At 47.0% G+C, this 288,358-nt stretch overlaps 2 protein-coding genes across 4 annotated transcripts; both read left to right on the forward strand.

Moving 5' to 3' along the window:
* Positions 1 to 40,333: 40,333 nt before the first annotated feature.
* Positions 40,334 to 134,975, forward strand: IGSF3 (immunoglobulin superfamily member 3; the record flags this gene model as incomplete). 3 transcript variants are annotated; one of them, XM_082832585.1, is made up of 11 exons in its annotated part: positions 40,334 to 40,376; positions 93,874 to 94,251; positions 101,961 to 102,371; positions 106,833 to 107,222; positions 108,598 to 108,657; positions 111,388 to 111,789; positions 114,474 to 114,878; positions 123,972 to 124,382; positions 127,819 to 128,226; positions 132,412 to 132,888; positions 134,725 to 134,975. In XM_082832585.1, 11 exons carry the CDS (start codon positions 40,334 to 40,336, stop codon positions 134,973 to 134,975), a joined length of 3,636 nt encoding a protein of 1,211 aa, XP_082688711.1. The 3 variants fall into 3 exon arrangements, with proteins under 3 accessions (XP_082688711.1, XP_082688712.1, XP_082688713.1); XM_082832586.1 differs by having other exon boundaries at positions 108,601 to 108,657; XM_082832587.1 differs by lacking the exon at positions 108,598 to 108,657.
* Positions 134,976 to 141,276: 6,301 nt separating this feature from the next.
* On the forward strand, positions 141,277 to 185,429 carry CD58 (CD58 molecule). Its single transcript, XM_082832362.1, has 6 exons — positions 141,277 to 141,385; positions 163,656 to 163,952; positions 171,524 to 171,793; positions 177,185 to 177,256; positions 180,058 to 180,098; positions 185,089 to 185,429. The coding sequence occupies exons 1-5, from the start codon at positions 141,316 to 141,318 to the stop codon at positions 180,075 to 180,077; spliced, it is 729 nt and encodes a 242-aa protein (XP_082688488.1). The 5' UTR covers positions 141,277 to 141,315; the 3' UTR covers positions 180,078 to 180,098; positions 185,089 to 185,429.
* Positions 185,430 to 288,358: the final 102,929 nt, after the last annotated feature.

The raw sequence follows: 288,358 nt of genomic DNA on the forward strand, positions 1-288,358 counted from the left end.
AGTTCAGACGTTTCTGATCACACGTCCTTAAAGCAGGACGCAGGAAACATTGATTTCCTTCACTGACTTAGGAACCTTCTACCAAACCTTGTCTTGGGTTCTCCCCTCTGGGCCCCACCCTGTTCTGACAGACCTTCTCACCTGGTCCATAACAGAGGTTAACATCTGCAGGGCTAGCCACTGCTTTGCCAAGTCTGCTTCTACTCAGCAAGCCTGAGTTCTTGACGCGTAAGTCACATTCCTCTGTTCTCACTATCATCTACGTCTGCTTCTGAACATCTTTACCTGCTCTTTTTTTTGTTATTTGAGTGTTTTTGGTTTCCCCAAAGTTCTTCCCCAGAAGGGTGGGAGTTTGCATTCACTCGAACCACCCATCTCTCCTACCTGACTCTGAGTTCCGTGAGAGGCCACGCACGCCCACAGGCCAAGCCCAGTGCGTGAATGAAGGGCTAGTGACCCTCCCTGGGAAGCTCTTCTACAGCCTGACATATGGAGAAAGTCACTTCAATTCTCAATTTATCTGTAAAATGAGGAAATACAATGATATTAGTGGTTTCCAGGCTGGAGTTCGTCGTGTTTAGGGATCCACAGTGGGAGAAATGGAGAAAAGGAGAAAACGACTCTGAATGTTTTTAAGAGTCCAAAAGAAAGTGTGCCTCTACCCAATTATGGCTACACTGGTTCATGTAAACCCTGTCTCTTGATCTAGTTGGAATGATGTCAGTTCTGTGCAGTATCACAGGTACAGTTACTCAGCATGTGCACCAGTCAGGATTCTTGGTTGTGAAGAACAGAAACCAAGTCTGATTGACTAAAACAAAAAATAAGTGCATTGGAAAGATGTCAGCTAGCTCCAGAAGAAATGGAAAAGCAGGAGGAACAGGCTCTGGAAATGGGCAGTAAACAGAAAGCTGAGCAATGAGGTACTCAGCGAAGGTCCCATCAAAGGAGCAGCCCAGTGGGGGGGTGCCACTGGACACCAGGCACTGACTCACTGGAACCACCACTCTGGCGCATAGGACGCTGTTGCCCAGTGAGATGAATTCCAAACCATGGCGGCTGCTTTGTGTCCCTCACTTCAGATGCAAAGTCTCAGGTGATCATCCCGTGGGCTAATCTTAAACTTTCTGTGCTCGTGTCCAGCTTCTGGAGAACAAGGATACTTGCTGGATACTTTCTAGTATCAGTTCTTCAGAGACTCTACTGTATTAGGAAAATTCCCCAAATATAGAAAGAGAATCAGCTGTTGGACAGCCCCCCAAATGGCAAATGTCCACTATGGTTGTTAAATGTTTGCCATGATGAGTAAACTAATTAGAACTTAATTGATGGGGGAAAAATTTGTTTTGAAACATTGGATCCATAGAAGAAAAAAGTAATGAACATGCTTGATGATTTAAAAAAAAAAAATTGATCAGAAAGGATGATTTCTAATGTCACTCCCAGGCTTCGGTGCCCCCTGCAGGCAAGATAGAGGAATAAGAACTGAACTGATTTTTCTCAAGCTCTTTGTTTCATCAAATACAGTTGTCCCTCAGCATCCAAGGGAGATTGGTTCCAGGACCCTCTGTGGATACCAAAATCTGCAGAGGCTCTTGTCCTTTATATAAAATGGTGTAGTATTTGCATATAACCTACACACATCCTCCCTTCCATATACTTTTTTTTTTTTTTTTTTTTGCGGTACACGGGCCTCTCACTGTCACGGCCTCTCCCATTGTGGAGCACAGGCTCTGGACGCGCAGGCCCAGCGGCCATGGCTCACGGGCCCAGCCGCTCCGCGGCATGTGGGATCCTCCCAGACCGGGGCACGAACCCGTGTTCCCTGCATCGGCAGGCGGACTCTCAACCACTGCACCGCCAGGGAAGCCCCCTTTACATATACTTTAAATCACCTCTAGATAACTTATAATGGCTAACACAATGTAAATGCTATGTAAATAGTTATAAATACAGTACAGATATTATGTAAGTAGTTGCCAGTGCAAGGCAAATACAAATTTTGCTTTTTGGAACTTTCTGGAATTTAAAAAATATATATATCTTTGATCCGTGGTTGGTTGAACACACAGATGCAGAACGTGTGGCTGTGGAATTTGCCTCGCACTGACTGTATATGTCATAAAAACCTGGACTTATAGAATTAATCACTGCTCAGGAGTAATTAGCCATAGCTAATTTTAGGTTCTGCTGCATATAAGAGAAAACAAAAGGAATAATAGCATAAACATGATATGGAGTTTTCTTTTACATAAAAGAAATCTGGAGGTGGGCAGTCCCAGGCTGGTATGGTAGTTTCATAGTGTTCATGAACGCAGGCCTCTTTTATTTTTGCTCTTCCATCCTTAGTAGTTCAGGCTTTTATCCACAGGGATACTTCCTTAAGGCTGCTGGAGCTCCAGCCATCATGTCTGCATTCCAGACAGGAAGTAGGAGGAATAGTGAAGGGACAAATGGCAAAAAGGCACATACAAACTGCCCTCTTAAGACTTCCTGAGAGTTGTACTTAACAATGTCTGCTTATATCTTATTGACCACCTCTAATTTCAGGACAGCCTGGGAAGTATATGATCTTTTAGCTGGGCACTTTGCCACCCAAATATTGAATGGGAAGCTAGCAATCTTTTCCTCCCCAAGGAACTCTCAAGGTGATCAGAGGTAGGCAGAGGTCTCATTTGGTGCCCATCAGCTCTCTACAGTTAGGTTTGTGGGTATCACTTAAGATCAAGGAAGCCTCAGAGGGGAAGACCAGCACAGATGCCTTAGGAGCTACCTTTCTGAAATGCTTGGAAGGTGGTAATGGGTCCTTTGAGGAGCTTCCTAGAGAATAACAAAAATAGTGAACACTTGTTGAGTGTTTACCTTCTGCCAGGTGCTGTGCAAAGTGTTTTATCTCCAATCTCTCACATCATTCTTACAGCTACTCCATGAGGTAGGCACAAATGTGCCCAGACTGCACTTGAGGAAACCAAGTGTTAGTGGCGATAAGCATTTTGTCTGATCAGAGTTAGTAAGTGGGAAAGCAGGGTCAAAACCTAAAGGGTTTGTCTGACTCTGAGCCTAATACACATACACACACAGCAGCTGCGCCGTCCCATACGGTGGTCACCAGCCACATGTACATTTAGATTAAAATTAATTAAATGGAATTAAATTAAAAATGAAGTTCCTCAGTCCCACTAGCCACATTTCAAGGGCTCAGTAGCCACATGTGGCTAGTAGCTACCATACTGGATAGCGAATGTATAGAGCATTTCCAGCATCACAGACAGTTCTATTGGACCACCCTGTGCTACATGAATGGATCATTCCTGGATTCCAGCTCTCATCATAAATGAGGCGATGAGATAGTCTCTTCTTTTCTCTGGCCCCCTTTCCCGTTTCTGTAGCCCCATCTTGTTACACATACAGCTCAGCCATGCAAAGAGATGAAAGAAATTCTGAAAAAGAAAATACCCACGGAAGTTGGAAAAGCGGTGGCGTGTGTTATTTGTGCTGCTACAGTACTTAACTCTGGGGCAGGGGAGCCACTGTGGAGGGCAGAGCCGGCCTGGGGTGGAGGATGTTCCCTGCAGTTCACAGTCAGCTCAGCTCACAGGGTGGCCCCTAGACTGGCCTGAATTCCTGAACACTAAGTTGCAGCCCCCTTATCTTTCCCCTCCTTTCTTTAGCTCTTCCTCCCTCTTTTTCCCAGTTTGGCACATGCCACACGTGCTTTCATTTAAACCTGCTCTTTTAAAAATTTGCAAAGCTCCCAGCTGTTGCGAAGTCAGATTTTTAAGAACACATTTGCATCTTTTCTCACTTGCTGCCTTAATTACATATAATAAAGGTACTTAGTTATAGAAGAATAGCTGATGAGCCTGCACCACCATAAAGAGGTCTTGCCAAAAGCCATTTCCTTTGTCAAGAGAGAACTTGCTCAAAGACAGTGAGAAGTGATGATTCATTCTTATGCCACAGTGTTACTATAAAAAATTCGGTTCACTGTCGCACAAACTTTAAGCAGTGACAGAGTTCTCAGCCATGTTCTGCCACCAACACCTGTGCCTGGACTGGAAAAGTGTGATAAGAGAAGACCGGCGTCATTTGTGACGGGTTTATCGGGGTCAGGAAGCTTTGTGAGCTGCCTGCCTGTTTTTGCCAATAAAGCATTATTGGGACCTAGTCATGCTCATTGGTTTACCCATTGTTTACGGTGGCTTCCACGCTACAACAGCAGAGCTGAGTAGCTGCCATGGACTCCATCTGTAAAGCCTAAAATACCCTCTGCCCTTTCACCAGCCCCTGGCTTAGAAGGCAGGAGTTGGGGTAGATCAGAGGTCTCAGTCTTATCCTGTATTCTTTTGTTGTTTTTGCGGTACGCGGGCCTCTCACTGTTGTGGCCTCTCCCATCGCGGAGCACAGGTTCCGGACGCGCAGGCTCAGCGGCCATGGCTCACAGGCCCAGCCGCTCCGCGGCATGTGGGATCTTCCCGGACCGGGGCACGAGCCCACGTCCCCTGCATCGGCAGGTGGCCTCTCAACCACTGCGCCACCAGGGAAGCCCAGTCCTATCCTGTTTGGGTGTCTCTATTGGAGGGTTTGCATGGACCCTGCCCTCCCACCTGGTCCAGGGCACCATCACCTCACCCCTGCATGACTGCCCTGGCCTACTCCCTGCCTACCTGTGTCTCCCTGTCCCCTGCAGTCTATTCTCTATTCTCCAGTGACTGGTCTAGTCACTGCAACCAGAGTCCCCCTTTGAAACATAAGCCCTTTCTTATCATTACCTTGCTCACAGCCCTCCAAGGGCTTCCATTTCATAGAGAGTAAAGTCCAAAGTCCCTAGGGTGACCTGTAGGCCCCTTCGTCATCTCACCACCACCCACCTTGCCCCACCTGACTTCCCCTGCCCCAGCCGAAGCAGCCTCCTTACTTAGCCTTGAACTGCCAGGCCCTGTCTCCACTCACAGGCAGAGGGGGCCACCTGGCCCCCAAAATGCCTGTCCACAGAATGCCCTGTTGCCGGGAAGTAGCAACCCAGTCAGACCCCTGGCATTCAAGGGTGGCATCCTGACTGGTTCTCACTGAGGGAACATAACAGAAAGCGGTGCTTGTCACTTCCGCTGGGGGTGTGGTCTTCAGAACCGTCCGTGCCTTCTCCACTCCCCATCTGCCCCTTAACGGGGAGGTCTTCGAGGCCCTTGGAAACAGGAAAGCTGCAGGATAAAAGGCATTTGAGTCTCTGGACCCAAATGAAGACTGCCCATCACCAGCAGCTTCACAGTGGACTGGAACTTGAGCAGGAAATAAACATTCATTGTTGCCATCCTTTCATTATGGAGTTTTAGGATTTGTTTGTCATGGCAGCATTATCTGAACTAAGACAGGGCCTTTGCACTTGCTGTTCCCTCTGCCTGGAAGGCTCTTCCCCAAATATCTGTATGGCTTTTCATTTCCTTTAGGTCTCTGTTCAAATGCCATCTTATCCTAGAGACTTTCCCAGATGACCCTAAATAGAAGAGAGCAAATCACCTGCTACCCCAGTACTATCCACCCTGTACTGTTTTATCTTGCTTCATAGCACACACCATCACCTGACAGTCTCTACTTACTAGCTCATCGCTCAGTGCCTGAGTTGTGTGCCATCTCTCTCACTCCACTAGAATGTAAGCACCCACGTGTCCCCGGGGCTGAGCACAGTCCCTGCTACAGCGTAGAGGTTCGATAAATGTCTGATGAATGAATGAATGAATGAATGAATAGACCAACAATCTCAAGGATTAGTGGAGAAAATAATAAGATTTAGAGTAGATGGTCGGGTGGGGAGAAGAAAGGATGTGGGATGATTCCTTTTGCAATTTTTAACATTAAGTTTTATCTGATGCCAAAGGCAGTGCAGACACCTGGCGTTTGGAGCACCTGCTCACATGAGTGTGTGGGCACAGGTGGCAGCATACCGTGAGGGCTGCTCTGTCACAGGGAGCCCAGGGTGCTCAGGGGATGGGCGTCAAAATTAGCCTGTGGGGTCAAGGGACACTGGCCAAAGGAGACAACACATAGAAGGAACTGGCTGTGAGAAGAAGCCAGAAGAGGAGATTCCGGCATATGGGAAAGCAGGATACGAGTCCTGAACACTCTGATGTGGCGTGAATTTGGGGCAGGTGGGGAGTGAGGGTAGGGGTGGTCAGCAAGGCCTGTGGGGCCGGATCATGAACAGACATGCTTGCTATGCTAAGAAGCTTGAACTATTTCCTGAAACAGATGGGAACCAGGCAAGAGAGGGCATAATCGGAGGTGCATTGTATGAGGCTCTTTCTGGCAGCAGCCTGTAAACGGGATTGGCAAGGTCGTGAGATTAGAGGCTAAGTGAGGCGACTATATGGAGATGCCCTGGGGTGGTCCAGGGTCCCCGCCGCTCTCTGCTGGCAGACAACACAAGCAATACGGCCTAGCTCTGGGCAATGGGAGCCTGGGAATCTGTTTCTACTGTCTTCCTCCCTGTTCCAGGTGACGGGGTGGGTACCATCTGGGTCTAGTTTCATAAAACCATGGGCTCCAGGAAAAGGCAGTGACTGCAAGCAGTGGCATCTCTGAATCCTTACTGCATTCTACCTTCCCTCCCTCTCCAGCAGGGACCCTGCAGGGATGGGGGACCCTGATGTATCACTGCCACAAACCAGTGCCTATGAATATGCCGAGAGCCTTGGGGTCCAGCTGAATGGAGGATGTTTGGGAGGCCCCGGGCACTCAGCTCTAAGTGTTTAGGGTGTTGGCACCTGAGGGGTGTCCAGAGAGGAGATATTTAGATGATGCAACTGCATTTCACATGAGTGGGGTTGGCATTCTCCAGTTAGGAGAGGCCAAGGAAGATAGGGGGACATCAGCAGGGGGTAGCTGCAACCATGCAAACGTCAGCAGTAGCCCTTCAAGACTCTTGGCTTGCTCCCAGACACTTGGCGGCTTCCACACGGCAGTGTCCACACGGCACTAGAACTCTGGATACGTTCATTTCCATCCTCTCCCGAGCTCACCCTCCCGTGGAGCACTTGCTGAGGATTCCAGGAATGGGAGGAGGGTGGAGAGGGTCTCCCAGGGATGTAGCTGAGCAGTGGCTGAACTGCAGGGGTCATGGCTTCCAGCAATGACTCATGAAATCTGGGAGATGGTCGGGTCAGCCCTTGTTTCTCACATGGTTTGTGCTGTGAGCGAGCCTTCTGTGTTCAAGGAGCTTGGAGAAGTTGCCAGGCTGAAGTGAGGAGTACATGCGGTGGATGTGTCAGTGAGATTGGAAACAGAGGAAGCCATGTGGAACATGTGACAGGTGCCTGAAACAGGGTATTATTGCCCAGAACTGGCTTTTACAGCTCTCTGTGACTCTCGTTATACATGGGTGGCATCGGAGTTTGAGTTAGATGTTTACAAGGGCCCACAGCCATGTAGATGAGTAAAGCAGGCAGGTGGTGACTGGTCTCCATCCAGAGGGGGAGCCGCCCTTTATCTCCAGCCACTTGTTGCCATGGGGCTCTGGAGGCCAGTGTCATCAGATCTTCTGATTCTTTAAGAGAAGGGCAAGGTCCAGATTGTTATGGGCTATCTCCTCTATCCGTCAGTTTTTCTAGGTTAGGCTGTGGTAACAAGTAGCCCTCAGAGTATCACTGGCTTGTAACAGTAAAGGTTCATTTCTGTTCCTGTTACATATCAGCAGCAATGGTTCTGCTCTGCAGTTCCTCTCTTTCCAGGATCCAGACTGAAGAGCAGACCCCATCCTGGATGTGCTCCCAGGTGTCAGAGGGAACTTCTGCCCACATCCCATCCACCACAGCAAGCACCCTGGCCAATCCTGAGCAACTGAGGAGAAGGGTGATTGCCCACCCCCTCACCCCCGCACAGGGAGACATAGCTGTTCACGTGGCCACTGGTGGGAGGGGAGACGGTAATCGGGGCAAGAATATGATCCGCCACACTTCCTCTTTTTAAACGTTGGCAACTGCACCAGAAGCATCATAAAATGTGGGCAGAGCCAAAGAAACACAGGGAACCACAAGCTGCTAATTTATAACTTCTAATTTATGGGGTCAGAGATGGAGTGAACAGTGTCGCTCTCTTCCTAAAACACAGACACTGGCTCAGAATCCCCTTAATAGTCCTCTCAAAAAGAAAGGAAAATGGTTACAACACCTTAACATTATGGGTGAATCTATACTGCTCCTAGTAATCACTATTTCCTTTTATAGGTACTCATAAATTTCCTTGAAACAATTCTTTCATAAATACTACCCGGGATCCAGGTTGCTTACCATTTGTGGTTTTCAGAATTCACCTTCTGTTTTGTTTTTTTTTTTAATTTATTTTTTTCTTATTAATCATCCATTTAATACACATCAGTGTATACAGGTCAATCCCAATCTCCCAATTCATCACCACCACCACACCTGCTGCCACTTTCCCCCACTTGGTGTCCATACGTTTTTTTCTCTACTTCTGTGTCTCAATTTCTGCTCTGCAAACTGGTTCATCTGTACCATTTTCTAGGTTCCACATATATGCGTTAATATACGATATTTGTTTTTCTCTTTCTGACTTACTTCACTCTGTATGACAGTCTCTAGATGCATCCACGTCTCTACAAATGACCCAAGTTCGTTCCTTTTTATGGCTGAGTAATATTCCATTGTATATATGTACCACTTCTTTATCCATTCATCTGTCGATGGGCATTTAGGTTGCTTCCATGACCTGGCTATTGTAAATAGTGCTGCAATGAACACTGGGGCACATGTGTCTTTCTGAATTACGGTTTTCTCTGGGTATATGCCCAGTAGTGGGATTGTTGGGTCATATGGTAGTTCTATTTTTAGTTCTTAAAGAACCTCCATACTGTTCTCCATAGTGGCTGTATCAATTTACATTCCCACCAACAGTGCAAGAGGGTTCCCTTCTCTCCACACCCTCTCCAGCATTTGTTGTTTGTAGATTTTCTGATGATGCCCATTCTAACTGGTGTGAGGTGATACCTCATTGTAGTTTTAATTTGCATTTCTCTAATAATTAGTGATGTTGAGCATCTTTTCATGTGCCTCTTGGCCATCTGTATGTCTTCTCTGGAGAAATGTCTATTTAGGTCTTCTGCCCATTTTTGGATTGGGTTGTTTGTTTTTTTAATATTGAGCTGCATGAGCTGTTTATATATTTTGGAGATTAATTCTTTGTCCAATGATTCATTTGCAAACATTTTCTCCAATTCTGAGGGTTGTCTTTTCGTCTTGTTTGTGGTTTCCTTTGCTGTGCAAAAGCTTTTAAGTTTCATTAAGTCCCATTTGTTTATTTTTGGTTTTATTTCCATTACTCTAGGAGGTGGATCAAAAAATACCTTGCTGTGATTTATGTCAAAGAGTGTTCTTCCTATGTTTTCCTCTAAGAGTTGTATACATCATTGCAGCACTATTTACAGTAGCCAGGTCATGCAAGCAACCTAAATGCCCATCGACAGACGAATGGATAAAGAAGATGTGGTACACATATACAATGGAATATTACTCAGCCATAAAAAGGAACGAACTTGGGTCATTTGTAGAGATGTGGATGCATCTAGAGACTGTCATACAGAGTGAAGTAAGTCAGAAAGAGAAAAACAAATATCGTATATTAACGCATATATGTGGAACCTAGAAAATGGTACAGATGAACCGGTTTGCAGAGCAGAAATTGAGACACAGTTGTAGAGAGCAAACGTATGGACACCAAGGGGGGAAAGCGGCGGGGGCGTGCTGGTGGTGGTGTGATGAATTGGGAGATTGGGGTTGACCTGTATACACTGTTCTGTATAACATGGATAACTAATAAGAAAAAAAAATAAGTGAGTTTAGTATGGTTGCAGAACACGAGATCAATATACAAAACAAATTGAACATATTTCTGTATACTAACAATAAGCATGGAAAATAAAATTTTAAATGGAATTTTTCAACAGCACCAAAAATACAAAATACTTAAGAATAAATTTAACCAAACATGTACATGACCTGTACACTAAAAACTACAAAAAAAAAAAAACCCTGCCCTTAGCAGCAGTGGGAGCAAAAACGCCAAAAGCCAGGCTCTGGGTCCCCCATCTGGACCCACAACCTACCTCAAAGGAACCCAGTACTGTGTGATCCCAGGATCAGGGAACCACCTGGGGGATGGAGACATAGCTCCTGGTGTTACTACCTGTGAATCCTCCCAGCTCCCCAGAGCCTAGCTTCAGCAAGGCCAAGGCAGCTCAGCACTACCCTGGAGATCAAGGCCCCGAGCCTCTGAGCTCTTTCCAGTCCATGGTAGAGCCAGCAGGCTTCAGCTCTAGCACTGAGGACCCCTTGCCTATGCTGCACCTGACTGCACAAGACATCATCCTGAGCAGCACCACGGCAGTTCCACTACTAGATGTGTGTCCACTGGGGTCTGTGGCCCTCACCAAGGAGAGCTCAACCAGGAGGCCGCCTGGTACCACACTCCTCACCCCTCAGACTGTGAGCGCACCCAGCAGTCGCTCCCCAGGAGCCCCTGTCCGAATCCCCAAGCACCAGCAGGTGCTGCCCCCGCACTTGCACACTGCAGAGTTCTACCAGCGTCTGTGGACAGAGACGCTCTCCATCTTCTTCTATCTGCAGGGCACTAAGGTGCAGTACCAGGCAGCCAAAGCCCTAAAAAAAAACAGTCGTGGCAATTCCATACCAGATACATGATATGCTTCCAGAGGCACAAGGAGCCCGAGGCCACCGCCGTCCAGTTGGGGCAGGGCACCTAAACGTACTTTAATTAGGAGAAGTGGGGATCATGGAAGAAGGAAGACTTCACCTTTGAGTGTGCCGGCCCCTCACTCCACCCCACCCCTCTCTCTGGCATGCTGATCCTTCTGCCCAGGTGAGGGCCCTGCCCTGGAAGATTGATGGCACTCCCCGCCCCCCTTTAGAAAGGGACATTTTTTTGGTAAACCTATTTTCATTTTGGAAAATATTTATGAATAAAAAAATTTATATAAAAAAAGGAAAGACATACCCTGTTTGCGAATTGGAAGACTCAGTGTTGTTAAGCTGTCAGTTCTCCATAAATTGATTCAATACGATCCCAAAGAAAATCTGAGAAGATTATTTTTTAGCAATTGTCATGCTAAACCTAAAATGTATACGGAATTGCAGAGAACCTATATTAGCCAAAATAACTGTGAAAAAGAAATTCAAACTTGGAGGACTTGAACTATTGGAGTTCAAGTCTTGTTTTAAAGCTACTGTAACCAAGATATATTGTCTGTAGTTGCTTTCTCACTGTAATGGCTAAGTTGAAGAGCTGTGACAGGGACCATATGGCCCACAAATCCTAAAATATTTACTATCTAGCCTTTTACAGAGTTTTCTGACCCCTGTGATAGATGATGTTTATACATAAGACATACTCTTATGTACAATTCCTGGCCCGAAAGGTATTATTCTACCACTTTCTCTGCTGCTCGTTATAGCATATTAGAATGCAGGTTAGTCAACATAATTTTAGATAATCTTTAATCCCAACTAATATATTTAAGAATATAAATTGTTCATAAATTATGATACCTTATAATTTTTAATATATTGTTTGCAATATCCCTTACAACTGCTCGCAAAGCCATGGTTGAAAACTGCTCCTAGCAGAATGAATATAATTGCACATTAAATTTGTATGTAAATGAGGCATAGTACTACTAGGCTTGTTTTATGAATGAGTGGCAAATGTATCTGTTAGAGCCTGCTGTAGGTGGTTAGGAAAAGCAGACCAATGAGACAGTGGGATGAATAGGTACAAACTGGTGATGGATTGGATATAGGTAGTGAAGACAAGTATTGAGAAAAGTAATTCTGAGGGTTGGAATCTGAGTTTTTAGACGTAGTTGCTTTTGACCTCATGCGACGATTGTGAAGAAATATTTATTTAGCTGTCGAGAGCAGAAAGGCTACGAGTTCAATTTGCAACTGCTCAAAGCAATGCGTTTCAGATTAATGAACTTGCCAGGTCATCCTGTTGGAATGCAGACTGATTCAGTAGTTTTGGGACAAGTCCCAAATTTCTGCAGTTCCAAGAAGTTTCCAGGTGATTCTGACATGGCTGATTCAAGGGGCACGCTTTGAGTAGCTAACAGAAATTCAAGTGTAGGTTTCTTCTGGAAGATAAGGGGAAGGTTGTAACAGGGAGTGATTTTTATGCATGGAAGGAAAGAGTCTATTGGTCTTCTCTAGAGGCAAGATTGTAAAGGGCCTGCAATCTTGAGGAGATCCTTAATGCAGAGAAGAGGAGGATCCAGGGCAATCAAGGAGAAAGAATAAGAGCTGTCAGGAAAAAGAAAAAGACAAACCAGGTGAATTTAGTGTCATTAAGGAATCCTATGGAACACTGAGTTTCAAGGAGGAGGTCAGTGGAATTCCAATATATAATTCACTCATCACATTATCTTCCCTGGTCCCTTTTCAGGTCCTCTCTTAGCTATAGCAGATATCAATGGATTGTCTGTCCAAAACTTACCCACTCCTTTTGCTAAAAAGGCCTCTCCTTATCAGTATGAGGTCCATAAGGGCTGCCATGTTTTTATATAACCCCATGCCCCCTCCCTCCCTACGGTTGATTGCTCCAGGCATGAACACCTGATCCCAGTTTGGCCAATCATAGTTCTTCCCTAGGATAACTTGAAATAGGACTTGATCATGACAAAAGTTGTTCGGTACAGAATAGTTTCTATAGTGGTGAAGGTGTTAGGTACAGAATCTGCTAGTTGTTGCCAGCCATGTAAGAACCAGCACAGAGGAAAATTAAAGACATTTGATAGAAGAGAGCCTGGCAGTGTTCCAGCTGTTCCAGCTAGTCCCAAGCCCAACTATATGCCCTTTTATTCCCCGTGATTTGGTTATTCAACACTCCCTTCTGTGACCCTGAAAATTCCCCTCTTGCCTAAGTGAGTTTGAGTCACTTTCAGCAGAATTCTGACGAATACCCAGCAAATCTTTTCCCAACACGTTTCCTCGTACACATCACTTCCCAGGGCCTCTGCACCCTGTTGACTAAAGCCTTCCCCAGGTGCTTCCACAGGGTGACACTAGGCCAGAACCAGCTGCTTGGCAAGGACCAGAAACTCCAGCTTTGGTCTTGGTGGATGTGCATTTGTCACTGAACACCAGTGTACCAAATCCATGTGTTCACGCCAACAGCCGAAAAGAGCCCACGAAGGTATCATCTTCAGCACACTGGGCCCGTCCTGACAGATTGTTAAGACCCTGGGCCGGAGCTTAATGTGCACGAGTATTTGCAAGGCACAATTTCCTTTTCACTCATTTCGACTAAATTAAATTCATTTTGGAATTCTCAAAGTCATTACTTGTTGATTTCTCCCGTCACCCTTACGTCACATTCTGGGTACATTTCCTCCCAAACTGAAAGTCACCCTCTTCTCTAGTTTCCCAGGTGCCTCAGATCCCTGGAGAGGTTCTATCCCTTGGTAGTTTGTTACGGTTCATGGAATAAGTTAACTCCTTCACTGTTGGGAAATTTAAAAAACAAAAAATAAAACCTGCTGTTCTACAAAAAGGCAAAGAACTTCCCACTCCCTTCCCCACCTTCACTACACACACACACACACACACACACACACACACACACACACACACACACACACACACACACACACCAGGCCTGTCTGAGGGCAAGAAGCCTACCTCCCACCACCCCCTCCGCAGGCAGAAATGCTGGCATTCGTGAGCTGTCACTCTGAGGAAGACAGCAGCTGTGTTATTCTCTGATTTATAGAACAGATTTGCATATCCTTGCCTTTGAAGATTGCCTATAATCTGACACATAAATATTTGAAAGACAGGATGGTGGAAACAGACCTAAGCAGCTTAATCGAACACTTGGCAGGTAGAGGACTTAGGCTGGTGTTCATTTAAAATGTCCCCATTGCCCTGGGGCCTCTTGGTATGTGTATACAAAATTGAAATTCAATGTTTAAACCTAATCCCACCGTCAAAAATCCCACTTGGAGGAAAAGCCAGAAGAATGCCCGTTGGAAAATAGGTTTCATTTCATGTCTGGTCTCTTGGGCCAAAATCCTGTTTGACTTCCTTAAATTCTGCTCCAAGAAACAGGGGGCAAGGAATAGAAGCATCTCAGCCACTCCAGAAGCCCCACCTGTGCAAATGGGGTGATCTGAACTCCACCCTGCCCTGCAGCAGCCCTGAGGCCACAGAGAGGCAGCTTCACCGGGAGTAGGAACGCTATTTCCCGAGAGTAATTAGGGGTTTGGCTGTCTTAGGGAGTCAGAAGACCCTGTTCGAGGAGCAAGGGAGCTTCAGATTTTCCATGCCTCTTCCCTCATGCAGCATTTCCCAAAATGTGGTACAGAGCACAGTTTCTGGAGTTATTATAGGTTCCTATTAGATGGCCATAGTCAGAAGCTCTAAGTCCTGCAGTAATAACAATCATAATTTGTTTAATCTAATTGTTTGAGTAGAATATATGCATTCTTATTTTCACAGGAGTCCTATTAATATACTATAGAATAAGTAGAAAATAGCAAATTATTCCCTAATCTGATTCAATAAATATGTGTTGATTCTCCTACTTGGCCTAGGAGAGGGACTGTCAAAGGTGGTCTTCATCCTCAAGACAGACCACCGATGCCACTCGTAGCTGGGCCCCTTTTCAGATGTCATACAAGGTTGGGGGAGGGCTGAAGGAGGAGGTGCTCCAAGATAGAAGGACTTTTGTAAAATTCTGAATGGGAGAGGGCAGATGATCCAGTAAACAGAGACCCAGACTGAAAGTCAGGAGACGTGGTTAGCCCCATCCTGCCGAGAGTTCTGTGGTCCACGTCCTGAGTTCAACCACTTCCCCTCTCTAGACCTCTGTTGGCTCATCTGCAGAATGAGGCAGTTGATCTTAGGGACACCCCCCCTCAACTCCCTTTGCTGTTAATATTCTACAACAGGCTGGGTTAGAGCTAAGATTCAGGTACGTCTGAATGATGGAGTGACATCTTCCCACCTGGATTTCCGGATCTCCAGAGAAAGAACCCCCGCTGGGGTTGCCTGCAGACTTGGGACAAGGAGAGGAAGGAGGCAGGGAGATTGGTGACAAAAGTCAAATGTGAAGGGCTTCCCTGGTGGCGCAGTGGTTGAGAGTCCGCCTGCCGATGCAGGGGACACGGGTTCGTGCCCTGGTCTGGGAAGATCCCACATGCCGCGGAGCGGCTGGGCCCGTGAGCCATGGCCGCTGAGCCTGCGCGTCCGGAGCCTGTGCTCCGCAACAGGAGAGGCCACGACAGTGAGAGGCCCGCGTACCACAAAAAAAAATGTCAAATGTGAAGCTCCTATGAGATGGTTTAACCTCAAGGAGAACAGAGCCTGGCAGATTCAGCGGCACAGGTCCAAGTCAGGAGGAATCAGTGGTCCTGGGGCCAGTGTGGTAGTCTCTACGGCAACCAGCCACCCTGGAGGCAAGAGGACAGCTGGGGTGTCTCGCCCTCCTCCCAGCCCCCCGGATGCTGAGCGACCCTGTTCTAGGGCCCAGTAGTATTGTCACACTGGGGGCAGGGAGGTGTTTTCCTTCTTGTACTCCCAAACGGACTGCCAAGAGCCAAAGGTCCAGGAAGGCAAAGCGATTTGCAGACATGGCTGAGACATCCCCAGGGACTTCCAGAAAGTGGGTATGAGACACACCAGGCAGGTGGGTGTCCTGGGGCAGTGAAGACCAGCCTCCAGAGGAAGCCCCATGAGCAAGCCTGCCATCACAGCTGACAGAGGAAGGGGGAGGAGGACACACTGCTCTGGCCTGGCCGGGCTATGACGGGCAGGACTAGCTTGAACTTGGCAGAAGCAGGTGAAAATCCCCAGAGAGGTTTTCACTGTTGGCAAGACGAGGAAAGAAGAAGAATGACCAGCCTCTGAAATGGAATGAGATTTGGGGACCACATCTATCAGTCCATCCTCATGCCCACCTGGAAACTGGGCTACAGAAAGGTGGGAGAGATTCCTACACCAACAGCCCAGAATTTCAGGCCCTGCCTCTTCATCCCGCAGAGCTGTCACACCTAGCAGCAGCCTTCCCCTGCTTCCACGCAAAGGAGGAGCAGCTGGGCCCGCCCTGGCACGATGGGGGAGGCTGTGAGCCCATGGGGGACACAGAAAGACACACACAGGAAGCAGTGCCGTGGTTACCTTGCACCTGTCTGTTCATACCCCCAGGTAGCTGTGGCCGAGGAAATCTCTGCTACACAGATTAGGCAGAAGCCTTTGACCCGATGTGTGGGTCCTTTGTCAGAATCACGGTGGCTTTCCCTCTCTTCACAGACTGATCCCACAGCTTGCCTATTGTCCTGTGGCCTCAGCAGCTGTGCCTCTGACCTGGGTGGGGCTGCAAGTCTGGGCAGGAGAGGCTTTGGGAAGCCAGAGTTGTTGCCAGTCATCTGTTTCCAGCCTGGGGTGGGAGCTGGGCTGGGTTCCAGGAGCAACATTTGATCAGTCATTAGGCACAGACTCTGCTCCAGCCACACCATCACCTCATTCCTGCCTCAGGGCCTTTGCACTTGCTGTCCCTCTGCCTAGAGTACTTTTCCTCCTGATCTTCACCTGACGTGTGCTCCCTGTTCCATCAGATGTTACCTTCTCAGAGAGGCCTTCCCTGACCACCCAGGCTAGTGTAGCCCCTGTTCTCTCTCTGTTCTACTGCCCTGTTTATTTCCTTTTTGGCACTCCCAACAATCTGTAATTCTCCTGTTAACCTGCTGACATGTTCGCTGTCCCGTTCCCCACTGGAACGTTAGCTCTTTGCGGGAAGGGGTCTTTTGTTTCTTATTCACAACTGTCCACAGCTTCCAGCACGTTGCCTGGTGCATGGTAGGCGCTTAACAAGTATCTGTTGGATGAATAAATAAATGAATGAACGCCACAGCAGCCATGATAAACTCACCCCCACGCTTCTCCCTTCTTCACAGAAACTCAGTGTTGTTTGGCAGCCTGTCCTACTCATTACCATGAGTTACGAGCCATCATGGTGTCCCTTTCCCTGTGCTAGTAAGTGGCTACGGAAAGAACAAGTAATAGAATTCTGGCCTGAACCATGAGCAGAAGTCTACTAGGTGAGGGTCAGAGGTTCTAAAAGAGGTTTTCCCATCGTGAAAAGAGCAGCAGATACTGCCATTTGATCTGAATACCACGCCTGAGTGCAGCTGTAGACCCTGGGTCCTTTATGGCGTTACTGAAGAACAGGACTTCCTGTTCTGGGCATAATAAATGTTCCCATTTTTAAGCCATTGTAAGCGGCATCTTTTGTTCCTTGCTGCCAAAGGCTTTTGGACCATAGAGACTACGGCATATGCTGGTCCTTAGTCCTAGCGGCGGCCCCTGGCCGGTAGACTAGAGCCTTGGCTTTTATCCCCTGGGTGTAGTGTTAAGTGAACATGAATTAATGAACTAGTTCCTTCCTTACCTCATCTGTACATCCAACAAACTTCACTGGAAACATCTGTGCTAGAAAGAGAGATGGATGAGGGAAGGTCTCGGTCCTGAAGGAGCTCAGAACCCATGCGAGGAGAGCTTGTGAACAGACTGGCAATCCGGAGGGCGCCTGTTACAACAGGGGTCTGCGAGGTGCCACGTGGAGTCGAGAGCAGGGGAAACAAGTGTCTGAAAGCAGGAGGCGGGAGGGTGACTACAAAAGAGGTTGTGTGTGAGCTGAGTCTTGAACAAAAAACAGGAGCTGCCCAGATGGACAAGCTGGCAGAGGGAACAATAATATCCCCCGTTCTAGACAAGTAAAAGAGTGAGCGGGACCGCTTTTTAAACACCTACAATGAGCCAGGCACTGTGCTAAGTGATTTAACATACATTTCCCCTCTCATCCTAAGGATATGCATTTCAAGGCAAATACTGTTAACCCATTTTACAGTATGGAAACTGAGGCTCCAACTAGTTGTGATGTACCCAAGGTCATGCAGCCAGAAAGTGGCAGGGTCAGGCTTTGAACATGGACTGTCTGGCTCCAGATCCCATATTTTTTCTACTACCCCAGCACTCTTCCTACAGTAGTGGACCCAGCAAGAACACATTTGTAGTCTGACCTGGTGACCCACATGTGGAAGAGACACGGCTCCATGAGCAGCAGAGAGAAGTGAGTGAGAAGCAATTGGCAGTGTGCTCTGGGTGGGGTAGAGGTGAGGTGGGTGGTTGACGGAGAGACGGTGGGCAGAAAGGAGAACGTAGGTGACCTGGAAATGCCTATCTCTCTTACATGGGGTTTATTTTAAGTTGCATGACTATAGTCAGGGTTGCCATCTCCTAACCATTTTCTTTTACATCACCCTTATAGCTAAATATTATCCTAAAAACTTACCAGCCCACACATTTTTGTTAACCAGCCTGCTACACATATTATACAGATGGCAAAATAAATAAAACCTATCAGTAGTTATGACTAGCCTCCCTGAAATGATAAGTGGCCTCCGACTCACAGGGACTAGGCTTTGAGAAGACGGCCTTAAATAATGAACAGGAAGATGAAACAAACACTCCGTCTCCAGGCACTGCGTGGCCCTGCAAGTTAGCACCCCAGATCCTGCAGACACTCTGGTTTGCAAACTCTCTTTTTCATGAAACAAGGGGTATGGCAGACACCCATCATCATAATAAAATAATGACACCAGCTAATTTCCCGAGGCTTCGATCTCAGCAGGGAAGGATATAATATTACAAGCCAGCAGAAGCCAACCAAGTGGTGATGAGGTAGTTCTGTTTTACATTACATTAAATGTTACTATTTCTGAAGGGAGTATCTGTGGAGCGCTGGTGTAACCCATAGCAACCAGCTAATAAATTGTAACTTACACTGCCTCAGCTTATTGTAGGGGTGGAGAACAGCAGGAAAGAAAAAAAAAAAAGACCAAAATTAAGAAAAAAAAAAAGCAAATGCTGGCAAAAACGCCACGTTTTCCCCCTCTCACTACCTCCCCTACACAGACACACACAGACACACCACCCCGCACCCCACAGCAAATACAGGCTGCACCAGCATACTCTAGCAAAATTACTTAAGGGGAAGCAGGACAATTAGCGGTTAAGGGTTTAGAATTCTTGACCTTCACATTTATATATTTGGTGCCTCTTTTTTTTTTTTTTTTTTTTTTTTTTTTTTTTTTTTTTTGCTGTACGCGGGCCTCTCACTGTTGTGGCCTCTCCTGTTGTGCTCCGGACACACAGGCTCATCGGCCATGGCTCACGGGCCCAGCCGCTCCACAGCATGTGGGATCTTCCCGGACCGGGGCACGAACCCGTGTCCCGTGCATCGGCAGGCGGACTCTCAACCACTGCGCCACCAGGGAAGCCCTGGTGCCTCTTTTAACGCTCCAAAGATGTACTTTAAATGTTCCTGACTCTGGGCCCTCCCCTCTACAAGGATAACCCTGTGCATCATTTCACAGCCTCTACTGAGGGTGCCAGTCCTCAGCGTCAAGGCTGCACCTAGAACTGCGCCGCTAAGCTCACCTTTTCTCTCTCTGTCTGCTAATAGCTCACACCTAATTGCCCCCATACTTCAAACTCACAGCTGGCTGCTGAGGCTGCTTCTTTGCTACAATGTGCCCACTCTCCAACCCCAAGTCCAATAGACTCCTCCCACCCATTAACTCCTGTTCCCAGAGCCATTCAGTCTTTCACACACCCAATCAGGCTCCCTGAAACTTAGGCACTGGATGCCTATTTACATGGGGCCCTCTGTGGCCTTCAGAAAGTCTGTTTAGGTGTGGGCTGATTAACTGTGTACCCGCCCCCATCTGTCTATGTGAACACCGGTGGACTTAAGGAAATTGCTTCCTATTCTGAAATGCCCGGCGCTCAGCCTACTGGGAGGAAGTGACTGACACTCATGCCACCTGAATAAGTGTCCCTAGGCATCTCCTTTCTGTCTGGCCATCTCCGCTCTGCATGCAGAAGAGGGGTGTCAGGGAGTACACCAAGGCTCCGACCAGAGGGAATTCCCTTGTCTCTTCCCCTAGGGGACCAGCACAGGGTACAGAGACACGTGGGGCTTGGAATCAGGCCGTCACGATCAAGAAGCGCCTCAGGTACTTACTAGCTGAGGGTCATTTGGCAAAACTATTTTGCTTCTGGGGGCTTCATTTCCTCATCTGCAAGTGAGGCTACTGTGTCGGTTAGCACACATTTGGCGGCAGTAACGGAAAACCCAACTGACAAGACCTTAAAAAGGAGGAAAGATGTTTTCTCACTTGGCCACGGTTAGGGCAGGCTGGAGGCTCTGCTGCTACTTCCCTGTGATTCTCTCCTGGTGGGTCCCTTTTCTCCCTACATTCTCCTCACCAGAGCATGTCTCTCTCCTGCAGTTTGTGTGTTTGTCTCCTCCCCTGGACCTGATCCCCTCACTCATCTCCGAAAGCCCCCTGCCTCTAGCTCAGTGCCTGAATGCGGTCGGGATGAAGAGATGGGTGGGTGAATGAATGAATGAGTGATTAGAAACAGTCTCCCTTCTTATAGAAGGAAAAGGAAATTGGGGGAAAAGAGAAAGCTGTAGTAAGTGTGAAAATGCTCTGTAACCTGTGAGATGCTACAAAAACTTTAGGAAATGTTATGTGTATTCATTATTACAATCATGAAGCTTCCTGCTGTAGGAGCAGCCTATTGGATGCTAGTGTGGGCTCTAAGGCACATCATACTGTCGGCGAGGTTTTTGATAGGACAACGGAGGGAAGATTTTTTCTTTTTTCAGGAAAAGTAGATGATTTTTGGCCCCTAAAGAAAAGAAAAAAAAGAATTTAACACCCACAGTGTAATTATTCGGTATGTGGGCCTCTCACTGTTGTGGCCTCTCCCGTTGCGGAGCACAGGCTCCGGACGCGCAGCTCAACGGCCGTGGCTCATGGGCCCAGCCGCTCCGCGGCATGTGGGATCTTCCTGGACCGGGGCACGAACCCGTGTCCCCTGCATCGGCAGGTGGACTCTCAACCACTGCGCCACCAGGGAAGCCCCCACAGTGTAATTATTAATTACAAAAGTCAAAAGTTATCTTTACAATGAAGAGGTCTGATAGACATTCCCTTAGCCAAATTTTTAAAGTTGGTATCACAGACAGTGAGGGTAACTGACGTTATGGCCTCCTGATGTGGGCAGTGGGATGCACACGGCTTCACCTGTGTAGTATTCTTGCCTCAGACACTCAGCCTGAATGTAATCATGAAGAAACAATCAGCAAAACCCAGATCGTGGGACATTCCACAGGATAACCAGCTGAACTCTTTGATAATATCAGTGTCATTAAGAAAAAAAGTCAGGGCTTCCCTGGTGGCGCAGTGGTTGCGAGTCCGCCTGCCGATGCAGGGGACACGGGTTCGTGTCCCGGTCCGGGAAGATCCTACATGTCACGGAGCGGTTGGGCCCATGAGCCATGGCCGCTGAGCCTGCGCGTCCGGAGCCTGTGCTCCGCAACGGGAGAGGCCACAACAGTGAGAGGCCCACATACCACAACAACAACAACAAAAATACTGGGCAGAAAGACATTAGCAGAGAGCATGAAAATCCTATTTACTTATTTAGACACTATTCTAGTTAGACATTTACATTTTGTCCATTTTGATTCCCTCAATTTTTATTATTATGCATTTGTCTTTGGAATCCTTTTACCTAGGCTAAATTAGAAAAATTAGGGTAATGTATCAAAGCACATATATTTGTAAGGATACATCATTCTTTCAAAAACATCATCTGGGCTCCTGCTGTGGATTCCTTCTGTGCCTCTTCTCTCTCTCTCTCTCTCTCTCTTTCTATCCTCTCGTGTCTTCCCATCAGCGACCTCAAGTGCCCTATGCCTTTAAACGACCTTGGTCCCTGCCCTCCAGTCCTGTATACCCTACACAAGACTTCCTTTGAGCCAAGCAAGGGAAAAAGCACCAGTCACAGCCCCAATGCCTACCTTGTATAAACACACACCTGAGACTTGGACAGAAAGGGTCAGCTGGACTAAAATTTAGCCTTGGTTTATCCAGTCCACAGTAGAGGTGGTATTTGGGGAAGGATAGGGGTAGAGGGAGGGGCTCTGAATTGAAAGGCTTGGTCTGGCCCTGGCTGATAAAATGTAGATCAGGCCAAGCCCAGGATGCTAGACCATCTGGCAGAATTTCTAGGAAGGGCTGGTCCCTGCTGTGTCTTGCCCCTGAAGCCGGAAGAGGCCAGGCTGTCCTACTGGCCATTGGCAAGTGGCCCTTTGTCCTCTGGGGTATCCAGTCTTGGCTGTGCTCATTTACCAGATCCACACACCTCTATGGTATTTGGCTGTCTTGTGACTTCATTCCTCAACTTTCCCCTGGTACACCCCTGCTCCCCAAGCAGGGCCTGACTTTTCCACAGGCAGGACCAGCAATGTCCTGAGGGTGACACAGAGGCCCTCTGGCACCCCACCTCATGGGATGCTGCCCCTAGTTTTAGGACTGTCAGGCCTGATTTACCCATTAGGCATAGAGGACAAAGAACCTTAAGTCCACAATACTTTTAGGGGCCCACAAAAATGTTTTAATTTCTTTTAACATCAAAGGGGAAAAAATGAGCTGTTAGGGTCAAAGATTATATTCTTTATTCCAACAGAGTCATAAAACATAATTTGTAATATTTTTATAGGAGAAGACCTGCTCCCTACACACCCCCAAGGAAAGCATGCCCTGGAAGGTCATGACACAGCCCTGGGGGCTAGTTGCCTCTACTCCCCTCCCCCCCCAAACCCAGGGCGCCCAGAAAGACGAAGTCCCATAGGCCTCAGCACCTCTGTCCACATTCCTTTGCTCTGCTGCTGCGCCTTCCCCAGCTTCTCTCCCCACTGCAGCTCTAGGACTCATGTTTTCATGAATCTGCAGCCAAGTGAGACAAATAAGAACAATGTGATGATTTCTTCACAAAGTTAAAATTATACCAAGTACAGGACATTCCTTTTTTCTGAAGTTGTATATTTCTTTTTTTTTAATTTTTATTGGAGTATAATTGACTTACAATGTGTTAGTTTCAGGTGTACAGCAAAGTGAATCTGTTATACATATACATATATCTACTCTTTTTTTAGGTTATTTTCCCATATAGGTCATTACACAGTATTGAGTAGAGTGTCCTGTGCTATACAGTAGGTCCTTATTCGTTATCTAATTTATGTATAGTGGTGTGTATATGTCAGTCCCAACCTCCCAATTTGTCCCTCCCCCTCCTTTCCCCCGGTAACCATAAGTTTGTTTTCTACATCTGTAATGAAGTTATGAACTTCTGATTTCTCTTTCTTTCTTTCTTTCTTTTTAAATTTCAGGTACTAAAAGGCCTTTCATCTATAAAATTATGATATTTTGTATGATCATTATCTCACAAAATGTAAACGTCGGTGACCCAGCCCTCCCCAATGATGCCATGAACATTGTGCTGGTCTCTGACCAGCACTGGCTGAGATTACCTGAGCTTATTTTCAGGACTTACCTCTCATGGCTCATCCTCCAGGATGCCCTCCCTGGCCCTGGGCTCTAGGCTCCGTAGGTCCCTCCACTGTTTCCACCATGGCATTCACTTCCTCTGGTCCTGTTAGCGTTTTCTCGACCACAGCCATGACTAGGCATCTTCTGGAAGGCAGGCCTGCACCTTACTTCTGTGTGTCTCCTCCGCCTGGCACGGTGCCTGGCACACAGTAACTGCCCAATCAGTCTTTGTTGAATGAATGAAGAAATAGGCTAATTCCCAGAAAATTAAGTTAATGAATAGAATTTCTCCAGTTTTTTGTTTTTTGCTCTCTACATTTTTATTAAATCTTTGGCACCTGTTACTGCTTGTCCACTGGCCAGTGCTAGCAGATGACAGAGAGAATTAGCAAGTAGCAAATGAATATTAATGGACCCAGACATAGCCGCCAGCACTTAGTTTGACAGCTTGTTTTTTCTATGGACAGGTGTTTGGGCTTATGGTTGTGGTTTTATATTGGGTTTTAGTGTCTGTAAATTTAATTAAATTTAACATTTCTAAGCAACTTAAGCGTACAGTACCTAAATATCTAATTTTGTGCTAAATCATAGGCTGTATTTTGGACTTAAATATATCAATATTTTATGGTGTTCTGAAAAGGGTACCGTGATTAATAGGAGCTCCACTGTATAAAACATTAGAGACTAGAAGATAGAGAACCACTGTCCTGGTGCAAATGTGGGCTCTGGGGGCAGATTGTAAACAGAATGGGGGGTGGGGGGGACTTCCCTGGTGGCGCAGTGGTTAAGAACCCGCCTGCCAATGCAGGGGACATGGGTTCGATCCCTGGTCCAGGAAGACCCCACATGCCGCGGAGCAACTAAGCCCGTGCGCCACAACTACTGAGCCTGTGCTCTAGAGCCCACGAGCCACAACTACTGAGCCCACATGCCACAACTACTGAAGCTCGTGTGCCTAGAGCCCATGCTCCGCAACAAGAGAAGCCACCGCAATGAGAAGCCTGCGCGCTGCAACGAAGCGTAGCCCCCGCTCGCCGCAACTGGAGAAAGCCCGCGCGCAACAACGAAGACCGAACGCAGCCAAAAATAAATAAATAAATGAACAGAATGGGGATTCTTTCCTGTTATAGGGAGCCTAAAAGAAGAGGGGCAAGCGGAATCCAGGAAGAAGGGTTGGAGAGGTTTGTACAAGACCGGGGCAAATGATCTGTCCCTGTTCCTCCCTCCCATGGCTTGGGTCTGAGAATGTAATTCTCTCTTGTTTGTCTTTGCTGAGGCTTTAGGTGCATCTATATTAATGTCTGTGTGTGTTGAGGGTGTGGCAAATAATTAAAACAGTTATTATTTGGTAAAAAAGAACAGGCTTCAGTCCGTCTACTAAAGATGGATCTCCCCACATTCAGCTCTGATCCTGTTACCTGTCTATTGAGAATATCCCCAGGGGCCGCCCTTTGCAACCTAAGCAGACCCTCATTTCTTGGCCTGCTATTTAAGGTGTCTCAAATCCTGACCCAGTGTAACTTTTCAACATTATTTCCACCCCTCCTCTACACACTATCCATATGCCAGCTGAACCGGATATTCCACTTGGCTTTCCAGATCAGTCCACTTTCTGGATTCTGCCTTTCCTAGTACAGACTCCTAGTTTCTAGACCCGGAAAGCCCTTCACTCTGTCTCTAAAAATCCTACCTACTTTTCAAGACCCGGCTTCTACTCTACTTCCTTCATGGAGACTAGCCCACTTTCCCCCAATGGATGCTATCACTATCTTCTTTGACCTCCTGTATCTCTTTCAAGGCACTTAACACATTCTGCTTTCTAGAAGAGTCATTTTATATTTTATTGTTCCCATCCCCCAATACAAACACACATAGATTTGTTATAAGTACTTTATGGTAAGGGAGTTTTTTTCATCTGTGTCTGATACCATGCCTGGCACGTTGCTCTCATTTTCTCTATGTTGCATCGAATTGAATTGGTGTCCTCAATAAAGCCAAGCTAAATTCTGCATCTATTTTGCTGATATTCTGGGTATCAAATTTCTTCCAGTTGCAAAACACAGATGAACCAACACAAAAGGGCAGCGTCAATAAGGAAACTAGTTGATAATATCTCACATACTAAGATGGCAGGAGGTAGGGAGGCTCCCAGGTTGAATTCAGTGCCTCAGTGATGTCATGAAAGACCTTCCTTCTTCCATGTGGGCCCCCCTTAGACCTGGCCTCAGTGTGGCTGCTTTCAGACTCAGGTTCTATACACAGATAACACAGGGGAGCTAAGAGAAGAATATCCTTTCTATGATTCTCTTTATATCATAAGGGGAAATCTTTTCTAAGAGACTGCCAACAGATCTCCCCTCACATGTTATTGATCAGAATTGCAACACATGTGCAGCCTACAACAATTGCTGGCAGAGGGACCAGAATTATCTTGATCAGCTCACACTAATCAATTAGACTAGGGTCTAATCCCTAGTCAGGGAAAAGACCCAGACTCCCCTAAGCACGTGGCCACCATGTATCTGAACAAAACTGGGTTCTGTGTCAAGGAGGAAGTAAGAAATGGCTTTGTCTAGGCTCAGTAGTGCCTACCAAAGTCACTCTACATTACAGGCTATATAAAGCCTGGATCTACCAGTGTCCTAAAGTAGTCCTGGAGAGTAATGGGTAGGATGGGAACGCTCACCTCTCACAGGGAGATCATACAATGGCTACTATTCATTTCTATCCCTTCCTCCTTGACCTTCCAACACCCCTTCCCTTATCCTCAAGTTCAGCCAATGACCTTGCCAGGAAAACATAAGCAGTGAAATTTCGTATACTTCTACCGACATCTACTCACTAGCTTACGTCAGTGCCCACGTATTGTGCTTTTCCTCCCACATTATGTATGGTCCATTCTTGTTCCCAGCTAAGGCCAGTGCCTCCATTTATACCCTGCGTCTTATTTCCACTCAACTCAAGGACATCGTCCGGCGAATCTCCTTTCTCTCTCCTGCATCACTTGATTCTCCTCTCTCTACTGAATCATTCCCATCCATAAACAACATGCTCCCAACCTTAAGACACCTTCCCTGATTGCACATCCTTCTACCACTATGGATGCATTTTCCTATTTTTCTTTTATATCAGAATCCCTCAAAGGGGATTTCTATGGCCGTGGTTCCAGTTCCTCTCCTCCCATTCACTCTTCAATTCCTTGTAAGCAGGCTTCCACTCTTACCACTCCACTAAAACTGTTCCTCTCAAGCTAACTAAAAACGTTCATGGACTAAATCCAGTGGTCACTTCTCAGTCATCATCTTATTGAATCCGTTAGCAGTATTTGACATAATTGATTCCTTCTTTCTACCAGTAACACAGTCTGTTACTTGGTACCAGGACACCACACATGCCTGGTTCTTCTCCTTTTGCACGGACTGGTCCTTCTCGGTCACATTTGCAATCCTTCTTCCTTTCTGGATGTTATGGTGTCTCGGGCCTCAGTCCTTGGACTCCTCTTCTGTACCTATACACACACCGTTGGTGCTTTCAGTCTCATGGCTTTAACTATCATTGATATGCTGATGACTCCCAAGATGTGTTTGCAGCCTGGACATCCCCTGGATTCTAGACTCATACATCCAACTGCCTACTTGACATCCCAGTTTGAATGTCCATAAGACATTTCAAATTTCACGTGATTGTACCGGTTATCTATTGCTCCTCAGAAACCCTAAAGCTTCGTGGCATTTTGGGCTGGACCAGCTGGATCACTCAGGAGACTGAAATGCTCTGGAGGCTCTACTGGGACCAGATGGTTGAAGATGCCCTCATTTACATGTCGGACCATTAGCTGGAGCTCTTGGTCATCCTCCATATTCCTCTCCAGCAGGACAGTCTGTGTTTCTCACATGGCTGAGGCAGCCTTCTAAGAGGGCAAGTCCCAGGGTACAAGCCCCAGTGCATGACTCATTGGGAGCCACTGAGGCAACAGTCTCTCACAATATCCAAAACAGAACTCAGAGCATTTACTCTAAATGGCAATTTCATTCAGGCCAAAACTCTCACAGACATTCTAGAACTCCTCTCTTGTTTTCACACTGCTCATGGAATCCGTCATCAAATTCTGTCACTTCCTCCTTAAAAAACATATGCTGAATCCAACCCACTTCTCACCACCTCCTTTCTTCCGCGTGATCGAGGCCACCGCCGTCTCTCCCCTGAACTACTACTGCACTGGCCTTTAACTAGTTTCCCTGCTGCCACTCTGACCCCTGTGGTCTACCTTCAACCCATCATCCTGAGCACTCCTGTTAAAACCTTAATTGGATTATACCACTCCTCTCCTTAAAACTCTCCCAAGTTTTTACAATGATCAACAAGTCCCTACATGACTGCACTCCCTGTTACCACCCTACCCTCCTGCACATGTGAACCATTACCTCTCTGGCCTCATTTCCAACTATTCTCCCATCCCGACTCAGCTGCAGCCACACCAGCCTCCTAGATGCTTCTTAGCCCCACCTGGTGCACTCCTGCCTCAGGGCCTTTGCACTTGCTGTCCCTCCCCCACCCCCACCCCACCCCCCCACCCAAAAGGTTTTTCCCTCAGACATCTGCAGGCTGGGCTCTTTCACCTCCTTCAGCTCTTTATTCAAATGTCACTTTCCAGGGAGTGTTGGCCACTGGATTGAAAATTGCAAATCCCCCCTCCTCCAGCACTCCTATCCCCTCCCTGATTTTATTCTCTCCACAGCCCTTTTCATCATCTAACATCCTGCCTATTTTACTTATTTACTTGTTTATTGTCTGTCTCCCCCTCCTAGAATATTAACTCCATGAGATCGGGATTTTCTTTTTGTCTGTTTTTTCTCCCAGCACCTGGAACACGGACTGACATTTAGTAGGTGTTAATCATATCCGTTAAATGACTGAATTCTTTAAGCATTTACTACGTGCTACAGATATTACCCACCGTATTACCCCTGAGCTCCCTGTGCTAACCCTGTGAACGAAGCACTCGGATACCTCCTCACGTGAACCAGGTGCTATTACCTCCACTTTGAAGGTGAGGAACCTGAGGCTGGTAGGGTAAATAAATTATCTAAGGACACGTAGCCAGTGAAGGAAGAAGCTCTTCCCCGAAAGCTGAACTGTATTACGGTGTTCTCTCACAGCCCAGAGGTGGGGTTGGGAGCTCTGGGGCCCTCTGGGCGACATCTTTGCGTGGTGAGCCTTCCAACTGCCTTGCTGGACTTCCATTGCTGTTCCAAATTTGCAGTGTGAAAGAAAAAAGAAGGAGGAGGAGAAGGAAGAGGAGGAAGAAGAGAAGAAGAAAGCGTTGGGAGAGAAAGGGATGGAGGAAGTGGTGGAAGCAGTGGGGTCCGGAGCCATCCAGCTGCTTCCTGCCTCCACAGTAGGACCCACGACCACCCGGGAAGCACCCACGGGCGGAGGACTCGTGTGTGCTTGCCACCACACACCCCAGCTCCTGGTGCATCTTTCAAACCCTGGCAGTGAGGTCTGTCCTGGTTTTCCCTGAGGGTCACGACTGGATTCCTAGGTTGAAAACAAGCCTCTTAATGAGCAGCAGGTGCTGAGCTTTGAGAACAGCCCTGAGCCGCCCCATCTCCGTTCCCAGGAGGCTTTGCTCTCACCCTCCCCACCCCCTCACCCTGCACCCCTAGCTGGCCTCAGGCAAGATCAGGCCTCTCTCAGATCTGGGGTGGAGCTTGGAGAGGGTTGTCAGCCCTCACCACTGCACAGACCAGAATGGCTCTGCGGTGGGTGAGGATGAAAGGGAACCTCTGGCTGGCTGACATCTGGCGGCCAGGAGCGGGCTGTGGGCTGGGAGAGCCCAGCTGAATTCCACAGGGCAGCCATTGTTGCGATGGTCTTGTGACTGATACACACACGCACATATTTAAAAAAATAAAATAAAATTCTTCTTTTTTTTAAACAGTCTAGGACCAAGACAGACGGCTGTGGTTGGGTAGTGTCTGCAGAAAACTAGCAACTACTGTGTTTGGGTTATCATATGACAGCTCACAAAGAAAGGGGCTTTGTTCTGTGATTGGTTTCTCTAGTCAATTAAATGTATAATATCTGCCATGAGGTCCCTGCTGTTTAAGTAGAGATACTTTAGATATGTTTCTTAGAGACATGTGTGGTTACTTAATTTAAGGTTCTTTCTTTCTTTCTTCTTTCTTTCTTTCTTTCTTTCTTCTTTCTTTCTTTCTTTCTTCTCTCTCTGTCTCTTTCTCTCTCATTTTCTCCCTCTTTCTCTCTCTTCCTTCTTTCTTTTCTTTCCCTCTGCTCCTTCCTTCATTCCTCTCCCTTCCTAATTTTTCTTCTTTGGTTCATTCTCTCTTTTCCAAGTTCTTTTCTTCCCTTTCTGCTGCTCCCTACCACTTTTTCCATAAATAGAAAATTATAAGTGAAGAAAAGAGTGGAAAGAGGACCGGGGGGGGCGGGGGGGCGGGTGTCAGAGAAGTGTTATAGAAATCACAAGTGATTATGAAAGAAGCATGTTAATATCCATGTATGGTCATTTGTGCTGTGAACTTAAGGCACAACTGTTGGCTCCTAAACATTGCCAGCTTTACCCAAAGCCACCCAGTAGAAATGCTGTCTCTGATTAAGTCCCAAGGGCCGTGAGGTCTGGGCTGGTATGGAACCTGGGGATCCCAGGGAGATGGGCAGGGGTGGTGGACGGCATATGTCCCTCGCCTGGGGACTTTGTGGATGGAACTAAAAAGGAAGGCTCTTGGGCACAAGTAGGAATGAAAAATTTGACCTCCTACTGTCTGCAGGGACCATCCATCCAGAGCAGCTGGGCAGAGAAGCAGATGCCATGGATAAAGTCACCCAGAATAAAACTCATGAAATGCCCCAACCCCTGGCTGCCGTGGCTTCCTGGAGCTCAGGGGCTGGGGGTCCACTCTGTGGGCTTGAGGATACAGTCCGGGGTATTCGCATAACCACTCCTTCACCTAGCCACTAGAGCTTTAGTTGAGTGCCGGCTAGGTGCCAGGCTCAATGCAGAGAGGGGAAGACACAGTTCTATCAGACAGTCTCTGACCTCAAGAAACTCGTTAGACAAAATACACAAGTAAACACATAACCTTAATCAGTGGAAAAGCGCTAGCCCAGAGGTCTACACAGAGCTTTCCTAGATGATGAACTCAGCGTTGGGAGGAGGCAAGCAAGGAGAGGGGAGGAAGTCTGCTTCATAGAGAAGCTGATGCTTCGACTGTTCCTACTAGAAGGGTGAGCGTTTGATAGTAGTGGGAGGAGAAAGGGCATACCTGGCAGATGACGGCATATATAAAGGCGCATCCAGGAAGCCATAGGTAACTGGGTGAGACCAGATCATATCATAGTGGGAAGCATCAAGGGCATAGAGAAGTTGGAAATGGCTCCAGGGCGGGCGTGGGGATGGGGGTATTGGAGGAGAGGCCAGTAACGCATTCGAAGGGGTCTGAATCTTCTGTAAGCAATTGGAAGCTCCAGAAGGGTTCCACCTGCACTTTAGAAAGATGTGTACTTTATTATTATTATTATTATTATTTTGTGGTACGCGGGCCTCTCACTGTTGTGGCCTCTCCCGTTGCAGAGCACAGGCTCCGGACGCGCAGGCTCAGCGGCCACGGCTCACGGGCCCAGCCGCTCTGCGGCACGTGGGATCTTCCTGGACCAGGGCACGAACCCGCGTCCCCTGCATCGGCAGGCGGACTCTCAACCACTGCGCCACCAGGGAAGCCTGAAAGATGTGTACTTTAGAAGGATGCATGGGCTGGGAGTGAGACCAGGTGGGAAACCATGACAAGAGTCTAGAAAGGGGTGATGAAGCCTGAGCAAGGGCAGAAGCCATGAAAACAGAAAGGAACACACAGCTTTGAAAGATGTTAAGGAAGGAGGTAGAGTCGCCAGTCCCTGTTACCACTTGGACCTGGAAAGTGAGAAGTCTAAAATTAGTCCCAAGGTTCTGACTTGTCCAGTGAAAAGTGGTATCATTAACTGAGATAGGAAATTGAGGAGAAAAAAAATAGTTTAGGGCTTCCCTGGTGATGCAGTGGTTGAGAGTCCGCCTGCCGATGCAGGGGACATGGGTTCGTGCCCCAGTCTGGGAGGATCCCACATGCCGCGGAGCAGCTGGGCCTGTGAGCCGTGGCCGCTGGGCCTGTGCGTCCGGAGCCTGTGCTCCGGAACGGGAGAGGCCACAACAGTGAGAGACCCGCGTACCTCAAAAAAAAAAAAAAAAAAAAGTTTAGAGGGAAAAATGACGAGCTAAGTTTTGGGCATGTTTAGTCTAAGGTCTCAAAAGGCGGTTTCCTCCATAGGGGTAAAGCTCAGAAAAAAGGACTGGGCTGAAAATTACCATTAGGAAGCTGTCTACTGAGAGAGAAGTAGAGACCATGTGGGGGCTGGGGGAGAACGGGGTCATACAGAGAGTACACAGGGGCGGTGAGCTATTCTGGCCTTTTTCCCATACCCCATGTCCTATCTATCAGGAAGAGCTGTCAGCTCTCCCTTCAAAGTATATCCTGAATTCACTTCTCACCACCTCCATCACCACCACCCTAGTCTAAGCCTCCATCATCTCCCACCTGGACCTTGCAGTGATCTACTAATTCGTCTTCTTGCTTCTACTTTTGCGTCCCTGTAGCCTATTTCCTATACAACAGCCAGATTGGCCTTTTAAAAAGTAAAGTAAGTCATGTCACTTTAATGCTGTAAGCCATCCAATGGTTTGCCTTGACACATGGAATAAAACCCAAATTCCCCTCCTCACATGATCTGCCTTTGCCTTGTTTCCTGAACTCACCTTCCACCACTCTCTCTCTCCCCCGCTCGCTCTGCTTCTGCCACACTGACTTTCTCTCCCTCAAATGTGTCTCAGGGCCTTTGCACATGTTTTCCTCTCAGCCTGGAATACTCTTCCTCTAGATCTTTCTACAGCTTCCAGTTCTCTGACAAAATTTTCCAGTTTGAATTTTAGTAGGCATAGTTATGCTATTGGCTGTGTCAAATAACTCTGATATCTTAAGGATGTGTGGGCCTGTTTTAGTTTTCTGCAGTTTCTACTGGTTCTCACTCATACTGTCTTATTTCCTGGTTATATATGATTATATGCTGGAAATGTCTTTGTAGAATCATAATAGGATCTCCCTCCTGAGAGGATTTTCATTTGCTTCTAGAAGGTGCCTGGTGCCGCTTGCAGTCTGCAACTCCTTTCATGGAAGTTCTAGGCTCCAGGTCTCCTGTCGCATCCAGATGACTTGAAGCCAAGTCAACAAATATTTATTTCCTGAGCACATTCTTTGCGCCAGGCATTTTGCTAGGCATTGGCATACACTAGAGGACAAGGCTGACCAGATTCTGGCCCACAGGGAGCTTGCATTCTCAGGAAAAGACAGACAATGAACAGAAGAATCAACACAGTGCAACTTCTACGAGGATAGGAAGCATGCCTGCTTTCTCCAGCACTTCAGGGCATAGAACAGTGCTTTATGTTAACTAAATATTTGCTACATCAAAAAAAAAATCCTGTCCCAATGTTATTTTTCAGTATTACTTAATCACGGGTGTTTCAACTGTATTGCTGGCTGACTGCTCTTTTCCTCTTAAATATGTAGTATTTTAAGCATATAAAGGGTTAAATAGACTTGTGTGTCAGCCTGGAAATATAATCACCATTTATTATCTTACTCTTATGGGGAATTGTGTTCTGAGTTCCAAATAATTAACTTCAAAGTGAACTTTTGGAAACTGTCAGCCGGGCCCATATATATTTGGGTGAGATTGGCCAATGTCTTTGTACTCTTTTATAGGAACAGGCAACATGCCAGCCAGACCAGGCCAGACAGGCTGGGTGATCAGTGGGGTAACAGATGTCTCAGAAAGAGCACCTCCACATCCAGAAGGCTCTGTTCCGCTCTAAGCTCATGGTTGCTTAATCCTTAGAATCTTAGGTCTATGGTGACACACCTTCCCCTGTAGGAGGACGGAGGCTCTATGATCAAACTAATGTTCTTTTTTTTACGAGAGGCCAAGCCAAATTCTTAAGAGTCCTCCACCTGGGCAACAGCATGGTTGAAAGTGGCAGCCAGCCCTGGCCGCCAGCCCGGCTGCTCTGGGACACTGAGAGAGTGAGAGAGAGATTGGGGTCAGCCAATCTCACTCAGAGGAATCACTCCAACATGACAAGTGCCACAGTGTTCAGCCTGAGCTCAAAATCCTTGCCTACCCAGAGGCTCTGGGTTATTTCCATTCTTTAGCAAAGGGAGAGAGTGCAGAGAGAGAAGAGCACAGGTGGTGAGCCAGAGTTGGGTGTAAGAAGCCCATCTAAGGCTGTTGTTGGGTTTCAACAAACAAATGAAAAAATTAGGACTTGCTGAGATTTTGGAAAGGAGGAATGAAGAGCAATGAGATGCTCAAGGCTTGGGGTGGGAAGGATGGTGAGCCTCTTGACACGGTCAGGACTAAGTTTAGAATGGAATAGTGGTGGAAATGATGGGTTCTTCTAATTCTTTTGATCTCGGTGACATGCTATTGTAGTTGAGGGTCCTCCCAATCAAAATCAGAAATGGACTTGGATAGAGGAGTTGGATCTTGAATTTCCATTTATGATGGAAAGATCCGTCATAAAATTTTGAGCTGGAAGAGCCCTGAGAACTCATTTAGTCCAGTCTCACACCGATGCTTGGAGAATGAATCTTCTGGGATGGGGCTTGGGAATCTGGATTTTAATGCTTCTGGAGTAATTCAAGCACAGCAGTTTGGGACCTTCTGACTCATCTGACCAACCCCATTTTACAGAAGACGAAACTTGGGTCCAGAGAGGTCAAAAGACAGCGTAGGCAGCAGAGCCTGGACTGAAAGCTCGAATTTCTGGCTCCTGGTTCCCGGCTCCTTGGACTGTGTGAGGTTTATAATCAGTGAAGAGAATAGCTAATGAGCACTGAGAACTAAGTACCAGGCATTTTGCTAAGCTCTTTCTACATATCAGCTCGTTTAATCCTCACAAGCTCCTTGCGACAGCAGATGCTATTGCAATCCCTTTTTACAAACCAGAAACCTAGGGTGAAGGAGGTGAAGTAACTTGACCAGAGTTGAGTGTCAGTAAGTGCAGATCATACAAACCCAGGCACCCTTCTCCAGGTCCACTGTTCTCTGTCAGCCGGAGAATAAGCGAGCACAGCTGTGGGGTTTTGTGGAGGAAGGAGAATGTTCGCTGAATGAATCTTACTTTTCATCCCAGATGAACCAGCCTTCAGAGTTCCAGGTGCAGGTGGGTGCAAGTCCAGACCCTTCTCTAACGTTAGATGACACCCCTTGGGTTCTGAGCACCCACCTGTGGGGAAAGCTTAAGGGGCCTACCCCTTCACCACGCCATCTCAACATGTAAGAGTCAACTCTATATTTTTTAAAGACAGACGGTATCCTGAGTAAGCAATTCCTAGTCTTCAGCTCCGGGGATCCTCGCCCGCACAGGAGGGTAATCACCAAGAAGGAAGCTTCTACCAGGAAGATTGTTTAGTGGCACTTTGAGCTCTGACTTGGCTGTTTAGTGAAGGCATTGCTATTTCCACCCAGTATTTCAAGATGCATTAGGAGCAATTAACATCAGTGCTTGTGAGCACGCAGTGTCAGGCTATCTTTAGGCAAAATGCCTTGCCCTCCACTTTCTTTCAGCTGACAACAGAGAATGAGGTTAATACCCCCTTCCTTTTTTTCCTTTTTTAAAAAATAGAACTTTCTGTCACTTGTGGTTTTATATTAGTCTTTCGATTGCAGCCACAACAGGCCTGGAGATGTCAAAACAGATAGAACCACTTGGCCATATTTATCCACAAAGAGATTCTGTGCTGTTGTTTCCCAAGAGTGTTCATTTTTAAACACTAGCTTCCAACAAATAAAATTAGGAAGAATTCAGTGAATTCTGGATCTACTGCTTTTCCTGAAAAGTAGGAAAATCAGGCAATGTTGGATCTTTGCTTTCGAGTGCAGCGCTTTGCTGGAGCTGTGCTCCTGTAGGCTTCTTCTTCGTTTGACTCCCCGAGGGAGAAGATTGAGTTTTCCAAAACACTCAAACTATCCACCCGATTCCAGACCAGTCCAGGAGAGACGTCGACATTCCAGCGTAAGACGTTTTGAAGCAAGTTGCTAATGTTCAGCCTGGGCACCAGGCATTTGCTGACGGGGGACTCCTGTCCCCTCTTCTCCTTGGGTGCTTCCCCCTCCCTTGTGACTTGAGTCTCTCTCGGCCTGTGGATGATCTCCTGAAAGGGCCACTGTTCAGCACTTACTTCATGTACTTGCTCCTCTGTCCGAAGGGCAGAGGCATCCTTTTAAGTGTACTTTACTCTCCCCGCCTGACAGCACAGCTCTTTGAATATCAATGTGGAAATAGGAAAGATACTAGGCTGGGAACCAGCCATAACGTATCTGGGGAAGTCCAGGGTTGACAGATCATCCAGACGGATGCCAGGGGTCTAGGTGGTAGGAGGTGGGGTGGGTTGAGAAGGAAAGAACTGAGAAGGGATAATTGAGTACAGGGTTCAAAGATGCAGGAAGTGGCCTGGGCAGAGGACTGGGGATTTAATGCTCGGGAAGCGTGGTCTTGGAGAAGGGGTTGGGCAGCCTGGTGGGGCTGAGAGCTCCATTGCAGGCTCATGTGGATCTTCTGGAAGAATCCTCGACTCTCCTCTTTCTCGCCCCTTCCATATCCAGTTCTCCAGAAAATTCCATTGAATCTACTTTTAAAATGCTTCCAGACGCCACCCATTTCTCACAACCTGCATCTCTACCACCCTAGTCTGAGCCACGATCCTCTGTCGCCTTTTCAGTGTGCCTCTTCCACTCCTATCTCCCAACACTGTAGTCCCCCCCACACCAGACTGCCCCCAAGCCTGCAAAGTCCTACAGGATTTTGCCTTTGCGACTTCCCTGATCATATTTCTCCTTCTCCTTCCCTCCTATGCCGTTTCAGGCACACTAACACACCTTCTATTATCAGAGCATGTTAAGGGGCTTTGTGCTTCTCTTCCTTAAGCTTGGAATGCTCTTCCTCTAGAAATATCCGGGGCTCACTCACTCCTTCTAATTTGATCTCAGCTCAGATGTCACTGCCTTTGTGAGACCTTCCCTGACCGCCTACTTAGAGCAGAATCTTCCTCTTAACCCCACACACATACGTGCATATTCCCTTATCCCAGTTTTCCTCAGAATATGTCACATTATGCCATATATCTCTTTGTCTCATTGTCTGTGTTTCCCGTGAGAATGTAAGCACCACGAGTGAGAGCAGAGAGTTTTCTTGGCACATAATAGACGCTCAATAAATAAAGGAAGGGGTCTAGCAGATAAGGAGAAGTGAGAGATGCCGGAGTCAGGGTTGTCTTGGGGGAAAGAGGTAATATTAAACACAAGAAGAGATTTTCAATACAACACTTGGCAGATGTGATAAATACTTAATTTAATTCAATTTGGTCGAAGTATTAATAGTGTAATTATTGTATGCAGATCACAATGTCAAGAGCTGTTTGGGGTAAATGATAATTAAAGGGCAGATCCTGCCCACAAGAAATTTATAGCCGAGAGAGGGGTGAGGGCAAATAAGACCCCTTAGTTATTTTTGCATCCCCATAGCATGACCTTCATTGCCCTGCACCCTGGTGAGGGGAGGGGGTAACTAACATTTTTTTTTTTTTCTGGGTATCAGTGAATTATCAGACTATTTCTTCACTAAATACTGTCACCATCACACTGTCCAATGGGGTGGAAAATACCTTACAAAGCCACAGCACCTTTCTGACTTCTGAACTCCGCTCTACCCTTACCCCCCACCCCAATTACATTTTGGACATCTTCATTTGCATGCCTCTTGAGCATCTCAAGCTCAATACATCCAATCTGATCCTAGGTACTGTGATCTCAGTTGCTGAGGTTGCACTGGTTTTTCTGTTCCATGCCTCACCCTCAACCTGGCACTCCACAGAGCCTAGCTCTTGACCTGCTCATTCCTCTCCCTCCCTGTTGCTACTTCTGTGGTCCTGGTCACCATCATCTCTCGTCTGCAGATGTCGAGCCTCCTGTAGAACTCCCCTCCCATCCATCCTCCACACCTAGGCCAGAGTGGGCTTTCTAGAATGTACTTCTGATAACAATACTGCCTTACTCAAAATCTGCAGGGGCTTTGCTATGGCTCTGGGCTAAAGTCCACACCCCTTAACACATCGTACAAAGCCCTTCAGGTTCTGACACCTGGTTTCTTCTCTGCTCGTTTCTTGCCACTTCTTTCTTACAGACTAATTTGGGCCCAACAGAGATCTCTGATCCCCTACCTGGGCCACTCTCTCTCTCCGCTCCGGGCCTTCAAGGATACTGACTCCAGGGCCTGTGAGTCCTCCCCTTCCTCCTCTCTCTCCCCCTGGTGCCTCCTTCTGCTCTTTTGGATTCTACCTAGTTTTCATTTCCTCTGAGAAGCCTTCCCGGCACCTGGCCTGATCTGATCAAACCCCCCTCCTCCTCATGCCCTGACCCCGCAACACAGGGTCAGAGGCCTTGCATGTGCTTCCTCAACACTGTTCTTTTCCTGCCATACCTGTTTTATGGTTTCCTTACTAGACTGCAAGCTCCAGGAGGGCAGGACTGTCCTATTCTACCTTGGTTACCTCGGGTCTGTGCTTACTCAGTACATGCGTGTGTTAGACAAGTATTGAATGAATGAAAATGCACTTGCTTGGATACGAGTGTTCCTCATAAAATAATTATAGCTTGCATTTACTGAGTGCTTAAGATGTAGCAGGCACCATCCTAAGTGTTTTACAAGTGTGCCATGGACATCTCATATATCCCTATTAAGCATAGGCCATTTCCTCATATAACAGGTGGGTAAACTGAGGCACAGGGCTATTGAGTAACTCGACCAAGGTCTGCAGCAGGGAAGTGGAAGAGCCGGGCTTAGAAGCCAGACTGTTTCCAGAGTCCAATTCAGTCTCAACGTCTAGGAAATTCTGTCTTAGAGTGAAGTGCAATGTGGGGTTCTACTATATGAACAGATTCAAGGCTCCTGCAGAGGGCTTTGTTTTTGTTTCCCAGAGAGGGGACGCGCTCTCGGTCCGCCCTCTTCCAGGCTCAGGGGTCCTTTGCTGGGCTTTGGGAAGGGCCTGTGCATCCAGCCCGCGGCCGGCTAGTCTGCGTGTGAGCCCCCTGATTAACTTTCGGCGCTGCCCGGCCCCCACGCCAGCTGCGCCCAGGTCCTCGGTTGGCCCTTGCTATCCGCAGGTGCGGGCGGGGCTCCACCAGCCGCACCCTGAGCCCCCGCCCGGCCCCCAGCGCGGCCGCCCGGCCCCCGGGGTTGGGGGGAAGGGGCGGGCCCGGGGGCGGTGCCTCTAGCCGAGGCCACCGCCCTCGCCCCGCGCTCGGCTGGCCCGGGTGCAACGGGCCGGGTGGAGGGGGCGGGGACTGGGGAGGGGCCGGAGCGCGGCCGCCGGTGCCGCTGCCGGAGCAGAGAGAGGAGGTGGCGCGTCCCTAGAGGCGTGCGCCGGGACAGACGGACCGACGGACCGACGCGCGAAGGGAGAGGGCCGGCGGCGAGGTCGGTATCCGGCGACCGCGCGCGCGGCGCGGGGAGGGCGGCAGCGAGGGGAGCCGGAGCCCGGGGGGAGGGCGGTGGGAGGGGCGGCGGTGGGCCCGGCTGCGGCTCCGCTCGGGGGGTCGGCCTGAGACCCCTCCCCTGGCAGCGAAAGCGGAGCCCCGGGCTCCCTTCTCCCTCTTTCTCTTTTCTTTCCAATCAGCGAAAAATAAACACCCGGAGAGGTAAAACAATAGCGGGGCCACCTGGGACGCGGCGCGCGCACAGCTCCCACGTTGGGGCGAGGGCCGGGGGTGGAACGGGGAGTGGCGGCCCCACCTCGGAGCCTCTTCCCGATTTGCCCCCGCGGAGGGTGGGGCTACCCGCGGCGCCGGGGCTCGGTGGGAGGCGGAAGGAATTCCCAGGAGTGAAGCATTTGGTGAAAGTATTGCAGGAACAATCGGGCTTCCCACAATTGCTCGGCTCTGTGCGGGGATACTGAAGTGGAGGCTAAGGTGGCGACTTGGCCAAGGTCAGACTGCAAAGGTTGACCGTCCTGGTCCAGGACCAGGTGCCCGGACCAGCTTGGCGCTCAGCCCCTCTCGCTTTTGCGGCGGCCGTGCTTGCCTTTGATAAATCTCTGTTGTGTTTGTTTTAGAGAGCTGCTGGCATTGTGGGACCGCTTCAGGGCTGCCGAACGAACGCCAACTTGCTTCGTGTGTTGCGGGCAGGTCTCGGGCAGGTGGCAGCGCCGTGATCCACCATCATGCATGGAGACGGACTTTTTGATGAAGAAACCCAGAGCAGTCGATGCCGACCAGGGCGATTGGGCTGTCAAAGGTTTTGACAAAACCTGCCCCGTTCCCTTTGGGGAATCCGAATGAGGGAGATTACAGACACCTTCACTGCGAAGCCAAGGACATTTCTGTATAATCAGTGGATGAAAGGATTTTCTCAGACTCTTTCTTTCCTTTTCCTTGAGGATTAATCCACCGCAATCTACAATTACAGTGGAAACCACAAGGCACAGGATGTGGCACGAGCCTCCAGCGCCGTCCGAATTGTTTTGGACCCTTCCTTTAGCCTAGGGGAGTTTAACACTTGCCACCCGCCGCCCCTCCCCCACTCCCTCCTGCTGAGCTCTTTAACCTGTTCTCATTCCCTGAGTTAAGTTCTGTTTCCAAAACTGTCTTCTGGAGCTCTAAGTGGATTGCCAGAAATGAGAGATTAAGTGCTGGGAGAAGAGGAAGCGCCCTGTGTTGTGTCTCCTCTCAGCTGCCGACATGAAGTGCTTTCTCCCAGTGCTGAGCTGTCTGGCTGTGCTGGGTAAGTGGCTGCTGCTTAGCAGCGCGATCGATGGGAAAGTTTCACCTGCTCTTGGTTCCTGTAATTCCTTGTGGTTCTTCCCCATCAACACTCGGCTTTGGGGGACCCCGGGAGGCAGCGGTGTGTGTCACAGGTTGGAATAGAGCCCCATTTCTGACCCAGGAGGAAAGGTGGCCCATCGTTTGTTGTCTTTAAGAAGGAACATTTGCTGTCCTTAAGTGTCTGTCCCGGGCCCCGCCGTGGGGTCCCCCATCTATGTCGACGCTTTAGGGACTCCGTGTGGATCGTGGATTGGTTTCTTGTATTTTATAAACATGGTTCTTCAGCGTCTTCACGTCTGTGTCAGTCCACATCAATTCCTAATCCGATCCGAAGTGGCAGCGTTATTCCCACTCTCAGGAAAGTTGGTTTGGTGATAACGATGGTGTTTTTTGGTTTTTTTTGAGGGGGAAGTAAGCATGGGTGGAATAGGGGTTGAAGGGATGCTTTGCCCTACCTAAGTGATCAGTAGACTAAAAATGTTTGAGGGTCTAGTCATATGTCCCCTCACCAAAGAAGCTCAGATTGTAGTTCTGGGGGGAAGAGAGACTGGAGGAGTGGTGCCTGGTAGGAGCTGTGCTAGGATTGGGTTTTGTGACCCCACAGAAGGTTAGGATGGTTAGATCGGGATGGAGAAACTGGGGCCTGAGAGGTGAACCCTTGACACCTCTCTTAAGATTCCCTCCCATTGAAGAGTCCCCCCTTTGCCCGACATTCTCCCATTCAACAGTGCTTTCCATGCCACTGAACGCTGTCTTACTCTTAAGTGTGGTATCTCAGGACACATCTTGGGTCTAGGATAAGCTCCCTGCCCGGGATCTGATGCATCCTCTCCCTCCATTGCCTTAGACCTCACACGTGAGCACACCCCGCTGCCCTCTGGGTTCAGCTCAGTCCCCTGCATTCAGAAGAGGTTATCACTGCTGCTTGTGGTGTTTGCATCTCCACATCGAGGTGTCTTGCATTTATGGGACTTACTTGTGACCTAGTGGCAGTGGAGATTGCTTTCATGTGTTGTCTACACCCTTGCAAGAAGAGTTCACAGAAGAGTGGAAAAGGAGTGGACTTTGCGGTGGAGAACCTGAGTTCAGATCTCAGCCTGACTATGATTGACGTCTGAATCACAGTAAAATGGGGTGTACCGCCAAGGGCTATCTTGACAGTTAAAGGCTATAAGGTGTGCTGAAGGTCTTGACTGCTTTGAAAAATGTCGGGAGCACGTAAGTATGAGCCATCAGTGGTTCTCAAACGTGGGAGCATGTTAGAATCACTGGGGGAGCTTTAAAAAAATCCCCATGTCCAGGCAGCGGCCCCAGACCAATTAAACCAGGTTCTCTGGGAAGGTGACCCAGGCATGAGTCTTAGCTCTCGTAGACAATTCCAGTGTGGAGCTGAGTTGGAGAACCGGTGTGTGAGTTCATCACTGCCAGCCCTGCCCTCCCCTCCTCAGCGCTCACAGGGACACCCAGTCTGGCGGCAAGTTTCGTCAGTCTTCTGCTCAGGTGTGGGTCAGGATACAGTGTCTCTGTGTCTCCTGTATGCTCAGGCAGAGTCAAGAAGACAGGTAGCTCTCCATTCGCCAGTCCTAAGTATTGTATTGGTATTTGTCATTCACTTAGTGTGTGGGTTTAAATCAGTAATTAGCGATTCATGTGGATGCAAGAGGACCAACAGGCGAGCCCTCCGGGAGGCTTGGGCATGCGCTTGATGGTGTGGCTAAGGCGGGAAAGAGGGCTGAGTGGAAGGGTGGGGCCCAGGGCAGGAGAAGGAATCACCAGTGGGCAAACAAGGCAATGTGACATTTGTCCCTTTTGTTTCTCCTGGCTGCTCCAGAAATGTAAGGCTGCTGGCTGGTTCCCCTTCTGTTCACCCTCTGGGCCACCCTGGAGCGGAGCCCTGGCACTGGGCGCTAGTATCTTTCCTCCACTCCCAGCCTCAAGTATAAACAGGTGCCACGGAGGAAAATGAGTGTCAAGGTGGTGTCAGAGGGGAACGGCGGCCGAAGAGCACACCTGGGTGAGAGTGGGGAGGTTTAGAACTCTGGACATGCCTGGGTTTTTGATCCCCACTGGTGAACTCTCACCCTTTCTTACCACTCGATGGCTGGCAGCATGGCAGGGAGGGGGCCTCGCTACTACTTTGTTAACCTTGGAGACTAGAAGGTCTTTGTGGAGGGAGCAGAACCCAGGTTGGGGTCTTATTTCTTGCTTGTGATCTGGTGTGATCGGATTCACGTGTCAGCATTCCGGCTGTGTAATGAAAATTAATGTGTAATGTGAATTGAAAATAGCAGAGACTCTCAAGGTTTTGTGTCCGGGTGGGTCACACGCTTGGAATAAAATTTTGTCTGTAAAAAGTAGGACCAGTTTAAGTGCTCTGCAAAGTGAGACTGATACAGGTGCTGCCAGCCTCCAGAAGTGGCAGTTTGAGAAAACCCTGTGACAGTATGTGAGGGGCGTACAGGGTAGATCTGAGATGCTTGTGACTCCCTCGACATCATCAGACCCGTGCTTTCCGCTCCCTTCCGTTACCGATGTCTAGGACTTGGATCAGGTTCCTCCTCTTCTGCCTGCTTGGGTACCGATTCCTGCCCTCTTGACCACCGTGTCTTGTTTCGTCCTGTTGCAGCTCTGGGTGCCCCACCCAACTAGGCAACCATCGGCTGCCATGGCCACCCTTATTCCAGTTCGAAAGCCGTCTTAAGCATGGGCTTGGTTGAGCCAAGAGGATAGTAGAGTCTCCGCTACTGAGAATGGATGGAGCCGGAGGGGCAGAAGATGAGTAGAGAACAGGGGCTGGTGTGGACGTGGCTTGAGTGTGAAAGAGGGAATGAGGAGAGAAGAGGGTGGTTGTGTCTGTGCCTAGGCCCGGGGCAGGGAGCAGCCTGTGTGAGTGACAGGGACATGGGAAGGTGACAGCACTGTGGGGGAGACAATAGCATTTGTGTCTGCAAGAGCAGGAAGGGAATAATCAGGGAAGTTGAATATAAGCTGTAGGCACATAAGGCAGATTTCGATTTTGCGTAACCATGAGGAGTTAGGCCTTCCAGACCAGTGCTGATGTGGCAAACAAGATGAAATAGCTTTGAAAGTGTTAGCAATGAAAAACGTAAGTGATGGGGACATCCCTGGCTCAACACAGAGAACTTGTAGATGTCAGATGGTCATCTGTGTTCTTCTCCAGTGCGAGAGAAATTCGTTCGTAGAGTTTGAAAAGCCTCTTGTTTGAATAGGTTGGGACTGAGGAAGCGATCACGACCTTCCCAGTTAGTTAGGGAAGGCTTCTTAGGGGAGAGGCCAGAGGGTGCTTCCCAAAGAGATTGAAAGAGACTTTGATGTTCTGGGGGGAGTGAGCTCAGAGGCAGGACTGGGTGATCAAAGGCAGAGGAGAAGGAGGAGGAAGTGGAGAGCAGCGAGGTGGCCTGGGGTAGTCGGGGGAAGGGTTTGGAAGGAAGAGGATGAAGATCGTGATTTACGGATGAACAAACACCACTGTCCCCACAGTTGTCCCAGAGGCAGTGCCCTTCCCTTTTCTGGGGACCATTTGACAAGGGTGCCAGAGAAGGGAATTCTTGTCAGGACTAGGCTTGCTAAGATGCCTTTCAACTGTGTGAATCATTGAGCCACCCCTGGGCACCCAGGGCTGTGTTAAGATGTCCCAATCCCCTCCATTTGTCATTACAGCAAGAGAATAACAGTACTACCACCTCTCCTAACTCTAGCCCTTACTGTGAAGCAAGTCCTATCTCATTAAATCCTCAAACAGTCTTGCCAGCTAGGCACCTTATATTATCATTCTTTCGTAGATGGGGATATTGAGGTCCAGGGAGGTTAAGGAACTTGCCTGAAATGGTTTGAAATGGTGCTCTACAGGGGTGGGGATCCAGGTCCTTTCTGTCTTGTTCCAAGTGCATGCCTCTATTCCCAAGGTCATCTCATGGTCCAAGATGGCGGTGCTAGTCCCAACCATTACGAAGGAGGAAAAGGGTTGGTGAAGGGCATGCCCTCGTGCACACATTGCTTCTGCTTATATCCCCATTGGTTAGAACTTGATCACATGACCATACTTTGCTGCAACGGAGGCTGGGAAATGTCATCCTTAATTCTAAGTATCCAGCCAAAACTGGGGCTCTATTATTGTAGGGGAAGGAGAGGACAGAATTTTGGGGATGACAGCTCTTGGTCTCTGGCACAGTTACAAAGCTAGGAAGTGGCAGAACAGGGTTTTGAAATCAGGACCATTTGGTTCAAATCCTGTGTTCTTGCATCTAACAAGTTGCCCCTCTGAGTATGAGGCCCCGCCCCGGGCCTCCAGGAAGCCTTTTTGGGAAGGCGTGAGCTAGATGAACCAACACTTGTTACCTGGGAAGCAACGCAAATCAGCATACAATTGAATGCTCAATATTGTGGTTTTAACAGTGGTACTGTAGTGTTTATAGAGTGCTTATGTGCCAATCACAGCCAAACACTTCATAGAGCATGATCTTCCGTATAAAGTGCTTAGGGACCATCTCTGTGCAGTTCATTACTGTAGCCCCAGAACTCAGCCTTGTGCCTGGCACGAAGTAGGGATTCAGTTAAATTTTTGATGAATGAATGGTTTCACAAGGTAGGTGTTGTTTCTATATTGACTCCCTCGATCAAGATGAGGCAATTCAAGGCTCAGGGAGTTCAAATCATTGTGCTCAAAGGGAAAGAGCTAGAAATTGGCAGGGCCTGGCTTTGAATCCAGGTTGTCTGGCTATAGAGCTCTTGCTTTTACTCCACTGACCAGGGGTTCTTAACCTTTTTTGTGCCGTGGATCCTTCTGGCAGCCTGGTGAAGCCTATGGACCCCTTCTTAGGATAACATTCTCAAATGCATAAATAAAAACTTAGGATAACAGAGAAAATCAATTATATTGAAATGCTGCCATCAAAATATTTAAAACTATGATACAGCAATATGCTTCTTTAATAACACATTAATAACAAGATCTACCAGCAGATCTAACAGTTATGTAATTTTGCTGTAGTGAAGGGTGAAAATGATATTTTGAGGTATCTGCATCCACTGTGATGTGATATGAAAGTAGGTATGATTTGTATCGTGACAGTCACAGGTCCTGGAAACATTACCATGATGCTTGCCGACATTCACAATTAAGGAACAGTTAACTTAGAGGTTCGTGAAAATGAAGATGTAATTTTTTTTCCCGCTCAAGTTCACATACCTCCTGAAATCTGTCCATGGACTCCCGGGAAGTTCAAGGTAAAGTTCAATGTGGTCACTGGTTGTTGTTTCCCATAGGTCACTGGGAAAGACTTATGCGTGAGGACTTGGGCTGGGCTTTCAGAAATGGGCAGTCTTTGGATGGGGAGGGCATTCTCTTCCCATGAGAGTCCTGCCAATGCAGAGGAGTCAGCAGTCATAGTGGTGGCAGAGTGGCCCTTTAGGGATTGGAGAAATGACTGTAAGTAGTTTTAGGGACCAGTTCATGTGGGATGATGCCGGACACAGAGAATTAGTTCAGATTGTAATGAGTCTGGGATTTGGGCTTAGACTGGGTCTGCCTGGAGCCCAGGCAGACCACTTCCACTGAGCCCTAGCCTGGGAACTGGATGAAGTGGCTCCGCTTCCTGGCCTCCCATGGTCCCTGGCCTTGTGCATCCTGAATTATGGCTCCTTGATTAGTATCTGTAGGTTCTTTTGGGAGTTCCTCATTCACCGTGATTGGACACCTGTTTCTTTGCTGCTTTGATGTGAGCACAGCTATTCCTTGTAAAGGGTTGGATTTTAATTTAAGGAAATTTAGGACACCTGTGTGTGAATGACCCTGATTTTTCAAAGAAATGAATGGTTGCATGAAAACCAAGCTTATATTTGTAGAAAATCACATGTTGCCAAATTCCCTCATCGAGACCCCTTTATTAAGTGACTAATTGTGGGCCACAGTGGCAGGCACTTAACAAAGACCATGACAATGGGCCTCCCTTAACTAGAATCCCAACCCAGATAAGTGGGATTTTGTTTTTACTTTTTTTTTTTTTGCGGCACGCGGGCCTCTCACCACTGTGGCCTCTCCCGCCGCGGAGCACAGTCTCCGGACGCGCAGGCCCAGCGGCCACGGCCCACGGGCCCAGCCGCCCCGCGGCACGCGGGATCCTCCCGGACCGGGGCACGAGCCCGCACCCCCTGCATCGGCAGGCGGACTCCCAACCACTACGCCACCAGGGAAGCCCTTGTTTTTACTTTTGAGCTCCACTTTCAGGAAGGTGAAAATCACAAGATGTAGCAGCAGGGATTGATTCTAGAAATTGGCTTCCAGGCCACCATCAGCCCAGTCTCTACATCTTCTGCATCTGTAATTACAGTAGCAGGAGAGAATCATGAGCCTGGGGGCACTGCAAGATTCTGAATCAAAGATTAAATTATATTAACTCTACTCAGGCTGGGAAGTGGTCAGATGTATCTTAAAAAGCTTTATAATAGGTTTTATGATCATGAGAGTTGAAACAAAGGTTCTGCCTAACCCTCTATTAACCCTCTATGAAATTCACCCGAATACCCTATTTCCCTTCATCCAGGTGATCCAGGCTTTGCTGGAACACAACCATGTCCCTCCCCTCTAGGAGAAGATAATCTAAAGCCTGGGGTGAAAAAAGTGGTAAATCACTTTGCAGGTGGACAAGGAGACAGTGATATACCACGTGTTCTCCAAGGACAGTTGTCTTGTTGGGGAAGGAGAGGGGAGGCAAGTTTGATCTTGCTTTCAGCTTAGCAGGAGGAGTGAAGGGAATGCTGTGTCCAGGAGAGGGATGCGACTGGAGTAGCTCTCGAGTGGTCAGTCTGGAAGGGCTTTCTGGATGGGCGGGAATTTTAGGCATTTATTTAAGTAATAGGAGAGTGAGGTCCTGGCAGAATTGTGGGGTGGAGGACACCGGGGCACAAGGGGCTGTTTTGAGAAGACTTCTAAAGGGGTGGAGAAGCCCGAGTGTCAGTGGGCCTGGGCCCTTAGAGGTGCTGGTGGGAAGAACTGGAACAGTCGGTTGGTGTGAGGTCTAGGTATTTGGATCAGAGACAGATGGCAGATACCAGAGAGCTGTAGGTAGGTGTCCTAGAGGACCAGCGGGAGAAGTGGCAGGGAGGGCAGGGGGCATTACTGGAGGTGGGGGGTCCAGAGTGGAAGTGAAGGGGACCTGTTTCTGTACCGAAGGAAGAGCTTTTGTGTGTCCATCAGAACATCATCAGAGCAAAGACATTCTAGCAAAACTGTGAACTCAAAGAGACTGGTGTCCAGTCTTCTCGTGGGACCTCTTCCCATCAACTTACAGGTCCCCAGACCTTCCCTTTATTAAAACAGAGGGAAGAAATCTGATACCAGCTATGCGTACTTTCCCATTATGATTCTTTCTTTTTTTATATAAATTTATTTATTTTATTTATTTATTTTTGGCTGCATTGGGTCTTTGTTGTGGCATGTGGGCTTTTTGTTGTGGTGGCTTCTCTTGTTGCGGAGCTCGGGCTCTAGGTGCGCGGGCTTCAGTAGCTGTGGCTCGCGGGCTCTAGAGCACAGGCTCAGTAGTTGTGGTGCACGGGCTTAGTTGCTCTGCGGCGTGTGGGATCCTCCTGGACCAGGGCTCGAACCTGCGTCCCCTGCTTTGGTAGGCGGACTCTTAACCACTGCGCCACCAGGGAAGTCCCCCATTATGATTCTTTGATATAGTGGAGTATGTTCAGAATTGCCTTAAGTTGGTGTTATTTTCATGTATTTGTTTCTGCTTTTGCTTGTAACACCCATTTTCCGCTACTCTGGGGTACGGTCTGCTCCTTTTCCATGGCAGCCTCTGCAAACACCTTCTCTGCTCTCAGCTGGGCACTGGCTCCTGCTTGTGTTATGCTGGTAACGGAGCCATGTCATGAGATGGGCTGCCTACCTCCTTCTCAGGGACCCCCTTTATTAACTCCCCTTTCCCCAAGAGCCCCATAAATTTGAAATCCTCTGTCTCCCAGCCAGGCAGCATTTATTAAGTAGTATTAATCTGTTTTTTCTACGTGATAATCAGTGTGACCCCTCACATTTGATATAGTAGTCCAGTTTTAAAGCAAAATTAGTTTGGTGCTCTGGCTTGCCAGTGACCAAAGGAGACATAGCCTGGACCCATTAGGTACCTTAGCCCTGTGTCCGCAGCTTAGGGAAAGTGGTATCATGGTGAGGTGTTTTTGAAACCTGTAAGGTGGCCAGCTTCCTCACCCCAAGTGTTACTTTGAGAGCCCTAAGGGGCTTGCGTAACTTACTTAGGGGTTTTTGCCCATCAACTGGTTGCATCGGCAACCTTGATTTGACCGTTGCTAGGAAGGGCTTTTAGGAGGAGCAGGAACTGGAGACCTGTGTGTGAGTAACCATCGCTGCTTCAGGGCCAACCCCACCTTCCCTGTCCTGGCCAGTTACCACGTCCCCACCCCACATACCCAGCCTTTCTAAAGACTTCCAGAGAATGAAATTTCACAACCTCTTAGATGTAGCACCCCCATCAGGAAGGAAATCTCGATTTTCACTGAAGATTTGGCATAATTTAAAACAAATAAAGTGCTTCAGGGTAGAATGTTACATAACAGAAAGGGGATGAGCTGCAAGTGGCAGTTTCACAAGATAGCTTATTTTTGCTTGCTCTATTGCTTTGACTTCTAATTTTTTGGACAGAGTGACACGTGAATATAGTTCTGTTGTAAAAATCCAAACAGTATCGACAGAAAGTAAAAAGTGAAAGTTCCCCTCTCTGCCCTGAGCCCCTTGTTGAGTCTGAAATATATTTTTTACAGTTTGATACACTATGTTCTCTCAGGCTTTTTTTCTATAATTTCTAGTCATATACTCGCACAAATATAGATCTTTTTTGACATAAATGGACTCATACAGAACATATTGTTCAACAACTTGATTTTAAAGGGGTGATTTATTCCACTTCTTTTTCAGTCTCAGTTTTATGGCCATATCAGAACTGATTTGGTTATTTTATAGCTAGAAGAAGCTGTGATTGGCAAAATCGTTGGGGAGTAGTGAGCCTTATTCAATAACTATATAACAGAATAATTTTGTCTTGCTGTATCAAGAGCAAGAGTCATAATAAAAACACTACCCTTAAGTTTTAATGTACTTAAGAGAAATAATTGACTTGTTTATTCTGAGTACGTTCTCTAGAAACACATACATTTAACAAATTAAGCACACACATATTTTATTGACCGTCTTAGTTATAATCTTGAATTAAAATAAAGCCCATTCAAAACTTGTTAAGAGGACAGTCGTAAATACTGGATTTTGTATCCAATTCAATCAACTGTTCTTATTTGTTCATAGACTAGGAAAAAAATGAGAAGTTTTCCTGCGTTTTCAACTCCCACATGATTCTTCCGTTTAGGGTGAGCTGGACTGGAGTAACCTTTAAGGTTGCTGGCTACCAGACCTTCAAGGCCTTAACCCAAAGGAAGAGAACGTTTTTTCTTTAACCCTGCAGGAGCAACTATTGCTGTAAAAAGATGACCATTTCAAAGTGTTGGGTTACTTCTCAGGTTCACTGGTGTGACTTTGTTTAAAACCCTGGGGGCAAAAGCAGGTTTCCTGGATGGTTCACCTTTAGACCTGATTTTTAAAAGAGTCGCTCTTTTGGAGGGGTGGTTGTCGGGTTCACATATCACAGCCAAGCCTTCTTAAACATCAGGGTTTGACCTGGCTACCACCCATCCAGAGACCACTAGAATCTCCTTACAGTACTTTCGTGAAAAGACTTCCATCTCTTCCTTCAACAAATATTTGAGTGCCTGTTACAAGCAGTCGTCGTTCTGTTATCTCAAATACCAAGAACCGAAAGCTAAAATCATAATGAACATTTTAAGTAGTCACCTGGTAGGTATTTTTAATCTTCAATAAATAGAAAGATTAATTAAAGACACTCTGACGTAAGGGAACTCTTTTCCTAAGGTAAGTCTTTTTTCTTACTATTTCTTAAATCTTTTCTTCCTGTTTTGTTCTCAGCTCTTCATTAGCAGCCATGAATTACACATGCCCTGGGCAGGCCTGGTGAGGGGCCTATAGGAGTAAGAGAAGGGTACCAATGATGGTGGGAGACGTGCTTATTAACTGCTGGGGATGTTGTATTGGAATTGGGAATTGCATACTTAGCTCTGAACTTCTAGGAAGTCAGAACAAAGGAGACCTAGAATAGTCACAGACTTTGCCGTCAGTTAGGAGACAGCGTCCACAGCCAGCTTTCTGCTGAGGACCCTGGTGTTAGGGGTATGGTGGTGTTAAGGCTGATCACCCTTACGTGGTACTTGGCCTCCCTTAACTCCCGTCCGGAGCCCAAGGCTCTCACCACGGTTGTTTTCCGGAAGCTGCTGGGTTAGCTCAGCCGGGTGGCACGGGACACACTGACGGACTCTTCCAGATCTGCACCTTCCCGGGGGCCTTCCCTCGACATGGGGTTAACCCTAAGAAGCTCTGATCTGCGCTTCTCTCCCTCGTCCCTGGTATTTCTCCCCTCTCGCCCACGTACTCTAAGTCTGCAGGTCCCAGGCAGGTTGTAAGCTGTGCCCGGTGGCGATGGCTTGAGCCCCGGAGCAGGCAGGGCTGCTCCCAGGAGCCTGTGCGCAGGGCCAGCCTTCTCCCCACGAGCAGCTCTCCTCGGAGGCCTTTCTGGTTTTCCGCAGTGCTTTTGTTCCGCGGTGGTTTTGTGTTGGTTTGGAGATGGATGGTCCGTTGGGGGGGTTCTGCTTCGCAGATGGACACGTCTGTTGGTTTATTAGAGGAGGGACTGTGCGGATAAGTTTGTTCTTGGCTCATCCCCAAGCTAGACAACCCTCCCTGACGCTGTTCAGAGATGATTTGCTGAGCAGTTTCTTAAGGTCTTCTGATGTTTCAGTACAGTAAGGTAGCTTGCTGGAGAGTTTGGCAATCTGTCTACTGGTATTGCATTACAAAAAAGCAAGATTGCATTCGGAGCACCGGCCCAGGTCTTTCTCCTTCCCTGTGTCAGGATGGGGGATGACTTTTAGCTGGGTGTCCCCGCACCCCTCGGCTGGGAGAAGCAGCACGCGTAGTAGCCCCTTTCTCTCTCACACTCCGAGTCCAGGTCCATCCACTCCACCCCCCACCCCCAAGGGTGGATTTCTAAGAAGGTTGAAAGTAGGTGAAAACGAATGTGGCTCAAGACTTGAATTTATTTTAGAAGACTCTTTGCAGATCTCATTATGCATAATCCCCTTATTTTAAAGGGGAATTATTCTGGAGGTGATGAAAAGACTGATGGCCTGGGTGGGGAGAGAGTGGAAGGAGGCCTGGAAAACTCTCCCAGCAGAAGAGAGAAATTCTGGGTACGTCGTCTTTGTTTTAATTAAAACGTTACGCAACACAAACATTGCCTTCCCACTCTTACCCCACCACAGAAGAGCTGTAATTTCCCATATTTGGAATCTAGGGAGAGCCAGGCCACGCTTGAGGGCAAGGCCAGATTCAATCTATGCTTTGGGGGAAAGTAAGTAACTGTGAGAGCCGGAAGGGCGGAGGTATTTCTGGCGAATCTATCTATCGTTAATGTATGTGCTTCCTTGTCATAATTTATTCAGTAGCCCCTGATGTCCTGGGGCTGGTGCTATGCCCATCAGTAATCTGACTCTTGTTTTCTTCTGCATATTTTCCCTTTTTCAAATGTATAGGCATTCAGGCTTTAATCAAGTAGGCTTTTTCTCTGTCATCTGCAACGGGGAATGACTGAAGTCAGGTGGAGGATTTTAAGTAACTAATCACTTAAGACATTCAGAGCATAATCTCCCCTAGCCCCTGATCATGCCTGCATCCCAGAGATTGGCAAGGTTCCGCAAAGGAGGCAGGACAGGGATTTTGGCGTCCTTCGGAGAGACCGGGTGTCCTCCTTGCTGGCGACAGAGTTTTGTTTGCCTTTGGCATGGGGACAGGGCCTGCTGATCATTTGCTATGTCAAGAGAGTTTAAGACGTTCCATGAATGTGACCAGTGTTTTACCAAATCTCTGTGCTGGTACAGCGAGCAGTGACGGGCCAGACACGCATGAAGATACCGTCCAGGCTCATTGATGTCTCTGCAGTGTGTCAAGGGCTGGCTCTCACGGAGATGCCGCAAAATAGATAGGAGGCCTGCTGGTTAGTGGTGTTCACCGATGTTTTTCATGAAATTACGTCAGGTCAATCAAAAGATCAGGGGTGCGGGGCCTAAAGTTTTCACGTGCTTTGCTTGGAATTTCAATGTGACTTCATATAGGTGTCACGTATTAGGCCGAATTGGATTACAGCTGCTCTCCAAATGGTCATTTCTTTATTTTTTTCCCCAGCCGCTCTCTGATGTTAGCTCTGGTTCTCGCTGCCCGAAGTGTCCTGCAAAAGAATTTGGTGAACATTCCTCGAAGGGCAGGCAGCCTTTGATGCTTCGTCTTAATAGGATCGTAAAATCCCTAACAACGTAGACTAACGAGGAAGATTAGTTTGAATTAGAAAAATGTCCGAGTTACCAAATATTTCTCCAGAACGTCACTGTTAGTACTTTTAAGTAAATACTGGAACTCAGACTAGGCTAATAGAGCACCTACTGAAGATCCTGGGGGCATCCTGCTTTAGGAGAGAAATAAGAATGATTTGCAATTAACGTACCAATTGTTTATGTAAATGGCATTTCTGAAATACGGGGCTGTGCTTAAAAACAGTTTGTTCTATTAAGTATTTTAAATAATCCCCGTGAAACCCCATGTACTTATGCTGCTGGCGGTATCTGTGTGGTATACGGAGCTGTCTTTCGAGGACCTAATTCAGCCTTATCAGCAATGTTAGAAATTCCAAGTTGGTGAAGGCCCTGACACTTACGCCCCCAAATTAGTTAGATCACTTTGCCAGATGCTTCCACAGCACCTGCACTTGTCTACTGTAACATGAATTAATAAGTTTAACAGATATCCAGTGCATTCTGCTTCGTGTTTGGCTGTGTGTTATATAGAGGAGACAGAGCCATCCTTGTGGATTATAGGCGTGCAAAGAAGTCAGGCAGTAAACACATAACTACGCATATAATTAATTATAATAGTGCAGCTAAACCGTGTATTCCTTTCTTTTCTTTTTTTAAAAACTGAGATGACTTTTTTTTTTGACATCTTTATTGGGGTATAATTGCTTTACAATCGTGTGTTAGTTTCTGCTTTATAACAAAGTGAATCAGTTATACATATACTTATGTTCCCATATCTCTTCCCTCTTGCGTCTCCCTCCCTCCCACCCGAGATGACTTTTTAGTTAATGGTTTAATGCACTAGACTGTAAGTTCCATCAGGACAGGGATTATGGCTGTGTAGTTGGTCATGGTGTCCCAAGCCAGTTGCCTGGCACAGAGTAAATATTAGGTTGAACTGTGTGACGTTGCCATGTTCGTAGGTCAAAAACGGTCGAATATCGGCAGTGTCATACAGTTCAACCTAATGTTGCTCCGTCACTGTGTATCGAATGTTGCGTACGTGTCATGAGTTCTGAGAGTGGCTGCATTCAACAGTTTTCTTTAGCCACTGAAATCCCAGCTCTACAGTATTTGAAAAGGAACTCCAAAACTTCCAATAGGTAAAAACTCATGGACCTGTGATGTAGACATAGGGCATCTGTGAGACTTCAGAGCCTTGTGTTCAGTATATTTTCTATACAGTTCTTTGTGCATTTTCCACTCAAGGGTGGAGGCATGTGCCTTTGGGGTCTGGACTGCTGTCCGTAGCCCAAAGAATCTGGGAGAATGTGCTGGAAAGCTGAGCTGGGAGGCAAGGATAGGAACAGGGTGGCCTGAAGAGGAACGAGGGTGCAGAGACCTGTGAGCCCAGCTGAAGGAGTCGTCCCTGGCCCTGAGTGAAGGGAGGACTTGTTTTCAGAGCCCAGACCTCCTGTGCTAAGGTATTCTTGGTCCACAGACTTATGGTGCCCATGATGTGCCCAGAGAGCAGCTAGGCACTGGCAGGCCTCATTGGGAACCTCCTTTGTGCCTGACAGGCTGTGGGCTGGATGTAGACCCCTGGCCCAGTGGAAGCAAGGGTTGAAATGAGGAGAAGGCCCAGCTGGGCCCTGCTGGGAGAGGTCCAGCCCTCTGGCCTGGGGCCCGCTCCCTAGATGTGGAACTGGGAGTCAGGCCAGTCAGACCCAGCCTAGGGTTTGGACCGGAGCTTCCCAACCTCCTCTGCTAAGTACTTCTTTGCATCTGTTTGGATTTCATGGCCCTCTTTCCACTTTCTATGCACAAATGTCCAATTGTGCCACTCTATTATAATGCTCACTGTTTTCTCACACCCACAGGATAATTCCTCGTTTGGCTGAATTCCACCGATATTTGTTGAGCGTCCATATGTGCCAGTGCAGGACGGGTGTGGCCAGGGAGGGAAGACGCAAGGATGCATGACGCCGGGCCCTGCCTGTGGCAGACACTGTTGGTTACCTACACAACAGCCATTTGTTTTCTCTTCTTGTTGGCAGAGCTCTGGTTTCCTTTGAATGTCATGCCTCCCTTCCCACCTCCCTGCCAACTACTCAAGGAAAGGTAACTCTGCTTTAAGCTCCATGGTAAAAGCTGGTGGATCCAAGCCAGTCATGGACGCCCATAGTCTAGATACGGGCGTGTGACATCGTTTTGGCCAGTGAGATATGAGAAGTCCTCTGGGGAGGTCGGGGAGTGGATTCTGGGAAAGACATTTTCTCTCTTAAAAGGAAACACAGAAGGGACAGCTCCATGCACTAGATTCTTGGAAAAGAGGCAGCCATTTTGTCACCACGAGGAAAAGCAAATCTGTTGAGGCCATCCGAGGGCAAAAGATGGGAAGAACCAGGGTCCTTGACGATAGAGGCACTGAAGACTGAGCAGGCCGACCTTGCACTTTCTGTCATCACTGTTTCAGCCGAAGGAATTGTAAGCAGTTAGGGTAAGGAGTCCCTGGAGGAAAAGAACCAGGCATGGCTTTCTTGACATAAGAGAAGCCATTTTTGGCCTAAGTTACTTTGGGATCTGAGCCTGGCCACAGTGCTTGCCCTTGAACAGACCTCAGTAGTTAATAATCTTAAGGGAACAGAAGAATGCAAGAACTGTTATCAGGCAAGAGATAGTAAGTATATAACAAAGATAATAGATCAGTTATAAAGACTCCCACTTCTTTTTCAATAGTGAAGATTAGCCTGAAGCGCTCAACCACCAGATCCACTGGAGCCTAAGGGATGATGATGTTGACCTTTTCTGACCCTCGTGACTTCAGTCAACTAAAGCTTAGACTCTCAACCACCCAAGCCCCTCCATGAATATCAATGTACCCTGAGCTTAAAACTATCCTAATTTTGCTGTTCGGGGTGACACTGCTTTGGGAAAGACCCCCCTGTGTTCTCCTTAACTTGCTTCAAGTAATAAATCCTTCCTTCTCCTGAGTGTTGGCTTGGTTGTGTCTTTCTTGGTTGAACACCCACCAAAAGGCAAACCCAGTCTTTCAGGTGAGAGAATTGCTGTTTTCCACTACGTACAGTTGAAGGCAGCCTACATCAGCCACTCCCTCAAAGGAGCTGGAAATAGGATTTACACTTGTAAAACAGTACAATGTAGATTCTCATGAGAAGGCACACTAGGCAGAGACAGCACTTAGCCCTGTGGTAAACCAGAAGAGAAAGAGGTTTAGTATGTTAGTGGGAAGGACTCAGGTGAGGAGGTCGTATTTGGACTGGATCATGAGGTAGGATGAGGACTTGCACAAGAAGAGTAGGAGGGTGGCGTGAACAGACCTGTGGAGATGGGAGTGGACATGGCTGTGGCAGAGAACAGGGAGGTTATGTCCTGCCTAATTCCACAGGCAGATTCTAGAACACTGCAAATTGCAGGCTTAGAAGGTGACCCTTGATTTACACAGTGGGGAGGATTGTGGGCCCCTGAGCGGGGGAGAAACTAAGAAAGTGGACCTTGGAAGGGAGGATTAGGCAGCCGCGTAGATGGCAAGGGAAGAAAATAAAAGCCGAGTGACCAGTTTAAGCTCCTGGAATAATTCAGTTGTTGGTGGTGAGATTTGAGTTGGAAGTAGTAGGAAATGGGGGAAAATATCAAAGGAAAACTGTAAAGGAAAGTAACTGTTGAAAGAAGGGAGGATTGAATGAAGAGATGATTGAATCTTGCGTCTAAAAGATGACTGTAGGAGTTTGAGTGTGATGACTTGACATAAAATGGAAATTTGGAAGAGGGGACCGAATTTAGGAAGATGCTGTCTGTTTTTGCCACTGGGGTTTTGAGGTAATGATGGAAGCTCTAAGTGATGAGACCTTGAATTCATTTGAAAATAGGAGCTTGACCTTGGGAATGAGAGGTCTTAGGACTTAGACGATGTGGCAGAGACAACAGCTCACCACATGTGCACGCACCCCTCCAAATTTGTGCAGATTTTTTGACACTGTGTGACTAATGTGAGCCAGTGAAACGGGTGAGGAAGTGACAGGTGTCATCTCCTGGCCGAGGCAGCTAAGAACCTGTATTCCTTCATTTTGTCCTCCCCTGCCACAGCATCCTTGGGGCCCAGGGCCAGGGGCCGGGGGTGTGGCCACAGAGGGAGGAGTGCCGTCCTTCCAGAATCAGACTTGGATCGCTCCACCTTTAGCTGGGGATCCTTGGGGAAGCCAGGTCTGGAGCTGTAACAGGGTGGCGCCGCTGACGGCTGTTTGTGGTCCAGGTGATAGATAAGTGGTCTTCAGGTTACACTTTTCCATCTGCTTCTGACCTGATTTGCTCAGAGATCCAGGAGCTAGAGCTTGCTGGCTGGTGTTTATTCTCTCTCTGGGTCCCTGAGTATTTTTGGAGGGTGAGTTTACTGCCACCCCCAAGGCCCTTTAGCTTAGGGGGATCCTTGTCCCTGAGCCGTGTCAGCAAGATGGCTGCTCTCTCCCATCGGTCACCAGAATGTCAGTGGCTTGCAGAGGGGAACGTTTTGGTGACTGGTATCCACTGGTGACCAGCTTGAGCATCTCAACCATCCAGCTATAGGTGGAGCTTCAGGAAAAAGTTCCAGACCTCTAGACTAGACGAAGAATGAGGTACGAAGCCCATCTTTTTCGCCTTTCCTAGCCCGAAAAGATTCCGAGTGTGCCTGTTCTTAAAGGCTCAGGAGCGCAGATCTCGGCCCTTGAAGCACGGGCGCGCTTTGTTCAGTGCCGGGTGCATTTGGCCCGCCTGACTCAAGTTGTTTTCCGAAGGGCAGGGGCCCGGACGCAGTGCTGCGAGGCATTTGGCATCTGGTTTTCGTCAGGCAGCGAGTAAAAGTGCAGATGCTGAATCTGATCTTGCTTTAAACAAAGCAGAGTTAGACACAAAGGAAGGGCCTTTGTGCGGCGCCTCTCCTGCTCCGATGTAATCTCTGCTGTGTCCTGTTTCTCCTCTAACTGAGAACTTTGACTCTGCAAATAAATACTCGGAGGAAAACCCTTCAGACCTGGGGACAGCCGGCATGGGCCACCGGGGCTCTTCTTTATGATTTGAAAATTTAAAGACAGGGACAGACTGTTTCTCTTTTTCCTGTTTCTCGTGGAGAGATGGTGTTTTTATTTTCCCCCCACTTTCAGCAAAATAGGGCTGTCATACATATTTGTCGATGCTGTCCTGTTCATGGGCTCGTTTTACCCACCACTCTCCCTGCTTCCTCTGACAGGCGCAGAAGGGCCAAGTCTAGTCCCAAGAGAGCTGTCTGTCAGCCTGGCCTTTCCTTTGTCCATCCAGTCGTCCATCCATCCGTCCACCCGACCACCACTCGATAAGCATTGGTTATTCAGCCAGCGGTGTGATTTGGAGCAAGTTACTTAACTCTTCTAAGCGCCCATTTCCTTATCCGGACATAGCAGGAGCCATTCATTTGGGTTATCGTGAGACTTGAATGGAACCGTCGGGGAGAGTCTTAATGTAGGAGATGCTGCGTAAGTGGTAGTTGTCACCATTGTTGTTCAGGACCAGGGTGCCACCCTAGTCAGCTGACGGCCTCAGGTTGGCCTTAGTTAGATAACGTGGTCATTTGGAGGTTGGATTTAGGCCACAGTACATACTGCTGAGCCATTAAGACACCACCTTTGGACCACATTGTCACCTCCCTCGGGATATCTTGCTGTTCTTGTTTCAGTCTTGGCGAGGCCATTGTGGGTGAAATCTCTGAGCCTTTGAGCAAATGGCCCCTGGGCGTTCCCCAGCTTTGGTGTTCTCTCATGCTGACAGCATCGGGTGGCTCTGAGGGGTCCTCCCCCCATGGTCTGGGTGGTGCTGCCCGGGTCTCCCCTGCCCTGCCCTGCAGCAGTCACCTCTTTTGCCACCTGCCACACCTCCGCCTCTGATGTCCCCCAATGTGTCAACCATTGTTCCCCCTTCTCCATCTCCTCCAGCACCTGTTCCTGTCAACACTGCTGTCTCTTGCCTGTTCTTCAAGGTTTCCTTCGTTTTGCGTTCTCTCCCAGTGCTTCAGGGAGCAGTGTTGACATCCTCTGTGTACCGTACCGTACTGGGCTTTACTCCAGAGAACCTGCCCTGGCCCTGTGAGTGTCAAGCAAAAAGGATGTAATGAGACCGTCCCGGAGAAAGGGAGTGGTTTATCACTGGGTGGCGGGGAGGGTTTGCGGAGATAGCAGCCTTACCTGACTGGGTGTCACCTGAAACACAGGCATCTAACAGGCGAGAAGGCTCTACCAGGCTTTCCTGAAGGACCCGCAGTCTTGTTCCCAGTTTCCTTTGTTGCGCAGCTTAGCTGTCTGCAGCTAATGCCCCCTCTGCATTTCACCCCTGACAGCTCACTTGATTCTGCCTCAGGCAACTTTAGTTTCCTGTGGGTTCTCTTCTGGGGCCCCTTTCTGCCTCATTCCAGCTCCACTCAGAGAACTGAGGAAATGCTTGCCTTTGTTATTTTTAAAATTTATTTCTTTTAAAAATTTTATTTAATTACTGGCTGTGTGGTGTCTTTGTTGCCACACGTGGGCTTTCTCTAGTTGCGGCGAGCGGGGGCTACTGTTCATTGCGGTGCGTGGGCTTCTCATTGCGGTGGCTTCTCGCTGCGGAGCACGGGCTCTAGGCGCGCGGGCTTCAGCAGTTGTGGTGCGAGGGCTCAGTAGTTGTGGCTCACGGACTCTAGAGCGCGGGCTCAGTAGTTGTGGCGCACGGGCTTAGTTGCTCCGTGGCACGTGGGATCTCCCCGGACCAGGGCTCAAACCCATGTCCCCTGCGTTGGCAGGCGGATTCTTAACCACTGCGCCACCAGGGGCAGTCCCTCGCCTTCGTTATTCATGAGCCCAAACTAACCCTGTCTTGGCTGGAACATGTTTTGTGTTAAGAGGAACTTTCAGAGTAAAATTAGACATAGTAAAGAACTGGCACCATGAATTTCCAAGCCTTTTAAAGTTCCTAGAAGTTCTTTGGATCCACTCTCTCTTTTGACCCCACCCCCACCCACCCCCCAAGTCCCCCCGCTTCCTCCTAAAGATACTCACGATGGCATTTAACCAGAAGCCAGGGAAAGGAATGCTGCGTCCTGGCGCCTGTGGGAAGTGACGGGGAGTGGCTGGAGCTCGTGTTCTGTGTCAGAGCCCAAGGGTTCAAACGGGTGGGGATGAACCGCGATGTGTCATAAAGGAGACTTTGTCCTGCCCCAGCTTGGCTCTGTGTTTAAGCTGACGACTTTATAGGGAGATGATGCAGTTGTGGGAAAGCACTTCTGTGACCCCTCGTTAAAGGAGAGGAAATGAGAGACCTGGAGGCCACAGCCAGGCCGGCCTTGAGCAAAATGGTCAAGCGCTGGGCTGTCCCACCACCTCTGTGCTGTCCCCAGCCTCAGCCCCTTCCCCAGCAGCCGCCTCCACGAGCTCCCCCGACCCGCTCCGCCCCCCGAGGCTGCGGCCTTTGTCCTTCACCCTCCGCAGTGTTTCAGTTCCTCACCGGGTCCTCCGGCTCATCCCCGGCCCCGGCTGGTTGAAGGCTGAGGGTCAGTGGAGTCGCTCACTTACACTGGGGAGGGCGGGTGGGCAGAGGCTGACACTCATGGACCCCCACTGGGTGCAGGTCTGTACATTCGCTCACATCCTCCGACTTCATTCTTGTCGTTTCGAGCCAGGGGACCGTGAGGCAGCCCCTGTACAGATGGCATAGCTGGGGCCCGGCAAGGTTATGTGATTTCTCCAAGTCCCAGCCAGCACGGGCCACGTCTTTGAGCTCCAGTTAAGGAAAAGGAACCTAGTATTGTTTTAATGTGCTTTATTGTGGTATAATGTACATACAACAAAATTCACCAATTTTAAGTGTATAATTCGTTGAGTGTTGACAAGTGTAAACAGTCATGGAAACCACCATCACGGACAAATGTAGAATGCTCCCATCACCCCCAAAAGCTCCCTCCCCACATCTCCAGGTCCAGCAACCACTGACCTGATTTCTGTAACTGCAGTTCCGCCCTGTCCAGCATGTGGTCCACATGGAATCCTACAGTACGAAGTCTTTTGAATCTGGTTTCTCTTGCTCGTCAGAGTGCTTTCGACATTCATTCATGTGGTTGTACGGGTCTGGTTCATTCCTTTTGATTGCTGAGTAGTATTCCGTCGTATGGATGTATCCCCGTGCGTTTCTCCACTCCCCAGCTGATGGACATTCGGTCTGTTTCTAGTTTGGGGCTATTATGAACAAAGCTGCTCTTCTGTGTGTCAGTCTTTGTGTGGACGCAGGTTCTCATTTGTCTTGTGTGAACACCAGGAGTGGGATTGCTGGGCCATATGGTGAGTGTGTTTAACTTTATAAGAAACTTCCAGATCGTTTCCCATGGTGAGGCACATCTCACGTTCCCACCAGCAGAGAATGAAAGGGACCCGGTACATTTGACTTCTAATCTCGGACCTTTCTGGTCAGACTGTGGTGTCACTCGCTGCTGTTTTAGTGGCGGATAGGTTAACGAGTCCCGAGTGGGTGTCTGGAGAGGTTTCAATGTTTGGAGCCAGTTGATACGGGGGAGACTTGATGAAGGGACCCTCCAGCCAGGCAGGGCAGCCTTCTCCTCTGACGGCCGTGTACTCCACGGACGTCCTCCTTTGCTGGCTTTCCCTTTGGCTGTCACCTCGGTTCACAATTCACAGTCACCCGTGGATTTGCGCTGCTGTAACCGGGGCCCTCTTGCAGGGTGGACACCGGAACATTCTGCACATGCGTTGTTCCCTTCCCCAGCCATCGTGGCCCTGTGGGCTAGCTTCAGGCCAGAGCTGGAGTTGGAGACGCCCTCTCCCCAGCGACGGCGGGAGCGGCAGCCACTGGGAGCCGTGGGCAGGCTCCGCGCTGGAGGGCGTTTTGCTGGGGCCTGGGCAGCCGTTTGGCGGCCGCGGTTTCACGGGCATCTCAGGGCTGGAGCTTGCTGAACAGGCACCCAGCGACGGCGGTGGCCTGGATTCTTCTCCTGTTTTGTGCCGAGGTTTTGACAGAGCCCGTAAATGGTAGCGGTGGATGCAGTTCGCCCTGGTGCGGCCTCTGGGGGAAATGGAGAGGAGGAGTTTGAGGACCTTGTGGTTGGGTGTACTTTTTTCTTCACTTGTGGCAACATTTCCGGAGCGGTGTTCTTGGTAGGGGTCAGGATGGAAGGAAGCACAGGCCATCCTTTCTAAAGGAGTGAGAGTGCGCAGCTGTTTGTCCTGCGGCACGTGGAGGGGCCTCGCCACGTTGGGGCCACAGGTTTGGGGAGGTCAGAGCCCGCTGGCAAACCCGCCCGTGGGGGCAGAACGAGCCCTGCCCTCGGAGTGGGACGCCCTGGCTGCTGCCCTTGCCTTGATTCCTACTGACTTGATGACCTTGGGTGAGTCACTGACTCCCTGGCCCTTAGCTCCTCACTGAGGAGTAGGAACAACATCCCGGTGGCCCAGGGATTTGGATGACAACCGCCCTGCCCACAGGGAATCCTCCTGAGTGCGTGAAGTCCCTTCCTGCAGCTATAACCTGGCCTCAGCTCCCCTCCCTTCCTCTCCCCCGGATCTGATTGCTGCCCAGCACCCCGCCAGGAGGACCAGGCATGGATGGGTGCCCCTGGGGCAGGCCGGCACCAGGTGACGTCTGCTGAGAACGGTCAGCCTCTGAGCACCCGGCCTGGAAACTTCCTGCTTGCTCCCTTAGACTGGCAGGAATAGATGCACAAAAGAGGACAGAGCTGCTGACGAGCGGGCCCAGAGTCGAGGACACAAAGGACTGCAGGGGAGTGAGTCAAGACCCCTGAAGGTCCTGCCACGAGTGTCCATCCAGGTGAGATCTCAGTGGCCCAGGGGTGTGAACAGAACAATTGCCGGGATTCCAGCGCAAGGAGGATGCTTTAGAAGAGGGAGGCGCGGGACTTCCCTGGCGGTCCAGTGGTTAAGTCTCCGTGCTTCCACCGCAGGGGGCATGGGTTCCATCCCTGGTTGGGGAACTAAGGACCCGCGTGGTGCCATGGGAGGGACGAGAGCACTGATCTCGGAGTCTGGAGACCTGGCCTCTCTAAGTCCCTTTGTCAGGAACTGGTCGTGTGACCTTGGACAGGTTGACCTCAGCTCTGGAGTGCATTGCCTCTGCAGAGGAGCTGGCGCTACAAGCCCGGCCCCTTTCACTGTTCACACTGTGCTTTCCGGACCTGTGGGCTTTGTTACTGGCTGCTAAATGCCTGTGGTTAATGAATAATTGCTTCAGGGGCAGAGGTGGGCGAGTGACGACTATGAGTGAAGATGTGTGGGACACACCTGTGTGAGATGATTTTAGGCAACAGCATTCCGAGGAACTTGGAAACGACTTGCTAAGTGGTTTTTGCTGCAGGCTCGATGGCAGGTGGCCCTGGTGGCCCTGGTGGCCCTGAGCTCCCAAGGCCCGCTGGAGCCGTAATTGATGTCGCTGCGGCCAAGCCTCTGCCCTGCACCTGCCGCTGCCACGCCCTGCCATTCAGTACACTTCAGACATCCTACGTCCCAGTTGAAAACCACTGGCTATAATTCTGGTTGAGGCTTTCCCTTTTCCACATTTTCTTAATCCAGTTGAGCTAATCTGCCTTTTCCTACCTATGTGACAGGAATTTTTAGCTCCCTCTCAGGTCAAGTTTTGCTCTGTCTAGAATTCCACTGTGTTTCTTTGGGGTTTATCTTTTATATCCCAGGCATCCTGACCAGCTCCATTGCTTGGACCCCTGCCCTGTAAGCGTGGGGACTCAGGTCCTACCTGCTTGGAGGCATCCAGAATTCTAATATGGTTCATGACAATTACAGTTTCACTCAAAAGCCTAAAGTATGACCTCTTATCCTTACTGAAGTCATTCCAGACTTAAAAGCCTAAGGACCATTTTTTTTCCACTAAAAAGTTGTGTGTGTGTGTTTTTTTTTTAATGATGTTAACAGGTAATTCATGCACATATTAAACAACAAACTTGGGAGTATGAAAACAAATGTTCTGTAATTCAAAGTAAAATTTCATGGAACAAACACTTGAGTGATTTTGAATGGTGATCGTTCTATCAATCCTACGTTTAAAATCTGATAACATTTTATTAGGTGCTGCAGTATTGTAAAGGGTCATCAGAAACACCAGTTTGAGAAATAATGTTCCTAACTCTTCTGACTTAAGTCACAACACAATTTGAAAGCCCCCTCTCCCAGCTTCCTTTTGTCCTCTTCTACCTGCGGCTCCAGGCTCTGCCCTTTCTGAAGGTTGCCTTCCTTCCACTGTTACAGGGGCTCCTCTTTGTTGCGTTTTCTTTGCTCCAAATGCAGCTGCTGCTTTTCCTTATTTTAATTTTTTATTGTGGAAAATTTCAAATATACACTAAAGTGGAGAATATAGACTAATGAACCCCCATGCACCTCTCACCCAGTTCTAACAATTATCAGCTCATGGCCAGTCTCGTTTTATGTGTACCCTTGCTCACTTCCGTATCCTTTCTGTATTATTTTCCAGAAAATCCAAGGAAAACTTACTCTACTCCCATGTATTGTTGAGAACTCTTGCCCACTCAGCTGCATTTATTAGTAACGTATTTTCTCATTTAAAAATAATTTTCAGAATAACAAGGAGATAACATTTCATCCCCATCAGATTGGTGACGCTGTAATAGTCGAACAATACCAGGAGATGATGAAGATACAAAAAGAATACTTAAACACTGACCTTGGGAATATAAAATTGGTGTACCATTGTTGCAGAGTCATTTGGGCAATGTCTCCTGTGACCAAAGATACCCCTAGACAAACATCTACAAGCATATTTATTGCAGTGACATGTTGGAAACGTCTGAAAAATTCATCAACAGGAAAATGAATTTAAAATTTGTGATACAGATGGTGGTGAATATTCCTGCAATGAACTGTGATCTGCAGCGATCAGAATGAATTCACTAGAGTGACATATGTCAGCAAGGATTACTCTCAAAAGTGTTTTGTCAAGTAAGAAAGATGCAGAAGAGTACATACAGTGTGATGCCATTTTACAAAGTTTGAAATCATGCAAAAATTATTAATATGTTTTTGGATACATACATATATAGGAAAAGCGTAAAAAGGCATGAGAGTGATAAATACAGAATAGTTCAGAATATACAGAATAGTTCAGAAATACAGTTCAGAATATACAGAATATACAGAAATACAGTTTCTGTATTACAGAAATACACAGAAATACAGTTTCTGTATTACAGAAATACTGTAATACAGTTTCTGTATATACAGAAATATACAGAATATACAGAAATACAGTTCAGAATATACAGAATAGTTCAGAAATACAGAATAGTTCAGAATGTTATTTCTGGGGTGGGTAGGGGTAATTGAATTGGGAAGGGACTTGATAGGGACTTGATCAGTGTCTGATGCTTTCTTTCTTTTTTTTTTGCGATTAATTAATTAATTTGGCTGCATCGGGTCTTAGTAGTGGCATACGAGATCTCTCGTTGCGGCATGCAGGCTCCTCCTTGCGGCGTGCGGGCTTCTCTCTAGTTGAGGCATGCGGGCTCCAGAGTGTGCAGGCTCAGTAGTTGCGGCGTGTGGGTTCTCTAGTTGTGGCGCGGGCTCAGTAGTTTTAGCATGTGGGCTTAGTTGCCCGACCAGGGATCGAACCCACGTCCCCTACATTGGAAGGCAGATTCTTAACCACTGGACCACCAGGCAAGTCCCATAAAGCTTTCTTTCTTGAAAAAAAATCTAAAGCAAATGTGGCAAAAATGAGGATTTGACTGTCTTGGGTGTATACAGGTATTTATTATTCTCTATACTTTTCTATGTATTTTAAATACTTTCTCATTCAAGAAGTAAATTTAAGAAATGTGTAATTGTTCTTCATCTTCTGACGAGCTTGAGATGGTCACTGTGTCATATGATGTTGTCAGCATCTAAACCAAAGCTCAAAAACTTGTCCAGTCCTGAGAAAATGCTTATTTTCTTTGTCATCTAATGACATTAGATCACAGTTTCGCCCTAAATTTAATGGATTCCTAGAAGTCCATGACTCCACGTATTTTCCAGACGCTCATATTGATAGTTAGCAAAAGCCAAGTAATGAAGCCCTAAGGATTTGACTTAACAAGCTCACAGAAGAAGCAGTTGCATTGTATTTTCTTTTTCCTGTTGGAGAAGGTGAGGACAGTGTGAAGAGGGGAGACTGAGGAGGGCATCCTGTCTTGCCTGTATGGGGACTGGTCCTAGATGAAGCTTCTTCCCTTTCATCTGCAGTTGGTTAACACCTGTTTGCACTGGAATAGGCTGGATGGGCCTTGGAAGAGGGAGGGTTTAGATAATGAGAAGTGGTTGACCTGATGTGTCGCAGGACTGAGGGCCCATCTATAGTGAGACAGACCCCTCAAGACCTAGTCCCTGCCCGCCATCTTCGCCTCTGCTCCCTGCCCACCTCCATTCACGCTCCCCTTCCAGCCAGAGAGCCCACACCAGCCCTGTGAGTGAACTCATCCTTGGTTCTCTGGCCTCTGGCTTGGCCCGTGCCCTGTCTTCTCACATGGCGTGAGTGCCTGTACCTGCTCCTGGGCTGCCTGCCTGACTCCTGCTTCCGAGACTCAGATCCAGGTGCGCTGCGTGTGAAGCCCTCCCTCTCCCCGGGCTGACCCCGCCTCCCCCAGTACCTGTACAGCTCGCTGCTTGTGTGTGGCTTAATTCCATGCTCATCTCCCTACCTGTCGTGCAAGTGGCGTGGTTCAGAGTACAGACCCCACGTGTGCCCGGGGCAGAGTACTTAACCTCTGGGCGCCACACTCACCTGCAAATGAGGATAAGCATGGCACCTGCCTCCTGTCGTTGTTGTCAGGGTTGAATGTTGTCCTGTGTATGAGGCGTTTAGAGCAGGCCCTGGCAGGATACTTCTGCGAGAGTTAGCTGGTGCTGCTGTCGTCATTCTTCCATTCTCTTCCCTTCCTCTTTCTTTTCACTCTTCCTCCTCTTCTCCCTTCCCTCCTTCCTCTGTCTTTTAACATCTTTTTTTTGGCGGTACGCGGGCCTCTCACTGTTGTGGCCTCTCCCGTTGCGGAGCACAGGCTCCGGACGCGCAGGCTCAGCGGCCATGGCTCACGGGCCCAGCCGCTCCGCGGCACATGGGATCTTCCCCGACCGGGGCACGAACCCGTGTCCCCTGCATCGGCAGGCGGACTCTCAACCACTGCGCCACCAGGGAAGCCCTTCTTTTTCCATCTGGTTTAGCTCTTCAACACCGGAAGATGGAAAACATTGGAAGCAAAATGTATAGGTGGGAATGAGTCACGGCGGGCTTGGGGGGGAAAGGCAAATTGTGGAAGGACTGGTAGGAATCAGATTACATAGATGGGGGAGCGAGGCCAGAATCTGGGAGCCTAGAATACCAAGAGGAGGAGTTGGACATGAAGGGATTGGCTAAGTGGAGCCCCTGGGCCATTGTGCCTGAGGCGGGAAACTGCTGTGGGGGACATAAGAGGCAGTAAGTTACTGGGTGGACTGGCTGGGGCGGAAGGAGAGAGTGGCAGTAAGGAGCCAAGTATTAAAATATGCTAAAGACCTTTAAGATTGAAGAGAAGACAGCTGGACAGGGCTGCTGGTGGTGGCAGGGGAACAGGAGGGGTTCTGGTGAGGAAGGAGCAGGCTTGGGTGAAGCGGTAGAGTTAGGCTGCAGGAAGCCACAAAAAGAGGGAAGACAGCAGAGATAACTTGTTTTTTTTAAATTTTATTTTTAGTTTTAATACATGTGGCATGGCTTAGGATTTGGCATCAAATTGGTGTATGTATTGAGAATACCTGCTGTGGATGCCAGCTAGAGACACCATGCGCTCCTACACTTACAGGCAGGACAAGAGCCGGGAAACAAAGTGCCCAAGCATCGTCGCCAGAGCTCTCTGGCTGGGTTAGGTGTTGTAGGATTCTGTCCTCGGCCTCTCTGCATTTTTCTAGTCCGTTTTGATGAAGGTAGAGGTCGTACTCCTCCAAATCATTTAAAGTTATGTACATCACTTTAAAACAAGAAAGGACAGCAAGTATGTGGCTTGATAAGGAAGAAGGAGATGGGCTGATGGGCTGGCTCCTGTTAGCACGGACAGGGATAAGTGCAAGGTTCTGAATCCAGTTGCACAAGCGTGGGAGGGGCAGGTGGTGGAAGGATGGAAGGTTTTAGCTGGCAGGCGTCAACCACGTGATGTGGCCACCAAACAAATCTGTCTTATCTGTCTTATCTGTGGTGTCTAGAGCCGAGGGGTAGTGGTCTGCTCGCTCCTTGCTGACCAGACCGTGCGTGGGGAAGAGCACAAAGTTCCGGGCGACACGCTTGGCGGGACAGAGGCAAACTGGAGCCCGTTTGTAAGAAACAGGGAGAGGAACCGAATCCGTATCATGCACAGCCACGGAAGATGTCCAGCTGTTCAGCTGGAGACAGAAGCTTCAGAGCTTCTAGATGGCGAGCTCCTTGAGGTCCAAGATCGTTCTGTGCGTCTCTTTGTAGCCTCAGTGTCCGCTTCAGTGTCCAGTGCCTAGGATGTGCTCGTTTATAGCCCATTGAATGGATAAATGAGAGACTGGGTTTGTCCAGGACCCTGGAGCCCGATTTCAGTTCACAGTAAAGAACTTTCCCATAGAGCTTCCCCGCCTGGGCTGCCATCAGCGGCGATGTGCCTCTGCCGGGGGGATGTCCACAGGCACAGTCAAGTTTAGGTGGGTGGTTAGACCAGTGGGCCCCAAGAAGCTATCATTGTTTACATGAGTCAGGACTTCTTGGTGGAGGAGAGGAAGGGGGAGTGGGTAGAAATGTGTGATCATTGAGGGTGGCCAGGAGCAAGCAGATTTGTAAACGAATCTGATGGCAAATTTACTTACCAGTACACACCCCCGTCCCCAAAACGGTGCTTTTTACAATTTCTAGGTAAAATGCCCTAATTTGAAATAGCATCGAGTAGAATTTAAGTTAATAGTGCGAACTGCAGTGCCATCTGCTTGGCTTCATGGCCCAGTAGATCTGCAGAGCCATTTGTCACAATTTGTTCTAAAGCCAGGAAGAAAAATACTCCTGGATGCCATCCAGAACTTCTCGTGGAGATGCTGTCTTTGGAATGTGGAAGGGGTGGGTGGTGTGAAAGCTGCCCACTTGGGCAGAAGGAGGGCCATGTGCTGGGAGGCAAGAGACGGGGGTTCCAGTTTCCCTCCCTGGCTTGCTCATAACCTTGGGGAAGTTGCACAACCTCTTATGCTTTGGGGCCTGGTGTGGAGCGGCCCGGCAGACCACAGCTTCTCCACGTCAGGGCTGGGCCAGGTGACTGTTCATTTTTTCATTCATTCAGCTAGTGTTTTTGAGCTCCTATTAAGTGCCAGGCACCATTCTTTTTTTTTTTTTTAATTTATTTATTTTTGGCTGCATTGGGTCTTTGTTGCTGCGCACGGGCTTTCTCTAGTTGTGGCGAGCGGGGGCTACTCTTGGCTGCAGTGCACGGGCTTCTCATTGCGGTGCCTTCTCTTGTTGCGGAGCACGGGCTCTAGGCACGTGGGCTTCGGTAGTTGCGCCATGTGGACTCAGTAGTTGTGGCTCGCAGGCTCTAGAACGCAGGCTCAGTAGCTGTGACGCACAGGCTTAGTTGCTCCGCGGCATGTGGGATCTTCCTGGACTAGGGATCGAACCCACGTCCCCTGCATTGGCAGGCGGATTCTTAACCACTGCGCCACCAGGGAAGCCCCACACACCATTCTTGAAGCTGGGGATTCGGCAGTATTGGTGCTTTTTCTAGTCTAAGACCTAGGATGCTAAGAACATCACCATCCATTTCACTGATGTTACTGGAGAGCACAGCATTTCCTTCAGGCATGAGAACCGCATGTGGGAAAACTGTTCTGAGCTGGGGGACGTTGTCGCCAGCCTTGCAGCTGACGCGCTTGAAACCTAAAGGGCCAGTGGGGCTGACTCAGAAGCGCATGAAGATCAAGCCGTGAAGCCTTGGGTAGCTGAACAGATGCTTCCAGAGGCACCTTCCAGCCTGGAAGGAATCGTGAACCTGGGGTGGGGCGTTCTTCCCGGGAAAGATGGCTGTGGAGCGGGGCTCTCAGCAGGATGAGGGGTCCTGCTTTGTTCAAGGAGAGGCTGAGGGAGGCCTCAGGGTGGGGTGAGGGGTGATGTCAGCCTCTGTGAGGAGGGTGGGTACACGGAAAGGGGGTTCCCAGAGAGCAGCCAACTGAGTTCATCCCACGGGCACTCACTGGGCACCTACCGTCCGAAGTGCGGAGGGCGCACAGAGGTGAGTTAAGGTGAGGCTCTGACTTAAGGTGCCCTGAGTCTGCACTCAGGCAGGCGAGCGTGGAGATAAATGTTGGTGCCGGGCAGGCGCACCACACGGGGAGAGAGTGACTGACAGCCCAAGGGGGCGAGGAGGGCTTCCCAGCAGGGATGACAAATGAGCTGGGCCTCAAAGTGTGACTAGGAGTTGGTTGGGTGTGGAGTAGAGGAAAGGCCATTGCAGGGGAGGAGCCTTGAGATCTTCCCGAGTTTACCTTCATGTTGTGAGTGGAGGCCAGAGACCCCGTACCCAGATGTTGTTCGTGTGATTCTTGGTTCTCTGTGGGATATGCTGCTTCAGTGCCCCCGCAAGGGGACGGTCATCCCTGTGTTGGAGGATGAGAATTCTTGGTGCTTACGCTGCCTCCAGTCTTTTCTGAAACCTCGTGGGTGTAAAACAAACGCACAGAATAGTCTTTCCTGTTCTGTGTGTGGGGAGTTGGAAAGGATGAGGGGCAGCGAGGTGACTGACACAGCCCTGGGCGCAGAGGCCTAGGACAATGGACGGAGATGTGAGTGCAGGAAGGCAAGAAAGGATCCGGACCGAGTTCCTATGAATACGCAGAGTTTAGGGACAGTTGCATGAGTGGGCGTGAAATTAACCAAGGAGTGGAGGAGACCATGGACTCCTCTATTCCAGGAAGAGAACTGAGTAAGGTAGACATCGGTGGGACAGTTTTGGAGGAATAGGCATTATGGGCAGACACGATGAATTTACGTAAACAAATTTCTGGAGATGGCGACTTGAGAGCTTTGTCAAGCTCAGTGCCTTAACACCAGTAAGAAGTGGGAACCGAAGGTGAGTTTGAGATGGGGCTTTGGGATTGTGCTGTTTAGAGGCAGGTTAATAAATTAATTAATTAATAAAATAATTAATTAATAAATGCTTTGTAAGCAGTCATCCCAAATCTGTGTCTTAAAAATTATTTTATTGTCTTTCAGGAATTCTCTGTAGCTCAGGATTCCGGGAAGGGTTTGGCTGGTGGCTGTGTCTCAGTGTCTTTCATGCTGGGGCCGGGCCACCATCTAACTGTCTTCACGGGGTCACTCCCGGGCGGTGACTTGGGTTCCTCAGCATGGGGCGCTCAGAGCAGTCCGGCTGCTTATGTGGCTCTCAGAGCTCCAGTTGAAGTCACAGAGGGTCACTGCTCTCACAGTCATGAGCCCACCCAGCTTCAAGGGGAAGAAACACAGATCCCTTTTCTGGATGGGAACAGTGTCAAAGTCACGTAGGCAGAGCTGGCAGGATGGGAGATCGCGTTACAGGCAACTTTGGGAAATACACCTGGGCTCAGGTGGGGCGCTCGTATGAACAGGTGAACTCCCTAATAGTATGATTACAGCAGAGGAGAGTGGAGGGCACCTCCTGTGGTTTGGTTGGCAACCTGAGTCTCTGGGCAGGAGGCAGGAGGGGACGTAACCAATTACTGAGGAGATGTGGGCAGGGATGGAGGAGGAGAACCAGGTGTTCTGGGCGCAGAGCCGGGCTTGCTGTGGGAGCTCCGAGGCTGATGTGAACAGGGAGGACCGGAGAGTGGTGGGTTTGGCCAGGACGATGGCTCTTGTTTATCAAGTTGGTTTCTTCACTAGCTTGAGCCCTCAGCATCCTCCTCCCCTAGCCCCATTTTCCCCTTAGATTTTGAAATGACATTTCATTAGGAGAAGTTTTAAACTATCTTTGTCTTTTTTATTGCTTTCCTGTTTTATTTTGGCATGCCATGTATTTTATTCATTTATTTTTGAATAGGTAATGCAATTACAAAGGGTAGCTTAGGAGGTAGACTGTGCAGAGTGTCTGCTTCTCACCCCATTCCCCCCAGAGGTCACCGGTGTTCTCGGTTTCACATGTTTCCTTCAAAAAGTGTTCTCTCTCTGTGTTGCTGCTGTGATGCTGACTGTGGGCTCCTGCTCTCTGGCCTCCATTTCAGCCTCCACAGCATAGGGTGGAGTGGGGTGGGGTGGAGGCCCTTCCCTAGCTGGCATCTCCTCTGCAGACCAGAATCTACCCACCTTTGCAGGAAGGCAGGGCCTGCGGGCTCAGGGCTGACTTCAGCCCTGGATTCTGTTCAAGCTTTTCTGAACCTGGAATTTTAAACGTTGCTTCTTAATTCAGGTCAGATTCCTCTCATGGTGTTTCTTCATTTCTACTTTGTATGGTTTCTAAGTGTTCTTTTACTCCCAAGGTGGTGATTCTGATATTTGGTTTCATTCTATCATTTACATGTAAAATTTCCTGAAAGAGGAAAATATATATAATTAGGGGAGTCCTGGGGCTCTGAATTTTGGTATCACAAAATCACGCAATCTGAAAAGGGACTTGAAGGCTTGTCTAGGTGTTTTCCCTTTTGTGTTTCTTTGTTTGGGTTTAAAATGTTTTTTAGAAAAGCTTTTTTTTTTTTGTTTGCATATAGGGTATTCAGCACTAGACAGGAAACTAAAATATTGTCTAAAGGCCCCCCCCCTCCCCCCCCGCCAAAAACAAAAAACCCAAACCAACTCTGCTATCCTTCCTGGGATGGATGGTGACCTGCTGAGACCTCCCAGTTCCCTGGTGCAGGCGGTGGAAGTACCTGGCCCAGCTCTGGACAGGAATGCTTGAACCCGGGATATTCTAGATGATCCGAGTGTGGGGATGTTTGGTGCTGTGTCCAGGCTTGGGGCTGACTTCTCCTTAGCTGGCTTTCAGGGGGACAGATTGCAGCTGAACTCTGCCCAAGACCCTAGTGCAGCTCCTAGAAACCCGAGGCTGTGTCTGCAGTGCGCAGCATCGATCCGTAGCGTTCGAGTCTATTTTTTCTCTCTGCGTGTCCACAAAATGCATTACTTTACAATGAGCCTGTCAGGGATAGCTGCAGTGAAGAAATGCTCCACTCCAGTCCCAGGGCCTCATACTTCTGGAATTCTGCCTTGGCAAGTGAATCAAGTACTCTGTAAACACGCTAATGTCACGGTCCCTACCCATGGGGAGTTAGAACTTTTTCAAAGCCCCTTTCTATCTGTTGCCTCACCTGTTCCTCAGTGCAGCCCTTTATCTTTCTGGATTTGGCTGGAGGTTCTGTAAAAAGCATTTAAACAGCAGCTCCTTTGCCCCCCAGAAGTGCCCCCCATGCCCTGGGGCCTGTTCTCTTGGCCCTGCAGGTCTGGTGAGTTAATCCTGTCGGACAAGGGCAGCTCTGAGTTAATGAGTACAATCTCTCTTTCCCCCCCTTGGAACATGGATTTGTTAAAAGTGTTTCCTAACTTTGGAGAGACAGAAATATATGGCTGAAAAAGGATTGCGGGGCAGGATTAAAAACTAATCCTCAGCGTCCACGTGCCCATTTGTTGCCTTCCGGGTTTGCTCTCCGTCCCAGCTCCGAGGGCGCCTCACTCAGCATGTTGTGTGGTTAGTTATTCCACAGTGGTCTTGAAAGTGGTTTCGGAGACGCTGTTTCAATCCTGGAGGATGTGTCACCGTGCGATGACAGTCTGCTGTGCTGAGAGATGCTGACAGCCCCTGCCCAGACCCACACCGGCTCCACATCTCATCTGGCCAACACAAAAGGCAACTGATCATTCCAGTTCTCAGCCCTGGGTGGGCTGGAGACCTTTGGGGATGGTCATCGTTGTCCGGTATTTTCAAGGTGCAGCTCTAGCCAAGCAATAACCACAGCCATATCGTCAGAGCCCTCATCACTGGGATCATTTTCTGTTTTGAACGTCTTGGTTGTCTTTCCTGTCTTTCCTCAATCAAGCCTTCCTTGATTAGGTCGCGTGAGCCTGGAGTCCTTGATTGCCTTCCAGGGATGGGCTCTGCCCTTGTTGACTTCTGCTACGTCTTGACCTTTGTGCTGACGATACCCATTTGGGAGCTGCGGGGTCTGCAACTGATGCAGACTTGGAGGACTGGATGCCAAGTATTTGGGAGCAGCTTGGAAATGAACAGTCTTCTGGCAACTTTCTCAAACGGATCGATGGTTTATTATGACCTCTGAGGCCCCTCTTGTCTGAACGCTTGCTATCCATCAGTCGTGTGACTGTTCTCTGCTCCCTCTGTCCTGCCAAGGGCTAGCTGGAGGAGATGATTTCTCGCTGCACGGGATGCGGTGGTCTAGAGAGCTGGATGGGCCCAGGGAATAAATTCTCAGTCCAATGATGACATCATCCACTTCCCCCTAAGCCTACCCCTCCTCCGTTTCCATTCTGCACGCCATCCCCCCCCACCCCGGTTGCCTAAGATTTGGGGGTTGTTCTCGACAGCTCCCTAGACACCCCCGTGCGCTCTTGACTGCTGATGTCATTTCCTTAGCATCTCTCCTGCCAGACCACACCCCCTCCACCCCCTGTGCTCTGCTCTAGTTGGGGCCTCAGCAGCTCTCCTCTGGATCACCGCCGGAGCCTTCTGCTGGGGCCCCTTTCCCAACATTCCTGCCAGAACGATCTTCCCGAGACCTGATTCAGAAGATAGATAGATAGATAAATAGATAGATAGGTAGATTTTCCCTTACTTACACCCCTCAGTGGCTCCCCATTGCCTGTGGTCCATGGGCCGAAGCTTCTTTCGCGTGGCATCCAAGCCACACCCTGATCCGCCCCTTTCTGTTGCTTCCTCTTGGTCTTCCTTTACCCCTCAGTTTTCCCCTCACCTGTCAATGGCAAACTGCTACAGCACTCTGGCCCCTCTGGCTCTCTCCTGTAGCTCTGCGCACACTCAGGTTGCTCTGTGCTGAGATCCTGCGATATGTCCTCTTGCCGTCACCCAGCAGGCATGCCCACTCCTCTCAATTAAAACCTGGCTCAAGGAAGCTCCTTCTCTGAAGCCTTTCCTGACTTCCCCTGGTTAGAGGGGACCCTTGCTCCACGTCCTCCAAGCGTCCTTGACCGTGCCACGAGCACGTTGCAGCCTCCATTTACACATCTATCTCCCCCTCCTAGACCGTGGGGATTTGGGTCTGCGCGACGCCTGGCAAAGAAGAGCACGATATATCAGTATTTGTAGAATGGATGAGAAAGGAGCTTGGAGTCAGAGATTGTGGGTTGTGGTGCTGGCTCTGCACCTACTAGGACACTGAATTTCTCCGAGCCTCAGTTTGCTCATCTCATCTGTGAAATGGGGACAGTACACTTTTCTTACGAGATGGCCGTGAAGTTAAAATGAGAAGACACCCGGGAAAAGGCTAGTGTGGCGCAGATTTGGCGCGTGTCTGGAGCCGAGCAGGGACTCGGTCCCTATTGCCCACTTCAGCTGACAGCTGGGGAGGAAGTCTCCATTTCGCGGTGATGAGTCTCATGACCACCTTGTGCTTCTATCTCCTCTCAGAGAGGGCTTCTCATCTTGCCCCTGTTGCGGGGGGGGGTGTGTGTGCCTGGGGGTGCCTTACAGCAGGAGGGCTGGGTTTGCCACCAGGGGGCAAAGGCGTGTGAACCCTCCTTACTCTGTGGAGGCCTCAGCAAACGTTCAGAACCCGAATCCTGTCTGTCCAGGTTTCTCCAGGGCCGTGGACGGTGCGCCCGCCTGGCTGCCAGCAGGGATTGAGAAACGGCCCTGCGTGGGCTGTCGTGTCCTGGGCCCTGTGTAAACCAGTGGCAGCCTGCCTGTTAAGGCCTGGACTTCTGCTTTCTCAGGATTTCTCCAACCATCTGTCCCTCCGGTGCCTTCTCTGTGGTATCCCGGAAGGATGATTTTCATCAAGGCTCATGGTATCTGTTAACGCCGTGCAGAGGCATCCAGTGGGAAGAAGCAGGGGAGATGTGTTAGAGAGATCAACCTGGAATTGAAAGTTTAATAACTTGGGAAAAAAAGGAGTTTTAGGGAAGTGACTAAACAGCTTTAAAAGAATGGAGATGAGGCCAAACCCGTTCAACCAGGTCCTTGAGCAGTAGGTAGCTCAAATAGAAGGCGGCTGATTAAACACGTGACACGTCGCACACTTGCTGGGCCACTTGGCCAGTCTGGCCCCAGCTCGTTTTGGCATCAGTTCCTCTCTCAGCCCCTTCCCTATCTCACATCAACCCCCTCCGCCACTTACACAACCTCTGACTCATCTGCACCAGAGTGTTCACCCCTCTTGACTCCTTTCTGGGGGGCAGTGAGGAGGAAGGTGGTCTGAGAAATGACTTAGGACCATTTGTCCTCGTTGCAGGAGCAATCCACGCAGAGTGCAGAGCGGTTGGAAAACACTAAGTGCAAAGAAGACAGTCACTTGTTACCTTACTGCCTTTTAGCATTCTCTTGTGTGTTCGCTCAGAACTTTCCCCACCCGTGTGTGTGTGTGTGGGGGGGGGGGGTTCTTCACAAAAACACGTTCAAACCCTTTTAGAGCCTTTTCCTCCTTTAACTTAGTAATGCGCTTTCAGCCGTGCTGGTGTTCATCAGTGTTTTTCTCTGTGATTTGTAATGGCTGCGTAGTATTTCACCTCATGGGGAAGTGCTGTAATTTACGTAACCGAGTCTCCCGGTGGACCTTTCCTTGCTCTGGGAATGCCCCAGGGGTGTGTTGCTCGTTCTTCTACCTCCCTCTGGAAGGTTCCCGTACTCTGTGCCAGCACAACCCTCCACGTTCCAGTACTGTGTCCAGACTACTCCACCTCAGTTCTCTGCTCGGGGCTGCTGCAGAGTTAATCTCTGTCACCGTGGTTCTGTCTTCCGTGCCTGTGCCCCCCAGTAAGAACAGGCAGGGCCCACTGCCTATCACCTGTTCACAGTCATGCTCGAAGCGTGTTCCTCTAATTGAATTGGGAAGAAAAGATTCAACCCCAGCGTTGCCCACAGAGGAGGGCAAAGAGCAAGAGACTGAACCACCAACAAGGAAAGTCACAGCTGAGAGATGAAGAAGGGCCACGGATTGCTATTCTGAGTAACACGTGCCTGGGAAAATCCCCAGAAGCCATGTCAGTGCACTTGACTCTTAAGTTTTTGTTGAGTGTAGACGTTGGTACTTAATTATTACTGGCCGCCCACACTCAAAGCAAAGTGGCCCCCTCCTCGGGTGGTCCCTGCTGCCCTAAGTGGTTGTATGCCAGGTCATGGAGTACAGATGCCCAGCTGGTCAAGTCTGGCTGGACCTGGGTGGGCCCCCAAGTCTACAGCTTGGGAGGGCTGGTTAAGAGTTGCTCAATCATTGAGCTTGCTGTCTGGGTAATTTGCGCCAAGAGACAGAGCGGGGAGCTGCGGGTGAGTGCAGCGGCGACAGTAGGCACGTGTGTAGGCTGCGTTTTCGGAGCCCAGAAACTGAGGCCAAGGGCAGGAAGCACATCCCTGAAGGGTGGAGTGGAGCTGTCTGTGGGGAGGGGGCCTAGGTCATGCAGGTTTTCCAGTTCTGGGCCTTCCAGGGCTTCGCTGTGCTGTGGTTGTACTCTCGGGTTGCTCTGAACCTCCATTCTGAGTTGTACCCCCTTCTCCACCCTCCTCCCCGGCACACACTGGAGCTAGTTGAATGGACTCAGCTTCCTGTGATTATCTGTTCACCGTCCAACAGGACAGCCCGCGTGTGTTGGAGATGGTTGTGGTCTAGGAGAATGGTCATCTCTGCTGCCCGCCCAGCTGCTGCCCTTACTGTCCTATGCAGCCAACCCCAGCTCCCAGAGCCACCTGCCCTCTCCCACAGGAAGCTGGCCGGGAACCTCTGGAACGAAATGCGGGTGTTCAGGGCTTTTCCTCACCTCAGGGAAGTGAGCACTGGGAGCCAGTGCCCTGCTGGAGTCATCGAACTCATTCACCCATCCGTCAGTAATGTTTACTGAAGTCTCTCCTAAGCCCAGTGCTGGGCTCTGCCCAGGGCCGCACAGAGAGAGACACAGTTGGTCACTGTCTGGTGACTCCAGCCCTGAGAGTCACTGCACGGCCGGGGGACCAGAGGAGAAGGCTCTGGGCAGGGACCTTGGTTGGAGCTGAGACGAGCATTTGTGTTTTGCACAAGGAGGCTTACTGGGTCGGAGCTGGAGGGGCTGCACCTGGAGTGGGAAACTGCTCCGAGGGCCCCTGCAGACAACCCGTTCAGAACTGGGCGCCCCTGGGCAGCAAGGCAGCCTCCACTTTCTAGCTCTGTGTCTCCGAGGCTTGGGTGCTGAGAGGCAGAAGCGGGGGGCGTGTGTCAAGGACCCCTTCACGTCAGGTCTTGTTCCTGATGTCACTGGGGAAGCCCCGGAAGGTCTTCTGCTTCCTTCTGCTGCCCAAAGAAGCCCTTTGAGATTGTTCAGGAAGGACCTGGGCTCAGTGGTCCTCTTCCTGATGGGACTGGCCAGCTTGCAGGAGAAAAAACAGGACGGCTGAGTGTGAGGGCAGCCGCGGAGGAGTTGTTTTGCCCCGTGTGCCGGGAGGGTGGGCAGACAGTAAAGAGACTGTTGTGAAGCCCAGCAGACACCTCTTGATCTGGCTCAGAATCTGGAGCAACCGAGACATCCTAGGTCCAGAAATACAGCCTAAACGAGCAGCAGCGGCAACAGTCCTGAAACGTATGCTTGTGAGAAGGACCAAGGCATCTGCTGGTTCTGAGGGACGGTCCTTTTCTAGAACTCACTGCAAGCTTGTGGTTCCTGGGCCCCTGGACTTGGCAGGAACTGCTGTGCCATGAGGCCGCCTTCTTACTAAAAAGAATCAGCCTGACACTCAGCCCACTTGTGTTATTTTTGAGACCGGATGGAAGGAAACAGTGGTCAGTAGATCTAGGGTAACTACAGCGAGAGCATTTACAGGCAAGTAATGTGACTCTTTTTATCTTTTAATTTTTTTTCCCCTCTGGAAAACAGAAGGCAAATACTGGTACTTATATTCAATGATGATCATCTTCCATTGGATTTGCTGCCTTGAGTCCTGGTGGAGCTGGGAGACGGGTCCATCTCATAGCCATGGGCATGGTTGGCGGGGCTGCAGGACTCCCCCTTGGCTGCCTGTCCTTCCAGATGTTGCTTCCATGCCATTCCTAGTTGGGGGGTGAGGGGGAATACAGGTGAGGAATATTATGGGCTGGGTAGGACTCTGGAGTGTTATCCCTGCCTTTTCAGGGAAAGGAGTGGAGGGTAGTGGCAAGAGGTGAGTGCCAGGAGAGGAGGGGCTGAGGTGGAAGAGCAGGGAGGTGTGGTCTTTGGGTTGGTCCTGGTGCCAAGCACGTCATGGGATGAAAAGAGCCATGGACATCCTGGAAGTGCCCAGGTCTTCCCTATGGTTTAAATAGTGAAGGAGAGGAGAGCTGGAGGATTTCATAAATTCAGGTGAGAAAAGGACAAGAAATTGAAGGCATGTGAAAAGAGAAGGCCTTGTTTGTTATAGCCCCACCCCCCCAAAAAGAAAAAAGTAAACCTAAATATCCACCAATATGGGAATAAATAAAATGGGGCGTCGTCCTGTTGTGGAATACTATACAGCTGTATAAAAGGAAAGACCCAGAATTCTATTCGATCTCAAAAGTGTTGAGGAGGAAAACTAAGGAACATTTCTGTATGAAAGGATGATGTTTATGTTAAAAAATGCTGATCAATAGTGTATATTTTCAATGGCTTTATATATATATAAATATATATTTACTATATATATATATATATATTTTTTTTTTTTTTTTTCTTTTTTTAAGTCAGGAGTGATCCATCCCTAAGTCTTAACTGTACCAATCTCTGGGGAAAGGAGGGGGAAGCAGGATTCTAGCTAGTAGTCAGAAGAGATTAAAAGCTTGTAATATTTTAACTAAAAATTTTTGTCTAAAGTATTAGAATGTTTAAAAAACTTTTGAAGTCCTAGTTTAGCAGTCCTCTAAGGTGGCAGCTTCAACATCTAGTAATGAGTGAATTAGACAACAGCTCAGAAGCAGGGACCCAGCCCAGGGTCTTGGTAGCTAAACGTCCTGGGATGGTGGGGCACCTAGTGACTCAGCGGACATCATGGAGATCAAAGTCAGTTTGGGACGAAGTGATTCATTTGTCTGCAGCCCTCTTTGCTGATTCTGGAGCTGGTAGTCACACCGTAGAAGTAGCATCAATAATTTAACATTTATTCATCATTGTCTCTAGAACGTCTCTTTTAGGTACCACTGGAGATTTAAACTAAAAAAAGAATGAAGGATTAAATGAGTGATATTTTTGTCCTTGAACTTAAAACCAGGTCAGGCCCTCATCTTGTCTCGCCTGACTGTTAATTGGGTCTCCCTGCTTCCAGTCTTGCCCTCTACTCTGTCCTCCCCCTGCCACTCGAGTGATGATTCAGAAACACAAAGCTGACCTGTCTCCTACTTGCCTCTTCCCGGCTGCCCTGGTCCCAGAGGAGGGGTTTGATTTTATTTGCATGACTTTCAGTGCCCTTTCCCACCTGGCACTGATGTGCCCCCCAGTCACGTGACAAAAGAGACCTCGGCAAACTTCTTGCTAATCCTGGGACATAGTACAATGTTTTCACATGGCGTGTACCTCACCTTGCTTCCTTCAAGACCCAGTTCAGATGCTACTACCTCTGTGAAGCCTCTTTGTCCTTACTTTCTCCTTTTGAAAGGTCTTAACCTTGCACTTTGCACCTCACTGCCATCACATCCTGTTGTATAGTATTAATTAGTTGTGAGTATTTCTTTGGGAATTGTCAACTTAGGATCAAACTATGTCTTATTCATCTCTCCTTCATGGTTTCTGTGCTGGTCCCCTTCATATAATAGGTATTCAAAAAATGTGGGCTGAAAGTATAACACATGTTCTAGTTACATTTGTTGTGTAACAAATTGTTTCACAACTCAGTGACTTAAAATAACCATTTTATTAGGCTCACAGCATCTGTGGGTTGGAAATTTGGGCAGGCACTGGCAGGGGTGGCTTCTCTCTGCTCTACAATGTCGGGGGCCTCGGCGTGGAGGATCCCAAGGCTGGGAGGCGGCTCACAGCTCAGGCCTGGAATCACGAAGGCTGGTTCCTGCCCTTGGCTGGCTACTGATGGTGCGCTCTACTGGGGCTGTGGACTGGAGCGCCCTCTCCATGTCTTGGACTCCCTCACAGCATGGCAGCCTCAGGACTTCTTCCATGTTGGCATCAAGTTGCAGAGTGGAAGCCGCATTGCTTTTTATGGCCGAGCCTTGAAAGTCACACCATGTCACAAACCTGCCCAGATTCAAAGGGAAGGGTATAAACTCCATCTCTTGGTCACAGTGCAGAGGAGCATGTGGGACGGGAGATATTGTTACTGCCATGTTTGGAAAATACAAACTGCCGTGGTTGGTGTGTGGGAGAGATTAGTTGCACAGCTAGAACTGACACTTACAACTACTGCTACAACTACAGTTGCTGGCTTAATGCATACTGAGCACTTATGGTGGGCCAGGTCCTAAGGGTTTTAACTCATTTAATCCTTCAACAATACTGTGAAGATTATATTACTTTACAGATAAGGATGCTGGGTCACAGAGAGGTTAAGTGACCAGCCAGGGTCTCCAGCTACTACCTGTGCTGTGAGAGGTCAGAGAGGGAGAAGCTTCCAGCATTAGCTCCATCCTTCAGGTCTGCTGCTGTGTTGTGCCACTGCATGGCTATTTCAAGGGATGTTTTTGATGGCAGTAAGGACCTGGGTGCAGGTCTTTGTGCTCGTGGTCTGGGGAAGCTGAGCCATGAGCTGTCCTGGCTCTGTGGCTCCCCCGTGTGTGTGGACCTTGGTCAGGCTGCCTCTGGAAGGCAGTGACATTGACCTAACGGGGCCTTCCTTGTTAAGGTGTTTTCCATAGTGTGGGTGTCTCCAGCCTGGCTTCGTGGACATATTAATACACATAACTTACTGTCCCTGATTGGGACCCAGCAACTGCTGGCTCTTGGTGGTAAGGGCCAAGCTCCGTGTCTGTCTGTCCCCTGACCCAGAAAGGGATCCAGTGAGGACTCGTTTTAGCTCATGCCCCTTCTTGTCCTCCCTTGGCTGAAGGCTAAAATGTGAGAATCCCCAGCCTTGTCACTGGAGTGGCCTTCCCGACTGCTCTCTTGGGAGCCTTTCCGTTCTGTGAGGCCCTGAGGTGGCCTGGTTTCCACCCCATGGCTGGTCTGTTTGGCGTTTTTAACATGAGACCTTGCACACTCCCCATCATCGTCTTCAGGACCAAGTTGGCAAGGAAACCCAGGTTTATCATCACTCATCACTGATACTCACCAGGCACCTTCAGTATGAGCCACAGACTAAGAAAACGATTAGCCATGTTCTTTGTCATGGAGAAAGTGACGTAACCTGAAAAACCATTTCCTCCTCGGGTAAATGTGGCTATGATGAAATCAACCTCATTTACTGTGAGGATTAAATGAGATGACGCGTGCAGAGTACGCCTGACACACTAAGGTGCTAATCATTATCCTCATTCACCTTCATTTTAAACATATACTTGCTTATTTTTAAAAATGGTAAAATAGAGGAAAGGGAAAGAGAGAGGGAAAAATCATTCACCATTCAGATTCAGCCCAGTACCAGTAATGTTTTGTTTGGTTATTTTTCTAGGTACGGTATATATTTTTTTAACATAAATTTACTGTGTGTGCAGTTTTTCATTTTTAACTGAAATTCAAACGTTAATCTTCTCTTTCATGCTTTTGTACTTAACAAAGATTTTTCCTGGCTTTGGATTAGTATCTCACGTTGGTAGAAACAAGATGAAATTTAAAATTTTTCATTTGGTGACTTTCACAGTATTATTTGATCTCTAGGATTACCTCTGAGATTGATATATAGTGCATTTACATTATTCCCATTTTACAGATTAAGAAATATACTAGTGTAGCCGAGGCACATGCAGAATTCGTAACAACTGTGTGCTGTTTGAGCTCTGAGGATTATAGAGGTCACAACTGGAACAGGAGATGTGGAATGGTGAGCTAGATCCTTCTGACACTTTGACATGCTCACTTACGCATCTTGAACTCAGAAATTGGATCCCGTGCTTAGAGATGTGTGTCCCTGAGCCCAGGCATGTTCAAAAAATGCGTGGGAAGCTGGCTTTCACAGGCGCAGCCACACCTCCCTGCTCACTAACTCCTGAATCACATTGCCTCTAGCCAGGTTGTCTAGGACTCAGCACGAAGGAAAAAGTGGGAGCAAACTTGGACAAGCAATAGCTTGAAAAACTAGTTAAGTGATATCATGTGTTTATGGATTACAGACTGCCAAAACTAATCTAAAAGGATGTAGCCTTTCCCACTGACCATTTATTGTCTAAATCAGTGATTCTTTATCTTTTTTTCTGGGTCTTGAATCTCTTTATCTTTTGAAGTTCATGGACTTTTTTTCTAGAAGAACACACACAAGTGCATGCAATATAATTTTTCTTTCAATCTTAGGACCCACAGGTGTCTATATTAGATACATGTTGGTACAAAACTAATTACTCCAACACTTAAGACTAAAAGAACAGTAAATTCTTCTCAATTTTATTGCAACTGTAAAACTGCTCTTAAAATAAAAATTGTCCTAAAATAAAAATCTTGATGGGAGAAACTGTGTTCTGCTAAACCAGTAGTTACTGCAATTGTGAGTATAATTCTTAAAGCAAAACAAAACAAAAAAACCCAAAACCAAACCAAAAAAACAACAGTTAACATTTATTATCTCTCACAGTTTCTGTGGATCAGGAATTCAGGAGCATCTTAACCGTGAAACTCTGACACTGGGGCTCCCAGGGGGGTTCAGTCAAGATGTCATTTGGGGCTGCAGTCGTCTGAAGGCTTGGCAAGGGCTGGAGGAAGGAGCTCCAAGGAGGCTTAGTTATATGCTGGTTGTCGGCACTAGGCTTCACGTGGACCTGGTCACAGGGCTGCTTTGATGTCCTCATGACATGGCATTTGGCTTTCCTCAGGGTCTGTGATCCCAGAGAGCACGGTGAAAACCTCAGTGTTTTTTTATGACCTAGCTTTGGAAATCACACTCCATCATTTCTGCATTTCCTTTTGGTCACACAGGTCAGCTGTATTCAGTACATAGGGCAAGGTATGGGGGAGTAGCTTCCAGGCCCTCTCCAGGTGTGCCACCCTCCCAGCACTTCGACCTGGAAGTTCTAATCCTGTCATTTAGGGTTTTTATCTGGGGCTGGAGGGCGGGGGTGTTATTACATAGGCACGATTGATTAAATCATTGGCCATTGGTGATTAAACTCAACTTCCAACCCCTTTCTCCTCCCTGGACTTCAGAGGGTGGGGCTGAACATTCCAGCCCTCTCTTGAAAATATCTAAGGGCCTACCTTGAATGACCTCATTAGCAACAACTTCTGTATGGTCAGAGTCTCCTTGTGAATAACAAAAGACTCTATAGCTAAGGAAATTCCCAGAGTTTTAGGAGCTGTGGGCCAGGAACTAGGGGACAAAGACCAAATATATAGTCTTTCTTGTTACTTGGGCCTGGCTGCTTGCTGCTTGAAAGGCAATACAAGAGACACATGTTGGCCGGAAAGGAAAGGTTGCTCTATTCAGGAGGCTGGCCAAACCCAGCTCCAAGATTCTGCTTGACCCTGAAAGGGAGAATCATTTGCGGAGGGGGTCAGAGTCTTCGTTATCTTCCAGTGTTTGCAGACTTTCTTTTGATTGGTTGGTGGTGAAGTAACAGGCCAGTGCTCCAGGAATCTTGTGCTCAGCCTGAAGTTACCATCCTCCACCTGGGTGGGGACCTTAGTACCTGCAGAAGAACTCAAAGGTATTGTTGATGTTTTTCTCCTTGGGGAGGAACCAGGACCCTGCCCCACGGCTGCTCCTCCTCAGTTCCTGCATTCCTTAATCACTTGCCATTCTATTACCCAGTCTTTTCTTTCTCGTCCTTTTCTCTCTTTGTTTTTTTAAGAGTCTCTTTTCTTATTTTAAAAAAATTATTTTTTTGAGATATCATTGACATTTAACATTATATTAGTGTCAAGTGTACAACATAATGATTCGGTATTGTAGATGTTGTGAAATTGTTACTGAACCACACTCAGGTCTACTTCCTTGATGCACACAGCAAAGCCAATCTACTGACACTGGGTTGTGGTGAAGGAAGGTACAGCGTTTATTGCAGGCGCCTAATGCGCAAAAGACCCAAACTCCCCAATGGTTGGTTTGTTTGTTTGTTTGTTTGCGGTACACAGGCCTCTCGCTGCTGTGGCCTCTCCCCTTGCGGAGCACAGGCTCCGGACGCGCAGGCGCAGCGGCCGTGGCTCACGGGCCCAGCCGCTCCGCGGCATGTGGGATCTTCCCGGACCGGGGCACGAACCCGTGTCCCCCGCATCGGCGCACGAACCCGTGTCCCGCGCATCGGCAGGCAGACTCTCAACCACTGCGCCACCAGGGAAGCCCGGTAGTACTATTTTTTAATTTTTTTGAGGAACCTCAGTATTGTTTTCCATAGCGGCTGCATCAATTTATATTCCCACCAACGGAGCAGAGAGATTCCCTTTTCTCCACATCCTCACCAGCACTTGTTTTTTCTTGTCTTTTTGATAATAGCCATTCTAATACATGTGAGCTGATGCCTCATTGTGATTTTAAGTTGCATTTCCCTGACGATGTTGAGCATCTTTTCGCGTGTCTGTTGGCCATTTGTGTATCTTCTTTGGAAAAAACATCTGTTCAGATCCTCTGCCCACTTTTTAATCAGATTGTTTCTTTGCTGTTGAGTTGTATGAGTTCTTTATAAGGACTTTATTTTCTTTAGAGCAGTTTTGGTTTTTCAGTAAGATTGAGAGGAAGATACAGAGATTTTCCATATACCTTTAGTCCCCACACATTCATAAATTGCCCCATTATTAACATCACTCATCAGAGTGGTACGTTTTTTAACCAAGAATGAACCTGTATTAAAACATCGTCATCACCCAAAGTCCATAGTTGACCTCAGGGTTCACTCTTGGTGTTATACATTCTGTGGGTTTGGACAAATGTATAATGAACGACATATATCCATCATCGTATTGATAGTATGATACAGAGTATTTTCACTGCCCTAAAAATACTTTGTGCTCTCCGTATTCATATCCCTGCCCTCACAACCACTGATCTTTATGGAGACTGATTTGTCTCCATAGTTTTGCTTTTTTCAGAATGTCATTTACTTGGAATCATACAGTGTGTAGCATTTTCTGATGGGCTTCTTTCACTTAATAATATGTATTTTCAAGTTCCTCCGGGTCCTTTCATGGCTTGATAGCCCATTTCTTTTTACTTTTGAATAATATTCCATTGTCTGGATGTATCACAGTTTATGTATCCATTCACCTACTGAAGGACATCTCATTTGCTTCCAAGTTTTGGCAGATATGAAGAGAGCCGCTGTAAATATCCATGTGTAGGTTTTGTGTAGACAGAAGTTTTCAGTTGCTTTGTGTAAATACCGAGGAGTGCAATTGCTGAATTGTTTGGTAGGAATATGGTTACTTTTACAAGATACCACAAGGCTGTCCTCCAGAGCATCAGTACCATTTTGCATTTCTGTTGCAGGAAGGGAGACCCCTTCCGGGGCCCGAGAGCGGGCTCTCGTCTAACTCTCGGAAATGAATTGTTCGAGGAGACACACGTGCTGACAAAGCAGGAGACTTTATTGGCAAGGGGCGCCTGGGCGGGGAGGGCAGGAGGGTAAGGGAACCCAGGAGGACTGCTCTGCCACGTGGCTCACAGTCTCAGGTTTTATGGTGATGGGATTAGTTTCCGGGTTGTTTCTAGCCAATTATTCTGACTCAGGGTCCTTCCCGGTGGCATGCACGTCACTCAGCCAAGATGGATTCCAGCGAGGAGGATTCTGGGAGGTTGGTAGGGCATGTGGACTGGCGTCTTCTCTCTCCTTTTGACCTTTCCCGAATTCTTCCGGTTGTTGGTGGCTTGTTAGTTATGTGTTCCTTACCAGATCTCCTGTTGTAAAATAACTCATGCAAATTGTTACTGTCTTTGCCTGGCCAGGGTGGGCAGTTTCAGTCAGTGCTTCCCCTAACATATGTGTCCACCAGCAGTGAATGAGCATTCCTGTTGCTCTGCATCCTCACCAGCATTTGGTGTTGTCAGCATTCCAAATTTTGGTCATTCTACTAGGTGTGTAGTAGTATCTCATTTTTGCTTTAATTCGCATTTCCCTGATGATGTATGATGTGGAGGGAGCATCCTTTCATATGCTTACTTGCCATCTGTATATCTTCTTTGGTGAGGTGTCTGTTAAGGTCTTTGGCCCATCTTTTAATCAGGTTGTTTTTTTTTTCTTTGTTTTAGGAGTTCATTTTATGTTTTACAGTACAGTTCATTATCAGATGTGTCTTTTACAAGTATTTTCTCCCAGTCTGTGGCTTGTCTTCTAATTCTCTTGATATTGGCTTTTGCAGAGCAGACGTTTTAAATTTTAATGAAGGCCAACTTATCATTTATTGCTTTCATGGATAATGCCTTTGGTACTAGGGCTGAAAGGACATCACCATACCCAAGGTCATCTGGGTTTTCTCCTATGTTATCTTTTAGGAGTTTTTAATTAATTTATTTATTTATGGTTGCATTGGGTCTTCGTTGCTGCACGCGGGCTTTCTCTAGTTGCAGCGAGTGGGGGGCCACTCTTCATTGCGGTGCGTGGGCTTCTCAATGCGGTGGCTTCTCTTGTTGCGGAGCACGGGCTCGAGGCATGCGGGTTCAGTAGTTGTGGCATGTGGGCTCAGTAGTTGTGGCTCGCAGGCTCCAGAGCCCAGGCTCAGTAGTTGTGGCGCACGGGCCCAGTTGCTCCACGGCATGTGGGATCTTCCCGGACCAGGGCTCAAACCCATGTCCCCTGCATTGGCAGGTGGGTTCTTAACCACTGCGCCACCAGGGAAGTCCACTCTTAGGAGTTTTATAGTTTTGCATTTTACAATTAGGTCTGTGATCTATTTTGAGTTAATTTTTGTGAAGAGTGTAAGGTTTGTGTCTAGATTCATTTTTTTTTTTATGTGAGTGTCTAGTAGTTTGAACACCATTTGTTGAAGAGACTATCTTTACTCCACTGTTTTTCCTTTGACCTGTGTCAGACAGAGATCAGTTGACTATATTTATGATGCTAATGTAAATGGTATTGGGCTTTTACTTTTAGATTCTATTTATTCATTATTGGTATATAGGAAAGCCGTTGACTTTTGTACATTAACCTCTTGTATCCTGCAGTCTTGCTGTAATCTCTTAGTTCAGGAGTTTCTTTGTCAATAAAAACTTTTTTATTTTTACATAGGCAATCATGTCACCTGCAAACAAAGACAGTTTTATGTCTTCCTTCCCAATATATATACCTTTTAAGTCTTTTTCTTGCCTTATTGAAAAGGAATGGTGAGAAGGGACATCTTTGCATTGTTCCTGATCTTAGTGGGAAAGCTTTGAGTTTCTCACCATTAAGTGTGATGTTAGCTATAGGTTTTTTGTAGGTAGTCTTTATCGTTGAGGAAGTTCCATTCTGTTCCTAGTTTACTGTGAGTTTTCTTAATGAATGGGTGTTGAATTTTGTCAAATACTTTTTCTGCATCTGTTGATATGACCATGTGGTTTTTCTTTTTTAGTTTGATGTGATATGTTATAATACATTGACTGATTTTCGAATGTTGAACAACTACACCTCGGATGAATCTCATTTGGTTCTGGTGTATAATTCTTTTTATATTTTTTGGATTCAATTTGCTAATATTTTGTTGAGAATTTTTGTACCTATGTTCATGAGAAATATTTGTCTGTAGTTTTTTTTCTTATAATGCCTTTGTTGATTTTGGTATTAGGGTAATGCTGGCCTGATAGAATGAGTTAGGAGGGGGTATTCCCTCTGTTTCCATCCTATGAAAGAGATTGTAGAGAATTGGTATAATTTCTTCCTTAAATGTTTGGTAGAATTCGCCAGTGACCCCATCTGGGCCTGGTGCTTTCTGTTTTGGACAGTTATTAATTATTGATTCAGTGTCTTTAATAGGTATAGACCTATTCAGATCATCTTTGCTTCTTGTGTGAGTTTTTGCGGATTGTATATTTCAAGGAATTGGTCCATTTCATCTAGGTTATCAAATTTGTGATCATACAGTTGTTCATAGGATTTCTTTATTATTCTTTTAATTTCCATAGAATCTTATAATTTCCTCTCTTTCATTTTGGATATTAATAACTTGTACCCTCTTTTCTTCTTTGTTAACCTGGCTACAGGCTTATTGGTTTTATTGATATTTTCAAAAAAACAGCTTTTGGTTTCATTGACTTTTCTCTGTTGATTTTCTGTTTTTAATTTCATTGATTTCTACCCTAATTCTTATTTCTTCTGCTTACTTTGGATTTACTTTACCCCTCCTTTCCTAATTTCCTAAGGTAGAAACTTAGATTATTGACTTAAGATTTTTCTTCTTTTCTAATTCAATGCTATAAATTTTCCTCTAAGCACTGCTTTCCTTGCATATCATAGGTTTTGCTAAGTCATATTTTAATTTTCATTTATTGATAGTTTAAAAGTATTTTTAAAAATTTCTCTTGAGATTTTCTTCTGTGACCCATGTGCTATTTAGAGGTGTGTTGTTTAATCTCCACCTATTTTGGTATTTTCCAGTTATCTTTCTATTATTGATTTCTAGTTTAATTCCATTTTGGTCTACCAGCAGATATTATATGATTTCTATATTCTAAAATTTGTTAAGGGGTATTTTATGGCCCAGAATGTGGTCTGTGTTGGTGAATGTTCCATGTGAGCATGAGAAGAATGGGTATTCTACTGTCATTGGATGAAATAGTCTGTAGATGTCTATTGTATCCAGTTCATTGAAGGTGTTGAGTTCAGCTATGTTCTTATGGATTTACTCTTGCTGATTCTGTCCATTTCTGAGAGAGAGGTGTTGACATCATCAACTATGCTAGTGGATTCATCTTTTTTCCCTTGCAGTTCTATCAGTTTTTGCCTCATGTAGTTTGATGCTCTGTTGTTATGTGCATATGCAGTAAGACCTGTTATGTCTTCTTGGAGAATTGACTCCTTTAATCATTATGTAATGTCCTTCTTCATTCCTGATAATTTTCCTTACTTTGAAGTCTGTCTAAAATTAATATAGCCACTCCAGCTCTTTTGATTAGTGTTAACATGGTATATTTTTCTCCATTCATTTACTTTTAGTGTTTGTCTTTATGTTTAAAGTGGGTTTCTTGTAGACAAGATATAGTTGGGTAGTGTTTTTAATCCACTCTGACAATCTCTGTCTTTTAATTGGTACGTTTAGACCATTGACATTCAAAGTGATTATTGATATAGTTGGATTAATATCTACCATATTCATTACTATTTTTTGTTGCCCTTGTTTTTTGTTCCTATTTTTGTCTCCCACTCTTTTTATGTCTTTTGTGTCTAGTCCTTTTTATACAGTTATATATAATACTTGGATCATTTTAATTTAGAGAACTGATAACTTACTTATTGCAAAACAAAGAGTACAGAAATGTCTAAAGTAAAAAATGTTATTTTTGATCCCTGCCCAGAGGAACCTTCTGTTGTAGGCTGAGAGGGAAGATGGAAGGGACAGTGGGGTCAGGAGATGCCTTGGCCAGGGTCGGGGCTCTTTTTTTTTCTTTTCTTTGTGATATGGAGGCCTCTCACTGTTGTGGCCTCTCCCGTTGCGGAGCACAGGCTCCGGACGCGCAGGCCCAGCGGCCATGGCCCACGGGCCCAGACGCTCCGCGGCACTTGGGATCCTCCCGGACTGGGGCACGAACCCGTGTCCCCTGCATTGGCAGGCTTACTCATTCCATGCCAGCACAACAGGGAACCCATGTCCCCTGCATCGGCAGGCGGACTCTCAACCACTGCGCCACCAGGGAAGCCCGGGGCTCTGTCTTTTTGAAGGTAGCAGCATCTAGGAAAATGAGATCCGGACAGCAGGGGCAGTGCCAGGAGAAGGAAATGGGGAATGTGGGGTATAGAATGGGAATTAAACTGTTGAGAAGAAAAAGTTAATTTCTATGTTAAGGTCCACTTCCTAAGAGCAGCATTATTTTTAAGGGTCAGAGGCCCTTTGTGGGGTCGGAAGGGAATGCAGAAGATATTTAATAAGCAGGTGCAGCTGAATGTGTATGGTTAAAGTGCAGTCTAGTATCTATTTATTTATTTATTTGTCATGACTCTTTATAACCGGCTTCCGACTCGGACAAGTTGTTTTGACCCTGATGCCCTGGCTCATTCAGGCCACTTAACACTGTTTACCTTTCAGGGGAATAATGTGTATGATCCTCCGATCTAGTGCTTTTGTAAGGTCTGTAAATAGAATGCAGTCTAGGTGAGCTCAGTATTGCATCATCATAGCCAGTATCTGATGGGCCTCAGCTGCTTTCTTCTGCCCATTCACTAGAGGAGAATAAAACTTTCTTGACCCAAATCAGCAAAGGGAGGAGCTCAAAGCTGTTGAGAGTCTTAAACCAGGATCTGGTCTTTAATTCGGGCACCTGGCTGGCACTCTGTCGATAAAGACATCTCGACACTGCTCTGCATTAGAGTTTTTAAAACTCCTAATGCCCAGGCTTCCGCACACCAGACCAGTTACATGGGGTGGGGCCCGGGCCCTGTTAGTTTTTAAAGCTCTCCAGGTGATCCCAGTGTGGGTCTAAGGTTGAGAAGTAGTGCCCTAACAAAGATGCTGGCTGGTCCTGACCTGCTTGCGGCCTTCTTTGCAGCGGGTGGGGCGTGGTTGTGGCTGTTTTGTCGTAGAACATTGAAATGCAGGGAGACCTAAAAGTTATGAACGTAGTTACATTGTTTTCAAAGTTCTGCATCTCTGGAGTACTGCAAACATTTGGTTCAAGTGTCATTATATACATATATATATATATTTTTAAATTGTTGTAGGACACATAGCAGAAATGTTACACACTAAATTTTAACATACTGAAAATAACTAATGAGCTGTCTTCTCCATGACCTTCAACATAGTTGTGAATGCTGTCAACCAGGATGTATCACGTCAATTCACGCACCACCTCCATCTGTTGATTTGCCACCTCTCCCCACCCCCCTTTTCACTTTCCTTGCTTCTGCTGCTTAAGCCAAGGTGGGGTTCCCTGTAAAATTTGGTTTGGGAGAAAAGGTTGTGCACGCATGAAAGTTTATAAGCCACAGGCCTTTCCTTGTAGCGTCTGTTTTAGATTAGATCAGCTTGCTTTGAGGCTCAGGCATCCCCCGGGCTGGGCTTAGAGCTGCGTCCTGCTAGGATTTGAGCTGTCCCGGCTGTTCCCCAGCTGGATCCACTGCAGATAAGTTTAAGCTGGGGCAGCTGTGATTGCCTTTTGGCGGGAGAGTGGGAGAAGCTTTCATGGGAGTGGGAGTGGGCTGCAGCTGTGGGTGGAGGTGGGCGACCCCACACATGGTGTCATCGTCAAGAGGCCATTGGCGTGTCCTTAAGGGCTCACTGGCCCAAATCCTGTCCTCTCTGGGTCCAGAGCCACAGAGTATTCCAGCCAGGAGGGGCCCTAGCTAGCAGCTCTTTCTTAAGGACTAATTATGGGCCAGGCCCCATGCTAGGGGCTTTATATATGTTATCTAATTAAGTCTTTTGATAACTCTGCGTGGCACACATGATTATCCCTATCTTACAGATGAGAAAACTGAAGCTTGGAGAGGTTAAGTAACTTATCCAAGGTCACAACTAATCTAATAAGTGACAAAGCCAGCATCGGCACACGTGCTAGTCCACTCCAAAGCCTTCTTAGAAATCATTTTGTGGATGAAGAGATCAAGGTACAAGAGAGGAAAAGCAGCTTGTCCAAGATAGCACAGCCAGCTCCAGTTCCTGGCAAAGCTGTGACTAGCCCTCCCCTGCTCTTTCTGCCACAGTGCTGTGCGCCCCCTGCTGTCAAGGGGAAGGCCACAGGGTTTGCCCCCCTCCCACCTTCTCAGTGGCTCAGGCAGAATCAGTTGTGCTGGCATGGAATGAATAAGCAAACTCACTCTATTTCCTGCCCCTGAGTCTGCGAGGGGAGACCATGTTAAGAACATGGAGAAGGCAGGCAGAGGCCAGGCGGAGACGCATATCCCAGCCAGAGGGTGGGGCGGCCGGTGGTGAATCAGAGCTCAGTCTCCAGAGCAGCCCGACATCCTTGTTACCGGGGGCGGGGGGGGGGGGGGGCGCCGTCAGTCGCCCACATCGGCAGCGTGTGGCATCTGGGCGTCAGGGATGTGCGTCAGCCCTTCCCATTCCTGTTCATGTGGACTCCGAACAGCGGCCTGCAGGAGCTCAGCTTTGCCTCCGCATATGGAGGAAAGAGGGTAACGAATGCTCTACCTAGTGTCATGGGAGTAGCTACCTCTTGCAAATAAGGGTGCAGCACCAAAGAAAGGGCCCCAGGACTCCCTCCTACCAGCCCTCTAATCAAGAAAAGAGCATTTATTTAGTTTCAGCCAGATTGCAAGGCAGTTGGTTTTATTTGTTTTCCTCTGAATTTGTGCCAAGGATTCAACTTTTCCTGCTCATTTTATTAAAAACTTTATAAAGGGCATTAATAAATAGATATAAAACTGCCGCATAAATGACAGAGGGACTAAATGAAATTCCCAAGAGTCAGCCATTGAATAAGTAACAGAACCATGTCCTTGCATGATCAAATTCCCATATATGCAAATTAGAGACAGTGCTTTACCACAGTGTTTTAATTAATATTTATAAATCAAAGAGCGCCTCAGAAAGGGCCAGTAAGCTACTTATATTATTACCATGTCACACGAATAACAAAACCTTTGAACATTGCTGCCTGCTTTGCATTTTGGTCTGAGAAGTAAGTGAGCCTGTTGTGTGTGTCTCCCCCACAGGGGTAGTGTCAGCACAGCGGCAAGTCGCCGTCCAGGAGGGACCCTTGTACCGCACAGAGGGCTCCCACATCACCATCTGGTGCAACGTCAGTGGCTACCAGGGGCCTTCTGAGCAGAATTTCCAGTGGTCCATTTACCTGCCTTCCGCCCCTGAGCGCGAGGTCCAGATTGTCAGCACCATGGACTCTTCCTTCCCTTACGCCATCTATACCCAGCGTGTCCGCAGCGGGAAGATCTACGTGGAGAGGGTCCAGGGGAACTCGGCTTTATTGCACATCACCGATCTCCAGGCCCGGGATGCCGGGGAGTATGAATGCCACACGCCCAACACCGATGAGCGATACTTCGGGAGTTACAGTGCCAAGATGAACCTCATGGGTAAGGAGATAACTGTGTTCACATGGCTGCTGTTCTGTCTGTGTGTCATAGTCAGTGTGAGCTGCTATCATAAATTATCATAGACTGCACTGGGTGCTTAAACAACAAGCATTTATTTCCCAGTTCGGGAGGCTGGAAGTCCCAGATCAGGGTGCCAGCATGGTTAGTACTGGTGAGAGCCCTCTTCAGGGTTGCAGAGTACTGACTTCTTGTTGTCTCCTTACATGGCAGAAAGGGAAGGAGAAAGCTGTCTGGGGTCCGTTTATAAGGGCACTAATCCCAGGGACTTTCCTGGAGGTCCAGTGGTTAAGACTCTACGCTTCCACTGCAGCGGGCACGGGTTCAGTCCCTGCTCTGGGAACTAGGACCCTGCATGCAGTGTGGTGCAGCCAAAGAAAAAGGTGGGGGGCACTAATCCCATTCATGAGGGCTTCACCCTCATGACCTAATCGCCTCCCCAAAGCCTCATCTCCAGATACCATCACGCTGGGGATTAGGTTTCAGCACAGGAATTTGGGGGGCAACATAAACATTCAATCCATAACACTGAGTCACTTCTTTTATAGTGCAGTTTTATTTGACTTTAAACCTTTTAAAATCCAAAGCTCCCCAAATATTTTAGAGGTCAACAGGTAGCATAAGTGAACCAAGTTTGTGTGTTCACTTGTAAATAGTAGAAAGCTGAAGCTAAAACTTAAAGAAGATCTAATGCAGATGTTAAGAATTTCAGAGAAGGTTAACTGACCCTCGAGCTGGTGAAAGGGGATATAAAAATATAAGGCAAGGACATTTGTGGTTGATAAGCTGAAGAACTGATGAGGAACACTAAGCAGGTGACGTCAGCTGGAAGAGAGGCCAAACCTCTAAGAAACTATGGGCCTTTGTTTTTTTTTTTAATTTAATTTATTTATGTTTTATACAGCAGGTTCTTATTAGTTACCTATTTTATACGTATTAGTGTATACATGTCAATCCTAATCTCCCAATTCATCACACCACCACCACCACCCCTCCCGCCACTTTCCCCCCTTGGTGTCCATACGTTTGTTCTCTACATCTGTGCCTCTATTTCTGCCCTGCAAACTGGTTCATCTGTACCATTTTTCTAGGTTCCACATATATGCGTTAATATACATATTAACGCATATTTGTTTTTCTCTTTCTGACTTACTTCACTCTTACTTACAGTCTCTAGATCCAACCACGTCTCAACAAAAGACCCAATTTCGTTCCTTTTTAGGGCTGAGTAATATTCCATTGTATATATCTACCACATCTTTTTTATTCATTCATCTGTCGCTGGGCGTTTAGGTTGCTTCCATGACCTGGCTATTGTAAATAGTGCTGCAATGAACATTGGGGTGCATGTGTCTTTTTGAATTATGGTTTTCTCTGGGTATATGACCAGTAGTGGGATTGTTGGGTCATATGATAATTCTATTTTTATTTCTTTAAGGAACCTCCATACTGTTCTCCATAGTGGTTGTATCAATTTACATTCCCACCAACAGTGCAAGAGGGTTCCCTTTTCTCCACACCCTCTCCAGCATTTGTTGTTTGTAGATTTTCTGATGGTGCCCATTCTAACTGGTGTGAGGTGATACCTCATTGTAGTTTGGATTTGCATTTCCCTAATAATTAGTGATGTTGAGCAGCTTTTCATGTGCTTCTTGGCCATATATATGTCTTCTTTGGAGAAGTGTCTATTTAGGTCTTCTGCCCATTTTTGGATTGGGTTGTTTGTTTTTTTAATATTGAGCTGCATGAGCTGTTTATATATTTTGGAGATTAATCCTTTGTCCGATGATTCATTTGCAAATATTTTCTCCCATTCTGAGGGTTGTCTTTTTGTCTTGTTTGTAGTTTCCTTTGCTTTGCAAAAGCTTCTAAGTTTCATTAGGTCCCATTTGTTTATTTTTGTTTTTATTTCCATTACTCTAGGAGGTGGATCAAAAAAGATCCTGCTGTGATTTATGTTAAGAGTGTTCCTCCTATGTTTTCCTCTGAGAGTTTTAGTGTCCAGTCTTACATTTAGATCTCTAATCCATTTTGAGTTTATTTTTGTGTATGTTGTTAGGAAGTGTTCTAATTTCATTCTTCTACATGTAGCTGTCCAGTTTTCCCAGAACCACTTATTGAAGAGACTGTCTTTTCTCCATTGTATATCCTTGCCTCCTTTGTCATATATTAGTTGACCATAGGTGTGTGGGTTTATCTCTGGGCTTTCTATCCTGTTCCATTGATCTATATTTCTGTTTTTGTGCCAGTACCATATTGTCTTGATTACTGTAGCTTTGTAGTATAGTCTGAAGTCAGGGAGTCTGATTCCTCCAGCTCCGTTTTTGTCCCTCAGGAGTGCTTTGGCTATCCAGGGTCTTTTGTGTCTCCATACAAATTTTAAGATTTTTTTGTTCTAGTTCTGTAAAAAATGCAGCTGGTAATTTGATAGGGATTGCATTGAATCTGTAGATTGCTTTGGGTAGTATAGTCATTTTTACAATATTGATTCTTCCAATCCACGAACATGGTATATCTCTCCATCTGTTTGTGTCACCTTTGTTTTCTTTCATCAGTGTCTTACAGTTTTCTGAGTACATGTCTTTTACCTCCTTAGGTAGGTTTATTCCTAGGTATTTTGTTCTTTTTGTTGCAATGGTGAATGGGATTGTTTCCTTAATTTCTCTTTCTGATCTTTCATTGTTAGTGTATAGGAATGCAGGAGATTTCTGTGCATTAATTTTGTATCCTGCAACTTTACCAGATTCATTGATGAGCTCTAGTAGTTTTCTGGTGGCACCTTTAGGATTCTCTATGTATAGTATCATGTCATCTGCAAACAGTGACAATTTTACTTCTTCTCTTCCAATTTGTATTCCTTTTATTTCTTTTTCTTCTCTAATTGCTGTGGCTAGGACTTCCAAAACTATGTTGAATAACAATGGCGAGAGTAGACATCCTTGTCTTGTTCCTGATCATAGAGGAAATGCTTTCAGGTTTTCACCATTGAGAATGATGTTTGCTGTGGTTTTGTCATATATGGCCTTTATTATGTTGAGGTAGGTTCCCTCCATGCCCACTTTCTGGAGAGTTTTTATCATGAATGGGTATTGAATTTTGTCAAAAGATTTTCCTGCATCTATTGAGATGATCATATGGCTTTTATTCTTCAGTTTGTTAATATGGTGTATCACATTGATTGATTTGCATACATTGAAGAATCCTTGCATTCCTGGGATAAATCCCACTTGATCATGGTGTATGATCCTTTTAATGTGCTGTTGGATTCTGTTTGCTAGTATTTTGTTGAGAATTTTTGCATCTGTGTTCATCAGTGATATTAGTCTGTAATCTTCTTTTTTTGTAATATCTTTGTTTGGTTTTGGTATTGGGGTGATGGTGGCCTCATAGAATGAGTTTGGGAGTGTTCCTTCCTCTGCAGTTTTTTGGAAGAGGTTGAGAAGGATGGGTGTTAGCTCTTCTCTAAATGTGTGGTAGAGTTCACCTGTGAAGCCATGTGGTCCTGGACTTTTGTTTGTTGGAAGATTTTTAATCACAGTTTCAATTTCATTACTTGTGATTGGTCTGTTCATATTTTCTATTTCTTCCTGATTCTGTCTTGGAAGATTATACCTTTGTAAGAATTTGTCCATTTCTTCCAGGTTGTCCATCTTATTGGCATAGAGTTGCTTGTAGTAGTCTCTTAGTATGCTTTGTATTTCTGCAGTGTCTGTTGTAACTTCTGCTTTTTCATTTCTAATTTTATTGATTTGAGTCCTCTCCCTCTTTTTCTTGATGAGTCTGGCTAAAGGTTTACCAATTTTGTTTCTCTTCTCAAAGAACCGGCTTTTAGTTTTATTGATCTTTGCTATTACTTTCTTTGTTTCTATTTCATTTATTTCTGCTCTGATCTTTATGATTTCTTTCCTTCTACTAACTTTGGGTTTTTTTCATTTTTCTTTCTGTAGTTCCTGTAGGAGTAAGGTTAGATTGTTTATTTGAGAGTTTTCTTGTTTCTTGAGGTAGGCTTGGTATTGCTATAAACTTCCCTCTTTGTACTGCTTTTGCTGTATCCCATAGGTTTTGGATTATCGTGTTTCCATTGTAATTTGTCTCTATGTATTTTTTGATTTCCTCTTTGATTTCTTCAGTGATCTCTTCGTTATTTAGTTACATATTGTTTAGTCTCCATGTACTTGTGTTTTTTACGTTTTTTTCCCTGTAATTGATTTCTAATCTCATAGCATTGTGGTCAGAAAAGATGCTTGATATGATTCCAATTTTCTTAAATTTACCGAGGCTTGATTTGTGACCCAAGATGTGATCTATCCTGGAGAATGTTCCATGTGCATTTGAGAAGAAAGTGTAATCTGCTGTTTTTGGATGGAATGTCCTATAAATACCAATTAAATCTATCTGGTCTATTGTGTCATTTACAGCTTGTTTTTCCTTATTAATTTTCTGTTTGGATGATCTGTCCTTTGGTGTAAGTGAGGTGTTAAAGTCCCCCACTATTATAGTGTTACTGTTGATTTCCTCTTTTATAGCTGTTAGCAGTTGCCTTATGTATTGAGGTGCTCCTGTGTGGGGTGCATATATATTTATAATTGTTATATCTTCTTCTTGGATTGATCCCTTGATCATTATGTAGTGTCCTTCCTTGTCTCTTGTAACATTCTTTATTTTAAAGTCTATTTTATCTGATACGAGTATTGCTACTCCAGCTTTCTTTTGATTCCCATTTGCATGGAATATCATTTTCCATCCCCTCACTTTCAGACTGCATGTGTCCCTAGGTCTGAAGTGGGTCTCTTGTAGACAGCATATATATGGGTCTTTTTTTGTATCCGTTCAGCAAGCCTGTGTCTTTTGGTTGGAGCATTTAATCCATTCACGTTTAAGGTAATTATCGATATGTTTGTTTCTATGACCATTTCCTTAATTGTTTTGGGTTTGTTTTTGTAGGTCCTTTTCTTCTCTTGTGTTTCCCACTTATAGAAGTTCCTATAGCATTTGTTGTAGAGCTGGTTTGGTTGTGCTGAATTCTCTTAGCTTTTGCTTGTCTGTAAAGCTTTTGATTTCTACGTCAAATCTGAATGAGATCCTTGCCAGGTAGAGTAATCTTGGTTGTAGGTTCTTCCCTTTCATCACTTTAAATATATCATGCCACTCCCTTCTGGCTTGTAGAGTTTCTGCTGAGAAATCAGCTGTTAACCTGATGGGAGTTCCCTTGTATGTTATTTGTTGTTTTTCCCTTGTTACTTTCAATAATTTTTCTTTGTCTTTAATTTTTGCCAGTTTGATTACTATGTGTCTCGGCATGTTTCTCCTTGGGTTTATCCTGCCTGGGACTCTCTGCGCTTCCTGGACTTGGGTGGCTATTAACTTTCCCATGTTAGAGAATTTTTCTACTTTAATCTCTTCAAATATTTTCTTGGGTCACTCCTCTCTCTCTTCTCCTTCTGGGACCCCTTTAATGCGAATGTTGTTGCATTTAATGTTGTCCCAGAGGTCTCTTAGGCTGTCTTCATTTCTTTTCATTCCTTTTTCTTTATTCTGTTCCGCAGCAGTGAATGCCACCATTCTGTCTTCCAGGTCACTTATCCGTTCTTCTGCCTCAGTTATGCTGCTATTGATTCCTTCAGGTGTATTTTTCATTTCAGTTATTGTATTGTTCATCTGTGTTTGTTTGTTCTTTAATTCTTCTAGGTCTTTGTTAAACATTTCTTGCATCTTCTCGATCTTTGCCTCCGTTCTTTTTCTGAGGTCCTGGATCATCTTCACTATCATTATTCTGAATTTTTTTTCTGGATGGTTGCCTATTACCACTTCATTTAGTTGTTTTTCTGGGGTTTTATCTTGTTCCTTCATCTGGTACAAAGTCCTCTGCCTTTTCATCTTGTCTATCTTTCTGTGAATGTGGTTTTCCTTCCACAGGCTGCAAAATTGTAGTTCTTCTTGCTTCTGCTGTCTGCCCTCTGGTGGGTGAGGTTATCTAGAGGTTTGTGCAAGCTTCCTGATGGGAGGGACTGGTGGTGGGTAGAGCTGGGTGTTGTTCTCAGTGATGGGCCTTTGGAACCGTGACTCTGAGCTGCCTGGGGCGCTGCTGAGTCAGGAAGCTTATGCAGTTGCAGGACCATGTTCAGACCTGAAGTGGGTCTGTGTGTCCTTTGGCTCCAGGGTGAGGAATTTGGTACCAGCTGTCTCCCTTGGCCCCTGGATGATGGAGGAGGTGGCGGAGAAGGGAGAGGGATTTCATTGGGGCCGGCTCTGCGCCACAGTGTTTGCCAATGTGAAGGGTCAGAAATACCAAGGCTGTTCTGTTTTTCTGTCCACGTCATAATTTCCAGGCTTAATTGTGATAATAAAAACTAGAAATTAAGATTTCGACCCTTCACATCAGAGAGGGGGTCATGTTTAGTCTCCGCAGGAAACTGCTGACCAGGTGACCACAGAGGAAATCTCATTGCTTGCCTGACTCATGCCCATACCATGGCTTCCTTCCAGCCCACGAACATGACACATGTTGACACATGAATAATATGAAAATTAAACCTACTAAAAAATTGAGGATGCTGCTGCTTCTCTCTACCACAACCTTTATTTATTTATTTATGTACGGCTGCTTTGGGTCTTCGTTGCTGCGCACGGGCTTTCTCTAGTTGCGTCGAGCGGGGGCTACTCTTTGTTGTGGTGCACGGGCTTCTCATTGTGGTGGCTTCTGTTGTTGCAGAGCACGGGCTCTAGGCGCATGGGCTTCAGTAGTTGTGGCTCACGGGCTCAGTAGTTGTGGCTCGCGGGCTCTAGAGCATAGGCTCAGTAGTTGTGCTGCATGGGGTTAGTTGCTCTGTGGCATGTGGGGTCTTCCTGGACCAGGGCTCGAACCCGTGTCTCCTGCATTGGCAGGTGGATTCTTAACCACTGCACCACCAGGGAAGTCCTTTTTTTAAAAAAAAAAAAAAAGAAGAAGAAGAAATAACCTTCCTAGTGCACTGCACTGCTGACATGGGGGTGGCTAGAAGGGAGAAAATGAGCAAGTTGTATAGAAAATGGGAAACTCGAAGTTCCAGGAACTCTTTTTGTTTGAAGTTCAGTGAGAAGCCAAGTTAAAATGTCTGGAAGCAATACTACCGTGAACAACAAAATCTTATTTGACCTGACAGAGAATTCCTTTTACATGTTATTTTCAGGTAGTTCATTTATTATATAAACTGAAATTTGACCCACTTTCTTTTAAGTCTACAAACGTTATTTTACTTATGTATTTTTTTTATTGAAGTATAGTTGATTTAGAATGTTTCAGGTGTATAGCAGAGTGATTCAGTTATACACACATATATTTTTTTTCAGATTGCTTCCCATTACAGGTTATTACAAGATATTGAATATAGTTCTCTGTGCTATATAGTCAGTCCTTGTAGTTTTCTATTTTATATATAGTAGTGTATATCTGTGAATCTCGAATTCTGAATTTATCCCTCTGCCCCCAAGTCACTTTTTATCTGAGCGTTATTGAAATATCAACCCGGTAAGTGTAAGCGCCAAAAAATTGCAGTCCAAATCCAAACAGAAAACTCGTTCGGTTTCTGTGCCATCTGGGGTCCTCCATGGCCACACAGGGACTGTCGAAGGCTGGTGGGTGGGAGCTCAGCCCCACAAGTGTACGATCTGTGGCTTTGTGACCGTGTCCCATGGCTGTTCCTGTGTTGCAGTGATCCCGGACTCCCTGCAGTCCACTGCTGTGCGCCACACTCTGCACAGAGTGGAGCAGGACCCCCTAGAGCTCACGTGTGAGGTGGCCACGGAGACGTTACAGCACAGCCACCTGTCCGTGGCCTGGCTACGGCAGCGGGGCGGCGAGAAGCCGGTGGAGGTCATTGCCCTGAGCCGGGATTTTGTGCTGCAGTCGAGCAGCGACTACGCGCAGAGGCAGAGCCTGGGGGAGGTGCGCCTGGACAAGCTGGGGAGCAGCACCTTCCGCCTCACCGTCTTCCACTTGCAGCCCTCCGACCAGGGCGAGTTCTACTGCGAGGCCACCGAGTGGATCCAGGACCCAGACGGCTCGTGGTACCCGATGACCCGAAAGCGTTCTGAGGGGACTGTGGTCAACGTCCAGCCCACCGGTCAGTCTCTCGTCCCCACTCTCTGTCTGGCAGGGAGGGTGGTCAGACAGGCTGTGCAGACCCTTCTGGCGGTTCTGCAAGTACTCGGGGTACATAGGGCCCAGGTAGCCCCAGCCCTGACCTTCTCAGGCTGCACTCCCCCAGCCCCTGAGTCCAGCTGGGCTCTCGACCGGAGCCAAAAGCTATTGCTTGACCGCCTCAGCTGGGCTGGGGGCGGGTGTTCCCATGGGCCTTCGGTTCCCTGGCTTGGTTGGAAGTTGGTGGCGTGCCGTCCTGGAGCTGCAGCAAGTGCCCAAGGGCCTTTCCTTGTGTTACTGCTCACCTTCAGTGAGGGGCTGCCATTGTCCTGGTGAGCGGAGCTGTGGTTTGTGGGAGGTGAGCTGGGGCATCTGAGGCACAGGTGGGGGGCCCCCTTCGGGACCTGTAGTTTGACACCCCGCCACCCCACCCCATCCCATCTGCTCCAGTCAGATGGCGGTGGTCTTGGTCTTTGCATAGCTTTCCTGCCACCTGGTCTTCTGCCATCCTAAGGGGGTGCTTCAGACTTACCTAATAGCACAGATTCCCAGGCTCAGGCAGTGCAGATTCCTGAATCAGCCTTCTGGGGTGGGACCCGGGAAGCTGGATTTTCAGTACACTTCCACCGTCTGTGCTTTGCCAGGCGCAGAGCTAGAGGTGAAAGGGCAGAAGCGACTCTCTGGACATCTAACGGGCGTGAGGGCTTTTACGAGAAGGGCTGGGCTCCCGCGCTGGGAGCCCTTTATCTGCTCTGTGGGACCCAGAGCGTTTAGCAGCTTCTGGAACTTCCGGTACTAAACCTACAGAAGGCACTTTATTTCATATTTATCCCTTCCCTTCCTGGAGGGTGTTAAGAGCAGCTTCAAAAGTCTGGGCCAGATTTTAAGTCTTAGCGCTTTCAAATTAGGTTGCATCAGTTAATCTTCTTTATTTTAATCTTACCAATTTGGAATGAGGATTTTTTTTGAATTTGCCCAGCAAATGTATCCAGACGAAGCCAGCAAAGGGAAAACGAGGTGAAAAAATAGTTGATGACTTCACTCCGTGTCTGTGCTGCTCTGGTTCAGTGGTTGCAGCCCCAATGCTGCCCTTCTCTTAGTTGATTTCAGTCAACACTTAGTGAGTCTCTGCAACGCTGCAGGTGTGGCGATAGGCATCGGGGATTCAGAGATGATTAACGCTTGGTCCCTGCACTCGGGGAACTACAGATGTGAAAGCCAGTGGCTGAGTGAAGGGTGCCCTGGGAACATGGTGAATGTGAAGTGTTCTTGCAACAATGTTTTCCCTGGGTGGGGTGGTTGAAGAAAATTCAGGAAAACCAACACATTTGGTGACTTGAGCTGAGCCTTGAAGCTTGAGCAGACATCAGGAGGAGACGCATAAAGGTACAGAATTGTTTGACCTGCTTGGCAAGCAAGCACAGAGAAGTCAAGGGTGAGCAGATGTTGAGTTCCGGATTAGGAGTGGTGAGAGGAGATAGGAAAGGTGACCTGAAGCCCACATGCTAGAATGTGAGCTTGGCCTTGACCCTGTGGTCCGAGCATTTCAAGTTGTTCTCCTTAGAATCTTAGGAGTCCTGTAGAGGTGCCTGAGCGGTCGCTTGTGGGTGGGCATGTGTGTGTGTTCATGTGCATGGGTGCATGCCATGGGGTGCTTGAGGAGGGCGTTTGAGGGCCGCGGTGTTTCCCCTTTGCCTGAACCAAATGTTTTCTGTACTGGGCAGCAAAAGACTTTGTATGAGGAAAGGAAGGGCTCCCCGCTACCGCCCTGCCTGAGCATAGCTTGAAAACCACTGCTGCCAACATTTGGAGGAGGGAATAGAGATTTTTAAGCAGAGAGTGACACAGTCAGGCCTGGGTTTTAGAAGGGAACAACCATGGAGGCCACCTAGCGTTGACTAAACAGGTTGGGTCTGAAGTTGGGAGACCAGGTAGGGAAGGGCTGATAAGGCCAGGGCTAGCTCAGTGGCAGTGACCTAGGAAGCGGGCAGTGGGTGCTCGAGGCAACAGAATGGTGAGTATTGTGGAAGGAGGAATCCGAGGCTGGGGCTTCGGGGGATACCTGGAACTGTGATAAGGAGGGATGAGGCAATGTGCCAAGTCTTGCTTGAGAGCCTCTGCTTCCCCTTCAGTGGCAGCACTGGGTGTCTTTGCATTTGTTCTTGTAAATTTTGGTCAAGGCGTCCATGCCGCAAGCAGACCTTCATAGAGATGCTCAGCACGTGAAGCACCCAGCATGTGATCAGACGTGGCACTCAGAGGCTGAGCTTGGGAGTGATGAGGGCCCAGGATAACTGTGGCAGTAAGAGGTGGTCGGGGAGCAGGTTCGAGAGACAGAGTGGTCAGGCCAGCGGGAGAAGCAGGAGGGATGGTGTCATGGACCCAAGGGAGGAGAGCTGGTCCAGAGGCTAAAACATACTTGAGAAACGCCTTTGGTTGTGATGGGCAGGGGGTGTCATTGGGGACATTTGCTGGGTCAGTGAAGTGTGGGAGAAGGCCCAAAGCCCAATTTCAGTGAGCTGAGGAGTGAGGGGGTATTGGAAAAAGCATAAATCGATTTATGGAGGTTTAATTGACTGGGTATAACAAGGGCAAATGGCTGTGCAGAAAGGAGGATGGTTTGCCCTGAATCTCATCTTCAACCTGGGAATGTGAACGCTTCACCAAGCCATGGGGAGATTCCTGTGAGACCAGAAGACTCTTCGGCCGCCAAAAGAAGACAGCCACTGTTGCAGCCAGCCTAACTCTGAAGAAGTAGGAAGTCTGAGGTCTGGGGCACCTGTTTGCATGTCTTCAGTGGCATTTATGTGGAAGGGGTGCTTTTTTTTCTTTTTTTTTTTCTAAAATCTCTGATGTTGAGGTATAGATTACTGTAATCTGTTTGACCAGAAAGCCAATATGTGGCAAATGACATGGGCTCCGTCCCACGTGGGTGTATGCCTCTAGGCAGAGGCTGGCAGAGTGAAACCCAGGTCTCTCAGCTTGTTCTTTTGGGAAGGGAAGCTGAGGCAGCAGCTGTCACTTTAGAAGTGAGCCCTTGGAGTCGTTGAGGGTAATTCGCTTTGTCAGGAAGTTTGGGTAATAAAGGAAGAAGCTGATTCACTGGAGAAAATGGGTGTTGGGGGCAAGACCCTGGCTCATGTGGGAGGGGAGGAGATGGAGAGCCTGAGGAACAGGTGGGTACCAAGCCAAACTTGAGCTGGAGAATAGGAATGTGGAAGCAGCACTCTTGTGATTGCTGTGTTTTTTAGGGAAACAGGATTCTCATCTGCTTGAAGAGTGCATGGGATAGGGGGATAAGAATGGGGCAAGGGCCTTAAAGATAAATACCACTTCAAGATAGTGGTAACGGCTTGGAAATGCCAGTGTGGGGAAGACAGTCGAGATTGGAGCTAATGGTTATACAAGGAATTCAGACATCCCTGTCAATGTGATTCTCCAGTCAATGTTTTCTTTAGAGGCATAGAGCTAGAACTGGGAGGGGAAGGACTTGGGCAGTACTTACAACTGAAGCCTCTCCCACCCAAGGCTGTGACTCTGTTTTCCAGGACCCTTCACTCCTTTGTCTTCTGCCACGGGTGCCTGTGAGATACGATCATTATCTCATGGCATTGACAGTCACCGTGCACCGTTACATGGTGTGTCGGACAGTTAGTGGCGATGAGCCCTTCTTTGATCACGCCCCCCCCCCCCCCACCGCCATGCCTGGTTTAACTCCCAGCTCTTTGAAGGGTGCTTGGGTTCATTGACCATTTCAGAGGTCATCTGGCTGTCCTTGGAAGTAGGTACTTTCCCACTCCATCTTTCTAGAGATTTGATCTGACAGGTGATAGATTAGTGAAAAGACATTAGTTTTCACTTTTCCTATGCAGTTTTGTTAGGGATTGTCTTACCTGTGTCTTACTTCCAGTATTCACTTGGGGGTGCAGGACATCTTTCTCTCTCTCTCTCCAGATAGATAGATAGATGGATAGATAGAATGTTTATTTAGATTGGGGTCAGCACCTGGGGCACTGGGTAATTTGTCTCACAAGTCTTAGCAGGGTCATGTCTATAATATTTACTGAAAATATTTGTAATCCTGATGCTTTAATGGAGTTCTGGGCATATAGATCAAGGATGGACCTTTGTAATCTGCTGTGCAAGTGAAATTAGGAGTGATATTGCTTGCTGATCTCAGAGTCTAACCTGAGGCATTATACGCTGCAGACAGAGCCCTGTCGACTTGTCTGGGATAACAAGCCCTTTAGACTCTCTGGGTCTGGCTACCTTGGAGTTCCCTCTGTGATATTTGAGAGTTTTTCTCTCAAGACAAGTGTGGAGGTGCCTTCCCAGTAGTCATCTTGGTGAGAAGGTGTGGGTGGTGGGAATTTGCTGATGCAGTTTGGAGAGCTGGTGCCCTCGGTCACCCAGAATGCAAACGTTTTGTTATTTGTTTTCTCAGACAAAGAGTTCACCGTTCGGCTGGAGACCGACAAGCGGCTGTATACGGTAGGTGAACCGGCGGAGTTCAGGTGCATCCTGGAGGGGCAGAACACTCCCGACCGTTACTTTGCCGTCTCCTGGGCCTTCAACAGCTCGCTCATTGCCAGCATGGGGCCGAATGCTGTGCCGGTCCTCAACAGTGAGTTCACCCATCGGGAGGCCAGGGGCCAACTCAAAGTGGCCAAGGAGAGCGACAACGTCTTCGTGCTGAAGATTTACCACCTCCGCCAGGAGGACAGTGGGAAATACAACTGTCGTGTGACAGAGAGAGAGAAAACAGTCACCGGGGAATTCATCGACAAGGAGAGCAAGCGTCCCAAGAACATCCCCATCATCGTCCTCCCCATCAGTAAGTGCAGGGATGTGCCGCTTCCTCCTCCTCCCACTCGTCTGGTTCAGTAGCTAGCACCATCTGACAGAAGTCAGGGGAGAGGAGAAGAGCTGTGGGGAGGGCAGGGCAGGGCGGGGCAGGTTCAGTCCGAGCTGGCAGAGAAAACCCGTTACCCCCTCTCCTCTCTCCAGCTCACCTGCCCACACTTAGCAACCCTGGTAGGCAGAGCGCCGGGTGTATGTTTGCAGGCTGGAGAGGGGCACGGCAGATCCTAGCGCTAGCAGCTCTGTGTAAATGCCTGCAGTGCCAGCTCAGCCTGGATGCCAACCAGGAATCCAGGACAGCTGTTTGCTCCTGTGTGGGAATGAAGTCCCAGAAGAAGTGGGTGGATGCCCGTCTTGAAATCTCCCTTAAGAGGGTTGGTCTTTTATGGGAGGATTTTAAATGCTAAAGCGCATTATTAAGAAAGATTCGCTCTCTGGGTTTTGGAGGTATAGGGGATTGGCATTACCCTAATTGTCCATCCCCTGTCGGAATTGGGTTTTTAAAAGTCAGTGGATGGGACCTCTCACATCTTCCTGGAGCACAGGCTTTTAAAGCTTAGCTTGTTTCCAAGGATGCTCAGGTGGGCTCCCCTCCCCCTTGTAGCTGGCATTGTCTGGGTGGGAATCAGTCAGGACTGGGGACTCGGGGGACTGCCTGTGTTTGCTTATGTTGGGTTTAATTATCCACAGTATCAGGATGTTCTCATTAATATCTCATTTCTCTCATAGTTTTGTTTTTAGTAAAATGAGAATGCTTAGAATGCCCTGATTTTAAGCAAGATGGTGACGTTTTTAAACTAACCTTTATTTAACCTTTTGCTCCACTGCTCAAGCTGTTCTTTCTCTTAGCCCTGTAATGATTCCCTTTTCATTTTTATTTACACTTTTACATATTTAATATAGTTTCAAGTGTGAAGAAAGGAAACAGACAACAGGGGTCTTGCCACTCTTTTTTTTCTTTTCTCACCAACAGGATGACTTTCCTTTGTGCTTTGTTTGTTTTTTTTTAAATCTCTCTCTCACACACATCTCATCTTGAAATCCTTTTCTTTCTTAGACTGTTTCCCCCTGCAATGCCTAGCATGGTGCTTTGCGTAGGGTAGGTGCTTGCTGAATGGAATTTGTTAAACTGGATGCCCACTCTCTTTAGTATTTTCCTGTCGGACTGCGCCTGCCTTAACCACGGTCTCTCTACTTTTAAATCTGCAACTAATTCCTCATTGTTCTGTAAGGATCCAGTGAAGGGCAGCCACACTGTGTACTTCCCTATTTTTTGTACTAAGAGATTTCCTCCATCCCCTTCCAAGAACTTGTTTGATGATCTGTGGCCTGCTATATTGCTTTTCCAGCAGATAACTGGGTAGTTAAAGTCCCCCAGCACCACCAGATCCTGCCCCAAGGCCACTTGGGTAAGTCTACCAAAGAACAACAGTGATCACATCGGTAATGGTGATAATAAAAACTCAGATTTTAATGGCGCTTTTCCTCTCAAGAGCCCAAAGTGCTTCTCTGCGTGTATCATCTCCTTCTCCACTCCCACCCCTCCAGTCCTTGGAGAGGCCAGTATTCTATTCATCCTGTGAATGAAGAGGCCAGAGCACCATACAGGGAAGTGGCTGAGCTGGTCTGATAGTGGTCGGTCGAGCTTGCATCGCATGGGAAGTATTTGCTTCTAACTCCAGACTCACTGCTCTGCGCTTAGCCTGTGCTCCGTCATCAACCTCCTGACTTGAAATTTCGTTTTTAACCGTGCACTCAGATTCTCATTAGTTCTGTCCTAGTTTTCATTTAATCCAGAGAGTTTTAAATTGTTGGCTGCCTTTTCTCAGGCCTGAGAACACCTGTAAATAGTCTTTAACGGGCAGTCAGCACCGTGTCTGCATTTGCCTTTGCCTGGGCTGCGGAATGGTTTTGCTTCTCGTAGTTTCACATCTAACTGCGTGGTTTTTCCAGGCTCGCTCAAGTAACAGAGCACCAAACAGCAGCCCTTGTAACCAACAAGCCAGGGCTTATAGAAGATAGAGCCCACTGGGGTGACAGTAGGGGGTGGGAGTGATGCCCTGCAAGTCGTTCTTCTGCTTAAGGCAAGCAAAGGGATTTTTTTTTTCCATTGATGCCGAAGTTGCCCTTCTTTAATTCCTCACTTTGAATTGATAACGCTGGAAGTGAGTCATTAATGAGCCTTTAATCTGAAGAGGAATATTGTTATTATTAATGAGGATGATGAAAAATAATTACCCCATCTAATACCCTCAGTGTCGTGGCCCTAAGAAGTAGGACTCTTAGCATCTCCATTTTGCACATAAGAAATGGAAGCCTGGGTCGGTTCAGTAAGAGCCCCAAGATTGCAGAGTTAGGAAGCAGTAGACCTGGGCCTGAGCGTGCTCTGCCTGCCTCCAAGTCCTTGCTTTCAGCCACTCCTGCTACAGATGTAGCTACTCGGGAGCCCTGTCATCTCCATGACTCATCTAGGTACGGCTCCTGGGAAAATTCCTATTCCCCACCCTGTCTGTCCGGACTTTTTTTCATGTGAAACAAGCCAACCCAGAATGGGTGGAAGACACGTTCACTATAGCAAGAGCTCCATGCCTGGGCTCCGTGCTCATCTTTGCGTGTTTCTGCCTGTGGGGGAAACACACGGGAGAAAAGATTGATTCAAATGCATGGTCGTGGGTATGCTTTTCCCCCTCAGTAATTGGGTGTGCCTCTTAATCTGGGATTTGATTTACTGATTGATTTAAAATTGATGTATGTGTTTCATGTGGATGGTGCCCAGAAAATTGGAGCCGAATTCGTCTGGTACTTTCTGTTTTTTAACACTTAAGGGCTTTTGGAGCTCTATAGATAATTATACAAAATAATCTACGCATAATTAAGATAAAGAATCCACATTCTTTATAAAAACAAAGAGTCAGTGGGAGGAGTAAAGTTAATTATGATCATGGTAACCAGTTTTTGAAAACCTACGTATTAGGTGATTTATAGACATTGTCTCATTTACTTTTTAATCTTTGAAAAACTGCACAACGTAGCACTCTCCCTGTCTCATAGAAGAAGGCGTGTAGAGCTTAAATAATTCCAGTGGGGGAGTTCATATAGCTAAGTGAGGAGCGAAGGAGAGAGGAATCCTTATCCCAGAGTTTGATTGGCAGAAACTCAAGGTCAAGAGCAGTGGAACCCCAGGGCTGAAGGTGGACAGCAGCAGGAAGGCGAGCCACCGGCTTTGGTCTGTTCCTGTGTGTTAATGAAAGTATGAAAGCTTGCTCCCCACACACGCTGTGAAATGAGGCCATCTGTGCTCTATTACTGCCCACACCCAAGCAAGCACGTGTTGTCCTCCAGATACTTCCTGTCACTTTTTTTTTTTCTATCTCCTGATATTGCCCCGAAGGACTCAGATGGCATGTATGGTTGTTCAGCTTTTATGTGACTGCTGTAGCCCCTAAATTATGGGAAGATTCGGTGAAGTGGAATTTTCAAGGTATTCAACGTACTGAAAATCCAAGTCAAAAGTTCTTGAACCCTGCTGAACACATTACAGGCATCCTTCAGATTCCGAGGGGGATTGGTTCCGGGACCGCCCCAAATCTGCGGATGCTCAAGTCCCTTATATAAAATGGCATTGGATTTGCACATAACCTGTGCACATCATCTCCAGATTACTTATACCTGATACAATGTACATGCTATGTAAAGAGTTGCCAGTGCACAGCAAATTCAAGTTTTGCCTTTTGGAACCTACTGGAATTTTTTTTTGGGGGGGCATATTTTCTATCCATGGTTGGTTGAATCCATGGATGTGGAAGCAGTGGATGTGGAGGGCCTGATGAATTGCTTTGTGCCCTAAGGGTAATGTCTTTCTGTGCTGATTCAGTCTCAGGTCTTAGACGCTCATGATCCCACCCGTTATCTTTGTATCCAGTAAAGGGCCTCCTAGGTTATCAGCTCTAAAATCACAGGGAGCGAAACCCAGAAGCAGCCAGGGCTTGCAGCAGCAGCAAGTGTCAGAGTGCTTGCATCCTCCAAGCTCCCCTTGTACCTGAATAGAGTGACATTTGTACCCCTCCTCCTTTGATGTCATGGGGAGGGCTCAATGGAGCCCAGAAAGCCCCAGCGTGGCACTCTCTCCCTCTGCACAGAGAGCAGCATCTCGGTGGAGGTGGCCAGCAATGCCAGCGTCGTCCTGGAGGGTGAGAATCTACACCTCTCCTGCAGCATCCGCACAGCCGGTAGACCACTAGGCCGCTTCTCCGTCATCTGGCAGCTGGTGGACAGGCAGAACCGCCGCAGCAACATCATGTGGCTGGACCGGGATGGCACCGTGCAGCCTGGCACGTCCTACTGGGAGCGCAGCAGCTTTGGGGGCGTCCAGATGGAGCAGGTGCAGCCCAACTCGTTCAGCCTGGGCATCTTCAACAGCAGGAGGGAGGACGAGGGCCAGTACGAATGCCACGTGACCGAATGGGTGCGTGCAGTGGATGGCGAGTGGCAGGTCGTGGGGGAACGCCGGGCCAGCACCCTCGTGTCCATCACGGCTCTCGGTAAGTAAGCTCGGCAGTCTTTTCGTGGGACCGTTGGGGAGATGCTCCCATGTCAAGACTCTGGTAGGAGGTAGACGGCACCTTCCAAAGGGTTTGATTGAAGAAAGTATTTATGGAAGTGTGGATGGGGTTCAAGGAACCAACAGTGGTTCTCCATGGTGGGCCCTGGGGATGGGCAACAGCTGAGTGCTGTTACTACTCCTTGGTCTGGGTGGTAGGAGTGAAGTTGTAAGGATTCTGGCCTGGGGAGTGGTGGCCCCAGGTGGAGGAACAAAGGCCACTGCCAAAATTAACCTGGAAGAGCGGGAACAAATCCTCTCCCTCCTGCACCCCAGGCCCTCCTGTGCAGGGGCTCAGCCCTCCTGAAAATTCAGAGCAGGGCAGAGAAGGGTAGGAAATCACCTTTTGCCATCTATTTAGCCCTTACTACCCCTCCTGGCTGAGTGTAAGCACTTAAGCTTAATTGTCCCTTGGAATCCTCGCCTAGCCTACAGATAGACACTGTCATTTTACAAGGAGACTAGTGAGACAAGTTGGCTGATTTGCCCAGGACTATAGCTTTTAAGTGACAGACACACAATCTGAACCCAGGAAACCAGCAATCTGTCTTAAATTTTTTTTTCAAAGCCCATGTTTTTACCTTTTCCTCTATAAGGCTCTTCCTAAAGAAAGCCATTTCCTGATTAGCATGAAATTAAAAGATACCTTGAAATTTGATGAAACCAAAGAATATTAGATTTGTCACAGGGTAAAGAGGCTTCTATCGACGTTTATCTGCCTAATAGAATCAGTATATTAAAAGACCAATCTGCTACTTTGCTGGGGAGGTAACTTGTCATGTTAGGTGTTTCTGTTTGTTAAGAGACTGTGACATCAGTTGTCCTCAGTGACTTTGCATCCCACCCCTGGGACCATGCTGCCACCTTCCTCATAGGTAGGGCTGGTGGTGCTTTGGACCACCTTACCCCAGTTAAGATGGCAACACCAAGTGGTTTTGCCCCCAACAAAGTCCTTCCCCCCCCCCCCGCCCCATTAGAATTATTTTTACTTTCCATAAGCTTAATCCCAAAGGTTGATCTGCTTTCGGCACTCATCATCCCATTCAGATTTCTGTCTCTGGAAACCTCATCCAGTGGTTGAGTTTCCAGGTCAGCTCACTCCCCACGTCTCTCTCAGCTCAGTACCGTATGTGCACACGTGGAAATGGAACCTGTGAGGAAGGTCCTGGGTGTCCAGCAGAGGGAGTCTTTCCCATCCTGTGAGGCTAGGAATGTCTGAGGGGTGGTTAGGGTTAGAAGTAATTTTTCAGCATGAGGTTGTCCTCTGAGTTTTTTCATATTCACCGTATGTCTGTGGTTCCCATAGCCAGAGCTTACCAAGGGGCTCTGGCCAGGCTGTGCCGAAAGATTCATTCGGTGCCTTTCTACCTATGAAGTTTAAAGTACTTTCCTTTATGTCTATTTTTTTAAAACAAACTACATATTTAACAAAATATAGTATATACTGCGTGTCAGGTACTATTCCAAGTATTTTATAACTACTAACTCATTTAATCTTCACAAGGACCCATTTTACAGATGGGGAAATAGAGGCAGAGAGAAGTTAAGTAACTTGCTCAACGTCACATAGCTAGACGGTGCCAAAGTTGGGCATCTGGCTCCAGGGTCTGTGCCTTTAACCACTGTCTTATGCTTCCTGGGAGTAAAGCAACCTAATAAGTCCCCCGGAATCAGTGGCACCCAGATTTGTAGCGTGACTGCCATTCACTGGCAGCTTGATAGTGGACAATTTATCTACCCTCTCTGAGCCTCAGTTTCCTCATCTGGAAGAAAGGGGTGATGGATTCAGTGAAGTGTGATGAAAGCCAAGCAGTTGGCACCATGCCTGGCCCATAGTGCTCAGGAAATACTGGCTGCTCTCAGTTTTATGAGCGTAACGAATGTGTTAACAGTCAGTCGTATTTCAAGGCTGAAGGGACTCTGATCACTTCTACTGAGGAGTCAGTACTGGGGATTAGTGATGCTGGAATACGGAGAGACTCAGCCTAGCATACCTGCAGGGCCCCACCTCACCCCAGGTCCTACTTGGTGAAGGTCAGTCCCTCCTGCTGTGGGTCCCTCACTGCCTCTTTGCCCTGGATTCTGTGGGGAGGTAGAAGAGGGACTGGAGAGCAAGCCGGCGCTGCCCAGCCCGGGGAGCACAGGCACCTGCTCCACCTGCCTCCCCTGTTCCAGCACTGATGCAGCGGTGGGCCAGGCACAGGGGCCGTCCGGGCTGGGGCGGGGTGCATCCACCTGAGTGTGATGAAGGAAATCGGCCCTGAGGCTCTTTTCTCCTGTTTCAGCACGGAATCCCAAGATATCTCGGGATGGTCCCACCTACATGCACTCAGTCCCTGTGAGTGGGACTGATCCAGCACAAATCCTCGTGAGGGTTCATCAGGAAGGGTTCGCTAGTGCTGCGTGAGGATTGCTGCCGGCCTCTTTCTGTGGGGTCCTGTGAACTGCTGGGTTTGTGTGTCAACACGCTAGCAAAAGTAATACTGGCCTGGGCATCCAGAGAGCCCCACGTGTGAGCCTTTGCTCTGTCCCGCTGGCTTCTGCCAGGAGCCCTGTCACCGCGTCACATGGCCCTGAGAAGGCCAAGTGTCTCCTCTGGCCTGAGTTTCTCTGCTCTCTCTCCAGAAACGGGCTTTGCAGTCACTGCCATCTCCCGCACGCCGGGGGTGACCTACAGTGACTCCTTTGACCTGCAGTGCATCATCAAACCCCATTACCCCGCCCGGGTCCCCGTGTCAGTGACGTGGCGGTTCCAGCCGGTGGGCACCGCCGAGTTCCATGACCTGGTGACCTTTACCCGGGATGGAGGAGTCCAGTGGGGGGACAGGTCCTCCAGCTTCCGGACCCGAACGGCCATTGAAAAGGCTGAGTCCAGCAACAACGTCCGTCTGAGCATCAGCCGGGCCAGCGACACGGAGGCGGGCAAGTACCAGTGTGTGGCGGAGCTGTGGCGGAGGAACTACAACAACAGCTGGACGCGGCTGGCCGAGAGGACCTCCAACCTGCTGGAGATCAGGGTGCTGCAGCCAGGTGAGGGTCCCGGGGTCCCCCACGCCTGCTCCGGCTGAAGAGAGCCGCAGAGAGGCGGGAAGTGACGCGCGCGGAGCCCTCGGCCCGGCTGCTCTTATTTCCCAACTTTCTAGTTTGAGAAATGTCAGGTGTGTAGGCGGTTGCAGGACTCGTATTCCCTTTTCATGATGACCAGCTGTTAACATCTTACCACGTTTGTTTCTCCCTCCGTGTGTAATTTTTTGTTGTTTTTGAACCGTTTGAGGGTAAGTTGCCAATATCAGGAGACTTCCTTCTAAATACTTCAGTGTGTATCTCTGAAGATCAGGACTTTGTCCCACCCGACCACAACAGTGTAATCAGACTCTGGGAATTTGACGTGATTATAGGACAGTACCAGCATTTCCGCGGTTGTCCCGAAAACGCCCCTTATAGTGTTTTTTCCTTCTAGGATCCAGTCAGGGGTCACACATTGTATTTAGTCATCATGTCTCTTTATTTTTCTTTAATTTTTAAGATTTGTTAAATTTTAATTAATTTATTTATTTTTAATAAGTTGGCAGTTTCTTTTCTTTTTTAAAAAGTTATTTATTTATTTGGTTGCACTGGGTCTTAGTTACGGCTCTCGGGCTCCTTAGTTGCAGCTCGCCGGCTCCTTAGTTGCAGCATGCAAACTCTTAGTTGTGGCATGCATGTGGGCTCTAGTTCCCTGACCAGGGATCGAACCTGGGCCCCCTGCATTGGGAGCACGGAGTCTTATCCACTGCGCCACCAGGTAAGTCCCTGTCATGTCTCTTTAGACTCCTTTAATCTACAGTAGTTCCCCAGCCGCACGTGCATGTGTGCGCATGTATGTGAAGACGTTGATATCTGTGAAGTGTACAGGCCAACTAGGCTGTTTTGCAGAAAGCTCAGTCTCTTAATGTCATCTCTTATAATCCTTGCAACAGTGATGTGAACAAGGTACCACTGTCCCGTCCCCGCCCCCCCCCCCCCCCCCCCCCCCCCCCGTTTGCAGACAAGGAACCTCAGAGGCAAAAGGGAAAATAACAGGTACTTACTGAGTATTTGCTTTGTGCTAGGTGCTTAGGGTTGGTTATTGTATGAGAATTTCACAACAGCCTCAGGAAAGATTAAGTGATCAGCCCAGGGTTGCCTAGCTGGTGAATGGAGCCAAGGTTTGAATCCTTGTCCTTCCTTCCTCGACACTTTCCCTGACCCAGACCCTGTCCCCCTGCCCTGGATTTGAGCGCATGAGAGCAGGCAGGCGGAGTCTGTCTCGCAGCAGGTGATAAGGATGCACTCATCTGGGGAGCCTTAGTCAGGGGACGTTCTGCAAACACTCACCGTCATCAGGCCCTTCCCCTAACGCGGGGGAGAGGGTAAGTTAGTGCTGCTCTATGGTTTCCTCCGTGTCTGTACCTGTCTCCGGTTAGGGTGGAAGCAGGCGGAGGGTGGACCCCGGCCCTGGCTCCTGCTTCCCTCCATTGCCTGGCCCCAAGCAGGAGAGCAGAGGCATGCGTGAGACGTAGGGTGGGGGCTGGATGGGAGGTGACTTTGCAAAGACTTCTTTCCGGACTTTCTGCCCCACCCACTTTGCAAAGATGGTTTGAACACCTTGCAAAAAGGATTTTTCTGCCTGTTCACAGCCACGATGTGTGCCCAACCCGGTCTGCTCCACCACTGCAGATGGTCACAGTGCTTGTTATTTTCAGCAGCGCGAGGTTATGAAATGGCAGTGTCTGGGCTTATCCTTCGCCTCTTCTAACCCCAGAACGGAGTCTGTATCGAACCAGTTTGGAACAAGTGAACTGTATAAATGATGGGACAGTTCCTTGGCCAATTAGAGCCTAAACTTGGACAACGAGATGCCAGGGAAGAGGCTGTTCTGCTGAAGTGGATTTTCAGGTTAATGGAAGGTTAAGCGGAAGACCCCATTTCGTGTGAACCCTTGTTGTGGAAAGTGCCGAGGGACTCGCCTGCCTGCCTCGCTGAGTAATTGCACCCTTTGTGGTCTCCTCTGGCCTCAGGGTCGGGCTGTGAACCTCCTTGGTGCCCGTCACGTGGTTCCAGCTGCAGAAGGTAGAGGAAGTGCTGACCCCAGGACCTTGCCTAGCCTTGCCTTTTTGAATAAATCCCTAATATTTGCCTGTTTGTCTTATGACTTAGAATCTGAGGCTGGAGTGCCTCAGGGAAGAAAATGGAGTTAGGTCATTGAAGGTTCTAGTTATTTGGATTCAGATCAATTCATGGTGCTCCTCAAGGGGAAAAGGGGCAAAAATGTATTAAATACGTCTTGGGTGCCAGGCTTTGTGCTTAGTACCTCTGTTTTCTTTTTAAATTTTTCCAGCAATGAAATAACGTGTAGACGCTTTTATGCCCGTTTTGCTCCTGAGGAAACCCAGGCTCCCAGTGTTTGGGAGCCTTGACGGAGGCAAACCAGCTTGTCAAATGAAAAACAGATCGGAACAAGACTGGAGCCTAGGTCGTTCCGATGTCCATGTATCTCTATTTTCCATTACATCATTTTATTGCCCCCTGGAGAATAGTTAGGGGACTGGGATCTGCTCTGAGGATTGTCTTCGTGTCTCCTGTGCCTTACAGTGAGTCCGTTTGTTTGTGATTTCACTGTAAAGCAAGAACTAGCGGCGGCTGGCGTGGGAACCTTGGGAACGAGCACCAGGGTGCTTGGCCTCTCCTCAGAGGTGCATGGTAAGGCACTTGGCTGGCCCTCTGGGGGGCCGCAGAGAGCAAGGGGGGGTGCTGAGGCTGGGCGGGCGCGGCCCCTGGGAAGGGCTGTGGCACCAGGGAGAGTGCATCCTCCTTAAGTGTTACAATCTCTCCTTATTAAATATTTATGCATTGAGCACTTACTATTTTCCAAAGGGCTTCATGTTCATTTTTACTCTTTTCCCCGCACACCCTGGTTGGTACTGGTGCTTTTATTTGGGGGAAGTAGAAGTGGAAAAATACCAGAGGGCTGACCACGTGCCGGAGAGTATACTGGACACTTGGTGTAGATGACCTCAGTCACCTTTGCTGCAGCCCTGGGAAGAAGCGACTGCTTTCCCATTTTATAAATGGAGTAACTGAGCCTCAGAGAGGTTGGGACTTGGCGGAGTCAAGAAATAGAGAGTGGGACGTGGGGATGGGAACCCAGGTATGAACTTTATTAAAAAGCAGTTGGGGTGGATGAGAGGAAGACTTCAGCCTTTTTTAAGGCCATATAATAAAAAATGATCCTTTCTAGGACTTCCCTGGTGGTCCAGTGGTTTAAGGCTCTGCGTTTCCATTGCAGGGGCACGGGTTCCATCCCTGGTTGGGGAACTAAGATCCTGCATGCTGCACGGCGCAGCCTAAAAAAGGGGGGGAAAAATTTTCCTTTCAGCATTCAGTTAATAGTATCATTTACAGAAGCGGTTTCTCTTTGTAGAGCGCTGTGTGGAGGCGTCTCAGCACCTGTAGCGGCAGAAGTAACAACAGTAACGATAGTAGCTAATCTTTGCTGAGCTTTCGTAGCATGCCCATTACCACCTTGAATGCTTTAAATACAGTAACATTCTTCGTTCTTAATTCATGCAATGCCATGAGGGGGTGCTAGCTTCACCCATTTTATAGGACGCTGACACAGAGCATAAATAAATTCTCCAGTGATTCATAATAAGTGGCAGAGGCAAGATGCAAATCCAGACAGGCAGTCTGGCTCCACAGTCCAGGCTCTTCATTTTATTTTATTATGGTAGTTTTTTTTTTTTTTCCCCGGGAATTCTCTTTGGTACCATATACTTTGATTTAATCCCCGCTCTCTCTGGTTTACCATCCCTGAGCCCCTTTAGCAAATACTTAAATTTGTTCTTTTTAAGTTGGGGTCACAAGGTCCCTGTAGAGGTTCCTCAAGACACGGTTTGCTAATGGTGTAGGAGTTTTTGTGCCTGTTCAAATGCCTCTATTTCTTCTAACTTCTGCCACCAGGTGGCTCTAAGGCTTGGGGGCTCTAAGGCTGCTCTCCTTCCATATCTTGCCTCTCAAAACGTGGCTTCTTATCCCCGCTCTGTTGTTCTCCACAGGAATATCATCGCCCTCCCCCTGCCCCCAACCCTTTTAGAAGATGATTTTGTCCAATATTCTTATTCCGACAGCAGAAAGCAGAAACCCAGGGACCGTTGGCCCGCTCATGCCAGTCCATTTATCAGCCCTCCACAGCTTATGTCGCCGGCTTCCAGGAAGGCTCTGTGTGGTCTGTGCCCCAGACCAGTCCTTCTGCCAGAGCCGCCTGCTGACCTGACCACATCACGGGTATTTGTTTCTTTAAAATCTCTGGCTGGATGGCCTGATGAACGTGTTGTGGATCTCTTATTGACCATTCCAGACTTCCTGTTCCAAATGCACATCCCTAAGGTAATCTTCAAGGAACGCCATCCCTCCTGTTTTGTTGTTGATTTGTCTTAGCCTTAGCCATCGATGGCAGAGTGTGACTCCACCAGGGGCGTTTAGGCAAGCCTTTAAGCCAGTTCAACATATTCGATTCTTAGCTCCTAATCCATTCTTTTCTCTTTTAATTTTGAAGCATTGCTGCGCTTCCTTCTGATTTTCTTTAGCACCCAAAACACCCTCCAATTACATCTCCCTAAATACAGAGGAATAAGGGAAATGTCAGCACTCATATTCCAGATATTTACAACCGTATCTTGGTTTGGCTATTAAACATTGCACGTTAAAATTGACGAAGCAATAAACACGCTTGCAGGAGGACAGCCTCTGGTGTAGAAAGCTGACTTGTCAGTGGGTGTATTCTGCTGGGATTTTACTGATGGGCAGTCAGGATGAATATTCAGTACCCTCCGGATGCTGCCAAACCCGTTCTCTCCAATTTCTTATTGCTGACCTGGCAGATTGGCAGAGCTGAGGGCTTTTTCTTTGACTTCCAGGAGTCCAGGGCTTGTGACAGTGGCTCTCCTTGTCACAGTCCAGTAGGTGACAGGCTGCCCCATCCTTCAGAGCGATTGGCCCCTCCTTTCTTTCAGGAGAACCTGGGGTTCTCCTTCCATCCCGGGGGCATGTGGCTTCTGCCTGCTGGCTGTTAACAGATAGAGTGAGCATGAGAGCAGGAGCCCTAGAGGAGTCCCCCCTCCCCCCCGCGCCCCCCCCGCGCCTCAGGCCTCGTTGTCATGGTAACACCAGGTGCACCTATTTGGAGTCAGTGAGCAAGGGTCACTGCTGTGTCTGCAGCTGTGTAAGGCAGACAGGGCAGTAACCCTCCTTCTATGAGGACAGGTGGGAGGGACATGGACATGCACGCGCACACACACACACCCCCCCCACAGCTCTTCCTTCATTCTCTCCCAGTCTTTTGGCTGACTTGCGTCCCTCAGTTTGAAAAATCTCTGCTGTCCAGCCACTGGCCCCCTCTCCACCTAACGTGACTGATTCCTGTCACGGATCTATAATAAAGAACAGAGTCTTCCTTTTCTCCCTCTGCTCCCTCACTGCCTGTATGCTACCCTCTGGCCGCTGCTTGCACCATTGCACAGAAACTGCTGTCTCTAGAGTTACCTGTGGCCCCCTCACTGCCACACCTGTGGCTTCTCAAACTTAGCGCATCAGAATCACCTGGAGGGCACGTGAGCCCGCAGGTCTCTGGGCCTCACCTGTGGCGTTTGTGAGACAGCGTCTCCACCCCAGGTGGTGCTGATGCTGCCCGCCCACAGGAGATCGGAGGCCTCAGAAGGAAACTCTCCAGATGCAGAAAGAAAGGGCCCTTCCCTCCAGCAGGGTACAGCCCCGCTCTGGAAGTCGTGAGGTACCTGAGAAGGCAGCTGCTGGGTGCGCTGGAGTCTGTGCTCGCAGGTGGGGTGCTGAAAGGTGGGGCCTGGCCCTCAGACTCACACCCTTCTTCCTGCCTCTTCATCCTGCTGACTCACTGTTGGCGATCAACCAAGTCCTCAGCGTCTTGTCTTTCACCTTTGTGCTTATTGCCTAAGTCCATTCACTCACACAGCCAAGTCCAAGGTTTCTCAGGCTTTCAGGTTCATTTGAGTCACCTGGGAGTCTTGTTAAAAGGCAGAGTCTGGTTCAGCAGGTCTGGGGTGGGGCCCAAGAGTCTGCATTTCCAACAAGCTTCCAGGCAACACGGATGCTGCCAGTCCGTGGACAGTACTTTCAGTAGCAAGTTTGCGACTCAGGTTTGGCAGTTCTCCATCTAATATGGAGCTTTGAACATGGGACTGAGCCCGGAAACCGAAAAGAAAGGGGAATAGTGAAGACGTACTGCGTGTTGATTATAGACCAGGTTCTGCGCTAAACTCTTACTGTAGAGTATTGCTTTTAATCTGCACAGCACTGCTCTCAGGTCAATGCTGTGATTGTTCTCATCTTGCAGATGAGAATACCTACGGTTCTTAAGCGGGCTGGGCTCTCCTAACCCCACGGAGGAAGGTGGGGCCAGCAGGCCGCGCACCGCCCAGGGCAGTGCTGGGCAGGATGTGTGAGTGCCTCCTAATTAGTTCTGCAGGCTGCTGTCTCCCCTGGGCTTCAGGAAAGGTCCTCCCTGTCCTTGAGAAGCGGGAGGAGATTCAGAGCGTAGAAGAGGAGCTGACCCCTTGCCTACCTGTCAGACATGCACCAAATTTCAAAAATGCCTCTCTTTCAAGCTTTTCAACACTTCACAATATTTTGACGTGGGAAGGAGGGGAAAAAATGGAAATGCTTTGAAACAATTCTCTTCCTTGGATTCTCGTTCTCAGACCATGTGACTGAGCTGAAGTTTAGTCATAGGCATCCAGTTTAATATATGCGGTTACTATAGCAATGGAGGTTTCCTTAGTAACAGTTGCAAAAATAATCTGGCCCCAATTAATAATGCATTTTAAAGCTCTTTCTACTCTACACTGAACAACCCAGTTTTTTGGGCCCAGATACCAGATAATTCAGGTGGTGTCATTTGCTCTGATAGAGATATCATTTGCATGCGGTGAATCGGGTTGGAAAGGCATGAAAAGGGAGCTGGTTGTTTCAAGTATTAGAGGCAGCGGATAGGAAAAGTCGACTGGCAAGCTAAGGTGAATCTAGTTTCCAGAGCTTGGGGGCTTGCTGGTAAAGCCTGCCCTGTATTCCAGTGCCCTGGAGGACTTCGTGCGTTTGAAGAAGGGAGAAGGCGGGAGACTGGGCTTGTTCCCAAAAAAAGATGAAACCAGAAGGGTGGGGTCATGGGCCAGGGGATTTCTCTCAGACGGGTGCCGGGTGCATTCTTGATGGCTTGAGAAGGTCTGTAGGCACGTGAATCCAGCTTCCTTTGTGAAGAGTGTCCCCTGATTTAGCACCGGGAAACAGCCTCAGAGTTGCTTTTGCAGTCATGGTATTGGGCGTCCGATTCTGCCGTACTTAGCTCGCTGAATCCTCTCAGCCACTCAGAACCTTTGTCTGTGGGTTACCCCAGTGCCCAGGTGACGGTCTGGGGCTTTCAGAAGTTTCAGTTGCCTTGGTGCATGGAACTCAGACCTTGATCCTGTCTTTCCACACTACGCTCTAAGCGAGCCAGCTAGCCAGCACTGGCAGAGGAGGCCCAGGCACGACCAGTGGGCTCAGTCCTGTGTCTAGATCAAGAGAGATGACCAGCAGAGGTGCTGGAGAAAGGCCCAGGCCAACCTGTTCTGGCCTCCCCTCGGGGCAGGGTCACTGGAGGAAGCCCAGCTTGCTCTCCCTGCCAGGGTCTGTGGCTTGTCCGGGGCTCCTTTCTCAGCTGACGAGTGACTTCGTCCTCGACAAGTGAAGTGTAAAGAGCAAGGTGAGGGTGGGATGATGCTTCTACTGTTAGCTCCGTAAGAGGAACTTGGAATTGTGACTTTTTCCTTTTTTCTCTTTTTCAGTAGGGGGAGGATGGTGGGGAGGGGGAGCAGAGCCAAGTATAATAATGATGGAGTGGGTGAGATCTCAAATTACCTTCATAAGATATATTTCATTAGACCGTGGCTTCTTGCCACCTTAAAGGAGAGCACGGTCATTAATTAGCAGGTAGGGTGGCCCTCTGGAGTCTGCCCTCCCTTCTGGTTTAGGAGCAGGATCGTGAGGGGAAGGGGAGGCCGGAGTTGGCTCTGTTCTGTCCCACTGGTTGTCATTTTCTTCTCTGCCTCCTCTCTTCCCATCCTCCAGGAAGAGCACCCCAGCATCCTCCAGCCACCTGCTACCGTATTTCTCCAGCTTCCTCTCGTTCGCTCACCCACTCACTCAGTCACTAACTCACACATCCCAGCAAACGTTGATTGAGTGGGTGCTCTCCAAAGCCTGAATCCGGGGGTGCGGTGATGAGAACATCTCCAGGCAGGACCGTCTTATTCTTCAGAGCACCCCCAGCACTTAGCCTCGTGAGGGGCACGGAGTGGGCACACTCTAAGTACTTGCAGATCGAATGGAGAAAGCTTGATCTCTGCTCTCGGGGAGCTCATGGATAGCATGGGAGGGACGTAAGGAAAAACAAGCTGAAGATGCGTAAGGGTGCTGATGGGAGCACAGAAGAGGGGCATCTGACCCAGTGGGATGGGAGTGAGGGAGAAGAGGACTAGAGGGTGAGTAGGGAGAAGGGTCGGAGGGGAGATGGTAGGAGACAGGCAGGGAGGACAGCTGAGCGGAGACCGAGCTCAGGGAGAAGCGGCATGGGGAGGTGTGGTGTGGGTGTGACGGGGGAGGCTTGGAGGTGATGAGGACAGCGGGGTGAGGGGCAGATCCTGGAGGGAATTTATACTATGAAAGGAAATGTTTTTCTTATCTATAAGCGGTTGGGAGCCATTAAACTTCTTAAGCAGGGAATTGATACGGGCTGGGTGTATTTTTGCCGGATCCCCCTGGCGGCCGTATGATGGCAGGGAGAGCTGGCAGGAGAGACGGCGAGGACCTGAGCCAGGGAGAGGCAAGGAGGAGGCCAGCGGAGGGTTGTTTGGGGTGCGATTGGCTCTGTTCTGCTGTCCTCACGCCGAGCCGTGCTTTGGGGGAAGCCCATCAGTGTTTGGTCCTCTAGGAGCCGTGCTGGACAAAACCAGGCGGGGAGCCTGGAGGCGGGACTCGGGCCACATTCCAGGGGTGTGTGGTGATTCTACTGAAGCATCCCCTTTTCCTTTGCAGTGACAAAGCTGCAGGTGAGCAAATCAAAGAGGACCCTCACCCTGGTGGAAAACAGGCCCATCCAGCTGAACTGTTCGGTCAAGTCCCAGACCAGCCAGAACTCCCACTTCGCCGTGCTCTGGTACGTCCACAAGCCCTCGGACGCCGACGGCAAACTCATCCTCAAAACCACCCACAACTCCGCCTTTGAGTACGGCACCTACGCCGAGGAGGAGGGCCTGAGAGCCAGGCTGCAGTTTGAGAGGCACGTGTCTGGGGGTCTGTTCAGCCTCACTGTCCAGAGAGCCGAGGTCAGCGACAGCGGCAGCTACTACTGCCACGTGGAAGAGTGGCTGTTGAGCCCCAACTACGCCTGGTACAAGCTGGCGGAGGAGGTTTCGGGGCGCACGGAAGTCACTGTGAAGCAGCCAGGTAAGGATAGACGGTGCAGCCAGCCTGGGCCAGTAGGCTGAGGGCAGAGACTGCCTGGGGGTGCGGCAGGGCTCTGCGGGGTCCATGGTGGATGTGCGTGCGGTTCAGGGCATCATCCTCGTTCATTGCAGGCCCACCCACTTTACCTAGCGGGTCCTGGTGCTGATGGCGAACTCAGAGAAGCATCCTCTGTCAGCATCTGCTGTTGTACGCAGCATCTTCACCCGGGAGAGGCCCGAGGGGCAGCTGGGGGTTGCAAGGTGCGGCAAGGCAGGATCCCTGGCAGCGCCTGGATCTCATTCTGGGTTTGCAGTTTGCACCTTGGATCTCGGGCTGGTGCCGGCTCCATACCCAGGATTCCTGCCTGGAGGGCGTTTTCTGGTTTCCCCTTCTTCCTTACCACGCACAGCCCACGGATGAGCCCTTCCTGTCTCTGAACAGAACCACCCTTTGGCCCCCTCTCAGACCCTGTGGGTGCAGCCTTTATTCCGTTTATATCCGGCTCCCTGACAGATGGCGTCTGACTTCTGCCGGAGCACTTCCCAGGCAGGAGAGCTGACTGCCTCCACAGCCCTCAGTTCCACTTTTGGGCAGCCCTGGTTGTTGAAAAGTTCCTCCTCCCTGTAATTTCCCTCTCAGGTTTTAGGTCTGCCCGAGAACAACCCAAGATTAGTCTGAGTCATATCCTTTCAAACATGTGAAGGGAGCCCTTTCTCCTTGTTGAAAAGCTCTAGTTCTTTGAACTTCTCACATAGTGTGGCCCTAAGCTCCCTCTCCATCCGTCATTCCTGCGTGCCCTATAGTTAGTTGTTATCCCTACCTCTGGTGCCCGATGAGCTGTGGGATGCTGTGTTGCCACCCTGAGTCCGAGCTCCTTGCCTTTGCTTATGCTACCCTCTCCTCCTGGAATGCACCCCTCCTGTGGCTTCTCCCCTGTCTTCACCCCATTCCTAAGACTTTACTCAGCACCACCTCCAGGAAACCTTCCCTGATTTCTCCTATATCACCAGGGGTTCCGTATAAAACACATAATGTAATAATTATTTTCATTTCTTCTCCACTATACCGTAAGCATTTTGAGGACAGGTGCTGTGTCTTTGTATCTCCAGCCACTGACATGACACCCTTAATAAATACTGGTTGAATAAGGAATAAATGGTTGCTTTCCTTGACACCCCAGGGCCTTTGTACTTGCTGTTCTCATAACCTGGAATGTGTTGACCATAGATGTCCATCTATCTCGTTCTTCCTCAGGGAGGCATTCCTAGCTCACTTTAACTAAAATGGCACCCTAGTCACTCTGTATCCCCTTTCCTCAGCCCCTTCATAGCACATGTCACCGCCTGGCATACCTAGTCATATATGAGTAATTATGAACTACCTGTTCAGATTTTATACTCATGGAAATTCATTTATCATTGGTTATTATGTTCACTGTAGTGAACACTATCACTTGTTCACTCTTAATATATTCAAATTCACTAGATGGGTAGCCGCATGAGTGAGCACAGGTCCTGTTCTCTTTACCATGCTATCCTCACGGCTTGTCTCCCAGGAGGCCTCAATAAAAGTTTATTCTGGGATTTCCCTGGTGGTCTAGTGATGAATACTCCGTGCTTCCACTGTAGGGGGTGCGGGTTCGATCCCTGGTTGGGGAACTAAGATCCCGCATGGCGCGGCATGGCAAAAAAAAAAAAAGAAGTTCTGTGATCAAATGGAACCAGATGCAGAAGTCCAGATGTGGCCTGGCCCTTGCTGAACGCCATGGGGCTTGTCCCCTCCTTTCCTCAGGATATTGTATGTCTCACGCTGCCCCAATCCAGGGATTCAGGTCTGCCCACGGTGACATTTCATGCCGACCCTTCTGGTGCATAAAATAGGAAGCTGTGGTCTAAGTGATTCCTGTTGGTATTTCCAGTGACCTACGTCCTGCCTTCAGGCCAGTCCCTGGGGCTTTTGAGAACTGAAGGTTGCCATTAGGCCCACATACGTTCTTTCAGGTTTCTGTTCTTCCTGTCTTTTCTCAGTTCTGACCGTTTTCCCCGTTGGGAGGTCATGGTCACCCTCCCCCACCGTGTTTCCTCTTAGTCATCATTCTGCCTTTCCCTTTTCTCATTTGTGCTGAAACTAAGAGGTTCTTGGTAGGTCCTAAATTTATCAAGGGAATTTCCCCATTGGAGGTTAACAGACTCACCGCAAGCTAACTGGGGCAGTGCACTAGGGCTGTAAGGATTCTTGTCAAAACAGTGAAATCTCTGCTTATGGGGAATATTAACACTATAAACAGAAAACTCACAGGACACATTAAAACAACACACTCCCCCTTTTCCGTTGAGATTTTTAATTTGTGTGTTTTTCTCGCCCCCCGCCCCACTTCGTCTAGTCCCCCCCCCCCTTTTTTTATAAGAAAGCATACATTGATAGAGCTTTTGGAAAAGACTAAAAAAGCAGAAAGGAGAAAATAACCTTTCAACCCAGAGACAAGCAGAGTTAATATCTTCCCAAGTATATATTTTCAGAGACTGGTTATTTGAAATATATTCTCTTGTTTTTTTTTAAATTTTTTGACCTTTTATTACAAAGGTGAAATAAATGTGCATTAGAAAACATTCTGACAGTATTCAACTGGAAAAGTGAAAGTCCCTCCCTCCTCAGATATCACTCAGGAGGTGTCCTTCTCAGGGGCTTCTGGGCACTTACAGTTTCATAGCTTTTTAACCCCTCTGGTCCAAAGAGGCTTTGGGGGCCTTTATGAAATTGTATGTGATCAGAGTGTACCGCGTTTAATGACACTTTTTCTCTGGAGGAGAATCTGATTGGCTGAGGTTTCAGACAGCCATCAGTATCAGTCTTTTCTTTACTGATGTCAGATCAGTTCTGTTTCCACCTTGAGAGGGAACCCGTGTGGGGTGTTTTTGGTAAAGAAAGTAAGAACCGCAATTCTTAGGGCCAGCTGGTGAACGTATTAACGTGGCTTTCCCTTGCAGTTCTTTTGAGGCTGACAGCCCAGCACATTCTAGCCATCATGTGGTCAGTTTTAAAAATTTGCTCTCCCAGCAGGGTTCTCACCATGCCCTTTGCTGTCCCTTCCCAGCCACGCCCTCCCCTTGGCCATACTCTTTGTGGTCTGCTGTCCCTTGGACGTGGAGTCATCTGCCATGCACGCTTGTCCTCTCCTAAGCATCTGAACTGATGAGAGTTATAAATTAGGGGGCAGCTGTTACCGTAACATTGAACTCCATGAAACTCAGGCACTCAGACCCGTGATCAAGAACTCAGAACGTTCAGGGTGTGCGCCTGAGCAGTGCTTCTGCTGATTGAACGTGCTGCTGTCCTCCTGCGTTTGGAAGGCACCCGCTCACGTCCGCTGGGAAGGGGTGCATGCACGTGGCTTGTTGCTTTCTTGTTGGCAACGTCTCTTTCCTCGCCTTTGCAGACAGCCGCCTGAAGCTCAGCCAGGCGCAGGGCAACCTGTCGGTTCTGGAGACGCGGCAGGTGCAGCTGGAGTGTGTGGTCCTGAACCGCACGAGCGCGGCCTCCCAGCTGCTGGTGGAGTGGTTCGTGTGGAAGCCCAACCACCCAGAGCGGGAGACCTTGGCCCGCCTGAGTCGCGACGCCACCTTCCACTACGGAGAGCAGGCGGCCAAGAACAACCTGAAGGGCCGGCTGCACTTGGAGAGCCCTTCCCCGGGCGTGTACCGGCTCTTCATCCAGAACGTGGCAGTGCAGGACAGCGGAACCTACAGCTGCCGCGTCGAGGAGTGGCTGCCCAGCCCTGGCGGCACGTGGTACAGACGGGCAGAGGACACCGCTGGCCAGACGGCTGTTCAAGTCATGCGACCAGGTGAGAGTTAATGTCCCCAGGCCTCCGCCCTCTTTGGTGGTTCCCCTCTAAGTGTGATATTTTATGCACTGCATAAAATTAGTTAATTTTAAAGTGAACTAATTGTTAATTAAATTAACCCAATTAATTAGTTACTTGCAGTTAAATATATGAGCATTTACGTCGTACATTTGCATTCACAGTTGTCTGAGATTTTTTTTCCCCTAGTGAATGGAAAATTGCACATCTGGCCTTGGCCTAAGGTGATTCTGTTTCTTAGCTAGAGTAGCATTTGTCAATTATTTACTGCAGAGCCTAGAATATTTTCTTTTTAAAGAATACATTCAGATTCAGACAAGTGGCAAAAATCTTGAAACAGGGGGCTTCCCTGGTGGCGCAGTGGTTGAGAGTCCGCCTGCCGATGCAGGGGACACGGGTTCATGCCCCGGTCCGGGAAAATCCCACATGCCGCGGAGCGGCTGGGCCCGTGAGCCATGGCCGCTGAGCCTGCGCGTCCGGAGCCTGTGCTCCGCAACGGGAGAGGCCACAACAGTGAGAGGCCCGCGTACCACAAAAAAAAAAAAAAAAAAGTCTTGAAACAGTAGCCATGTGGTTCAGAAAATTCAGCTTGTGGATTTTCAATGGAAAAGAATTGATTCATATGATTTAAATGGAAAATGACGTAACTGCAGCCGTTATACTCTCACTTCCTAATAATTTTATTGGTACTAATGACTGTTCTTTGTGGCCTTGCGCTTTTCTTTATTGTTGCTTCTGAAGTACCCAAATGCATATAATTACTGGGTAGAATTATTGTTCCACATTCACACACATAATTAAAGCAAAGATGTGCAGGGTTCCTGTGTCCTGCGAAACATCACATCATCCTTCATTCATATCAGAGCAAAGAGTCAGTGATCCCCTGAAGGACATGGAGCGGAAATGCACTGTGACCTCCATCCAGGGGAATGCTTTGTCTTGTGTTCTGAGCATCCGGGGTGCTGTTTGTGGTCGTGGGCACCGTTGGAAGCTTTCATAATGTTTTCACATCTAAGTAGAACAGCTCTTTTTGTTGGTGGAATCCTGGAGCGTCACGGTTGTGCCTGCCCCACACATCAATGAACACACTTCGGGGAGTGCATACAGCCTTTGTTACAGGAGAGGGACATTATCTCTCTCCTCCGTGTCTTGCCTAAGCTGGAGGGGAAATTGCCTCTGCTTTGAGTCACTCATATTTCCCATGAGCTTTCTTTCCCCCGTCCCCCTTGCTTAGAAGCTGCTGCGTGTCTTTTCCCAAAGGTAAATGGTAAACACAGCAGCTGAGCAGTCTCCTCTTCCACCTCCCACCCATTATGGAGATCCGCACACTGAGGCCCCAGGCAGCGTGGGAGGAGGCAGCCAGCTGCGCCCCAGCCACAGTGAGGCTGTTTATGTTCAGTCTTCACCACAGCCCCAAGTGGTAGGTTTTACTGTCGAGGGAACTGAAGCCTGAAGAGAAATGTCGCACAGCCAGTACTTTGAGCAGACTGGGTGGTCGCCCAAGGTTCCCTCCCTCCCCACTGTGTGCTCACAATGTGACCCCTAAGTCTGCAGCCCTGAGGCTGCCTTGTGTTCAGTCAGTTGAGTAGCCTTCCTCCCTCCCTCCCTCCTTCCCTCCCTTCCTTCCTTCCTTCCTTTCTTCCCTGATTATATAAGGTGATCATTGCTAATAACAAAGCATTTGGAAAACAGAAAAATATAGTTTTGAAAAGAAAATTTATCTGTGGGGACTTCCCTGGTGGTCCAGTGGTTAAGACTCCGTGCTTCCAGTGCAGGGGGCACGGGTTCAATCCCTGGTCGAGGAACTGAGATCCCCCATGCCCTACAGCCAAAAAAAACAAAAAGTTATGTGTAATCTCACTACCTACATATCTTCATATTCCCTCTGTCTCTCTCCCTCTCTCTCTCTTTCTAAACGAAGTCAGGATCTTATTGTTTTATGTGATTTTTTTTTCCCCCACTCAGCATTCTTTTGTGAGCCTTTCCCCATGTCATTGAAAGCATTTCATGACCACCATTTATACTGGTTGCATAACATTCATTATGTAGATGTACCTCAAAGCTTTTTTTCTGAGATAGAAGTTGAACATACAGAAGACTTGAAATAAAAGAGCTCTAAAAGTTGGGTTAAGAATCGCCTTGCATTGCTTAGGGGCGACCGTAGTATGAAATATACAAACTGAAGGACTACCCTGGGTGAGATTGTAGCTGAGTAGATGAGTAGTTGTGTTTGGCTCACTGGGGTGGAGAGAGAACCACATTCCTCACCCACAGCCCAGAGTCACTGGTCCAGGTCACAGCATGGGAGCATCAGCATGGCCTCGGGGAGGGGCAGGGACGAACTTTTTTCTTGTAGCTTACACACGGAAAAGGAAGGAAAGAGTGTCAAAGGCTGACCAGGGAGATACTCTGGCCTCTTCTAGAAGGGGACAGACACGGGAAGCCCAAAACTTGAGTCATTCACAGAGACAGGACACTTGAAGGGGCCCCGAAAAATTGTGAGCTTTAGACAAGAAGACAGCAAAGAGAGAGTAGATGGGAAGAGGCCCTTCTGGGGAACTGAATGTCCCACGGTCCCTGACCACCTTGCCATGATGGGTCCATTGCCTCACTGCACAGCATCTCTCTCTGTGGGCACGTCTGCCTTGCTCCCTGGAGGGATAAGGCGATGAGTGAGGGAGTTTGAGTCACCTGTAAACTGATTGCCCGTCCTGCCGCTTTCCGCCCTCCAGCATCTCTCCCCAGCCCCGGTGAGAGCTGGGCTGAGGCACCGTGCCTGCCACCTATAGCTGGCTCCTAAGCTTTTGTGTCCAGCGGTGCACACAAGGTTCCAGATGTGCTGAGGGGGGTGGGGAGGGGCTTGTCAGAGCCCCACGGAAGCAGTGGTAACCAGCTTTGTGTTCACTGGCACGCCGATTCAGCCACTTCATTGAAAGCCCAGGACGGTACTTGGGAAATGCTCCCGTTTGGTTGTCGTCCAAGTAGAATCCGATTTGGTCTCTCTGCTTTCGTTGATGCCACATTGGCATCTTTCATGAGCATTTCACAAACAGAGCCAAAGGGAGGCCTTTTAGGAGGTAGGGAGTGAATTACTTGTTTAGAACCTACCCCAGTGAGCCAAAACGCGCGAAAGAAAGAAACAGATACAGCTGCCCGGTGGTGTCTGTGGGGTGTGCTTTACCTGCTCTGGTGTCTCTCCGCGGCTAGTCTGCATCTCCCACCTCTGTCAGGACACTGTCTGTGTTATCCTCCTGGGGGTCCATACTCAGGGTGAGGGGCCCTTTCAGGTTTATTGTCTTTTGTTTAGCTTCAATCCTTGGAGAAGTTTTACCTGCTTGGGTTGGTTCCCTGTGGTGTAGGCAATAATCTACGTGCACCCGGTTTCAATACAAAAGCTGCTGATGGGGTGAGTTCATTTCCAAGGGCTGCCATAACAGATTAGCGCAAGCATTGTAGCTTCAAACAACGGAAATCTATTCTCTCTCAGATCTGGAGGCTAGAAGTGTGAAATCAAGGTGTCATCAGGGCCCTGCTCCCCTGAAGGTTCTAGGGAGGGGTCCTTCCTCGCCTCTTGCAGCTTCTCACGGCCCCGTGTTCCCTGGCTTGTGGCTGCATCACTCCAGTCTCTGCCTCTGCCTTCCCGTGTCCTTCTCTCTGTGTGTCTCTCTGTGTCCTCTCCTCTTCTTATATCCAGGCCTGCCCCGAATCAGTATATGAGTGCATCTTAACTAATTACATCTGCAAAGACCCTATTTCCAGTTAAGGAAATTCGGAGGGTCCAGGTGGACATGAATTTGGGGGGACACTATTCAACCCCACTGCAAGGGGTTACGGTGAAAATAAGTGTCCCTCCCTCCCTGGATTCCTGTAAGCATCCATGTTACCAGCTCCTTGTGCATTCTTCCAGATGTTCCATGCAAATATAAACAGATTCTTATGTCAGTATAAAACTTATTTTCTCTTTTCTTCCACTCGATGATGCGTAGAGTACACAGTGTGCTGTACTCTCACAATTTTTCTTGAATCTCCTTCCACCTCTCTGCACACAACGCCCCCTTGTTCCTTTCAGTGGATACGTAGAATCCTCTTGCATATTACTAGAACATATTTAGTGGTGGACATTTAGGTTGTTTTGAACAGAAATTAAAACAGCCTTATCTCCCCCAGATGCCGCCCTGCAGGTGGACACGGTGGTCCCCAATGCCACGGTGTCCGAGAAGGCGGCTTTCCAGCTAGACTGTAGCATCGTGTCTCGCTCCAGCCAGGACTCCCGCTTCGCTGTGGCCTGGTACTCCCTGAGGACTAAAGCTGGAGGGAAAAGGGGCAGCCCTGGCCTGGAAGATGGGGAGGAGGAAGGGGAGGAGGGGGAAGAAGAGGAGGAAGAGGACCCCACAGAGCGGACGGCCCTGCTGAGCGTGGGCCCAGACGCTGTCTTTGGCCCAGAGGGCAGCCCCTGGGAGGGCAGGCTTCGCTTCCAGAGGCTCTCCCCGCTACTCTACCGGCTCACAGTGCTGCAGGCAAGCCCTCGGGACACGGGCAACTACTCCTGCCGCGTGGAGGAGTGGCTGCCCAGCCCTCAGAAGGAATGGTACCGGCTGACGGAGGAAGAGTCCGCCCCCATCGGCATCCGGGTTCTGGACACAAGTGAGTTTTTCCAGTTTTCAGGGTGGGGGGGTGTCACTGTTGATTCCAGCTGTCCGGAAGATAAAATCAGAGCTTGATGGTGGACTACTAAGCAGTTTTCTTGCCTGTTGTGGGCATTTAGGATTTGACAACCAGTTCATATAACTGACCCTTGATTGCCCTTGGGAAAAATAGAGAGAGGAATTAAAGTGATAATTGAAGTGATGATCTTTATAATAAGCTTGATGCTCCACCAGATTCAATTTTCGTTGGATTTCATTATACAAGCGTATTGTTAGATGTTACCTTGTTAACTCGTTAGAATATCCAGCTTAGTCTCTTCTTAGCAAATCAGCAGCAGAAGAGGAAGAAAAAATAAAATGAAGTCTGAGTACCTCACTGCCACTCTCCCTTTTTCTCAAGTTCCTGAGTCATTTTTATTTCGGAGGGTAACTTGGAGGATTAGGTGGATTTTGCATGGTTAGTTGGGAAGAGCAGCCTAGAAGGGCAGTGGTGTTACAGAGCATCTGGAAAGAGCTCAGCAGCAGCTCTGTTAGCCAACAGCTATTGCTACAGAATGATCCAGAACCCAATGTTTTTATAATACCGAGGGACGCATGAACAGAGACTGGAGGAAATTCTTGCTGACCTGAATTATTAGCTCTAACGAGGAGCTCTTTTGGTTGGCCTTCTGTCAAAATGTGGAATTTAGCAGACTGAAAATGGTGTTTGTTATAGTAGAATTAGCCTATGATACAGAAATTAAAAATCGGCTAAAAATTTCAACTTCTTCTCAATCACAACATTTTATCAGATCATTTTCAGTTTTGTCAGCTTTTTCTTTTCTTTGATAACCTCCTGTTTATTAAATAGAACCTTATGAAATTGAGATTTCGTTGGTCAAAAGTGTTTGATATCACCAGTCTCATAGACCTTGGAAATCTAGTAAGTGTAAGTGTGCCTTAAATTTTCTTAATAATACTGATGAGCAACAGCTGTGCGGTAGAAAGGAAAGCCCCAAAAACCCCCCCAAAAAACCCTAAATCATACTTAGACCCCCTAACGATCTGCTGAATAACCCACTGTCCAAAAGTACAAGGGAAGGTGTTTAGACCACATTTTTTTCAGCCCACGGTGGCTGTCCAAACTTAGGAAACTTCATAGCACACAGGGATCATCCAGCAGCCTTATTTTACAGAGAAAATGCAGCCTCCCAGAGCCCAGGCTCCTGTCACAGAGCAGCAGTCCTTGATGAGGTCAGGGGTGTGAGGTTTCATTCTCCTCCGTATCCAGGAATAACTAACACTGTGTTCTGTGCAGCCACAGATACACTGCAGACATTTGTAAGTGGTCCATAATGACTTTTTAATTGATAACATTAATCAAGTGAGCATCATTTCTGGTAAAACTGCTCTCAGAAGCTGGTGGGTAGAGAATGTGTTCTGTTCCAAAGAAGCACATTGGCAGCAGAGCTAAGTGCAAAGGGACACGTAAAATACACCCAGGAAGGAGGTTCAGGCTGAAGTGGATTCAGCATCTTCACCACCCCAGATACGGTTGAGTTCACAATCAATAAATTACACTTTCTTGTGTGGCTTTCCAAGCAATACAACTGACTCCTAGTGGGAAATGGAGGCATGGCTTTGTTTGAACTTCCAGCTGTGTTGGAAGAGATGCGGTTGTGCAAACAAGAATACCAGGGTAGTCTGCCCTCCAGTAGTGGCAGGAGGGGAAAGACAGGGTGGATGCAGGAGTCCTGCCAAGTTGCATCCATGCAGTTGGGTGGGGTCTTCAGGAGTGAGTGAGAGTCCAGGTTCTCAGCCCTCATTGTCCTGTCACCCTCTCGGTCCTTTTCAGGTTCCACCCTGCAGTCCATCATCTGCTCCAACGACGCGCTCTTCTACTTCGTCTTCTTCTACCCTTTCCCTATCTTTGGCATCCTTATCATCACCATCCTGCTGGTGCGCTTCAAGAGCCGGAACTCCAGCAAGAACTCCGACGGGAAGAATGGGGTGCCCCTGTTGTGGATCAAGGAACCACACCTCAACTACTCCCCCACTTGCCTGGAGCCCCCTGTGCTCAGTATCCACCCAGGAGCCATAGACTAAGGGGACCCCTGGCGGTCATAAGCCACAGAGGAGCTGAGGCTCTCCCCACTGCCTCTTGCTCTGCGATCAGACAGCGGACAGCACCCGACCTCTGGGGCGCTCCCACGGAACGCGGTCGGACTTGCGAAGCGTTCGGAGTCGCCGCTCAGCCAGAGGCGGACCGCCTCCAGGTGGCAGCCTTGGTTGGTTATAGCTATTTTCGAGCAGGTGGCGCCATCCTGCCGAATTAGGTTGCTTGTTTCTGTTTTCGGTAATGTGGTGAGTAGCTCCCGGTGCCACGTCTACTCACTGGTTTATATAGCATTCTCAGATATAGATGTTACAGGGGTTCTTATTCTTTGTAAGGGACGCTTTTTCAATCCCTTTGGTTTACGCTTTTTGGATTCCGTCATGTTGTGGACAAATTACCCTTAAATACGACTGATGGCAGCAGGAAGGACGAACTTTATAGCGCAAAGGAATCTCTTCCAAGACTTTTTTTCATTTTTGCACACTTGAAAATGCCACCCATGGATCAAAATATACCCAAACAGTTTTTACTTCCTTAACGAGACTTGAAAATTATGTGTAGTGTGGGCCCAATTTGTATCTTATATTTTCCCTCAGCTGGAGCTGTTGGAACCACTTTGTAGTCAAGATGAAAGCATTGAATTTTGCTTCAAAGAACTGTATGTACAAGATAAATCCTGCATAACCCCACTAGGAGTAGATAGCGCCCAGCCTAGCCTATCTGTTGGGGAGGCAATAGGCTTCATCCCAACCTTGCCAAAAAATGAGCAGACTCTGTTGGAGAATGAGTCAGAAGCTCCAAACAGCACATACTTTGCAACTTAAAGTGGGCAGAGGGCTGCTTTTCGCAGCCCTTTCAGATTGATCAAAGCCACTGATTAGTGAAAGGAACCAAGGCTGGTCGTTGGCTTGGTCTGTTCTGCAAGGGCAGTCTCTGACTGATAATTGCGAGCAGGAGGGTTTCTATTTTCAGGTGCTTTGCCAAACTCTTAAGGGAAAATGGCCAGTGAGCCTGCAGAGGGCCCAGCAGCCCCCACATACACTGTCGGGAGGCACTGGGGGCTGGCTGACAGCTAAGGTTCGTGAACGTTGGGACAGTCAGCCAGCGGTGAGGGGGGGTTTCCAGAGCCAGCCACTGTAGAACAGGGAGGAATAACTACCTCCCTGGAGATATGAAGACTAGGTTTTCCTTCTTCCTTCCAATTAGATTTTTCTCAAAGATACGGATGTCTCTCTCCTTCGCCGTTTGACCTGCATCTCACTGCCATAAGAATATCTGCCCAGGTGAGGCCCAGACGCGGCCCTTTGTAATCTTTATGGATTACCTCATCTCAGCAGAAAGTGATCACATGCCTTTGTCCGTGGATTTTTTCTCTTTCCCTTTCTTGGCTCTTGTTTGTGGCTTTAGGTGATTTGGTTGTCCACTGCTGTGGCAGCTTATCATTTGAATGCCCCTTAAAGCCTGGCGAAGGCCAGCGTCACCTGTTATTTCACACTTGCTGGGCAAGATGCCGGGCTCCGGAGCATCATCGGTTGCAAGTGTTTCCTTTTGTGCACTCCATGAAGATGTTTTCCTGCCCTGGCTTTCTCAAGTTTTGCTGGCCACAAGTTCCATCTCCCTTCCTTATGAACTTGCAGCTTGAATTCCAAGGGAGTTCCCACTTTGGAAAAAACCTCCAGGGATTCTGGAACTAGGTCTAACCAGAGAGATTAGTGTGAAACCCTGTTCTGGGACAGAACAGACTCCAGGGGAGCGCTATAGGATTCCAGGCCACGTGGGTACTGATCCTCATTGGCGTGTGCGGGTGTGCAGGGGGCCTGGGTGCTCGGCAGGTGCTTTGATGTGTCATAGCCAAGGGGGAAGCAAGGCAACTGCCTGACCGTCTTCTGAGGGGCTTGCATAGCCTGCCTTCTCTCCCTCCCAGATACACCAGTCCTCTCCTGTGAGACTGTGTAGGCACGGCCGCCTGAATCCCACTGAAGCCTCATGGGCGCATCCCCATTTCTTGTGCTGCATCAATGCTGTAGAGGTTACACAGCAGGCGCAGTGTTGAGGACATAAGGCGGTCTTTGGCCCCATTTCTTCACTTCAGGGTGTGGGCTTTCAGTGGGAAATTGCTGGACCTTAATTCATAGTCAGCTCGAGAAGACGATGTAAATTCCCTCTGTCTGAAAGGAAAGATGCCGGAGGGCTGGCTGGAACTGGGACGCCTAATGAAGATCTGAGTTTGAATTGGTTCACAGAAGAAAGAAAAGCCAGTGCTGCACATAAGTAAGTGAAGCACTTGCAGGAGATTTGAAAGGAAAAAAAGAAACCGAAGCCAGTATTTTAATAACTTTTTTTTTTTTTCTGTGCGTTTTCTATTGGGCCAGGGGATACTGTCAAAGGGTGAGCTTTTCAGCTTTCTATGAAAATCCCCAGGACCTTCTTTCTTTGGCCATTTCTATGGAAATGTGGCGTCAGATGAGTGATAATGGTGGCCTCCGGTGGCTGGGAAACCTCACTGCAAGTTGCCTACAGGAGAGACACGCAGAGGAAAGCTGCCGACTGCTCTCTTGACTTATCTACATCTACGATGTTGCATTGATGAAAAACGACACTGTGCTAGGCCCGTTCCAGGACATGGATATGACCACACCCTCTTTCCCTAGGGTGTTTCTGTAGCAAGTTTTCATATTCTTTTCAAACAATGGTTTCTCTGCGTTAACTTTTGAAGAAGAAAAAAAAGAGGTAGGGTAGGCAAACTACCCATGCATGATGTAGAGAGCTGTTGATTTGTTTTTGTTTTTTTAAAGGAAAACTATTTGTAAGATGTTGCACTAAAATGTTTTATATACACTTCAGAGACCTGTAGTAAATTATGTTGAAAATACGGCTGTTTACATTGACTAGAGTCCACTGTCCTTCTTCCTCCTCGCTAATCAGCCACTCTGTCCACGGAGCTATGCCCTGGGGGCCTGGAGTCCTGCCCCTGACTTTGGCTTGCTAAACTCAGGGTTTGTGAATTGCGGCTTCTATTATCACGCCTCACCCCCAGTGCAAGTGGCACCTTTGTACAAGTGATAAAAACCACCCCTTTCTCAAGACACTTCACTCTCAGCTGCTGAAAATGTACGTATATCACACATACATACACATCCACCCTGACTGTCAAGGCCCGAGTCGTGCACCGCTCAACACACAGGCCTGGAGGCCTGACAGGCCAGTTCAGAATCTAGCTTTCTTTTGGGTGGGAGTGGGGTGGAGGTGGAGAGACAGGATGCAGTGAGAGGAGACTGATAGAGGAGGGGAGCAGGAACCTGGGACAGCGTTCTCCTTTGTCTTGGCAGCAAGAGCACACCCTCTTCTTCAGACTCTGTCGTATTGTCCTGACAGTGAAATGCTCAGCAAGCCTTTTCCAGGATGGAGGAAAGCGCAGGAGCTGCGCATTCCCGTGCACTGAGCCCATGGAACACACCCATCTCTGTTCCCTGCACAACTCAAATGCTGGGAGGTTTTGGGGGGAGTTCACCACATCTGCAAATTGAGAAGAATAATAGAATGTTTAAAGCTATAGCAGCGACACGTGATTAGTCAGAACCCATCTGTAATTCTTTAAAATTCACAGAATGCAAAAGGAACTAGATGGAGGTAAAAAGCAGAAGGAGGTACTTCCTTTTCTTCTTCTTCTTTTTAAGACTCAAGCCTTTCAAGGGCTTTAATATGTGCTTTCCTCTGCTCCCCAGCCCCATTTGCTGCATCCTTATCAACTTCTTGCAGCTGCTGGCTTGGTCGGGAGTTGAAATGTGACTGTTTATCTCCTGGGTACCCAGAATGGTTCCATGTTGAGTCTTATGTATTATTTTTGCCTAATTTTTTCCAAATGCTCTCTTTTGGCCAGGGAGCATTTTAAAAAGGGAAACAGAGTATTATGGAATAAAGATTACCCCTCCACACACACACACCCTTGGTGCAAATCCGCCCAGGGTTGATATAAATGAAGTGAATATACACTTCCATATGGGGCAAGGACGATTTTCACGTATGCAGGATTAGAATCAGTGTTTTGCTCTGTCTTTCTAGGATTCCCAAGCTTCTTGGGTGTAGTTCCAAGCTTGGCAAGAACTAGAGCCAGAGAACTAGAGTGGCATGCTGGGAAGAGCAGCAGCCCATCCACGCCACAGAAGCAGACTGAACGAGCCCTCCTTTTTTCCCTTCTAGTCCATGATTCTTTACAGTGACGAGCAGATAAAACTGGACCTCTCAACACTGGTCACAGGATGTAAAATACATCCAGCCCTCCTTTGGGTGGCCAGTGCTCAGTATATGGATAGGGCCGTTTGGCCCATCTGCCTAGTGCATTGCAGGTCCAGCCTTTCTGAGCCACTTTTGACTCATGAAGTCTGCTAGACCAGGCATATAAGGGCTTCTAAAACTGTTTGCTGGAAGCACAGCATTTCTCTTGATGAAAGAGCTGGCACCATTCGTTGGCCAGAGAAGCAGCCAATCGAGGAAGACCTACTAAACCATTCCTTGCCTTATACCTGGAGACCATGACCTGGGGAACACTTCCCAGCCCAGGTGACTGGGCAGTCCTTTCCTCAGCCCTGCTCTTGAGGGGGCTGACAGCTTTTGCTGGCCAGTCCAAACAGCAGTATAGCTGCCCATCCTGTATGAAAGGGTAAGAGTGGTACTTCGGACTTACCCTGGGTTGGACTCCCAGTTCTGCACCTTACTCTGTGTCCTTGGGCAAGTCATTTACCTTCTCAGAGCCTCAGTTTCCTAATCTGTAAAAACAAGGGCAGCAATAAGATTAAATTAATGCAGGTAATGCACTTAACACAGGGCTTGGCTCATAGTAAGTACTCAACAGATGTTTGCTGTTGTATCACTTCCCAGCTCAGAAACTTTGAGGGGCTCCCCGGTGTTTAAAGTTCTGATTCCATCTTACCTTTCCAAGTTAGCCCGAGTTCTTACCAGCCCAGAGCAGAGGAGAAACTTGATCTTCTCACATGTTGTGCTACACACTGTACCTGCCTTGTGTTCCCAATATCTTCAGATGATAGGGAATGTCTAAGCTCATGGTACAGAACATCAGTCCCAGAAATTTCACGGATATAGACAGCTTTTACAATTTCATGGCTAAGAAATAATTTATGAATTCCTAACAGGGCAGTTCAAGTGTCTTGAGTGGAGGTCCCCACCTGAGGATGATGGTAATGACAGCAACAATAAAGCACACTTCCACCGCTTCACAGCTGGCAAACATGTTGGTGTTTGTTGGGACGTCAGAGAGTCCCGTTCAAGAGTCCCCCTCATGGGAGGAGTTTCCTGCTCACATGGTAACGAAGAGTTCCCTCAACTGCAATGGCTGAGCAGGGATCATTCTGGTGCCACTGTCTGAAAGAATGGGGGCTGACCGGGAGACTGATGCCAGTAGCTGGTTCTGGGAATACAGTAGTAATTGAGTCTGGGATCAGATGGATTTGAGGGGAGAGGACTAGTGAATAAGATGCGGAATTCCAAGCGCCCGCTGCAGCACGAGGGAGAGAGGTTTGGGGAGGCCAAACGGAGAGGGAGTGAGCAGCGAGGGCGAGTCCACAGTAGAGATGGAGGAAGAGTGAAACAAAGAGGAAACGGAGAAAGGAGAAACCCAAGGCTGGAAATCCCAGTTCCCAGTGAGGGAGTGTTGGGGTGAGGTCCGTCTTAACGAGAAGGTGGCTGCACTTGAATAAGAAGCAGGCACTTGGGGGAGGGGTATTGGGGCCGCACCAGGGGACCCCACACAGTCTAGCAGTCGTCTAGAATGTTGCCCGTTTCCTTTTGTCTTAATATTTGAGGAAGCTGTCTTGTCCAGGGTCGTAGTAGCGAAGTGACTGGCAGGAAAAGCGAGGCTGCGCGACTGCGGCTGCTGGAAAGCGCTGAAGGAATAAAGCGCTTCAGAACCTCCCTGTCCCGGCACAGAGCTCTGCTGTCACCTCCAGCCGAGTGGGGCGCAGTTTTCGGGGAGCGACGGTCCGATACCCCCGGCTATGGGGGCGTCTCCATCACGTTCCAAATGCCAAGGAAAAGTGCGGGAGGTGCGGGAGGAACGAGGATAAACCTGGTGTGAAAACGCAAGCCACTTTTGGGGGAGAGCTCCACAGAGGAGGGGGGGGGCGGCAGAAGAGCAGGAAGTACCCGGGGCCCAGACGGCGTTCTCGGGAGGGGAAGAAAACGCGCGCCAAGACGTCATCCGGGGCCTGGCGGGACGCGCGGGGCGGGGCGCACCGCGGGGCGGGCTCTCTCTCCGTCCCGCAGGCCGAGGCGACGCCCGGCTGGGTCCCTGTCGCGGAAGCTGGCCCGTCCGCTATGGCCGCGGGGAGCGCCGCGGGGTGGGCCGTGGGGGCCCTCGGAGTGGTCTGCCTGTTGCTCCGGTTGGGTGAGTGGAGGCCTCCCCCGGGAGCCCGCGGGGACCGGCAGCGCGGGGTGTCAGTGGCCCCAGGGCTCCAGGGTCGGGTGGACGGGCGCGGCCCGAGGCCGCTGCAAGGTGGGGTGGTGGGGTTGGCGTGGGGCACGCAGCCCGCGCGCGGGACTTGGTCGTGTCACCCACAGGTCTCCCTAGGGTGGTCAGCAGGAAACGTCGACCGCAGGCTCTGAAGCCTGTTTGGGGAAAAGAGGGACGCGACTCCTTCTCGTTCACCTCCCCTAGGCTCTTTCCTCCCTCTGGGGAGCCTTCTTAACCTCCACGATCCCCGATTCCCGCTCGTGTTCCTCCGGAAGGGGTGCCTTTTCAGTGCGACTCAAGTGACTAAGTTACTGCTTCCAGCCGGAGGTGCCGTAGCGCAGAACTTGAGGGGAACTTGGTTCGCTGCTTCCGCAGCGCGGGAGCTTGTCTCGGGCTGGCCTCCCTGGCCAAGGAACGCGCTCTTTGCGCGCGCGCCGGCCTCCGCGCTGGGGGTGGGCGCGCTGCGGCCAAAGCCAAGTATGCCCGCGCCCGCGCGGAGGGCGGCAGTTTAGAACTGCCCTGCGGCGGGGAGGCGAGGGCCTCAATTCAGAATTCCTAAGGAGTGTCGGCTGGTCCCCTTTCCCCTCCCTTCCGGACATGAAAGGACTAACATGTGAGTGTCTAGGACTGTGTTCATCCCTTTCACGCTTCTTCAGCTAAATCGTCACGACAGCGCCATGAAAGTTATCTTTGTCCAATTTTTTACCTCCCCACCCTTAGCAACCTCTCCCCACACAGGCCCCTAGTTAAGTCATAACCAAACCCCTGAAGCATAGTAACAACCCCCTTAACTAGTACTTCATTTCTTGGAATTTCCTGCCACCGGCCCCTTAGCCCACACCCCTGATGAACCTCCCCTCTCCACTCTGCGTTCAGCGTTTATTGAGTGCCTTTGGGGTGCATGCATCTGTGGCTTACAGCTTGCGGAATGGGGGGAGGGGGTTGAGATACGTTCAAAAGAACCTACAGTGTAAGGCACAGAAGTAAATGTTGTAAGAGAGGTAAAGCGCCGTGGGCGTGCAGGGGGAAGACAGCAACATCTTTTGTGAAATCAAATATCTTTTGTGAAGCAGAAACTTCATGGAAGGGAGGGTATTTGAACCTGGCCTCCGAGGACAGGTGGTATGTGAACATGCCGTGATGTGGGAAAAGATTCCAAGAGCAGGAGACCAGGAAAGAAAGACAGGAGAGCAGGGTGTAGAGGGTGACCTTGGGCAGTAGGGAGTCATCAGTGTCACTGGAGAGTTGCAGTGCCCACGGGAGCTTGAGGCCCCCTAGGGGAGCCCTGAATGTCCTCTTTGGGAGCTGGGATTCTCTTCTGCAGGCGAAGGAGACCTCTTTCTGGGCCTGACAGGATCAGAGCCATCCACTTAGGAAGAATTAATCTGGCAGCAGTAAAGAGAAATGATTGTAGTTGAGAGGAATTGGAGGTGGGGGACCAGGGCAGGTACCATCACAGACCCCAAAGAGCTGTGAGGGTTTCATATGCTGGTGGCTATGGGCAGGAGGGAGAGGCATATACAGAGGTTGAAGGGATAAGGTAACTCCTCCAGAGGCACAGGTCTCTCCCCGGTCCCAGAATGCACCTTTGGTCACTACTGCCTGCTCTATGCTGTCTCTTCAACTGAAAACCCGGTTTACCCATCAAGCCACACCTCCTCTAGGAAGATCCTCTGAACTAGCTGGTTTCTCCCACCTAATTCATTTATTTATTCAGACGTCATTTCGTTCCTCAAGCATGAATATCGCCTTCTCTGAATAGGCTTTGCGCTAAGGGAAACCGTGTAGGTCTGCAGTGAGCCCTTTGGGGGCCAAGCCCACCTCACTAGGGAAAGCTGCCTAACAGTGATGAAGAGTATCTGCTCCCAGAGAGATGCCTGGCCTCTGACCTGGCCCCGCTCCTCGCAGTTAAAACTTCTGGAAGTTACCTTACTTCTGTGTGCCTCCACACCTTTGCCTTTAAAGAGAGCGCCACTCACATGAGAGAAAGGATAATGATAATATCTGCTTAATAGGATGACTGTGAGCATCAGCCATTCATCACGCACTTATGGACTATCAACTATGTGTCAGCCCTGGGAAGCTTACATTATAGTGGGGGAGAGACAGTAAGGAAATAAAGCAGTAACTATGTAGTTGTTGGGTGGTGGTGAACATTTACTAATATAGAGATTACTAGTGCAGAGGCAAGGGAAATGGAAGTGGTTAATAGTTCCTTTTAATTTTCTAAAATTCTGGAAGATTTAAAATCTTTAGAATAGTTGCCAAAATAGTAAAGTGAACACTCACACACCTTTCTTCTTGAATCACCACTTATTAACATTTTATCACATTTGGGTTACATCTCTATATATACACCCACACCCATCCAGTTAACTTTTTTGTTGTTGTTGTTAAATCATTTGAGAATTGCAGTTCTTATGACAATTTAACCCTAAGTATTTCAACGTAGGTCTTTTTTTTTTTTTTAATATTTGTTTATTTATTTTGGCTGTGCCACGTCTTAGTGGTGGCACGCGTGCAGGATCTAGTTCCCCAACCAGGGATTGAACCTGGGCCCCCTGCATTGGGAATGAGTAGTCTTACCCACTGGACCACCAGGGAACTTCCAACATAGGTCTTCTAAGAATAATATGTTTGCAGTTAAGCCCTGGCACCATTATCACAGTCAGGAAATATAGCTTGATACAATACTGTTTTCAGATAGGGTCCAGAAGCCGATCTTGGATCACACACCAGATTTGGTAGTCATTCCTCTTTAATCCCCTTAAATCTAAAAATCTAAACTGTTGCCAGCTTCTTCTTCTTTTTTTTTTTTTTTTTGAGGTACGCGGGCCTCTCACTGTTGTGGCCTCTCCCGTTGCGGAGCACAGGCTACGGACGCGCAGGCTCAGCGGCCATGGCTCATGGGCCCAGCCGCTCCGCGGCATGTGGGATCTTCCCGGACCGGGGCACGAACCCATGTCCCCTGCATCGGCAGGCGGACTCTCAACCACTGCGCCACCAGGGAAGCCCAAGCCAGCTTCTTTTTTTCTTTTTCTCTTTTCTACTTTACGGTATTGCCCTTTTTGAAGGGGTCTGGACTAGTTTTTGTTTTTTTTTTTTATAAAAATGTCCCTCGATGTTGAAGTACATGCTTAGATTCTGGTTTAAACATTCCTGGGCAGGAATTCGCACAGGTGTGCATCTCATCAGGCTGCAGATGCAGTCCATTTGTCTCATTATTGGAGACGTTAATGTTGATGATTTGGTTAAGGTGAGGTCCACCAGATTTCTCCATTGTAGAGGAGAAAATACAAGCGTGTGAGTACAGATTTTGCATGCTCGGTTCCAAACCACTGGAAATATCGCAATAAAGCCAGTCATAACGAGTTTTTTGATTTCCTAGTATATTTAAAAGTGATGTTTATACTATACTGTAGTCTATTAAGTGTGCCATAGCATTATGTCTAAAAAAATGTACATACCTTAATTAAAAGATACTTTATTGCTAAAAAATGCTAACTACCATCTGACAGTGCAGAGTTGTCACAAAACTTTAATTTGTAAAAAAACACAATATCGGGCTTCCCTGGTGGCGCAGTGGTTGAGAGTCCGCCTGCCGATGCAGGGGACACGGGTTCGTGCCCCGGTCCGGGAAGATCCCACATGCCGTGGAGCGGCTGGGCCCGTGAGCCATGGCCGCTGAGCCTGCGCGTCCGGAGCCTGTGCTCCGCAGGGGGAGAGGCCACAACAGTGAGAGGCCCGCGTACCGCAAAAAAAAACCCCCAAAACAAAAAAAACCACAATATCTACAAAGCACAGTAAAGCAAAGCACAATAAAATGGGTATGTCTGTAATACCTGATTCATTAAGTAACACTTTGAGATTGTGTGAATATCCTGTTTTCCAACAATCTTTCACCCAATGTTTTACAACCCAGTGGCGATTCTTCCCGCTAAAATGTTTGTAGATAGCAATTTTGTATCCCTATTTTGTTTATACTTTATTGACATTCTTCAGTAACAAAGAGCTTCTGCACCTCCCTTTTTAATTTTCTTTTTTTTTTTTTAATACTAGTAAGGACTCGTGTATTATTTAAGATGGCATTCCTGTCATTTTTCATTTTGATGCTCAGTGATTCTGTATTTGGCAAGTGGGAACCCTTCCAAGTTTCAGTGTCCTTTTGCCATGTTTCCCTCAGTTTTGAGCACTTTCCTTACTTTCTGGTGTAGAAGGGTGTTCTGGACTCATTTTGTTCTTTTCCTGACTCAGCCTTGGAATCGTTAGATTCCTTTTTTCCTTTTAGTGGGGGATGGTATTTAGAAATTAAGACCTGGGTGCTAGGTGTGCTCAAGACTCTTGGAGCCATAGCTTCTAGGCCCTGTCAGTTTTCAGTGCTAGGAAATAGTTTTCACAAAGTCAGGCATTTATCTTGTTACTGCAAAAGCTAATCCAACAATTCAGTTTTTCCTTTTCCTCCATTCCATATTAGTACCTCCCTTCCCCATGGCGTGAATTCTATTCTTAGTAGCATTAGTATATTTTCCGAATCTACATTAAACACAAACTAATTCCATAATTGCTATGCCAATACTACTCCCAAGCACAAACTTTACTAAATACAGTTCAAGATTTCTTAGCAGTTCTTTTTATTCTTTCATATATCCCACTAAATATGTATAGAACACTGTATTTTCAAGTTATTTGAATTTTTCTTCTGTGTGGTTATGTTATCAAAGTGATACATAGTTGCATTAATTTGTTTCTCTTTCTATTCAGTTTTAGGGTTTCCCCCACCTTGATTTAATTTTTAAATATGTAAACTATTAACATGGTTCAAATCAAAACCATATACAGCTGGCCTTCCATATTTGCAGATTCAACCAGCTGCAGATTAAAAATATTCAGGAAAAAAAAAATTCCAGAAAGTCCCAGAAAGCAAAACTTGAATTTGCCACATTCTGACAACTATTTAAATAACATTTACATTGTATTAGGTATTATAAGTAATCTGGAGATGATTTACAGTATATGAGAGGATGTGCATAGGTTATATGCAAATATTATGCCATTTTATATGAAGGATTTGATCATCCTCAGATTTTGGTATCCACTGGGATCCTGGAACCAATTCCCTGTGGATACTGAGGGATGACCATAAAAAAGTATGCTCAGGGGCTTCCCTGGTGGCGCAGTGGTTGAGAGTCCGCCTAATGATGCAGGGGACACGGGTTTGTGCCCCGGTCCGGGAAAATCCCACATGCAGGAAGATCCCACATGCCTCGGAGTGGCTGGGCCCGTGAGCCATGGCCGCTGAGTCTGTGCGTCCGGAGCCTGTGCTCCACAACGGGAGAGGCCACAACACTGAGAGGCCCGCATACCGCAAAAAAAAAAAAAAAAAAAAAATATATATATATATATATATATATATATATATATATATGCTCAGAAATTCTATTCCCCCCCTCCTCTCCCCCCATAACATATAATTTGTTTCAGTTTTATCTTTGTTTCTTTTTGCAGTTATAAACAGATACATATGTTTATTTCTAACTCCCTTTTTTAAACAACAGGTAACATACTCTGTGTACTCTTTTGTACCTTGTTTTTGTCAATTAACCATATGTCTGGAAAATCGTTCCATATCAGTTCATAGAGATCATCCTCATTTTTTTTTTTTTTTTTTTAACAGCTTCATAGTGCTCCATGGGGTGGAGGTATGATATTTCATTGTCACTCTCTGGTGGTTAGTATTTTATATAGTGTGGTCAGGGGAGGGTCTCTTTAAAAGGGTAACAGTTGAGTGTAGACTTAAAAGGAAATGATGGAACAGGCCAGGTTACCATCTGGGAGAGTAGTATTCCAGACAGAGAGGACAGCAGCAAAAACCTTGAGATAGGCTTCAGCCGTTTAAAGAACTTCGAGGAGGGCACTGTGCTGGAGAGTAAATAGGAAATGAAGTTGTACAAGTAGTCAGGGCTGGACCCTAGAAATAAAGTTTTGTGGGCCCTTTTTTTTTTTCAATAGATTTATTTAGTTTTTGCTGCGTTGGCTCTTCGTTGCCGTTCATGGGCTTTCTCTAGTTGCAGAGAGCAGGGGGCTACTCTTCGTTGTGGTGCACGGGCTTCTCATTGCGGTGGCTTTTCTTGTTTCGGAGCACAGGCTCTAGGCACCTGGGCTCAGTAGTTGTGGCTTGTGGGCTCTAGAGCTCCGCAGGCTCAGTAGTTGTGGCACACCAGCGTAGTTGCTTTGCGGCATGTGGGATCTTCCCGGACCAGGGCTCAAACCCGTGTCCCCTGCATTGGCAGGCGGATTCTTAACCACTGCACCACCAGGGAAGTCCCTGTGGCCCTTTGAAAGGCTACATTTTTTTTATTCCCAGTGAAATAGGAAGTCTCAGAGAGTTATGAACAGGAGTGAAATTGTGATGAGTGTTTAAATGAATGATTCTGGATGCTGGGTGGAGAATGGTCCTTGCTGATGAAAAAAGAGAAGCAGGGAGACCAGTTAGGAGGCTGCGGGAACAGTGACTGGGTGGGGGGGGGTAAGAAATGACTGGGGTTGGGGTGAGGAATTGAAGATAGCAGGGTGTGTTTTGAAGGTAGGGCTGGCAGGATTTGGCCCTGGTTTGCATCAGTGGGGTAACATGTGGACAGGACCTAGGTAGCGCTGGGCAAGTAGCAAGATCAAAAAGAGGAACTGTTGTATTAGTTAGCTCTCATTAGCAGCGCCTGCCTTATTCTGCTGTGGTTGACCTTTTACGGATCCTTTATCTTGCCAGTTGTCTCTCCAGCTAGATTTTAGATCCTTGTATGCAGGAACCAAGTCATATACCACTTCATATAAAGTTTCTTTCATTGATTTAAATGTATTTGTTTATTTATTTGGCTGTGTTGGGTCTTCATTTCTGTGCGAGGGCTTTCTCTAGTTGCGGCGAGCGGGGGCCCCTCTTCATCACGGTGCGCGGTCCTCTCACTGTCGCGGCCTCTCGTTGCGGAGCACAGGCTCCAGACGCGCAGGCTCAGTAGCTGTGGCTCACAGGCCCAGTTGCTCCGCGGCATGTGGGATCTTCCCAGACCAGGGCTCGAACCCGCGTCCCCTGCACTGGCAGGCAGACTCTCAACCACTGCACCACCAGGAAAGCCCCTCCTTCATTGATCTCTTTTAATATTTTTAACAATACAAATTGTTAAATCTGGACATTAGATGATAAAATATTGGTCAAACATTTCCCCATTTTAAATTATCATTATCTCACATTATTATGTGAGACTTGTTCATATGCTTTGCTTAATTAAGATTCAGAGAGCCTGTGAGGTTTTATTTATGAAACGTAATCCAAATCAAAATAGTGTTGTGTTTTCCTCTCAAAAAACTAGATCCAGTATTATAATGGGGTGTATATAATAGTTGCCATGAATTAAGCACGTGCTCTGTGCCAAGTGCTGTGCTTAGAGTTTTAGATTTTTGTTTTCATTTAATTGTCACACCAGTTGTATAAGGTAGAGACTGTTAAGGAGGAGAACAAAGTTGAGGTAGGTCAAGTACCTTGTCCAAGTTCACACAACAAATAAGTGATAGAACCTGCTAGCACTTAGGTCTGTTTGACTCAAAGTCTATGTATTCCCAACCCAAGAATAGGTAAGCAACTTTTTGTTGATTGGTGCAGCCATAGTTAATCTCTTATATATAACATATATATTGTCCAACGTAATTTTGCTAAAGCATGTGAAATTATATGACAGCAAATTACCAGTCACATAGATTGTATCCAATATTGTAATCTGCAGTAGAGGGGTGGGGGAACCTTCTTTGGGCCACAGAATTCAGAATGGGGGTTTATTTATGTATTCATTTATTAACATTTTGCCATAATTATACCTTCTTTATACACCCACACTTCACTCCTAAATGCTTTGGCATAAGCCCAATAACATAACATTTATAAAAATTAACAGTAATCTCACAATATCACTTAACTTCTACTCTTACTCAAATTCCTCCAATTGTCACAAGGATGTCTTTTTTTAAATACCAGGATCTAATGAAATTTCACATTTTTCCATTTGTTGCTGTTTTTGTTTATTTTTGACAGGTATCTTTTAGGAATTTTGAAAAAGACTTACAACTACTTTTAAAGAACTAGATCTAGGAATTTGTTTTATTGCTGTCTTTTTACTGTAATTTAAAAAATTGAATTGTACACTCTATTATGGTTATTTGTTTTTTCCCTTTTTAAATTGACTTACAGTATTATCGATACATTAGTTTCAGGTGTAAACATAGTGATTCAATATTTTTTTACATTACAAAATGGTCACAATAAGTCTAGTCACCATCTGTCACCACAGAAAGTTATTACAATATTATTGACCATATTCCCTATGCTATACATTACATCTCCATGACTTATTTATTTTATAAGTGGAAGTTTGTACCTCTTAATCTCCCTCACCTATTTCACTCACCCTCTCTATCCATCTTCCCTCTGGTAACCACCAGTTTATTCTCTGTATCTATGAGTCTGTTTCTGTTTTGAATGCTTGTTTGTTTTGTTTTTTAGATTCCACATATAAGTGAAATCATATGGTATTGGTCTTTCTCTGTCTCACTGGTTTTACTTAGCCTAATACTTTCTATATCTATCCATGTTGTAAAAGGCAAGATTTCATTTTTTATGGATGAGTAATATTCCATTATATATAAGTACCACATCTTCTTTATTCATTCATCTATCAGTAGACACATAGGTTGCGTCCATATCTTGGCTATTGTAAATAATGCTGCAGTGAATATTGGTGTGCATATGTTTTTTTCCAGTTAGTGTGTTTGTTTTCTTCAGGTACACAGAAGTGAATTTGCTGGATCATACGGCAGTTTGTATTAATTTTTTGAGGAACTGCCACACTGTTCTCCATAGTGGCTGCAACAATTTCTGTTCCCACGAACAATGCATGAGGGTTCCCTTTTCTCCACACCCTCGCCAACACTTGTTCTTTGTTGTCTTTTTTGAGGATAGCCATTCTGACAAGTGTGAGGTAGCACCTCATTGTGGTTTTGATTTGCATTTCCCTGATGATTAGTGATGCTGAGCATCTTTTCATGTGCCTGTTGGCCATCTCTGTGGCTTCTTTGGACAATGTGTTTTCAGGTCCCCTTCCTATTTTCTAATCAGGTTTTTTTTGTTGTTGTTGTTGCTTTTACTATTGAGTTGTATGAGTTCTTTGTATATTTTGGATATTAACCCCTTATCAGATATATCATTTGCAAATAGCTTCTCCCATTCGGCAGGCTGCTGTTTCATTTCGTTGATAGTTTCCTTGCCTGTGCAGAACCTTTTTAGTTTGATATAGTCCCATTTGTTTATTTTTGCTTTTGTTTCCCTTGCCTGAGGAGGCAGATCCAAAAAAGTATTACTAAGATGGATGTAAAAAAAAGCATACTACCTATGTTGATTTCTAGTCTTATAGCACTGTGGTTGGAAGAGATGCATCATATGATTTTAGTCTTTTAAATTTATTGAGACTTGTTTTGTAGCCCAGCATGTTATCTGTCCTGGAGAATGTTCTATGTGTACTTGAAAAGGATGTGTATTCTGCTGCTTTTGGATGTAATGTTCTATATATATCTATTAGGGTCATCTGGTCTCATGTATCATTTAAGGCCAATGTTTCCTAATTGATTTCCTGTCCTGATGATCTGTCCATTGATGTAAGTGGGACATTAAAGTCCCCTAATATTATTGTGTTACTGTCACAATTTTTCCCATTATGTTTGTTAATATTTGCATTATGTACTTAAGTGTTCCTATGTTGGGTACATAGATATTTACAATTGTTTTATCTTCTTGTTGGATTGGTCCCTTTATCATTATGTAATCTCTTTCTCTGTCTCTTATTACAGTCTTTGTTTTAATTTTTTAATTAATTAATTTAGTTATTTATTTTTGGCTGTGTTGGGTCTTCGTTGCTGCACGTGGGCTTTCTCTAGTTGCGATGAGTGGGGGCTGCTCTTCGTTGCAGTGAGTGGGCTTCTCATTGTCATGGCTTCTCTTGTTGCGGAGCACGGGCTCTGGGCACGCAGGCTTCAGTAGTTGTGGCCTGTGGGCTCTAGAGCTCAGGCTCAGTAGTTGTGGTGCTTGGGCTTAGTTGCTCCACGGCATGTGGGATCTTCCTGGGCCAGGGCTCGAACCCATGTCCCTTGCATTGGCAGGCAGATTGTTAACTACTGCGCCACCAGGGAAGCCCCACAGTCTTTATTTTAAAGTCTGTTTTGTCTGATGTAAGTATTGCTTCCCCAGCTTTCTTTTTACTTCTATTTGCATGAATACCTTTTTTCCGTCCACTCGCTTTTAGTCTATGTCTTTAGATCTGAAGTGATTCTCTTATAGGCAGCATATAGATGGGTCTTTTTTTTTTTTTTTTTTTAATCCATTCAGCCACTCTATGTCTTTTGGTTGGAACATTTAGTCCATTCATTGAAAGTAATTATTGATAGGTGTGTGCTTATTGCCGTTTTGTTCATTGTTTTCTGGTTGTTTTTACAATTCTTTTTTGTTCCTTTTTTCTCCTTTTGCTCTCTTTTCTTGTGATTTGATGACTATCTTTAGTGTTATGTTTGGATTCTTTTCTCTTTTTTGTGTATGTATCTATCATAGGCTTTTGGTTCCCATGAGGTTCATATATAACTGTATAATGAGTCAATTTTATGAGATTATTTTAAGTTGATGATCTCTTAAGTTTGAACACATTATAACAACCCTGCGTTTTTGCTGCCACCCCACCCTCACATTTAATGGTTTTTGGTTTTTGGTTTTTTTGCAGTACGCGGGCCTCTCACTGTTGTGGCCTCTCCTGTTGCGGAGCACAAGCTCCGGACGCACAGGCTCAGCGGTCATGGCTCACGGGCCCAGCCGCTCCACGGCATGTGGGATCTTCCCAGACCGGGGCACGAACCCGTGTCTCCTGCATCGGCAGGCAGACTCAACCACTGCACCACCAGGGAAGCCCACATTTAATGTTTTTGATGTCATATTTTATATCTTTTTATTTTGTGTATTCCTTAACTTTTTACTGTAGATATAGATGATTTTATCGCTTTTGTCTTTTAACCTTCCTACTAGCTTTTTGTGTGGTTGACCTTTACTGTATGTTTGCCTTTACCAATGAGATTTTTCCTTTTTTAGTTTTCATATTTCTAGTTGTGGTCTTTTCTGCTTAGAGAAGTCCCTTTAACATTCCTTGTAAAGCTGTTTTAGTGACACTGAACTCTTTTAGCTTTTGCTTGTCTCCTTCATATCTGAATGATGGCCTTTCCGGGTAGAATATTCTTGGTTGTAAGTTTTTTTCCTTTCATCACGTTAAGTACATCATGATGTACTTCTGGCCTGCAAAGATTCTGCTGAAAAGTCAACTGAAAGTCTTATGTGAGTTCCTTTGTGTGTACTGGTTGCTTTTCCCTTACTGCTTTTAAGATTCTCTTTTTATCTTTAACTTTTGCTGTTTTAATTGCAATGTGTCTTGGTGTGACCTCTTTGGGTTCATCTTGTTTGGGACTTTCTGTACTTCCTAAACTTGGATGTCTGTTTCCTTTCTCAGGTTAGGGAAGTTTTTAGCTGTTATCACTTCAAATAAGTTTTCTGTCCCTTTCTCTCTTCTCCTTCTGGCACCCCTATAATGTGAATGTTAGTGTGCCTGCTGTTGTCTCAGCGGTCTCTTAAACTAGCCTTACTTTTTAAAGTTCTTTTTTTTCTGTTCAGCTTGGGTGAATTTCACTACTCTGTCTTCCAGTTCACTGATGCATTCCTCTGTGTCATCTAATCTCCTGTTGATTCCTTCTAGTGTATTTTTAAAATTTCAGTTACTGTATTCTCCAGCTGTCTGAGTCTTCTGTATATTTTCTAACTCTTTGTTGAACTTCTCACAGAGTTCATTCACTCTTCTCTTGAGTTCACTGAGCATCTTTGTGATCATTACCTGAAGTCTTTATTGGTTAGATTGCTTATCTCCACTCACTTAGTTCTTCTTTGGGGGTTTGTCTTGTTCCTGTGTTTGTTATATATTTCTGTCTCCTCACTTTGTCTGATTCTCTATGTTTATTTCTATGTAGCGGGTAGGTTGGTTATGTTTCCTGGTCTTGGGGAAGTGGTCTTATGTAAGAGATGTCCTGTGGGGCCCAGCAGGACTCTCCCCATCCCCTTTGGTGACTAGAGTTATATGCTCTAGGCTGCCCCCTATATGGGCTGCATGCACTCTTCTGCTGGCAGAGCCAAGTAGTGTGGGCAACTGACTCCACTGACTCCCCTGACTCCACTGGCTGGCCCTGCTGGCCTGCTGGGGGGTGGGGCTGGGTCCCAGCATGTCTCCCTCTAATGTGTTTTAATTCGTATAGGCTTTGATGGTAGGCATTGCTTTCTCTGTTTAGAAGCAGAAAGTTTGCCAGCATACATCGGCCCTTGTTTGCACAAGTTTTCTGTCTTTTGATTTCTTCTCATGTTGTTTTCTCTTGAGTACAGAAGGCTTTTTGAAGTTTTTACTTAAGGGCACACAGCACCTTAGATTCTGCAGTCACAGATAAAAGCTTCCATCTCAGGATTGAAGGTGAAACCTGGATACAGCCTTTTCCATTTGCTCAAACAAGTTGTTTTTTTGGGTTTTTTGTGTGCGGTACGTGGGCCTCACTGTTGTGGCCTCTCCCGTTGTGCAGCACAGGCTCCGGATGCGCAGGCTCAGCGGCCATGGCCCACAGGCCCAGCCACTCCGCGGCATGTGGGATCTTCCCAGACTGGGACATGAGCCCATGTCCCCTATATCAGCAGGTGGACTCTCAACCACTGCGCCACCAGGGAAGCCCCAGACAAGTTTTGATATGAAGTGTGACTAAAATAGTGATACCGTCCCCCCAAAAGTGTGGAAAACATTTTAGCAGTTCCTCTTTGGAGATAAGTTTCAGTGCCCATCTACCAGACTCAAAGGAAAATGTCTTTTAGCTACTTTATGGGCATGGGATTCTCTCCTTTGGCCTCTTGGTTTTCTTGTTTTCAGTCCCTTTCCCTTGCGCGCACTGGCCTTCTCCTTCTCAATGCTGCTCGTGCCTTTGCTGATGAGCTCTTAGCCCAAGGACTCTGGGGCTCAAAATGAAACCAGAGAAAGTGAGGGGACCTCTTGCCCAGAATCACTGTAAGAAATCATGTCTGGTCTCTGCCCCCATTTGAAAGTTATTAGTTCAGAGTTCTATCCTTTGTGACCTTGATCTATTCTGTTTAGCAAGTATCCATCTCAGGGAACCAAATTATTTTGATAGGCTTGTTCTGAGGAAATGAACCCGTTTTGATTCCTAGTGACCTTCACTTTTCATAATGTTCCCCTGAATGTCTGTTAAGAACAGTGTCTGAATTTCCATCAGCCTCTCCGGTCTGTAGTTTCTGAATGTTTTTCCCATGTAACAGTTAAAAACTAGAAAAAAAAATGAAGTTTACTGTACACATTCAGGAAATAATAAGAAATTCCTATTAATAAGAAACTAATGACTATGTCATCATAAATTAGTTGTAATAGAGTTTCTCAACTATGAACTGAGTAACTAGAAAATAATAGGGATTATAAAGAAATTTTTAATGAAATGATCAATAGCGCATTGAAATACCTTTAATCAGACTTTGGAGAATAGATTTAAAAAGACTTGCAGAGTATTAAATAGCTCTAGTAAGAACCTTATTCTCCAAAGCATGCTGTAGGTCTCAGACATATCCTGTCTAAGACAAGAACAGTCAAAGGCAAATGTGGCTTTTGAGCGTGATGTGATATGGACATCTTGAAAGAGCCGGCCAGAGTAGTGCTGTTAAATAGAAATATAATATGAAACAGGTAAAATTAATTTTAATAGTATATTTTATTTAACCTAATATACCCACAGTATTTTCATTTCGACATGTAGTTGATATAGAAAATGTTAATGAGAGATTTTACATTCCCGTTTTCATACTTGACCTTCAAAGTCTGGTGTGTATCTTATACTAACAACACATCTCAATTTGGACTAACCACGTGGCATGGGCTCACGAGCCACATTGGCTAGTGGCTACTGAATCGGACTGCACAGATTGAGAGGGAAATGTCTGGTGAAAGAAGGATTTTTAAGTGCAAGAATAAGGGGTTAAAACGGCAAGTATTTTAGCATGACAGGAAACAGGGAAGTTCAAAAGGAAGTTGATTTAAAGAACAAACGTCTTAATTCTGGATGCACTCATCCAGGAGACAAGGAATAGCTTGACAACTGAGAGCATATGTGAGGCGAGTTCTGTGGCGTTTCTGGGACTGGGGGACCAGGGGGTTTATTGTCTGTTGGGAGTCAGGGGGCTGCAATTTCAGTCTGAAATAGATGAAGACAGGGAAGCCATGGTGGCATATCTGAGACCAGTAGATTTCTGCCTTCAGCACTCATGGAAACAGAAATCACTGACGGGGACTGGATGCAGGTGGAATTGACAAGGAAGGACCAAGGCATCTCACACTGTGGCTAACAGTGCAGGCTTTGGAGCTGGCCACCTGTGTCTGGACACCAGCTCTGTCCCGGACCAGCTGAGTGACCACGGTCAGCTTCTGAACCTCTTTGAGCCCCAGTTTCCTCAACTGTGACTTAGTGGTTCTCACTCTTTGAATGCTCTTCCCCACACGCTCAAGCTCACTCCCTCGTTTTTTCTGGGCCCTGCTCACATGCCAGCTGGGACCACCTCACATATAATGGCAACCTCCCTTCTCATTATTAGTCATCCTCCCCAATACACTGCTTTATTTTTCTCAGTAGCACTTAACATCACCTGTGATATTTTCCCATTTAATGTGTTCCTCCCTGCCCCGCGTCCCCACCTTCACCAATAATGTAAACTCCAAGCGGGCAGGATTCTGTCTGATTTGTTTAGTGCTGTATCCTCACTGCTTAGTACAGTGCCTGGGACATAGCAGGTACTCAACAAATATTTGGTGAGTGAATAAATGAATAATAAGCCCTACCTCATAGAGTTAAGTTGAGGAATAAATGAGCCTATCCATCTATCTGTCTATCCATCCATCTATCTATCCTTCTATCTATCTATCCGTCCATCTATCTATCCATCCATCTATCTATCCATCCATCTATCTATCCGTCCATCTATCTAGCCATCCATCTATCTAGCCATCCATCTATCTATCCATCCATCTATCTATCCGTCCATCTATCTATCCATCCATCTATCTATCCATCCATCTATCTATCCATCCGTCTATCTATCCATCTACCTATCTATCCGTCCATCTATCTATCCATCCATCTATCTATCCATCTACCTATCTGTCCGTCCATCTATCTATCCATCCATCTATCTGTCTCTTGGAACAAGTGCCTGGCACACAGTGAGCCTTCAGGAAGTGTGTTGCTGTTGTGGAATATTATTACTGAGGCTGAGTTGGTCTAGGGCTCGTTTGGATTGGATTTATTAAGAGCTAGGTTAAAGAAACGAGCTACACTAAACTTCCTTGAGTGAAAAGACTGGGTGCTCTTCTTTTGATTATCCATGTACCTGGTGAGCATATGTCGTATGCCCAAACTGGGACATGGGGGCTGACAAACAGAATGTTTGTAGACTTAATAGGACAGATTGTTTGACACTAGCCCTGACGTAGACATGTGAGGAGAGTGGCTGCTCTCTGTACTGTGAGCATGTGTGTTTGTGACTCCAGAGACTTAGTTTCGCAGGATGCCACCGCTCCAGTACCCCAAGTGGGTATCAGCTGAAAGTGTGCTGTGATGCTGAAGTGAGAGGAACAAGGTCATGGTCACAAGCCCCTGTCTGCAGGAGAAATCCAGCTGCTCACTTGGGTACAAAAATGCCCAAGGCCCTCCTACCTCCCAGCTTGAATGAATCTTTAACCGAATTGTCGTTATGGTGTCATACACACAGGGGAAAATACCAAGATTTATGTATTTGGGTACTGAAACTTTCAGGGGATTTTTTTTTCTCTTTCCATCAAATGAATTTTTGCCTTAACTGCTAAAATCTGCAGCCATGTGGAACCTTGAAGAAATTTTAGGAAGAGAAGGAAGTATTTTAAAATCACATTGTTCATTTCTAAGAAAAAACTCCAGAAAACCTTTCCTCCAAATCCCAGAAGAGTGGTTAGCTCGGCTCTCAGCAATGGCATCAGTGAAACAATTGCATCTCCTCAAACCTCAGACAGGGTGTTAACATTGATGAAGGGCTGATATCCTGAGTGGGTGTAAGCTTATCTGGTGCAATGCCCTGAAGCCCACAACATGTGGTAGGTGAAACCCCGCTAAACCTGAAGGGGATGGCGAGTGGGGAGCCAGCAGACCCTCCAGTCTTGCTTTGGTTCTGGAGGCAGGCAGTGAGGAGGAAAGAGTTCTCTTCTGACAGCATACGAGGGGTCCCAGGCCATTCTGCAGCTTCAGTTAAACGTCTCCACCTCTCCTTGCTGAGTCATGGTTCTCCAACCAGGTTCCACAGCGATTTGAGGTATTGCAAAGCTCAGGGTTTGGGGTGACTATCCAATATTGTAATTCTGTCAGGAAGCCCTGCCTTTTAGACGACATTTAAGTTGTATTTAAATCAGTTTAGTTAATTCACTCAACAAATATTTATGGAATGTCCTTCATGTGCCAGCAGGGGATGCAGCAAAGATGGAGAACAACCCTGTCATTGTCCGCATGGGGCTGGCCTGACTATGGGATACCCCTCCGCTCAGATTGGAATTAATTGCCCACTAATTCCATAAAATTTGATTTTTGTGTTCCCATAAAATTTGATTTTTGTGTTCCCGTAAAATTGGAACGTCCAGCATTTCTTGGAAACTTAGAAGATCCGGCAATTCGCACGTGTCCACGTGGGTAGGAGCCGAGGGGCCTCTCCCTAGGCGAGCCAGCCTCACTAGAGCTGCAGCCTCCACCGCTCCCTTGTAGGTCACACCTGGCCCGTCTGTGGCTCCTCCGTTGGCTGAACGGCTGGTCTCTATCTCAGGGCTTCATTTGCTAGTTCTCACAGGCTTCTCAGCTGCTCCTGTGATTTTGTGTCCTTATTACCTCCTTGTTTGCCCCTTGTTTTCTCGCCACACACCCCGCTCCAGCTTTTCTTCCTTCCTGCCTTCGAGTCTCTTTTGTCCCCTTACCCTCTCTTACTTTTTCACATGTCACATATTACTTGCCATCACACATGAGAAGTGCAAACTCTTAGACCTTACTTTCAACTTAGTTTCTTGGTCTTTAATTATGAAACCCTGTCTCATTTTCCACTGAACATCTAAAATTATTTTTAAAAAACAACAGCATTATGAAACTTAGGTTTAAATTTGGGTTCCCATGTAACATTTTGGAGATTTGGGTTCATCGCTATCTTGCTCAATCAGCTCTTCTCAATTTCCTCATGTATATGAGGATGGGTGTGGGGAGGGCCAGGGTCCTCTGAGGACCTGTCCAGCCCTGACATTCAGTGATTTGTTGACCATTGAGCTTATGCTTCACTTCTAGTTTCAGAGGTGTGCTTGACTCCCGACTAGAATGGTTTGACTTTTCTCATTCCCGACATCTGCTATTCCCATACGTTCTGGAAGTTGCATCCTGACATACCCTGTATCACGTCACTGTCTTTAATAGCCATATACCACATAGCTAGCCAAATAAGAAGCAATGGTTAAAAGTCAGACTATCCGGGTTCAAAAGCAGTTTCACTACTTAATTAGCTAGTCAGTTAACGTTTGTGTGTCACAGTTTCCTCATCTGCAAAATAGGGTTAAAAATAACAGCTGCTTAATATGTTTTTTCTTTGTAATTTTTTTTTCTATCTATCTATCTATTTATTTATTTATTTATTTTTGGCTGCGTTGTGTCTTTGTTGCTGCGCGCAGGCTTTCTCTAGTTGCAGCCAGTGGGGGCTACTCTTCGTTGTGGTGCACAGGCTTCTCATTGTGGTGGCTTCTCTTGTTGCAGAGCACGGGCTCTAGGAGCACAGTCTTCAGTAGTTGTGGCACGCGGGCTCAGTAGTTGTGGCTCACGGGCTCTAGAGCATGGACTCAGTAGTTGTGGTACATGGGCTTAGTTGCTTCGCAGCATGTGGGATCTTCCCGGACCAGGGCTCGAACCTGTGTCCCCTTCGTTGGCAGGCAGATTCTTAACCACCGTGCCACTAGGGAAGTCCTGATATGGTTTTTGAGAGGATTTGCTGAATACATATTTGTAGAGTTCTTCCAACTGCCTAGTAGATAGTAAGTGCTATATAAGTGTTTGATTAAATAAACTAAAAATAGCAGTCAATCTAAATCCCAGGACCCGGGACTTCCCTGGTGGTCCAGTGGATAAGAATCCACCTTCCAATGCAGGGGACGCGGGTTTGATCTCCAGTTGGGGAGCTGAGATCCCACGTGCCGTGGGGCAACTAAGCCCGCGTGCTCTAGAGACCGTGCGCCACAACTAGAAAGCCCACGTGCCGCAACTACAGAACCTGCGCACTCTGGAGCCCACATGCCACAACTAGAGAGCCTGTGTGCTGCAACTACTGAGCCTGCGTGCATGCTCTAGAGCCCACGCGCCATAACAAAGAGCCTGCACGCCGCAATGAAAGTTCCTGCGTGCTGTAACTAAGACTCAACACAGCCAAATAAATAAATAAATATTTTTTAAAAGAATCCCAGGACTCAAGTGAAAATGCGCAGAGGAATTTGTGGCTGGGCGTTAGGGGAGGTCCCATTTCATTAACCCAGTAGTTACGGTTACCATATTTTCTAAATCAAAAATCAGGCCACTTTGTCTGCAAAATATTTGAGTTCCACTTCGGACTTCAAGCCCTGTGAGAAGAACTATCAAAACTGGGTATAATGATGATGTTTTTTAAGACTGCAAGAGTCTTTGAAATTGGAAACAAACACAGTACATATAGGTATTAGGTACCCTCATATCTTTCAAAAGAAAAGATCATTCAGTATTCTTCCAAACAAATAAACCTCTAACAGTTAAAAAAATTCTGTCTAGCACAGAATATCTGTTTAGGCAATCACTGATACATTTTCCCCCTACCTCTCTCTCTCTCTACTTCGAAACAGCAAAAACTCACTCTATGCCCAGTTCTCACACAGCCAGGGTCACCTACAGTGAATGCATTGATGGTGGCCTGAATCATTGAAAGAAAAAGAGGGAAAACCCTGTTGAAAGCCTACTTCATTTCAGCCATTGTGTAAAGACTCTCAGTCTTATTCAAACCTCAAAACAATCTTTTGTGGTAGGCATTATGATTTGTTTTTTAGGCTGAGGAAACCTAGTGTGGCGAGAACTTTTGAAGGTTCACCCTGGGCGCATCTGCCTTGAAAGTCCGTGCCCTTTTCATTCTGCCCTCTGGCATGGTAAGGTAGCATCCCTGTGGTCCCTTTTCTGACCATTCACTGTTACCCGCAAAGTAAGCAACTCACTGCTGACTCCTTTCCTTAGCTGCTGTTTGTTTGCTCATTCTTTCATTCGTTCAGGGTGTGTGACCTTGAGAAAAAAATTCACTCTCCTTTCTCCTATTCTTTTTCATTGGAAACAGTCATATTGGTAACTTAGGATCAGTCTTGGAGGTGCAACAGAAAAGACTTTACTATAGGAAGGAAATGGTAGACATAGCATCTACAAATGTAATGGATCCCAAATCTGTATCTTCCCCTGGGAACCCGCAGACCTGTGGACCCCGCAGCCTCCTGGACAGCTCCACGCAGATGTCTTGCAGGTCGCTTATGCTTAGCATCCATCAGTCAGCTGACGTCTGGGTGAAGAGGGGGAGGAGAGATGGCCAAGCAGACAGAGGAAGAAGTGCCTCTGAGGAGGCAGGTCCTGAATCAGGAAGGCGCTTGGCGTGTCTGAGGAAATAAAAGCAGTTCCAAAAGGCTCGAAGGAAGAGAGCAAGGGGGGAACGGGTGGGGAATGAGGCTGGAGAGGCAGGCAGGGGCCAGACCACAGGGTCTGTGAGTGAGGGGCTGGGCCACGTCAGGTCTGTTCTGGTCCCTCAGCTACCATAAACTTGCTGAGTGACCTTGAGCAATTGATATGTCTCCCGGGGCCTGAGAGATGGAGTTAGCAACACCACTGCACGGGGATGTGGAGAGGATTAAAAAGGGACACAAGTACGTGAACACGTAACTGGCCGAGGGTAAGCGTTCAGTAACATCTTCTTCCGTTTTTCTTGGTGCCCTGTCCTTTCACCTGTGAAATGGGGGTTATTTGACTGACTAATTGTTGGAGTTTCTTCCAGCTCAAAATGACTATGATTTTTTCTGAACTGGTCTCCCCCTTTTTCCACCGTTAGCTCCATTCCAGACTTTTCTTCTTCCTGTTCTCAAGCCCAGGAAACATCACCTTCCCCTGGGAAAGACAGAAGCCAGCTTTCTGCAGCCAGGGAGGGGCAGTTCAACTGAGACCTCTTCTCTTCCTCCACCACCCTACTTACCCTCATCCGTTCATTCATCTATTCATGTACAAGACATTTCGAGCCGCCACTATTGTGTGTGGATAGACCCTCACCCCTCAAATCTTATTCCTTTTCATGCCTTTTCATGGGCTCTGGTTGATTGGGAGAAACAGTGCATGGTCAGGAAAGCCACAGAAGGATGCTGGTGTATTGCAGGCAGCCTCCCTGGATTAAGGGAGGTGGGTTCTAAAAATCCTTGCACATAGACAAATGGGGCGTATTTGCTTCTTATTTGAAATTACTGGATACAATTGCCTGCAATTGGTCTATTTAATATTTTTGATTTTTCCTATACTCTGTCAATTACCCTGATTGCTTCTAGGTAAAAACTTCAATCAATCAAGTTTTAATTTCTCTTTTATGTCTCTCCCCTAACAGCTGCTCTTCTCTCTTAACAAGAAAGTCAAGTCTGGAGCATGATGCATCGAAGCCCATTTTGGGGTATCAAGAATATCCCAATCTAGTAGTAATAGTAAATGTTTAACAACTGGATTGATGTGGAGGAGGTGGGAGGTTCTGATGTGAAGCATGAGTCAGTTTCTCTGCTATAAATACTCCCACTGTGGTGCACTCCAAGCTCTCCAGGCTTCCCTGAACGGAGTCCGGCAGAGAGGCTAACAGTTGGTTCCAACACGCCACCGCACCCAGGCCTTGAGACCTTAATCTTCATCACACTCCCTGACTTCCTTCCTGGTCATTCTGATTTCAGTTAATGGCACCTCAGTCAGCCAGGAGCGAGGCCTGGCAGTCACCATTAACTCCTCTCATCCAATCACTAAATCCTGTTCATTTCCCTCTCAAATGTAGAGTCTGTCCACTTATCCATCCCCACCGCCGGCGCCCTGGTCTGGTCTCCCGGTCCAGCCTTCTTTCACTGCTCCCGCACTGACTGCCCTTCTGGGTTTTCTCTGCCCTCCATCCTTACCCTGTTGACCAGTGTCCACCCTGCAGACAAAGTCAACCTACTGAAACTTAAATGTCATGCCGGTCTTCCCTGTCCGTGACCTTCCCTTTCCATTAGGATAAATTCCAAACGCTTAGCGTATCTTACCGGACATGGCCCAGCCCTTCACTCACAGACCCTGTGGTCTGGCCCCTGCCTGCCTCTCCAGCCTCATTCCCCACCCGTTCCCCCCTTGCTCTCTTCCTTCGAGCCTTTTGGAACTGCTTTTATTTCCTCAGACACACCCAGCGCCTTACTGATTTAAGGCCTGCCTCTTCAGAGGAGCTGCTTCCTCTGTCTGCTTGGCCATCTCTCCTTCCCCTCCTCACCCGGCTGTCAGCTTGCAGACTCCTCTTATCTTCCGGCGGTTTTCTGTCCTGTGTCAATTTCAGCGTGATTTGCTAGGAAAGGCCTTTGCCTGGGTGGCTCTCCTTGTCTGCTCAGTGTCTCCTCCCTTGAGGGCCTGGAGTGACACCTGTCTTGTTTGACGCCATATTCCCAGCATTGCCCACAGTACCTGGCACGTAGTTGGTGCTCCCTAAATGTTGAATCCATTTCTTGGCTTTCTGTGGGCCCCAGTTCCCTATTAAAGAATAAACTCTTACAGGGTCAAGCATGTTCTCCTTCCTATACTTTTTATCAGCAGTTTATCAGCTTAGTACAAAAAGTAGCTAATGAATGATTTTACCACTAAATTTAATCATTTTCCCCCCACAAGGCATCTTGGAAGATAATTTTCTGCTTTTGATCAAGTCATGTTATCTTCCCTAACCAATTTCTTTTTTTTCTCCTAGATTTCATTAGCTGTGATTCCCAAGTAATATATGGAGCTGTGAACAAGAATGTAACTTTATACACATCAAGTTTTAAACCCTTTAAGGAGATTGTGTGGAAAAGAGGAAAGGATAAAGTTGTAGAATGGGATGACCAATCTGAAGTCAGAGCTTTTCTATCTTTTAAAGATAGAGTTTACTTAGACACTGTGTCGGGTAACCTCACAATCTGCAAGTTAACACCATCAGACGAAGATGAGTACGGAATTGAATCGCCAAGTGTTAGAAATAACAGCAAGTTCACCCTCAGAGTGATCGGTGAGTATGCCATAAATGGGTTTGTTCAAATGGCAGATTTCTAACTATTTTAAGAGACTAATACTAATCATTGGTCTATGAGAAATAAAAATTAGTCATCACCTGTTGTCAGGGTTTTCTTCTCTTTCTGATACACAGGAGCCACTTTCAGCTCCCTTGTCATCCTCTTGGTGAGGAGAGGATGTGACTGAGGTCAGGAGAACAGCACACGTTGGGCAGAGCTGCTGGCAGCAGCATCCCTTGTCTTGCTGGGAATGGGAAAGGGATGTAGTGGCATCAGTGGGCTCAGAACTCTGAACCATGGATAGGTGGTGCTCTATAAATTAAAGTTCCTGCTTCCCCTTGCAGCTCACACAGGAGGTGGGATTTTTTTTTCCCCCTCTTACCACTTTAAACTGGAACTAGGGATAGGATACAGGTTCCTCTGTGCTTCTCGCTGATGTTTCCAGGTTATTCTCCTTCCCTCATCTCTAAAGCACTTTCCTTGTTGCAATCATCCAGAGGCTGATGGGTACACTTTAATGTTTCTTTTTTTCCCCAGTTTTATTGAGAAATAATTGACGTCCATCACTGTACAAGTTGAAGGCATACAGCATGGTGGTTTGATTTACATGCATTGTGAAATGATTACCACAATAGGTTCAGCTAGCATCCGTCTTCTCATATAGATACCATAAAAAGAAAAGAAAGAAAAAAGGAAAAAAATGTTCTTCCTGTGATGAGAACTTAGTATCTTCTCTCTTAACGACTTACCTACACACCACACAGCAGTGTTAGCTATAGTCATCATGTAGCACATTGTATCCCTAGTGTTCATATATTTTATAACTGGAAGTTTATACCTTTTGACCACTTACCTCCAAATCCCCTTCCTCCCACCCTCCACCTCTGGTAACCACAAGTCTGATCTCTTTTTCTATGAGCTTGGTTTTTTTCTTTTTACATTCCACTAAATCTAAAAAGATTTCTAGAGATTTCTCTCTCTTTAGAGATCATACAGTATTTGCATTCTCAGTCTGATTTATTTCACTTAGCATAATGCCTTCAGGGTCTATCGATGTTGTCACAAATGGTAGGATTCTCTCACTTTTCTTTTATGGCTGAATAATAGTCCATTTATATACACCACATCTTCTTTATCCATTCATCTGTTGATGGACACTTACAATGTTTCCATGTCTTGGCTATTGTAAATAGTGCTGCTAAGAACATCACCCCAATATTTCCTGATTATTTTAGTGCCTGGTTCCTTTTCACTGTTTCTGATGTTCCTGCTGTCATAATTCTTGGTGCTTTTGTAATATTTAAATAAAAGTTCTTTCTAATATCCTGACTTCTTAGTCCTTGCTCTCTTCTCCTGTAATGATCTTCTCCTTCACTCTGTCTTACCTCTCCCCACAGATATAATGTAGAACTTGTCTTTACCAGTGATTCCATTCCCTCCATCACCTCAGTATCTCAGTTCCACTTCCTCTGCTGGAAGCTCAGTTCCTCTGCTCTGCCAACTCTGACAGTCCTTCCCCCACTGATGTCCTCCCTGCCCTCCTTCTGCACCCCAGTGCCGTGCTCACTCCCTGGGCTCACTCTGTTGCAGACACACCCAGCTTCTTTGCTCCTTTTCTGATTGGTCGTGCTCAGTGATTGAACTTTGACTGGACGAGCCCAGTCCAGCCAGGTGCAGTCCAAAGTTCTGTGCTCATGCCTTGTAGCTGCAGAAAAGCACATCACCTTGCAGAGTCCCACACTTTAAAATTCTGACGATTTACTGCAGCTAAACCCAATATGTTCCTAGTGTCTTCACTCACCCACTCCCAGCAGTTTACCTTTTCTCTCCTGAAACCTTGAACACCTCCTTCTCCAGACCCACTGCTCAGCTGAAGGCTTTGCTTCTTGTTTCACTGAGGAAAACGAGCAACCAGAAGAGAACTTCGACAAGCTCTCAGCACTAGCCTATCTGCTTACCTGTGCCTGACCCTGTATCCCCTGTTCTCTACCATTCCTGTTCGGCAGTTCTTACTTTCAGCGTGCTGAGTTCTCATCTGGAGCCAGACCCTCTACTTGTGCCCTGGATCCCACCTCCTCTCATTATACTCAGGGATGTCACTTCTGTAATTCTACCCACTCTCTCCTTACAGTAATTTCCTCCACGAGATAATGACTCATTCCCATCAGCATACAAATAAGCGATTATCTGTACCATCATTGCAAGCCCTCTTCTGGCCCCTCTACTCCTCCACCTACCACCCACTTTTCTGCCTTCAGTTTATAGAGAATCTACTGGAAGAGCTGTCTACATACCCCCTTTCTCCTATTCACTTTTAAGCTACTCCAAACAGGCTTTCATCCCCACTGCTGTACCCAAACTCCTCATGACTTCCTCATGAATAAATCCAGTGACTCATTCTCCATCCACATCTTTCTCTCAGAAGTTTTTGAAACAGCTAATCACTCCCTCCTCTGTGAAACATCTTCACCTTAGCATCCGGGCACCACCCGACTCTAGTTTCCTTTTAAGTCACTAACAGTTCCTTCTCAGTTTCCTTTGTTGGTTCGCTCCCTTATCCCCTTGCATCCCCCAACCTCTTTTTTTTTAAATTTATTTTTGGCCGCGTTGGGTCTTCGTTGCTGCGTGCGGGCTTCCTCTAGTTGCGGCGAGCGGGGTCTACTCTTCCTTGCGGTGCGTGGGCTTCTCATTGCGGTGGCTTCTCATGTTGTGGAGCACAGACTCTAGGCACACGGGCTTCAGTAGTTGCAGCACACCGGCTCAGTAGTTGTGGCACGCGGGCTCTAGAGCGCAGGCTCCATAGTTGTGACGCACGGGCTCGGTTCCGTGTCCCCTGCATTGGCAGGCAGACTGCTAACCACTGCACCACCAGGGAAGTCCCTCCCCCAACCTCTTAACATTGGCGACTTCAAGGCTTAAGCCTTGGACCTCTTCCCTTCTCTGCCTGCATTCACACCCAGCTGGGTGGGCTTATCACATGTCAGGGCTTTAAATAGCATTCAGTGCTGATAGTGCATAGATTTAGAGCTCTAGCCCAGACCTCCACTGAGCTCCTTAGGTGTTTATCTGACTGCCTACTCTGTCTCCACTCAGATATCTAAGTGGCCTCTCAAATCTCACATGTCCAGAAGTGAGCTCATGACCTTTCCCTCAAAACCTGTTCCTCCCCAAACCTTCCCCCTCTTGGTTAATGGCAGCTCCATCCTTGCAGTTGCTCAAGCTGAAACCTTGGTATCATCCTTGACACCTCTCTTTCTCTTGAACACCATATTCACTCCACCAGAAAATTTTGTTGGTTCTGCCTTCAAAATATAACCAGAATCTGACCACCTCTCATCATGTCCTCTGGTCTGATCCAGGACTGCTTCATTCTCACCTGGAGGATTGCAATAGCCTGCTAATTGGTCTCCCAGCTTCCACCCTTGCCCCTCTACAGTTTAATTTTAAACACAGAAGCCAGAGTGGTCTTCTTAAAACAGAGGTCAAATCACATCACTCCTCTGCTTAGAACTTTCTAGTGGCCCCATCTGACTCTGAGTTACAGCTAAAGTCTTTACAGTGGCCTACAAGGCTACATGAGATCTGGCCCCGTGGCCTCCCCTTGCTTTTCTCAGATGTCCTAGTAATGCTTTTGCCTCATAGCTGCCTTTTCTGTGCCTCCACCCAGCACAACTCAACCTGTACCCATCTGTCCCCTCTGCTGCGTCACAGTTTCACTTGTTTTATCCAAGATGTGGGTATAGTTCTAGGCCTACTTCCTCTATGTTAAAGGGTGTTTTAGGAAGATCCAACTGGTGGCAAACTCTGTAAGATGGTTTCCAGGGGATGGAGAAGAGGCAGAGTGCAATATAGCAGTTCAAGTCTGAGCTGTTTGATGTGGTCTCAGTGGAACAGGATATAGCTGGGTGAATAGCTGTCCCTCACCGGTTCAGCTACCCAGTATCGGAGACAGTGGGAGGGAGAGAGAATTTCTCTGTTGTTCACCGTTGTACCCCCAGAGCCCAGCAAAGGATTTGAATAGGTAATGGGCACTCAGCAGACATGGAAGCAATTGATCAGGATGATTGGGAGGTGGAATGCACAATTTAGAGTAATGGGGGGGGGGGCTCTCAGACTGGGTGACTGGTTTGTCCAGGAGATGATGAACTCCTTTTAGATAAGTGAAGCTTGTTAAGGTGTGCAGGCATCCTGTTAGAAGGAGCAAGCAATGCCTTTGAAGAAGCAAAAATCCTTAAAAGCTGCAAGCTGGAGATTTGGCAGTTGTAGGGCAAGCAAACAAAAAGATTGATTCAGAATTTAAATTAGAATAGAATGCATTTTACGAGCCCCTGTATAGAGTTTGTAAAACTGAATTCGAAACATTTAAGTTTCTCTTTTTAAAACTTGATGAAATGTTTAAAAGTAATAAGTTTTAAATAATTTAATTGTAAAAATTCCATGGTAACTCAACAAAGGTGCTTGATTTTGGTAGTGAGGCTAACTGGATCGTCCCTAGGAAGCTCAGCAAAGGCCTGCAGAGGAGCAAGGTGCAGGGGAGGCAAGTTTCAATCAGGAGGCACTGAGTGATATTGGCCGTTAATGTGTTGACTTCAAGTTCTGGTTTGGGAATCTGGGTTTTAGCCTGTGGGAGTGGAGAGCCACTGTATCTGATACTGGAGCAGAGAAGTGCCTTGATGAAATATATTTCTGGAAGGTTAATCAGATGGGAGGTATTTATGGTGGATTAGGAAAAGGAGACGCCAGGTTGGAAGCTACTGTGATCATCCAGGTAGATAGAGGTGTTAGTAGTAGATGTTTGGAAAGGAAAGAATCAGAAGACACTTCCAAGAAAGAGTTAATAAGATTTAGATTTTGCTTATAAAAATACATACGTGAATGTCAAAACGATTAGTCATACTTTTGTTTTTAGAAATGAGGAAGTCATACTTCCATGATGATGTGTTAAGACTAAACTAATAAGACTCAGTAATCTTCCGGAGACACCAGACCCTTTCAGAAAGGATATTTTAGACAGGGGGATTTCCTGGTACCTCTAGGTTCAGAGCATCTACGTCCTTCTGTGTAAGTGAACATCTGGCTTTCCTCCTTCCCTCAAAGTCCCCTTAAAAATTTCCACCATCAGCGTTTAATAGTCCTTGCCCATCCTCTTATAACCTTTATTGCATGAAGGCTGGTAATGTTCATATAAGTACAATTAACTGCTCTATCCTTAAAAGGTCTGGACTGGCATATGACTTTTTATTAAAGTTTATGGAAATATAGAAATGTCATCAGATATGTATAAGAAATTCTCATTTCTTACAGAATAGTGAGCTGAACTCATTAATTATAAATTGACTAAGTTGTCTTAGGGCTGAAGTAGGCACATTTCTTGCCAGTTGCTTAAGGCACAGATGTAACTAACATTTGTTAGATTATAGCTGTGGTAAGTCCCGTCATGGGCAGCGAGACTTCGGCTGAACTAGGTCCCATCATGGGTAGCGGGACATTGGCTGAACTAGATCAATAAACTAGAATCTGTAACAGAACAGGTGAACTTTTCATCTTCCAAACTGAAACTCTGTACCCATTAAACGCGAACTCCCCATTCCCTCCTCCCCCAGTTCCCTGGCAACTGTCATTCTATTTTCTGTCTCTAAGAATCTGGCTACTGTTAAGAACCTCCTATCAGTGGAATCGTGTAAGATTTATTCTTTCGTGACTGCCTTATTTCACTTAGCATAACATCTTCAAGGTCCATCCATGTTGTAGCATGTGTCTGAATTTCCTTTCTTTTAAGACTGAGTACAAATGTGATTTTGAATGATCCTGGTTAGGATTATCTGTGGTGGTTTTCCAGTAGACCATGGGATTCTGAAGTGATTATTAGAAGAGGCTCCAAGTTGCTACTTGAGCACTGGGTTCAGCAGTCATTTCTGCTCAGGACCTGTTCTTGGCCAAATCATGAAGCATGGCTTCTGGGCCTTCCAAGTGTCCCCTCACCTTCCTTATCCATTTTCCCTTGAAACCAAGCTTCGTTGGTGCCTGCCTCTGCCACGACTCACCACTCGTCACCCTGCTTACTGATAGCAGGTAGTCTGCAGTGAATACACACTTGTGTGTGTGTATGTCTTAGAGTTCTTTTAACTAAAGAACACAACTTGAAGGCGGCATGTAATGAATTATGTGAGCTAGATTAAACCTAAAACTTGAGGAAACGCCAAGCAGAAAGCGAAGTCGTGTGTGACTCAGGTCTAACAAGACAGGCTGGGTGTGTTATTTAACTGAGCCAGAAAGAAGTCAGGAGGAGAAGAGGGAGGCAAGATGAGTTGAACATATTTATTTTTTAGATTATCAAGTGGGGCTTGTGTTCCTTTGTCTTAGAAAATATTTTAAATGACAGCATAGTATCGCATCATCTTGATGAACTTTAATTCGCTTTTTAGTAGATGTTTGCAAGGTATTGAAATTTTATTATCCAAATGCTACCATGACCAATTTTTGTATATTCCATATATTTTTACATGTTTCTCAAATCTCTTGTGATTAGTTTTTGGTGGAAAGGAGAGATGCAAGAAGGTATATGAATTAATAAACCACTGACTAATGGGGTGAGCCGATGGGCTTTGAGGTTAAATTTAGAGGGTGATAATGGCGTGTCATGACTTCTGTCTTATCCATCCTTGCAACTCCAGCTGCCTTAGCCAGCAGGAGGTGCTTCCAGAATAAACCTGGGGGTGAGGCCTCTAGACCGACAGGGCTGTGACAAGTGCCGTGCCCTCCTCTACCTCAGAGCGGGGCCAGCCCACAGTACAGCTCCTCAGAACCTTTTGCAAAATCCTTTGAGTCAGGTGTGCTTTGGAATTCAGCCTTCTTCAGATTTTAGAAAGGCAATAGATATAAACTGTTTCCTCTGTGTGTGTTAAGAAGCACTTCACTTAGTTACGGAGAGCCGCTTACTCAAGCATGGAAATATTTTTAGTAAAACATGGTCATAAATATTTGTGAAAAATCTTTTGGCTTTCGGAACTCTTTGGATTTCAGAATTGAGGATAAGGGATTTGGGGCCTGTATCTATGCTGAATTTGAGCAGATAGATCTGACCCAGAAGAAGAGAGAATTCTCTCCCCTTGGTGCTCAAGGGGGTAGACTGCTCGTCTTTTCAAGCTCATAAGGAAGTTGGGAGCTCTTTCTTTTCTTTTTTTTTTTTTTTAAATTTTTGGCTGTGTTGGGTCTTTGTTGCTGCGCGCGGGCTTTCTCTAGTTGTAGCAAGCGGGGTCTAGTCTTCATTGTGGTGCACGGGCTTCTCATTGCAGTGGCTCCGCTTATTGCAGACCACAGGCTCTAGGGTGTGGGCTTCAGTAGTTGTGGCGTGCAGGCTCAGTAGTTGTGGCACACGGGCTCAGTTGCTCCGTGGCATGTGGGATCTTCCCGGACCAGGGATTGAACCCGTGTCCCCTGCATTGGCAGGTAGATTCTTAACCACTGTACCACCAGGGAAGTCCCTGGAAGCTCTTTCTGAATTTGCAGATGAGGAGTCTAAATATTACTCTTTTCTGTACTAAACATTACTTTTTTTTTTCCCCAGAGTCTCTTCCATCACCAACACTGTCTTGCACATTGACTGATGGGAACATTACACTCCAGTGCATGATCCTGGAAGATTACAACACCCATCTAGAACTCATACAGTACTCCTGGGACTGTCCTTCAACAATACAGTGTCAGAGTGGCTCAAAACCATCTGAAGCGTATGTTACGGAGGAAGGTGATCTTTCACAGGAAATTCAGTGTATCATTAGCAATCCATTATTCAGAAGGACAACATCAGTCATTTTGTCAACCTGTGTCCCAAGTGGTAAGTGACTACGTGTGTCATGGTAGAGATCCTATATACAAGTGGGGTTCATGGACCTACATACAAGTAGTGGTTCATGAATTTCATACCACAGATGCAGTAACTAACATACATTTCATAAATTTGAAACTTAAATTGAGTTACAGTTTTCACCGACACTCTATTACAGATATAAAGCTAATACTTTTTAGTACTTTCTGTGTCAAGTACCATTCTAATACATATGTTAATTAATTCCATCCCCACGCAATCTAGTAATTATCCTTATTTCATGAGGAGAAACCAAAACATAGTTGGGAGTTTAAGTTGCTTGTCCAAGGTCAATAGCCAGTAAGTGGTAGAGCCTGGTTTTGAAATCAGGCCATCTGGCTTCAGAACCCATGCTCTTAATTATTCACAATACTGCTTCCTAATATTCTTCATTACCATTGTGTTCTTCAAGGTTGCACACGTGCAACAGGAAGGTGCCTTCAGAGACTTCCCTGGTGGTCCAGTGGTTAAGACACCAAGCTCCCAATGCAGGGGCCCCAGCTTCGATCCTTGGTCAGGGAACTAGATCCCACGTACGTGCTACAACTAAGAGCCCGCATGCCGCAACTAAGAGCCCTCATGCCGCAACTAAAAGATCCCACATGCGGCAATGAAGATCCTGTGTGCCGTAACTAAGACCTGGCACAGCCTAATTAATTAATTAATTTTTTTTAAAAAGTGCATTCAATACGTTTGTCTAGGCTAACGCTCGGTTAATAGCATGACAGTCTATCTCGGCTCTGGTCTTTTTATGTTGCTTAAGTATCATGTATATTTGTAATTTACAATTCTTCTTATCTGTTTTATACATTATACCCCCAGTTTATAAACAGACGGATCAGTAATTTGAAAGTGGCTCACTAAAGCATAAGAGATGAAAATAGTAAATACTGTATTTCAGGATAATACCACAATTGTGAGGTGTGAACAGGATTCTAGGGCAGATAAAAAATGTGAGTCTCCTTGGGCTGGGGTAGGGTGATTCTGCGAATAAATTTTTTCCTTTTTTTTTTTTTTAATATTTATTTAGGTCACTTAAGTAATGGAAATAGAATAGAAATTTAAGTCTTCCGATTTCTGGAGTTTTTTTTCCATGATACCATCCTGACTCTTTATATTATGTATCTCAAAATAAATCAAATAAAAAAAATTTTTTTGGACTGATTCACAGGAATTGGCTAGTGAGAACCATACCATGTTAAATGAAAGTACAGACTGTGGAAGATTTTGTAGGACTGAAGATCAAGTTTCTTCAATAAATAAATTATAAGGGGAGTAAAAAGAGAGGTGATGGGGGGACTTAAAGTTTAAGGAAATTTAAGAAACATATTAATTAATTGCAATGTATGGACCTTATTAGGTCTTGATTCAAACAGAAAAGAGTAAAAAACAGGAGCAATTTAAACAGTGATTCCATGTTTGATGATGTTGAACACAATTTTTTAAGTCTGACGATGCCATGGTTATGTTTTACAAAGAATCCTTATCTTTCGGAAATACATACTGAAATGCTTATAGCTTAAAAATTGTGCTCTCTGGAGTCAAACAGGAGCTCGCACCTCTAATTGCTCCATAGCAAGTGGGAGGGGAGAAGGAGAGGGATGGAGCCTGGTCCTCCCCTTTAAAGATCAAGTGTGGCATGCATCACTTCCATTCACACCCCCTTGGCCAGTCTGAGTTCATGGCCACATCTAGCTGAGGGGGGCTGAGAAGTGCCATCTTTTGCTGGCCATGTGCCCAGTTAAAACACAGGGGTTCTCCTCCCAGAGTGAAAAGGAGAGATTGCTTATTGGGGAACAGCAGATGCTTCTACCACAGTGTACTACAAAATGAATATAACTCATACAATTTTAAAACATATACAAAATCTAAAAAACTTAAAGAATGACATAAGTAGTAAAAACAGATAGAGGTTCTAATTTTTTTTGCACCTCATTGCTCATCTTATGTTCTCCCTGGGGTTATGTGCCTAATTTGGAAACTCTCGGTCTAAGCAAGAGAAGATGGTGTCTTGGACTAGTAGAGTTGGGAGAAGTGGTTCCGATTAGGCTACGTTTGGAAAATAGAAACAGGATTTTCTAATGGTTTGAGTGGAAGAAAGGTGTCTAAAAAGAAATACTCAGATGACCCCTAGATTTCTGGCACAAGCAACGGAATGAATTGTGTTGCTATTGGACTGGAAAGCAGGGGAACAGCAGGTGTGTGGAAGAAATAGAGTTTGGTTTGGGACCTGTTGTTTGAGATTCCCGTTAGATTTCAAATGGAGACGTCAAATACGGTCCTCTGATTTATGAGTCTAGGTCTCTCGTGAGTGGTTAGGGCTGGAGATGGAGACTTGGGCATAATCAGAGTACAGGAGGCATTTAAAGCCTTGGGACTAGAAGAGATCATGTGGAGGAAGCAGTCGTCAGAGAGGGGTGCTGAGACTGAGTCCTGAGGACTCCCGCATGTAGGGGCTGTTAAGGGCAGAGGGTCCAGCAAAGGAGACTGAAAAGGATCACTAGGGAGGGAGGCAGAAAACCCCAAGAACTTGGTATCTCCAAAGCCGAGTGAAGAGAGAGCGAGCAGCTGTCAGTGCACCGGCCAGGTCAAGGAGGAAGAACGTCATTAAGAACTTGTATCATTGTTGTTTCATCTCCCCTAAATCTCTGCTGTCCCAAAGCGATGACGGCATCTGGCGTCATCCCGTGGGAGAAAGGATTTTGGAAGGGACTGTATCAAGTAGCGTTAGATTCAGCTGTTTAAAAAATTTTTTTTAAATATCAGTGACTTAAAAATGTAGATTACTTCTTTCATGCTAAAAAAAAACATTGGGGAGGGAGGGCTAAATTATGAGTTTGGGATTAAAAGATACACACTATTGGGCTTCCCTGGTGGCACAGTGGTTGAGAGTCCACCTGCCGATGCAGGGGACACGGGTTCGTGCCCCGGTCCGGGAGGATCCCATGTGCCGCGGAGCGGCTGGGCCCGTGAGCCATGGCCTCTGAGCCTGCACGTCTGGAGCCTGTGCTCCGCAACGGGGAGAGGCCACAACAGTGAGAGGCCCGCGTACCGCAAAAAAAAAAAAAAAAAAAAAAAAAAAGATACACACTACTATATATAAAATAGATAAACAAGGACCTACTGTATAGCACAGGGAACTATATTCAATATCTTGTAATAACCTATAATGGAAAAGAATATATATGTGTGTGTGTGTGTGTGTGTGTGTGTGTGTGTGTGTGTGTGTGTGTGTGTGTGTGTGTGTGTGTATGTGTATATATGTATATGGTTGGCCAAAAAGTTTGTTCGGGTTTCTCCATAACATCTTACAGAAAAGGTAAAATATATCAGGTATATCACTGTGCTGTATACCTGAAACTAACACAACATTGTAAATCAACTATACTCCAATTTTTTTAAAAAAGGATAAATGATGAACTTTTCTCAACTAAAAAATAATAATAATTGGAGGTAGGCAGCCCTGGGCACATTGCTACTTTATGCAGTTGTGTGGTCCAGCTCCTGCACCTTCCCTGCTATCTCAGGCAGTGGGACCCAGGGAGGGGAAGATGGTGTGTCTTACCCCTTTCAGGGAGACTTTTGAGAAATACCACACAACCCTTCTTGCATCTCACGGCCCAAAACTTGCCACATGGTTAAACCTTGTTACAAGAAAGGCTGAGAAACTAATCTTTTAGGGGAGTGGTGGTATGCCCAGCTGAAAATCTGAATTCTTTTATTAAAGAGGGGAGAATGGGTATGGGGAGCAACTAGCGGTTTCTGGCCAGGGGCCTCTCAAATCAAACCAATGGATTATTGCCTATTTGCTCTAACCCACCTGTGTTCCTACTAAGAGGAAAGGGTGTGTGTTCATACTCTCATGCATTCTTTCGTTTTCTCTCTCCCCTTCCCTCCCCTCCCCTCCCCGCCCCTCCCCTCCTCTCTCCTCCTCTCCCCTCTCTCTCCTCCAGGCTGTACCTGCTGTGAGTGACCCCACCCTCTCGCTTAGCAATGTGTGGTGATTGCTTTGCCATATGCTCAGTATTCTGCCCTTAGAGTTTTAGTAGGTGGATAGAGTCCACCTCATGAACTCACATCATTCTTTTCTATTGTGGACACTTCGGTTATTTCAGCTTTTTGATATTGTAAGACTGTGGTAAATATCTTTGTGCCTTTTTTGGAGGGAAGAGAGGGGCACATAACTGATACTTTCTGTAGGTTAATATCTTAGAAATGGAATTGCAGGATCAAAGGACGTTAGTAGAGATTCCAGTAGCATCAACTCAATAGGTTCATGGCAAGAGCTAATAGCTGTTCTTAAGTGTATTGACTCAATTAATGCTCACAATTACCCTAGGAGGCATATTGATCAGCTCCATTTATAGTGATCCCCAAGAGGAAACTGAGGCACTGAGAGGTCAGAGCACTAATCCAACGTTGTCGCAATGATTTGGTGAGCCTGTAGGCACATCATTTAGCACAGTGTCAGCGGCTGTATGATGAACATTTCTCAGGCTTGCAATGCATGGCTGCCACATTGCCCTGCCAAGCACACGATACCAAGCTGTGCTCCCGCTGGCAGGACAGGATGGCTGAATAGTGGACTATCTGCTGCTTTTAATAAACAGCACTGGGCCAGATATGTATCAACCTTGTGCATATACGTTTATTTAGAAACACAGTCGATTCTCTTTATTCACGATAGTTACGTTTTACTGTCACTGTAAACACAGAGTTAGTGCATACTGAACCATTGTTCCCAGGGGAGATAGAGGTTTAGGCTCCTGCAAGCCTCCGGTCACAACATTTTTGGCAAGGAATCAATACAGAACCTTGCTTTATGTGTGCTTCTGTTTAAAGACACCTTATTTAATATATGTGCTTGCTGCATGAACAGTGAATTCACAGCACCACAACTGATGCCTAAGTGAAGCTTATCTAACACGTGTGTTTTCTCTGTAAGGCACACACAGCCTTCTTATGCTTGGGAACACGAGATAGCATTTCAGCACTGTGCTTGGGGCCGTTTTAGACAGTGAACTAGACAACAAAAAAGTACAAAAATGTGAAACACATGGCACTAAATAGACCACAAATAGGGCACATGTCTACAGTACAAGGGCTAAAACACAAGGGCAGAGCATTGCCTTGAACCTCAGCTTGGGAATGTGTACATCAGGCAACACAGGTTTCACCATTCTGTGGCCCATGTCAGCGCATGACCGTGAAAGCGCTGCAGGTATTGGTTTGGGGAGTACAAATAAATTTTAGCAAGTAGATAAATTGCAAATACGGAATCTACAAATAAAGAGGATCAACTGTATCTCTGTTTTGGTCAGTTCCAGCTAATTGTATTTCTTTCTTTCTTTTTTTTTTCAGACAAGACAAGGCACAGGTTTGTGCTTTTCGCCATACTGCCAGCACTAATAGGTGGTTTGCTGTTTTTAAAATGTACGTATACTTTCTTTTTTAAAAATAATAAGTTTTCAAACTGGAATGGGTTTTTCAAAGGCCAGAAAATGATTAATTTGAAGATGAAAACAAAGTTTGAAATCTTAGCTGTTTCGAAAGAAACAGAACCTTTTTTGTTGTACTTGTTGTCTGGGGTTGCTGAGTGTGTCGGGTTCCCCAAGATTCTGCATTATCTTGAGGTGGAATGAATCCTTGGGCCATAGAGAGCTGTACAGGAGTGGGAACACAGACGAATATACTTAGGACTGTTCCACAGCCTCATATCTGTGGCCCACCTCAACATATAGTTATACTTCTGGTCTCAAGCCAGATTTTGCAAAAAAACCTCTTACTCTTGGCTGCCATGGTCATAATTTTCATGACTTGTAGCCCAGAAGGAGGTCCCAGGTAGGAAGGAGCATTTGTTGAGTCAGGTGACATGGAGTGGGTAAAATGACCTGGTATTACCTGTGTTGCCTTCCTGAGCCTTCCTCAGTCTCCAGAAAGGAACCCATATGCCCTGGAGAACTGGTAACCTCATCCCAGCCTGTTCTTTCCTGGTGTCAAGAAACCCCTCCTCAAGTCCCAGAGGATGTTGACTAGGCTGTAAATTTCAGAGTAGAGGTTCTTGAAGCCCCATCAGTTTCCATATCAGCCTTCACCGAAAGGAAATTTCCGAGACTGATTTGTCACTCTCACAGGGAATGTTGAAGAGGAAGCTTTCTGCAAGGTGATGGCATCCGGGGTCCATGTCATTTCACAGTCATGTGTTGAATCAAGTTCACAGACTAGATTTAAGTTTCCCTAGACCTGCACTGTTCATTCAGTACAGTGGGTACTAGCCACGTACAGTGATCTAAATATAAATTTTAATTAATGAAGATTAAATAAAATTTAGTTTCTCAGTCATACTAGCCACATTTCAAGGGCTCAGTAGCCACAGATGGCTAGTGGCTACCATGTGAGACCACATAGAGAACAATTCCATCATTGCAGAAAGTTCTGTTGGTCAGTGCTGACCTAGACTTTTTTGGGGTATTGGCACTAGAATATGATTTTCCAAAGGTTCCATTTCTGTATTATAGGTTTCAAATACCACGAAGATCCCTAAGTTATAGATTACCAGTCAACTGAATCTCCTCCAAACAAGTTATAAAAAAATCAGCTGAAGAAAATTTTAAGCCATCATTACCAATACGTAAAACATTTGGGGAGCTCAGGTGTTCTTTTTAAAAAGTTATTTTTAATCCCCAAATAGCGATATTATAGTTAATCATCTCCTTAACAGATTGGTCCTCAGAAACCAAAATAATTTTTCACTCATGTGTTTTTCTTGGGAGGGAGGGGGGGTGTCTACCACCAGAACTCCTGAACTGGAGAAAAGTAGCACTGAGGACTTTTCTGTCTGATTTAACTTATTAAAAAAAAAAAAAAGTTTGGGCTTCCCTGGTGGCACAGTGGTTGAGAGTCCGCCTGCCGATGCAGGGGACACGGGTTCATGCCCCGGTCCGGGGAGATCCCACATGCCGCGGAGCGGCTGGGCCCGTGAGCCATGGCCGCTGAGCCTGCGCGTCCAGAGCCTGTGCTCCACAACGGGAGAGGCCACAACAGTGAGAGGCCCGCGTCCGTGTACCGCAAAAAAAAAAAAAAAAAAAAGTTTATTCAGTGGAGGGAAACTTACACCAGTGATCACTACTGGTAGCACCATATAACCTGGAAAAACAAATTGTTCTAAGAAATAATTACTTCAGCAAGCATCTCAACCCTAAAGCCATTAATTGGGAAAGTGAGGCATTTGGCATGGAGCCTTCAGAAGGGGAGAGAGTTGAATGTAAACAGCTCCATCGGCTAGTTGTAGTTGACACTTTTACAAGCTCAGTCAAGCCTGTGGACTTGGCTTCTGGACCATTAGCATGGCTCCAGGCTAGCTGATGCCTTCGATGGGGAGGAAACTGATGCATACACGTGGGACCATATCTTAACGTCCAAACCGGTGCTGTCCAGAATGGTAGCCACGAGCCACATGTGGCTGTTGAACCCTTGAAACAGGAGAGTCCAAATTGAGATGTGCCATCAGTATAAAATAGACACCGGGTTTGCAAGACTTCTTATTAAAAAAAGGAATGTAAAGTATCTCATTAATAATGTTTATATTGATTACACGTTAAAATAGTATCTTTGATTTGTTGGGCTAGTCAATAAAATGTATCATGAAAATTAATTTCATCCATTTCTTTTTTTTAAATATAATTGCTCTACTACTATTTTTATTTTATTTTATTTATTTTACTTTATTTTATTTTATTAATGTTTTGGCTGTGCTGCGTGGCATGCGGGATCTTAGTTCCCCAACCAGGGATTGAACCCGTGCCGCCTGCAGTGGAAGCACAGAGTCTTAACCGCTGGACCGCCAGGGAAGTCCCCATCCATTTCTTTTTACTGTGTAATGTGGCTACTAAGCATTTTAAATTACTTACGTGGCTCACATTATATCCCTATCAGGCAGCGCTGGTCCAGAACATTCCAGCCTTCCCTCCATCTTTAGCTTTATGCACAAGCTGCTATAGAAAAAAACGTTCGTCAACAATTTTTGTTTTTCTATCATCTGATGACCAGTTTTTGAACAACTCTTTGGCCCAACTCTATGGCCAATTTGATGCAAGCATTTAGGAGAGTAGGAAATACCAGCTCGACAGGGCTCTGCTTTAGAATTTTCCCAGTTCAGGCCTCTAGCCAGCAACTCCAGATTCCAGCTTTTCTTTTCAGCTCTTTAACTGAGATGCAAATGTCTTCATTTGTAGGTTTTCTGGGACGCCCATAGCAGATAAACACGGAGAACTAGGTAAGTGTCCTGTAGACTGCTCAGTGGGTGCATTGTATGTCGTGCACTAGAAGCAGAACAGCCTGATGTAGAGGGCCTGTTCCTTGGGGAGCCAGATTTCTACTTTCAACTGACAGATGTCAGTTGCCTTGAACAGTAATAAGTTACATCAGCAGATATACTCACCACGGTTCATTAAGCACCAAATGGCGACTTCCCATGTAACATCTCATTGAACCCTCTCAGTGAGCTTTGCAAGGGGGTATCTTTACAGCTTGTTTAGAGACAGCAAACGTAAGACTCGGAGAAGTCAGGTCCCATCGCTCATAAATGTAGAGCTGGGATTCAAATCTAGGTCTTCAGACTCCAAGAGTTATCCTGTTACCCACCACAATCTGCTCCCTCCTTCTCCCATCCCAGGAAAATTGAGCCAAGGATAGGGTTCACTTCAGGAGCCAGGGTCAGAGCTGGACCCGTATCGTGAACAAAAGATAGGATGCAAACACAATGAACGGTGGCGGTGGGTGAAGTCAGTTGCCGTAAGGAGGCTCCAGAAGGCCCCGTCCTGGCAGAGTCCCCGTGGTCAGGAGGCAGGGGCCCGCGAGCCGGGCTTTGAGGGATGAAGGGAAGAGTAAAGGCCCAGGGCTGTAAAAGGCAGGGTAGGGGGTGGCAAGTCATCCCTTTTGGGGGCAGCGTATGTTGGTGGGATAGAGGTTGAGCCAGGCCAAGATATTGAGAGAGAGTTGCCAAGAGGTTGGGTGATTTTTTCTGGGAAACCACTGAGGATTGATTGATTGATTTTATTTATTTTTGGCTGTGTTGGGTCTCCGTTGCTGCGTGTGGGCTTTCTCTGGTTGCGGCAAGTGGGGGCTTCTCATTGCGGTGGCTTCTCTTGTTGCGGAGCACGGGCTGTAGAGCGCAGGCTCAGTAGTTGCGGCTCATGGGCTCAGTTGCTCCGTGGCATGTGGGATCTTCCCCAACCAGGGATCGAACCCGTGTCCCCTGCATTGGCAGGTGGATGGATTCTTAACCACTGTGCCACCAGGGAAGTCCCCACTGAGGATTTTTGAGCAGAGCTATGCTTTGGAAAGATCTCTCTGCTGGTAAAGCATAGTGTGAATTAATAGACAAGAGGCTAGAGATGGGGACACTGGTTGGTGGATAAATGAAATAATCCAGCCAAGCAGAGGAGAGGTTGAATCGGGGTGGTCATGGCAGAAATGAAGGAGGGCTATGTTTCAGAGAAAGTATGGATATCGTATGAACAAAGTCTCAGCAGAGAGTGTAGTCTGGTGCCAGACTCCCTGGGGTTAAATGGCAGCTCTGTCTCTCACAGCCCTCGGACAAGTCAGTTAAACTCTTTGCCACCTCAGTTTTCTTCTGTGGAAAATGGGCATAACAATAGTATAGAAATCACAATGATGGTGTAGGTAATAATAGCAGAGAAATAATTATGTACAAACAAGTTATTGTAAGCAAAATACTTAGAAGAGTGACGGGCTCATAATGGTGCTCAGTAAATGTTAGCTGTTATGGTTATGATTATTCTTCAAGAAAGGAGCCAAGGGGCTTCCCTGGCAGAGCAGTGGTTAAGAATCCACCTGCCACTGCAGGTGACACGGGTTCGAGCCCTGGCCCGGGAAGATCCCACGTGCCGTGGAGTGAGTAAGCCTATGAGCCACAACTACTGAAGCCCGCGTGCCTAGAGCCTGTGCTCTGCACCAACAGAAGCCCACGCACCACAATGAAGAGCAGCCCCCGCTCGCCACAACTAGAGAAGGCCCACGCACAGCAGCGAAGACCCAACACAGCCAAAAATAAAAATGAATTAATTGATTGACTAATTAATTAATTTTTTTTTTAAAAGAAAGAAAGAAGCCAAAAGGGCCAGGAATTCTGACCCTTGGCAGCATGGCAGGCACAGCGGAGGACTCAGGTGGGGCCCTTGTTTGGGAAGGTGAACTTGTGCTCTGACAGGCTGAGTCTGGGGTGCGGGCACATCACGTGGATAGGGGCGTCCAGCATATTGGAGAAGTGGCTTTAGGGGCTGGGGTTACAGGTTGGGGAGCATCTTCGTCAGAACAGTGATGGATTCCCTGAGCATTTGAGGTCACCAAGAAAGAGAAGCTGAAGGCCTTCGAGTGGTGGGCGAGGCAGAGGAGCCAGGAGGAGACCCAGGCGGCACCCTGTTAGGGGTCCGAGGGGGAGGCCACGTGCTAGAGCTGCAAGGGGGCAAAGCGGGAGGCAGCGGTCGAGACCTTTCGCTTGGTTGAACGAGTTGCTGACTTTCATGAAAGCCCCTGGGTGAGTGGTTGGAGTGGAGGGATCGCAGCACAGCAGTGAGGGTCTGGGGGCAGTCAGACCAATGGGTGGGCTTGGGAGCCTTCCTTTCTCCCCAGCTGCCAGCCAGGACAGTGACCAGGTCACCCGGGAAGTCAGTTGCAGCAGAAGGCCTGGGGCAAGGGGTTCTAGGGGACAGCTCAGCCAGCTTCAGGGTGCAAAGTGGGCAGCGGTAGTGAGTCTGCGAGGGGTTGATGGTTCAGGAGGCCCCATGGAGAGGGGTTGGAGAGGAGTCAGGTAGCCATGGATGAGGTGAGGGGCAGGTGTGCGAGCAGTGTGGGGAGAGGTAGAAGACCTGGGGGTTATGGTCAGAGGTGGGGCGTTTCGGATTTGAAGTAATGTGTGTGAGGGCAGGTGACGGTGAGATCGGAGGAGTGCCTCTGCTGAGGTCCACTTGGTAGCAGTGGAGGCGTGGCCATCACAAACAGTGACGGGGAATGTTGTTCATGGGAGCGCTGTCATCCCAGGCCACTGAGAAAGATGATGGGGTATCCCAGAACTCACTCCTTTCCCTTGCTCCTTTATTCATTCAGCAAATAACTTATGGAGATTACTAGATGTCAGGCACTTGATGGCTTGAGATCAGTGTACCCAGTGAGGCTAGACATTGTGTGGGATTCAGAGAAAGCATATATTAAAGCTCCTACCCTGAGGAGCTTATGGTCACAGTGGGGAGGATGGATGAGTGTGTAAGAAACAGAAAGACTTAGGCAAGAAGCACATGGTGATGGGCTGGAATGGATGGTCAGGGCTGGGCAACCAACAAGGGGGGGGTGAAGAGGCCAGAATAATCATGAAGACTTTGAAGGGAGTACGATGTGAGCTAGATCTTCAAAGCAAGAGCAGAGTGGAAAAGGCGTTCCAGCTGGGAGAATCAGCAGAGACACGGAGGGGAACGCAACCTGTCGTGGTTATTTGATAAAGACGTCAACCTGCTTAGCATCAAGTTGAAGAAATGGCAGAAGAGACAATATTTGCAAGAACATTTTTGGAAGTCAAGGGCATTAAAATCAAGTGATATGGGAGTAGGGGGTCATTGTAGGTTCTGGAGCAGGAGAGTTTTGCATGAAAAACATTGCTTTGGAATGATGAGCTAGGAAAGTAAACCTGACTTCTTAAGGTAACATCCCAGGGAGAAACCTAGGTAGGATGGGGTTGGGTGTGGGAGAGGAGCTTACTTTCCTTGGCGTATTTTTGTTTGCTATTCAGATTTTGTACTTTGTGTGTTTCCTACCCTATTTAATAATACTTTTTAGATTTAAAGAGCCCACTGTGGCTGCAGGGGGGAGTTCCCTCAACTCAGTTATTAAAGGGTTACAGATATGATGGAGAGGCAGGGCTTGGGAGAGGAGCTGGGGAGGGGCTAGCACAACCAGGAAGAAATGTGAACTTGTCACATCTCCGTGAGACCAGTGTCAGGAAGAGCTAACCCCAATTAAAAATATCTGAGGGGGGCTTCCCTGGTGGCGCAGTGGTTGAGAGTCGGCCTGCCGATGCAGGGGACACGGGTTCGTGCCCCGGTCCAGGAAGATCCCACATGCCGCAGAGCGGCTGGGCCCGTGAGCCGTGGCCGCTGAGCCTGCGCTCCGCCATGGTAGAGGCCGCAACAGTGAGAGGCCCGCGTACCGCAAAAAAATATATGTATCTGAGGGCAACCAAGTACATATCAGATATCTGAGGGAAGTTGGGTGTGATATTACACTTCTCACCAAGACAGTGCTGGTATTCTTCACTTTTGGTAAATGTCTGGAAAACAGAGCCAACCAAATTAAAAAGGGAGCCGAGTCCCCCAGTTCCCCGGGAAGAAAGACTTGCAGGTGCTACCTCAGTCTGAAGGAGAACTGGAGACGCAGGCCTGATTCTTTGGCAGTGGACGCACCTGGCTGTGGGAGAGGGTGAGAAAGTCCCTGCGGAAGAGCCTGTGCTGCCAGGGCTAGGTGGAGAGCTGCTGCCCACTTCATCCCCCTCAGAAATCCCCAGCACCCATTTTCAAGTCCTACAGGGTTCTTCGTAAGGAAAACTCCTATTTCCTTTATCTAACCCGTGACTCCAGCACTAAATTTTTATGAATTCCTGTTACCAAAGGAATGCAAATATTTTGGGAGCTGTGGTCAGATCTGGCCTATGGAAATATAGACCGTGGGGAAGACAAAAAAAGCCATGGAATGGAATCTCAGTTCGCAGGGACTTGGTCAAGGCTGGAGCTGGGTGTTTGGGCTGATTTCCTCTGAGTTACCCAAGGGTGCTCTGTCATCACCACAGAGATGAATAATCAGAAAGAGAAACTGAAAGAAGAAAACCACACCCGGGGATTCATGTGGCAAAGAAGGAGATGACTGTTAGAAGGGGTGACAGTTTACATATGGGTCTTAAGGGCCCAGCTCTGTTGTTTGGAGATTTCATTTATACTCAAAGACTGAGTTGGTTTGAGAAGATGGGACTGTGAATTAGTGCTGTGCACTGAGAGTAGAACTTCTGGTGGATCTCCAGCTACCATCTCATGAGAGCCCAAGACCAATCTCCCTCCATCTCTGCTCCCTAGAACCCTTGCTTTTGATGGGTTTATTACAAAAGGGCCGCCCGCATTAGAATCGGAGGGTAATTTATAGACTCATAGACTGCAGCACAGACTGACTGCATTTTATACTAATATGAGATATTTCTTTTATAGCACCTGTTGTTTGGTAACAGAAGATGAAGTCAAACACGTGCTAATTACGTTATTTCAGTCACTTTCAGAAGGCATCTGATTTACCATTTGAGTATTACCTCATCCTTGAGGAAACTTTGGAAGTCTAACCTGAATGGACCCTTTATAAGAAGCAATGTTTCAGGACTTCCCTGGTGGCGCAGTGGTTAAGAATCCACCTGCCAATGCAGGGCACATGGGTTTGATCCCTGTTCCGCGAAGATCCCACATGCCGCGGAGCAGCTAAGCCTGTGCGCCACAACTACTGAGCCGGCGCTCTAGAGCCTGCGAGCCACAACTACTGAGCCTGCGTGCCACAACTACTGAAGCCTGCACACCTGGAGCAACAAAAGAAGCCACTGCAGTGAGAAGCCCGCACATTGCAACGAAGAGTAGTCCCCACTCACCACAACTAGAGAAAGCCCGTGTACAGCAATGAAGACCCAACACAGCCAAAAATAAAACAAATAAATAAATTTATAACAACAAAAAATAATGCTTCATGGAAGAAACAAGGACTAACAAACAACAGGCATTAGTTTCTACTCTGTCACCAACACTGAGTATCACCAGATACTGTCTTGTCCCATAATTGTTTATTATAAATTGTATTTTTGGAGAAATGTAAATCTTTGTAAATAATGTAAGTATGTATATGTATATATATATATATATATATGTGTGTGTGTGTGACTAAGTGGCTCTTTTTTTCTTGTTAGAGTTGTAAAACAAAATAGTCACATGACTCAGGAGGTGAAGGTTTTTTACTAAAATCTATAATCCACTCTTTGGTTTTAGAGGAAAAACAGTTCATTGCAGGATCAGTAGCACGGTAGTTTATCATGTTAGTTAGCTGTCACATTGGCAGGTAAACAGAGAACTCTTAAACCAACTATACTCCAATAAAAATTAATTAAAAAAGAAAATTAAAATTTTAATTGTATATTTAGAGAATTTGTTTCAGAAGCGTATGTTTGTCATTCATCAAAAAACACATTTTTGTTGTACAATGTGCATTATTTGTAAATTACGAGGCTATAACAATTTCATGTTCTTCCCAAATGTTTAAATTTTAAGTAACCAATATATGTACTATTGTATATGTTTGAAATAACTTCTTCAATCTTACTTGCACTGTCTCCTCTCAATAGAAAATACTAACCTGAAAAAATTCTTCATCTATTTTTTTCCTCTTTCCTAACTGCAATCAGTCTTAAGTGAGAAATGAATTATTCTTGGAATTCATACTTTAAAGTGGCAAAAATGGGAAAAGTTATAAAATACTTCGGGTGTTAAAATCTGTATTTTGATCAGCACCCAAAACAAACAAACGAACGAAAAAACAAACTGTAAAGTGATATACACCAGGGGTCCCCGACCCCTGGGCCTCGGGCTCGAGCGGTCCTCGGCCTCTTAGGAATGGGGCCGCCCAGCAGGAGGTGAGTGGTGAGCAAAGCTTCACCTGCCGCTCCCCATCGCTCTCATTACCGCCTGAACCGTACGCCCCGCCAACCCACTGCCCGCACCACCGGTCCGTAGAAAAATTGTCTTCCAGGAAGCCAGTCCCCGGTGCCAAAAAGGTTGGGGACCGCTGCTGTACGCATGCAGAACAGCAGCTTCTCCTGGATAAAGAGGTGAATTGCCCCAGCTCTCCGCTGGGCAGCCATCATAGAACCCCGAGATCCCCGGAGTCACCGTGCAAAGGCCTTCGCTCCTGAGCCCGCGCTCTCCCTGCAGTTCCTGTCACAGGAGAGTCTGCAGCCTGAAAGAGATGTTTCTTCCCTCCAAGGTGGGTGCTTGCAAAGGGGCCCCGGGACACAGTGGCATCCATCTCCCCACAGCGTCAGTAAGAGGGAGACCGAGGCCTGGAAGCCCTGCGCACCCCAGAGAAGAGCCCCTGCCTTGGCCTCCAGGTGGCTTAGCTGTCTTAACGAAATGTGTCTTCCGTACTTTGGTCCCCAGACGCTCTCTCTGGCCCTTTCTGACCCCATCAGTCAACAGTAAAATTCCTAGTATCCTCTTCAACGAATGTTCATGTCCCCTGTCTGTTGTCAGGAACCCTGGCTCTCCCCTAGGTTGCTGCTTCCCGCAACCCTCTCAAGTGGAAGCTCTCCTCTCCTGTGCGCCTTGTATGCTGGTCCCAGAGGGAGGGGGGCATCCTCCCAGCTCGTTCCTGCTTTCAGGCCATTGCTCCTTGCCCAGCTTTGATGCTCACACCAGCAGATCACCACCACCTGATAGCCCTTTTCTGAGTTATCTTTTTTATTCCTTGTGGCGTAAAGATGTTTAGTACCAGGTGGAAATCACTCTCCCTTAACACTGCTCCTTTCAGAATCTGAGTGTTTTCAAAACCTGCGAATCATGGTCTCCCCTAGGGCTCTTCCTTTCCCAGCACCGCCCTGGCCCTGCTCCTGACCTTTTTATCAGTAAAGCCCGCAGTCTCTCACCATCTCATCTACAAGCGTGCCCTCTCTGCTTGTTATCTTCCACACCACACCCTTGAGGGGAATCCCAAACTCCTGCAAGCCCACCAGGACCTGCAATCCAGCCATCCTCTTCCCTGGCCCTCAGCTGCTCGGGGTCCTCGTTCTCCTCACTGTTTGGGGTCTTCAGTGTGCGTCAGTGTAATCACTCCTCTAACCCTCACTCTTCACCCCCTCACTTGGCCAAACCCCAACTGTGGTTATAGTTGCATCTACTAGTTCCCTCCCTGCATCCAAACTGCTGAACATCCTGGAGAAAAGCACACCACCCAGCTGACAAGTTTGATTTCAATGACCGCAGACCTCAAAGGGACTCGCAGTGTTTCCCAGATGTCCTCGCTGCATTGCCCTGGTCCGTTCACTGCCTCCTCGTTGCTCTTCTTAGACCTGCCATACTAACAACTCTCAACTGCTCACCTTGCTTCCCATATCACTGAAAACAAAAGCACTGAGGAGAACCCTTCTCCCACCTAGCTCCCGCCTTCCCACCACACATCTCCTCACCCAGCTGCATCGGCACCCACGTGCTTTGCCTCTGGTTACCGTAGATGAAATCTCCTTGCTCCTAAAACCGATCTCTCCACTTGTCTTAGTGTGCTCGGGTTGCCATAACAAAATACCATAGACTGGCTGGCTTAAAACACAGAAATGTGTTTGTCTCAGTTCTAGAGGCTGGGAAGTCCCACATCAGGTGCCGGCCAGTGTGGTTCCTGGTGAGAACTCTTCTTGTCGGCTGTGTCCTCACATGGCAGGGAGAAGAGCTCTGGTGTCTCTTCCTCTTAGAAGGGCACCAATCTACTGGATTGGGGACCTCCCCTTATGACCTCATTTAACATCACCTCCTCGAAGGCCTTATCTCCAAATACAGCCGCAGTAGGGGTGAGGGTTTCAACATGAATTTTAGGGGACGAATCACTCACACTGCTTATGCACAGGACACCCTCTCCCCTCGTCTGCGTAGGGACATGACTCTTGTCTTTATCCACCTGTCTCCACATCGTCAGCTTTTACTTTTCAACGACATCATACAAACATACTGTCATTTCTCATATCTTCAAAAACCCAAAATGCTCTTGACTACACTTCCCCGTCCAGCTCTTGTCTCATTTTTCTGCTCTCTTTTATGAAAAGTTCCTCAAAAGAATGATCTGTACTTCATTTTTCTGACTCCTCTCTCCCCATTCTTTCTTTTTTTTTTTTAAGATTTGTTTATTATTTATTGACTTTATTTTTAGTTTTGGCTGCATCGGGTCCTAGTTGCGGCACGCAGGATCTTCGTTGAGGCATGCGGGATCTTTCATTGGGGCGCGCAGCCTTCTCTCTAGTTGTGGTGTGCAGGTTTCCTCTTCTCTAGTTGTGGCGCGGGCTCAAGGGCACGTGGGCTCTGTAGCGTGCGGCACACAGCCTCTCTCAGTGAGGTGCACGAGCTCAGTAGTTGAGGCGGGCGGGCTTAGTTGCCCCACGGCATGTGGGATCTTAGTTCCCCGACCAGGGATTGAACCCCACGTCCCCTGCATTGGACCACCGGGGAAGTCCCCCCCATTCTTTCTTGAACACACTTCAATCAGCCTTTCACCCCCACTATTTGCCAAGCTTACCGATGACCCCCTCATTGTAAGATCCGAAGGCCAGTTCCCAGGCCTCGTCTTACTCTGTAAGCATCATCTGAAGCAGTGGAAGACCCCACACACTTTTGTTTAGTGCTTTCTAGGTGCTAGTTTCCATGGGGTGTTCGAAGGAAGCTCATAGCACGACAGGGCAAGCAGACCTGTGAGCACTTGTGAGGAGTATACCATATCCTAAAGTGGAAGTGCATGCAAAGAATGAAGGAAGTATAACCACGTGACCCAGCAATTCCACCCCTTGGTATATACCCAAGAAAAATATACACATATGTCCACAGAAAAACTTGTACACGGATGTTCATAGATCATTATTGACAATAGGCAAATAATGGAAATAATCCAAATATACGTCCACTGATGAACAGATCAATAAAATGTGGTCTATCCATACAATGGAATAATATTCAGTATAAAAAGTAATGAAGGTCTTTAGTGATGCAGACTGTACTGTGTGGTGCTATATGGTAAAGAAAAGGTCATTCGTACTCTAAATGATGGGGGAGGAGGGAATACTGACTGTGAAGGGTCATGAGGGCTTCAGGGGAGTTGACATTGTTATTTCTTGACCCACATCGTGTTTATGAGAGAATATACTCTATGGTGTGTTTGTATAATATTAAAAAACATTTTTTGGGCTTCCCTGGTGCTGGTGCACCGCAACGAAGAGTAGACCCTGCTCGCCGCAACTAGAGAAAGCCCGTGCGCAGCACAGCAACAAAGACCCAACTCAGCTAAAAATTAAAACAAACAAACATTTTTCATGCCACGGAGCAACTAAGCCCATGCACCACAACTGCTGAGCCTGTGCTCTAGAGCCCGTGAGCCACAACTACTGAGCTGGCATGCCACAACTACTGAAGCCCACACGCATGGAGCCTGTGCTCCACAAGAGAAGCCACCGCAATGAGAAGCCCGCTCACCACAACGAAGAGTAGCCCCCGCTTGCCGCAACTAGAGAAAGCCCGCGTGCAGCAACGAAGACCCAACGCAGCCAAAAATAAATAAGTAAATTAATTAATTAAAGAAAAAAAAGAAAATTAGAGGTGATTCTCAAGTTGGACATTGTGTCCAGACTCCCATGAGGTGACATTAAAAAAAAAAAAATATTGGGAGAGTTATCATTTAGCTTAATCTTCTACTTTTAGGATTTCAAACCTAATTAGATTTGCATTTGGGTAACAGAAACCTACCTATATCTGCGTAGAATGAGTTTCCCACTGAATTTATAAGTAGCTAGCATTTAATTATTTAAGGCAATGATAGAAGATAGGTCATATTTGAACACCTATCTTTCACCAGTAAATATTCTTAGATCCTGTTCTTCAGCAGTTTCTGGGTCAGAGTTTATTGTAATTTGTTACTGTTCCCACCAAGACGGTAATTTGTTCAACCTTCAGTGTCACTTGCCCTTCAGATGGTTTTCCTGTTATCGGAGGAGGGTTTATGTGCAGATTTGGAGTCAGTTATGTAAGCTCTCTTGGTCTCATGTATAAAACAGGGCTAATAGCATCTACCACATGGGATTGTTGAAGATGACAGTTACAAATCGTTAAGCACAAGGCCTAGTTTATAAACAGTAGCTACTACTATTGCCCATTCTCTTCTGTGAATAAGGTTGAAGGTTTTCCTGAGTTTGGTGCTCACTGGCCAGAAGTTAGAGAACAGACCAATCTTTTAGGATGTCAGCCAATCTCTACTGGTATTCTAAACCTGGAATAGATCTTGAATGCCAAGTTCCTATTTTACTAATCCAGATTTTTTTTCTCTCTCCCTTGAAAATATTGAGGGGTTCCCCCCCATTATATAAATAATATATGCTTTTATTTTAAAAAGTATAAGATAAAAAATTTTAATAAATAAAATAAAAAACATTTTTTAAAACTAAAAAAAAGGTAATGAAGGTCTGACTCATGCTACTACATGGATGAACCTTGAAAACACGCTAAGTAAAAGAAGCCAATTTAAAAAGACCACATATTATACAATTTTATTTATACAAAATTTCCAGAATAGGGCTGGGAGGGGGATGTGGGGTGGGGGGAGGGAGTGACTGCCCATGAGTACAAGGTTTCTTTTGGGGGATGATGAAAATGTTCTAGAATTGATTGCAGTGACTGCACAACTCTGTATACACTAAAACTATTGAATTGTACACTTTGAATGGGTGGATTCTATAGTATATGGATTGTCCTAATAAAACTGTTATTACTGAAAAAGAAACTAAGGAATTGGGACTTCCCTGGTGGTCCAGTGGTTAAGACTGTGAGCTTCCACTGCAGGGGGCACAGGTTCAATCCCTGGTGGGGGAACTAAGATCCCGCAAGCTGCGGGGCGTGGCCAAAAAAGAAATACAGAGGAGGCTGGCATCTCATCCTGAAGTAGGCCTTCCCCATCAGCTTCTCAGCCCAGGCTCAGCTCTCAGCTCTTTGGAGGCTGAAAGGCTATGTAGGCAACTTCCTTCCCCTCAGGACTCTGACTTCGTTTCTCCTCTCTACCCGGGGCTGAAAGTTACCAGGTCAAAAAGCAACTGTCTGTTTGGAAGTCTGAGCAAAGAACTAGCTTCAGACGCTAGCTAGTGAGTCTATGAAAGCCCTTTAAACCAGAGTTTAATTTAGAATCTTGAGACAGATTGTCCCATTGTGTTTCTCCCTCCTCCCCTCTTAGCCAGGCTCTGCCCAGTGTACACATCCCCCGGTCATCTGCCTTCTTCCGCCCACCCATTTCTACACTGCCCCATGCTTCCCGCCCCTCTCCTCCTTCTGTGGGTGTCCTCGTGCAAAGCCACTGGAACCTCCTTTCCACCGTCAACCGTCTACCCTGCAGCCTCAGCCTTGTGTTTTAATCACACCCATCTCTGCATCCCCGGCCCTTCTCCCCAAAACTCTGTCTCCACTGGCAGCCCTCTCTAAGGGACAAGCAGGTACTATCACTCTCCTTGTTTCACAGATGAGAAAACTGACATGTACTTGTTCAAGGTCAGTCAGTTATAAGTGGCAGAACCAGGATTCAAACCCAGACAGTGTGGCCCCAGTGGCCTCTCGACCACCAAGCCACACTGTGATAATATAGATGTGTGTGGTCTATTTTTCCACATATAGTTAGGAGTCCTCAGAAATGCTTTTCCAAGTTTTATGTTTACTCAAAGGAAGAGTGTATCTTTAGGTATTCTCTAGAGAGAGGGCTTGCTTTTAACCACTTGTGTTGACCATGGATCAAAGGCACCAATATTATGCTGAATTCTACCTTCTAGACTCAAAGCTGGAGGGGTTTTCAGAGGTCCCATTAGACAGGTGAGAAGACTGGGGCTTAGAGAAGGAAGGGAACTGGACCAAGCACTCACAGCTAGTCCAGTGAAAGGCCCAGAAGCAGGAGCCCTAAAATCTTGGCCTCGTCTCCAATGCCTTCCTTTGACACCAGGGTGCCTCCCAACATCCACCCTCAGTTTTGTTTTTTTTTTTTTTTGTTAATTTTTATTTTCAGTACATTAAATTTACTCATAAAAACATTCTAAAAATGTATAATTTTTCCTTTTTAACGAAGTCTAATAAAACATAAACCCCCCAAAACAGAATACTTGACATTTAAAATTCAAAATCAAATTAGCAGAATATTAAATACTTACAAAACTATATCTTTTAAAAATATTTATAAAGTTACATGCAATTTTGTAGAATTGACATAAAAGAATAGCTCAAACATGGGAGAATTTTCCTTCATTCCTAAAAAGAAAATATGTCCAATAGAAGCTGTGAAGATTCTTTTGCTTTTTTAAAAAAATAAATTTATTTTATTATTTATTTATTTATTTTTGGCTGCGTTGGGTCTTTGTTGCTATGCGTGGGCTTTCTCTAGTTGCGGTGAGCTGGGGGCTACTCTTTGTTGTGGTGCGCGGGCTTCTCGTTGCAGTGGTTTCACTTGTTGCAGAGCATGGGCTCTAGGCACACGGGCTTCAGTAGTTGTGGCACGCGGTCTCATTAGCTCACGGGCTCTAGAGTGCAGGCTCAGTAGTTGTGGCTCACGGGCTTAGTTGCTCTGCCGCATGTGGGATCTTCCCGGACCAGGGCTCGAACCTGCGTCCCCTGCATTGGCAGGCGGATTCTTAACCACTGTGGCACCAGGGAAGTCCCTGTGAAGATTCTTGAGTGCACGAGGTCTTCAGTTTCAGTACCAGAGTCTGTCTTTGTGCATCTAAGACCTTTACGTGTGTGAGGGGCTTCTTACAACCCCAAGATGGACTGGCTGCCGCTCCCCTCCCTCCGAAAACAGTGTAGTAACATTGACCTTTGGCCTCAGCCAGCATGGTGCATAATTTGCGATGTTGAGTAATAATACTCAGTTTGATTCAGAACCTTAGGACTTTTCAGTAATTGAGCCTCTTCGGTTTTAACCCCCGACCAAGTGTCAGATTTGTACACCAGCCCGAGGAAGCACAGCACTGGCTACTGGGACCACGTAGTGGGAGGCCTGGCTCAGCTCAGCCCCCCTTGAGGGGTTGTGGTGCGAGCCGTCTTGGGTGGTACCCATTCCCCTGGGTCGGAATGGCAGAAGTGAGAGCAAAGTGAGCCAGTGTGTGGGTTGCCTGGGCTGCCTGTGTTAATGTCTGATGCCTGGGGAATAAGAAAGCCCTTCCTCTTTTGCCAGGCTCTTCCTCTTCCTGATCTCTTTTTCTTCCTTCTCAAGATCCTTTCCTGCAGAGGGAAAGCTAGTGATCAAATAGGCCTATGTGTCTTGATCTGGGAATCATTGAAAAGTGCGCCAATCAAGACCACCTTGCTCACCAGCTGCCTGAAATCCCCTCACCTCCTCCTCCTTTATCTTTTTAATATTTATCCTTTTTAAACGTGTTTTTTATTGAGGTAATATCAGTTCATAACATTACATAAGTGTCATGAGTACATTATATTTCTACTTCTGTAAACACTACAGATGCTTGGCACCAAAAATTTCATTTCCATCCGTCACTATAGAGTTGATCCCCATGACCTGTTTTGCCCTCCCCCCTCCCCTCAACCCTGTCGCCCCTGGTAATCATTACTCTAGTCTCTGTATCTTCGTGTTTAGTTTGGTTCATTTATTTTGTTTTTTGTTTGTTTTGTTTTTTATATTCCACATAGGAGTGAAATTATAGGTTATTTTCTTTCTCTGTCTGACTTATTTCACTTAACATAATAACCTCAAGGTCCATCCACGCTATTGCAGATGGCAAGATTTCAACTTTTTCCATATATATATATATATATATATATATATACACATACATATATGCATGTATTTTCTTAATAGGTCATATTTTTCCAGAACATTAAAATAGCTTACAAAATGAAAAATTGAGAAGGAGGTATATTAAAACTCAACCTTATTTTACATTTAAACATTTTATTTATACCAAAAAAACAGAATTTATTAGACTGTTCTTTCCTATTAGACTGTAACTTTATTAATAAAAGAAATTCATTAATAACGTTTCAAAGTCTGCTTCTTTACTTACGTTATTTTCAGTTCAGAACATTGCCATATTTGAGAATTTCCCTTGACCAAGTGACAATCTTAAATAATTTTCAATCAATTTTAGCTCACTGCCATTTCTTTAGGATCATGTCTTTATTTAAAAGTTTGAGATTTTGTTCATCACAGATTTTTTGGCATTAATTTTGATTTTTTAAACTATTGCATTAAATATCACTTATCTTGATTACTGAGTTTTCTTGGTGTCCCCTTAAATTTTGCGCCCAAGGTGAGTGCCTCACTGACCTCACCCTAGTTGCAGCCCAGACGAGAATCTTCTGAAAGCACAAGTATCAGGGAAGAAAGGAAACCAATTCATCCATTCAACAGTGAAGTCACTCAATCACCCATCCATCCATCCGTCCATCCATCCATCCATCCGTCCATCCATCCATTTTTTCATTCAACACATTTATTGAGTGGCCATTATGTGCCAGGCACTGTTCTGGGCACTTGGAATGTAACAATAAAACAGGTGAAAAACCTGTCTTCATGGGCCTGCATTCTAGTGGGTGGAAATAGACACTAAACAAGATAAATAAGGAAAGTACAGTACTAAGGGCTATAGAGAAGAATAAAGTGAGGAAGGGGTAGGGAACACCAGAAGTGGGGAGGAAGAGCCTTGCTGGTAGAGCTCTGAGAATATGAAAAATGGATCCCTGGGGATCAGCGTTCCCAGCAGAGGTGGAGGTGAGGGGATGCCGATTGTGGCCACAGAGCAGTCAAGAGGCCCATTTGCCCACAGGTGTGTTTTGTTTGGCACTCACAGTGTTAAACATTTGTTTTGGATTTGGATGCTTTTAGATGGGCATGGCTTTATCCACAGGCCCTACTCTTCCCTATTGTATTGCACTCATTTGTGCGCCAAGCCACAAAGATAATTATGTGCTCTAACTATGTCCTAGAAGCAATAGAGAGCCACAGGACAAACGGACAGGGCAAAGGACATCCAGCCCAACCTGTGTGCGTGAAAGATCAAGGTCAAGCACCCTCCACCCCCAGGTCCTTCACCACGTCAAATCACAGTCCACAGCGCCAAAGTGGGAGGTGGTCCCCAGGAAGGACTGGGGTTGAAGTTTTCCACCAACAAAGAGAAATGAGAACTCAGAGTCAGAAATAAGTTGAGTTGTAGAAACTAGAGGACATGGCATTTCTTTCGGATCTTAGCTTGTAGACTAAGAGTCACGTCCACAAGAGTGATATCTAGCTGGCCTCTCCTATGTTCCAGACAACTTTGGACCCTAACCTCTATTTAATTGTCACCGTAACTGCTCAAGCTCAGTGTGATTTTCCCACTCTTGTTCTCCATGTCTCAGATGACGAAGCTGATGACTTGCCCAAGGACGTGCAGTGAATTCCTGGTGAAAGTGCCTCCAGATCCCATACATCCGCCTCCAAAGGGTACGTTCCTTGTTGGAAACCTTGCCGCCTGTTGTAGGGATGGAGTCCCTCACCCCACGCCATTGTTGCAAATGTTATCTAGGGTGTCCACATGTGAAAATAATCCGGATGATCCTGCCGTTGTGACGAATACTTTTAAGAACATTCCTCTCATGTGAGCCTCAAAAGAACTCTGTGAATTAGACAGTGTCACCCCATTTTGCAGACAAGAGAACAGATGTAGTGATGTAAGATGACATTCCCAAAGTTACGCAGGAGGTTAGGGGATGTGAAGCTGGGCCAGAGTCCTTAACCAGCCCTGCATCACCTGTTCTGAGACAGGATTAGAAGCGTGAGGTCTGCCCTCCTCAGCCAGGCTTCTTGCCCCAGACTTTTTGCCATGTTAGCCAACATGCCGCGTGATGTATTGAAAAAGAAGGCTGTAATCCTCCATGCTTCCTCACTCTCACATCCACTTGCAGCCTTAGATATTTCGATCATAGGACAATCGACAGAGTCACATGATCCGAGAGCGGGATGTGATCCAACAGGGGTTACCAATTCACAGCACATAAGGGTTCTCAATGAAGTTCTACCTCTTGTAACTGACCGGCCAGGATCCATGACCGTGTGCCTTCTCTCCGTGAAACATACTGACTGCTGCTCCCTTGCGGGGATTGGGGGGCACTGAATGTGCCACCAGAGGGTGCCCACACCTTCCGGGATGCCATATACAGTGGCATCTACCTGTTGACATGAATGTCACCCACACTGAGATGTATTTATTCCCAAGCCTGTTTAATGCCAGTTGTACCTTAACAAAATGTCACATAAACTGAGGAAATGTGAATGTAAGAGAAAAAGAATTGTTTCTGTAAGAACCAAGTTGACAGTTTTGGAAAGACAGTAAAGGAGAGATCCTAAAATAAGATTGTTGAATTGGGTGTAGGCAAGACAACTGAATAAGTTGCGGGGGTGGGGGGGGGGAAGCATAATATCTGAAAGATTCCTGTACAAAGTTGTTTTCCAAGTGTCTAAGTCCTCACTTCACTCTACAGAAACTAAAATTAGAAATTGCAGACAAAGGCCTTCCCTGGTGGCGCAGTGGTTGAGAATCTGCCTGCCAATGCAGGGGACACAGGTTCGAGCCCTGGTCCGGGAAGATCCCACATGCCGCGGAGCAGCTAGGCCCGTGAGCCACAACTACTGAGCCTGCGCGTCTGGAGCCTGTGCTCCGCAACAAGAGAGGCCGCGATAGTGAGAGGCCCGCACACCGTGATGAAGAGTGGCCCCCGCTTGCCACAACTGGAGAAAGCCCTCGCGCAGAAACGAAGACCCAACACAGCCATAAATAAATAAATAATTAAAAAAAAAAAAAGAAATTGCAGACAAAGCATTAAAGGTGTGATTTTTGTACAAAAACAGAGTGGGGCAGAACCAGTCCTCCCAAACAGACTTATTCTCAGTGAAAAGATCTTGGCTGTCTGTCAAACTATTGGTGAAGGAATGTACATTTGGATGCTTTAGGTTAACAAAAATGTTTAAGATATGTATATATAATTTAGAATTTTCTTCTTACATCTGCTTACACAGATACTTTTATGTTAATACATAAATATATATATTATACATATTAATACATATATATGTATTAATTTCAATGCAGTCTTTTTTTCTTTTCCTTTTTCTTCTGATTGGGTTCTCCCTCCCTTTCTCCCATCCCTCTCCTGCCACAGGACAGTCCTTCCCTCAAAAACCATGATGACCACTGGGTCGAGTTGCTGCCATGTTTTTCTCCATGCTCATGTGTGTTGGCTCACATGCACATGGGGGACCGGGGGTGGGGAGGGTGGCATTATTTCTTCTTTAAAATGGAATGATTTAAAATTTTCTAACCAATTTCCTGCACTTTGCTTTTTCTCATCAATTATTCATGGCAGTCCCTGTGAGGCACCTGATATAGCTCCAATTTATTCTTTTTAATGGCTGTAGAGTATTCCCTGGCATGTCATAATATACTCATGGCATGTCATAATATACTCAATAATACCTCTTTTGAAGGACATTTTTTCTGTTTCTAGGTTTTGTTTTTTTTCCACCATAAACAATTCATTCTACATATTTGTGCACATAGCCATACATTCGGGGATTTTTATTTCTATAGGGTAGATTTTCAGGAGTGGAACTGCTAGGTCAACAGGTTTATGTATTTTATTTTTTTTAATAATAATTTTTAAAAATTTATTTTATTTATTTATTTTTGGCTACATTGGGTCTTCGTTGCTGCGCACGGGCTTCCGCTAGTTACGGCAAGTGGGGGCCACTCTTTGTTGCGGTGCAGAGGCTTCTCACTGCAGTGGCTTCTCTTGTTGCGGAGCTTGGACTCTAGACGTGCGGGCTTCAGTAGTTGTGGCGCATGGGCCTAGCTGCTCCACGGCATGTGGGATCCTCCCTAGACCAGGGCTCAACCCCCGTTCCCTGCCTTGGCAGGCGGATTCTTAGCCACTGCGCCACCAGGGAAGCCCAAGGATGTGCATATTTAAGGAACATTTGTGTGTGTGTGTGTGTGTGTGTGTGTGTTACGCGGGCCTCTCACTATTGTGGCCTCTCCCATTGCGAAGCACAGGCTCCGGCCACGCAGGCTCAGCGGCCATGGCTCATGGGCCCAGCCGCTCTGCAGCATGTGGAATCTTCCCGGACCGGGGCATGAACCCGTGTCCCCTGCATCGGCAGGCGGACTCTCAACCGCTGCGCCACCAGGGAAGCCCAAGGAACTATTATTGACTCAATCCCTTGTTACCACTGAATTCACAGGTGCTTTGACTGTGTGCCCTTCCCTCACTTCAACCTCTGGGTGACAAGAACCCCTTAGCCCTTGGCAAGGAGCCACCTGGGCAAGATGCAGAGCACAGTGATGGGGGGAAGATTCTCAGCAGTGGGCGCGGGAGGCGTGGCCTCCAGCAAATCAGGGAAGGTCCTGAGCCTGCTCCCACCCGAAAAAATAAGGATAATGATACTCTCCCTCACCTCACAGCAGGTGAGTGAAATCACTGTAAAACATCAAGGCACTATGTAAATAGTAACTTTTACGAGGAGCTGGAGTGTCAATACCAGAAAAGCCTTGACTAACTGTAGGAAGCGGTTGAGAGATCCCCTTGCCCCAGGTGGACGTAAGGCTGGCTCCATTCCAGCCGTGACCAAGGGCGAGAGGGCCCTTGTTCCAGCGCCTCCTCACACCACCAAGAATATGAGGATGTTACATACAACTATATAACACTGGGGCTTCCCAGAGCAACCCCCAAGCTAAATCCTCTCCCAGTGGACTTGTGCCCCAGAGATCTGTCCCAGAGGTGTCTCTGCGAATCTGTGAAAAGACTCTTTGGGGTTGGATCCAGCAGACAGACATTCAGATCTCAGTTCTGTTTATGAGCTGAAGCCCTCCCTGACCGTCAGTGTCTTCTTCTGTACAGTAGTAGAGTGGCACTAGATATTCACCTCGTTGTGAATACATGAATGTATGAAAGAGTAGGGCAAAACACATTTGAGGCTCAATAAACACTTGCTGAGTTTGAATTCAGTTTAATTCCATTCTCCACTTTCATTTTTTCCCTCCCCAGTGGGAGGAGGGGGAGGAGGACAGATGATTGGTAGGAAGTCTACCAGGTCCTATGCTAGATGCTCTCTCTGTGGAAGCTCATCTAACCTCTCGGCCACCCTGTGAGGTGTGCATCTTTCACAAACGAGGCATCTGGGACTCAGAGAGGGTCATCCGTCTACCCAAGCCCTGACTTTTAAACCTGGGCCTGACACCCAAACCTATGCCATTTAGATAACACAGCACCCACAATCTATTCAAATCTACAATCATTTTTCTCACTGACCATGAGAAAACCTCAAGGTTCAAAACAAAGGCTGAGAAGTTTCAAACCCCATCTCTAGCTGTTTAATGGCTCTGCAGTCACTGATTAAATCTTCTCCTGGATGACTCTCGCTCACCACTGTGCTTGTTCTTCTCTCACTCACCTGCACCCCAGGCCTAGGCTGGAGAAGCATAAAACCACAGAGTATAAGAGGCCATCCCATCCAGCCCCTCCCTCTAGAGGGAGGAAACTGAATTCCAGAACAACAGCCCAAAGTCACCCAGGGGGAGGCAGGAGCTCCCGAAGGCCAGCCCCGTGGCCTTCCCTGAGCCCCGCCTCCCGGGGGTACACGGGACTTATTCTCCCTCCCCTCCCTGTGCCCGTTTCTCTGAAGCAGGGCTCAGAGACGCTGCATCACTGCATTTTCCTTTGCACTGGACAGCCAGGCCACTGGACAGCCACTTTCTTCTTCCAGATCTAGGACATCTGATTGCTGAGGAATTAATGTTTCCATAGACAGGGGAAATAAAAAAACGCTTTTGCTAAGAAGTCCGGGGGGTAAATGCAGGGCACAGCCTGGAGAAGTAGGACAGCGCACTGAGCTCGGGGCTCATCGTCTCAGTCCTTCTCTGCCCAGCTCCAGTTCCTTCCCGACTTGTACCTTCTGTGCTTCTTGTCCCCCACCAGCCCTTCCCCCTTGGGTCCTAGGTCCTGCTCTCTCATTCTTCTCATGTTGATTTCTCATAGTCTGAACAGGAGTAAGGTCTGTTCTTCTTCAAGGCTGTGACGCATCATGATGTTAAGAATTTGCTCAGGAATTTCACACATTCAGTCTAAAAAACCATTCTTGCACTGATTGGCTGTGTGACTTTTGGAAGCTCAGTCTCTGGACCTGTTTCTTCATCTGTCAATGGAGAGAATAACATTTCTTTGGCAGAGCTCGTGTCAGAATCAACTAAATAGTGTCCCTTACAGGGTTTTGCACGTTCTAAGAGCACGGCAGACGGTCACTTTTCTTCTTCCAGCATGTTGACTATCCCGGGTCTTACATGCCCACTCAATGCAGCCATAGTGCCCCAGTAGCCCACCTGGAGGGGGCCCAGAGGTCTGCTCTGCCCCTGCATATGACAAAGGGACCCAGCTGCAGCCTGATTCTATTTCACCACCTCTGTCTGGAGCCAGGCCAGGCATGCCTCCAAAGCCATAATTTTCAGGGTGCAATTATCCATCTCAGCGCAAAGAGGCCCGCAGAGGCCCCAGAGCAAAGAATGATAGAGTGGAAAAGAAATGTGCCTTGGAAACTTGGGTCCAACTTTCTGCTGCATCACTAGCTAGTCTGTGAATTTGAGCAAGCCATTTCGGTTCTCTCTGGTTCAGCTGTAGAAAGTCATTTGTAATTCTTCCCTTCCCTCTCCCCCTGGCTACCACTTTCCTTCAATACATATGAATTAGGCATCTAGGCACCAGGGATATAAAAATGAATAGAAACAGATAAAATACCTCCATGATGGCATCATTGAACTCATCGTCCAATGAGGCACAAGTACTGTAAATCAGTACATGTAGAATTCCATCCTTGAGGAATGCGTTCTGTGCTGGAGAAGGTCACAGTACCTGCATGAGTCTAATGGTGGGATTGACCTAGCTGGGGAGGTCAGGGGATGCTTTCTAATGAGGTCATGGCTGAATGGAGATCTGAAGGACGGGAGGCAGCCACTGACCAGGATGGGGTGGAAGAGATTTCCAGGCAGAGGACAGGATCAGTGTAAAGACCCAGCAGTAGTGGGGAACTAAGGTGTGTGGGAGGAACTGGGAGAAGGTGGGGGGAATGCCGGATGGAGAGTGGGGTGGGGGAGTGGCCAGTGGACAGAAGGGCCTTTTGGGTCTTGCTGAGGATTTTGTCTTCAGTCTCCAAAGAGCAATGGGAAGCCCTGGGATTGTTTTAAAAGGAGTTTTTGGAAGAGTGACTAAGTCCCTTAGCACCTCATCTTCCCATTCATTTATCAGATTAAGCAGTCAGTCATTTAGAAGGGGCTGAACATTTGGGACACAGAAGAGGATGTTTTGATGGAGGACATTTTGCTAGACAAAGGGCATAGGGAAAATCTGGAAGGTGAGGTGACGTCTCAGAGTTCAGGCCTCGACACTGTGTTACAGCAGGGTCTCCAGGCCCCTTGTCAGGACCTCAGGGCACTGGGCACGTGGCATCAGAGGAGGGTCAAGACAGGTATCCTGAGGAAGAGAGGGGGAAGAGTCCGGTGTCTTTAACACCAGAGATACGTAGCCTGCTTCATAATTGGGATCAGGGCTAGCCATTCTTGAATACATTATGGGTAGAGAAAGAGGAAAACCTAGTGATTGTTTGGGGACTTGCTGAGCCAGACACACCCCCTAAACCAATGGGAGGAGCCGTTATCTGACAAGGTCAAATGCATATGTCCGTAACTGAAATTCAGTTCAACCCTATGGCTCATAAAGATATTTTATATCTGTTTAACCTAACTTTCTACTGTCTCATGGAATCAAATCCAGGTCTGCCTGCTTGCCTGACCACAGCAGGTAATTACATGGGGAAGATACTTGCTGTTTGATCCTGGGCAAGTCGCTTAGGGGAGGGTGAAGCCCAGTTTCTGCATCTGTGAGTTGACAACAGTGATACTAATGCGCTGGGTTAGATGAGAGAATGTACGTGCCATGCTTAGCATAGTGTCCGGTCCTGTGGCAACAGTTATTATTATGGCAGTTATTCCGTATATGTGATATAACTATAGCACTTCCATAGAGACAAGGAAGGCAATGTAATCAACAGCAGGGCAGGCAATAATAGGTAATAGGGAGGAGTGAGGACTGTGGCAAACTGGAGAATCCTTCTAAGGGGGCGGCAGCTCCTCAGCTTCAACCACTGGCTCCAACACTTAGAACCAGTATTGTCTGAGTTTTCCAGAAATGCTAGGAATCCTAATTTATGACTGTGGTATTTAATTCCAATTTTAAAAAAAAACCCACCAACAATAGCAACATCTAACAACCTTATGAGACACACTAAACAGGTCCTGGAGCAAAGTTAGACTGAAGGAAGCATAAACAGAGCTTCACAGAGGCCAACTGTTCTCAGGAGTCAGATGTGCCCCACAGATAAAACTCTAAAAGCACAGGAAAGGCCAGGAAAGCAGGCCTAGGAAGCGCTCCTAACACGTCCTGTGAAATGACAGCACTGTGAGCGCATGCAGACACCAACCTCCCTCAGGGAGGGTTTTGAGGAGGACAACACTCATTTAGTTTCACGTACTGGGACAATTACTCAAAGATGACACCAGCCTTTTACACTCCCAGCCCAGGAAGTGAGCTCCTGGAAGCCTGAGGGTGTTTCTAGACACTTAGGAGCTGCGATACCACTAATTTCCACTGGGGGTCTCTCTCACACCAGTGATGGCGCTGCCGTCCTCAGGTCTGCGGGATGCAAGGTCCTCCAGATCTCTGTGGGAGGATTGCTGTGGCTCCCTGATCTTCACAGTTACGTGACTACCTGTTTAATCCTTACAGAAGCCAAACATGGATTTGAAAGGACCTCTTTCCTGCCAGTCAGTCAGCCAGTAGCCTTTCCTGTGCACAGAAAGCCCTTGGAGATATTCTGCACACCAGGATTTCACGAGAATCTTAGGAGTGCCTGTACAGGTCAGCCTGCTTGCTTTCCATACCCGGTGTCTCTCTCTGACGCTGCACCAAGGGACCTGCTTGCTGCCTCCTTCCCTGATGGGGCTGAACAAGAGGTCGACTCCAGGCTTCAGGGATTGCCCTTTCCAGAGCAGCTTTGCCTGGTCCAACATCCCTATTAGCTGTGTGACCTTGGGTAAGCCTTAACCTTTTGGTCCTCAGTTTCCTCATCTGTAAAATGGGACAAATACTAATCTCCAAAAATGTTTCCAGTATGAAACAGGAAGGTGTGTGCAGCATGAAAAGCTGGAATACCAGTGAGTCATTTATATTAGTACTTTGAAGCAGGGCTTGGCGAATGTTCTCTGTAAAAGGCCAGATAGTAACTATTTCAGGCTTTGCTGGTGTCCGTGGCAAGTGTTCAATTCTGCTATTGCAGCCTGAAAGCAGCCACAGACAGTACATAGCATGGCTGTGTTCCCATACAACGTCATTTTACAGAAACAGACAGTGGACTGGATTTGGCCCATGGGCAGTACCTTGCCCACCTTTACAGTCTGTTTTTGTAAGGCCTGTGAGCTAAGAAAGGTTTTTACATTTCTAAAGGGTTGTAGGAAACAAACAAGAAATAGGTGACAGGAACCAGACTGTAGATGGCTCAGAAAGGCTAAAGTGTTTGCAATCTGGCTCTTTATAGAAGGTGTCCAACCCCTGCTCTTGAGTGTCTCAGGCTTGTCTTAGCCCAGGAGACAGCAGCTCTGTCCCTGAGGGTGATGGGACCTGGTGATATGTCACAATAAGACAGGCAGGAGCCAGGGCCTGGGACTCTGAGTCACTCCCACAGGGGAAGCTCTGGGGCTGGAGGAGGGAGGGGAAACGGGGCCACTTAGTTCTCTTTTCCGATGTCTATTTTGGATGGGTTTTATGCAAGAGGCTCAGAAAAGATTCCTTCAGAAAATGATCAAGTTCAAGGTGCTTTCATTTCCTGAATTGTTTCTAGTGTGCAAGGCTGTGCTGTCATCTGGAACTGCTGAGCTCTTGTGAACAGGAACTCTGAGTCATGGGAGAGCCCGGGATTTCCGCCCACTTGGGGAGGCAGGGGCTCTGACACAGAGACCAGATGAGGGGCTCCATCAGGCCTGAGACCTGCCGCTGGAGCCGTGATGTTGCTTCTTTGTTTTAGATTCAGTCACTCAACTGAGCAGAGCCAGGAGGTACCAGGCCCAGAGACAGTCCCCAAAGAAAAGAGAGCGAAAACCTGAGGGAGGAAAGCTGGTTGTGCCCGTGAAACCACAGCCCACAGCAGCAGGGCCTTCTCTGGAGGAGAGCCCTGGGAGCCCGGATCCTTGGGAGTGCTTATGTTTGCGTGTGTACCAGGCAGAGGAGAGCAGGGTGAATGTCACAGCTATTGCTGGTTCTGTTTCCACTTCTCTCTCCCCTCCTCAGCGCTCCCCACCACTGATCCCAAGACAAGGTGCTGGTGGCTAAACAGGGCCTTCTTGTCATCACTGAGTTCGCCATCCACTATCAGAAACTGGAGGTTCCTCCCAGTATCCTTATGGCTCCAAGCAGCTCAGGACAGACCTGGTGCCGCTCAGACCCCGGAGGGTCTCCCAGAGAATGGTCCTGGAGAAGACTTCATTTATTGCTTTTTGTGACTAAAAGTGATATATAGCTACTGCAGAAAATTTGGAAAATATAGACATGTGTAAAGAAGAAAATGTACAGAATGATTTTAGATGGAAAACCAACCTGATTAATTCAGGAAACAAGTATTTAATGGTGCATCTACTATACGCCAGGCACTGTTCTCAGTGCTGGGGACACTGCATGAACAAAACAAAGTGCTTTTCCTCCTGGAGCTTCTATGCTAGTAGAGGAGACACTCAGCAGACTAGAGGAAGGGACTAGAGGCTGATGGAATGGGGCACCATTTTGGGTAGGTGGTCAGGAAAAGAGGAAGCAGCTAGGCGGGCATCTGGGGAAGAGCATTTCAGGCCGAAGGAACGGAATGTGGCAGGAGCCTGCCTGGTGTGTGTAGGGCATGTAGGAGGCAGTGTGGCTGGAGCTGATGAGCGAGGGGGAAGCCGGGCGAGGACATGTGGGGACTCCTAGGCTGTGGTGAGGACCTCAGATAGATAGTGGGTGAGTGAAATGGAAATCTAATGCAGGCTCTTGAATAAAAGAGCTACCTGACTGGCATTATGCTTTGAAATAATCATTCTGTACACTGGATGGAAAATAGACAAGGGCTGGGGCTGGAGGTTGGCAAGGGTGGAAACTGGGAAGCCAGAGAGGTGATTGCACTAGTGTAGGGAGGGGAAAGTTTTCCTTCTCCCTCTTAGGGTCCCTGGCTGGGTCTCAAAATTAAACTGACAAAGACAGATCAATGAGAGAAAAGCATATACATTTAATTTATTTTTTTACATGTACATGGAAGTCTTCACAGGAGAATGAAGACCGGAAGAAGTGACCAGAGCAGGAAGCTTCTATACCTTTTAGACAAAGAAACAATACATTTGTGAAGAATTGACAAGACAAGGGAGTAAATGTGAAGAGGTAACAGGGTTTGTTTATACTGCCTTCCGGGGCCTAAATTTCCTGTGATAAGGAAATTTAAATTTCTGGTGATAAGGATGCCTTCCTTCCTCCTGATATAAGGAGGGTCCTTTTGCATGGGAGATTCATCTCCTGCTTTCAGGAGGACAAAGGAGGGTCAGGGTGTTTTTTACACCAGCTATTTCATAAGTCCCTTTCATTCAAAATGACCAATAGGTCAAGGTGGCATATTTTGAGGTGACATTTTCTCCTCTATAAGGGTAACACAAAGTTGTACAAGGGGAGGGGGCTGCCCTGAGTGAAGGGGAGAGGTGGACGGGAGCCTGAAACCCCTCCCCACGGAACCCCAGGGTGCCTAGGAGCACAGTTTGCAAACCACTGGACTGGAGAGTCTCTGGGCTCCTGTGCTGTTGTGCAGGCCGGGTCTCTACCATCCAGGCTTCTGAAAATGGGACCTTGAAAACTGGATGCGGCCAGCCCTGTGCAGGGGTTATAAAGATGAGTAAACGAAGTATCTGCCCCAAGAAACTCACCAGCTGGGATGGGAGCTAGGAAGTCACACAAATGACCTAAGTACACTGTAAAGGGTCTGTTGCCCCCTTCCCTTGCCTTTCTTCCTTGTGCCCCTGGGCCAGTGGTTCCCAAACTGGGCTGGTCTTGAGGTCACCTTGGGAACTTTATATAGACTCCCAGAGGACTCCTCCAGAGATTCGAATTCACTTGGCCCCGGGTGGCGCCTGGGAGCCTATATGTTAAAAGCTCCCTGCAGGGGGGGTGGGGTGGGGGGGGTGGGGGGAACCGATTTGCTGCTGGGTTGGGGAAGCTTGGAAACCCCCTGCCCCAGTCTCCTCCGCCGGCTACCCATACTTGGGTTAACTCTTTTTTTTTTTTTTTACATCTTTATTGGAGTATAATTGCTTTACAATGGTGTGTTAGTTTCTGCTTTATAACAAAGTGAATCAGTTATACATATACATATGTTCCCATATCTCTTCCCTCTTGCGTCTCCCTCCCTCCCACCCTCCCTATCCCACCCCTCTAGGCGGTCACAAAGCACCCAGCTGATCTCCCTGTGCTATGCGGCTGCTTCCCACTAGCTATCTACCTTACGTTTGGTAGTGTATATATGTCCATGCCTCTCTCTCTCTCTCTCTCTCTCTCTCTCTCTCTCTCTCTCTCGCTTTGTCACAGCTTACCCTTCCCCCTCCCCATATCCTCAAGTCCATTCTCTAGTAGGTCTGTGTCTTTATTCCTGTCTTACCCCTAGGTTCTTCATGACATTTTTTTCCTTAAATTCCATATATATGTGGCATACGGTATTTGTTTTTCTCTTTCTGACTTTACTTCACTCTGTATGACAGACTCTAGGTCTATCCACCTCATTACAAATAGCTCAATTTTGTTTCTTTTCATGGCTGAGTAATATTCCATTGTATATATGTGCCACATCTTCTTTATCCATTCATCCGATGATGGGCACTTAGGTTGTTTCCATCTCTGGGCTATTGTAAATAGAGCTGCAATGAACATTTTCGTACATGAGTCTTTTTGAATTATGGTTTTCTCAGGGTATATGCCCAGTAGTGGGATTGCTGGGTCGTATGGTAGTTCTATTTGTAGTTTTTTAAGGAACCTCCATACTGTTCTCCACAGTGGCTGGATCAATTTACATTTCCACCAACAGTGCAAGAGGGTTCCCTTTTCTCCACACCCTCTCCAGCATTTACTGTTTGTAGATTTTTTGATGGTGGCCATTCTGACTGGTGTGAGGTGATACTTCATTGTAGTTTTGATTTGCATTTCTCTAATGATTAATGATGTTGAACATTCTTTCATGTGTTTTTTGGCAGTCTGTATATCTTCTTTGGAGAAATGTCTATTTAGGTCTTCTGCCCATTTTTAGATTGGGTTGTTTGTTTTTTTGTTATTGAGCTGCATGAGCTGCTTATAAATTTTGGAGATTAATCCTTTGTCAGTTGCTTCATTTGCAAATATTTTCTCCCATTCTGAGGGTAATTATCTTATCTCAGAACATCTCTCCTGGGCTGAGCCATTGATCCGTGAAACCACTTACTGGCCTGAAATATCCCCAGAATACAGCCAACACTGAAGAAAATATTCTTATAGAGCATCACAAATCTCACTGAGGGGAAAACTTACAGGTGGGGTATGGCATGCTGAACAGGTGGGACCCTAAAATTCACTCCAAAACCCGAAGAAAATCAGACATTCCCAAACAGAAAGAGAGGAGAAAGGGGAGGGTGGGGGAGGGAAGGGGAGAGTGAATCGCATGTGAATGAATGGTCATTTTCTCTCAGTTACCGGGAAGACAAAAATAGATCAGCAAAATCAGATCAAGAGTCATCAACGAAAAAGATTTCTCTGAGTCAGACTTCTTCCCTGGAAGCTGTGAACTTTATCCTCCAGCAGCCATCAATCTAATATTAAGCCCCTTAACCTTCCTAATTGTTCTCCTTCAGCATCGGCTGGTTTCATATTGACCTTTCAATCTTTCCTATAATGCAGTCACCTCCAACTCCAGCCAGACCTGGTCCAGGTGCTCCTGTCGGCCCCGTCCTTTTCCTCTCCTGGCTGTGTGTCCCCCTTTCTACCAGCCTCTATGCCCTTTCTTTCTTTCTTTTCTTTCTTCCTTTCTTTCTTTCCTTTCTTTTTCCTCTTTTTCTTTCTCTCTTTCCCTTCCTCCCTCCCTTTCTTTCTTTCTCTCTCCCTCCCTCTCTCTCTTCCTCCCTCCCTCCCTTCCCTCCTTCCTTTACTGTGAAGCGGCCATCTGGCGTGGTGTCTGACTCCTGGATCTGGGCTGACAGAGCATAAGGAACATATTTTGCAAACGGGCTGTGATGGCTCCTCTATTATTCCAGACGAGGCTGTCAGTGGGAGGCCACAGCTACCGGCCAGTCAGGACCGATCAGCTTCAGGCTATTTCTGTGACTCTGGTGTTTGAGTTTTGTTTTTCCTCTCTCCTGGGAAGAACTCATTGAGATTATTCCTTTGGAAAAGACCAAGCACGTCACCCAGCTGCTCAAGGAACATGTGGAAGCTGGCTGTCTCGGGTTCCCCCTTGTGGCCCATGAGGGCTGAGGGCCACTGGGCTCTAAAGCTGGACTGTGGTTCTGTCTCCAGAGAGGCCAGCTCAGAAGGAGCCCTCTGTGGCCGCCACACAGCCCGAGTTTGAATTCTGGCGTCTCCTTCGAGCAGTGAGTGAGTTTTGGACAGGGCCCTTGACTCCTTGAGTAACGGTAATAAGTGTGACCAGTGAGCGCTGGGGGAAGGTCTTCTGTCCCACGGGTGATGCCACTGGGGCACTTCCTCTTCTCTTTTACAGTCAGGGTAGAGCTAGAAGGAACCGCAGCATCACTCTCCGAATCCTCCATCCACGGGGACCAGAGGCCTCGCCTCAAGCTGGGGCTGTGGAAGGGCTGAGACCGGTGAGGGGCCTTCACCACACCTACTCTGGGAAGGGCAGGGACAAGCTTCCCAACAGGCACTGCGCTGACAAGGCTGGTGCAAGGGCGTGTCCCCGACTGAGGCCATGGACCAAAGCCAGCTCTTCCACGGCCCCCCTGCCAGGGGCATCCAGGTTTGGTGTTTGTTTTGGGCCTTTGCCTGGTGAGGACGCCCTGCCAGCACCTCCTGAGGCCTCAGGGCGCCCCCCCCCCCCCACCACCAAATGAAAGCAGCTCTGAGGGTGGGAAAAGGCAGGCCCCTTGCACATCCGGGTCCTCTCTCTCAGCTCGGCACGTGCCCACACACAGCCCACCCCCTGTCCCCACAGCAGACCCGCTTTCTCTGGTGTGTCAGGCTTCCCAGGCACAGGGCCCCTTTCCATAAGCGGTCCAGCCCTGGGCTGAGTGCTGGGGCGAGCCGCACTCTCGCTGCTGGGCCCAGCGTGCCTTCCCCGGGCAGCTCTGGCCTGCGTGCCCGGGGCTTCCTGCAGAGAGTCTCCAGGAAGTGGCGTCCAGCTCCAAGGTTGATTCTCCCCTGGAGGCGCCCTGACCTCTGCACCCTTCTCACCTGAGTGGGATACTTCTACCAGTTTACTCACACCTTGGGGGACTGGAGGGCAGGTTCCAGAAAAAGGAGGTTGGGACCCCCAAACCAACATTGCCTCCTTCACCCTGTGGCCCAGCACAGCTCGACTTGCTTACAGCCACACACAGCAAGAGGGGACTTCACCAGCCCTGCACTCCCAGGCTCTACGAGACGTTGCCCATTGGACAAAGGGAAGGCCGCAAATCTACACCTCCTGTTTGTAAGTTTAACCTTGCCCCAGAGAGCACTCTGGAAGGGCTCCAGCCTCTCCCAGGCACGAGGAGCTGCCCTTAGGTTGGGCGGTCTCGCGTAGCCCTTCATGTGAAAATGCAGAAGAGGGTCTCTGGGCCACGTTAACTGAAGGGGGTCATGGGCCTTGGGGGTAAACGCTTCCCTGGGTTTGTCCCAAGTGACAGGCAAATGAGACTAAAGAAAAACTTGCAACAGGAAACTGATTTAATACCCACAAAAATAAAACTCTTCTAAATAACAAAGCACGGCTTTTTCATTCTTTATCAGCTGAGGGTATTTCAGGCAACTGAAGCTTTAGAGTTCTTCCCTCTTTCGGTTGTCAAATGTTCAAAATGATATCCAGAGCTATACAATTTGCCTGTCACTCCAGGCTTTTGATCCTTAAGAAGTAAGATTGAGTAGGTTTAATTGGACAGGCTTGGAGGTTGAGTCTGTCATCTCTGGGAGTCAGGGAGTAGCATTTACCAAGGACCTGTGGTCAGCAGAGTCCGGCCTGGGATCTGTGGGACGATGCACCCAACTGGCCCAGGTGTGCACTCATGGGGCCGCAGTACTATTGAGAAGAGAAAGTATGGGAGCTTGATAAGAAGGGGGAAAAAAAATAGCATAATGAGAAACCAAGCAAGTGATTCCACTTAAATACATTACATGCAAATTCATTAGAATTGGGAGGTTTCGATTGGAGAAGGGATTGGCCAGGTGTGGTTCACCCAGAGCGGGAAGCGAGCTCTAAGCTGAACTTGGAGGTGGAAGAGAGAAGGTAGGGGAAGGTTTTGCTCTTTGGGTGGAGTGGTTAGTGGCTAGTGACGGTGGCAGGAGGGAAGGGTGTGGATAAGAGAAGTCACATACACATACAGTTTGGGGAGGAAAAGGAACAGAGGGACCACGCTGGCCTAGAGAAATCAGTCACTAGTCTAACAGGTCACAGCCGGGATTCTGCGACCCCTCCTCCCTCCTCCACCACCGCTCCCTGCATGCAGTGCTCAGCTTCTCTGCAGGCAGGCCTGTGCCCAGGGTGGTACAGTCATTTCCATAGCAACCAATTGTTCTGTCACAGAGACACGATTCTGACTCCAGGTGGGTTCTGAACAGAAGGGACATATGAAACCACTAAGCGACAGAGATCTAGTTTTCCAGTAAGTGCCCCTGCTAATAACAAAGAAGAGAAAATGTACAAACCACAAGATGAATGGAACAGGGAAGAGCAAATGCTAAATTTTCCGGGAGGCATCAGCTGTTTGCTGCAAACGATAATAACTACCTAATGGGTTCAACAGAAACGATGTTGGGTGGGGAATGGGGGGAGAGGGAGCCAGAACAGCCTCTATCAAGCAGCAGATTAGGGGTGGCAGCAGGGCGGGGATTCACAGTGCCAGATCTGGGAGGTGGAGAGCAACGCCTTAGGTGTGTTGTCTCAATCTGGCACACGTTCCTAGTGCTTTTGCTGGGAAAGCAGAACTGTTGCGGTTGTGAATCCAGCGGGATCTAACAGGATCCCAGGATCCCTGACTGCCTACAGGTGCACTTCCGAGGAGGCTTCATCAATGCTAGATACGGTTAGCAGCCCAAGAACAAACCTCACTAATTAGCAATCACTGGGAGAAATTAAGTCTGAATTACAGGGTCCTTTAGGAGCAAAGCAAGTGTATTATTACTCTGAAGTCATGACTGAGACGGTGCCTTTGTCATGGAATCAGAGAGTCTGGGTCAGTCTGATCTGCAGCTCACACCGCATGACCTTGGGCAAGTCACTTCCCTGTCTGTGTTCTCATCCGGTCAGTGACTTAAGGCCCTACAGATGCAGCACCTATGCTAGTCCATGCTTCCAAGTCCTGTCTAGTGCAGGGACCTCCTGGCAGGGACTGAACTGTGAATGTAAGATTGATCTGCTGCATTGAGTGCTTTCATAGAGCAGAACCAAGACCATTTATTCATTTGCCATTCATTTCCACCTTCAGTTAACACCGGCTGAGCACCTTCTACGTGGCGATCACAGGGCCAGGCATCAGGAATCAAGGTAAGAGGTGGCGATGCCTTTGGGGTCCTCCCAGCTGAGTGGGGGAGACAGGCAGGTGCACGCTCAGGTCCAGGGGCAGGGCTGGCCTCTGCGTGTGGATGGGGCCCAAGGGGGCCCCGGGGAAGGGCGTCTGTGGGTGCAGCTGCAGTGCTCTCCATGCCCCACGTGTGGCTGGAAGGAGAGGCGGGAGGCTGCGTGGAGGGGTAGTGCTGACCCCAAAGGACCAGGGACCTGGGGCGGGGGGAGAGGTGGGAACAGGCATGCCACGTGGGCGTCAGTGCTCAGACCTCATCGTTCTTCTGACAGAGCTGGAGATAAACAGGCCGCTCAGAGAGGGAAGACAGTAAGTTAAGGGGAAAGAAAACAGGCAGAATCCCAGGGGGGAAGAAAATGAGATCTGGGGTTTGTGCCGGCGGATGTGTCCCTAGAGGAGAGGTGCGGCGTTGTTGGTGGCCAGTGTGGTTAGGCCGTCATCACGGAGTCCCTGGGGAGGGGCTAGGCGTGAGCACCCAGACGTGGGAAAAGACCAAGGGAACAGGCAAGGCTGCCGGAAAGCCTGGACCACTCCCGCCGAGCCCCCTGGACCCAGTGGGCAGGGTGCTCCCCACGACCCCGTGCCCCCGTGCAGATGGTGGAAGGCATGGATTTTGTGCAGGGCAATGGCAGTCTCCTCTGAGACCCCCAGAAAGTTGGAGAGAGGATTATGGACTCTGGTGCAAAGGTGAATCTTGGCTAAAGAGCCAGAGATAGCAACCACCTGTCTGAGATTTCCGTGCTTCTCTACTTAAAAGAATCACAGGGACTTCCATAGCCTCTCCTAAAATTTCATTCACCAGGAATCATTCAGTACCTGTTATTATTTGTTATGCTAAGCCTTCTCAGGGCTCCGCAAGGCCAGTGTCCACGCCCTTGAGGAGTTTAGAGCCCACCTGGGAGTTTACAAATGCATGTGCAAGTTTAAAGGAGCTGAGCTCTAGTCTCTGTGAGGGCTGAGCATGGATCACAGGCTGAGAGGGTCAGAGGGCAAGAGAGAAGGAGGGAGAAATCTCTCGGAACTGTGTGCTCAGGAACCGTTCATGGGGAAAGTGGCATTTGCAAGCGTCTTGAAGGGTAAAGAGATGGAGAGAAAGAGGTCAGAACGAAGCTGTGTTTGGAAGGCAGTGGAGAGACAAAGCTTCCAGAAGCATCCGGTCAGTGACTGCTCTTACTTGTCTCAGAGGACGTGTTGACGAAAATAATCAATAAACCATCAATAATAAGAATAGAAAAGAGTTTTATTTGAGCCAAACTGAGGACTAGCCCGGAAGCCAGGTTTCCAGATTATTCTGAGAAACCGCTCCAGAGAAGCAGGGTTTTCAGCGCAGTTTTATATCTGGACAGGAAAAAGAACATTAAACAAGTCAGGGCTACATTTCTTCAAGGTTTCAAAAACCAGCAGACCAACACGTACACGTACAGCACGTACAGTGTGGCCTTGGCACCTGGGAAGGGAGTCTTATCATCGTATGAAGGGGGGCATTTAATCTTTAACATGGATGTTCTTTACTTCTGGTCAGTGTGCCCTTTTCTTTAGCAATTAAAGCAGATGTACAATATAGGTTTGATAGGCCACAAAGAGGCTATTGTAGTTAGCATCAAATTCAAGTTAACTCATGTATAAAGTCAGAATGACTTCTCTATAGCTCAATATGTGAAAATTTCTTTTATCAAAAGTCTGGGCACCAGCATGGAAAGGACCCTGTTTTCTGGCATTGGAAATACCCTTCAATGTCAACCTAGACCCAGGTTTGATTCCTGGGTCCGCCATTTAGTAGCTGGCTGGGCCTGGCCACCCACCTCCTAAATTTCCTCATCTGTAAAGCGGGAATGGCCATCATGATTATTTCAAAGGGCTGTTGTGGGGATGGAATTGAATGTGGCAACAGATAAAGCACCCAGCATTTAGCAGGCTTCCAGGAACACTGGTCCCTTCCTTTCCTGGCCCATTGAGAGGCTCCATTTGAGACTGAAGGGAATAAACATTCCGGAAGTCCTCTGAGTGCCCTTGCAGAGGTAAATACACAGATTGATCAGTGGGGAAAAATACGTTCCCTTCCAGCCTGTGGGGCGAGTTGTCCATGCACACTTGTCTCCGGATGTTTGACTTCCTGAGGCTTCTCTGAACAATGCCATCTCTGTCTTGGCACCGCTGACCAGCAGTCCCATGAGAGCCAGGTCCTTGTCACATGCCCTTTTCCTGGAGTGAGTCACTAGGGAATTGGGCCGTAGTCATAACCTTCGCGGGCTAAGGGAGGTGAAAGTGGGTTGGAATGAGCACAAGCACAGAACAACTTAGTGCTTAATGTCCTCTTCCATCAACATGTTGCCCCGGGCCTCAACGTGGCAACTCAAAAGCCGGGTCGCATAATGAATGAGATAAACTGAGTGACCCTCCTTGTAGTCCACGAACAAAGGGCCTTTCAGTAGTCTGTGGTCCCAAGTCTTATCTACTGCACTAAAATCTAGGCAGTTACAAGCTGGACTGAGAATGGGTGCTCCCAGTAAGACTTCTCAGCCCCAACGGAAAATCAGAAAAGCCATTAAAAAAGTTTTTTTAAATTGAAGTATAGTTGATTTACAATGGTGTATTAGTTTCTCCTGTAGAGCAAAGTGACTCAGTTTTATATATATATATATATATATATATATATATATATATATATATCCTTTTTCAAATTCTTTTCCATTATGGTTTATTACAGGATATTGACTGTATGTAGTTCCCTGTGCTATACAGTAGGACCTTGTTGTTTATTTTGTATATAGTAGGTTGTAAGGAAAAGCCATTTTGATACTTTCCTGAGGAAAAAAGGTGACAATGAACAGAGAAGGGGAAAATCTAAACACCGGATGTTAAGACATATAGAATTTCAACTTTGAAAATTGACTGCACGTCTTCCTTCTTTGGTTGTATAAGCATAAAATAATTTTATGATGGCTAGCATAAAAATAAACACACAAATCTATGTGTGATCTCTACGACCTCGTATTTCCCCAAACTTGAGGTTTCCTTGGGAATCGATGGTGTCTTTTACCTGGACGACTCGTGCAGTGGAGCAGAAGAATAGTAGCCAGGGAACTGGGACAGTCGAAGTGCTACCCTACACTCTGGCCATGTGACGTCGAGCTAGCCACCTTGCTGCCCTGGGACTGAGAAATGAAAGCTTTGTCTAGATAATTTAAAGTTTCCTGTCAATGCCTCGTTCCCCCAGAAAGCTTTGATGTTCATGGCTACTCATACTTTGATCCTTCTGAAAAAAAAAAAAAAGGGAGTAATGCCAGACATCCTTACCAGCCCCGCTCCATTCCCTCACATGGCCCCTCAAACACAAGCCCAGAAGGGGCTCCCCTTTTGTGGAAGGCTTGTCCCGACATTTGTAAATTCAGATGGAGGCAAAATGTTGGCTCCCCGAGTGGTGTAAATGGTCACCCTGGCTTTCTGGCTTCCAGCAGGCTCACAGGTCATTGTGTGAGCTGTTCACATTCACACCCAGTCCCCACGTGCCCCTCTTCCATGGAGCACTAACCCTGCTCTGCAAATCCATTCTACAAACATTTATTCTGAGTCACCGACATGGCAGGCTCTAGTGCCAGATGCCAGCAAGCATGGCCCCAGCCCCGTGGAAGCTTACGCCCTAGTAGGGAATGCAGAAATACTTTCAGGTCAAGCGTAATAGAAACATAAACTCCTATGACAGTGCTTGGGAGGGTGGGAGTAGCTCAAGCTTGGGTAAGGCTCCATGGAAGAGGAAGGCTTTGACCTGAGCTTTGCGAGATAGGTAAGATTTAGACAGGCTGAGGAGGGAAGAGATGCCAGCAGAGCGGAGCCCAGGCAGAGGGGCAGAAGGGCACAGTCATATCCCAGGAAGGGTGAGCAGCCCTTTCCTGCTGGAGCTTCATGTGCATGAGGGAAATTCAGACAAAGACCTATTCATAGAAAGTCTTCAGAATTCTAAGGAATTTGGACTTCGGGGAAGGAACTGGGAAATTGTTCTGGGACGTTCTTGAGCAGGGATGTGTCATGGTGGGACTTGTGCTTTAGGAAGAGTGATCTGTCGGCTGCAGGGCTTGAAGGAGAGCAAGAGTGGAGGCAGAAAGAACAGAGTGATTATTACAACCACCCAGATTGGTGGTCAGGGAGACCCGAACTCCAGTGGGGAGACCGGGGCCGGAAAGGAGGGAAACTCTGGGAAGGAGCTGTAGAGGCAACAGAGTGGAGCTCCGTGCCTGATGGGATGTGGGAGTTGTAGTCTCACCGAGGACCACAGAGAGAACGTTCCAGAGGGAATCTAGCCACCTGCCCAGTCTGGGCTCACGGCAGCTTATCCTGGGGGCTGTCATGCAGAAGCGCCCTGATGTCAAGAAGTGAACAGACTTAGAGAAACTGACCTACTGTGGTAGAGTCTGTGGGTTTCCCCCTCAATATCTGTTCTTCCTTTCCTAAAAACAGAGCCCCTAATTTTTAGTTAGACACATGCCTCCTACCCCCACTTTGAACAAAGACCCTTTCCACCTTTCCTGCAGCTAGCTGTGGTCACCTGGCTACATCTGATCCGTAATCAGAAGCGTTAGACTTTTGCTTTCCTGCTGGCCAGAAGGCGATACGACTTAGGAGGATTCGGGTCTTGTTGTTACAATCAGATTTGAATCCTGCCCTTTCTGAACTTACATACTGTATGCCTTAACTGGGCAGGAATCCCTTTACAGAGAATCTTCTGCACTTCTGCTGGTGTCCATTGTTTGTATCTTTAATGCTTTTACATTCACCTTACCACCTTATTTCTACATTCTAGGGCATCCCTTGTCTTATGTACTAACTGCAGGGGACATGTACAAATGAATAGCCAAAAGTGAGTCTGATGTCAAAATGTAGCTGCTGCGGAGGATGGAGGCACCAATTCCCACCTCCCAACCCCGTGAAGGACACCTAGAGGTGAAAATGATTTTAGTAGGGAGATGGCAGGATCAGCTCCAAGCCTGCTGAGTTGTGATTCTAATCAATAACTGATCATATTTAACATGTATTGAGCACTTACTTTGTGCCGGGCAACGTTCTAAGCACTTAGAACTGCATCACCTCACAACTACCATTTGAGGAGCTGCTAATATTACCCCCCACTCAAGACAGAGAAACTGGGAGCTAAAGAGGTGAAGCCGTTTGCTTCATCGTCCTACAGTTCACAAGTAGAAGAGCTGTCACTTGAATCCAGGTGTTTCTGATGCCTGGGCCATTAACTATTAAGTAATTGTTCTTAGGGAGTTGTTAAAAAAATGTCTTTCCCACAACCTCCCTCTCATCGGAATATGTCTCTTTTCTCTGATACTGATTTCATACTAGGCGGTTTATCTGAGAAAACCCCTGCTAACGGGCTGACATGGTCCATCTCCCAGGTGACAATATTTGAAACTTGACAGGGGCTTTGCAGTGGCGTGCTGACTGATGCCCTGGAGGGGGTGGGAGAGCTCTCATTTGTAGCATTTGCCAATTTCCGTATTGTAAATGTTCCCACCACCTATTGCAGCTTTTATTTTTTATTTTATTTTTTTAACATCTTTATTGGAGTATAATTGCTTTACAATGGTGTGTTAGTTTCTGCTTTATAACAAAGTGAATCAGTTATACATTTACATATGTTCCCATATCTCTTCCCTCTTGCGTCTCCCTCCCTCCCACCCTCCCTATCCCACTCCTCTAGGTGGTCAAAAAGCACCGAGCTGATCTCACTGTGCTATTCAGCTGCTTCCCACTAGCTATCTATTTTACGTTTGGTAGTGTATATATGTCCATGCCACTCTCTCGCTTTGTCACAGCTTACCCTTCCCCCCCCCCATATCCTCAAGTCCATTGTCTAGTAGGTCTGTGTCTTTATTCCCGTCTTACCCCTAGGTTCTTCATGACCTTTTTTTTTCTTCTTTCTTAGATTCCATATATATGTGTTAGCATATGGTATTTGTTTTTCTCTTTCTGACTTACTTCACTCTGTATGACAGACTCTAGGTCCATCCACCTCCCTACAAATAACTCAGTTTCGTTTCTTTTTATGGCTGGGTAATACTCCACTGTATATATGTGCCACATCTTCTTTATCCATTCATCTGTTGATGGACACTTAGGTTGCTTCCATGTCCTGGCTATTGTAAATAGAGGTGCAATGAACATATTGGTACATGACTCTTTTTGAATTATGGTTTGCTCAGGGTATATGCCCAGTAGTGGGATTGCTGGGTCATATGGTAGTTCTATTTGTAGTTTTTTAAGGAACCTCCATACTGTTCTCCATAGTGGCTGAACCAATTCACATTCCCACCAGCAGTGCAAGAGTGTTCCCTTTTCTCCACACCCTCTCCAGCATTTATTGTTTCTAAATTTTTTGATGATGGCCATTCTCTCACTGGTGTGAGATGATATCTCATTGTAGTTTTGATTTGCATTTCTCTAATGATCAATGATGTTGAGCATTCTTTCATGTGTTTGTTGGCAATCTGTATATCTTCTTTGGAGAAGTGTCTGTGTAGGTCTTCTGCCCGTTTTGGGATTGGGTTGTTTGTTTTTTTGTTATTGAGCTGCATGAGCTGCTTGTAAATTTTGGAGATTAATCCTTTGTCAGTTGCTTCGTCTGCAAATATTTTCTCCCATTCTGAGGGTTGTCTTTTCGTCTTGTTTATGGTTTCCTTTGCTGTGCAAAAGCTTTGAAGTTTCATTAGGTCCCATTTGTTTATTTTTGTTTTTATTTCCATTTCTCTAGGAGGTGGGTCAGAAAGGATCTTGCTGTGATTTATGTCATAGAGTGTTCTGCCTATGTTTTCCTCTAAGAGTTTGATAGTTTCTGGCCTTACATTTAGGTCTTTAATCCATTTTGAGTGTATTTTTGTGTATGGTGTTAGGGAGTGTTCTAATCTCATACTTTTACATGTATCTGTCCAGTTTTCCCAGCACCACTTATTGAAGAGGCTGTCTTTGCTCCACTGTATATTCTTGCCTCCTTTATCAAAGATAAGGTGGCCATATGTGCGTGGGTTTATCTCTGGGCTTTCTATCCTGCAGCTTTTAAAATTCCTGAATATTTAATTATGGACTCTGGTGCAGCCCGCTTCAGCCCACCCCTGGGGCCCAGAGGATTGTATTGTAGCTAAAAGAGCGCCCGCCCATGCTAGCTGGGAATTCTTGGAATCCACAGCCGGACTGATAGAGTGCAGGCACTGAGGGGGCTTCCAGTGCTCTTCCAGGTGTACCTTTGAGGGGGTCCCTGTCTGCTTCTCGCTAGAGGTCTGGCCCTGGGCACTCCGGGAGGCCTTGCTGTGGCTGGTGGGCTTAGCAGCCCCTGGCTTGCCCGTCAGCTTTCCTCTGGAGGCTTCAGCTCACCTCCGGAAAACAGGCCCTGTGACCAGCAGATGGCAGCACTCTGGCATTCAATACTCGGTGCCCTAGCAAAATGAGGGGCCTTTGTTCTGAACCAGAGGCGGTGTCACCAAGAGAAAGGCCCAAAGGGGCAAGCTAATCGCTTGTCCTTAACTGACCTTCGCCTAAAGAGCCAGTGGACAGGCTCCAGTAGCTTCATATAATGAGAGTCACCTTAGCAAACGACAGAGACAGCCCAGTCTCAGCACCACCGCCTGCCCATCCCAGGGGCTTAGGCTCCGCCTGGACTGGCATCATGGAAACAGGCACTGGGGTCCTTTCAGGAAGGGAGCTAAGTGCCAAGAAGGTGTTTCCAGTTCTATGGGGGAAACTCTTTATTCCTACCTGTCACTGCCCACAGGCCACACTGTGCTGTGATTTAACTACTAGATCATTGACTCTACAGGATGGTCAACTCCTACTTAGGTGACCAGCTGTCCCAGTTTGCCTGGGACTGTCCTGAGTTTAGTACTGAAAGTCTCATGTCCTGGGAAGCTCCCAGTACCAGCAAATATGACGGTCGGCCACCAGAACTCCCAGGCCCAGTCCATGCAGAGTGCCAAGCTGGCACACAGTAGGTGCTTTATGTTGTGGTTACACTGCAGACGGTGGTCCTGAAAGAGAGGGGCAAAGCGGCAGTTGAGTGAGATCACAGGGGCCGACCAAATCCAACAGACAGAATTTGATTTCATTTCATTTAAAAAACCTCCTCCCTTTGCTTTTATCAAAGGAAAGGTCTGGAATGTGCGAGGGGGAAACTCCAGAGCAGTCCCTTTCTTCTCCCCTCTCCCCTTCCATCTTTGACCTCCCTCCCCGTTTCCTTCCTCCCGCCCCCCACCCCCCCCTCCGCAGCACAGCTTGCATCTTGTACCTGGTCCAGGGCCCTCCCATAGTCCACAGCAGAGAACTCCACGTTCCAGGGGAGGGTGGGGCCGCTTCTGGGGAAAGGGGCAGGGGTGGTGAAGCGGGCAGGCCGGAGGAGGGGTGAGGCAGGCAGAGGATCTTCCGCCCTAGAAACGGAGGAACAGGTGAGAGCTGCCCAAAGGAGCCCGAGGTTCCCTGGAGCCCTCGGCTGGTCCCCTCGACTCCGGGCAGGGCCGTGGGCATTCCTCTCTCCTCCTGTGGCTCAAGCCTCGTTGTCAGGCGGCTGGTCTGCTTTGTGTCGCTGAATCCTCTAGACGGTTCACTTCGACTCCAAGTGGCTAGCTCGGGAGAGTCAGGCTCCGCAAACACCAAGCTGCGCTACCGCTTGAATCAGGGCAGAAAGCTTTGCTGGAACCGATGTAGGACATTTTCAGATTCTTCTTCCCTGCTCTGGACTTCGGGATGAAGGGCAAGCCTTTCACCGTGGCCCCCAAGTTCCACGCAGACTGGTCCCTGTCGATTCTCCAACCTCATCTGGTGCCGCTTTCCCCAGCGCTCACCGTGGCAGTCACCCTGGCCATCCGCCAGTGCCTAAAAATGCCACGCTCTGTCCTGCCTCAGCAGGGGGAATCTGGCTTCGAAGGGGTGGTCCTAGAAGCCACTGTGAGAGGGTGAAATTGAAGTTTTGATGGGAAGGATGAGAAGGGAGCACATCGTCAAACTGGGGAGCAGGGAGAGCAGTGAGGACGCTTTCAACATGGCAGGTATCAGCTCTTCCGGCCCCTTGGTGCTGAGAAATACAGACTTCTTACGGGGTTTTTGTTTCGAAATTTCTGAATAACCCACCACTCCTCATGTCAAAATCTATCATTCTCGGTGGGTTCATGTTTATTTTCCACTGGTGACAAATTAATGCAGGCGTAGCCCTGTTCTAGATAAAAATTGGCCACGCAGGTGAAATCCTGCTGGCTTCTGTCTCCCAGCCAATATTTGGATTTGCTGGAGACTGAATTAACGCCGGGGTCTCCATAGGGACTCTTAGGACTTGGTGATTGTTATTAACAGGCGTAATCTTTCACCTTCAAGAACCAAGGGCAGGATTTTGAGTTATTTTCAGCCACAAGATAGTGGCAAATGAATATGGGGTTGATTGAAGAAATGCTGGGTCTGTGACAGGGCGTTTACCAGGTAAACCAAATCCTAGATAGCGAGCACAGCAACTCTGGTTATTAAGGCATGGACGTCTCTAAATCTCCAGAGTTTTGAGGGGGTTGGTGAGAGCCCTTACTGGTGTCAGAGAAGGGCCTCCCCTTCATCTGCAGGGCTAGAGGAATCTTAACGCTTCCGCAGGAGCCATAGCAGCTGAACCCAACGTAAGGTACGTGAAGAGTACCTGGAAGGGATGCAGGCACAGAGGAGATGCTGTGCCAGCTCCTCACTGATGCTATATTGAGCCATGAAATGATTCCCATGGAAACTGGTGTGACTTGTCCATCTATGAACCAGTCACCCTTGGGATCCTGGGGGGGGACTGAAACCTTGGGTTTAAATGGCCTTTATCCTTTTCAAAGAGGCAGTGTCTACCACTTCTTCCTTTCCAGGCTAGCTCCAGCCACTTTCCCCTTATCCTCCTCAAAGGGGGAAGCTGAGCTTCTGGGAAGAGGTCCAGGGTCTGGGGCCTCAAGGCAGTTTCAGAGACATTGGGTCATGGCTGCTCTTTGCCTCCATCTATTACCTAAAAATGTAGACTTTCCAGGTTGTCCAGGGTGAGCATTCAAAAGCTGGGAAGTGAAGGTATGGCGGCAGGGAGGGGAAAATGGAGGGAAAGGCTCCTCCATCCTGTGTTGGTCCCCACCATCCCCTCGGGCAGTCTTAATCCTGCCTTCCTGTCTGTGCCTGCAGAGTCCCCAGACAGCCTGCCCTTTTCACCTCCCCTGCCACTGGCTCTTCTGTAAGAAGAAGCCTCACCCTGAGCAGAACACGGAGTTCTGTCCCAGAGTCTGGGAGGCAGCCGGTGGGTGTGGAGGGGGAGGGCAGTCAGAGTTGGAAGTGAAGAGGAAAAAGGAAAAGGGACTCTTGGATTCCTCCCTTATGAAGCCTGGTGCCGACCTGTTGTCAGAGAGCTGACGTGGCACGGCGGTCAAATGACATCTCGTTCGCCACATTTGGTGACCCTCTGTATCTGTAATCCCCCCGACTTGGCTTCTCTGCTTCGAGACCACTACCACCTACAGTGCATTTACTGAGCGCCAGTGGATACCAGGCACTGTGCTAGGCGCACGGGCTGGGAGTTTATGCTCTGCTGGGATCCACCGTCAGGGAAACAGCTAACAGCTATTGTGGGCGTGCTACAGCGGGTGATGGAAATATAAAATCTCCCTTCTGAGAACTGGAAACACGGCATCTTTAAACAACGGTTACCTTCCTCCTTAGAGGAGCCCCAGCTGCCTCTTCCCATGATGCCACCCAGGCACGTGGGGTGGGGAAGGGGGGCTGTTGAGACTGTGCCTTCTCTGTTGACTGACGGTGTTCCCATCATATCATCCTGCCTGTCCACTTGGGTCCCCACAGGTGAAGGTCAGCAGGCTGGACAGCTTGCCCTGCAGGACCTCTTTCTTTAAAGAAACACAGTCTGGGACCCACACAAAGAGGCAGTGTCTACAAAGGCCCCTAGGTGGGTGGGTAAGGGCTCCGTACCCACTGGTGAGCCCCTCCTGGGATGACCGCTCCTGTAGTGGCCGTGTTGGAGTCAAGTCCACTTACCGATGGTCTTAATGTGGACGAAGAACTGATCCGATAATTAATATTAGGTGTAAAAATAGAATCAGAAATAAAATTTGTGAATCAGCTCATTCTTCCCTACGCCGGGTACGTAAACCAGCGTTTGTAGTGGAGCTTTGTGTTATTTTCCAATCGCAGAGATAATTGAACCATTACGGGGCATCCCGACCTGATTTTCTCCCCTCTGCTTTTAGGGAAGCAACTATGTGTGACGGTCCACAGGATAGCACACGGGGTTCCATAAACTTGAATCGCCTGGCCCATGATGTGATTTACAGGAGTAGATTAAGGAACAGGAAAGAGACTTCAGAGACCTGTTGAAACTGACAGGTGATTTCAATAAAGGCGATGGTGTTTTTCAAGGAGCCAGCTCTTGATTATACAGAATATGAAATTATTATAATACATCCTGATAAAAATAATGAGCAGGAGAGGCAGAAGCCTGGCTCTGGAGGGCTTATTTGCGTTGCAAATATCTTTCCCATTGGCGGTTTGGCCACCATCCCTCAGCCCATCTGTGTGCTGGTCTCAAGGGGCCGGAGCGCGAGTATGCACAGGGTGGACACCCCTTCTTGTGGGGACATCTGGATGGCCTAGCTTGGGCGAGAGGACCCAGCAAGTGAGGCCCCCTGGGAGATTGCATCAGCCATGGGCATGAGGGTGGGAGGAGGGGGTCATAGTCTTGTAGGGCAAAGAGGAGGCTCAGCAGAAAGGAAGCACACGACTGATGCCACTGTCACCTTCCCAAACCTGTTTCCAGAAGCTCCCACCCCCCATTGCAGAGGGGTGCTGAGAGACATGACAGTCCCAGCTGCTGAAACACCATCAGCTTGATGCCGGGCTGTTTTGTTTGGGTCTTTTGTGTTGGTTAGAGGTTTAGTGAGCCCCTGGACACTACTGTACAGTTTCTCTTTGTGTATGTTGTTCTGGGGAGAAAACATGTCCTCCAATCGTCAAGGGCCCATGACTCCCCATAACACAACATAAGCAGAACCTTCTGCTAATAATCACTCCCGGGAGACCCCTCCTTAGGAGCTGACTCAACCCAACTTTCCACCAATGTGGCCCAGGGCAGGAGGAGCCCCCGCTAAATGAGCCAACACAGCCCATGGGAGAAAGGCCCGTCAGCCACCTGCACCCTTTCTCCCGACCCTTCCCTTTCTTCTTTTTCTTCTCTTTTCCTTCTCTGGTTTTGCCTCCTCTCTTCCCTTCCCACCTCCCACTGACCCCATGCTCACTCCGACATCACTTCCCTGATCACCTCTCCTGTGATATTGATTTGATATATTAATCATTACAACAGCAGCTAAGAATTCCACTGCACTTCATTAATCCAGAGGAAAATACCATGTTAGCTGATGAGTGCTCTAGGGTACACTCATACATTCTTCCCGGGGTCCAAGATAGTGGAAATTTCTCACTTTCCATTTGTCACAAAACAGGAGGCCATTATGGAAAGCCACAGTGAGCCCGGGTTGGGGATTGGCAAGGGGAGGGTGGGAACGTGGTGGGCTGCAGTCCATGAAGACATTAGTCACCCATCACGGACTCTGGCAGACCTTGGGCTGTTCAAGGACTCTCGTTGTAGAGGCTGAGTTGTAAAATCCCATTAGGGTGGCCAAGACGAGAACAGTGTGACTTTAATAAGGTTAAAGTTTGGCATTTTTACAGCTTTTATTATGATAAGGTTCTTAGTCACATGAGGGGGAAAGAACGAGAGTGGGTCTGTCCAAACTTAGCCGGTTAGACCTCAGGTATGGTCAGGCACGGCTTCCTGACAGGTGCCCCAGGTTGTCCTTTGTCATGCTGCGGGTCCCGCTTTCCAGCTACGAGTTCTTCCCTACATGTCAGAAAGCCTGTTTATCCAACTCTAGCTGCTGGGACTGGTAGGAGAAATGGGTCCAGGCATTTTCAGACAGGTAGAGTCCTTGAGACAAGCGGACTTACTAGAGAGAAGCAAGTGCCCCATTCCCTAACCAAAGGTGTCACCTGAACTTGCATTGTCATCAAGCCGTCACCCATAAGAGCAGCGGGGGAGACGATTCCATCCCCAGATCACGGTCAGGTTTGGATGCCTTTAATATCCTCCAGCCTAGAGCACTCTATTGTCCATCTGGATCTATCCAACCTTCAAACGGCCCCTCCTTTGGGAGACCTTCTCAAGCTCCATCCTCCCTTTCTGACCCCAGGAAGAATCCTCATTCCAGAGAGCTTAGGCCATAATTCTCAGCAGTGCCCATCCCAGTGTAATGTGTTCATTGTAAATACACCTTTGGTCCCACTAGACTGGGAGCCCTCCGTGCGGGGCCCACCTGTGCCTTGTTTAATTTGAGTACCCAGCCTGGTACACAGTAGGTGCCCGGAAATGTTGAACGAAGGTGTGATTTAGCAGGAGGCCCTGCCCTTTTATTGGGAAAACAGCCTAAATGCTATGTCTTCCATATACGGATCATCTTTGCTCACAAAGAATAGTAAAAAGTACAATTTCTTTAAAAAAATTTTTTTTAATTGGAGTATAGTTGATTTACAGTGCTGTGTCAGTTCCTGGCATACAGCAAAGTGATTCAGTTTATATATATATATATAACTCTTTGATTCTTTTCCATTATAGTTTATTCAAGATATTGAATATAGTTCCCTGTGCTATACAGTAGGACCATGTTGTTTTTGTTTGTTTGTTTGTTTTTGTTTTTTTCTTTTTGCGGTACGCGGGCCTCTCACTGCTGTGGCCTCTCCCGTTGCGGAGCACAGGCTCTGGACACGCAGGCTCAGTGGCCATGGCTCACGGGCCCAGCCGCTCCGCGACATGTGGGATCTTCCCGGACCGGGGCACGAACCCGTGTCCCCTGCATCTGCAGGTGGACTCTCAACCACTGCGCCACCAGGGAAGCCCAGACCATGTTGTTTTATCTATTTTATATATAGTAGTGTGTATCTGCTAATCCCAAACTCCTAATATGTCGCTCCCCCCCTCCCTTTCCCCTTTGGTAACCATAAATTTGTTTTCTATGTCTGTGAGTCCGTTTTGTAAATAAGTTCATTTGTATAATTTTTTTTAGATTCCACATATAAGTGATATCATATGATATTTAGGACCAGAGGGTGACCTCTCCAGGGTGGCCGGTGCTAAGGATGGGGAAGAATCTCCCACACCTCTGCTCACACAGAGCCTCGCACCCAACCTCAGCTCTGTAGTCCGCAGCACACGAGCTTGTAATATGGTGGCCGGAGCAGGTGGCACTGGGGGCTCCGCGTGACATCTGGGAACTGCCCTTCCGTGGTTGCTCCACTTGGCTTTCCTATCCAAGATGTTAGAGCACAGCCTGAGCCACCTGGTGGGGGCCTTGGCCTCCTTGCGGGGTGGGAGGTGCTGTGGATGGTCTCCTGTGTTCGCTTTGGAGCCTGGACAAAGGTGGCCATTAGGAAGGGTCCAAGGACACATGCGTCCCATGTGGAGAGGAATCCGGCTGATATTACTACTACTAAATGCGTGCTCTGGCTCCTAAGTCCTCCTGCAGGGGCAGGAGATCTCCCTGGAAACGCCCCTCCTGGCCCCTGGCGTGCCCTCAGCTGCCCTGGAGAGGCAGGTCCCCTTTGCCTCAGGCCACTCCCTGCTCGTGAATGAGGCTTGTGACACATCTGTGGGCCAAGCAGTCACAATTAAGGGAGCCTAACTCAGATGCCAGGCAGACCCAAATAGCGCGCCTCGCTTTCCTATGAATAGCCTCCCCAGCTGTTCCGCGGGAGGCCGAGCCATGTTCTCAACCAAAGTACATTTGTCCTTATTTACGAGCTGCATCGGGAACCATTGGCTGCCTACCTTTGGCCCCTCAAGGCCAGCTTCGTGTTCTTTGTTCCCTCAAGTCTCACCAAAGTGAAATATTAACCGGTGGTGGGACGGACAAAAGGGCCTGGGAGCCTCTGCAGGCAGGGCTGACGAAGAAGGATACCTGGAGGGAGGGTTGCTCACTGACCTGGAATTTTCCATTCCTCTGGAGCTCACGTGACCAGGGCAGGGTTTTCTGCAAGCCACACAGCGAAGATGGGTGCCAGGGTGGCAGATGCTTAGGAACTGGACAGTGGGTGACCACAGCTGTTTGTAGCATCCTGGTCACTGGTGATACTACTCTCAGCCATGCAGGGGGTGATGGGAAGTATGACACCCGAGAGCTAAGAGACCCCGGGGCCAGGCCGCGGCTCTGCCTTCGGGATAGCCTGGGGAGCCCTGGGGGAGACACTAGTCATCTCAGGGCTTCTGTTCCCTTGGCTGTAAAAGGAGGGACTGGATGAAGCCATAGAGGTCCTTTCTGGGAACTTCCCTAGTGGTCCAGTGGTTAAGTCTCCATGCTCCCGGTTCAGGGGGCCCGGGTTCGTTTCCATGTCAGTGAATTAGATCCCGTATTCCGCAACTGAGACCCGGTGCAGCCAAATAAATAAATAAATAAATAATTTGAAATCAGAAGCAACCCCCAAAAAACCCAACGGTCCTTCCCACTCGGACGTTTTCTGCCCTGGATGCTGAGACAGTGAACTCCATTTGTAGCTCCTTGTAATAACGTATTGCTTTCTCTTCTATGAGAAGTTATTAGGGCCCGCCCTCGGCTACCTTTGCTTCTCTCTTCTTTCCCTTCTCTCCATTGGCCTCACTGCTGCTTGGCCTCATTCCCTTTATCTCACTTCCCTTATCTTTATATCAGGGCTGAGGACAACTCCTTCGAAGCGGGGACACAGCTTCATCAGGTGTCTTTGAGTCAAGTGGACCCTCATTTGCCACTTTCTAGCTCTACTTCCTGGCTACATGACCTTGGCCAAATGATTTCTCTGGGTGTCAGTTCCTCATCTATCAAAAGGGAACCATATCAGGGTTTTTGGAAGAATTACAATATCTCATACATGAAGGTTCCTTAAATATAAACCCTTATATGATTATAACTGAAAAGTTGGCACACGCTTTAGCCTCTGTTTCTGCTAATAGAGATACTCTCCTCCAATTACTGGGCTTTGGACTGCATGTCACCTTGACCTTTCTTCGCATTTGTTCCCTGCAAAAAGTATCTCTGGAAGACTTCCTTACAGCTCCCCTGGGCCTGACAGTTGTGGGCAGAAGGTCTGTAGGTCCAGGGCCAAGCAAGGGTTCAGTCCTCTGCAGAGGTGGAGGTACTATCTTTGGGAATTGTGCGAAGATTTCCTCATCCAGGCACTTTTCTTGGGGGAATTAATTCAAGTCATGGTTGATTAGCCAGGATTCCCTGAACGTAGGTGTGGGCTTCATTGGTGGGGGTCACGTGGATCACGCTACATTTTCTTTGGATTTTCTATTGACCTCCTTACTGTCCAGAGTCTGGCCTGGTGCAGATTCACGTTCCCTGGGCACTGAAGGTTGTCATGGGGCTCTTTTAGAGAGACGTGAACTTGAAACGGGTAGGGAAGGTGGGCACTTCCAGATAGCCCATATAATGCTTTGGGAATATAGTTAAAAATTGCTTCCTCTGGAAGATGCAGTCCTGTGGGCATGTAGAGGAATGTAAACTGGGTTTCAGTACCCACTCACCCCCCTTGGCCAAGAGCCTTTGTGCAGGGCCGAACCTGTCCAACCTTAAGTGCAGTCCTGACACTCACCCATTAGATTTCAAGTTCCACGAAGGTATGGTCCCTGTCTCTTTCATCAGCAAAGCCTGAATACTTAGCAAAAGGCCTGGCATGACGTAGATGCTCACTAAGTATTGTTGAATACTGAATGAATGAAGGAAAGGTGACTTCTAGCTAGGGATGCTTGGTGTGTTTGGGGCCCAAGAGCCCTGATGCCGACAGAGTTGGGTAGTTAAGTGCGTTTGCTTTGGAATCAGACAAAACTGAGTTTGGATTTTGCCCTACCTCTTAATAGAGGCATGATCGTAATTTCTTTGAGTCTCAGTTTCTCCATTTTTAGGGGCATAATAGCACCCGCCCCAGTAGTGTGGTGGTGAGGATTCACCGAGATGACATATGGAAAGCACCTATATCAGTGTTTGAGAAATGTTGTGTTGTAATTGATGCCACCCAGAGAACACCGAGGACGGCATTCCCCAGGCCCTCCCCAATCTGAATGGCTTTAGGGCTGCCAGAGCCTGGAATCTTTCCAGTCATTCTCAGTGGGGATCTCAGATATGGACTGAGGTGGCTTGTGGTCACAATGATGGCTTGCTCCTGGCATCCACCCCCACACATTTACTGGGACCTCAAAACCCATTAGGCTCGTGAGCAATCAGTACTTCAATTTCCCAGGAAAGGCATGACTTACGTTGGTTAGATTACAAATATCTTCTACAATTTACGGCTTCCCGTTACCGTACCCCTAGTTGCTCTTTCACTTGGTCTTGGAGATCAGCCATCATCATTTAGCCGATCTCATGCTATCAGCAAAGGCAAGGAAAACAATAGCCTCTCTACAGGACTCTGCCCTCCCACCAGCTCAGGGACCACAGAGAATGCAGGCTGGAGTGGAAAAGTAACCTCCCCAGCTTCTGAGGATGTTCAGCTGAGAAATATGATACATGCACGTACTCACTGGTGTCATGTCTGTGTTTTTAAAGCTCACAGCACCATCTGAGAGAGCGCATCGATACATTTCATCCTTCAGCAGTGTTGCGAGTGGGAATTTGTAAAAGGCTCTGTAGAGGAGCTGGAGAAAAGTTGGTTAAGAAACTCAGACTAGAGGGGAAAAGTGGGAGAGAATTTTTCTATCAGTGGGTGCATGTGTCTATGGGGACCTGAAGAGTGCCTTGAACTTATCAAGCCTAAAATTTGCTATTTACAACCATCACTATTGGCCCACCCATGCCAATTGATCAGGGGCTGAAGTGACTTTTCAGGGGGTGGGTGTGAGGGGGTCAGGGGCAGTAAAGGGTGGAGTTCATGGAATAATGGAACGAATGCAGGACTGCGGGTCAAAAAACTTAGGTTTAAACCTCTGTTTTGTCCCTGATTATGTGTTTCATCGGTCTGACATCATCTTCCAGTGCCTCTGTTTCTCTGTCGTATGCGAGCAGCACAGAGATGGGTGTGTGGCAATCATCAGAGCTTGTGGCTTCGAGTGTGCGCCCAACACGCGGTGGCTGGGAAGCCATGAGGGATGGGACCGTCTGAGCCCTGCGGTCAGCCGGGGCAGGCAGCCCATATTCTTGTTCTACAGCCTCTTTGCGGGGTCCAAGGGACCCTTTTGAGAGAAGGAAACAGAAAAGAGAGCTAGCTATAGGGGATTTGGGACCTTTTTCCATGGGGGTGCTGTGTTGATGATTCAGCCAATGAGCATGTCCTTCCCTGCCCAGATGACAGGATCTCACAGGTGTTAAAGAGCTTCTTCCATTGTAAAACAAGGCAGCTGTGAGTGGAGGGGAGAGAGGAGGGAGATGAGCAGACTGCAGAGAACACAGCCCAAGGGTGGATGTTGGGGGTGAGTCGGTGTTGAGGAGAGAGAGAGAGAGATCAGAGAGGAGCAGCGGTGAGAGCAGTATGCAGGGCGCTCAAACTGCTAGAGAGGGAGGGGAAGGCAAAACTGGAAAGGCAGGAGAACCGGGGAAGCAGAGTGAGCCTTAAGGATCAGCAGTTACTCAGCCCAGATGATAACCGATGTCAAGCTGCTGCAGAGGGACTCTGAGTATCCCCTGCAACACAGGTACTGGAAGATAGACCTTGCCCCCCCAGGGCCTCTGGCAATAGGAGTAGGCATAAAATTTTTGGGGGGGGTAGCAAAAAAAACAAAAACAAAAGAAGCTTCAGTAATCAAAATAAATGATATCCCATAGCAATTTTTTAAATAGATTTTATTTTTTAGAGCAATTTTAGGTTCACAGCACAACTGAACAGAAGGTATAGAGATTTCCCATATATGCCCTGACCCTACCCATGCATAGCTTCCCCCATAATCAACATCCCCAGCCAGAGTGGTACACTTACTACAACTGATGAACCTACACTGATACATCATCATCACCCAAAGTCTGTAATTTACATTAGGGTTTGCTCTTGGTGTTGTATATTCTAGGGGTTTTGACTAATACATAATGATGTGTATCCACCACCATAGTATCATACAGAGTCGTTTCATGACCCTAGAAATCCTCTGTGCTGCACCTGTTCATCCCTCCCTTCTCCCTGATGCCTGGCGACCTCTATCTTTTTACCATCTTCATAGTTTTGACTTTGCCAGTTGTCGTATAGTTGGAATCATACAATACGTAGCATTTTCAAATTGGCCTCTTTCACTTAATAATATGCATTCAATGTTCCTCCATGTCTTTTCATGCTTTGATAACTTATTTCTTTTTAGGGCTGAGTAATATTGCATTGTCTGGTTGTACCACAGTTTATTTGTCCTTCACTTACTGAAGGTCATCTTGGTTGCTTCCGAGTTTTGTCAGTTACGAATAAAGCGGCTATAAACATTTGTGTACAGGGTTTTGTGTGACATACGTTTTCAACTCCTTTCGGTCAATGCTAAGGAGAGCAACTTCAGGATTAATGCAATATTTTAAAAAAATAAAAATTCATGAAAAATAAGTACAAATGATCAAAAAGTTAAAGACACAATCTGACCTTGCACTTGTGTGACTTGGCCTCCTCGCCTTCCTCTAATCCTGGCTTCGTGGGTTTTACCCCAGCAACTGAGCAGCTGTTTGAGGGAAACTTTCCTACTCAATCCACATGTCTGAGAGACTCTACCCACAGTAACTCCAGAACGATTTAGTCTTTATTGGGCTGGAGTAATACTATTAGCAGTCCTAAGTAATTCTCGGTTACTTTTCTCATTAGAGAAGATTAAACACACACCACATGTGCACACATTTTATGCCTGGTGAGGGCAGTCTGTGACCCTCAGGAGTATGTGTGCTGGGAAAAAGAGGTGTAAATATCTAGGGGGCAGGAGCGCTGCATGATTTTATGCACTGAAATACTGACTTGGGCCTAATTGTTTGCAAATGGTTTTTTTTGGTATATGTTCGGCTTCCTACTTCCTCACCAACCGGATATTGAAGGTTAGGGGCACTCCCTCATTTGTGCGTTCAGTACATATTTGTCAAGCTCCTGTGTGAAGGGCATTGCTTGGTGCAGGGGACTCAGAGTTACACAGGCCTGACCTAGAAGTGCTTGCAGCCGGATGGGGGACATGTAAGGGACAGTGAGGGGGATGAGGACAATAAAGAATTATGATTATTAACTGGAGTCACAGTTGTATAAAAAAAGAGGGTTGAAGAGTAATCCTACGGGATGCAAAATTGCTAGATTTCTAGAACATGGTGGTGGCAGTGAAATCCACCCTTCATGCTTTCCTGTCCTTCAACCCAGAACCTGAGGAGCAGGGAAATGGGAGAAACTTCTAGAACTTAAACGGGTAAAATCTGTCTCTAACGGATATGCTTAGCTATCTGCAGTTGTAAACCAAAATGATGTATTTGACTGAAGGGTTTAGGAATACGCAAACACTAATCAAAGCGATCTTGGTGTAACCTAAGGAAGATAGGCTTGAATGGGATTGCAAATCAGAAAGCAGGAACCTAATGGCTTATACGTCACGTTACTGTATCAACTGTGATGTGACACTGCTTGCAAGGGGGGGTCTACAGGGAACCCACATCAAAATTACCTGGAGATTGTGTAAGGGGAGGTATGGGTGGTTAAAATGTGCATTCCAGGGTCCCATATCCCAGAACCATGAATCAGAATCATTGGCAATGAGGTCAGGGAATCCGCACTTTTAAGACATACCCCAGGTTCCAGAACAACTATTTTTTAGCGTCTGTTTGATAACAGTCCACTTAGAGGCATCTCCTTAAGGCAAAAGCAACTTTGGAAAGATTTCAGAAGAAGAAATAAATGATGTAGGGAAACTAGGGCTTGTTTATCAAGGAAAATTAAATATGTATAGGATTGGACTATATGAAGTCATGACTACGGTTTGTAAATATTTGAAAGGAACAGATTCAAGTGGTGGGATCTAGATATTTATTCAGGTACCAGACGGCGTAAGTAGGAGTAATGGAATGACATAGGCAAAAAGCACTTGGGCTGGACATCAAGGAAAACATCCGACAGTGTAAAAAAAACTGTTATAGAATCTCTTCACATGGTTAAGTCAACCAAAATCTCAGTCCATTCAGTGGAAAAAAACAGTTGGGCAGCATTTGAAAAAACAACCAATTGAGAGCTTAAATCTTCTCTCTCTTTTTTTTAAATGGTTGTTTTGATGTCTGAAGGTTTGTTATTCCTAAGTCACAGGAATCAAGATGATTCTTAATAAGTGAAAATATGGCTCGTGAAAAATGTTTGGGACAGGAAGCGCCTACTGGTTCTGGCTGAGAGCTAGAACGAGGAGAAGCGGAAAGTTAGCATAAAACTGCCTCCGGCGAGAGCGTCTTTATGTTCCCTTAGACCCCCTGCTGGAAATGGTATGAGCATCAAAAAAAACGACTATGTGTCAGGTCCTGTCTCATTTGATCTGCACAGCTCCGTCAGATACGTGTTATTATTCCCATTTCATGGCTGTGGAAAGTCAGGCTTAAAGAGTATGAATAACTAGGAAATGAAAGCCTGGAATCTGAACTCTCATCTATATGACTCCAAAGTCCATGCTTTTTCTCTGCCAGCAGGTATTGGGTACAAAGCTCTGTAGTCCTCCTTGGTCTTTCTTTCTTTCTGTCTTTTTTTTTTTAAACTTTTTATTTTATATTGGAGTATAGCTGATTAACAATGTTGTATTAGTTTCAGGTGTACAACAAAGTGATTCAGTTATACATGTACATGTCTCTATTCTTTTTCAAATTCTTTTCCCAGTTTGGTTGTTACAGAATACTGAGCAGAGTTCCCTGTGCTATACAGTAGGTCCTTGTTGGTTATCCCTTTTAAATATAGTGGTGTGTACATGTCAATCCCCAACTCCCTAGCTATGCGTCCCCTGCACCCTTCCCCCTGATAACCATAAGTTAGTTCTCTAAGTCTGTGAGTCTGTTTCTGCTTTGTAAATAAGCTTACAAACTCTGTAGCCCTCCTTGGTATTTCTTTCTGTACCTAAAGGTGACAAAGTGTGCTAAAGAGTAATGATACCTACAGATGATCTAACTCTCTCCGAGTGACCTTGTTACTAGGAGGCTCTGTGAGAAATCACTGTATTTGTCTCATTTCAGATCCAGCCACTGTCCACAAAAACTTGATAATTTTGAATGCTAGTAAAATCAGAGTTGATGGGGCAGCTAGTGGAAGGGAATGCTCTTTGGGCAAACTTCAAGTCAAGATCTCAGAATCAGAAGCAATAATGACAGAAACGTGTCCTTCCCTCTACCCCCCTCCCCACACTTTCCTCATCATCCTCATTTTCCACTTCTTCCTCCACCACCAACCTCATCCCCATCAGTACCAGCACCAGGACCACTACCACCACCATCACCCGTTTATGGAGAGAAATTGAATATTATCTATTCAATGTTTGTGAACGTTACTCCTCACTACTCCCAACCCAAGGAACCCAAATCAAGGTCCTGTGCTAGATACTTTTCCCTTTCATACCAGCCACACGTTGGAAGCATGAAGTAGACCCATTATGCCCACAGAAAAACAAAAAGAGAATTACAATTCCTTACTGCAACCTTTGCAAAAGAACAAGCCGGGTGCCAAATTGCTACGGCTTCAGAATCCCTTTAAACAGATATAAAGAGAGCTCAGCTTTCTTCATGCACCCTCGGGGCAGCTACAGAATCACTGGGTTAAAGAAAGCAGTGTCTGGTAAGCCCCAGACATTATGGTGCCGATCTGTCTCTTCACATCTGGCTCTGAGTGGGAGCTCAGAGATGTGGTCTAAGAGGGTGCCTCAGAACCTGCCTCACTCATAGACACATGACAGAGTTCTGCAGCAAAGGCTCTAGCCCCACCGGGAAATCTCCAACTCGAGAACCTGCTGACATAAACAAGGGGAAAGGCTTCGTAGCAAGTCAGAAGGCTTGTTTTTGGAAGCTGCAACCTGACTTGGGCAACCATGGTTCTCCACAGCGCCCTAACTGGGGAGGCCTAGGATGCCCTCAGGGGGCCCCTGGGGTTTGTAACCAGCTCTGCTTAGGTCAGAGCTCTGTGCAAATAAGCCCCCTTGGGCCTGCAGACATGTAAACAGCTCTGCACTGACATTCAGACGTAAACTCAGCATTCACGTGACCAGATCTCAGATCCAGGAGTGCAGAAGAGAGGCTGGGCCTCCACCTGTGCCGGAGGAGTGGGACCCAGAGATGGGCTGCAGGACGTTGGCTGATTTATCAGTGAGCCAAGGATGAATGATATGAAAGAGGGGGTCAAGTGAGAAGATGGAACCAGCTCGGACATGGCTTGGAAAGGGAATGTGTAGTCCACTGGGGTTGCTTTGGTAAAGACAAGTTTTGCTGACAAAGTAGGAGAGTGAAAAAGAAAGAGATTGGAGAGGCAGACAGAAGAAAAGAGGGAAAGGGTAAGTTTCAGTGAAAAGCCAACTGAGACAGTCAAGTGCCTTTCCAGGAACTTACTGTCATAAAGGGCAAGGGGGAAATGTTCTTCTTTGTCTGCCAGGTCAAAATTACAATACAAAATTCAGTAGGTTTAGGGTGCAATCCCAAAGCACTGGGGTGTTTTGATCGATTAAAAAAAAAAGAGGTTGAAAGTAAAATCTGACTGGGAAAGCACATACTGAAAACACCTGGCCGTCACTGAGGCTACATCTCCACATGCTGATGCTTTAGGCAACTGGTAAGTCAGTGAAGGGAGAAGTAGCTTAAATACGATCGACAGGAATTTCTCTCTCCTATGGACGGCTTCGGCTTTGTGTCTTGACTTCCCATTCTGGGCATGGCTGGCATGTCCCTTGCTCATAAGTATTCCCCCCAGTCTCTGATGCCTTCACTCTTGCAAGAAATCACACTAAGTCCTGTTTTCCCCACACCGTGGTTGCCCTCAAAGGGAGGGGTTCTTCCTTCCTGAGTGGGACCTCCAACTAGGATTCCTTGTGTTGCTAAAATAGACACTGACTTCTGAGTGTCACCCTCTAAAACATCTCTTTTTCCAGCTCTGCAGCCTTCCTGTCCATCATTTTATTTTCTGTTCTCACTCGTCAGTCTCCTAAGCAGAAAGGAGCAAGAGGCCTTCCTGGTTTCATTAGAAAACAAGGAGGGGTGTGTGGTGAGGATAGAACGGGACCTGAGAGAAGCATGTAAAGAATCCATAGTTCTTTAATTTCCTGCCAGCCACCCAAAAGGATTATGTTATTTTCTGATTTTAACATTTTACAATTATCTGTCATTTAATGCAAAAGAGGCATATCAGTGAGGTTGACAGTAAAGTGAGTTTCAAAAATTCCCAATCCATTTCTCACTGACCTCACATGAGACTGTAGCTGTGTTCCCACAGGAAAAGGAAATCCTCCAATAATTGGAGATGAAAACCCTTCAGGTGAAGAGGTTAAGAAGAGGCCAGTTCTGTGGCGAACAAGATAATGTGTTATTCTGGTGGGATTATGCCTGCCTGGAATCCAGTGAAGTGGGACAGGATGATACAGAGAAAAGAGTTCAGGATTTGGAGTTAAGCAGGTTTGGGGCTCAGCTTTGCCTCCTATGTAACGTTACCTGTAACATTAATTTAAATTTAAATTAAATCTCTGAGCTTCAGTGTCCATACCCTTGAAAAGGTGATCATCACACTTATTTTGTAGGGTTATTATGAGGCTGAAATGAGAAAATGTTATAAAGTACTTGGTATATAGTAGGTACCCATAAATGATGCTTATGCTTACCTATCAGCTCTCTTTGCTTTAGAGATAAGAACTAACTCGTATTGAGGGCCTACTGTGTGCTGCTCACTGGCTACAGACCCTCTGCATGCCATAACAGCTACTATTTACTGAATACATAAAAGTGACAGTCAGGTGCCTTGTGACTCCGCTGATGATACTTAACAACAACTCTGCACAGCAAGTGTCCATCTCCCCATTCTACAGATGAAAAAACGGGGACCCAGATGTTCATACAACACCCTCACGGAACTTGAGCCACTCCAGGATGCCCTTCTGTTTGTCTCCCAGCTACTCTTCTGGGTCGTGGGGGTTACTTGCATATCTTGGACTTAAGGTTGCTAAACTGAGCGAAAAATACAGGATGCCTAGTTAAATTTGAATTTCAGGTAAACAGCAAAGACAATTTTGGTATAAGTATGTCCCATGCAATATTGGGGACATATTTAAACTGAAAAGAGACTTTGTTGTCCTCTGGCAGCCCTACTTGAATTCCACGTACTGCGTTCTCCTTGTCCTATCAGGACCGACCACGTCTGGAAACACTGGGCCGTGCTAGCCCACTTCTGAACAATGGCGCCTCTCCTACATAGGCTCCGGGCATGGTCTCCAGCTTCAAAGCATCAAGCATCCACCAGGGTGGTTTTAAAGTGACCGTATGTGCATTTTCCTTAGAAATGAGACTTTGCATTTATTTCTGCTGGGACCCGTAAATATTTTATTTGCTGCTGTTAGAACCCCCAATTTCACCATGCTCGGATTGGCAAATAGTTGAAGTGGTTAATTTTAAAACAGTTCCAGTTCTGTTTTAATTAGATATTTAACTTAATTGACTGCTAGTCAGTGGTTTCAGGATATTTATTTTTGGCTTGGTGAGAATGGCAAAGGGACCAGTTTTGTGTATAATAGCTCAGTGGTTGTCCTTGTTTCTGGGGATGCCTTTGCTCTTACTGTTCCTCCTTAATGCCGTGAATACTGGTCCTCAGAAAGTTAGATATCAGGCCTGACTAGAAGCTGCTCTGATAAGACCCCTTCTATATTGAAAATGCCCATAGGGACTTCCCTGGTGGCACAGTGGTTAAGAATCCGCCTGCCAATGCAGGGGACACGGGTTCAAGCTCTGGTCCGGGAAGATCCCACACGCCGCGGAGCAACTAAGCCCGTGCGCCACAACTACTGAGCCTGCGCTCTAGAGCCCGTGAGCCATAACTACTGAGCCCGCGTGCCACAACTACTGAAGCCCATGTGCCTAGAGCCCACGCTCTGCAACGAGAAGCCACCGCAATGAGAAGCCCGTGCGCCGCAACGAAGAGCAGCCCCTGCCCGCCGCAACTAGAGAAAGCCCGCATGCAGCAACGAAGGCCCAATGCAGCCAAAAATAAATAAATAAATTTATTAATAAAGAAAGAAAGAAAATGCCCATAGAAACACTGAAGGTAGGAGAGCAGAGGGTAAGGCAGGGCAGGGGATTCAGGAAAACTGAAGCCCATTATAGAACAATCAAACTAGAACTTGACAATCTGAGAGCGGGTTCCCGAACTACCTTGGGTATGTGGGAAGCTGGGGAGGAGGGTTGGACTGACTCTTTGGCTGTGTCACAGTTGACATCCCAACTCCCACCAAGCATTGTACTTAAGTTGAGCAGATCCTTTGCATTCACAAAGCTTATATCCCCAGATCTTGGTAAATTCTCAAACTTGCAAAGATATCCATGGCATATCATTTCTATCAGGTCTCCTGTTCCCTTTACATTTTCTCACACCTCAAGGCTACACCTTTTCATCTTTCACACAATTTTCCAGACAGATATTTGTAGAGATTCACAAATTGCTTATTCTTAGGTTTTATACAGAGCTTATGGTGAACTTGTTCATGGCACGGACCTGAGTCACTGACAACTTCATTTTCTACTCCTTAATTTGTTCATAGCTCCTATTTTGAGGAAGGAATGATAATTTTTAAAAATCTCTTTGTCTCCATCACTGGCACCAGCAGTTGTAACTCTCGTGGCATCCATTTTCCAGAAAGAAACATCAGTTTTTGTTATCACAAGAGGCCCTATGTGAACAACAGCAGATAAAGGATGATAAACCCATGATGTGATGCAGGTACCAAGCAGGTGGCTCAGCTCACTCACTCACTGAGAGACCAGTACCCATAAAGTCACTTCCAAATATTATCTATGATTCAGATTTGTGCCTCAGCGAAATTAGAAATTACTATCTGTTATGGGTCTTTAGACAGACCAGCCCGTATGAAATACAGGAACGCCAAAGGTCAGGCACTCAGAATCACTTCGTGTAGTTCTGTAACCCTGACTTGACTAGAACAGACCATTTGACTAGAACTGGCCAATCACTTTGTGTAGTTCTGTATCCCTGACTTGACTACAACTGGCCATTTACCAAGTGACCTCTTTTTCACAGTCCAGTGTTACATAGTAAAAAGGTAGAAGAGTTGAGGCTATGCTGAGGTAATATATTAATCCTGCTACCATTTGCCAAACACCTATTATATGCCAGATGTTTTCCATTAGACTCTGCAAAGTGGCTAAATTTCCTGGGTTTGAATCCTGACTGCAACTTACCAGTTGGATGGTCTTGGCAAAGTTACTTTATCTCTCTGTGGCTTAAAGTCCTCATCTATAAAATAAGGATATGAGCAGTGTCTGCCTTATAGGGCTGTTATGAGGGTTAAAGGAGCTTATATGTGTCAAGTGCTTAAAAGAGAGGCTGGCACATGGGAAGCACTAAGGGTCTGGAGTATGTACTCTCTGGCTGCTGAGGGAGCAGGAGGAGAAAGGGAGCCTGCCTTTCCCTGAGAGGGGCCTGGAAGGGAAGGAGTGTGTCAACCAAAGAGAAACACACAACCTAAAACTTGCAAGTTAAGTTTTATTCGGGGCCCTTCACTGAGGACTATAGCCCAGGAGGCAGCCTCTCAGATAGCTCTGAGGTACTGAACTCAGAGGTGAGGGAGGAGACAGACAGGATAGATAGGAATTTTTGCTGAAAAAAAAAAAAGAAAACCATGTGGTAGAACATCAAAAGATTACTGCTAATCCCAGAAACCAGACATCCCAAAGTAATGATTTTAGTGCTTTTCTTTGTATGGGAAGGTGCAAGAGTCTGAGCTCACTGAAATTATTCCTTAGATATGCATCGTAACTAGCTTGGGCCAGTATCCAGAGCACAGAATATTTCCTGCTTTTCTCCATCCTGAATTCCCCTCCGGGTACACTGTGGTGGGTGGGTGGGTAGGGTAATTGCAGAGGCTGATGCCTTGATGGTGGGCAACATTTGTTGTTTACTGGAATGGCAGGCAACTTTCCCTTTCCACAAGTGTGACACACAGAGGCAGGGAACCACACAGAGGGATGCCATCACAGACATCATGAATTTTTCACTGCAGAGCTAAGAGTCCGACTTAGCCCTGATCTTAGAGCCTCTTGAAATCTGAAGGTCCAGGAGTCTGCTCTGAGGATGGGTCAGGAAGCCCATCCCTCCAGGCTTGGTTTCTTCGGGGTCTGATGCTCCCCTTCTACCCTGTAGCATGGGGTCCTGTTATTGAACGAAACTTGGGTCCTCTCCACAGTGTGGAGCCAATGTACTGACCCCAGGTTGTAGTGAAGGAAAGTACAGTGTTTATTGCAGTTGCCAAGCAAGGAGAACAGGCAGCTCATACTCAAAAGACACAAACTCCCCAGTGGCTTTCAAGGAAAGGCTTTCAAAGGCAACATTTGGGGTGAGGGTTGCAGGGGGCATGACTTTCTTCTGATTGCTTGATAGTGAGGTAACAGGTTGGTATTTCAGGAATCTTAATGACCAATCTTCTGGTTCCAACCAGTCTGATGTCTCCATGCTTGTGGTCAGCATGTAGTCACCATCCTCTGCCTGGGTGTGGAGGGTGTTAGCTCCTGAAGAACAACTCAAGGACCTGTGTCAGATTGTTAGGTGTATCCCTTGAGGACGCTGAACTATTTTCCTGAATGCTTTCCCTTTGTTTCTGCATTCCCTCACTTCCCTAATCAGTAACTGCTTGAATCTACTCTTTGGAACTCGGGGAAGGTCTAGGAGACTAAAACCTTTTTCTACAAACAAGAAACGGGACACGGAGGGGCTTTTGTATCTGGGAAGGCCCTGCAGGGTCCTGCTCAGTTTTAATCTCCTCCTTTTCTTTGATACTTCTCAATCAGGAGGGGAACTGGGTGCAGGACAAGAAAGAGAATAAAGTTTTGGATAGAGAGGTTAATCATAAATTTAGCAGGGGCACTCGGTGTTAGGGGCACTCGGTTTCAGACCCAGTGTTCCAACATCTCAGTGCACGGGTCTCATCTACAAAAGACCTGAGAATGGACCCCCCCCATCTGCCTTTTTGGGGGAGGGGCATCAGGGGAGCCGAGCTATCAGGGTGGGATGCTGTCCTTCATTTCTGGGGGCTGGAATGGGGACTGCTGTGGGTTGAGCTGAGATCTTTTAAGTCCAAAAGGCTAGAATTGGGTGGTTTGCCGAATCAAAGGAGCCAGGAGCAGATAAAAGATCCTGGGTACAAAATCAGGAATTTAAGAACCAGGAGATGAGAGCAAACACCAAGTGGGCTGAGAGTCAAGAGAGGGGTGCCCTTCTCGGCTGGTGTGGTTCATGGATGGGTCAGCTGAGCTCTCGGCAAAGAGCCTAAAGCCAGGGATCTCCTGAGGCCAGTCCCTCAGCTCCCCAGCTGCCCTCTTCCATCCACGGGGCCCAGCCTGGGAAGAAAGAGATGTTGCTCCCTGGGCTTTCCATCCTGACTGTAACTACTTGAATCCTCAAGTCACATTGCTATCTCCCAAGGCTCTCACACCTGAAGGAGTGGGGATTTTATATACCGCCCTCCCTTCCCGGGCTATAGCCGCCATCACCATTGTCAGCCACGTTCCAGATGTAGCAATGATGGTTTCTTTTTCTTTCTATTTATTTATTTAGGCTGCTCCAGGTCTCAGTTGCGACATGTGAGATCTTTGTTGCGGCAGGCAGGAGTTCACACGCATGTGGGATCTAGTTCCCCAACCAGGGGTCGAACCCAGGCCCCATGCATTGGTAGCACAGAGTCTTGCCCACTGGACCACCAGGGATGTCCCAATGATGGTTTCTTTTTAGTTTCTTTTTTAGGCTGGAAGCCTCTGTAACTAATCAATTCCTGTGGGTGATGGGCAAATCACCCCATGAAGCCCTGCGATGGGCTAGGGTCAGGAGGAAGAGTAGGACCAATGGAAGGTGGGATCCATTGGCTACCTTTTCTTCACAGCTCCCAGGCTTATTGCAAGTGCCTGAGCGAGACTCCTGGCTGCCTGAGTTAAGATGGGCAGATCTGAACAAGGGGCATGACTGCTCTTAACAATTTGTTTTGTTTCGTGTTTACAATGGAGGATGACCCTAAAATTTTAAAAATCGCATTGGCCTGATTCAATAGTTGAATCAGTGACAAAATGTGGGCATAAAATTGGTCTTCTGAGTTTTCCAAGAGGGAGGCCTATTCTGGAGTGTACTTGCTCTGTTTCTGATGGATCTCACCTGTGTACTTCCGTGCTGCAGTGGGAATTTGCCACTTCCTGCTGTGTTCCTGGGCTCTGCAAGCCTTAAAAGAACCTCAGAGATGGAGGTACCTGCCAGTGATGCCTCAGGGCCATCCGTACCCTCACGAGCTGCAGACTCTGGTCATGGAACTGTTCTTTCTGTTGTTGTTTTTGTTGTTGTTGTTGTTTTGACTGCACTGTGTGGCACGCGGGGTCATAGTTCCCTGGTCAGGGATCGAACGGGCGCCCCCTGCAGTGGAAGCATGGAGTCTTAACCACTGGACTGCCAGGGAGGTCCCGGAACTGTTCTTTATTCTCTCAGGAGCACGTAGGGTGACTTCAAGGCTGTTTGGGCGTCAGGCTGTTTCTGGGAAGGGATGAGGTGACAGAGGGTTGGGATTCCACTGGTCTTGCCCTGGCTGTACCCTGAATGCCATCTGCTCAAGTGCCCAAGCAACACTGACGGGAGCTCAGCAGGTGACATGCAGCTGTGAGGCATTTATAGTGGAAAGAGAGTCGCAGATGGCCCAGCGGCCCATCCTGCTGAGTTGCTCTCTTCACACAATTTTCACAGGGGTGAGGGTAAGAGTAGCTTGTGCTATAAATAAGCTAAGTCCCCTGGCAGCCGCTGTCCGAGTTACTGGCTTTGTCTGTGAGTGTTAACATACTGGCTGAGAGAAATGAGGAATGGCAGGGTCTCCCTGGAGAGAAGGGCCGAGGCTCTTTTCTTCCGGCCCTGGGGTCTGGAGGCGCTCTCCCCCACTCCCTTGGCTTGTGGAGGCACATCTGGTACAGCTACCGACCTTACCCATTCACATATTATCATTCAAATGATTAATGTTAATATTGTTATTAATCATCTCGCAACTCAAAGGTAGATCATAGAAGTCTACTGACTCCAGGCAGCCCTGGATAGGTGGGGGTTTAGAAATGTTTCTGCACGCTAGATGTCTCACATCAGGACCCTTCCTAATCTGCCATCACGTGACCCTGAGATGCTCCCTCTTCTTTGACTTGTCCCTAGATACTGGCAACTCTAGGGGGAATTATTGGACCACACTTCTGGGCAGTGCGTGAAGAAGCAGCAGATAGGGGGAGAGGCTGGTATTAGGAGAGACCTTTAACTACAGGCCCTGTGGAAGAGAACTCAACAGTATCCAACAAAATTCCATATGCATTGACCCTTTGGCCCAGCAATAGTACTTCTAGGATGCTATCCCAAAGATATGTTGGCAAAAAATTTAAATATGATACTCAAGGCCACTCACTGAATCCCCATTAAGAGAGTAAAAGACTGGAAATGAATCAAATGTCTGTTGGTAGAGAAATGGTTGAATAAACTATGGTATATCCACTAAATGGAACATTATGCAGCTGTGAAAAGGAATGAAGGTGATTCTATGTACTGCTGTGCAGTTATCTCCAGGACACAATGTTAACTCAAGTTAGAAAGAGCAATGTACAGCATTTTCCCTTTTATCTAAGAAAGGGAGGATATGAATATTTACACATATTTGCTTATTTTTTACTGGAAACATAAATCATTAAATAAATTAAAAGATTACTAATGGAGGAGAGAGTGGACAGGGAAGAGGGGACTGAATCAGGGATGGATTGACTGAAAAGGTAATAAAACTTAAGTTTCAGGACCCCTCATGTGTAAACACCTTTTTCAAGGCCCTAAGAGAAGTCCAAGCAACTTCTGACTCCTTTTCTTAAAGAGGCATAAAAATTTACATACAATTCCTTCTTTAGACAGCTTCTATTGTGCCTCAGTTGCAGGTGACACCCAAAAGTGCTTGTTGAATGTATGCACAGAATAGAATATGCTGATGGTCAATCAGCCACATCATAGTACCACTTTTGATCCTCATTCTAATGGCCTGGAGAAACACGGAACAACAACCCACTTCCTCTTCCATGTACCCTCTACCCAGCCTTCAAATATTTAAACACCAAGTATTCTCCTCTCTGGTAGTCTCAATGACTCTTACTCGTGATAAGTCATTGGGATCTCCTTTCAATCCTGACATTTTCCTCTGAACGAGCTTCAGTTTTTCTAGAAATGGTAAGAAAGGCACACACTAAAATGGGGCCATTGCTTCAGAGCTGTCTTCAGAATCCAAATGCATAAGGATGTTATCTGAGAAGACTAACCCATTAGTTTATGGCCGTCAAAGTTCATTTCAATTTCTCTCATTCTCTCATTCATTCACCTATTTATTTATTCAATAACATTTATTTGGCACCTGTAACTTGCTGGCACTAAGTCAGCTCTGGGGCATACAACAGTGGATAAAGTCTGTCCCCCTCTAGCTTTAGAATACTAAAAATGAGAGCCGCCAAGTGAAAAAAGGCTTTGAGATGTTGGCACTTGTACTTTTTGCCGTGTAACCTTGGGCATGTTATTTAACCTCTGAGCTTCAGGTTCTTATTTACAAAATGGTGGTACCAACAACTACCCCGGAGGGTTGTTATAAAGTGGATGATATGCCGTTTGTAAAGTGCTTATTACCGTGACTGGAATGTAGTTGATCAGTTAGTTAATATTTTTTCCCTTCTGAAGGACTCACAGTTTGGCTGTTGAAATATGGATAATGGTGTTGCAGGAAAATGAGGTGAAAGAGAACGGTTGTGGCCCAGGTCTTGTGTGAGTCCCTGGGACAGGCCGCCAAGTGAGGGTCCTTGGCGTTGCGGAGGAAAGAATTCAAGAGTGAGCCATAGTAAAGTGAAAGTCGTTTATTGAGAGAGACACACATTCCACAGACAGAATGCGGTCCATCTCAGAAGGCGAGAGTGGCCCCAAATATGGGGTGGTTAGTTTTTATGGGCTGGGTAATTTCGTAGGCTGACAAGTGGGAGGATTATTGCAACTATTTGGGGGGAGGGGTGGGGATTTCCAGGAATTGAGCCACTGCGCACTTTTTTGGCCTTTTATGGTCAGAACCATCCTGGCACCTGTGGGTGTGTCATGTAGCGTATGCTAACGTATTACAGTGAGCATATAATGAGGCTACTGGAAGTCAAATCTTCCGCCATCTTGAACCTAATCAGTTCTAACCAGTTTATATCGTATCCTCAGGGGCTACGTCATGCTTTTTTTTTGTTGTTTTTTTTTTGGTTTTTTTTTTTGCGGTACGCGGGCCTCTCACTGTTGTGGCCTCTCCCGTTGCGAAGCAACAGGCTCCGGACGCACAGGCTCAGCGGCCATGGCTCACGGGCCCAGCCGCTCCGCGGCATGTGGGATCTTCCCGGACCGGGACACGAACCCGTGTCCCCTGCATCGGCAGGCGGACTCTCAAGCACTGCGCCACCAGGGAAGCCCCGTCATGCTTTTAATGGTTGTGCCCCGCCCCCCTTCCCTCCTCTCTCAACGGGAGTGGGGGAAGGGAAGTATGGGTTAATTTTGGAGGGAGCGGGTAGGGGTTTAGGAAATTTGGAACATGGGGCACTGCGCAGGGTGAGGCACCTTAGACAGCTAGAGCAGCATGTGGGTTTGGGGCACTTGCCAGCTTGAAGGTCAAATATGGGGGTCACCAAGGGTGTGTCTGTGTATTGAGGTTGAGTGGGAGGGAAAGAGGCTGAAGACCACCGTCGCCATTTTGCTCAAAACCAGGCCATGTCTGTGAGCAGTAAACTGAGACTCTGCTTCTGTTTGTTTTCCCATCACTTGAGAACTTATTTTATTTGTTTGATTGAGCATGGGTAGATCTAAAGTACGACATCCTTCCTAGTGGAGTGGCCACAGAAGCATGGTTCTAGATGTCCCTTTGGGGCAGGTTTAGGGCAGCTCACAGGCCAGCTCTGGAGGTCTGACAGTCCACAGTGGGCCTGGGACCAGAGAAGAAACCTCTTCGGGGCCTTCGTGCACAGTGGATGAGAGGGACTGAAGGGTGGGGAGGAAGGATGGAGACTGCTTTGGGGCTGGCCTCAGGCAGGCCCACCCTGAGGAGGAAGAGGCCGGAGCAGGGCGGGGACAGTGAAAGAAGGTGCTGGCTCCCCACTTACGGCGCGTCCCTGCTCAGCCCCGTAGGAAGAGTTCCTCGGGGAAGGTCTCTGGCTTGGCCTTGCTAGCTAGCCACCCTCTCCCGGCCCTCCCCACTTCTCCAGAGAGCGCTCCGAGTCTGGACAGTCCCAGCTTCTGAGCTTGGCTGCAGCCTCTTCTCCTGCTCTGTCTGGACCTGGTGTTTGGTCCACGCCTGCCTATTTCATTTCATTAAAGACTCACCCCTCTGGAATTGCCTCTAGTTTCCATCCCCAAACTGGGCCCACGCATTCTCAAGCCCAGCCTGGGCCTCAGAGACGCACGGCAGGCAGACTGAACGTCTGTCTTCATCTGGTGTCTGTCTGTGCTGCCTGCAGCCTTTTCTTCTCACCCCTTCTGAAGCCCTCTCCCCTCTTCTCCTCTCCCTCCTGTCCTCTTCGTCCCTCCTCCCTCCCCCTTTGGTATCTCCTGCCCGGGTTGCCCACACTGAGGGCTGGGCCCAAGCAAGCAGCCAAGACAGTGAGCGCAGTGGCCTCGGCTGAGATGGGCACCTTCGGTGAGGGGTGAGGCGTACCCTTGGGCAGTCTTTGCCTCCCAACAAAGCCCCACGTGGAATCTTACGACTCTGCTGCTGAGTGAGTCTGTCCTGACAGAAAAGATGCTTCTCTGGCCTGAAGGCAGGTTATGGGGCCTCCAGGTCTACACAGCCTCAAGTCATTCCTCCCCACTCCCCGGTGGCAGAAAACCATCTCTCCTCCTTTTCCACTGCTGTGCCCCCCCACCGCCATAACCACACCAGGGGGAGGGATCCAAATTCAGCTTGTCTCAAGCAATTGAAAAGACCAACACAGGTCCAAAGTACGCTGCAGGCTGCCAGAGGTGAGTTTGCAGAAACCAGCTCTCTTGCAAGGTTATTAGCCTTGGCGCTGGGGGTGACACAGGCAACGTTTACATAATCCCTGGACTCGAGTCTCAAGAGAAAGCAGCAGAAACAAGAGGGGTCATGAGGCTTTCTAGTGTCAGACTTGGAGAGTGGAGTTTCCATCCATCTTGTTTACCCAGTTGTAAAGTGGGGACGTTTTACAGCAGGACAGACAGGTTAAATGAGATGGGGGTAAGTAGTAGTAACTGCTCCGTAAATATGGCTGCTGGAATCATAATTACCCTTCTTCAGCCTGCCGCCCGGCTAGCACTGAGCCACGGCATCCACAGAGCTTTGGTTCTTCTCCGCTCCCTTCTGGCAAGGCTGCTAGGAAGAGAGATGCTTTAGCGTTCCGCCCCTTATGGCCTAGGAAAGTCACACTGGTTCAGAATTAGCCATCCTCCTGCCCTTGTCTTCAGAACCAGTGCTCGCCCTGCGGAAAATTTAGCTCTGGATCCAAATCCTGTCTCTGCCCCTAGCTTTGTGACCAGTTTGGATGGATAACTCCCCTCTCTGACTCTTTCCTTCTTTATCTGTAAAATTCCTATCTGATAGGAATGGTTTGAGGATTCCATGAGATAATACCTATAGAGAGGGTAACACAGAGCTAATCTGGCCAGAGCAAGGGTTCAATAGCAGTATTAGTAATTAGCAGCATAATTAGAATTCATGCTCATTTGAGGGAGCTCGAGGTTCTAAGAAATAAGGAATATTCAACTCTCAAAAAAAAGAAAAAAGAAAAGCAGATTTCTTAATGTGTGCTGACCTTATTCTAGATCTGTGGTCTTCAGCCTGCAAATTCACTGTCTAAATCCTCCTTGGGCAGATTTCTATTGTCTGAAAAAGAATTTCATGGTGTTTGAGTCTCTGGCCCATCTTGTCAGAGTAGATATTAATACTCCCATTTTGAAGACAAGAAAACTGAGATTCACGAAGGTGAAGTGATTTGTCTAAAGCTTCATGTCTGGTATTCTAGAGAGCCAGGACCCCAATCCAGGTCCTCTACTGCAAACCCCAGCCCTCCCTCTGTCACTGACAGTGCCTCCTAGCTGCTCTGCCCCTCCATCTCCTGGGCCACTCCAGTACTCCCCGACCCAGAGCGGCCCCTAGCTGATGAGATCATGTCTTCGAAAGGCTCCTCTTTGGTTCCACTTTGCCATCAGACTAACACTTTGGGAACCTCAAAACTGACAAGTCCCAGACTTTATGATTATGAAAACTCAGAATCCTGTTGGGATTTTCTTGTATTAAGTCATCAAACTATTCCATTTGTATAACAGGAAAACTGTCTACTCCTGGGCACTGTGTCTCTTGACAAAATCCCTGATGCCAGTATATATCTCCTTTATCTTTTGCCCTCTGGTCTCTTTCTCTCTCTGTTCTATTTCATAGGCAGAGCAAAAGAATCTCTCAAATCGACAAGATCGCTGTCTAATAAACGGGGGAAAATATTCGCCACGGCAGGGCTCAGAAGTGAACTGGTTTTCCGGCAGGCTGAGACCCCTAAGATCCACTTAGGGCGGTATTAGCGGAGCCTGTAAGATGCTGGCTTTGTAAAGTGGTGTGACATGTTGGCAACACCGGAGAATCAATGGTTGGCCTGAATTCAGTGGAGAAATGCAGAGATGAGAATGCTGGGAGGGACCAGACACCTGATGTCTTGGGCCCACTGCAGAGCCTCAGGTGAGGGTCTGCAGCGGGCAGATGAGTGCAAATGTGGAATGGGCCAAAGGACACTGCCTTGCAGACTGTGTCAGGAGCCCAGCAGTTCACCTTTTGTCATCGTTCATCGTATGTATCAGACTTCACGTACCCACATGTTATTGATTGTCTGCTCTGTGCTGGGCAACCACTCTCCCTCTGGGTTTCCATAGCACTTCACTTGAAGCTCATCTAAAGTACCTATTTCATTCTTCCTGGTATTATAGTCAGCTTTTTATAATCTTCCACTGGGTTTTAAGTTTCTTCATATCAGGAGTTGTGTCTTACTCATCTCTGGCCTTTGAGCCTTGCGGGAGTGAGGCTCACGTGTATACATTTGCTGAATAAATGAATTAAGGAATCAATGAACCAGTCGGTTGCTTAGTAAATATTTATGGACTATGTACTATAATAGGGTTTTGGCCGAAGCTCCTTAGCAGCGTCCACTTTATAAAGAGGCTGTCCTTTGTTATCAATACTTGACTGTTCCTTAAAGTAGGAGAAACTTCTAGGCATAACTATGAAACTGGCTGATGCAAAGTGATTATATCCCCAATACTTTGGTAGGTGGGGTTAAGTGACTATGCTGTGGTTGAAATGTTAAGAGCCTAATTTCTTTTAGCTAAATGTTTTTGAAAGTTTGGGGAGTTATTTGTGCATGGGCAGCCCAGTCCTTGAATGCATGGTCATTCTCATTAAGAATCCAGATGATAGGGCTTCCCTGGTGGCGCAGTGGTTGAGAGTCCGCCTGCCGATGCAGGGGACACGGGTTCGTGCCCCGGTCCGGGAGGATCCCGCATGCCGCAGAGCACCTGGTCCCGTGGGCCATGGCCGCTGAGCCTGCGCGTCCGGAGCCTGTGCTCCGCAGCGGGAGAGGCCACAACAGTGAGAGGCCTGCGTACCGCAAAAAAAAAAAAAAAAGAATCCAGATGATAACCAGCTGGCCGCATGAGAGATGGCCAGTGTGACTGCTTCTTGGGACAGGCTGAAACCTCTGACACTTCTCTACCTGGTATGGGCTGCTTAGGTTGGATCAATCTTTGGAAGTTTTGTTCTTCCCCCACTTGGAAAGATAGTTTCCTGGGGTGTGACTCTTAGGCTATTGGAATGAACCCCCATACACACTTTTCACCTCAGCTTGTACCACACCCTGAATGGATGATAGGAGACCATATGCCTTAATTCACCTTTTGTCTGGATATCCTCTCTCTCTTTCCTAATGGATCTTGGGAGGATGAAAACAGAATGCAACTATGCTTGTGTTTTACCAATGTCTGAGTCTTCATGTAAAGGACCATTTGCTAGAAAATTAGTTCTGAAGCAGAATTTTAAAATAACTGGCATTACCATAGAACTCTTAGGAGAGAACATAGGCAAAACATTCTCAGACATAAATTGTAGCAATATTTTCTTAGACCAGTCTCCCAAGGCAAAAGAAACAAAAGCAAAAATAAACAAATGGGACCAAATCAAACTTAAAAGCTTTTTCACAGCAGAGGAAATCATCAACAAAATGAAAAGACAACCTGCAGAATGGGAGAAGATATTTGCAAACTATGCGACTGACAAGGGCTTAATTTCCAAAATAAACAAACAGCTCATACAACTCAATATCAAAAAAACAACCTAATCAAAAAATGGGCAGAAGACCTAAGTAAACATTTCTCCAAAGAAATACAGATGGCCAACAGGCACATGAGAAGATGCTCAACATCGCTAATTATTAAAGAAATGCAAATCAAAACCACAATGAGGTATCACCTCACACCAGTCAGAATGGCTGTCATTAAAAAGTCTACAAACAATAAATGCTGAAGAGGGTGTGGAGAAAAGGGAACCCTCCTACACTGTTGGTGGGAATGTAATTTGGTGCAACTACTATGGAAAACAGTACGGAAGGTCCTTAAAAAACTAAAAATAGAGCTGTAATATGATCCAGCAATCCCACTCCTGGACATATATCCAGAAAAGATGAGAACTCTAATTTGAAAAGATACATGCACCCCCAGTGTTCATAGCAGCACTATTTACAAGACATGGAAGCAAGCTAAGTGTCCAACAACAGATGAATGGATAAAGAAGATGTGGTATATATATATATATATATATTTATATTTATATATATACATACAATGGAATACTGTTCAGCCACAGAAAGAATGAAATATTGCCATTTACAGCAACATGGATGGACCTAGAGAATATCATAGAAAGTGAATTAAGTCAGAGAAAGGCAAATGTTATATGATATCACCTACATGTGGAATCTAAAAAAATTATACAAATGAATTTATTTACAAAACAGAAACCGATGTACAGACATAGAAAACAAACTTATGGTTACCAAAGGGGAAAAGGGGAGGGGATAAATTAGTATTATGGAATTAACAGATACACACTACTATACGTAAAATAGATAAGCAGCAGGGATTTACTGTATAGCGTAGGGAATTTTATTCAACATCTTGTAATAACCTATAATGGAAAATAATATGAAAAGATGTAAATATAACTGAATCACTTTGCCATACACTTGAAACTAACACAATATTGTAAGTCAACTATACTTCAATAAAAAAAAACCTGTCATTTGTTGAGCTTTTATCTGCCAGCCACTGATAAACACTTTGCATGTGTCATCTTCCTTTAATTCACAAAGCACCATTAGGAGGCTTTTTTTTTTTTTTTTTTTTTTTTTTTTTGCGGTACGCGGGCCTCTCATTGTTGTGGCCTCTCCCGTTGCAGAGCACAGGCTCTGGACGCACAGGCTCAGCGGCCATGGCTCACGGGCCCAGCCGCTCCGCGGCATGTGGGATCTTCCTGGACTGGGGCACGAACCTGTGCCCCCCGCATCGGCAGGCGGACTCCCAACCACTGCGCCACCAGGGAAGCTCCCTAGGAGGCATTTTAATTCCTATTTTGCAGATGAAGAAATGGTTCATGAGTTCATGGTACTTGACTCGTTAACTTTCCCAGAGTCACGTGGTGATTAAATGGCTGAACCAGGACTCCATCCTAAGCCTCTCGTCATAACCACTGTTTTACTGGGTGCCGTGTCAATGGCCGTGAGTATCCAAGGATGAGCATCTTCTGCTTCTCTGGATGCTTAAGGGACAAATAGGCTAACTTCACAGGAATGGATCTTAGTCCTCACACCATCAGATATTCTTACTCTGTTGCACTATGCGTTCACATGCGGTTCCTCGGACACACCCTATTCACACTCTGTAATGGTTAATTCAGAGGGAAGCTCAGAGTATCCTTTGTTGAGACTGTTTTAAAAATTAGGTGCTGGGTTGTTTCTGTTTTTCTCTTTGATGAGCTGAAGGCCCTTAGCTACGAATGGCCTTTGGAGGTATGTGTTTTCCTGCCCATCTGGCTTTGCCTGAGCTCCTGTGGAATAGATGTTTGCAGGGAACTGCACCAGTTCTCCCAAAGGGACAGCAGGCAGGGACAGGCCCTCAGTGGCATCCACTAAATAAGACTGGAGCTTCAATTAATCTTTGGGGAATAGGCCTTCCTGCATAGGAAAGGGGTCCTCTGACCTCAGGTTTGAATATGTTGAAAGCCAGTGAGGCAGGATGCTCCAGATGTGGAAGTATAGTCCCCTGAAGGAGGTGAGTGACCTTTCACATACTACCGTCCTTTGGTCCTGGAGCACTCTTGCTAGAAAGTCCCCTGAACTCCACCTGCGCTTACCCCCGCCAGCTTGGTCAGCGGTGTTTGAAATTCCTTTAAGATACAAGGTTTAAAATGCAGCTGCTCCTTGAAAATGTGGACTCCTATTCACACTGCTATGACTACTTCTCACGTTTATGTGGAACTTTACAGCGTGTAAATCATTTGCGTTACCTTATGTCATTGTGAATGCTCACAGCAATCTGTGGGGTATGCCCTGCTTATGTCTCAGTTTATATAAAGAGAGCAAGAGAAGTAGAGTTGTATGTGTCACCAAAGGCAGTAGGTGACAGAGATAGAATTAAGACCTGGATTTTATGGTTCTAAGTCCAGAACTCTTTCACTACAGCAGAACTGCTTCTTACTCATATACATATACTGAGCTATAAGTGGCCATTATCCCCAAAGCTAGAATTGCTGATAGGAAGAGACGTCCACAGCCTTAGAACTTAGGTACCTGCAGGTAGCGGGTCTCCTGAAAGATGCAGGGGAGAAGTGGAGGTAGAGAAGATGCAGGAAGTGTAGGGAGCATCCTAGGAAAGGTCTGCCAGCTTTACACCCCTGCCAAGGAGTGAGTCTGTTGGTAGCTCAGAAGTGGCCACAGAACCTCCCCCAGTCCTAAAAGACTTTTAAAAATGTTGTTTTGGGGGACTTCCCTGGCGGTGCAGTGGTTAAGAATCTGCCTGCCAATGTAAGGGACATGGGTTCGAGCCCCTGGTCCGGGAAGATCCCACATGCCACGGAGCAACTAAGCCTATGTGCCACAACTACTGAGCCCGCATACCACAACTACTGAAGCCCGCGCACTCTAGGGCCCATGTGCCGCAAAGACTGAGCCCACGTTCTGCAACTACTGAAGCCTTTGCGCCTAGAGCCCATGCTCCGCAACAAGGGAAGCCACTGCAATGAGAAGCCTGCGCACCGCAATGAACAGTAGTGCCTGCTTGCCGCAACTAGCAAAAGCCCGCATGCAGCAACGAAGACCCAACACAGCCAAATATAAATAAATTAATTTAAAATTTTTTTTTAATTAAAATGATGTTGTTGTTATTTTATGACTTGCCTGGAGCATTTTCTCCAGATATGCAGTAATGGAAGACAGTGAGCAAATGCCAACTCGGTGATCCCCTGGGAACCCTTCTGGGCAGTGGTGTTTACATGGGATGAGATTGGAAGAGCTGCTACCGGCCAGCAGGCACTGGGAGTACAGAGTGCATGCGGGAGCTGCAGAGTCTGGAGCCCCGGCTGCAGGGCACAGGCAGTCTTTCTCAGCAACCAGAGGCATGGTGAGAGTCATTTAAATTTCTTGCCTTGGGTACTTCAAAGCAGATTAATAGCAGAGCACTTTGTATTCTCAACAGGAAAAAAGGTAGAAGGAGTAACCGCCACTGCACTGATGCTCACTTTCTCTTCATTCATTCTGGCCATAGATGTTTCTCCATATAACTGCACTGGGAAGGTGCTGGGGATTCTCTAATCTCATCCACAAGTAGCTCACAGTCTAGGTGGGGAGACAGATATGTCAATAAAGGAATGATAATTCAGAGGGTTAAACACCAAAAAAAGCAGATTGAACCAGGCAGAGTGGCAACAGGAAAGGCGCAGAATTAACTCTAAGGGAGGGTATCCACAAAGTCTTCCTGGAGCTGAGCTCCCATGTGAGCTTCAGCATACAAAAAAAACTGTACACGTCGTTACTATACAATTTGATGAGTTTTCACAATTGGAATAAACCTGTGGAACTAGCACCCAGATCAAGAAACACGACCAGGGCTTCCCTGGTGGCGCAGTGGTTGAGAGTCCGCCTGTCGATGCAGGGGACACGGGTTCGTGCCCCGGTCTGGGAAGATCCCACATGCCGCAGAGCGGCTGGGCCCGTGAGCCATGGCCGCTGAGCCTGCGCGTCCGGAGCCTGTGCTCCGCAACGGGAGAGGCCACAAGAGTGAAAGGCCCACATGCAGCAAAAAAAAAAAGAAACACGACCAGCATCCCAGAAGGCTCACTCTTGTCCACTCCCCATTGCTAGCCGCCTCCCTCCCTGGCCTCCAAGGAGTAGCCTCTCTCCTGACCCTAAAGCATAGATTTGTTTTGCCTGTTTTGAACTTTATGCAAATCGAGCCATTCTACATGAGCTCCTTGATGTCCGAGACAGAGCTAAAAGGACAAATAGGAATTCATCAGGGGGCAGGGTAGAGAAGTGCATTGTGGGAAGAAGGGGTAGTATGCTCAAAGCAGAGGTGGAATAATAGCCTGTGTGAGAACTGTCAACTTTCAGCAGTGCTGGAGCATAATATTCAAGAGAGGGAAGGGGCACGAAAGGTTACCAGAGAGGAAGGCAGGGGGAGGTACATCATGGACAGCCTTCCATACCATGCAGAGGCATTGGGATTTTAGCCTGGAAACCTGTGGTTCCCAAAGCTGACTGATCATCAAGGTCACCTGGGCAACTTTTAAGGCCCACAGATCCTAGGACCCACCATCAGAGAGTTGAGTTTTGTAAAGTTCTTCCCAGAGGGTTCTCATAATTAGCTGAGTTTGGAAACCATTTTACAGAGAGATTGGAGAGCCACTGAAGGATTATAAGCAAGGGAGTGGGAGGATCTGACTTGAGTTGTTTTTTGTTTTTTTTTACATCTTTATTGAAGTATAATTGCTTTACAATGGTGTGTTAGTTTCTGCTTTATAACAAAATGAATCAGTTATACATATACATATGTTCCCATATCTCTTCCCTCTTGCGTCTCCCTCCCTCCCACCCTCCCTATCCCACCCCTCCAGGCGGTCACAAAGCACCGAGCTGATCTCCCTGTGCTATGCGGCTGCTTCCCACTAGCTATCTACCTTACGTTTGGTAGTGTATATATGTCCATGCCACTCTCTCGCTTTGTCACAGCTTACCCTTCCCCCTCCCCATATCCTCAAGTCCATTCTCTAGTAGGTCTGTGTCTTTATTCCTGTCTTACCCCTAGGTTCTTCATAACATTTTTTTTCTTAAATTCCATATATATGTGTTAGCATACGGTATTTGTTTTTCTCTTTCTGACTTACTTCACTCTGTATGACAGACTCTAGGTCCATCCACCTCGTTACAAATAGCTCAATTTTGTTTCTTTTCATGGCTGAGTAATATTCCATTGTATATATGTGCCACATCTTCTTTATCCATTCATCCGATGATGGACACTTAGGTTGTTTCCGTCTCTGGCCTATTGTAAATAGAGCTGCAATGAACATTGTGGTACATGACTCTTTTTGAATTAGGGTTTTCTCAGGGTATATGTCCAGTAGTGGGATTGCTGGGTTATATGGTAGTTCTATTTGTAGTTTTTTAAGGAACCTCCATACTGTTCTCCACAGTGGCTGTATCACTTTACATTCCCACCAAGAATGCAGGAGGGTTCCCTTTTCTCCACACCCTCTCCAGCATTTATTGTTTCTAGATTTTTTGATCATGGCCATTCTGACTGGTGTGAGATGATATCTCATTGTAGTTTTGATTTGCATTTCTCTAATGACTAATGATGTTGAGCATTCTTTCATGTGTTTGCTGGCAGTCTGTATATCTTCTTCGGAGAAATGTCTATTTAGCTGACTTGAGTTGTGAAGGATGATGTAGGTTGTTTAATGAGGAGGCTGTGGCAGTAGACACGAGATGCCCCAGCCTGATCTGGGATGTGGCACAGGGTGTGGAGTGGGGAGGACAATCTTGAGAGATAATTAGGAGGCAGAAGGAACCAAATGTGTTGATCAGTTGGCCGTGGAAGGCGGTGGAGAGGGAGGACCGGAGGAAGATACCCAGGTTTCTGGCTTGTGCCTATTCCACAGGCATGAGCAGACTTTGGGGGGCAGAAAAAGTAACATCATATTTTTGTTTAATTAACTTATCTATAATAACTTCACCCCAATTTCTCTACATATCTTTGTTAAACCATTTATTCATTCAGCAAATGTTTTTTAAATGCCAAATATATATCTGACACTGTTCCAAGCACTGAATCATATGTAAGAGACAGAATCAAAAGGATACAAAATATTGAGAATTCACTGTTAGTGTTTGAGGAAACATATTGGCCTTTTTATTCCTTTCAATTCACTAAATATATGCCATGAAACGGTCATATGTCAAGTTAGATCCAAGAGGAGCATATATGGGTTAGTGATGTGGGCTGGGGAGACGGAAGAGGGTTAGAACCACCCAGAGGTGGGTAACAGTGGTTATTTCAACCTTGTGTTAAGAGCCTACAATATTATTCTACTCCTTATAGCAACTCTATATTTATTGTATTTATTTTCTACATTTGTACAGATGAGGAAATGAATAATTCATCCTCAGGTGCACAGCTAATAAGTAATAATGCTAAGATTCAAACAGGATGATGTGCCTCACTGCAAACCAGAAGGTAGGGAGAAAAGTTCCCTCGTTTTCATATGAGGAAACTGAAGCTGTGAGTGGTTTGGTTTTTGACCCAAGGTTGAATGGCAAACTAATGGCAAAGCCCAGCTGAGTAGACATAGGCCTTGATCTGTAGCCCTGGCCTGTGACCACACTCAGCTCAGTCACTACAGGAAGCTCAGCCCATCCTGAGCATGACCCAGGGTTCTGTAAGCCGCATCTGAACGTTTTATTGTTGGGAGCAGGCTGGAGGTCAGCTTTAGGACTGGGCTGAGTTTGAGGTGTCTCTTTGCTGGAGAGTCTTCCGCAAGCCAAGGACAGGACACAGTGGGTCAGAAAAGCACAGCCTATCCTTTCTAGAACTTTTGCCAAAATATACTCCAGGTGGTTCGGGGCACAGCCTTGACCCCAGATTCTGGGTAACCCTCTCATGTGTTGAGTTAGACTGGGGCCAATCTAGAAAAGGAGTCCACAATTAGCACAGATTTCTTTAGCCATCTGCAATCAACAAAGGAAGAGAGCTCTGCTCTGAGTTGGGAAGTAGGGGAATCAAAGAACAACTCAAGACACACATTGCACTCAGAGGAACTTCAGCCTGCCCTTCCCTCAGTTTGCTCTTTCCTACAGCCTGGCTCTTCCCCGGAAAGATGTACTTGGACATCGAGGACACAAAGTTTCCTGAAGGAACTTATTACAGGGGTTGTTGGAACAGGTGCTGAGGAGGAGACAAGAGACTGGATTATCCAAAACTCAGGGATTGAGGTCAGGCAGGATGGCAGACACATAGGGCAGGTTATTTTTTAAAGTAATTAATTTATTTATTTATTTTTGGCCGTGTTGGGTCTTCGTTGCTGTGCACGGGCTTTCTCTAGTTGCGGTGAGCGGGGGCTACTCTTCGTTGCGGTGCACGGGCTTCTCACTGTTGTGGCTTCTCTTGTTGCAGAGCACGGGCTCTAGGCGCGCAGGCTTCAGTAGTTGTGGCACATGGGCTCAGTAGTTGTGGCTGCAGGCTCTAGAGCTCAGGCTCAGTAGTTGTGGTGCACGGGCTTAGTTGCTCCGTGGCATGTGAGATCTTCCTGGGCCAGGGCTTGAACCTGTGTCCCTTGCATTGGCAGGTGGATTCTTAACCACTGTGCCATCAGGGAAGTCCAACACAGGGCAGTTTTTAATAGTCAGTGCTGACCTCCCGTTTTCAAAAGGGCCAGGTCTCCTCATCCAATCTTACAGGCTGGGGGCCACCTTGCAGAGGAGCAGGAAGGCACAGTGGCCTCACACGCACCCTCCCAGGGTGCTCTTTCATGCCTCTGTGCACTTCTGGGTGAGGTCACCATCACTGAGGACACACTCTCCACCTCCATCCTCCACTCCCAACTGGCTCCTGGAAAGATGATTTCTCTCAGAGCACTCTGAATGGTTAGGATGCTTCAAGGGAACTTATCCTAAAGAAAATCCTAACCAAATGATCAGAAGACAAAAGGATGTTAGGACAAATGTCTACATCATCTGAACTGGACAAATCTGACATCAAGCCACGGGGGTGGAGCTGCAATAACTTCCATTTTAAAATGGCTGTTGCCAGAGAGGCCGCGATAGTGAGAGGCCCGCGCACCGCGATGAAGAGTGGCCCCCGCTTGCCACAACTAGAGAAAGCCCTCGCACAGAAACGGAGACCCAACACAGCCATAAATAAATATAAATAAATAAATAAAATGGCTGTTGCTGAGAAGTGACTCAGGAAAGCAATGGAGAATGGAGGGAGAAAGAGGTAAATTTAGCCAGGATCTGGTTTGTTGGCATGTTGCCTCCCTTCTCTGCAAAAATCCACGTATATGTTATATAAAAGCCTCCAACATCAGGCTAATAGGAGTTTCTGAAAGAGAGAAGAATTAAATCAGATGAGAGGAGATGATAAAAAACAATAGTACAAGAACAGTTCTGCAAACTGAAGCACATGTCTTCAGAATGAAAGAGGCCTTGGAGTGTCTGCTACAATGAATGAATAAAATCCCAGACCAATGCACTTTATTGTTGAATTTCAGAACACAGCAGGTAAAGAGAAGCTCATGTATTATTCTGGAGAGAAAAAGAGGTCCATGCAATCAAGAATCAGAAAGTTATCAGACATCTCAACAACAACACTAGAAGCGAGAATACAATGAAGAAATGCATTAAAAACTTGGAGAGAAAATTATTTTCAATCTAGGTTTCTATATCCAGCTAAACTATTAATCAAATATGAGAATAGAATAATTCATTTTGGGACATCAATGGATTTGAAGATAACTTGACACATATTCTTTTTTAAAAAGGTACCAGAGAATGCACTCCAGAAAAATGAGGAGTAAATTAAAAAGAAAAAAACTTGGTATCTAGGAACCTGCGCTATAACATAGGGGAGCATTGAAAGGAAGTCCTAGAATCACAACCATGTCACAGTCCTGGAGAGCAACTAGTCCAGTTGGAAAAGAATATAGAGGACTTTCCTTAGGTTTAGGAAATATCCAGGGAAAAAAATGGAATGGATGCTTTTGAGCATATGAAAAGTTTGATAGGAATTTAGTATAATTGTTAGAGAATTTAATTGAAAGAGACAATATGGAAATAGATAGACCAAAAAAATTTTAAAGGCAATTAACTCCAGGGGAAGTTTTTAACAAGAAAGGAAATGTAGGGACTTCCCTGGTGGCTCAGTGGATAGGATTCCACGCTCTCAATGAAGGGGGCTTGGGTTCAATCCCTGATCAGGGAACTAGATCCCACGTGCATGCTACAACTAAGAGTTCGAATGCCCCAACTAAGGAGCTGGCTAGCTGCAACTAAGGAGCCCTTGAGCTGCAGCTAAGAAGCCCACCTGCCTCAAAAAGACCTGGTGAAACCAAATAAATAATTGTTTTTTTTAAAAAAGAAAGGAAATGTAAAAATAAGCATGGCACAGGAATCTACTATATTCTAGACTTTATTCTGAAAGCAACATGAGTCCATGAACAATTTCTGTTTTGTTGTATTCTCAGGACAGAGCACAGTGCCTGACACATAATGGGAACTAAATAAATATTATTTGAATGAATGAAGAAAAGTGCTAGGTTCTAGGAAGAAAGCAAAATGAAGTAGACATACTCCCTGCTATCTAGGAGATCACAACTGAAACCAAGTACTCATCAAATGTCCAAGCCCAGTGTCCTACTCTATTGGATTTTGTGAGTCATGAAGAGAATGGGGCATGGGAAGGGACACCACTTTTTTGAATGTGAACTTTAAGTGGGCTGTGACTTCTGTTGGTGGAAGAAAATAGTCCTAATGTGGCCAAGGCTACATGTTTGAGCTCAGGAGGAGTACTTAGCAGGCAGAAAGCTATGGTGTAACAGCTGTATTAGATTGTTTTATTCCTCTCTTCTTTCTCTCTCTTTGCTTTAGTTTTATAATATTCAAAAATTGTCATGGTATTCATGATATATAAAAAATACTCAAAATTCAACAGGAAAAAAACAAACAGGCCAGTGGAAAAAATGGGCAAAAGACTTGAACAGAAGGTTCACCAAAGAGGATGTGTTGATGGCAACTAAGCTCATGAAAATGTGTCAGGTGTTGTTAGCTATTAGGGAAATGCAAATTAAACCACAATGAGATACCATTACCCACCTATTAGAATGGCTAAAATAAAAATAATAAAAACACCGAGTGTGGGTGAGGATGTGGAGTGACAGGAACTGTCATATACTACTGGTGAGAATGCAAATGGTACAGCCATTCTGGAAAACAGGTTAGCAGTATCTTTTTTTTAATATTATTTATTTATTTTTGGCTGTGTTGGGTCTTCGTAGCTGTGCATGGGCTTTCTCTAGTTGCGATGAGTGGGGGCTACTCTTTGTTGCAGTGTGCGGGCTTCTCATTGCAGTGGCTTCTCTTGTTGCAGAGCACGGGCTCTAGGCGTGTGGGCTTCAGGAGTTGCGGCACACAGGCTCAGTAGTTGTGACTCACGGGCTCTAGAGCACAGGCTCAGTAGTTGTGGTGCACGGGCTTAGTTGCTCCGCGGCACGTGGGATCTTCCCGGACCAGGGCTCAAACCCGTGTCCCCTGCATTGGCAGGCGGATTCTCAACCACTGCGCCACCAGGGAAACCCAGCAGTCTCTTATAAAGTTTAACATACAATCCAGCAATTCTACTCCTGGGTGTTTGCCATAGAAAAATAAAAACTTGTGTTCATGCAAAACTCTGTGCATGAATATTTATAGCAGCTCTTTTCATAAGCCCCCAAACTAGAAAAAACCAAAATTTCCTTCAAAAGATGAATGTATAGACAAACTGGTACATGTAATAGAATACTCAGCAATTTAAAAAAGAAAAAAAGAGAGAGAGAACAAAATATTGATACACAGAACAGCATAGATGAATCCCAAAGGGCTTACGTTGAGTAGAAGAAGCCGGTCTCAAAAGCTACATAGCAACTTCTGCTTCTGGGAAGATGGAGTACTTTCCCCTATTCCTCTAAGAAGTAGCCTGGAAATTATATATTCCTCTAAGAAGTAGCCTGGAAATTATATATATATTATCTTTTATATATAATTTATATATATAAAAATAATAAAAAATAATAAAAAGATTCTCTGAGAGTTGAGAGAAGGGATTGTTCCCCCTGATATATCTACGAATGCTGGCACCCTGGATATGCCAGTGGGTGCAGACCAAACAAGCTCTAAGAAAAGTCTGCTCTCTTAGCCAAATGACCAGGGAAAGGGCAACCTTGCAAGAGAGAAGACTTTTAGGAATTAATTGCTCTACTTCAGACATCCTGGCAAAAACTGTAGTTCCCATAACAGCAAATGTCAGATGTGGAGCCTAAACTCTCACATCCAACAGGTTGTAACGAGGTGTCCCTCCTGCTTCCCAGTGCAGTAGTGTCAGAACTAGTGGAGCGTCTGGACTTTCATCACTATTCAATGGTAAAGACGCCACCCACCCCCAAGGGACATGTGGTGGCCATGTGGGGAGCAGTAATGAAACAATCTAGTCTCTCCCAGCCAGGAAGGTATCAGTGGAGACATAGTGAGGAGCTGGAGCTCCCATCTCTGCCCAGCACTGATGAGGAACCCCTGCCCTCAAGTGTCAGCAGAGGCCAAGCAGGGGACCATCTTCTATACCCACCTATAGGTGACTGTAATGAAGTGGCCCACTCACCCTCTCTTTCCATGCTGCAGCAGTGTCAGAGAAAGCCAGTTAAAACAGAAAGCTTCAATAAGATTCAGAATTTCCCAACTCTATACCCCAAATGCCCATGTTTCAATAGAAAAACCACTCATTATACCAAGAACCATGAGGATCTCACACTGAATGAAAGAAGACAACAGATGCCAACACTAAGGTGACAGAAATTTTTAATTTTATATAACAAAGATTTTAAAACAGCCATCGTAAAAAAGCAATTATGAACATGCTTGAAACAAGTGAAAATACAAAGAGTCTCGGTGAAGAAATAGAAAGTCTCAGCAAAGGAATACAAGGTATAAAGAAGAACCAAATAGAAATTTTAGAACTGAAAAATACAATAACTAAAATAAAGAGCTCATTGAATGGGCCCAACAAGAAAATGGAAGGGAAAGAGGAAAGGATCAGTGAGCTTGAAGACAGAACAACAGAAATTACCCAAATTAGCATCACTCTAAATAAAAAAGGTAAAATACACTGAGAAAAAAAATATATAAACAGAACCTTGGTACTAGTGGGACCATAATAAAGGATCAAACATTTGTGTCACTGGAGTCCAAATGGGAGAGGAGAAAAAGGGTAAGCCTGAAAAAGTACTCAAAGAACTAATGACTGAAAATTCCCCAAATTTGGCAAAATACAAAACCCTACAGATTCAAAAAGGTAAGTGAATCCCAAACAGGTTAAAACCAAAAAAAGTCATGCCCAGATATATCTTAGTAAAACTTCAGAAAACTAAAAATGAAGAAAAAATCTTAAAAGCACAGATAGGAACAATGCTTTATCTCTAGGGGAAAAACAATTCAAATGACAGTGGATTTCTCATTAGAAGCCACGGAGGTCAGAAGGAAGTGACACGTTTCTCACGTGCTGAAAGATGTCCTGTAGACATCTTTCCAGAATCCTGTATCCGAGGAAAATATCCTTCAGGAATCAAGGGAAAATGAAGACATTCTTATATGAAGTAAAACTAAGGTAACTTGTCACCAGCAGACCTACTCTAAAAGAATGGCTGAAAGAGGTTTTTTTAACAGAAGGAAACAATAAATGGAGGAATCTTGAAACATCAGGAAGAGCAAAAGAATATGGTAAGAAAAATATGGGCAAAGACTCCTCTGGAGTCTTCTAGATTAGGTTTGATGATTGAAACACAAATTATAACACTTCTGATGTGGTTCTACGTATGTAGAGAAAATATCTAAGAAAAGAAGGGGGGAGGGTAAAAAGACATAAAAGGAGGTAAGGTTTCTACACTTACTTGAACTGGTAAAATTATGGCACCAGTAGACTGTGGTGTTACATATGTATAGTATAATACCAAGAGCAAACCACTAAAAAAGCTACATAAGGAGATACGCTTGAGGACAAGATAGGTAAATAAAAGTGGGAATCTAAAAAATGGTTAAGTAACCCACAGGAAGGCAGGAAAAAGAAAACAGAGAAATGAAAATCCGAGAGAAGAAACAGACAACAAAAAATAAAATGGAAGACTTAAGTCCTAACATACTAATTACATTAAATGTAAATGTACTGAATACATCAATTAAAAGATAGATTGGCAAAGTGGAGTAAAACAAAATCAACTAGATGCTGTCGACAGGACACTCACTTCAAATATAACAATACAGACAGGCTGAAAGCAAAATGCTATGAAAATATTTATCATGCAAACATTAATTTAAAAAAAAGCAGGAATGACTATCAATATAGGATAAAGTAGACTTCAGAGCAAATAAAATTACCAGAATCAGAGAGGGACATTACAATAAGAGGGCCAATCTACCAAGGAAGGAAACATGGAAATCCTAAATGTATATGCACCGAACAATGTAGATGCGAATTATACAAAGCAAGAACTGATAGAACTAAAAGGAGAGATGGACAAAGCCACAAATACAGTTGGAGATTTCAGCACCCTTCTCTCAACAATTGATAGAACAACTAGACATAAAATCAGAAAGGATATAGAGCTCAGCAACGCCATCAAATAACAGGACCTAATCAGTGTTTGTAGAAAACTCCACCCAGTAACAGCAAAATACGTATTCTTTTCAATTGTCCATGGGACAAACATAGGTCTTATCCTGGTCCATAAAATAAATATCAACAGACTAAAAAGAAGTGGAATAATGCAGAGTGTATTCCCTGACCACAGGGAACTCAAACTGGTAATCAATGACGGAAAGATAAAAGGAACATGCCCAAAAGTTGTAAATTAAATAACACACTTCTAAATAATTCATAAGTCAAAGAGGATTTTTAAAAATACTTGAGTATTTTTAAAAATAATTGAAAGGATTTTTTAAAATACTTAAAACTAAATGTAAATTAAAATGCAACATAGCAAAGCAGAAACAGACTTAAAGATACAGAGAATAAGAGAGAACAGACTGGTGGTTACCAGTGGGAAGAGGTGAGATGGGGGTAGGGGATTGAGAGGTACAAACTACTATGTATAAAGTGAATAGGCTACAGGGATGTATTGTACAGCAAAAAGAAATATAACCATTATTTTGTAGTGACTTTAAATGGAGCATAATCTATAAAAATGTTGAGTTGCTATGTTGTATACCTGAAACAAATATGGTGTTGTAAATCAACTATACTTCAGTAAAAGCACTTAAGACAAACAAACAAAAAAAAAGAAATGCAACAAAGTGTTTTGTGGGATACAGCTAAAGCAATGTTGACAGGGAAATTTATAACACTAATACATACATTACAAAAGAAGAAGAGCCTCAAATCAATCATCTAAGCTGAAGACGTGCTTAACTTTTTATAGGTTTAGAAGACGTTCGGTGTGGTGCAGTGGAAAGGGGACAAGATCTGGAGTCAGTGTGTTATTGTATCTTGGCTCTACCGTTTCCTAAGTGTATGATCTTGCTGATCCTCGTTATTTTCGTTTGTAAAATGGGAAAACTACCCACATCACAGGGTTATTTTGAGGCTTCAATTGCATGAGAGAACCTAGAGTTCTTGCAGAAGGCCTGTAAATCCAGAAGGATGCCAAGCGTTTTTGGGTAGAAAATAAATTGTACACTGTGAACATTTTAAAATGTATTTAAGCGCGATTGTAACCAATAAAACAAAAATATATAATTTAAAATTAGTTTTATGCTTTTATATATTTTCCAGTATAAAGAGTCTTTATACTTGAAAATATTGGAAATCAGTGAGAGATGTCTGGCACATGAAGCAGCTGCTCAGTGCTTGGCCGTTGCTGTTGGTAGTAGCAGTAGCAACAGTCGTAGTAGTGATAACAGTAGTAGTTGTAATCACTGTCACCCTCCTAATAGTATTTCACTATTGCATTGTTTTATTTCATCTGCACAGTGGTCTGTGAGGGACCAAGGGCAGAGATCATAAGCTCCATTTTATGGTGAGAACATGAAGGGTGGAGAGGGTGTCTTCTTTTCCAAGACCTTACAGTTTGAAGTTGCCATACCTGGGAGTAGAACCCAGGTCTTCCGACTCTGAAAGCATGGGCTAGAGAAGCAGGGAAGGCGGCTGTCATAATCTGCTTGGGCTGCTGTAACAGAATACCACAGGCTGCGTGGCTTAAACCACAGACATTTATTTCTCACAGTTCTGGAGGCTAGAAGTCCAAGAGCGAGGCTCCTGCAGTTTCAGTATCGGATGAGGGAGATCTTTTCCTGACTTGCAGATGGCCACTTTCTCACTTTGTCCTCACCTGGTAGAGAGAGAGAGCTCTGTTCTCTATCTCTTCTTTTCTTTTTAATTTAATAAATGTATCTATTTATTTATTTTTGGCTGCATTGGGTCTTCTTTGTTGGGTTTTTTGCTACATGCAGGCTTTCTCTAGTTGCGGCGAGCAGGGGCTGCTCTTTGTTGTGGTTCACAGGTTTCTCACTGCGGTGGCTTCTCTTATTTCGGGCTTCAGTAGTTGTGGCACACGGGCTCAGTAGTTGTGGCTTGCGGGTTTAGTTGCTCCGCGGCATGTGGGATCTTCCCCGACCAGGGCTCAAACCCGTGTCCCCTGCATTGGCAGGCGGATTCTTAACCACTGCGCCGCCAGAAAAGTCCCTCCATCTCTTCTTACAAGGGTACTAATCCCATGATGGGGACCCTACCCTCATGACCTCATCTAAACCTAATCGCCTCCCAAAGGCCCCATCTCCAAATGTCATCACATTGGAGGTTAAGGCTTCCGTATATAAATTTGGAGGAGACACAAACATTCAGTCCGTAGCAGTAGCCATATTAGTATTTCAGGGATGTATTTTACATCCAGAGAGCATGCATCTTACAGGTAACTGATCCCTCAGTAGACTCACAGTGTAGTTAAGCAGGACAAGCAACATCCCGGGGTGCTTCCTGTTTCCTGCACTTGGCTTTGGGCAAGTAAAGCCACTCGCTTTGGAAAGCAATCAGGCAGGACTGGGAGTCAACCTAGAGTTAAGTGTATCTTCATGAAGAACCCCTCCCCCACGGGCTTCTCTGGGAGGTGGTCTGGGCCCTGAGGTGGGGCTGCTGTAACCACCAGGGTCCTGGGGCAGTTTAGCCCTGGTACCAGAAAGGACACTGCTCTGGGGGCAGGGACCCTAGGTCTGAGTGTGGCTGCACCTCTGACTCCATCACCTTTCTCTTTTTTAATTTTATTATTTTATTATTTTTTTATTTTTTGTGGTACGCGGGCCTCTCACTGTTGTGGCCTCTCCTGCTGCGGAGCACAGGCTCCGGACGCGCAGGCTCAGCGGCCGTGGCTCACGGGCCCAGCCGCTCCGCGGCACGTGGGATCCTCCTGGACCGGGGCACGAACCCGTGTCCCCTGCATCAGCAGGCGGACTCCCAACCACTGCGCCACCAGGGAAGCCCATCCATCACCTTAAAACCTGGGGTTGGACTTGCTCTCGGACCCATCCAGCTCCTGTGTTCCAAGATTCCCATGCCTGAGGTCATGAGGTCTACCTCTGCGCGGGGAGCTCTGTAAGCAGACCAAGGGCAGGGCTGGGGTTGGCCACCGGTTCTGTGCTCAAGACAACAAAGAGAAGGTGCAGCCTGAGCAAAGAGGGGGTAGCGGAGGGAATGCCGTGTCATCTGATCCATAGCTGATTAAGCCTTTGAAAATGCGCTCTGGGAACATGTCCGTGAAGGACGTCACCGAGGTGGGGGAAGAATGCCGCCTGTTGTCTGCGCCCAGGACACAAAGGCCTATCTGTGCGCACGTGGGCACTCCCGATCCAGGCTGGATCAGCTGCTCTTGTTTCCTCCTTCGCCATCACAATACAACTACAGAGTTACAGTCTGCCCTTCCACCCCAACCCAGGAGAGCTGGGCAATGGGATCTCTGCCCACTGGGTGCCTGCTGAGCACAGCCGGTGACACCAGCCTCCCGGCCCAGTTGGCTGCTGGCAAGTCTAGAATTTCAATAGCCTGCTTCTCCCTGCCCTCATTTACTGCCCTCTCTCGTCTTCTCTTTCTCTCACCCTCCCCTGCACACGTGTGAGTGGCAGATCCAGGGTGATCTGGACCCAGTTGATTGCCGAGGGAGCCAAGCCTGGACACTTGACAGATAAGCGGCTGGGCAGTGGCCAGCCGTGGCGCAGCGGAACACTTTCCTCGGGCGGTGGAGTGGCAGCTGCCCTGGTCCCCCACACTGATCCATAGGAGACTGGGCTAGGAGCATTCTCTCCCAGATGGAGTCCCCTGGCAATGCTCAGCGGACAGCCCGTGCAGCATCAGAGGCAGAAGGCCTGGGATGCGAACGTGGGCTCCAACGCTCTGGCTTGTACTAGCAGAGGCAAGGCTCTTAACCCCTGTGAGTCTTCGTTTCCTCATTTATGTAAAATGAGGACCATAGTTCTTACCCCATGGGTTGTTGAGAACCTTCCATGGGCATCAAGCAGTGCTTAGCACAGGGTAGACTTATTACCAAGCATGGACACACACACACTGATTTCCTTAGAAGGAATGAGCATCCTCAGGGAAGATGCACCCACAGAAGGAGGAGGTATCTTTCCCTTACTGCCATATACTCTGCAAGTCCTTTATTGCCCACAGTGGAGTTGGTACTTCACACAACCCAGCCCATCGCTGTCAACTGGCATTTGCATAGAAAACACACAGATTGCATGTCACACGTCCGTGAGAGGAACAGAGTTTCCTAGGCTGTATTGTTGTTGGTGATTGAGGAGAGCCAGTGGCCCTTGTGTTGCAGGGACCAGCCTGTACCACCGCTGCCTGCAGTTGTTTTGGTTGTTTTTGTGTATCTCCCTTTTCCCCACCTCTCCTTTCAAATTATACCCTTTGGCCTGCAAATGAGTCCTTTCTCGTTCTTCTGAGTGAGTTTCTGGAGGCAACCCTGCTTTTTTTTTCCTCTGAGGTTGACTTGTCCTGTCAGGACAAGTCTCTTCTCTTCTCTTCTCTCTCTTCTCTGAGGATGAAGCCATGAGAGCCATGAAAGCAGAGCCCAGCCCCAGGCTGGAGCCGCCCCCAGGCCCACCCGTCGGCCCTGGGGCTGCAGTCTCCTGGGACAGGAGGCTGGGACAGGAAGGTGTGGGACCAGCCAAGGTTCTTGCTTTATTCTCCCAGATCCCGTTTTGTGGTTTGGGGAAGGGGGTATCTTTTCTTGAGGGTCTAAGATTTTCTGCTCGGGTGATATGATTCCTCCCATCATTCTGAGGGCTGGTCCCAGGACTCTGGAACTCCCCCTTTTACTGTCCCCCCAGGGCTCTGTCTCCGGTGCTCTCCTACCCCTAGGTGCCACTCCAAGCTCCAGTGCTCAGGGCCATATCATAAAACAATACCATCCGATACGGCTTGGGCCTCCTTTATGTGGGTCAAGCCACACAGGCCTTCTGGAAACATGGCCTGTTTTCTGACCTGCTAGTATCCATGGAATGGATATTTCAGGGGGTGGTTTTGGGCCATTGTTAGTGCAGGTCCTCTGAGAAGCAGAGGGCAAGATGGGATTAAATTGCAAGGATTGTAGCAGGGGAAAGCCTTTGTGAAATAAATAGATAGGAAGTCAGATAAGGCTGGAGGGCCATCAGACGCTGCATGCCTGACCCCACGTGAAGGAGAGAGAGAAAGAAGATTGAGTGGAAAAATCCTGGACAACCCTGCAGTCTAAGGAAGGTTCAGCAAGGCCACCAGCAGGTCCTCGGGCCAAAGTCAGCTGTCAGAGGAGTCTGGGTGTCCCAGGATTGGGTCTGCCTTAGTATCCCCAGTGTGCTCAGTCACTGCCAGGGAGCAGCCCATGAGAAAAGTGATTTGGTGCAAATGTAGCTGTTGGTTCCAAATATACCACTGGGGCCCTTGGTTAATTATGCTCTAGTAGTTGGAAGTCTGCAAGCTACATTCTTAGGGCCAGTCATAAACATACCTCTTCAGATCGCTGCATGGCACTGAGTCTTTGGAAATGGCCAGGTCCCTCCTAGGAGCTCCACATCAGGTGTATGTGAATGTCAAACTCACGTTTTAGGGTCGCCAGCCTATCCAGTGGTCTCACAGAGACCAAACACACAGCACGAATGACTATCAAAGTGCAGCCTGTTGACTACTTATAGCAGAATCATCAGGAATGTTTGCTTAAGGCACAGATCTCTGGACTTCAGTCAGACCTACCCAAACGCATCTCTGAGGGATGGCCTAGGAATTGGCATTTAACCAAGAACATATGCCAATACACGCATGTGATTCTCGTGCCTTCTAAATTTTGAAAATCGCTTCTGATGCCAGAAACTCAGCCTCTGTGCACCAGTGCTGAACTGAATCTCAGAGACAGAGTTTTGGATGAAGTAGAGAAGAATAGCTTTATTGCTTTGCCAGACAGAGGGGGACACAGCAGGCTCCTGCCCTCAAAAACTGTGTGTCCCACCCAGAAGGATTTGGTGAGGAGTTTTATAGCAATGGTTCAAGGGTGGGGTTGCTGATAAGATAAGGGTGTGTGCAGGGCCTGCACTCCTTTAATCTGGTTTCAGGTAATCTCTTGATGAGCTTCTCTGGTTCCTTTTAATCTGTCTTCAGATGGTCTTTTCTGGAATGAAGAATGCTGACATCTTCCATTTATTGGGGGTTTTAGTTCTATAAAGAGCTCAAAAGGTACCCTTATGTGTATCCCTTGAGGTGGAACCAGGACCTGCCTCAAGGCTGCACTATTGTTTCTTGTCTGGTCCTCCCTTGTCTCTGCAGCCCCTCCCTTCCCTGATCAGCAACTGTTCGAATCTGCCCTTTGGGACTCAGGGAAGTTCACGGAGGCTGGCGTCTATTCCCTACAAACAAGAAAGGGGGACAGAAAGGCTTCCGTGCCCAGGAGCCCCACAGGGTCCTGCTGTTTCGCTTCCTCACACCATGAGTAGGTGACTGACTTCAGGTCCCCCATTTCCTGGTCAGTTCCAATTTTAAATACTTTGTACTAATTCTCTAAGAATGCGCCTACATATCAGAACTTGAGTCTCAGTGTCTGGATTAGAAACGATGTGTGAGGACCACAGACTTCTGAACCGATGGGAGCTCTGGGAGACCCGTGCTTTCTGGCCTAGCTAAGCACAGGTGCCTGTACATCATCTTTCCCAAAACAGTATACCAGGTGTAGAATTTCCTGGGACCTCCAAGTTAGGAATTTCAGTCTCTTGCTTTCTCTCTCTACACACCATATAGCACTACATCTTTTCAATCTTGGGATTGTCTCCTCCTTATAAGGATATGGGCATTCTAAATCTCCAAAGAGGTGTCTTCTAAATTCTCCATGGAAAGGTTTGCTTTGGGGACCCTTCCTTTTATCACTCTTACACCCACTGACTGTCAGGGTCCACGGGCTGGGCTTCCATGTGCTTTCCCCACCTGTCACCTGCTCTTCCTTTCTTCCACCAGCACCAGCTAGTTACTCAAGCCTCAGAGATCTCTTGTCTTATTCATGCTTTATCTGCAGCACGCCTGAAGGTTCAAAGTGCATTCTGCAGCCCCGCTTCTTGCAGCCGTGAGCACCTGGGAACACTTATGCTTTTGTTGCTTTCCTTATCTCTGCCCTCCTTGACCTTAGATGTCCTTTCTTGCCTTTGGCTTCATTCAGCCAAGTTGCTTGGCCCTGCCCTGTTCCCAGCTAATCCCAGCCCACTCATTCTCTGGATGAATATTTGTAGAAGGATAAACTCTAAAAACCAGTCCAATTGTTATAAAACCCAATAATACTCAGTGCTAGCGATGGTACTGAAAATCTGGTCTCCTTGTGTCTGGTTGTGGTAGATACTGTTATAATTCCTTAGGAATATACTTTGGCAATACACGTGAAGTATGAAGAGATCTAAGGGTGTTTATACCCTTTGATTTGGGAATCTAACTTTTGGGAATTTAGCTAAAGAAAATAAACCTGAATGGGAAAATATTTCACATAAAGGAAAACACAGAAATTTATAATAAGGAAGAACTGAAAATAATAACAATGACTCATATTCATGAAGTGCTTATTATATACTAGGCACCACTACATTCTTTATATTTATTATTTTATCGAATCCTCACCATCTCTCTATAAGATAGGAACAACTATGATCTGGTAAGAACTGCAATTACCTCCACATAACTTCTGTAATTTCCTCCAGATACCTAGTAAAAGGGAGGTGTACTGTAGTTTGGACCCTGGCCTGAGACTGCCCTACAGCTAGGTTCATTCCCTTACATTTGGACATGACCATTTCCTGTCCCTCCGTCTCCTCAGTAATTAGAATACAACAGGGTAAGTGTCATCACATAGCCAATTAATTACACGAATCACTAAGAAGAAAGTTCTCCCTCTCCTCCTTATAAAGTTGGATTTATGAATCTGAGAAGACTTTAAATGAATTGGCTTAACTTGAGTAAATGGGGGAGGGCATCATTTTAGATCTAGTCCCTCATTTAAACCCTCAAGATTTTCTGGACCCTGATCCTTTCATTTAGTATAGTAACTCTCTCAAGTTTTGTTTTTTTTTTTTAACTACAGATCCTATGACACACTCTCTAAGTCTCCATTCCAGATGTTGATTAGCTTAGGGCCAGGAGGGCAGTGCAAGAGACCCTCTCTAGTTCAAGATGATCATGCCCAAACTCATCCACTCCAACCTTTAAAAAACAAATCTTAAATTACTTATAAACTCCTTATATATAAAGCCACAAATTGAGCTTTTAACAACCGTCTGTTAGCTCCACACCACGATCTGAGTACTGGATCAGTTCTTTGGCGGGAAACACCTCGAATAAGACTGGTCATTCCAGCGTCACAGCATTGCTGTGAAGATGATGGAGAAATGGGTAACAGTGCCTCCTGCAGCCCTTGGCAGGTAGATGGCTCTCAGTACACATTCATTCATTCAAGCCAGCTTCTCCTCCTTCTTCATTCATTCAACATGTTGGGAACGTGGACGCAGAGCTGAACCAGCCCTGAGCCCTGCCCACCCTGTGGGGAGCTACTGGTTACTGTGGAAACCTCAGCAGGGAAGAAGAGCCCAGATTTGAGCACTTTCAGCACCTGATTTTTCTGTCAAAAAAGGCAGGCGCCTTTATACCCTGGGGGTCAAGGAGGGAGGCACAGGTGAGAGATAAAGGAAGTGGTGAAGAAAGAAGTGCTATCCTGATGAAGAGAATATCTTGTCCTGTCTGGTGATTTTTGGCTTTGAGTTAGTCAATAACTTTTTTTTTTTGGTAGGGGTGGGAAAATGATCTTTATTGAATATATGTACTTCAAAGGCAAGGAGTGTTTTACAATTCAAATTAATAGTCCTTTTGAGGAGTAATTACTGCCCATGGAGACTTAGAACATGCTAAGATCACAATCTCTTCAGCAGTTACATTTTTTGAAAAATGGAGTGGGTTGTTTCCTAAAGGAAGATGCTCTTGTACCCATGTAGGTAAATTCTTCTTCCAGTGGTACCCCCTCCTTCCCCCCTTCTTGTCACCAACACCCCTGAGTAATACTTATTGTCCTTGAAGTGGTTGGAGGGACAGGGACAAAGCAGAATCCCTAGAGGTGGTGTCTTAAAGAAATGCCAGAATCACTCATTCACTCAACAAAGACCTTGAAGGTAGACACTTTTCTTTGTCTTAGAGAGCTTTGTCTTTGTCTTAATGAACAACACCACCTATAACCTTGCACTCGCTAGGAACCCACCTTCCGGTGGGAAGAGGCCGACAACAAACACATGGTAAAGAGGACGATTTCAGAAGGTCAAAAATGCCATGAAGAGGATAAAATGAGGCTTTGATGGATTAAATAATGTGCTCAAGTTCATGTATTAGTAGGGGACAAAGTCAGGACACAACAGCTTATTTATCTGTACCAAAATTCACGTTTCTGATTCTTTGCTACACAGGCTGTCCTGCATAGCTAGTCCTTCCATCACAACTGAACGAGGATTAGAGCTCACCTTTGCATAGCGTTTTATCCTCTTCCAAGCTATTTCTAGCACATCACCTCATTTCACCTTGGGACATTATTATTTCCAGCTTCTCCTCTGAGGCCTGCCACGAATGCAAAGGAAAATGGCAGGAGCAGATCCTCTAGCAGAGGAGCCAATTAAGCTTCCCGCAAATGTAGAACAGTGAAATTCCCATGATGTGTAGCACCAAGAAAAGCCTTGAGTTGGCCATGTGTAGAGCAAACCCTTGTGGACCTGGATTTAAATAGGAGAAGGCCTTTCCTTTCTCCTCCTGCGACTCACAGAAACTGGATCTTATGCAGTCTCCTCAATGTTGAAAGAAGGTGCTAATGGGAAGTTTGGGCAGAGGTTCTCAGGTGCTGTGGGAACAGGAGACAATGGCAGACATGCTCCACTTTTCCCTGCATCTCCAGGGAATTACACCTTCCACTCTCAGTAGAGCTGTGCTTATTCCTTCAATCTCCCAGTCTTAGCAATACGGTCAGCAGTTGACTGTTTACAAAGTACTTGATCTTGATTGAGGTTCACACGAACCCTCCTGGGTGGGTTCTCATATTCCTCTTAATTACAAAGGAGGAAAGTGAGGGCCAGAGGAGGCAACTGATTCAGTGTGTTTCTGTGGGGTTTGCAGGTGAGGTGGGCCTTGAGACTTCTGATGCCACTTGCTCCACTGTGCTGCCACTTGCTTTGGTGAAGGCTTTGGAAGGAACTCTTTCTAAAACGTATTACATACTTGCCTGCCTTTTGAAGCAGAGGATGCTGCGGGTGGGGAATGTGTGCTGTGGTGTAACATTTTCTTGATGAATAAAGGTACCTTGGTGAGCACATGTCTTTCTGTTCCGCTCAGCAATGGACCTGCGTTATCAGTTTTTCTTACTCTGCCTTTTGATGTCACTGGGCCTTGTCTTCTTTTTGTATTTTGAAGCTTCCACTCAGAAGTCAAGCTTCTTACAAGTTGCTGTAGACAAATCTAGTAGGAGTGGAAGCTGATATAACCCTCCTGAGGGACAATTATGCAACGAGTTAAAGAAGCTTTTAAAGTGTTCATAATTTTTGATTCTTTCTAGACATGTAGCCTAAGAAAATATTCAGGAATGTGCAAAAATATTTCTGTACAAGATTATTTATCATGGAATTCCCTGGTGGTCCAGTGGTTAGGCCTCAGCGTTTTCACTGTGGAGGGCCCCGGGTTCCATCCCTGGTCGGGGAACTAAGATCCCACAAGCTGCGTGGCGCGTCCAAAAAAAAAAAAAAAAAAAAATTCATCGTGACACCATTTAATAAATTTACAAATTGGAAGTAGTTGATAGAAGGAAGAATTGGGCCTTAATTAAATAAAATACATTAAGTCCATGTGATAGACTATTATACGGACAAGCCATTGAAATTGCAAAAGATTATCTCATGGCATTATGATAGATTCATAACGTGTTAAGCAGGTTGTCAACAACATGTACGTTGTGATGACAATCTTGAAAAAAGTCATAAACATAAACAGAAAAATAACAGGAGAACATATATCAACATTTCTCAGGAGTTACTTACTTCTGGGTGTGGGTTATATATGGGTTTTTTATTTCTGTGTGATTTTCTTATTTTCTACATTGAGCAAGTGTTGTTTTTAAAATAAAACACTTAGATTCTATTTCCGCCTGAAATATCGGCTACATGTTAAATGTTCAGGGAGGCTCTGAGTAACGGCCAGGCTTGTGGATATGATATTAGACATGACCATGAGTTCATAAGGCAGAGAAAATATTTCTGCTGATTTCTGAATCGTGGGCTGTGTTCTGAAGGTTTCAGGAAAGCTGTTATGGAAAAAGAAATACTCTCTTCCTCAAGCATTTTCATCTGACTGGGGAGAAAAGACCACATCGAAGCATGAGAGAACAGGGAAAAAGGAGGGCGTGTCGGCGTGAGTCCAACGGTGATGAGGTGGCAAGATGCTGCCAGCGGGCAGCTGGGCCTTGAAACGTAGTCAGAAAGCCAGGGGGAGGCAGGAAGGGGTGAGCAGACAGCCTAGGTGGGAAGAGGTGTTTCCTCCTGCTTCTGCCCTAGATAGCCAAGCCGCCTGTTGTAACTCTGCTCAGACCAGTGAACCCTGTACAGCTGTGTCCTTGGTTGTGAGACCATCTGTGAGAAACCTGACCTGGGTGGGCGTGCTATCGGGGCACCCTGCAGGAGAGCGCGGCCCTGCCTAGCACCAGCTGGGAGGGCACCTGCCCACTGCCCTTCACGAATCTGGGTTATACCTGCCAAAGCAGTTGGCCCTGTACTTGTGCTGTTGGCTGAGCTGCCCAGTGCCAGCCAGGGCAAGAGCGTGGGTGGTGCACGAGGTGTGGGTGGAGGCGGAGGCCTCAGATGCTGAGGCATCTGACATCAGGATGAGAGCTCCAAATGCCTGCGTGGCTCCTTATTACCGATAATACACTCGGGTTACGGGCAACATGCTCACTGGAATACTAAGTGCACATGGGATGCATGAGCCCCAGGCTACCACCCCACACCTGCCTGCCCCCCAGTATATCTACATTCAGGCCCTGTACTCCTCACTGCCGAGCATCCCTTAGATTGATGTGTCAATGGAATGCAGCCCCTCTCCCCTCCCGCCCCCCGGTTGGTTCTGCAGCCGAGCTCACAGGAGCCATCCTTGTGAGGCCCCATCTTGTCTGATGGGCTCCTGGCAGCTCCATCTTCTGGAGTGAGTCAGCCAGACGGTAGGGCCTTCACTGCTCTGAGAATCTACAGAGTCAAGATAAGCCTTTTTTCCCTGGATGACTTGGGGAGGCGCACACTCATTCTGTCTGCCCACCCCAGCTTCCTCAGCTTCCCAGGAAGGTTGGGGCAGGTGAGCTGATGGACCCTACGCTTACCTCAACCTAAATAAGCCCCTAAGAGAACTGTGATCAGGTTTAACTGCCAGTAGTAGTTGTTAAAGTTGGTGTATTTTGTAGTAACCCGGAAAACACCTTCTAAGAAAATGAGATGCTTTTATTCATTCATTTTTTCAACAAATATTCATTCATTCAACAGATATTTATTCATTTTAGTTGCTAGGAGAAATGGAGATGAATAGTAAAAGATTTAGCCATTTCACATCTTGGTATATCCCCAAGATAATTGAAAACACACATCCATACAAAAAGTTGTATGTGAGTGTTCACAGCAGCCTTGTTCATCATAGCCCAAAAGTTGTAACAAGCCAAATGTCCTACATGTGTTGAATGTATAGATAAAATGGGATATATCTGTAATGGAATATTATTGGGCCATAAAAAAGGAATGAGGTACTGATAATACTACAGAATGGATGAACCTTGAAGATATTATGCTAAGTGAAAGATTGAGACAAAACGTCTCACTCATTGCGCGATTCCATTTACATGTGATGCCCAGACAGGCAAATCTCTATAGATTTCTATAGGCAGAAAGTAGATTAGTGGTTGCCTAGGGTTGAAGAGGTAATAGGAAGGGCTGGAAGGTGATGGCTAAGGGGAGCAGAATTTCTTTTTGGGGGTGATAAAATGTTCTAAACTTAATCATGGTGCAGAGGTGAATGGGGTTCTACCTCTAAGAACCCAGCTCCAGATTGGAGGTGGGGAGGGGGAGGTAGTAGGAGCATCACTCGGTTGGCTGGGCTCTGACTTTATCGTTCCCTTTGGTGGTCCAGGGGGTGGCCTGACTCCAAGCAGGCTCATTGCAGTGGTTGCTAGACCACAACAAAACCTTAGTTCCTGAAGACGAAGGCTAAAACTTAAGGTCAGACCACACACAGGGCAACGATTCCTCTAATTGTTAGAAAACCAGGCTACAACAGGCATTCGTTCCTCCCTCTGCAGGGTCCTTGAAGTATGGGACTAGAGGCAAGGACAGATGATGTGAGCTGATAGGATATCCCTCTGCTTCACAGCTACCCCGAGTCCACAGTGCTGCAGCAACATCTGGGCCCCCATCTCGACCCAGCCCCAGCCTCCCTTTTTCTAGCACTATAATTCCAAGCAACTTTTTCTAGCACTATAATTCCAAGCAACTTTCTAGCACTATAATTCCAAGCATAATTCCAAGCAACTTCCTCCAAACACCCCGTTATTTTCTGGTCTTCATCCATTTGTTCATACTCTTTCCTCTGCCCTGATGCCCCTTCTCCATCATTCCCTGTTAAGACCCCACTCCTCCTTCAATATGGGGACCAAATGCATCTTCCTCCACCTACCGTGTGTTCCTACACTGTTTGCTTTCCTCCTGCCATCAAGCATCAGAACGTATCTCCCCCTCCTCTGTGACTCCTACCCAACCCCATGATCCTCTGTGGCTGGGTGACAGCACCACCCCATCTGCCTGTCATGGACATTTCAGGAAGGTGATGCCAATTTGCATCCTCCCTGGTGCCCAGTGCAATGTCTTGCCCATAGTATGCCTTCAGGAAACGTCTGCTGGTATGGCATTTTTCTAACCGGATGGGCTGTGCTCTGCAGAAACTCAGTGTACAGGAATTCACTGTTAGCGAGTCTGACACTCAGGGAACTGATTTCACAGATGGAAACTGTTTGCAGAATTTTCAGCTCCCTCAGCCCATTTGTTGACTTAGGGCTATGTTCAGTGGTCACTTCTGCATCTCCGTATCTCCCTGTACCTTCCCTCAGATCAGCAAGTATGTTGCAAAATGCCAGCAGCTTCTGCAGAGCGCCCTGGGAACAGGGTTTGTGCAGCGCTGAGTGTTCTGTAAGAACTGGCGAGAGAGTTGCTAAAGCTGAGGGATGTTCAGTTCATTACGTTCTGTTCAGTTAAGCCATCACGGTATTTCTTCTTTAGACCTTTATGCTTTTCTGCCAAACATAAAAATATTTCAACCATTTGCATCCACATTGGTGAATTGCAGAGAGTAACACAACGAATCTTTCGGCAGAAAACTGTTGTTTTTCCTCTGTGTGGTTTTCAAAGGTCTGTTGTCCTTTTGCACAGAATTTTATCATGTGTTGGTGCCAATTTGTTTTCCAGAGGAGCACATCTCCAAATTTATAATGAAAGTCAAGCAAAGTGGGACTTCACGGCCTTGGCTGGACACCAAGTATTTGCTAATTTTTGCAGCAAGGAAGACAAAATAACAAGTCCCTGAATTGCAATTTGAGTTTCTCCTTCTGTTCCCAAACAAAATGGTTTAAATAACAAACGCCTGCCTTGATCATACTTATTAGTTAATGAAAGTATGTCTGTATTTCAAAAGTATAGTTTTGTTTTTTAGATCTTAAATGCCATCCTGGGATGGGCAAATCCTTGGGGGCTGTTACCTTTGATTAAGGCAGAGGACTCTGGTTAAATGAATTAACAGTTCATTTAACTTAATGAGCTGGAAGAGCAAACAGATACCCAGTTTACTGATTTTCACTCTTTACGGTTGACATCAGCTGTCATTTAGCCTTTAGCCAGTACACAAAAATGACAGTATGTCCATTTTATAGAATGAAGGAGTAAGATTTATGCTTGAAACTATATATTTTATACTTACTTGATTACTTACAGACTCTGAAATAAGGAATGTCATTGCAACACAAACCCTATGAATCATTTTGGAATCTTATTTGCTTCTAAGAACAAATGAAGATATTAATTTACTTAATTTCTTATGTCAGGGTAGAAACTTTATATAGCCCTAGAGAACCCCTCCGCGCCCCCATCCCCTTGCCTCTCATGGTTGTTCTTGGTTGCTCAGGCCCCTCTGCATACTGTGGAGACTACCTTGCACACACACGTACACACACATGTGCACACACATGAACACATGCACACAAACTCCTATTTAAACGCACAGAGTCTTTCCTGTCCTTCTCTCCCTTAACTAAGCTCCTCTCTGAAGTGGTCTATTCTTTGTGCATTCTGACCTCTGCTTCAGCCTCCAAGAGGACTAATGGCCTAATGTATTTTGCATCTTCCAAGTCCTATCCATATTTGTTCAAATCTAAGATGTCATCGATTGCTAGATGCTCCATTAGTTTGTGTGCCGTTAAGAAAAAACAATCATACTTGCCAGACTCTAGAGAACTTAAGTTATGTCCTGATTTTAAAGATGTTTAAATATGGCACTATCTGAGCCTTAGACTCAATGATATATGGTAATTGAATTTTTTTTTTTGGCCCCGTTGGGTCTTTGTTGCTGCGCGTGGGCTTTCTCTAGTTGTGGTGAGCACGGGCTACTCTTTGTTGTGGTGCACGGGCTTCTCATTGCGGTGGCTTCTCTTGTTGCAGAGCACAGGCTCTAGGCGCACAGGCTTCAGTAGTTGTGGCTCGCAGGCTCTAGAGCAGGGGCTCAGTAGTTGTGGTGCACAGGCTTAGCTGCTCTGCGGCATCTGGGATCTTCCTGGACGAGGGATCGAACCTGTGTCCCCTGCATTGGCAGGTGGATTCTTAACCGCTGTGCTACCAGGGAAGCCCCTGGTAATTGAATTTTGAAGGGAGCCTTCCTGAGGTAATGCCTTGGTGACTCCCATGGTGGAGTGTCAGGCTCCTTGGCAGGTGGGTGGAGAAAGGTTGGAGTCAGTTGGTACTTTTGTTGCCCACATGAATCACACCATGTAGTAAGCTGCCTGTCCCATGTACAGAGTGGCCATGAGTGAGAAGACCCGGTACATACAACAAAAGAAAACATGAAACAAACTATGAAAATAAAGAGGTAGATCTGCCTGTAGGAAATTCACAGATGTTCTGCTACATAAATCTCGTTGATTGGAGGCAGCAGGGAAAGTCTGTCCATACGGAATATTCTTAGAAGGGCTCACAGTAAATTTCTCTGCTTAGGCTTCAGACCTGAGTTCTTATTTTTGCTTTGCTGCTCTCAGGGGCCCAGTGACCTAGGTCTGTGGCTTCCAAACTTCATCCTCATTTCTGGAGCCCCTCAGGTGAGGGGAAAGAAAAGGAACCTTGGACTTCAATCAGAACAGCTCCACTTTTACCTGACTTGGATATTAAATGTCGTTATTTCCTACTTGAGAAAAGAAGAGTTCCTCTGATAAAAGCAAGCTTGAAAATGATTAAGAGAGATGAACCCTACACTCTCTTCTACTGCTAAAGTTATCAGATTGAGTATTTCACTCCAAGAAGTAGGTTATAGAGAAATACTAAAATCTCTCTCCTTGGATAATAGTACCAAGACAAGAACGCTGTCTTAATCAGTTTGGGCTGCTATAACAAAGTACCATAAACTGGGTGGCTTTATTTCTTAAGTTTTGGAGGCTGGAAGTTCAAGGTCAGGGTACCAGCATGGTCAGGTTCTGGTGAGACTTGCTGACTGCCATCTTCTCATACATTCACATGGCAGGAAGAGGATGAGGGATCTCTCTGGAATCTCTTTTATAAGAACACTAATCCCATTCATGAGGGCTCTACCTTCGTGGTCTAATAACCTCCCAAAGGCCCCGCGTCCAGGGCTTCCCTGGTGGCGCAGTGGTTGAGAGTCTGCCTGCCGGGAGCGGCTGGTCCCGTGAGCCATGGCCGCTGAGCCTGCGCGTCTGGAGCCTGTGCTCTGCAACGGGAGAGGCCACAGCAGTGAGAGGCCCGTGTAACGCCAAAAAAAAAAAAAAAAAAAAAAAAAAAACCAAAGGCCCCACGTCCAAATACCATCACATTGGAGCTTAGGATTTCAACATATGAATGGGGGGTGGGAGGGACACAAACATTCAGTCTATAAGAAGGACCAAGGGTAATTCCTGTGAGAATTGTACCAGCTGCTTTCTTCTCATTGTTCCTGCCCAGGCCTCCTTCCCCTATAAGTGACCCCTCGGGATCACTAAAGAAGTGGAATTGCTTAGTGTGTTAGTTTCCCATTGTTGCTGTAACAAATTACTGCAAATGTAATGGCATAAAACAGTACAAATTGATTATTTTACCATTTTGTAGGCTGGAAATCTGACCCAGGCCTCACCGGGCTAAAAATAAGGTACCGGCAGGGCTGGATTCCTTTCAGGAGGCTCTATGGGAGAAGCCATTTGCTTACCTTTTCCAGTTTCTGGAGGCCATCTGTGTTCCTGGGCTTGCAGCCCCTTCCTTCATCTTCAGAGCCAGCTATGGTGAATAGAGTACTTCTCAAATTGCATCTTTCTGACCCTCTTCTGTAGTCATATCTCACTCTGACTCTCTTCTTCTGCCTCCCTATTCTACTTTAAAGGATCCTTGCGATTACATCAAGCCCAGTATAATTTTCATGTTTTTAGAGCACCTAATTATCAACCTTAATTCCATCTGCAATCTTAATTCCCCTTTGCTATGTAATTAACATATTCACAGGTCCTAGGTATTAGCACACAGACATCTTTGGGGGCCATTATTCTGTCTACCATACCTAGAAACAGGTATCACAACGTGGCAGGTCATGGGAGAAAAGAGAAGTGACACAAAAGAAGCTACAGAGACATAAATAAGCCTATTTTGATTTATGACTTATCCTCATATTATTTCTAGATAATGTTAACTGAACAGGGACCTAGAGAGTAGTAAGTGAATATTTCATGGGGGATTCGGTCACAGGTTGGATTCCCCCAGATGATGGTGATTTCCATGCAGGATATTTATTAGGTAGCACTCTTGGGATCAGCCTTTGGAAGGGACGGGAAAAGAGAAAGGTGGTTTGGGCAGTGAACGATGTTGGACGACAAAGCAATCTCAACAAAGGCCACAGCTGATCCCCTGGAGAGCTCTGAAGCTGAGGTAAGGGTACCAGAGCTTTATACCCACGTTGGGTGTGGACTGCCCTAGGAAGAGGGTGTGACCTCGAAGAGGCCTCTCACTCTGCAGAGAGACTTCCTAGAGAAGACTGACAACCTAGGGCTATCTGCCAGGCACCCCCAGTAGCTAGGGGGTAAGTCCATCAGTTCTGGAGGGGTGCATTCTTCCCATGCAAAGCCATTTGGCAAGAATACTGAAAACGCCCTTACAAACGTTCATACCCTCTGACCTAGTAATTCTACTCCTGTGTATATAACCTAAGAAAATTGGTCTAAATACTGAGAGGACTTTGTTCACAAGAACGTTTATCACAAAATAATTCATAATGGTGTAACTCTGGAAACCACTTGAATGTTAAACGTTTGGAAAATGCTCAGGTAAATACTAGCATATGCACCCAATGAAAAAATAGCCTGTCGTTAAATATTATGGTTAGAGTCTGTAATAATATAACAAAAACATTTATGTTATAAAAGTGAAAACAAGCCTTGATTCACATTAGTAGGTGCATTTTCACAGCTGTGTAAAAATAAATCCATATACGTAGAATGAAGCGGAAAATATATGTAAACGGCAACAGTGATTTGCTTAGTGGTAGAATTAGGTGAGCTCGTAAAATCATTTTATTGTTCTCAGTATTTTCCAAGATGTGATGACTGGAATGCTTCTGTGCTGCACTACGGCTTTAAGCCTGGTGCACAAGCACACAGAACTCTCCCGCCAGTCGGTTCCCAGCACGACTCCTGGAGCGGGTAACAGATTCTCTAGGGGGAGGCGACCAAAGTCAAGTGGCGGCCGTGGGCGCAGGAGCCCTGGCGAGGGATCTGAGGGCCCGGAGCGGGGACAAAGGACCCTTTGCATTCCCCGCTGGCCGAGGCCGGGGTGGCTTTGGAGACCTAGGTCGGCGTTCCCGCGGCCCTGGCCAGGGCCGGAGGAGCCGCCGCGAAGCTCCGGGCTCTGCGGCAGGACCCTCGGCGGCCGCCGTAGCGCGGAGCCGACCCCCGCGCATCCCGAGCGCTGCTGTTGCTACGCTGTCGGACCAACCTGGGGAACTCGGGTGCATCGTCAGAGCCTAGGGACCTTGCTTTCCTCACCTGTAAAATGGCTTCCTACTTCATGGGCCGTGTGAGGACTGAATGAGGTAATGCATATGCAGTAGTAAAGTGCTTTTCACAGTGCCCAAGCCCGATGTGGGCAGCCAGCCTGAAGAGGAGCTTCCAGATGCACCCCTGTTAGGGACACTCCCGGCACTAGCCAGGGGATAGTGTGGGCTCTCCAAAGAGATACCAAATCCCTTTACCCTAGAATAAGGATGATACTTCTGGAGTGTGAAAAGGAATAAACGAGATTATATCTAAAGGGGTTAGCCCCGTGGCTGATGCTAAAATAAATCATTTTCTCTGCTGCCACTGCCACTTACAACTGGACGTCTGCAACAGCCTCCTGGTGAGTCTCCTCGTTTGTAAGCTGGAGTCAATAGATGTGCTGTGAAAATTAAGTGAGAAAATACACATACAGAACCTGCATTTAATTAGGCCTTAGGAAATGGTAGCAGCTCTTTTTTCACTACACAAGCGGCACCATTGGAAACACCCACCCTTAGCAGCTGCTTCTTGTGAGTTGGGAGCTGGGGCAGAGAGAAGGCAGATGCTGTGAGAATTGAGAGAGCCAGAGGGGAGACAGCCGTGCCCAGGCAACCAGCAGTGTGTCTGCTCTCTGCCGGGTCCTGCCTGCTGTTTGCATCTGCTGCACCCATCAGTTCCCACACCTGTTCTCTGAGGCAGGGAGCACGAGGACAGCTTGTCCTGATTGAGCAGAGAGTGCAGCACACACCCACGGCAGTATCCCTCAAAGTCAGCAGGTGAAGGTCCCGTAAGCTCCAGGTCAGTGAGGCCCTCCAGGTTAGCTACTTGGAAATAGCCAGCTCAGGGGCCTGCCAAGGTCAGTCCCTCCTTTTCTGCAGTAAATCAGACTTTATAGGGTACTGGAGAAAAGAAAATCGGCATGCCTTTATTCCACTGTCCAAAGGAAAGACGTTTCACTTGCCTTTAAAGTGAACTGTAGTACCAGCTACTTTCATAGAACCCTTTCTCTTTGTAGTCATTGTACTAAGTGCTCTGTAATCTCATTTAACTCTCATAACCACCCTCACAATGTCCTATCCAGTTTACATATTGGAAAACTAAGACTCAGAGATTGAGAGACTTGTTGAAGGTCACAGCTGGCAAATAGCAGAGCCAGAATGTGAATTGGGCTGATTTATAAACAGTATGCTCTTAACAACTACACTACTCTAAATGTATACCCATATTCTCCACTTTAAATAAAATGCTTTCGGTATCTTCATTTTCGGGGCCTCTAATGTAAAGTCTTTTGCAGAACACATTTTCTAGATTCTCCTTCACCCGCTGAAACCAGGCTTCCTTCGCTAACCTTTTATTCATTGTAAGCACATAATACACGCATGCTGAATTGGTGAGCCTAGCACCATGATTGGTCACCCATGCTAAGCAGGGTTTGGTGAGGGAATTCAGCTGCAAACCACCGGCTGCCCAGCCAAGTCCTCAGAGCAAAATCCAGGGGTACAAGGCCCCTCGGCTCTGCAGTTGCAATGACACCCTGATATGGCCTCCCTGGGTCCTGCCTCAGAGGTCCCTCCATCCACCTGTTAAGTGAATGCACTTCCCCTTCCCCACCAGTTATTGGGACAAAATGTCCTATGCTTTCACCTTTATGTGGCTCCAGATGTTGGATTTAATTTTTAAAAAAATTCTGCAGCAGAAATGTGGTGGTGAGTCTGGGATGCGTGCGTATGTGTGTGCTCCTCTGTGTGTGAAGGCAGTCTCTCAGCAGCAGCTAAAAATGTGAAGCAGCCAGTCTGTGCTGGGAATTGAGGACACCGTATGCTTGCATTTCTAGGTCTTTCTAAGGGTTATATAACTGCCCCCGAAGCCAGGGGGCAGGAGCAGGGCCAGCTGTGGGAGATGTCTCCAAAGAGGAATGCTGAGGAAGGACTGACCTTGAGAAGATGGGGAGTTGGCCAAGCCATGGAATGTTCCCAGCCTTGGGGCTTAAACAAAAACTGTATTCAGAGAGTGAGGGCTCTGTTGAGAACAAACCCTGTCTGTCTCCCTGCTTTGTCTTGGGGGCTTATCAAGGTGAACCCTTACCCTGTGGGGCACTGGATATTGAATTTAGATCTGGGCACAGCTGCCAGAACAGAGCCCTGGTAATCCTCCCAGCCATCTCTAATTAGCAGACTTTAGGGCATCTCGAGGGCCCGGCAGAAGTGAGATAAGAGCTCCAGCCTCATCTATTCACAGAATTCTTGGGGGAGGAGAGCCGTGGGAGGGAACACAGCTAATCAGCAAAGGCTTATCAAGGGCTCACTCTGTGGTCATCCTTTGGGGAGGGAGGTATCTGATTGGCCCCTTCCCCTTGGGGGCCTTGTAGAAAAAACTCTGTTTGCCACTCTCCCTGCCCACTGTCTTACTTGACGAATGCTTATTTTTCAGGCCTCAGCTCAGAGGGCTGAGACCTAGAGCAGCGTTTTTCAATCTGTGGGTCATGACCCATTAGTGTAATCAATTTAGTGGGTCACACCCAGCATTGAAAAGAATAGCATAGACCATCTGAGCACATCAGATGTAATAAAGATACCTGTTGTTTCAGTTACGTGTATGAAATGAATTCTCATTGGTCATTTCAAAAAATTGAAAGCCTTTGGCTTAGAGGCTATATCTGTCCGTATCCTTCTCACCACAGGCATCAGAAACCCTGGCTCAATCTAGTTTGGACAAGAAGGATATTTATTATTTCACTTAAAAGGAAGTCCAAAGGTGGGGCAGGCCTCAGGATACAGGATCCACTCTGATTCAGGCTCCTCTATGCCACCAAGGATGGCAAGCCGTCATGAGGGGTTGGTTGTCCTCAGGCGGGTAGCAACATGGCTACGGAAGCTTCATGTCACATCACGAGAACATCACGGAAAGCAGAGACTGGCTCTTGTGGCTCTGAAGAGTGAGGAAGTCTGGCTGACTTCTCTAGCTCAGTGGGGAATTGGTCACAACCGTATTCCTAAATGTCTCACTGGCAAGAAGTATATGACTCCCATGAAGAGAGAGACTGAGCAGGATATCACCCTGGAGCTGGAGATGGGAGGGAAGGGGGGCTACCTAATCAAAGGAGCATTCTGACCATGGACCAGAGGACAGAATGGGTGAAGATGCTTGCAATATCGAAACTGATTTCTAGGATATACAAGAAATTCCTACACAGCCAGGAAAAAAGAGAGCAACCCCAAGAGAAAAATGGGCAAAAGATATGAACAGGGCTTCCCTGGCGGCGCAGTGGTTGAGAGTCCGCCTGCCGATGCAGGGGACACGGGTTCGTGCCCCGGTCCGGGAAGATCCCACATGCCGCGGAGCGGCTGGGCCTGTGAGCCATGGCTGCTGAGCCTGCGCGTACGGAGCCTGTGCTCCGCAACGGGAGAGGCCACAGCAGTGAGAGGCCTGTGTACCGCAAAAAAAAAAAAAAAAAGATATGAACATGCAATTTTCAGAAGAGGTAACACTAAAAGGTAAGAAACAGATGACAAAATATTCAAAATCATTGCTAATCACCAAAGAAATGAATTTTTATATACATTAGATTAACAATTAAAAAGCTGGGAAATTTCAGTTGTTGATGTGGGGACATGGGAACCCATACACGCTGCCTGTAGGAGTGTGGACCGGTGCAGCCATTCTGGAGGGCAGTCTGGTGTTCTTGGTCAAATTATGTAAATGCACATACCACGTGACCAGCAATTCCACTCCCAGGCAAGTTCTCACAAAGGCCGCTTTGTGAGAGGGGACGTGTGAGGGTATTCCCTGCAGCTTTGCCTGTGGTGGGGGACGTTGTCCACAGCCCCATGTCCATCACTGAGAGAAGGAAGAGGTCAAATGTGGGTGCACCAACAAGGCCCTAGGCAGCAGCTAGAAGTGATGGATCAGAGGTACCCATGGAACATGCGTGGATCTTAAAAACAATGTATTTGGGGGAAAAATTCTACTTGGTGGCTGTGAGTTTTTTAAAAGGTCATTTTCTGTTTGGGGTGCCCGCTGAAGTATATCTGGAGGAAATGACATGATGCCTGGAATTTGTCTTAAAATACTCCTCAAAGAAAAAAGTGAGCATGGAGCAGGGTAAAGAGATGAAACAAACTGGGCAAAATGTTGGTAGCTGTTCAAACTAGGTCATGGCTATGTGGAGCTTTGTTATATTATCTCTACTTTTGTGTATCTTGGAGATTTTTCATAATTAAAGTTTAAAACAACACACAAAAAACAAGACCCATGTTGTGGGAAGACATTGAAATAAAAAGATACACATTAAAATGGTACCTATAAGGCAGAAGAAAGGAATGGGGGTTGGAGATGGTGAATAAAAGGGAAAGGAAAATAGAGAAACTATTTGGTGTTCCATCAGGAAGGCCCAGAAAACTCAGGA

This window comes from Leucopleurus acutus (genome assembly GCF_964270905.1).
Source record: "Leucopleurus acutus genome assembly, chromosome: 2".
Taxonomy (NCBI): Eukaryota; Metazoa; Chordata; class Mammalia; order Artiodactyla; family Delphinidae; genus Leucopleurus; species Leucopleurus acutus.

Coding starts and splice junctions, on each gene's coding strand:
- CD58 (XM_082832362.1), top strand. CDS start 141,316: ATGGCCGCGGGGAGCGCCGCGGGGTGGGCCGTGGGGGCCCTCGGAGTG. Junction 141,386..163,655: donor CTGCCTGTTGCTCCGGTTGG/GTGAGTGGAGGC, acceptor TTTTTCTCCTAG/ATTTCATTAGCTGTGATTCC. Junction 171,794..177,184: donor GTCAACCTGTGTCCCAAGTG/GTAAGTGACTAC, acceptor TTTTTTTTTCAG/ACAAGACAAGGCACAGGTTT.